Source organism: Dermacentor variabilis, chromosome 11, assembly GCF_050947875.1.
Source record: "Dermacentor variabilis isolate Ectoservices chromosome 11, ASM5094787v1, whole genome shotgun sequence".
Classification (NCBI taxonomy): Eukaryota; Metazoa; Arthropoda; class Arachnida; order Ixodida; family Ixodidae; genus Dermacentor; species Dermacentor variabilis.
This window is the reverse complement of record NC_134578.1, coordinates 44,991,462-45,266,162: the sequence shown is the minus strand read 5'-3', so window position 1 is coordinate 45,266,162 and position 274,701 is coordinate 44,991,462. Positions and strand designations below refer to the sequence as shown.

The window sequence follows — 274,701 nt, the reverse complement described above, 5'->3', positions numbered from 1 at the left end:
CATAGAATTATATACTTAGGCGCAAAATCATTCAATCTGATTTTTGCGTTCCTTTGCTTGCTTAAACGCCTCTAACGCTTTAGGAATGATTAAATTCAACTGTTGAATAGAATTAAATTATGGGTTTTTTGCGTGCTAAAACCACGATTGATTATAAGGCGAATTCATTTTATCCACTTGAGGTTCTTTAACTTGCATCTAAGTACACAGGTATTTTCGCATTGCGCCCCCGTAGAATTGTGGCCGCTGTGACTGGAATGCGATCCCGCGACCTCATTCGTAGTAGCCCAAAACCATAGCCACTATGCAACTACGGCGGCTGCGCGCTCGCGTCAACGAAATTATAGTATATCGAGGGAGCGGCGTGGAATGCGGCTGGCGCTAGCTCGTTCGCTACTCGCCTTCCCATGGCCATGCCGCACCCGAACAAATTCCTGCCCGAAAATGACTTCGAAAATTGGAAAAAGATATAAGTAGAGCGTGACTGACATCACTATGCGTACACACAGAAAAAGTTAGAAGGCGATTGAACATGTAATTGAAGTCGATCAAATGTCACTACAGCACGGCTCTCGCAACAAATTAGGGGGCCATGCGCATCATGAAGAGCACTGTAGCGAGGCAAGCGAGGGAAACGTAGTCGCTCCTCGACTTCAGTTAGACGTCGAATTGCCTCCCAACATTTGTCTGGAGATCAGTATCACGACCGCCAGACACCCAGCATACTAGAAACACAATTTATTCGTAACGACTGCACCACCTTGGGCATTTTGCAGTCCATAGTTTTGTGCAGGAACCGGTGTAAACATTTCGAAGAAAAATCGCCAACAGGAATATGGAGAAACGTTTATTACAATATTAACACCCCATGCAGCACTAATGGTAGAGCTTTAACTTTCGAGGCCAATCTCAGAAGCGCTATTCCGACGCTTAGCACCGCTGAGCAGCTTTCTAAAACCCGAATTCTTCCAAACAACGTCTTTCCAGAGCGCAAAGTACCACAGCGCGTACCTATCAAGCCTTCGCGTCGACACTTGTCTAAGTTTAACAAACATGTAGTTCCAGTTGGTGTCCAATGATATATCACTAAGTGTACCCACAGCGACGTTCCTTATGTCGAACGAGGTACCCCTGTGCCGGTGCTGGGACAGAGTCGGAACAGAGACCGCATCCGATCCCTCGGGCAGCAGGGCTCTCAGCAGCATCAGCGTAGCCAGTACGACTGACCCTCTACAGTACCGTCGGTAGGCTCCCATGAAAAACTCGCCCTTCGCAGCCACAAGTACAATATCATTACTTGGGTGCACAGCGGGTGAAACACGCATGTCACAGTGAACAGCTCGCATTATATTCGGATTCGTTCCGCTCAGAAACTCGTGGAGCCGCAGTGGATGGACCGCCGTATTGTCAGCCAGCTTGATGACATAGCGGGCCCCCGCACAGTGGTCGAAAGCCCATTGAATGGCCATGTGGAAGGCATGAGTTGCGTTGGCACTTCCGTTCCGCACGGACGGTAGCACGATCAAGTCTCCCGCGACCCGACCTTCGACCTCAATCCACTTCCGGACGAGTGGCTCCTCGGTTTCTTTGAGAACGAAGGCGCCGGCCCACCTGAAAGCCTTCTTGCTTCGGTCTTCAAGAAGAGTGTTCCTGAAGTCGGCCCGGCTACTCCAGTCGGACGCCTCTGAGGACACCATGAACAAGGCGTCCAGCGGTCCTTCGCACTCTTTCCGAATCGACCAGTCTGGTGCCGCGAGGCTGTTGTCTTCACCGTCCGATGGCTGCGACCCGATTTTGGCTGAAAGGGCGAATGACTCACTGGCTAGAGCGGCTTTCAGCATCAGGTTGCGGACATCTTGTCTGTCATATAGGAAGGCAGTCGTGATCAAGAGGGCCAAAGCAGCGAACCAAGAAAGAAAATAGAAACCCGTCCTCAGTTGCAACATTGTCGTTGCTATGCCTTGAACACATGGCACGTACCCACTATAGGGTTGGGCCAGGAAACTAAGCGTTGTACTTTCAGTTATTGTATTTTTTTATTTGGTATGCCCTCATAAAAACAATCACAAAGAAGGGGAAGGACGCTAGCTGGCAACTGCCACCAGGCGGCTAGGCCTGCCGGCTCTAGAACAGGTAAGGTACACAGAAAGTCAACAGTGATAAGTGAAAAGAACAGAAGGGATATTCATAGGGATAAGAGAACAGTTAATATTTAATAATACAGCAAATAATAAAAAGGTCTGACTGTGAATAAAAGAGTTTTGTGCAATTGAGCAGTGGAAGGGAATAAATTGACGGTGAAATTTAAGAGAAATATACGAAGATTGATTGCAAAATCTAAAATACTTGTAATTTAGAATAACTACAATGCGAATAGTAAGGAAAGTAGCAATTAGCATCGTACGCGTCTTGCTACTTGGAGGAAAACACCCCCCTGTAAATAAAATGTGGTACCGAGGCACCGAAAGTAAGTAATATTTCAACACTTAAATTCAAACGAAGTTTAGCAAGAGGCGCTTCAAAATGTATTTTGCTTTGCAATATATAGCGACGACACAGTATGAAATATTTATCAGTAGTTTCTATTTTCTGGCAGAATTGATATAGGGAGATAATGCGAGACCAGACCAGGGTAAATATAGGTTTAGTGGAGAAATGCGTCAACCTAACTTGCTTATTGTAACCTCGAATTGTCTTGATAGACACCACCGATATTTACAAGGAAGCTGAAGGTTCTTGAACTTTGCCGAGGTTGTAGTTGATTCAATGGAATCTCAACGCATTGAAAATTCCCGGTACCTAATCGTTGTGGTGTGTGCCGACACCGAAAGAAGAGAAATTATTGGTCCATCCCGTGATGCTCGCATGATTGAGTATGGCATTTCATTTAAATGCAGCCCACAGTGACCCGGTACCCATAATGACCTAGTAAAAGTTTCCTGCGAGACAACTAATGATACAAGGCCTTTCTGAAATGGTGAAATTTATCAAGTTGCAAGTTACCTGCACACGGGAAGCGAATCTCTTATAATCATGTCAGAAACCGCATTCGAAGGGAGTTCACGCAGTCCAAGAACCATTCCCAAAAGCTCAGCTTCAAAAACGGGAGTAATACCTGGAAGTCTTAAATAAAAATCACCATCCGAGTGAAGTGGAGAAAATACCAGTGCGCGCCTCACCCTCCCACACTGAAGTGTCGGTAACTATTCAGTTGTTGCATGTGTGCTAGGTAACCTTGCAAACATCTATTTGAATATTAGAGTGATCGATAATTAGGGGTTTAAGGGGAAAATATCATCAAATTCAATACCAACATTTTGATTTGAATCACTTGATGGAATTACATCTCGGATGGCTAGATTTAAAGATTCCAGTTGCATATGTGCAAGGACGATCTGTGAAGTGCAAAATCGCGGCCAATGATGGAGAAGAAAAAATGAGATTGGTTTAGTGATAAAGACATATTTAGTTCGTCTGGGCGAAAAATCCTATAGTTCTTAAAATGTTTGTACTGTCAACATGCAGAATCTACAAGGTAATGTTGGACGACACCCTTCCTGGTTTACTGCATTATTCGGCAAGAACATAGGGAGCACCAAGGCCATATGTATAGGCTCACATTATAAAAAGACCAGAGGCTTAATTTTGAAAGTAGGGCTGCTGGAAAAGGACACATACCTGAATTCCAATGTTGGTCTCGCATACATTTTGTGTATATTGAATAGACTGTCCCTACGTAACTCACATTGTCGGTTGCTGAGTCTGCGAAGCAATCGTACGGCGCGCACTGCCTTAGACGCTACGTGCTCGATGTGTCGACTTCAGTTGAGCTTTCCATCGCATATGATGCCCAGATATTTAGAAGATTAAGCCTGGGGAGTAAGTACTTGTTTGTAGTATATTGAAATAAAAACCGGATCTGGCTAATGGAAACAGCGTCATTGCAGTTTTACTTGCATTTAATAATTTGACTTGAACGTAATAATAAATCATCGGGCATCCAGGGAGAAATTCTGCAATAGCAACGACTATCCAATTCGCATTCGATATGTCGAATATTCACGCAGTCCTTACGTGAAGCAATTTCTTATTGTTTATTCCCGGAAATGGCAAATTTTCGTGAACGCTCTAAGCAAGGCAACAGTCATAAACCAGTACATTTTGAACTTTCTATAGAGAACCGTCACTCGCTCGCTTTAATAGCGGAAATTCTCTTTAAATTGGCTTATCATTAGCTACACATCGACGTGAATAATCAAGCTTGTATCTATTCGAGTAATAAACGTCCTAACAGTGTGCAACACTGGCTCCATCTACCATGTTCTCCAACATGAAACAGGACGCGGGGCGCCAAATTCTATGCACCATGTCGTTGTAAATGTTTATCTTCGTGATGCTATACCGGATACCTCACGTAAATTAAGCAAAACACGCAAGACCACGAAGTAAGCGCAATATTTTTTTGTGTATAAGGACCACCACTAGCACCAAGTTGCGCAGCTTAGCACAGCCATCACGGTGAATAAATCAGCTTCGCACGAAATATGAAAAATAGAGCCTTCCGGTAGGAAAGTACTGGTTAGAAGTGCTAAATTACAGACCACCATAAAGCAGCCTACTTTATTTATATGCGAGACCCTCTTGCAATTGCCAGAATTGCCACCGCGTCTTTACCGCTGGGCACCACTGAGGAGGCGTGGCTTATTCCGCACGTCTTTCCACAGCTGAAATTACCACAAAGCGCATCGGTCGAGTTGTCGCGTCTACTAGTCACTCAACTTCACGAATGCGCATTTCCAGGCTTTAGCGGAACGATATATCTCTAAGCCCGCCTACAGCCACGTCCCTTGCCTGGAGCGACGGGTGCCAGTCCTGGTGCGGCAAGGGACACGGAACAGGAGCTTTTTCCGACCCTTCAGTCAGGAGGGCAAGATCCAGGTCTATCGGCAGCTTCAGAGATGCCGGGACAACTGATCATCCACCAGCAAAGAAGTTGGCCGTTGCCGCCAAGAATCCAACATCAGTACTTGATGGCAGAACGGACAACCCTGGCGTGTCGCAATGAACCGCTCCCATTCGTGTCTGATCCGTCCTGCGCCGAAGCTTGTGCAACAGCGCTGGATGCAAAACAATGTCGTCAGCCAGCTTAATGGCGTAACGGGCCTCCGCGCAGCCTTATGGAAGGCATCGAACGTTTTGGCACTTCCGTACCGCGCATATGGCAGCACGATTAGGTCTCCACGGTGTCGCCTTCGACCTAGATCTGAGCGGAGCGGGGAGAGAGAGAATAAACATGTTTATTACATAAATGAAACTTTAAAGAGGCGTCCTCATTCCAGAATTCCTTGGGCTAGGGACGCGTCCTGGGCCCTCGCAATCAGCCGTTGCTGTTCCTCGTGGTCGGAACTGGCCAAGGCACTCTCCTAAAGCTCGTTGGTTTGATAAATATTCGGAGGATGTAACAGTGCCTGCCTGCAACCCCTTCCTATGTGCCTGAAGGACCTGGGTTCAGCGCAGAAGCGGCATTGCGGAGAGAATTGTGTAGGGGCTGTGAGGTAGCTTCTGGTTGGGTGGAGGAATGTATTAACTTGTATATCTCGGAGTAATCACTCCCGCTCTCTAGGTAGTGACTTGTGTTGGGGTACGTATGTTCTGCGGGTTAGCTTGTAATGTTGTATGATGTCGTGGTACGAGACTAGAGGGTGCATGCGCACAGGTTCGGATTCCTTGGCGTCGGCTCGGTGGGTCCAATCTCGCGCCACGTGCTTGGTGACCTCGTTGCAAGGAATGCCATGATGAGCTGGCGCCCAGATGATTATGACTGATCTCGTTGGAGGCGTCTGATTGATGATTTTTGACGTATTGGCATGGATTCTGCCGCTAGTGAAGCTGCGACACGCCTGTTGAGGGTTGGTCACTATGACTTCCGCCTCTGTGTGGGAAAGCGCTAGGGCTATGGCCACTTCCTCGGCTAGGAGGGGATTATTTCGGAGAAGTGAAATGCTGCTCCGATGTTCTTTGTGCATCTGTGTTTCTGGCATCTGTGTAGGCTGTAGAGGGTTGACTCCCGTATTGCTTCTGTGTGGCCCGGCCCTGGGCCTCCCTTCGCTGCGCGAGTGCACTGGGTGCATGTTGTGAGTAAGGGGTGATACAGTGATGGTGCTCCAGATGGATGGGATAAGCTCACAGTCTGAGGCGGCGGATGGCTGAGAAGGGCAGAGAGCCCCAGGCGTAAGAGGATGGACCTCCCTGCTTCCTTAACCGCCTACCTTGTTCGCTGCCTGGATAAACGTGCCTCGATCAACCATGCTGCGCACTCCTAGTGATAGTAGGCGTTCTGTTGACATACTGATCGGCAGGCCAATCGCTAGCTTATATTCCTTTCTGACCACTGTCTTGATTTTCTTGTTGATCTTATTGAAAGCGGACACGCCGATGCGTGTCCACCTTCCTGCATTCCTCTTGTCTTGTTCGTTATTCGCTGGATTATGTGCGTAACTTGGGCCGTCGTATTCTTAAGCTTGTTGATTAATGTTGTGTTGGGGCGATCCAACTGGAAAAGCATTCCTAGTATTTTTATGCTCTGAGATGGAACGATGGTATGTCCTTCTAGTTGTACGAGGGCGAATCAGAAAGTCTTTGCCCCTATTTTTTATCAATCAAAATAAGGTACATACAGGAAATTCTACGTACCTTACGTTTCTTTTTTTTTGCACATAGTCCGTACACCGGTTCCGACAGTTGTCTCACCGCAGTACTAAATTTGAAATGCTCCTGTGGTAGAATTCATCCAGCTGACTGTAGAACCACGCTCGTTGTCATGCAAGTGTTAACGACTTTTTGCGAATCCACTGCCTCACACTTCTCAAAGCAAAACACCTTTCCCCATACCTGGGCGGCATTTCCCTTTGAATTTTGATGGGCGTTCGTCCCTTGCTCCATAGAAAATGAATCACACGTCGTTGCTCGTACGCCGTGGACTTGTGAAGTACAACTGCAATCTTCAGCAACTGACAGCAGCGCTGTGCGGCGGAGCTACCGGCAGATAAGGCCGGGCCGGTCCAGGATGTGTCGACCGCTGGGAATGCATATTGTACTTAGCATTTACAGCTGTAATTTGGCTAAAAAAATAAGGCCAGAGACTTTCTCATTAGCCCTTGTATGTTGATAGTGGGCGAGTCGGATTAGCGCTTCTTTCGCGGTGAGACCAGGAGGAGCTCCGAGTTCTGCGGGGGGGGGGGGGGGGCTCATGACTAAGCATAGTCGCTCACCCCGTCCGCCGCTTCTTTCAAGTGGCTCTCCATTGCCCTGACTGACCCTGCGGACGACCAGATGGCAATGTCGTCGCCGTATAGGCCATTCCGCAACCCCGGGATGTTATCGAGGAGCGATGGAAAGCCTGTTAGGACGATATGCGCTTCGCGTCACGCTACACAGACTGATAAACAGTCAACGAGTTGAAAAGGAGTGATGAGGTGTTGATAACAGTTGGACGTGGATGGATAGGGTGCGAAAAAGCGATAACGGCTAATAATGGTCGGAACAGCTGTAACAATATTGACAAGAACCGATAAGGGTCGATAAGGGTCGGATAAGTCAGATAAGATTCATAAGAGCCAGTGAGAGTTATAAGGGTCGTATTATGTCCGATAAGGTTGATAAGGACATATCAGGTTGGATCGATTGCGGTAAGGTTGATAACGACTCTACCCGCCGTGATTGCTCAGTGGCTATGGTGTTAGGCTGTTGAGCACGAGGTCGCGGGATAGAATCCCGGCCACGGAGGCCGCATTTCAATAGGGGCGAAATGCGAAAACACCCGTGTACTTAGATTTAGGTGCACGTTAAAGAACCCCAGGTGTTCGAAATTTCCGGAGTCCTCCACTACGGCGTGCCTCATAATCAGAAAGTGGTTTTGGCACGTAAAACCCCATAATTTAATTTGTTTTATAAGGATTGATAAGGGTGGGATGGAGTCTGATAAGGCTTATAACAACCGATAAGGGTTCATAAGTGTTGGTGTAGTCCGAGAAGCCTGATAACGACGAACAAGGTTTAATAAGTGTTTACACTGGTCGGATCAAGTTTGATAACATTGATAATGACACCGGCGTTCGTGGATATGAGCAAGTGGCAGAATGCTTATGCACATTTAGACGACTGCAATGGGGTTTCTGCGTGAGCTTTCTTTAACAACGGTGCTCCATTGATGTTGGAGGAATATTGATAAAACATGAAAGCCCCAGCGGAACTCTCAATTATATAAGTTAAACGTTGCCGCTTACCTACTAAAAAGGAAAATAAGCACTTCTCTTTAAAATTGCCGTTTTTACCTTGTCGCTGCCCCATCTGGCTTATAGTTCAGGACCACCCCCGCCATCACGGTCTATAAATATGAACACAAGAAACGCGGCTCTCAGCAGTACAGCAATATTGCGTCTTGCAAGTGCTGTGTAATTAACGGAATCTCACAACGTAGTCCTAATAATTCTGTTGCCACAGACCCTTTCGTACGAGGGAAACGGCGCCAGTTAACACTACAATTAACAGTCAACTTTCTAGTCCTTTTCACAACACGTTATTATGGTGCCCAGCACCCGTGAGCAGCTTCTTAAAGCGCGGCTTGTTCCACACAAGATCTTTCCATATGGCGAAGTACCACGCCGAGTATCGGTCAAGTCTTCGCATCGGTACGTTCTTCAGCTTTACGAATGTGGTGTTCCAGCCGAAGTCCAAGGATATATCGTTAATCTCGCCTACACCAAGGTTTCTTATCTCTAGCGGTGTATCGTTTTCCTGATCCTGCGATTGGCCGGCAGCAATAGCAGTTTCCCGTCCCACAGGCCGCAAGCCGCGATCGAGGTCTTTGAGCAGCTTCAGTGAAGCCACGATGATCGATCCAGTGCAATAGAGTTGGTACGTGCCCGCGAAAAACTTGTCCTTCGCAGCAAAAACTACGGCTTCAGTATCGCGGTGCAAGTGGGATGAGCCCCGCATATCGCAGAGTACCGCCCCGATTCCTTTTTGCTCCGTCCTGCGTAGGAATTTGTATAGTCGCATCGGATGGACCACCGTGTCGGCAGTCAGCTTGATGACGTAACGGGCTTTCGCGCAACGATCCAAAGCCCACCGAACGGCCGTGTGGAAAGCTTCGAAGGCTTCGGCGCTTCCTTTCCGCGCGGACGGCAGCACGATCAAGTCTCCCGCGGCCTGACCTTCCAGCTCGATCCATTTCGCGACGAGTGGTTCTCTGGCCTCCTGCAGCAGGAAGGCGCCTGCCCACTGGAACGTCTTCATGACTCGGTCTTCCAGAAGGGTGTTTCGGATGTCGGCGCGGGTGTTCCACTCGGACGCCTCCGAGAACACCATAAAGAAGACGTCCAGGTGTCGTTCGCACTCCCTGCGAACGGACCAGTCTGGCGCTGGAACGCTGCCTTGAAGCTCGGGCGGCCGCCAGCCGCTTTGTGCGGAGAGAGCGAAGTCCTCGCTGTCAAAAGCGGCTCTCAGCGTTAGGTCGCGGTGATCGCTTTTGTCGTAAAGGAAGACAGTCGTGATCACTGTGAAAACAGCGCTGAAACCAACAAGTACATAGAAACACCTCCTTAGAAGCGGCATGCTTGCGTCTTCGTCTTCCATTTCTTCGCTGCTCAACTGGTAATAAGTGTTTTATTTTTATGGTTATGGTATAATTTTTCATTTTTGTGAAATCATGCACACTCTACAATGTCTATGTTCTGATTCTAACTTACCGATTACAAAGTTTTCTCTTCTTATTTTGCACTCTGACCAGCCCGATTCTTGGTCAATCCCCAGAATGGTACGCGCCGCTATTTCCCAAGGACCAATATCTACATCTAGATCTTCAAATCAGTTCTCTGCAGAAAATAGCAGATACCTTTGTGGTATAGTGTCTCCCTCTGAGAGATCTCCTGTTAACCAATAAAACCGGAGCATGATGCTAACTTGAGAGAAGTCCTAGTTTGCATTTCGAACAGTGGTACGAAACTGAATGAAAAATGTGTCTTCTCTGTTAGAGAACTGACTTTTCTGGGCCATAAAATTTCAGCTGAAGGCATTTCGCCTATGGAGAGCAAGGTTAAAACTCTTTTGAATGCGCATGCTCCTACAGATATTAAGTCATTGCAATCCTTTTTAGGATTAGCTGGTTATTATGCCAAGTTCATTGATCATTATGCGGAACTGGTAGAATCTTCGCCTCATGCTCAGGCAAGGGCAAAGTTTTGTTTGGTCTGATGATACACAACGTAGCTTCAATCAGTGGAAAGCTCGTCTGACATGTTCTCCTGTCATTAAGGTTTTCAACCCTGAATTGCCTGTAGTAGTCACGACTGATGCATCTGATGTTGGTGTTGGTGCTGTGTTACAACCGTATGGTTCTAAACTAGAAACTGCAGCATTTGCCTCTAGAACTCTGTCGGTTACAGAACAAAAGTATTTTGTAGGAGAGCGTGAAGCGCTAGCATGTCTGTTCGTGTGTGAAAAATGGCATGTTTACCTCTGGGGTAGACGGTTCACTCTTCGAACTGACCATCAAGCTGTAGTTGCATTACTGGCTGCTCTGGCTGCTGGTGACTCAGGTCGTCGACCTCTTCGCATTTCGAGATGGTCAGCCAGGCTTCTGTACTACAACTTTCAGATTGAATATTGCAAAGGATCAGAAAATATAGTAGCTGATGCATTGTCTAGACTTACAGTACAGGATTCTCAGAATGTAATTCAGGATGAAGAAATATTGTACCTGGTTACATCGGTCGTTGACAAGGAAACAGTGGAACTTGCAACGAGTACAGATGAAACTCTTCAAAAAGTCATTAAATGCCTGTCAGAGGGTTGGCCTTCTAAGAAAAACATAGACGATGCTTTAATAGCTTACTTTCATGTAAATGAAGAATTATCGTCTGTAGATGGATTACTCATGCGTGGTGATCGTGTGGTAATACCCAGTGTTCTGATGCCTACATTTCTTCAGCGGGCACATGAAAATCATCGGGGCATAGTACGTACCAAACAGCTTCTTCGTGAACGCTATTGGTGGGCTCAGATGGATAGTACTGTAGAACAGTATGTAAAGCATTGTAATGTATGTAAGCTGGCAGACAAGTCCGCAAAGCCTCATGTAGCTCCATTACAGCCAGTCGAATGGCCGAACGGCCCTTGGCAGAAATTGGGAATGGACATCATTGGTCCATTAGACACGTCCTACCCTAGGTATCTAGTCACTTTAGTTGATTATTACTCAAAGTGACCAGAAGTACTTGGTACTAATTCCATCTCTACAGATGATGTCATTAAGCTTCTTGACTGGGCTTTCAGCCGTGAAGGGTTACCAGACTCTATAGATACGGACAATGGTCCGCAGTTTGTCTCAAAACAATTCCAGGATCGCCTGAAGGAAAAGGGAATCGCTCATTTTTTCTCCTCGAACTATTATCCTCAGGGAAACGGCCAAATAGAAAGGTTCAACCGAGTCATTAAGGAACATCTGCAGGTAGCTAGGCTTTAAGGTCGAGATGCTTCGAAAAGCATTTCAGAATTCTTGGGTTCCTATAGGATTACGCCACTTGCTACAACGGGTCTCTCCCCAGCTTTCCTACTTCATGGTCGTCAACCTCGTTCAAAGATATTAGCAACTTTAGGTTACATAATCACGTAGCAGAACAGGACAGTTTTCTTCCTCAAGTTCGAGAGAGAGTCTCGCAGAAACAGTGACAAGCAAAACAGTATGTAGACAAACGTAGAGGTGCTCAGGCAACTCGTGTCAAAGTGGGAGACACCGTCAAAATAAGATTTAACAGGAAAGGGTTTCTTAAGTACAGTAAACCTCGTACAGTTAAGGCCCAAATAGGACCATCTACTTTTGTACTGAGTGATGGGAAGACGTGCAATGCGTCTAAGTTAACCCTAGTGGTTAATGATTCAAAAGATAGTACATTATTTAAAAGTGATAAAGATTTTTTGTACTCATATTCAAACTTGGATAGTCATTCCGATGACTCGTCTTCCGTTACATCGTCTCTTCATAGTAATAAGCATCAGCTGAGTAGTTCGTCTGACTATCACTTCCGAGTCTACACAGTCAGCAGTCGTCTCTGATTCCGTGGGGGAATCGGTAGCCTCCCAGGACTTGTTGGGACGTCGAGAGGAGCTTCCTCGGCAACCCTCTTCAGCTTTGAGCGACACGCACATTCAGTTGTCAAACCAGGGGGAGGGAAACAATAGTGGGACGACTGGGTCTTCAAAGTCGACCGATACGCGTCGCAACCCCCAAAGTTCTTCTGAGGTACGCACACGTCCTCATCGTAGCAAAAAACGGCCTCCATGGCTTGATGATTTTGTTTCTTGAGTGTAGGGCGTATTGCCATCTTTGAAATGCCACGGCTAGGGGTCTCGCTTTCACATTACAGAGACAGGTCACACGTTGCTTCGTTTAACACAGGTGTAAAATGTGTTTTCTTCGGTGCGGTGCAGTGAGACTTGTGCCCTGCGTTTCTTGTCGGATTTTGTGTTGGTTTGTCTGCAGTGCAGTGTGACACCTGTATATTCTTTTTTGTGAAGTGCTAAACGCACCGGAAGTTCCTCAATGACTGCCTGTGTTCTGGTGCCCCAAGACTGGTGCGCGTTTGTGTGAACTTGGGGGAACGGACAGAAATTATTCTTGGACTTAAGTGCGTGTGCCTTGTGTGTGCGTTTCACTGAATGGTTACTCTGTTTTTCAGGGGGGGGGGGAGGATGATGTGGTATAGTGTCTCCCTCTGAGAGATTTCCTGTTAACCATTCATTCATGTTCTGGCCTAGTCTAGCTAGATGGCGCACCCCCTTCGGTCATGTGTGGGGCATTGACCAATCAGGAGGTGACATCTGACAAGTGAAGTCTTCGTGCAATAAACGGTCGCTTGCCAGCCGAGTCCTTTGTCTGGTTTCATCGAGAGCGGTTGTCTCCGCACCTCCCTCTCTCTCGTCGGTGTTGCCGGGCGCTCGCCGCGTGCTCTCCGGACGCCGGGCCCCCGCCGCCTGCCGCTGCCGACACAACAACCCTTTATAGGGGAACGCAGAAAACCTGGCGGATATTTTTATAGTCGTATTTAGTGAACCTAGAGAGAGAAAGACAAAACATATTTATTGAGTAGTATAGTATAAGGGGTGGATTGTTGATTAATGTAGCCAGGTACACCGATGTTGAAGAAACACTGTGGAGGAATGTTAAGTTAGGATGTGGAGGTGACCTTCGTGGTATTCAAAAAGCTACGTGACTTCTACGAGGTTTTGCGTGCGGGTGACTTGTGGCGGGGGAGCTGGTGAATGCTGACACATTTGACGTTACGGCGATATAGTGTCTGTTGATGCTGTGACGTTTAGAGTTAATACTGTTTTGCCTAAAGTGGACGCTGCGATAATTTAGGTAGATGCTACTAAGCTAAATATTTGGAATAAATAACGCGATGCGAAGTTTGGCATGATGCAGCGAATTTCGTTTATTAATTTGTATGCCGTTATCTTTATTAACTTCTACTCCAGTGATTGTTTAGATGCAAAGAAGGCTCTCATTGATATTCAGGAGAACCAGGTACTGAGCTTAACATGTTTAGAGAAGTATTGCTCCGCTATAACCGAAAAAATACAAGGTTATACTTATAAATCGGTAACATCACGCTGAGCTACCAAGACAGATTGCGGCACGACATTCAGGGCAAAGCAATGCTTCTTTAGTAACACGTACCAGAGTTTCTTATTGAAGGATTCTTGAAATTCTCTGCTGTTTCTCGTAAAATGAATGATGGTAGCGCTTTGAAGTAATACGTGACCAGTCTAACCTATTTGGTAGTGCTGCTTAGTGTTTCCTTAACGCCAAAGTAAAGCAAAGGTCGGGCGAAAGACACCGAAGAAAGCTGCAGATAAAAATGCGATGATAAAAATGCACAGCAATGCGATCGCCTTACGGCAATCAGAAATTCATCGGTAGCTGAACAAACATCCCTGTGAGAGTGCCCAATAAGAAACGCTCCCAAAAACAGGAAGACGAATAGGTATGGTCCATGAGGTTTAACGGCCCAAGGCGACACTAAGGCTTTGAGATACCTGGGCACGGGATTCGGATTAGTTTGGACCCCTTTGGCAGAGCGAATAGGCCTTTTTCTTTTGTACCGTTGACATAAATCTAAGTACACTAGAATTTCGGCACTTGGTGCCTGTAAGCTACACACTGTACTCGCTCGGGTAGGGCGTGCCTAAAGAAAGGACAGGCTGGATATGTCCTCACCACCACTGTGGGAACTGTGTCCGTTGACTCGCCTTTGTGCCCAATCTACACGACTCGAGCAGGCACAGCGGAGCCCAATGTGCTACGAGCTAAATGTCACCTCCTGAAATCCAAATTTTGACGTATTCATATAATAAATATTACATTCGGTATTACAGGGTTATAGTAATTCTGACAGCCAAGAAATATCAATAAGTATTCACACAGCGTGATTAAATAAAGTGCTGAAGAACTGCAGAAAATCTCAAGCTTATCTCTTCTTGTTTGCTGTAGGAAATGTCAGAAGCCTCCGCACTAGATGGGCACCTCACTTGAGCTCTATCAGCGTCTTCGTCAAAAAAGAGGCTCCGCGGGAAGGATGAAAGACAACAAAGCAATGCCGTATAATATATGCTGAGTTGCAAATAATAGATCACTGCAATGCAGCACAACACGATTTTATTATTTCCTTCGCATGTATACTTCTTATTGCTCGTGAGCCTAAGCCCAAATCACTCTTCCCATGACACAGGAGTTGGGGAAGTCGCGTAAGTACTAAAGGCAGAAAAACTGCACACAAACGCATGATCTCTATGTATCAAACATAAGATTAGCTAAGCGATACTCCTTTTTATTAGGATCGTGAAATTTAGAGAGACATGCATATTATCACAGGCTTTCTTTTTTCACAAAATAAACAATACAAATATCGCTCAAAGTAGAAATTTTCCCGTTGGCTCTGTGCACCGCTTTATCTATATATCGTTTCCCGCTTAGTTGAAATATAGAGTTAAAATTCCCTGAGATGAATTAGTATATAGCGGGGACATAGTATTTGCTCGCTTTCTGACCATAGCTATCGAAAACACATGGTTTAGTGTTGCCGTTTTTGTTTGTGTGATGGCTTTGTAGACAGATACATTTGCCTTGTAAAGCTGAAACACAGTTCCAGACAAAAAAAGAAATGAGAACAACTTGTTCCGCCCGCTTTATTTCTCGCAACGGAGAGTGCAATTGTGCGAAAAAGTCTATGTTATTAGTGTAAGAACATTATTAGTATAGTGAATAAATAATTGGCAATTCGTTTGCTGTGTTATCCACAAGTTAAGCCTCACTAAAGAGTATCAAAAATGCTACTATAGGCTAGGCATCGGTTTTCTTGTGGCTAAATGAGAGAGAGACAGAGAAGGAGATAGCAAAGAGATGAAAGGCAGGGAGGTCAACCAGACGAACGTCCGGTTTGCTACCCTACTCTGGGGGGAAGGAAAAGGGGGAACAGAAAGGGGAAAGCGAGATATAGGGAACACTGTGTCTGTGCACGCAGCAAGGCGCCTTGATATCAGTCAAGTCCCAGCAAGTGCCCCGCCGATACATTAAGCTGCCATCATTCCCCTGTCTGAAGCTAATCTTGGTGATTCCCCGTAGCTGGTGATGCACGATTAAGTCACCTGTGAATTTTAAAGTATCAAACTACGCGAAATGAAATGAAACGCGGTGCATTACGGAGTACAATCACCTTTAATGTAGTGTTGCAAGATACCTGCAATGCTGCCTCTTTAATTTTACTTGTTGGCGAAAAGACGCTGTCAGCGAAGTCGTCTAGCCTTATTTCTTTTTTCTTTCGATGCTTTCTCGCTACGCGTAATGACAAAAGAAAATCAAACAAAGACATATTCCTCTGAATCACGCATGAGCTTGCAATGCATCAGAAAACTTGCCCGTATAACTCAACAGTTGGACCTGTCCAGTACGTCCGCTTTCAGCCCGGCCTTTCTCAGCATGTCAAGCCTGATTGCAAGCTGATTGCAGGTGGCAGTACGTGCAAGACTGTTACAACAGTGAATGAGGATTACTAAGCGTGCATATTCGGGTAACAGGATAGGTAGGCGTCAGTTAACTCCCCGTTGAGATGCAATTTTTTTATTAGTTCCATTGTGTCTAGTTCATTTGTTCCTGCCATCGTTATTTTCTAATGCTTGTTCATGTTACAGGAGTGGTTGTGTGGTGAAGGAGGAGTAAAGCAGGAGTGGTAGGGCCCGAGTAGGCTCGAGCAGGAGTATCATTCATTCCTTTGTTTCTCGCTGTATAATATGTACCAACCCACGCACTCTTTACCTCGATTTCTCCACAGCGGCCTCTGTATAAGAGCACTGAATAAGCCGATTGCGAGCGTAATATGGCACAGCCAAGAAAGGTGTCGAACTCCTGCCGATTGCACAAGAACCGGAACGACCATGGGAACGCCCGTACAGAAGCTGCCATAACGTAATTGCCATTGTGGCTAGTGCCACTATTCTCAAAACCGCTAAAACGTTATACTCAACACTCAAAACATATTGCACAATTCAGCATCTGCACATTTCACCAGCGTATGGAAGTAGGCAAAGTTCATTCCGCTGATTGTTTTACGAACGTCCGATGGACTATTCAAATTTTGCTGCGCGTTAGGAGTGCGTTTCGAGGCACTCTAACTAGATGGCGCCACCAACTCGCGCAATGCTCGGGATCGCGCGTCTCGTCTGAATTGCATCTCGTCGTCTGCACATGCTATCAGCACTGATAGCTAAATTTCAGTGGTACAGGACGTGACAAATACAAGTTCAGTAAATACCACGAATCGTCTTTGTACCACCTAATTACGAGATCATATATTGTGAGCCGATACTCAGTCTTATTTTCGGGGTTACGTCCGGCAAGCGTCTGACACCTGGCAATCATCAAGTCGATGTAACATCGATGTAACATTAGCGGCGTCCACTGGTACGATTGCCGTTATTGTACCTTTAGCCGCCCAATCTCAGGTCCTCCGTGCCTCTGCTCTAATCTCCCCCCGTACACTTCTCCCCGTACACTAGAAATTACCACTCACCTACCCTGTGTTAAGGGCTCATTTCCCCGTCATCCTTTGTTTTCTTATATATATGCATAAGCTTGAAAAGTGTCACGGCGTTCCTTAGTCTTTTGCCTTCTTCCATGCTTAGGGCGCGTTCCGTGGTCGGCTGTTGACGATCCCCAGGTGTCCTGCTTAGTTAGTGCTGAATCTGATCCACTGCTCACTACGAAGAATAGGTGAAAATTTGGCGGTAGTAGGGAGGGGGGAGAGAGAAAATACAAATGGATGTTTTCCATGCGCCCTTGTTTAATATGCACTATATTGCTTTATACAACTAATAGAGCAATACTAGTGGTACAAAAATACGTAACTAATGAACACGTTGCCGCAACTATGTTTCTATGATTCTCAAGTAACAAATTAAATACGGCACGCTTAAAATACTCTAACTTAATGAAGAAAATAGAATTATTAAATTGTGTTCGTCACAGTTTCTTTGTGTCACTAAATAATACACCACGTACGTTCCTATGGCAGAACCCCCGGGCCATTCGTTGGCGGCATCTGGAACCTACTCCACTGCGTAATCGCTCAGGACAAGGTGGCACGACTTCCGCCGATGTCTTCTAAGCGCGAAGTAAGCGTAACCGCGAAGAACCTGACTGCTATAGGGACTACGAGAAAGGACGAATGCGAAACGGGACAGGCGAAAACAGCTGCAGCATGCAATAATTGTCGTTTTTTAAAAACTTTTTTCTGCACAAACAAACAGGGACGAAGAAGTGGCTTTGGTCCACGGCATTTTATCTCAAGTGTTACATGCGTTATAGGCATGCTCTGTTGACTAGATCGCGCAGATCTGTGGGTATTTAAGCAGGAGATTCTTCGAAAATAAAACCAGTTGTTAGAAAGCGCTCGTCCTCGTGTTGCTCCTCTTCTTAGTCTCTGTTTGTTCGCGCACAAAAAAGTTAAAAAAAGAACATGTTTCAACTAGGCCGACTCGCGGTTATGCTTCAATAATTGTGGAACCAAATTCGTATACATTTATGGCGCATATGGCCTATAACTTGGCTGTCGTTATGCGACTAACGGCTTCGGTTGGCGCATGTTGTGTGTGACAGTTTACGTGTCATCTCACTGTGACATATCTGCCTTCAGTTAATTGGCCTACTTTCTGTTGCTCAGCACGAGCTAGCAGTTTCGCCCTCCTCCTCCCCTCGGTAAAAAAGCACTGAACTTGTACGGATGAGAAGGCAACGTATTTTTATCACAACAATGAAACACCAAAGCAGAGTATTAAGCTAAGGTACGCTAACAAGTTGCGATTCTGCGTTGCGTAAACTGCTGTTCTTACCGTAAGAGGCGTTTTGTAAGTAAAAATGCAACAACAAAAGAGGAGTGACAGCTGTATCTTTATGCACTGTTGTCCAGCAAACTTTGACTTTGATGTTGCCTTTGACTTTGAGTTCAGGCACCAGCTCGTATGAGGTAACATTTTATCGATTAATTAAACCTACCTTCCGTTTCAAATAAAGCAATGGCTCAACTCAGCCACATTTTATCAGGAAACACCGAGCAACCCTTTGAAGAAAGAAGTTCTAATAAGTTTTAATGGAAACGACGCATTTCACCACAGATTTACGTATTCCTCGATATTGGTGCACCACGTATAATTTCTGCTCGAAGTAATACTCCGCTCACGTTCAATTCCACAACTTGGACGCGCGTGCGGCAAATTGAATAACTCGAAACGGGTGTATAGTGAAACCTCGTTAATTAGCAAACATAACACTGATTTTTCCCGCAAGTACTGTGTTGCCTCATCAACGTTTGCACTATGCAGCATAGGTGAGTTCTAAGAAAGCCTCTTTCAGCAAAAAGTAAGGAGATCTGCTTAACACTGGTCCATTTCTTACTCGCCGTGTTGTTAGCTTATGAAATATCTGATATTTATTCCTGATGATTGATTATAATGAAGCCGGTTCGTTCCGATGCCTTTTCGTTTTCCATAGCTTCTACTGACGCTGTCTTAACATCGGCGCATTCGACTTACGCCCGCACTGCGTTCATCCCCCCCCCCCCCCTGCCCGCTTTTCACAAGAAACCATCCGGCCCGTCTGATGCTTGCATGACAAACAAATACAATGACCGCATAAACAAACGTTCTAGGGCCAAAACGGACACCTGTGACCAGTCCACATGGCTTGGTTAACGGCACACTGAAAAGCCCTCGAGAAAGGAGCAAAGTTCCTCAGCGCCCCGTTGACCAAGATGGCCGCGTTTTGTTCACCGCAGTGTCCAAGGGCCCATAGCACGAAGAACAGCTCGGCGTTGCTGTAGTCCGGGTGCAAGCGGACGCCACGACTGAAATCTTGATGCAGCCGGCGGTCGTACAGCGCGAGCAGTGGCTCCAGCACACCGGACTCCAGGGCTACATCCGCGGCCAGTGCGCGAGCGTCTGCAGTGGCCAGGACGCGTGTCTGTTGAGGTTCGTTCATTGTTCCGGCGAAAGAAACGGTAGCTAGAGGCTTGTCAGGTCTAACAAATGTTGTTATAACGCATCACTTATGCCGTGTCCACAATAACAAAGATTGATCGAGTGGTTCCGAGTTTCAGTGATTGGTCGACTGATTTATTCAATCGATGGTCGATTGGTTCTTCCATTCAGCGATCATCGATCGTTCATCAATCTATCCGGTGTGCTATTCTTCACAGTCAAATCCCGCCTTGTGGGCATTTTGAGCCAATGAGACAGGTCGTAGCAACCTCGTAAACCTAGGAGAGGTGATACGCAGGTGAATTTGACAATATGTTGCAATTCGACAGTGTCCAGAGTAACATTCCTGGTTGGTCGGTTGACCGGTGAGTTGATTGATTGATTGAAAGTTTTATGGTGCTAGCGATCAATTAGCACGTGTCTCATTCATAGCACAACGATAATCAAATACACCAATATCACAAAATTAAGTCTCAAAAATGCGTCGATGCCCGTAAATTGACTACAATCCTGAATAACATTGCCCAAATTAAATGGGCATAATTATAAGCCGAAGGGAAATAAAAAAAATATTAATGCACCAAACCGTAGGCATTCATTACGGCCAAACAGTACAGGACCGAACACTGCCGAAAGCAGTGTCCTCTTGGAGTGACGAGGAGGTTTTCTATTTTGTATCCCTCGTTGAGCAGTTCCGGGCTTTGTGGGACTCGAGCCGGAATGATTACAACGATAGCGCGAAAAAGCGTTAGTGCAGCTGGTTCGCCTGATCTGCCGTCCGGCGGTCCGCCATGTGGATGTGCTCTGCGTCGGACCGGACCATGGCGGGCCATGACGTGACCTATCATCTACGGGCCGTGACCTATCGGCCCGCAGACTTGGTCCATCGTGTGGATCGGCCTGTATGTGAATCCTGCTTTATGGAGTGGTTACGTCACAAATTTGAGGCCTCTTTTCCCCTGTATTTAGAGCGCAGCTCTTAGGCACCCGTTCCTGCGGCGAGCGTCGGCGTCACCCGCCGTGGTTGCTCAGTGGCTATGGTGTTGGGCTGCTGAGCACGAGGTCGCGGGATCGAATCCCGGCCACGGCGGCCGCATTTCGATGGGGGCGAAACGCGAAAACACCCGTGTGCTTAGATATAGGTGCACGTTAAAGAACCCCAGGTGGTCAAAATTTCCGGAGTCCTCCACTACGGCGTGCCTCATAATCAGAAAGTGGTTTTGGCACGTAAAACCCCAAATATTATATTATTAGCGTCGGCGTCATCCCTCCGCGACCTCGGCGACCTCGTAACCGAGCGAACGAGCACAGCAAAAGGGTGATAGTGCGAACGTGGAGCGCGAATGAAAGACGGCAATAGTGAAGAGAGGGCGAGGAGGAAAGCGGCGCAGGAAGGTGTGTAGTGGAACCATCAGACGGAAATCGGCGGAAGAGGGTATATGGCGAAAGCGTGAGAAGAAAATTGTAGTGGCGCGCACGACGGACTTTGCGGTGACCATGGCTAAGAGATGGCACCAGGGTAGCTCGCGTCGTCTTTATGGAAGCAAAGCACTGCATGAGTGGAGGTCTGACTGCGGCTGTTACTGTGAATCGCGCCCACGTGTCACGATTAGCGGGGCGCGCTTCGTTCCGCATTTGCAACGTGCCGCATTAGACAGATTATGCGCGCCAGCCTATATATGGCGAAATGAAAACACTCTACAGCTGTGCTTTAATTCAGCATTACGGAGTATCGTAATCTTGGATGAATTCGTTAAGTAACCCCTGTTACATGCTGAAGGCATGCAAAGCTTCATGTGCATAAGTGGACTAACTGTCACTTCTTGCTCTCCTTGTAACAACCACTTATCTTGCCAAATCACAGAGGTTATGCTGTACGCGTCATCTTCTGGCGTGTTGATGCAGCATTCCGGATTACCATGTCAACTCGCAGTATTTGAGATTTCCTAGGGATCACAGGGGTTTTTCGTCCTTTGCGACGACACAGTAATCTTCATCAAATTCATATACACTTTTACGAAAGTTGACGGTATGGGCTGAAACCACTTTAAAGCTACTTTAAGAGATGAATATCTTACGTCGGAAGTTCATCATCATCATCAACCTATTTTTATGTTCACTGCAGGTCGAAGGTTTCTCCCAGCGATCACCAATTACCCCTGTCTTGCGCTAGCTGATTCCAACTTGAGCCTGCAAATTTCCTAATTTCATCGCCCCGCTATATTTTCTGCCGTCCTCTACTTCATTTCCCGTCCTTGACACCCATTCTGCGACGCTAATGGTTCACCGGTTATCTGCCATACGCGTTACCTGGCCTGCCCTGCTGCATTAATTTATAGGTTACATTGAAGAGTGAAGGCAATGGGCAGCATAATGTGCAGGAGAATGTACGAGGATATGTACATATCTTATCATATACACTAAAATCTTGCCGTCAATTTTCCGCACATAGTTTGCATTATATGCAAAAGTAGGTTATGGCTATCGTAAATGTGAAAGAGCCGACTCAGGACTAGGTGCTGTGATGAAATCAGGAAATTAGGAAGCTGGTGTCAGCTGGCGCAAAGCAGCGGTAATTATAAATAGATGTCAGGGGCCGTCGTACTGCAGTGTAAACAGAACAGGATGATGATGGTGTTTTGTGGTGCTGGGGATAAAGAGAAACAACCGTATGAAGCTGCAGCACAATCAAGCCAAGAAAAACGGAGCAAAATGGGTTTCTTTGGTGAACTGAAGTATACAATTAGTCATGACTGAGGGTTCAATCTTGCAAGAACCTTCATTAGCCTAAATAAGAAAAAAAAGGGTTATGAAAGCGGTAGAAAATGACACTGGCGTCTGGTGGGAGTCGAACCCACCACATGTGTATTACAAGGACTTCGAATGAAGCACGGCTCACCCTGTCCAGCACCGGCGACATCCAGCCCGGCAGCGACGCAGTCGACAATCGCTTCGAGTCGCTGCTCGTTGCCACGTCGCCAGGAGTACGGCCCGTGGGACGTTGGCATCAGCTCGCGCAGCACGGCGCGACCCAGAGCAGGGACCAGCACAGCTTCGACGGTGGACATGGAGTTCAGAAAGAGCCCCAGCAGGCCTAGCGGCAGGACCAGGGCCTTGCGGTCTTCCAAGTAGCGCACCTAAGGCAGCGAGATGGTTAAATAGTGGTTGTTGCAGTTTATCAGCCAAAGGCTGAAACCATGCTGCGGGGGATTTAATAAGAAGATAGAACAGGGTTGCTATTCAGAAAATGCAACAAATATCGCAAAGATATTTCGGCACTGACCGTTGTTCATGCGCCCGAAACGCACGGTTACAATGTCAGTGGTGACGAGCCAAACACCGCTGTGGTCGCTAATAATAGATGCGAGATTTTCTAAACACATTATTAAAACCGACTGTTCTACTCCGATACGGAAATAATGATTGGTATGACTAGGTGGCTTATTAAATATTTCATTACCGTAGAGTGTAGAAGGCTTCTGCGCAAAGTCGCATTTCGTTCGGTTTCCCATCGTGTCTGACTCTTGAGTTCTACGTGCTATTCGTCATGCTTCATGGTGCCAGCTACCCAAGCTCTCCCGACTTCCGCCCACCTTGCGACTTGCCTTCCTGGATTCAGCCGAGTGCACATGACGGACTGAATGGCTGATTCTATCCGCGGGCGAGTGCCACGTGACTGAATACCACCGAACCAGGGTCGCGTAGGCTAGCTGCTCCTGGTGCGATTTGCTGCAACGAATACACGTGACACTCAGCGGGAGACTGAGTCAGCCGTTAGTGCCGTTGCGTAAACATTGCTCTACAGAAGCGGTTCACGGAACGCGCTGTGCTTAGTTTGCGTTCACACTTGAAGGCGAAACCACGCGAAGCTGTACAAAGCGGGAAGTTGGGTAAGGGGCGAGTGACGACTAAGTGTGGAGAGTGAAATGAAATAGCACTCCGTTTAGCTGCTGCTATTCAGTATGTGAGGTGGAAGCTGCCCTTGAATGTAAGCGTGCCGCCAGGAGATTGCAAGACTCCACCACGTTCATGCCACGGTCGTCAGCATAGACTTACATATAAAAACTCTAGTGGCAAGTCAGGAGCTGGTGTCGGCTGCCAATATACAGCGCTTCATCCAGCCACGGGGATGCTTAATTTTCACGTACCTTTTTTTTTCCCTTTCAGCTCCGAGCAAGTTTGATATTTTCTTTGTTTCTTCAGATTGGTAATCGCAAACTGATTGCGTGGTGATTATTATTAGCCTTATTGAGCCCTCTGGTTCCTGCTTTATGAGCGTACAAAGTAAATATAATTATTTAAAGGAATCCGAACTAACCATGGTGATAGTTGCTCCCTAAATGCCATCCAGATATATAATTAAGAGCCATAATATGCGCTTCTGCTGTAACGCCAATCTGGCCTTGAGAGTCGGCAAATAAATGAGCTGTAATGACGACCAACATTTAGTATGTGACGGAGCATGAACAAGACTGCATCTCGCTCTGAAGCTGTCTCCAGAAGCGACAGACTCCAGATATCTGTAGAAGCGACGTGCCTTAGCGATAAAACCAGCTGGACGGATCCCGACCTAAGTTTGGCGGAGGTGGATTTATTCCAGCGTTGATCGGAAGAAGATCGGCTAAATCAAAAGTAGGTATTTGTGTTCGGCTAAAAAATAGATGCGATCACGGCGGCAGGATGGCGCCGGAATGCAAGAACGCAGCCTTAAAGTGTAGTTCGTCGCCGGCTTCTCCACAACAACGTATTGCTAAATGAAAGAACGATGGTGATGGGTTCTAAAGGAAACTGCTCAGCGATTTAGCAGTTGGCTACAAAGCGAGGGGCCATCACGCGCGATAAAATTGCAGTTGCACACTGTAAAGTGGGCAGTATATTCTTTACAGTCTGAGATACGCGCCGTATAAAATCGCGTGGATCCGCCATTGGCCATGTACACTTGCCTTCCAGGAGAAGAGGCCGGCGTCGGGTCGCGTTTTATCGGAACCGTCTTCCACCAGGGCATCGATAGCGACCAGCTGCTGAAACGCTAGTTCCCGAGCTACGCGCCTTTCCTTGACGTCATCGCTGACGCCAGTGGTCCAGTTGTGAGTGGCTTTTGCCATCCACTCCGGCACCAGAGCACGTAACACCTGTACCAGTACACAAGCGTTATAATATATATATATATATATATATATATATATATATATATATATAATTGCGGTGCTGGACCACTCATCGTCTCAGAACGTTCTTACTGCGGTAAATTTCTGCGGCAGAGCGTAACCTGCAGAGAGCTGTGAGCAATACGAGACGGAATACTGAATTAATTTTTAAGCAACGGTTATTCGCAATGTGTGGATTCTAACCTGAAGGCGTTATTATGTGATATGTAAGCTTCCCGCCGGCAGCTTAGCCATAATTAAACATATTATGTGGCGCATGCGCGTTTAGCCATACGGCCTCCCTGAGAGCAATGTGTGCGTCCCCTTCCATAATCATGGAGGGGGTGCAAGTCCGCCGCGAAAACTTATGACCACGTCCTAAGTACGCTGCCCCCAAGACATATCAGTAAAATGCTTGCACTTGAAGCTGTCAAAATTCATCTATAGTTAGCTGGTGTGTCTACGTCTGAGCGGGTGGCTCTTGTTGCGAAAAGACCCAGACTGTCGTCGCCACCAAAGTTTTTTTTTTCGTCTTGTCCTGGCGTAAGGAGCCTAAGCTTTCATATAAGACTCACCATTTTGCTGTTCAAGACGCATAATTTACCAGTTAACGTTAACGTTACATTTATCTTTAGTTTCCCTTCAGTGAGACGGGGGAAAAAGGCAGGCGACAATACGCTGTAGGCTTACAGGATAAGCACCAGATCTGTCAACACTATGTACCTCCAACAACTGCTCGCGGGAACGTGATAAAGCACGCGTGAGAAAAGCACGGCCTCTGAAAGTACGCGGGGTGCAAGGCCTGCTATTTTCGGAGGCAACAGAGTATAGCTAACGAAATGGCAAACAATCAACGAAGCAATGATCGAGGAAAGCCCATCAGTTATTACTAGGAGGTACAGGATGTCTTTCAAGCCGCGTGCTCCGCTCTCCGCGGTTAAGTTGGCACTCACACTACGAAATACATCAATTTACCACCTTTATTTAAGACTACGAAATTGGTTTTAGTGAAGTACAATCACAGTAGGATCGCCATGAGTTATTCTCTTCGAAGAAAAATGTATCAATACTTTTATGACTTAAGTACTAAGCTTTCCATTCTTCTATTTGCGTTTTGATACTATCATATGCTGCAAGATAATGCTTTCCTTGTTCTCGCATGTTTATTGGATAGGTTGCGCTCGTGATTATGATGAAAGGTCACACAATTAGGCAAAGTGCATGTCTCCTTATAATATTTTATATACTACCCTGCTTGGCTGTGTAGAGTAGGATACTGACCCTTATTCTCAAGTAGTTAATCTTTAACGTTGAAATTTCATGTGACTATATCTGTGAAGAATGAAACAAAGATCAATTTATTTTAATGCTGCTCTATTGAAAGGCCCACGGCGCTTTCAAGCTTCCAGTGGCTATTCTTCGCCTGGATATCTCTCAACGAAATTGTTTGAAATAAAACCACTTGATGCAGGGATCGTTTAACTAATTTATTGGCTTAAAGTTACAAACTCAAAGAAATCCAGGGAAAACAGGGGGAAGGCGGGAGATGGAAATTCACGACGATGAGCAAAACGAAAACAAGATGAAAGCGGGAGCCAACGTTTCGACAATGGGACTTTTTCAAGGCAACATATGCTTTCCTCGGCACAGTATATATTGGTAGGGTTTCTCTAAATGGGAGAGGGGGCAAGGTAACGACCGAAGGTGTGTTACTTGCGAGCGTGTAGAATTGAGAATGAAAGGGTGCTGTGGACACGGCCGGTGACGCGGCTGTATGTCACCCGGCGTGTCAACGGCCTCGTGCACAGCACCCCTCTATTATCTACTTCACTGAAGGTCGTGGGCCATCGTGTCTCTGAAACAGACAATAAAAGGAGTGGCAGGAAACAGTGCTCGTGAAAAAAAATTACTGAAATGGAATAAATAAGTATAAAAGAAAACAAGGGGAGAAAGAATCACTAAGGAACCAAATGCAAATAACTAAGTGTTGTTGCCTATAGCTTGAAATTTAGCATATCGAATAGATTCTGAAGATCCCTTTGAAATATTGATGCCTATTGGTCGCAATGTGTTGAACTTATGGATAAGGTATGATTCTCTGTACTTTCTTTCACGTTCAGAATGGAAATTTGACTGTAAGATGTAAAGTTCAGTTTAATCAAATTTCTGACTTCGTTGGTGGAAATGCTCGGCGGCGGCTTTGGAAAGCTTTTTAATCTGTGTCCGCGCGATGTCCGTTTAACCTGACGTTCATTGATTAAAAACTTGAAGAAAGTAATACATCAATAGCATGTGGTCATAAGCAGGCGATGTTGAGAGACCTTTAAACTAAGCCTGCTTCTCGCGAGCGGACCTAAAATCGGCTGATTCGGGCTGCACTGGTTTGGCCGACTTGGTTACTGTAGGGTTTTTGTGGGGTTTTCGTGGGTTGGTCATCCATGAGTTTCCGCGCTCAAATGCGGTACGATAACTCACGTTCGTGTGTTTTCGTTCTCCATTTGTGACCAAAAACCCACCGACGTGGTGATAGCGATGATCATTAGTGACGGCAACTCTTCCGCGCCCACTTGCCTGGCGGGCCTCCCATACGAAATGGGCGACGGTGTCGTGTAAGCCATCGACCGCCTCCGACAGCGTCGCCTTGGCAGCCTCTGCGGTCTTTTGCCGAAACGCGTCGTTAATGAAGCGGACACAAGCTTGCAGCTGAGGATCGGGCGGTTCCTGGTAGGCTGCCTTTACCAGTGGACGAGCCTGCGTTGCAAATGTAACGTTTATAGAAGATGACCGGCTGTTTAACTTCAAGAAACTTCATAGGCATATATTAAACTGGACTATGTTAAGGCGGAAAGCTGGGCTAGTTAGAAATTTGACGCTTCAGACATTATGAACGCTTGTGGAAAGAAGCACTTCAGAAGACCAAAGGACAACAGGACAGCAAGGACTCTGGTAAACAGCTAGCAAAGGCCAAATAATCTGGAATGTTGTTGACATGATGACTCAACTATATGCTTTCATTGGTTAGCAGACAACGCGGCCCCCTCGAAATACGCCTTTTTTTCTATGCACTGCAACAATCGGGTGCATCTATGACAAGAAAAACAGAGCGCTAATAGTCAGGGAAAAAGAAGAAGATCGATTCCCGCAGGATTTAATTGTTTGCTAATCAAGTGAATACGTCAGAAGTCGTCAAAAAGGTAAAAAAATTCCAAGTACCCCAGGAACAATGACCTGGGCTTGATACTTGGTGACCGCGGTGTCGTTCCTCTACAATTGTTCTTTTCGTCTTCTGAAGTGTTCCTTTTTCTTTCTAAGCGCCAGAAATCTCTCATGGAAACCATGCTAGGCTCTCTCTTAACATTTTAGTTATCCACTAGGCAAATATGGTTATGCAGGCATTATCATGCTTCAATGTCCACGCCCGTAATGACCTGTTGTTTAACAGATGTTTTGGTGGAGGTAACTACACTGCATGGCTTCCGCGAAAGGCTCTCTTTGCTACCACTAAGAGTCGTCACTGTTATTATTTTCAATGCTTCGGACTATCATTTGTACATGATACGTCAGACCCGCTGCGGTTGCTCAGTGGCTATGGTGTAGGGATGCTGAGTACGAAGTCGCGGGATTGAATCCCGGCCACGGCGGCCGCATTTCGATGGGGGCGAAATGCGAAAACACCCGTGTACTTAGATTTAGGTGCACGTTAAAGTACCCCAGGTGGTCGAAATTTCCCGAGTCATCCACTACGGCGTGCCTCATAATCAGAAAGCCGTTTTGGCACGTAAAACCCCACAATTAAATTACATGATACGTCAGAGTGCTCTACAATCCATGTGGACTGCTACCCTCCCTTGCGCGTCATTAAAGCGATACGCTGCTAACGTACTGCATGCCCCTGGAAAATAGTGCCCGCAGTCTGTTAGGCTAGCCCGTCAAGTTCGTATTCTACATGTGACGTTCAGCAGGCAATATTCGACCATAGCTCCGATCAACAAGCCCAGAAATCAACATGTTAAAAACTTTCCGGGTGAACATACTGCCAGCGTGCTGTCAAGATTTATTTATTTATTTATTTATTCATGTGTTTTAACGCCGGAAATGTTACGAAATACAAAACGTCTTGAAATACCAACTCGCCGAAGCCACCAGCCTTGTAAACTAACTACGCAACCATTTGTTATACTTCGACCCCATAGAAACGCGGTCATCCAAACCAGGAATTTAACCTGCGGTCGCGTGCTCAGCACCAGAGCGCCCGTTGCAACTCATTCACCAGGCCAAGTAAACACTCACCTGGCTTCCCAAGAAAGGTGCGAAGTAAAGCAGCTTCCACAGCTGCTGGTAAAGCGCGAGGCCAGCAGAGCCCCTGGACTGCAAACTCCGCTCCAGATGACAACGCGCAGACAACTCAACCCATCGGCACGCTGTGGAGATCCACCGCCTGGGAAATGCGCTGACCAAGCCGACCTGGCTAGAGTTCGAGTGGCCTCCGCTGCGCAGGTTCGGCGCAAGGCTGCAGAAAGCAGAAAAGAAAGCCGGTTGTTGCTCTCAGTCCAATACAGGCCTGTTTATGTTTCGCAAAAGGGTCATGTCAGAGCTGCTCGGGATTCATTCGGCTTTGCTACGGCAGGTGCTATGGTTTCTTTCTGCAGTCGGTGTGCCATTGCGCATCTCTATGACAAGAGTATCCGACCTCGCAGAACAATTGCCGAAATTCGCCCTCATCTAGTCGTTTGACGCACAATAGCAAAATATCTAAGTAACGTTAGCTTTGATTACGGCCTCCTGATTGCGAAGACCTGTTCTTAAATGCGTTAGCATTTCTATGCCTACCCAATTAGGGAAAAGCCTGTCCGTCCGTTCCTCCGTGCGTCCGTCACGTAAGACAATCGTTTTCAATTGACCTTCGTGCTGCCTCTCGTTTCAACGCGAGCTAAGCGGAGAGAACACAACGCGCACGATGCTATCAACATTCGCCACACTTTGTCCCCATCTCAGACCGATTTCAAGATAGGAGCCCCCGCGGCCGTGCCATACGCAGCCGCCGCCGGAGTACGGTTGGTCAGCGTTGATAATGGTGCAACGCTGAGGATGGATAAAGCGCTAAAGAGCTATAACTGCTTATGATGAGCGGAACGTCATCAGCGCACCTGGCGCCGCCAGCTGCAGTAGATAGTTTGCCTCACAAATTCACCGTGCGCCGCCGTCCGCAGCAGTTCGTGTCGCCGCCGCGCTGTCATTGATACCGGTCGCATCAAGTTCCACAACACTGATAATGACACCGGGCTACGTGGAGGTCAGTAAGTGGCACAATGCTTACGCATACTTTGACTCTTTCCGGAGGAGTTTCTGTGGGAATTTTCCATCTATGTCGACGTCCTCTTTTCTCAAGAAGTTTCCTTCTTTGTTAAGTGGAAGACCGGCACAGGTTCATACCTCTTCTTCAATTTTTGCATACTTATGTCGCCTCAACTATCGTGGGTTCTGGGTCACGATAAGCTCTTACGTTAGGATTCTTTGTAAGATCGAATTCTGGCCAATCCGGCTTAGCAAACTTATTTTCCTGATGAGTAGCGACATTATTAGCGAACGCGGCCGGCCGATAACAAATAAATATTATGGTTTAAACTTTTTCTGCACTGAGCTCCTGATTGTCCCCTAGTTTTAGCTATCAATGTTCCCTGCGGCATGTCACAGCGCCAAATCGATAGTACCTATTCGCTGAAGTTTGACAGGCTCCACGGAACCTACATCTCGGGAGCATCCGGTTTGTCGTTAGTGGATTTTTGCGAAAGCCGCGCGCATTTCTGATGAGACGTTGCAGAAGTACCACTGCGTCTGCCTTTGCATCGGTTTCTCTCTTTTACACTCTCTTCGTGATAGGAACGTATCAGCCGGTGGGAACCATTATTTTAGTTTCTAATGACCCAAAAATCGATGTATTAAAAAGAATATTCTGGCCTTTTGCAGTGCCAAAACTGTGATATGAATTTGAGACACGGGGTGGGGCATTCCTGAGTAAAGTTTGACCATCTGGGGTCCTTTGATTGTGCACCGCATGTGCGCAGGGGCGTTTTTGCATTTCGTCCCCGGTTGAAATGCGACCGCTGCGGTCACGCTTTGATCCCGCCCACTCGGGCTGAACAGCGCAACGCCAAGGACACTACGCCACCGCAGGGAGTATTAGTTCAGCGTCACTATATGGGAAACCAGAGCGGAAACAACGTACCAACAGCAGCGCCATAATAGACGGCCTTGCGTGTGGCAGAAACAGTTCTCAGCAGCAGATGCTGCAATTTCGCGTCGGCAAATTCGTCGCTCCTCTCGAGGCACATGTTTCCAGCTCGGCGCTTGAGTGGGCGTGGCGTGTATAAATAGGAGAGCACGCGCTTCGTGCGACGCGCATGGCCATGTAACTGTGTTTTGGCTGGACGCAACGCACAAAAGGAAGCGCTTATACGTGAGAACGCATTCTTATCGTCCAAATGTCGTGACATTTTCAGTGCCTCGCTACCATGCGACATCAGCACATTTTTGTTGCACACAAAGTGCCGTCGTGTGTCCTGGCCCGCGCTGGTTCCCTTTTAGCCTGTGCACCAAAATGGGGGCAGAGTTGCACTTATCTCTGCCGGCCTCTTCCTTTCCCGCTTGCGTATTGGCGTTTCCGTTTGATCTCTGTCTGCGGTCTCCGCACTCTCTAAGGGTACAGCCGTCTTAATTAAGCCTGCCTCTATCTCACGATTCCACGCTTTTTGCGCTTTTTGCGCCCTTTTGAAGGAGTAACTGCTTGCTTTGCTTTGATTCCGCCTTCGAGAGTGCTTGTAAGGTGTACCATGCAAGCACTCCATTGGAGAAGGTGTACCATGCAAGGAGTTAACACGGGAGAGTATGAGCTCTCTTGTATAATAGCCTATGGACGGATGTGAATCGGGCAGTGAATTTAAAATAATGAAGATGTTGTCTTCTTATTCCCTCTATTCAAGTGTGTATTGGGTTAGTTTACTCGTGCACAATAGCTCAAAAAGCACACGCACGATGAAAAAAGCAGACGGTAGGCTACACTAAAGCGTACGCTTTACTTACGCATGATGTACACTGGTGTACGTGCTTATTCTACATCCTCAATTCTGGTGATATTTTTTGCTATGTTATTTACATTGCGTCATAGAAAAGCTACCTGGCTAAAGCTGTGTGCCCCTATCTAGGCTACCTGCATTTCTGCGTAGTTCGTTTAGCGGACTTTCGATATCGATACCAACCAGCCAAAGGTTAAAGATTCAAGTGCATATCACTAATATTTCTTCCTTATGTGCTTTAACTACGAAAAGAATTACGCAGATCCAACCAGCATGTCGGAATCTGAGAATCGAAGCTTTTGTGAAGCGCTTAAACCAACACAACTGAATTCAATATATTCTGCTCCTCGTTTTGAACCATAGAAAATTCTTGCCTGCCAACGAAGACGGCAAGGCGTGGGGATCGACACCGCGTAACTCGCGTGATTCACGTGTCCGCGCAATAAACTGTATCCGCGATCGGCTTACTTTGCTGTTGCTATGACACTGTCTCATAGGCTCGGTGCGCCGACCACAGCGGGCCAGTCCTCCTCGAGATAGCACAGCAGTAAAAAAAAAAAAAGAAGTACGATTTCCTAGGTGAGACATCGACCAAACAAATGCTCCAGGCCTTGGGAAATTAGGCCGATATAGGTTTGCTTTAATCAAAACAATTCCGCTCTTGTTTAGTCGCAGCCAGGATATTTAGTTACCATTTGTTGTAATACTGCCTACTTCCGTACAAAACAAGGCCAGCTGTCAGCACGCATGCAAGGGAAACAGAGGGCATTGCTTTCCGACGTGCGAGCTCGCTTATCGGCAAGAAGCTGCAGCAGCAGCGGCGGGAAAGATAAAGGAAGAGCTCGAGAAAACTTCGCTTTGATGGTCACACACTCGACCGCCCACTCACTGTAAGAAATAGGTTCGAGAACTTCCCGATCCGCTCGTCACAGGACCCGTTGCTGCGCCTCGTACCCGGTAAACAGCGCGCAGAGAACTCGCAGCTTCCTTGGTATTTACACGCAGTAGCCGCGAAGAAAGACAAACGGGAGTTTGCAGAATGCGGTCACCTTTGTACGAAAGCAGCGAAGTCGTCGATGCTGGCGCTGCGGTTGGCTCGGAAGAATCGCTCGGTGATCCCGAGAGGCGCATCTGGAAATGACGGTGGGCAGTCTGCGCCCCGTGTTTGCCCGCAGGTGCTGCGAACGGGACATTTGTTGTTTTCGTTCACTCATCTTTTATTCGTGGTCCATTTCATTCCTGGTACTTTCACTCACTCATACGCGCGTTGTTCGGTCGTTAATTGATTTCCTCGTGAACACGTTCTTCCCCATTAAGAAACGTAGTATAGGGCATATAGCTCTCGACCAGAATGTTTTGGCTAACTTCACGAATTAACCATTTTTGAAACTACGCAATACGTTATGAATGGCGCATAGAGAAAATATTGTCACCCAGACAGTTACTCATCATCATCATCATCATGGCTGACAATCATTTATTGTCCCTAAAAGGGCCACTGTGGGGTATTTCTTAAGGGGGATGCGCGCACCAGCAGTCACAGTATTCATGAAACAAAACAAAAAAAAGAATGCAGAGAAATGTAAGGGCGCCAATGGTATGGCCGTTGGAGGCATTGCGAAGGTAAGGCTGGATGGCAATTGGCAAGTGGTAAAACAATTATTTTTGGTAATAGATTGTCAGTGCCTGTCTAAGTTTTTATGGATCGCTCTAATTAACTTCTGATTCTGACAGCTCGTTCCGCTTTTCTTATTGAGGGTTAATAAAAGATTTAAAGCGATATATCAATTTATACTGGTAAAGTATTCTTTGGCCCTCTGTGGTCATTGAATACACGATAACGGGTCGATGATCAGAAGGGAAAATCAAGCTCAATGCGTCACTTTTTTTAAAATTTAGTAAGCCTAACGCCGGTACGTGAGTGGGACGCCATGGATCTCAATGTTTTCTTTCGTATTTTGGCTGCGTTAACCCATTAAACCTCGGCGGCACTAGCCGTAATAAGTCTTTTGCTCCAGTGTAGTAGATATTTACTGCTAAGCAATGAACTGGGCCCTGGCAGACACTGTCGAAATACATGACGTCACAACGAACTTTGAACTTTGAACTTTGAACTTTATTCGGTATCTATACAACGTACAGATAGCAGGGGCACAGACAAAAAGCCATAAAATCAGCTTGACTAGCTCTGTGTCCCTTATTGGTTTCTTTGGCATCACGTAGCAATGCGTGCACAAGTGCACAAGGGAACTTGAAGGCGGCGTTGCCACCGGTCTTTCGTGTGTTTTGTTTCACGTTTTCCTGGCTTAGCAAACATCTCCTCGTGGTTAGGAGCGGTGTTTTTTTTTGTTGTTGTTGTGGATGAGCAGCTTATTGATACCGAAGAGATATTTTTTTTCTTTTTGGCGTCCTTTTAAGAAACGTTGCTGCTGTACAATGTAGGCGCGGTAAACTTACACTTGCATTGAAAAAAAGTCACAGGCCTGCGCGGCATCCGCAGCACAGTCACAGCGTAGGCTGGAGCTGTGGATCCATAGGAGCTCCATGGCTAAACAATGCTTCCTACCGCCCCTTGATTTAGAATATCAAATAATTTGAAAGGGCCACCACACGTGAGGCTAAGAATTCCTCCTGAGAAGCAGTTACACGGCTTATGCTGTAAAGGTAGCTTTATAGATTCATTCATTTAACAAAAGTGTCAATAACTATTTTATTTCTTGATTGCACTGCATAACCAAACGTTATTCTATGCTTCAGTTCGAGTGTAGGGGCACGGGTTGTTGCACTTTCCGTCCAATTACATTGCAATCTCCGCGCAATCTCTGATTAAAATATTTTGGCAGAACTAACCTCACGATGACTGCTGACGGCAATGCGTTTTGCATTTAATCAACACGGCGGCGCAATGCATTGCCATCGGAGAAACAAGTTAGGCATGAGGTGCGTGCAGCCGCGAGACTCCTCTTTCGCGCTCCCTTAAGAGCACTTAGCGTCACCTAGCGGTGCCGTCGCGAAGTCTGCGCTTGACCTCCGAAATACGTCGCGCGCCGGCGCGCGTAGACGCCGAGAACCGCGTCATGCTGCAACCGCGCTCGTCTCTCGCGCCTCTTTCTGGACACGCTGCGCCATCTCGTGACGCTGTCGATAACCGCGCATGGCGTCTGAGACTGGAAGCGTGGCGCGCCGGCGCCTGCAAAAACTCGGCATTCTTCCCCTGCTTTCCACGTGCTTACTAGCGCATACTAGGCACATAGGCAGTGCATTTTTGGCGTAGCCTGTCGATACGTCGGTTTCCTGTCCTTGAGGAACTCTTGGCACGTGAACTTGTTTGCGCTCAATGTTGGATAAATTTAGGATGCATTTCTTTTTGTAATTGTGGAGGGGTACATCGCCAGTGGTACACACCTAGTTACCCAAGTTGGCGTCACTGACCTTCATTGAAGAGTGGCACGCACCAACTGCCACATACCCAGTCACTCAAGTTGGCATCAAGGAAATTCATTGAAAAGTGGCACGCACCAAAGGCCACATACCCAGTCACTCAAGTTGGCATCAAGGAAACTGACTGAACAGTGGCACGCATCAACTGCCACATACCCAGTCACTCAAGTTGGCATCAAGGAAACTGATTGAACAGTGGCACGCATCAACTGCCACATACCCAATTACTCAAGTTGGCATCAAGGAAACTGATTGAACAGTGGCACGCATCAACTGCCACATACCCAGTCACTCAAGTTGGCATCAAGGAAACTGATTGAACAGTGGCACGCATCAACTGCCACATACCCAGTCACTCAAGTTGGCATCAAGGAAACTGATTGAACAGTGGCACGCATCAACTGCCACATACCCAATTACTCAAGTTGGCATCAAGGAAACTGATTGAACAGTGGCACGCATCAACTGCCACATACCCAATTACTCAAGTTGGCATCAAGGAAACTGATTGAACAGTGGCACGCATCAACTGCCACATACCCAATTACTCAAGTTGGCATCAAGGAAACTGATTGAACAGTGGCACGCATCAACTGCCACATACCCAATTACTCAAGTTGGCATCAAGGAAACTGATTGAACAGTGGCACGCATCAACTGCCACATACCCAATTACTCAAGTTGGCATCAAGGAAACTGATTGAACAGTGGCACGCATCAACTGCCACATACCCAATTACTCAAGTTGGCATCAAGGAAACTGATTGAACAGTGGCACGCATCAACTGCCACATACCCAGTCACTCAAGTTGGCATCAAGGAAACTGATTGAACAGTGGCACGCATCAACTGCCACATACCCAATTACTCAAGTTGGCATCAAGGAAACTGATTGAACAGTGGCACGCATCAACTGCCACATACCCAGTCACTCAAGTTGGCATCAAGGAAACTGATTGAACAGTGGCACGCATCAACTGCCACATACCCAGTCACTCAAGTTGGCATCAAGGAAACTGATTGAACAGTGGCACGCATCAACTGCCACATACCCAATTACTCAAGTTGGCATCAAGGAAACTGATTGAACAGTGGCACGCATCAACTGCCACATACCCAGTCACTCAAGTTGGCATCAAGGAAACTGATTGAACAGTGGCACGCATCAACTGCCACATACCCAGTCACTCAAGTTGGCATCAAGGAAACTGATTGAACAGTGGCACGCATCAACTGCCACATACCCAATTACTCAAGTTGGCATCAAGGAAACTGATTGAACAGTGGCACGCATCAACTGCCACATACCCAATTACTCAAGTTGGCATCAAGGAAACTGATTGAACAGTGGCACGCATCAACTGCCACATACCCAATTACTCAAGTTGGCATCAAGGAAACTGATTGAACAGTGGCACGCATCAACTGCCACATACCCAATTACTCAAGTTGGCATCAAGGAAACTGATTGAACAGTGGCACGCATCAACTGCCACATACCCAATTACTCAAGTTGGCATCAAGGAAACTGATTGAACAGTGGCACGCATCAACTGCCACATACCCAGTCACTCAAGTTGGCATCAAGGAAACTGATTGAACAGTGGCACGCATCAACTGCCACATACCCAATTACTCAAGTTGGCATCAAGGAAACTGATTGAACAGTGGCACGCATCAACTGCCACATACCCAATTACTCAAGTTGGCATCAAGGAAACTGATTGAACAGTGGCACGCATCAACTGCCACATACCCAATTACTCAAGTTGGCATCAAGGAAACTGATTGAACAGTGGCACGCATCAACTGCCACATACCCAATTACTCAAGTTGGCATCAAGGAAACTGATTGAACAGTGGCACGCATCAACTGCCACATACCCAATTACTCAAGTTGGCATCAAGGAAACTGATTGAACAGTGGCACGCATCAACTGCCACATACCCAATTACTCAAGTTGGCATCAAGGAAACTGATTGAACAGTGGCACGCATCAACTGCCACATACCCAATTACTCAAGTTGGCATCAAGGAAACTGATTGAACAGTGGCACGCATCAACTGCCACATACCCAGTCACTCAAGTTGGCATCAAGGAAACTGATTGAACAGTGGCACGCATCAACTGCCACATACCCAATTACTCAAGTTGGCATCAAGGAAACTGATTGAACAGTGGCACGCATCAACTGCCACATACCCAGTCACTCAAGTTGGCATCAAGGAAACTGATTGAACAGTGGCACGCATCAACTGCCACATACCCAGTCACTCAAGTTGGCATCAAGGAAACTGATTGAACAGTGGCACGCATCAACTGCCACATACCCAATTACTCAAGTTGGCATCAAGGAAACTGACTGAACAGTGGCACGCATCAACTGCCACATACCCAGTCACTCAAGTTGGCATCAAGGAAACTGATTGAACAGTGGCACGCATCAACTGCCACATACCCAGTCACTCAAGTTGGCATCAAGGAAACTGATTGAACAGTGGCACGCATCAACTGCCACATACCCAATTACTCAAGTTGGCATCAAGGAAACTGATTGAACAGTGGCACGCATCAACTGCCACATACCCAATTACTCAAGTTGGCATCAAGGAAACTGATTGAACAGTGGCACGCATCAACTGCCACATACCCAATTACTCAAGTTGGCATCAAGGAAACTGATTGAACAGTGGCACGCATCAACTGCCACATACCCAATTACTCAAGTTGGCATCAAGGAAACTGATTGAACAGTGGCACGCATCAACAGCCACATACCCAATTACTCAAGTTGGCATCAAGGAAACTGATTGAACAGTGGCACGCATCAACTGCCACATACCCAATTACTCAAGTTGGCATCAAGGAAACTGATTGAACAGTGGCACGCATCAACTGCCACATACCCAGTCACTCAAGTTGGCATCAAGGAAACTGATTGAACAGTGGCACGCATCAACTGCCACATACCCAGTCACTCAAGTTGGCATCAAGGAAACTGATTGAACAGTGGCACGCATCAACTGCCACATACCCAATTACTCAAGTTGGCATCAAGGAAACTGATTGAACAGTGGCACGCATCAACTGCCACATACCCAGTCACTCAAGTTGGCATCAAGGAAACTGATTGAACAGTGGCACGCATCAACTGCCACATACCCAGTCACTCAAGTTGGCATCAAAGAAACTGATTGAACAGTGGCACGCATCAACTGCCACATACCCAATTACTCAAGTTGGCATCAAGGAAACTGATTGAACAGTGGCACGCATCAACTGCCACATACCCAGTCACTCAAGTTGGCATCAAGGAAACTGATTGAACAGTGGCACGCATCAACTGCCACATACCCAGTCACTCAAGTTGGCATCAAGGAAACTGATTGAACAGTGGCACGCATCAACTGCCACATACCCAATTACTCAAGTTGGCATCAAGGAAACTGATTGAACAGTGGCACGCATCAACTGCCACATACCCAATTACTCAAGTTGGCATCAAGGAAACTGATTGAACAGTGGCACGCATCAACTGCCACATACCCAATTACTCAAGTTGGCATCAAGGAAACTGATTGAACAGTGGCACGCATCAACTGCCACATACCCAATTACTCAAGTTGGCATCAAGGAAACTGATTGAACAGTGGCACGCATCAACTGCCACATACCCAATTACTCAAGTTGGCATCAAGGAAACTGATTGAACAGTGGCACGCATCAACTGCCACATACCCAGTCACTCAAGTTGGCATCAAGGAAACTGATTGAACAGTGGCACGCATCAACTGCCACATACCCAGTCACTCAAGTTGGCATCAAGGAAACTGATTGAACAGTGGCACGCATCAACTGCCACATACCCAATTACTCAAGTTGGCATCAAGGAAACTGATTGAACAGTGGCACGCATCAACTGCCACATACCCAATTACTCAAGTTGGCATCAAGGAAACTGATTGAACAGTGGCACGCATCAACTGCCACATACCCAATTACTCAAGTTGGCATCAAGGAAACTGATTGAACAGTGGCACGCATCAACTGCCACATACCCAATTACTCAAGTTGGCATCAAGGAAACTGATTGAACAGTGGCACGCATCAACTGCCACATACCCAGTCACTCAAGTTGGCATCAAGGAAACTGATTGAACAGTGGCACGCATCAACTGCCACATACCCAGTCACTCAAGTTGGCATCAAGGAAACTGATTGAACAGTGGCACGCACCAACTGCCACATACCCAGTCGCTCAAGCTGGCACCAAGGAAATTAATTGAAGACCAGCACAGACTGAGCGGCACATAGTGCTTCAGGTCGGCGTTAAGAAGTTTCGTTGAACAGCTGCAGCTGCGAAGTTCCGCATCTACAGTCAAACATGTCGGCGTCAAAGAGGTCCATTGAAGAGCAGCACATATGTACACGTTGCCACATGCTCAGTGACCCAAGTTGGTCCGACGGTTGGTTTAGAACACTGTTCTCTCAGCACAGCATCCCTATGCGCTAAGCATTCGACCATGGTCTACCCTGTGACCCAGGTCGGCGAGCAAATGGTTAGTGACAGACAGACAGACAGACCCCAGAAAGTACGTTAAGTACACTAGGGCTACTAATGCATAAATAAATAAACTTGATTGCTTAGCCCATAAATACGTGTAGTGCGTGCCAACGAGTAAAGATGCCGTTAGAGTTCAAATATTGCCGCATATATGCTCTTACACCCTAATATTCCGTCATCCATTATCCATTATCCCTATCTTCTAAGAGTGTATTATTTATATTGATGAAAAATATATGAAGAACAAGAACTATTTGTATAACGTTCTATTTGCATATCTTTAGTGTAATGATGTGTTCTTTTTGAAACTAAGCCTTTTGGTGCTCTATATACTGTCAGGTACGCCCCGACAACTGGGGCCCATTCCCCGTAACTATTTGTTTATATGAAAACGAAATTTACAATCTTTATTATTATCATTATTCGTAGTAGTAGTAGTAGTAGTAGTAGTAGTAGTAGTAGTAGTAGTAGTAGTAGTAGTAGTAGTAGTAGTTGTTGTAGTAGTAGTTGTAGTAGTAGGAATAGTAGTAATAGTAGTAGTACTAAAAACGCACTTCGTAATATTTTCCTTGGCGATCACAGCTCCACCTTGCAGGCACCGCTCGAGGACTATCGCATGATCGTCATCCAGGTCCCCAGTGCCGGCGGCTTCCGCTCGTCCACTTCCGCTTCCGGGGACTACGCGCAGCCTTCTCGTGACCCGTTCCGCGACGGCGACCATGAGACGCGCGACGCCATCCCTGTAAAGTGAGTGATGGCTCGAGCCGCACACGTGCTCATGGAAGTCGTCGCAGGGACCCGGTCGGCCGCCCCTCTGGCTCTGGCTATGGATGTGGCCCAAGCCACTGCTGCGTCCTCTGAGGTACCCTTGGAGCCACAGGCAGCCTGAGGAGTTACACATGCCCTGCCTGTGGCGGCGGTCGGAGGCGTCGTCCATGCTAGGGAACGACAGCTCTTCCTGCGTTTAGCACCACTTGTACAGTGAAGTGCAATCTTAAGAAACAGTTGGGTCAAAGACCAAACTGTTTTTTTTTCTTTTATAGTGGTTACATGGGCACTCGAGACGCTTTAATGGCAGTGGGGTGCCGCCGTGCTGTCCAGGTATAGGGGGCGCAGAGAGAAATACGACACACACACACACACACACACACACACACACACACACACACACACACACGCACACACACACACACACACACACACACACGCACGCACACGCACACGCACACACACACACACACACACGCACACACATATAATAATCAAACAAGTTTTCCTGCAACTCATGCCACGGCTCATAGGCACTTCAAGTTTTCATAGGACTTCGAACATCGCCTCATAAATGCCCAGCGCGGCCCATGACACAGTAGTCCCAAGCGAAGATATCGGAGGCCTATGCCCGCTTAGTATGTGGGTTGCACATCTAGAGTTCAGAGCAATGCAACAAGGAGCAGTGCCAAAGCCAATGTGTATTAAAGAGTTCGGCGAATAAGGGTGACCATGAACCATAGGCGCGCGGGTGACGTAGAAGGAAGGCAAAGAGCGCTGTGCTTTACGCGGAGGAAACATTTAAAGCTGTGGCTTTTTTTAGCTGTTCCACGCTCTGTGCGGTTTGGTGTACTTGCTGTATGGCCGTTTGTGTGACCTTGAGCGAGATCTTTGCCCGTGCTAACATATTATTACGATATTATCGGTAGATACCCGAGAGACGAGCCGCCGCGAGAACGACCGACGACGAAGTGGGTCGGTGCCCTTGGCGCGAGTGAATGTCGGCCTGGCGCTCTGGCTCCAGTCCAGTGTAAATAGCCTGTAAATAGCCTCTTTCGTCTGTGTCTTTCTACACGTAACAATATAAAAGTCGCAGGTTTGCCCGAAAGGTCAAGCACTTATAGCGATAGCAAGGCATTGGACAACTAACTGCACGAAGTATAGGTTCGAAGTTTTATCGATCGCATAAACTGCGTAAACATTGGCTCATTTATTAAATTCAGAAGCCAGGTTCCACGCACGCTCAGACAAACACGAACAGATCTCGCTGGATAACCCCGTACTCTTTTCCCAATGGTGGCATGGTGAAGAACGGCGACGGGGAGCCGGGGGGGGGGGAGGGGGAGGCGCGAATACTTCGTGCTGCCCCTCGCTTCTCGGAAACTTGAGATTACGTGACCTTCCACACTATAGGGGCACGGGAAGACAGCGAACGCGAAGGCAACAGCTATATCAACTCGCCCTTAAGCTTTGCACACGTCTCCGATTAACTCCATGATACGGCGTGCGGGCCGCGTATGCGCTCATCCACGTGAACAGTCAAGCGCAGCCACTGCCTGGCTAGAGGAGGAAGCGCACGCTCACCTGCCCACCCCTAGCGCGTGCTTGATTACGTTAACGCCCGCTTGCATTTGAAAATTAGGAGACGGAGAAGCAGCAAGTTTGCGACGGAAGGGGTGCGAAAACAAGACGCTCTTCGTTTTCTGAGATGTGTTTGCTCAGCGTTTGCACAGGCCTGGGGGAATTTCTTAGACCCACGTAGCAATAGCATGAGGCTCGAAGTCGAAGTCAAGGACATCAGGCGCAATGAATGCAAGTCCTGCACACTTACCAGGAGCAGCAGAGCGTCGTCAGTGTCCCTCGGGTCAAGGTCAGAAGGCTGGAAAAGGCGCCTGTTGTCTTCTTTGGTGACCTTCTTGTAGATGACCTTCGGTTCTGCCGTCAGCCACAGGTACAGCAGTATGGCGTCTATGATGAGCAGCAAGATGATAATGGCTATGCCAGCACGTACGATCATCCGCTTCTGCTCGCGTTGCGCCGTGCGATCGCTAGGGCTCGCCGCCGAAACTGTCGACATCTCGGATAACTGCGTGAGTGCCAGAATCGAGTTCGAGTTTAGATTGCTACCTGCTTACGGCCAGACAGATAAGAGGATTTGACGAGCTCAGTTTCTCTTTACCCACAACCATAGAAATAATACCGACAATGAAGCCAGAGGAAGCTCAGGGGAAGTTAATTGTTGTGCCTAATAGAAATGGCGGAAAGAAAATCTTCCACGTATACATGCCAATCTGACAACTCGTACGTCAACGACAGCGAAACGCCATAAGCGAGTTCCGAAACCCTTCAGCATTAGCATGGGCTTGTCTCCTATTACCTCTCAGCCTCGCTCGCACGCAGCAGCAACGGCGTTCGTTACTAGTGACAGCTTTCACGACGCACTGCTACACCACAACTTAAGCTTTCATGCCTCAACCGCGCAAACTCCCAGCTGTCGTCCAACGGGGAGAGGGGATAACGTGACGGCAGAAACCAAAACCATTAACTACCAGTTTTAAAAAAAAAGTCGCACATGCAAGTTGTCAATTCGAGCGAGACTTACGCAAGGTAAACTTTATAATCATTCGTCGTTATATTACGAAACAAATTCAGAGCTCCGAAACACGTTGCGTTGCATTTAAGTTTGATATCGACCACGTCATCGCGCGCCGGCCTTCATCGCCGAATGAAAGCCGTTGCTTAACTTTGAACTGCAGCTTGCCTGTAAAAGGAACAAACAAACCAAAGTGCACGAAATGGAACCTTGCTGCAAACTAGTGCTGAACTCACATCCTTCCGCGCTTTACCAATTCATCTAGCGCAGCGGCCATTCTCCCCTCAACTAGCTTGGGTATTTGTGCATGTGTAAAAATTAGTGGGTGAACACGAGTGCCAGCCAGTGCCATTCAAGGCCACGGCGGCGGATGACTTGATGATGGCAAGATGATATCATCATCTTACCATCATCATCATCAGCATCATCATCAGCATCATGGTGATGATGGCAAGATGATGATATCTTTTTAACCGCAGGTGTCACGTGGTACGTGAACTTAACAGCAGGCAACTAGGCAATAGACCCTCCTGTGTTACCTCATGGTATCAACACTGCCAAAGTCCATACCTTCACTACGCGAGGGGCGAGTTAGAGCACTCTGCGGCAACCTGATGGAAATGACTCCCCTTCAGGTTCTGCGTCTAGTATTGTACGCGCATATAGTTTGCGTCCCTGGGCATTTGTTCACGAAGCAGTTCATACTCTCTAGTGTATTTTGCAAAGACGTGCTTCGGTCAGTAATTGCAACCTGGTGCGACATTGTTCAGGAAGTAAGCCGCTCTTTTATGCTTCGCTACACTGCGCTCCGCTGTTAAAGGGAAGGGAATGCCCTAAAGTACGGCTTGCGATTTCGCGGCGCTCTAATATGCCATTGCCAGCTGAAGATACTCCGAGTTATCACACAGGTGAAAATTGTCTGCACCCCAACGACGAATCATCTGCCGGAACGTCGTGTGATTGTAGGTTTGCTAGAGCTAAAAAAACACAATTGCTCTACAATAACGTGTTCTCTCTAACGGTGAGCCAAATTGTCCATACTTCGGAGCAAGAAAAGATACATTGACACCACACACAGTGACGACATTTGCGTTGAACAAAAAAAGATGACGACACAAGTGTCATTGCGTTCATTCGCGCTCTGAAATAATGTGTACCAGCTAACGTGCGCAGTATCGCACAAATTTAGTTCTTCAAAGAGCCTTCGTCGCACGTTCTGCAGAAAGAAAAAAAAACAGATCAACTTAGAGTCGTAAGTGGCTCTTCGAAACCGTAACTGTATAAATCGTTTGGCAAACAAACGAAAAAGAAAGATTGCTAAATAGCTCAAAAAGTCAACGCCAGGTAATCTCTTCTTAAATGTGAGTGGGCCGAAACATTGATGTCCCTGACATCGCCATTACTTTAATTTAACAGCGTCATCTGTACATAAGAAATTTTAATTTAGAGAATAACATCCACAAATGTTTCCAGGTCGCACTTAATGATAATTTTAGAGCGACATTAAATGCTTGACAGTTATGAATAACTTCTTATCTTTCGTAGAAACCACTTTTTTTCCTTTGCCTTTTTCTTACGTCTTTAGCCTTGGATCAGTGTCATCCGACCACATTGTTTTGACGAAATTACTAACTCCTCGTAATGAGCCTGAAAAATACCGTGATTCAGCGTCACTCTCCCATTCCCAGGCTTACGCTACATTCACTACTACACTATCGCCACCTACAACGCCGGTCACTGAACTGACGTCATGATCGCGTCTCGCCGTCGCTCTTCAGCTACGACATCATCTGTAAATAAACCTCGAGATGACCACAGAAAGGCTTATCACCTGTGACATCTGGCTCGCATCCTCCATATTGGCCTCGCGGTTGCGTCACCAGCCTTGACGAGACGATGGTGGTCTTACTGAAAAGCAGCGTTTTAAAAGGACGTCTGTGCACTGAGCTAAAGACCGAAACAGCTGCCAGCAGCACTGAGCGAGCAGGACAGGCAGCCTTGCTCTGCCTCTTCTTCTTCAACTTATGGCACGTGTCCACGAGAGGGGATTGGCCATGGTTCGCAATGGAAACGTCGTGTTACGTCCTTGCTTCCTGGTAACTTATTGGTCAGTACTTACTATACTTAAATGATAGTGATTATAAGTTATTTTTATTTCTTGAAGAACGGTCATACCAAATTCGACGAAGAGGTTAGATTATGAAAATAATGCGACCTAATGTTAATAATGAGAGAAAGGGTGACGGTATGTCGCCTATCTTCTCATCTTTTCATGCTTGCATTTTTTCTCTTTTCCTTTGCACGCAGCCCGAGTTGCGCTAAAAGGAAGACAAAATAAGGCTTGCACAGAAGGCTGTTTCCCTCTCCACCAAAGTCACTCCGCATCAACAGCGGAGTGTTGTCGTAGTTGCTCTCCAGCGAACATGAGGTTTGTACCCACTGTAGGGGATAAGTCAAAAAATCAGTCGATTGTTCCAAGCCATAATTAAACGTACATTTTTCACGACTGCTATAGTGCAAACGCCTGTGAAAGCTGAAAATACTTGTTAATATGAGTGAAGCAACAGCAGTAAGCATCAACTATGTTTAATTGAAAACTACACAAAAGCATGAAAATAGGTGCAAGTTTATCGATGCATTCAGTTTGACTAAGTACGAAACTCCTGGACAGCCTGTCAGCCTCTTCAACCACAATGATTTGGTCCATCTGACACAATTCGTCCTGTTAGAACAAAGCGTCTGCATAATATACATGAGAATGTATACAAATTGAAAAAATCTCGAACCTATGTACAAAGTATTTAACCAAGTAATTCATTATCATGTGGCATCTCTCTAAATATGTAGCCAAATATGGCTGAATGCTGACGTCACGTCGTACCAAGAAACAATAAATGCAAGGCCATGTTTTGGGTCTGGTGGCGCTGTCTGATCTGCCCTTAACCTATGCAGTCGTAGGTGTGGCTACTACTGGGTTCATAATAATTTGCAATGCTAGTTCGCGGTTATTAGCACGGAGCCGAATACTAACACACATACACAGATGAAGCACAGAGAGAACGTGCGCCAGTCCTGTATATGAGTAATAATTTGCACCCCTCATCATGTAGTTAGGTTTCACCAGCTAGCCCAACAAGAACTGTTCCTTCGATCCCAGTCTGAAGCACAAGAGAGGCCTTCTTCACCTTACAGGCTTAGGCGAAGGGTTCCAGACAGTGGAACATCACACATGCGAGACGGATTGAGAACAGTTGTCAGAAGAGCTGTCAGGGACGCTATTATAGGAACCACGCCCATTCATCTAGTTCGTCCAGCCTAGAACGCAGGGAATGAATTATATTTCATACGGTCTCATTCACATTTTTATGCAAATTTATAGTTTGCCATGCGTCTTCCGACTTGACGTGACCCTCAAAAGCTGAAATCCTTCTCGGTGTCACGTGCATTTTATTTTAGTATTCTCTGGTTAGGTTCGAACTGGCACAGCATTTCTTCAAGTTCTGAATAGCGCTTGATCGATTTATACAAGCAGCAAGGTCAAGCAAGCGGTCAGTTATACCCGCGGAACTTGCTTATTAAAATGGCAACGTTGTAAGGACCCACAAGAATGTTTTGCTCTTTTGGTTCGAGAACTGCTGAGAAAGAGTATGATGATGCTAATAATAACTGATCATCGGCCTACTAAGGGTAATAGGTTGGGGAATCAGGAGATGTCGACTGGGCCAACGCGTAAGGGATGCTCCACCGCAGGGTTCCACTGTGTGGAAAGTACCGAATTGCACAGGAAAGACCTATAACGCTCGCGGGACACTGTCGACCTGCGCTGAGGGATAGAGTCATTGCTCAAGTTGGGGGGAAGAGAGCGTATTCTGTAAATGTCCACCTAGTAGACATGTCCATTTCGTGTGCTGCTCAAGTTGTCATTTACTGGGCTGGGTTCGGTGAACAAGGTCGGCTCCCGTCGGATGATGAAGAAAATGCACGCTGCTGGCCGAGCGCTGCCGATGAGATAAGGAACGCCCTGCCGCTTCCTCGTCGCCAGTCACAATGCAGCCAACCTTGTTCAATGAACGCACGCTTGAGAGCTGCACAATACCATTGCGCAAACGCTCCGTCACGTGGCTTTTTTTTATATTTCGCGGGCTTCCCTTGCAACCCGGAAAAAAGGACGCGCTACGTGAGACGTATGGTAAAGGAAACAACTCGATCGGTGGTTTCTGAAGGTGCTCTACAAATCCGCGTAACATACTTGGGGTCCTCAGCCAATAATTAAAAAGTTGGGTAATTAAACTTAATTAATTAGTGAGTTATGGGGAAAACAAAAAATTGTCATAGTTATTATATATATAGGCTATTGCGAATAGTATGCGTTCGGTGCAATTCGCTTCCGACGCATCTTTCATTTTTAAATTCTTGGCTCGATATATGGGGGACACCCTGTATAGTAAATACAGTTTCGCAGGTCGTATATCACTTAGTCTACACAAGCCATTCATTCGCATGCTCCGCACGAATCGGTTGAATACTTATCGGGCTACAGCGAAGGGCCCATAAGGAAACTAGAATGCAGACCGCAAAAGCATACGTCACGACTACAGCGACCGTTCGCATGCATTGGCCGTGCCAGCTCCTCCTCACGAAGCCGCCGTCCGTCATCTGAAGCAATTCTCACCTCACGAGGTTGGTTAAGCTATCTTATTTTATTATATACCTGGAAGAACTCGAAACAACATGTGGCGAACTCCTCGTGGGGCTTGTTCCCCGACATCTGCCTCATTTTTAACGTTCCGCCAGTGACGTCACGGCCACACGTGACGTCCGCGATGCACCTACGCGACAGCGAAAGAGAGGGCGAATGAATGGGACGTGGCGTCCTCTATCGACCAGCAGCGCTATCGATTGGCGCGTGGAACCCCGGGCGAACAAAACAGAAACCGCACTCACGACCCGCGCACGGCAGCGCCACCGGCTCCGCGGCGGCCGTTTGGGGAAGCTGTTCCCGAAAGAGGGGAAAGCAGCAGCATTGGGCAGCGTTGCCATCTTGGCGACGGCGCAGACGGGAGAGACGCGTTATCACGCGGAGCGACAACTCCCTTTTCGACACCTGCGTCTACATAGGGATAAAAAAAATACGGAGGAGGAAGCGCCTAGAAGGCAACGATCTGCACCGGGAAAAGGAAAGGTCAGACGACGAGCGACGGAAGAAGGTATCCGCTTACGAAGCAGACGGGTTTCGTCGATTCGTCGAGGGGAGAGCTGGAGCCATGGTAGGGTAAACGGCACAGCCACCGGAACGCCTGGAGGCACCGGCGTTATCCCCTACCACACCAACCTTGCTCCCAGTCATCCTAGGCTTCTCCGTTAGCCCCGGAACGACCCTACGAAAACACAGGGGGAAAGATACTGCAACGCTCGGCGGGCCCGCGGGAGAAAGGAGACGAACACACGCAACCGCACATCACTGCTTCGCCCTTCGGAACGACCCTTTCAAGCTTCGCTCTCAGTGACGTGCCGCTGCACCGCCTCGCTTCGCTGTACTGCAGTGGTGCACGCTTCGCCGTCGTTCCCGGAGTTCTTGAAGGAAGAGGGGAATCGGGAACTGAGGGATACAGGGAAAAGGGTTCCCTTTCTGACGACCCTATACGCGCGGGGCACAACGGCGAAGTCCCATTCGTTTCTGCCTACCGCCTCAACTGCGAAAGAGAGTGTGCCGGAGAGACTTTTGCGCTCTTTCGTTCGCCGCATCTACTAGCTCTGTTTCCGTCGGTGTCGAGGAGGAGACGGGGAAGAGTTATTTTGTTCGCAAAAGCCCCCCTCACCGAAAGAAACCAAGCACGCGTCGCATAGACACCACGAGCCGGCACTTCTACGATTGAAACGCAAGGTGAGAGCAGCTCTTTTCTTTTTTTCTTCTTCCCCGCTTCACTCGATTCACGTTTCTTGAACGCCCGCTTTGCGCGTCGCTTGGCACTCGCGAACTTCGCGTCCGCCACCAACGGCAGTGTGACGTATGTACGCGCGCCTGTGCTCTGCGCTGCTGCACGGGTAATGGGCCCGGCATATGTTGGTGCTTCGCAGCGCCTTCCCTGCTTTTCAATGACGCCGTGAACGGGGCGTTGAAGCTGCATCTTGGAAGCGGTGCCGGTTTCACTGCCGATTTGCGTTGACATTAAGGAACTGCTGCGGTGTGCTGGCGTTGTCTCCTGACGCACATAACGACGATGCTGATATTCTGATGCGGAAGCCCAGTACAACTAACTTTGCTTCCGAGGAACGCAAGCCTTATGCGACGTAGTTATTCTCCGGTGCGTTTGCTGTCACTGCTACGCTTTCTTTTTGCTGCAGTATACGTCGTTCAGAATAACTCGACATTAACTATGAAATTAGTTAATTTGATAACATGAAGCACCGGCATTGTCATATTGACTTCTCGAACATTGAGGAGGTGCAAGTTGAGGGTATCATAACGCTGTCATTAAGCTTTCGCAATCCCGAAACCGAAAGCTGATTTCTTTCTCGTTACGCCTAAGAAATCGATGTTCCTTTGCGGCGAGCCAGATGTCATTAATCTGATAGCAGCGTTTCCCTTGCGAATAACTGGAACCATAACCTTGCCTTCATTTACGCGGGGGTTTTCTCGCGTGGTGACGCAATACTACGTACTGCTTGTAAGTGGCCGGCGCCTACGTTTCCAAACATATGGAGCGGTAGCGGTAACTACGCAGTAGCTCGAGATAACGCCTGCGTAGCTTATCTTGACGTGTTTGCTTAGCACGCGTAGGCGGTGGTTAAAATAACTATTTCCTCTACACAAACGTTACCGAACAAGGAGATTTGGGCGCATAATGACGTGGTGGCGCAACACAAGAGAAACGTCTTAGGACGTTACTCGCCGGAGTGAGACATGAATAATTCAGATAGGGTCGAGCCTTATGCACTGGTCTGTCTCGCTTATTTCTGTAAGCCTATAACCTGATACGGATATATTCCAATGGCAAGTCAAATTTATCGCTTCGGATGTGGAGATTCCTGTGACCGCTCTTGGCAAACAGTCTATGTGCATAATTTCAGTAAAAGGCTGCAGTGATGGTGCAGAGATAGAAAAGCGTAATAACACAATCCACCACCCACACAAGTTAATCAGTTTACTTCTTCATCCCTGTGCAACGAGGTACTTATACTTCTGCCTATATTTGAAGACATGTCCGCCTGTCGAACTGTGGGCTCTGGAGACATCTCTGGTTTCGCCATTGTTGACTGCTTATGTTCGAGAAATGCATACGTGTAAAATTGAACTGCAAGGATCACAAAATGCGTTAGATTTTTTCTTCATCTTGAGATGCTTCTCTACAGAGGCATTACCTGATGGAATCTGTTCAGTACAATCAAATACCTATTATAAATTATTTGATTTTATATTTCTAGAGTCGAAATGGAGTTGAACGATCGCAGTAACAATGAGAGTTTAGAAAGGTCAATACTTTTATTTGCCTTGCAATATTACTATTTGACGTCTGTCTATTTACCAGTCGTTTTATAACGCAGCTATTTTAGATATATTGTGTTACCTTAATAGTTTGCTCTTTATAGCCCATCCCTTTCCCTCCTACCAAGTATTCTTCCGCGTTTTCTTTATGCTACTCCCTGTTATAGTTCCGAATAGGTTCGTCAAATATCTGTAGATAATTAATATCTTACATTATTTTACATTTTGAACAATACTATATTTCTAATATACATTCCGTGTCATATAAATACCCATCTTGAACGCATTTCGATATATTTTTAGCACTACCGATATCGGTCAATATTGCTGACGCCATTCAAGCAATCGCTGCGGTGCTTTTCCTACTGTAAACTTACGTGCACTTTTATATATATATATATATATATATATATATATATATATATATATATATATATATATATATATATATATATATATATATATATATATACACATATACACACACACAAAAATTATGCGTTTCTGCTTCGAAATGAGCGAAAGCACCGCTCGTCTATTGTACATTTTCTCTGCTGCATCACTTTTCCTCTCGGCCGCAATGTTAAGCGGCTCTGACTTCAGTGGAAGTTTCAGAATATATTAGTCAAAATCAGGCCATGCTGGAACGCAGGTGAAAAACATGGATGCCACAGAAATGAAACAATTGCAGTGTCTATACTTCCCGGATGTTCTATCGTTTCACCAGAGGTTTCAAATTTGGTACTTATGGCCATCGATGGCGCACGCATCAGTGTCTTTTCTTTATCTCGGAAGGTAACACTAACATAAACGTCTAGAAAGTCGCTCTGGCACTTTGTGGTTCCGGTATTAAAGAAGGGTCTAGATTTCTATAAAATACATTGATTTATCTGGAAACATACACGTTTTCTAAATGATCTTGCGCAAAACAATCGTCACAGGGACTACACGTACGTAGCAATGACACGACAGTTTATTTGCGCTATATACAAGACTGTCGAAACGGCATGGCCGACCAACGTCTGATGCAATACCTTCTTCGCTTTCCTCTTTGCCACGGTGCAAGTTATTGCTGCATTGTCAGCGCATTCATGGGCAGACACCTCGTGACACCACGGAAGGATGTGTACTGATCACAGAGGCCACATGAGTTTGATTAGAGTGGATACGTGCAACAAGGCCTGAATTCTTGCGGTTAGAAGAAATGTGTTTTGCAGCTGAAATAGGACAGCTTGCAATCACTGAGAGAAAAATTGTTAAAACAGCTAACGCGATAGTTCCGTCTCCGTGAGCCTATGCAAGCCCACGGCAGTAACTACAGGAGGAACGTTTCTCCCAGAGATCTCAAATTCCAACTGCTCTGCATCAGCCAACCCTACGCTGTGGCTGCATATTTGCACTGTATTTCATCTTTTGGTAGTTTGTGTGTCTATTTGTAGGTAATTTATTGGGCCACAGTCTTTAAGGAAGAAAGTGATGTGGTAATATTAACTCGCAGTGAATAAAATATATAAAACAAAAAAAACGAAATTTTCGCAAGGTGGTTTGAGCATCACGCAGTTTGAGTATGAGAGGCGCGAGAAATGAGTGCCTGAAACGGGCTTTCAGTCGGCTATGGGTATTGGAACAAATTAGTTTTTTTTTATTAGTGTGCTATGGCGATACACGTGGAACAGAGAAACCTTCTGATCTGACAACGCGACCGCTGAACAGATTTAAATAAATTTGTCCCACCTAAGAAAGAGAATGATTCTACTGACTCGATCAAGCAGAATAGGGATCTAGGAATTCAGTTTTCTCTAAAAAGAAATTGCTGGAAATGGATAAGCTAGAAAAACTCGTGCACAGAGCTCAGAAGTTCGTAACCCTGCGCCTAAAGTAGACGTCGCAGTTCTGTCTGTTGACTCTGATAGAAAATCAAAACTGGCCAAATGCGACATACGACCTTTTAGAATACGTGATCTTATTAGAAGGTTCACGGGGGTTTTACTGAAGCCCCACTAACAAATTACTGGTATATTTTAGGCCAATGTAGAATGCAACAAGCTCGTAAGTTTCAGATGTTTCAGTAGATGTAGGTTACAGAATTGTCATACATTTTTATCGCTGAATTATGGAGCTCTAAACGTCATGCTTAATTTTTTCTTAAATTTTCCCATCTTCAGCTGTGTAAAAACAATTGATGAGCTTAAACACAAATACACCCCTACTTTCGTAATAGTAACTAACCCCACCGTATTGGGTGCGGTGAATGCAAAGGAGAACAATTCTCATCGTCCCCGGGTATACATATAGGAGCTCCCTAGAATATATCTTCCTCTGAAGTAGTCCTTTTGTGTGCATTGAGCCCTTCATTGCTGCTTCACCCGTTGACTTCAGCTGAGCTAGTCCATTTAATAGCTCCATCTACTCGCAGAGAGCGGACAAGTTCGCCTTAAACTGCCATCAAGGGCCTCCGAAAAGCGGATAGAATCTTCCAGCCGTGCCGTCCTTCTGCAAGGCATGCAAAAAAGGATTAACAAGATTATCCCCACGGAACCCCGGCGACAGGTCTGGCTACCGCACGACCGCCTCCACGTCCACTGCGCGTCGATAGCTGATGGAACGCATGCAGAGGGGATGTTTCCCTCGCCCCCAGCGTCCATACTATCTTGTCGTCTGCTTACATTCTGGGAAAATGTTTCTTCTTTCACTCTAAGCGCCGGATATCTTCCAGATGTCTAACTTACAAATAGCCCAGCTTTGTTCATAGGGTTCCACTTTTGGAACCCTTCCTTTCCCTTCCGTGTTCCCTCAAATTTATGATGTTACCAGCTGAAGTCAACTGTTGTTGAGATGAGTTGATGACACTGACCATCTCGCTCGTAAGCTTCGGGCTTCGCACTGTGCTTTCATTGATTTTACCCGTTCGCATATGTCGGCTGGCTGTTCGAAGCGACAACGCCTGGCCGCTCCTATTGGGGAACGAGCAGCGCTTATCGCCTTCGCCGCGCGCATTTATCTCACCACCTCGGGCTCATTCGACGGGGTAAATGACGCAGAAATGCGGAGTGGACAACGCGAACGAAGACGACGGAACAGGCCGAAGCGAATTCGAAACCAAGGCAACGGCCGGACGGAGTGGATCCATAAACGAGGTTCTCTCGGCTCTCGCCCGCTTCTGACATAGAACGCTTCTGCGGCACACCACGTTCTCCTCGCTTCCTTTTTTATGCATTCCTTCTTTTATCTTTCCTTTGTCCTCGCGCACACCCTCGCATAGTCACGGATCGAAGGACACGGTTCTTTCGTATTGATTCAGCAGGCTGGACGACTATTTGTATTGGCCGACTTAGTCGATGTCAATCTTTATGGACGTGTCCGGCAATGATGGGCTCGCAACTTATTCTCCTTCCTGTTTCGCATAGAAAGTTTGTTTTATTCGTTAAGTGATTTATTCTTGAAGCGTTTTCATTTATTATCTCCTACGAAACGCGAATTACTGTCGCAGTGCACGTAATTAGAAAGGGATTAGTACAAATATTTCTAGTTCGAACTGCAAGAACCTTTCTCAGTTACTGCAGCTCTAATTAACGTAATCGTAAGGGGCTTTAATGAGACGCTATGTACGGCTAATAACGGGATCAGTTACGAAAAACAGCGAACGTTTCTGCGCTTGAATACATCATTCTATTTTTCTTCATACGACATTTTTATTATTATGGACGATTACTTCTGGAAGGGCAGGCATGTCTAACCAGAATTTTGCTATGCGAATCGCAGATGTTTTCCTCGCTAGTGACGATTTCTTGTTGGGTATTCGCATTCGCCGATGTTTCCTTTCTTTCCCGGTATTTATTATAGAGTAAGTCATTGACATAACTAATTAGCAGTAACAGGCACCAAAGCGCACCAGCCGTACATATGCAGTATCACTCTATGGCTTTTCCATGGTCTCTGATTATACTCAAGTCTCAATCTTGTTCCTAATGATGTCTCTTTTTGTCGTTATATTTAAGACTAATCAAACCGTATAGACAGCTTAACTGTTCAAAGAATAAAGATAATTTTATGTTTTATGCGGTATACTTTGTAATAATCATATTAAGGCCTTTTTTTGTGGCAGCTTTGCTTTAAGTTCTTCTTCTTTTGCCAGCGTCATCAATTTTGTCATGGAAAGAGGCTTCGTTATTTCTAACTCTTAATCGCGAAAAAAGTACCATTTGCTTCCCTGCGTTGTCAGTTTGATGGTAGCAGAATACTCCGTTACCTGCAGTTTTCTTTTTTTTTTTCATGAGAACTACCTTCGAGTTGCCTGTGTCGTCGATTCCGTCATAGCATGATGTTTACTGACATTAAGCTTTCTACTGCAAAAAAAAAAATGTTTTTGGTAGCGTGCGTCATCAATTTTGTTGTAGCGGGGACGCTTCTGTAGAGTAAATGTTCAACGAGAATATTTTGAGAAAAATAAATTCGACTTTCGAGTTTCAGCAAAAGACAACAATGAACGGGCTACCCACAGTTTCAGTGACAGACAGAGAACGCTTCACTGCATGCAGGTATTTACCATGGAGGAGCAACCTCTGATCGAATTGCATCGACAATATTAGTATAGCGATTGTTTTACTAAATTAAAGTAAATTGATAAATAACCAGCTAGAAAAGGTTTCTTTTCTAGCTCGATGTACTTAATATCTGTTAGCAAATAGGGCCGATCGTTAAAATGCCGCCTTCGTACGATGCCCGCGAGTCTGCGGGCGTAAACAGTTAATGTAAAGCACAGTTCTCTCCCTGCAGGTGAAATTTTCATGCACATTCCAAGCTATGCAAATTGATGTACGAGCAATACTGTGAGAGTCTGCAGGGAGGAGAAATTGGCGGCTTATTTCGGAGCTCATTACGTGCGCATAATTTATCTTTCAAGTGCTGGCAATCTCCAATAGCTGCTAATTTGGACTTACTTTGAGTAATACCACATTCGGCAAACATTTATATAAAATTTATATTTAAGAGTAATGGTGTGTTCATTTGTTCGCTGCGGTAGACGATTCCTTTGTTTTTTAATACACTTTAAGCTTTCTCCGGTGGTTTTTGTGTGTGTTTTAACATAGAGGTGTCAAGTTGTACTCGACTTAAAAACTGTGTTAAGGGCGACGTACGCCACGGAAAAACAAAAAAAATGTGTCAAACTGCACACAAGTGCGGCATTGTGTGTCCTACCTTTGGCGTTCGTAAGTTGATTTTCTTAAAGCGATGTTAATAAGTTAGTACTCCGTAAAATTAATTTTAGTATCTTGTACACCGTAGTAGTCTACAAGGAGGAACGTAAATTTTCCCATTCATTTATTTCAGAAACGATTAAACTCTGCGCTGTATATATTTGTGGGTTGTTAAAAGGACCAGCGTTGTTTAGTTTGGCAAAATTGATCAACTAGCAACAAATAATGACGGTGCGTTTAACATGAGTCTCAAATTTAACATTCTTCAGGGTGTGCAACCTACTCAGTTTTCTGAAATAGTTCATTGAAGTTTTGAATTTTTAAGGCTCTGCTGTATACATTACAACGTAATCTCAAGTCGAGTGGTTATTCTTGTCGGCGTGGATGGTTTTTTTGGTGGGTGTTTCAGCTATTTAGGTGCTCAGGAGATATTAATGCGTTACTTAGTTGGCCATTTTTGTTGTAAGAGAAGCGCGCTTATGGTTACGTGGACGTAGAACAAACGAACACTCTCACTTGTATCATTTTGTGTTGAACTGCCTTGACAACTCTTTGTGTGTCTTCAGTGAAAGATTTGGCACTGAGTGAGGGGCACCAGTTGGAATCGGCTGGAAGGAGGACAGATGTAATTGGAGATCGCACGGAGAGGCATCCGTCCGGCAATGGACATAAAATAGGTTGTTGATGATGATGGTGGACACGATTGCAGATTGCGCCATTTATCACATTTGTCCTTGATGCGGATGTTGTCGCATCTTGCTATTAAATGCTTTCACCGATTTTCGGAGTTGATACTTTTTGTACCGGCGCCGTGACAATGTAAAAGCCCACTTCGATCTCTTCGCCCGATGAATATTTCGCTGCAATAAGATATTGCTTGCGATGAAGCCAGCTTTTGCGTGTATTGAGTTAATTTTATTGCGTTTATGCCATTGCAGGCAAAATGTTCGCCGAGAGTGCGTTGCCGAAAATTAAGTCGCGCTTTTCAACTACACCAAATGCGAAAGACGAACAGAAAACAGCTTTTTGTTCTGCCTTCACGTAGTTATAGACCTACAAGAAAATAAAGCAACATCACCGACAACGACCGCGTTTTGTGTCCGGCACAAGTTGTTTCATTTTATGGAGTTCTATATTGCGGAAAGAGGGCTTTTTTTCTTGTTCTTGTCAGCAGTCGTCAATTTTCTCACGGAAAGATACAACGAAAGATTCCTTGCCGAACTCGGACATGAATCATAAGGTCTGTATTTTCTCAGAAGGGCCAATCAGATAAAAGTAGAACATAAGACAGCTTCCTCTTCGTCCCCGCTTTTTAATCAAGTTCGAAAGCACTATTTATTTCTCGCCCAGCGGTTCTCGCCGAACATACTGCCTACAATCGTATCAACGCAACAACAAAATCAGCCAGGCTGCGCGACCGCAAGCTGGCTTCCTCGCAATGAGCGCCTGCATGCAAGGAAGCATCGTGCGCTGGTGCTAACCGCGTTCCTGCAGTCTCTGACGTCACCCACGGACAGCGACCAGTGCGGTGTCTAATTAACGAAGGGCATTTGCGTTTGTCGCGCGATCCTTTCCCGGCCGAGTCGGTCTTCCCTATTTCAGCGCATGGTGTTGTTTACTTTGTCGTTCGTGTTTTGTTTACCCATTTGTGTTGCCCCCGACGGCTCCAGAGACTGATTATTCTGCCTGCCACTCCTCTGTCGTGGAAAGCAGATCGCTCCACGGCTGTGCACGTGTTCTTCTCCTATCTGATAATGCGGTTTGACATGTTTGGCTCCACGACAAATTGCTTTATTGCGACAGGAAGTTGTGCTCATTATTTGCATTGGTTAGTGACGCCTATTTTTTCAAAAATCGTGTCGGTCAAATGCGTCTGCAAGATTTGTAATAAGGCATCTTTTTACTTGGTTGCGGCTAGCACGATGCACTTTTCATTAGCAAGCATATTATTGCTCCGTCGTTATAGTTGCGTTCAAACGGAGCTTCAAAAAACTAGAATCATGCGCATTGTCCACCGGCAGGCATGCTCAGATTCTCTAAGACTATAAAGACGACGTTTTCAAAGTTACGCGAGGATTATAATCAGCCACCTTTTTACTTGCTTGCGAATTGCGTGATTGCGTGATATGATTTCGATTAGCAAGCACACTGCTCTCTACATGTACTTGTGCCGAAACTGTAGAGCAAGAACCTAGCCCCATTCATATCGTGCACCGCTAGTACTGCTTAATTTTCCTCTAAAGCTATGAAGATGATCTCCGAATTACACAAACTTAATTCAGGTTGAGAACACAACACAGAAATGACCTTCTAAAACAAGATCAGGGAATCGCAACGTAAACTACCATGGCCGCTTTTGTATATATTCCATCTCGAAAGTGCTTTACTCAACTACTGCATACGTGGTCACACAACTCTACATTTCTGTCAGAAACGATTGTCATAGGCTTGCTCGAAAGAGATACGACGTGGCTGTTCTGTATATGAACAGATTTTCGTTGTGCATTTGCGACATAAAGGAGAAGGCAGAGAGGCAAACCATGGAATAGCTGCATTAGTGGTGGAAGTCGTAAGTCACGCTTAAAGGGACCGACAGCCGCTCAGAACATGAATCGAGATAACCCCGCTGATGGAGTGGTTTCCTATCGTAGTGGCTAAAATTAGCCACGTTCCTTTCATTAAACGTGGATTTATATTTCTAATTCATCACTAAAAGTCGCAAAAGATGACCTTTGGCGCTCCACGCGGCAAAAATATGAAGCTGCATAAGAGGTACACCACGTGACCTTGTAGTAGTGTGCGCAGTTCCTGGTCTTTATATTAGTATTGAAAGGCAATATGCTTTGTATTTTAATAAGCATTTCCTGATTTACAATGTGCAGATAAGCCTTCGTTTGTAGTGAGCAGAAAAGTGGCGCTGCCTTCGCCTTCGTTTCCGATGAGTCGGCCCCGCTCGTCTATCGACAGAACAACGACGTTGGTGGCCAGCCAGCCATGACGTAGGCGGGTGCTTGGGGAAGAACGCGGTGTAAATATAATAAATGTCTGTACAACAACGCGAACTTATTGCACCAGTTTTTTATTTCCAAAAGTGGTTGAAAAGGTCAAAATGTAGGTGGTTAAACACATTTTCACTCACTCCTCTAAAAGCAGAACGGCGGGCGGCTTACACTATTTGCGAGGCGGGGTGTAGATATCGCTCTGACTTCTCAGCGTTAGTTTTTTTCAGAGGCGGCTCAGATATAAAAATTCTGCCTGCTAAATATCCACTCGCTTTTCGAAGTCACCGCTGCAGGTGTAAACACTACCGAAGGTGAGCTTTGCGGTGAGCCATAAACAACTGGGTTCTTAAATATCGGTTGTCAGGCCTCTTTAATAATCAGGGCAGGGCAGATATGTGAAGCGTAATATCCGCGCTTCGTCTACTGTCCACGCTTGTTGCTTTATGCCTGAAGTGACACCATTGCAGAATATTAGGTTAAGCTGTATAGGTAAGTTGCGCGGCTGCGATAGCAAAGTAGACAATCCTAGCGACATAGAGAGAGTATACTAAGCCACAGATAAAGACAAGTGGCAATGCTACCCTGAAGTTCTAGCGTCAGGTCGCCGTCACGCCGTGGATTATAATGACGCCTTCTCAAATCTGCCTAACTGATTTTCTATAAAGGGAATGCAATACTGCGTTCTGCGGGACCATGAGTGTCGTCCTATCATCATTTCAATACCTATTTTTTATGCCTGTAATGGGTGAAACAGCAAAAGCTTTTTTTAAATTTTATTTTGTAACGTCATACGTACGTACGCGCGTTGACTTTCCGGCGCAATTATTCAGAGAACTTCGGAATTCATTTCATCCACCAGTAATAAACCGGTTTTCCATTGAATGAAAAAAATAAGGGGAGTTTTGTGTTTCAACTTAACCAGTAAAAATTCATTTGTTGCGGCCGTTTAGCGTCGAAATTGAATGAACGATGTTCTTCACTGCCATAAGAACAAGCATTTATGCTTATGATTTCCACATTCATGAAATATCCGTGGAAAAGCATGTTACCGTTAACGTGGGCGTGACGCGTTTCGTCCTGAGTGCCGAAGTCGTGGTGTTCCGTCCTCGCCAGAGGTGGCCACATATTAAATCACGGGCAAATTGTGTAAACGCCCGCTCGGTGACCTTTCGAAGCCCTCGAAAGGACCGCTGTTGGGAAGTTCAATGAGGGCATACTCCGTGGCCTGATCGAGCGTAAAGAAATTTAAGGGGCTTAGGTCTGCCTCACATAATAATGAACGTCACATTTCATTGCGTCTTGGTACGTGTCCTTATGTACATTTGTGTGGCTTGATTGTACTGATGTGCGTGCATGGGTAGGCGTTTCTGTGAGCATGCGCAATTGCGTGTGTATCTACGTTTTAGTACGAAAGGATGAAAGCGTTTATGAGTGTGCTCCTGTAAGGAGTCACAAGTGGCGGTGTTTCATGTAATAATATGGTTGTGTGTGTGTGTGTGTGTGTGTGTGTGTGTGTGTGTGTGTGTGTGTGTGTGTGTGTTTGTCAATAGTCGAGCATTTCCGAGCAGTATTTAGGCAAAAAGTAAGCACTCTGACTTCCACCCAGATGGTCAGGTTAGAATCGGACTTCCTTTTTCTGAAGACGTCCATGATCATTTACAATCTATAGGCTACCCACGCGAAAAAAAAAATTACGATCACGCAAGGACTCATTATGCAATCGGTAGCATTGAAAAAAAGCAACCGCAGTTAGAAAACAACGACAAGGATTCATCGATGTACGCAAGCATACAAGTGGGCTCGTTTCATCTTTCAAGCAATCTACATTTGGAAATGCCAAAATGAATTCCGTTAACAGATCATAGCTAGACCTGATCGGTAAGTAGTGGAAGCTGTGTTTCGAAAATTCTGACGGAAACGAAGGGTGGATCAAGACCGGACAATTTTTACACGCTCCCTTTTGTTTGGTGTGTTTATTCTGCGGCGTTGAAATTTTTTAACCGTAATTTCATCAGCTGTTGCACCATTGCTATAATGAACTCTATGCCAAGGACACGCGAGTAGCTGGTCGACGATAATCGCAACATGTGATTGGTGCTCTTTGTAAGATCCCTATTTTCTGCCATCGTTCATTTCACCATTAAATGGATGCATGCTCAATCCACGCATACCATATGCTTTAGTTGCTTTTCCTCCTATTTTGACCGAATAAACATGGATTTCATAATAGTTCCACAAAAGATCCATAAGCCAGAGAAAGAAACATGTGAAATTACTCAACTGCAAATGTATTTGGGCATTTTTCTGTATACATTTTTTACTGAATCAACAAGAAAAAGAGCCGTCATTGTGTCGTTCTTTCAACCAGATCTCAGTCTCCCAATGGCTATTGAATTTGGCTGCTGATCGCAAAATCAGTGGTTTGATGGCCTATGGTGGCGGCAGCATTTCTACAGGTGCTGAGGTCAAATGTAAAAGCACTCCCGTACTCAAATTCAGTTGCATGTTCAAAAATCCCTGGTGGCCAAATTTTCGGGAGTTTTCTCTAACTTCCCTAACCCTAAATATTCCTTAACCCCAGCGATGCTTCGGTACTTTGACGTCAATCACTCAGTCAGTGAGGGCTTTCGCTCGTTTGCAAAAAGTTGCCGCTTTCATTTTGCAGCGTAGTTATGGGTTTCCTCGAAAACTATAATACGCACTAACCATGAGAAAGCTAGTGGCCAAGTATTCATCTAAAGAAGACAACCAACACTAGTTGCAGCCTTACTACGTTAAAAAATGGAACTAGAAACGAGAGAAATAGACATTTCGACGAGACGAATGATGTATATTGCTTCTTGCGATTATAACGTGAAACTAATTTCACACTTGCCCGTTCTGACATTCGCGTCAAAGATAGGTGCAGTCCCTGATGCATAGGGCAGCTTACATAGGGAATTGTGCGTTGCTCTTACCTAAATTATGGCTAAATTTTAACAGCGTATCTAAAAGCATCTATCGGCATCTGAAAATACCCCACAAGGAATCCTTCAGAATGTAAGCAACCATTCTTGTGAAGGACGCACGATTTGTCAAGCTGTGGGCAGTGAGGCTCAAGCCCAGCTTTCGTGCAGTTAAGGGCAGCGATTACACAAGGGCTTTGCGCACGTAAGCCACTGCTAAACGCATCGAAACTCTCATCTGATGAAACGCAAAGCTCTCCAGTGTCGATCTTGCGTAACCTCTTGTCCGCTGTTCCGTCCGGGAGCTACGCAGCTAGAGTCCGTATAAAATTTCCCCGCTGCCTTCCTATTTGCTGCTTGAACCATGCTCAGACGGACGAGTTTTTCGGCACGTTGTTGTATTTTTATGTCACCACACGCGCCGGAAACATTGAAGAAATCATGCACGGTATTCAGTTCTTTCTCAACAAAAGATTCTGCCGCATGCGCTAAAGAGTCAACAAAACGCATCAGGACTCTATACAACTAGATTTGCGAGAGAAAAGGTATTGTACGCCCTTTCACCGAAGATGACGAGCATATTTGGGACTTTGTAATCAAAAGATCAGATTTTCTGAGCTATGGTTCACGTATGAAATGCCGTGCAGTTTATGCAAATACCATTTTATTTATGTAATGGGCTAGCGCTATAACAGCTTGAAAACGTTTAGCAGTGCCTTCTTCGTGCCGTTCTTCTGTGAAGGGTTTAAATGTTCGCTCTTAGTGCGTTGCATAACACATTAAGTTCTCTAAATCTATCGCAGTCATGCGATATAGTTTGCAGAGTGGACTACTCATACTTCGAAAGAAGCTAAAATTGTCTTCCCTAGTTTCTAATCGTGAGGTTTCCGGCTGTAATATAGAAATATTCTTAAAATAATACCTTATCATTTTTCAACGCAAGTAAATTCATTGCCGCATTTCTGTGTTTTACGGAACGTAGGTGTGCTTTTGGCATACCTGTATCGTGCTTTGCTCAACTCCAGTGGGGAATAATTTCGCTTTTTCCTTGAAACCGGAATTGACACTCACGTGTCAAGCTTCGAGCGCTGAAAATTGCTTGCACATTGCCTGAACAAAAGGTGCAAAACCACGACTCCTTCGAGAGCTAATTATGCATTGCTACTAAGTTATAGACTGGCATTCGACGAAATATTTAAAAAAAATGAACTTTACGCAGGGCACCATATCTAGCTGATGAACTACAGCACATGTGGATTGGCAAATGCCATTATTCCCTGATAAATTGAGAATTATTCCTCTTTAGTTAAATACATGCGGATTTGTGCCGAATCTAACTGATTAGCGAAATCACGGAAGCAAATCAAATAAGAAGCTGGGAGAGATCGTGCTCTTGTATCACGTGACTGGCGCTTTTCGGTGAAACTTAGCTGACGTTTCTACATGTGAGTGACGGGAGACACACGGCCGTTATACTACATTCGTATTTTCATATATCTATATTTCATATGTTTGTTTATACATGTGGGGTCATTAAAAAGGAACACTTGTTAGTAGTAGCCCGCACGTTTCTACCATTCTTTTTTCTGTCCTCGCCCAGCTTAGTGCCTTTAAAGTCGCAATAATTATTTCATCGTTCAACTCACCAATGATGGCTCCAAGTCATGGAAACGTCAACCTCTATGAAACAACTCCGCGTCCAGTCAGCGTCCTGTTCCCGAATGTCTCTTTTTTATGTAGGCTCACTACAGAACGGAGGAGTATTTCTGCAACAAATCACTGATTTGCTGTTTAGGATCACTTTAGTCAAAACACGAGTGAATTAAATCCTTGAACACTCCTCATATGAGACCTCCTGGAACAATCCACACGAGAAGGAGTTACATTACTTGCCTTTGTTTTTAAACACAATGCTTCTTTGAATAACTACAGTTACAATTTTTCAGAAGATATATAAGTAGTTCCACAATAATTTTATCGAATTCCTCTTTTCTGAACATCATCACATGCAGCGATCAAAACTCACGTTGTGGAAACAAAATTATATTTTACGTGCCATAGCCCTGTTCTCATTATCGCCGATGTCTCATTCCATACTGTAGTCGCTATTATTGTGTTTAACGTTCCATGATCCTACATACCCCCGTTCCGAAAACTAACCAGCATATGTATAATATGGTCAACTTTAGTGACATAAATTTTTTTGCCATATCGTTGTTAATAACTGACCACCTTTCGTTTTGGTGTTCTCGTTTTATTGTGTTCCGTTGTATTGCAGAACATGTACTCGAGATTTCCCTTTTGCAATGCCCTCGGGCCTTTAGAGATAAATCAATAAAGTGAAACCAAATGAAATATGCAATATTTTGCAGAAACCATAAAGTCCAACACCATGTCAAGAAGAAACGTACAAATAAAAAAATACACATTGATGCTTCCACACCCACTAAGACTGCCCAGTTTCGACCACTGAATGAATGAATGAACGAACGAATGAATTAATTATCTATTAGTGAGCTTCTCTCTTGAACAAGGACGAAAAGCAGTATTTTTATCTGTTTACCCATTGGCGCTTTATCAATTTAAGCGTTTAAAAACAAAAGATGTCAAAATTTTAGAAAGCATTGTGCAATCCGTTTAATCTGTAACGCCACTGGTTACCCAAAAGAGCCTGCTTTAATTAACTCGATCGCTGCTCGCACCGTTGTTTAATGCAGCGTGTTTACAATGCTATTTCGCAAGAGTTCGGTGTGTGATCTCGATTCTCCCGATGAAGATGCCAAGTCATACAATAGTAATTGCTGGTATTGTTATTATTAAGAGGCGCCCTTTATTACATGTTCATTGTATGTTCGTGTTAATGTAGCATTGTATTTGCCGTAATGACAGTGCGACATTCAAGTGCCCAACATCTTCTGTGTGAAAATTTCGGTTTTGTGAGTGTTTATGCTATGTGAACTCTTCTGTTACGCGAACATTGCTTTTTATTACAGTACTGAGACTTAGTCCGGGAATGTTCCTTCATGTGTTTATTAGTCTAGCTTTGTGATTGTTCACACTTTTCCGACGATAACTGTCATGTAAGAGGACAGGAGTAGACGGCGCCACACCTAGGCACCAACCCCTCCTTAAATACATTTAATTAAAAAAATGAGCCTGCTTCATTCTCGACAGTTGTCACTGTAAATCTATTTGCATCAGTGCATACAGCACATTCCGGGCAGTCCAGGTTCAATATAAATGGTTCTGTGCCACTTCTGTTCGATAAATGTCTGTCCGTTAATGAAACCGACACTGGAAAGGTTTCACGGTGTCATCGCTATCCTTGTTTTTATCTCCCTTTCGCCGATAGAAGCAGGATGAACGTGGTTGTTACAGCGCCAGATTGTACCATATATACCGAGTAATGATTGTTAGGCTTTCCGGAGTTTTTAAATTATCCCCTGTGGCAGATAGCATAATTCTAGTCCTCGAGCGGAGTTGTTCGACGCGGCGGGCATTACTTGGACGAGAAATCGAATCATATATTCAGCTAGGTAACGCAGATTCACTAATTACCTACTCAAATAGTTTACGGCCTCCCTATCTATCGCCATCTGAGAAAATCCACCAGGAATCCTTCACTATGTCAGCAAGCATTCTTGTAAGCGACTCATGATTTCTCAAGCTGTGGCCAGCGAGGCTCAAGCAAGGCTTTCGTGCAGCCTAGGGCAAGGATTACGCAAGCGCGTTGCGCAGGTAAGGCATTTTTGAACGCATCGAAACTCTCATCTGATGAAACTCGAAGCTCTCCAGCGTCGTTCTTACGTAACCTTTTGTTTGCTGTTCCGCCCGGGAGCTACGCAGCCAGAGTCCGCATCAAATCTCCCGGCCGCCTTCTTGTTTGCTGCTGGAACCGTGCTTAAATTTACGAGATTTTGTTGTAGAATATTAAAAGAGTAGATGTTGGATTATATACAATTATAATTTTTAAAGAGAAATATAGGCACGTTCACAATAGTTTTATATAATTCCCTCCCGGTTCACGTTGTCACTTGCAGCGATCAAAATTCACGTCGTGAAATATAAAATGACATTTTACGTAACATACCCGTGTTCTCATCGTCGCAGGTGTCTCATTCGATACTGTAATCACTATTATTGTGTTTAACGTTCGATGAACCTACGTACCCGAGTTGCAAAAGCTAACCAGCGTATGTATAACATGTTTAACTTTAGCCTTACTAGTGTTTTGTGCCGTATTGTTGTTAATGACTGACCGCTCTTTAGATATTTTTTTTCCGTTGTGTTGGGCTCCGTTTATTGCAGAACATGTATTCAAGAGTACCTTTATGCAATGCCCTCGGGCCTTTAGGGAGAAATTAATAAAGCGAAATCAAATGAAATGGACAACATTTTCAAATAACGTATATGGCACCACCCTGTCAAGAAAAAGAAACGTACCGATTCAGACACAAAAAAAACTTACACATTCATGCATCTATACCCACTAAGACTACACAGTCTCGTTCACGAATGAATAAATAAATGATCGCACGAATGAACGAACGAATCAATTAATTAATTAATTAATTAATTAATATTTAGCGAGCTCCGCTGTTGAACCAGAGCGAAATGCAGTATTTTTATCTGTTTACCAATTGGCGCTTTATAAATGTAGGCGTTTGCAAAACACAAGATGTCCAGATTTGGCAGAGCATTGTACAATCTGCTTAATCTGTCCCGCGCTCTGATTTATCGAAATAGCCTGCCCTAATTAAGTCAATCGCTGCTCACACTGTTGTTTAATGCATCCTGTTTACAACAAGCTATTTTTGGAAGAGTGCCCTCTGTGCTCCCAATTCCCCCGATCAAAATTAGCGTGCTTCATTATCGACCGTCGTCACTGTAAATCTATTTGCATCAGTGCATACAGCACATTCCGGGCAGTCCAGGTTCAATATAAATGGTTCTGTGCCGCTTCTGCTCGATAAATGTTTATCCGTTGAAGCAACGGTCACTGGAAAGGTTGCACGATCCCATCGCTATCCTCGTTTTTTATCTTCCTATCGCCGATAGAAGCAGGTTGAACTTGTCCGTGACAGCGAGAGATCGTACCATGTATACCGAGCAATAATTTTTAAGTTCGGCGGAACTTTTTTTTAATATCACCGGTGGCAGATAGCATGATTCCAGTCCTTGAGCAGAGTTGTTTAAAGCGGCGGACATTAATTGGAAGAGAAATCAAAGCACATATTCAGCTACCTGACTCAAGTTCACTAATTACCTGTACTTAAATATTTCACGGCAGATATCACAATCTACCAATTGTAGCCGGCGATCTGGTAAAGCACATCCACTTGGAATGAATTTTTCAGGAGGACCCCAATTTCTAGATACTCAGCGCCGAAGCGTGCGACCGATTACGGGCTGTTCCAGCTATTCTTGGGCTTCGTGCAGAGAGGAGTTCTTGTTAGAAAAGCTAGTGGCACAGCTGTGCATTTTTACCGCTAGTATGATTTCGCATATCTAGAAACCAGCGCCAACATCAAAATTCGTTCAAAGGGGTCGTGCTTTGTAAGCTCACCGGGTAGAGTTTTTCAATTCCAGTATGTGCTTAGAGAAAGTATGTAAGAAGTTAATTAGTGAATCATTACGATTAGTTGATGATGTTTTTCAATTTGTAGCGTATGTCCGCCTTTTTTGAATAACCCCCCTGACATACTATAATTATGCTACCCGTCTGTCACAAGCTACCTTCAAACATTCTACAAAACTTTTAAGTAATAGCCCCTTATTTACACCTAGCTAGGGCATGACACCAACGTCGCGAATAGTTCGCATAATTGCTATCGCAATAATAAACTTCCAGGATCGTGAAATTATTTCTTCGGGACTGATAGAACGTGTTTTTTTTTTTGGGGGGGGGGGGGTGCGTACTAGTAACATGGCAGTCCATAGGACTAAGTTAACTAGCACGCCAAGTAACTGAACTACAGCAGACATTCCAGTTGGCACGAGGCGCAAGTCTGTGCTAGCTTTGCTTAGAGTTTGCGTTTCACTACGTTTTATTCGTCGAGGCTTGGCATGTTGGTATTTCCAATTATGTATTCCACCATATATTCAATATCATCCATTCATAACTATGGCGAGGAAAGCAATGTCGCCTTGAACAAGACAAGTCCACTTGTCGAAATGTTGGCTACTGCTTTCACCTTGTCCTCGTTTTGCTCATCTTGAATTTTTATCTCCCGACTTCCCTCTGTTTTCTCTGACCATCTATTCAAGTCACTCAAACTAAGTCCACACTATTTTCGGGAAGGAAGCGGTGTTTTACAACATCAATGACAATCGCCACACGGATTCTAGCCTTCCGGGCTCCCTGACTTCAGCTGCTTGATTTGCGCACGCCGAGGCAACATTAGGCCTACACTTGGGCCTACGATCCCAAGAAACAACCGCTCCCTTGGCCTATCAGCCTTCTATGCAAAAAAAAAAAAGTTTTTTCTACTTAGATCAACGTGCGAGATCTCGTTGTTAGTTTCCAAATGAAAGGAATGCGTCTCATGCGTCAAGCACCGAAGATAAATGGTATTCGTGTCATATACGCGAAAGAAATTTGTACAGTTCTGACGCTGCAGAGAAAAAGTGTCGAAACTCGGCCGGCTCCTATTTTGCCCCACTACTGCTCCTTCCCGTTTATTTCCCACTCTATTTCTGCGAGCGGAAGCCGGCGAGATACTGTAAATAGTTAATACAATCGTACTGTCCCCGAGCTAAGACCAAAGGGATCTAGCCTCGTGACTGTCTTACTGCATCTTCGGATGGCCGTTTCCCAGCGCTCTAGACGGCTCTCGCGAGCGGCGTTTTCTTCGGATGGTTTGAAGAGGATGCGCGTCTTGCGTTCGGCTGGTTCTTTTCGATCGCTCTCTTCCATCTTCGAGCGCTCTGAGGCGCTGCGACCCATGTCGCTGGAGCAGTCGTCGAGACAAGCGTTTCCCGCAACTTCGTCACAACACAGCGTCGCCGCTTTTCGCGAAGGGTCCACCGCAACCTACGCATCTTACGCCGCCGCACGCTGGCTACTCGACGAACGCTCGTTCTACGGGCACGTCCGCCGGCTTTTCCGGCAGCACCAGCAGCTTTGGATGGGCGAAACATCGGACGTTGGCAGTAGTCACGTGGTTTCGCATCCCCCATTTCCTCCACCGAGAGCGAGTCGCACGTTGGCTCGCGGGCTCGTCCTTTACCTCTGAGTTCGTGAAACTCTGGATCTGCCCGACTCTGCTTCGGGGGAGTGAGTGAGTGAGTGAGTGAGTGAGTGAGTGAGTGAGTGAGTGAGTGAGTGAGTGAGTGAGTGAGTGAGTGAGTGAGTGAGTGAGTGAGTGAGTGAGTGAGTGAGAGTGGCAACGAGGCCACCAGTCGGAGATACGATTAGCCTAGCAGAGCATGACACCGACGACGAGAACTCACAATTGACATACGATTGTGAAACATTCGCATACACATCAGGCGTATACATTTTACAAGCAGTCATACAAAAACGGTTCGTAATGCTAAGGAATTGTTCAGGGAAAAAAGAAACAGATGTATCCAGCACATGCTACTGATATAGTGATAGCGGAAAAGGTAATAACTCAGCCGTGGTAGCATATTGTTTACAAAGCCTTAGGCTGGGAGGAAAGCCAATAGATAAATACAATACCGGCCATGCTATGACGGCATTACTTTAACGCAAGTATCGACACCCATCTGCGGATATTGTTAGAAAATAGAAAAGCTTCAAGATGTATATTCATAAATCACAAGTTCGAGCTTGTTTGTTCGGGGCTATAGGAGTAACATTTGTTATTTGTAGTACTTTTACTTGAAAATGCATATTTTCGTGAGCATTTCGCGGGGGATCAACTATTTTCAATCATGAAATTTTGCTCAGACGTACCTAGCTATACGTCTATGCTATTTAAAAGTAGGCTATCCCCATTATCGAAAACTTTGTTGCATTTGGGTTTTCATGCTGAGAGCTCTTCGTTCTTGCGGACTGCTATAGTGGTCTTGTACAATAGTGCGTCAATAGGGCAGACCAATTCTATTGAATCCCGCAAGGTGGACGAAGGTCCATAAAGGAAAAGTGGTCATCCACCCAAATGTAGCCTGATGTTATGAAGGAAACACCTACTTGCTTCCTCCGAACATCATCAGTATTCGAACCTGGCAGTGACGCTTTCCGTGTCCGCTCCATAAAACCGTTAACGCCGGGTTCGAATCCCAGAAACAGGACCAATCTTTCCTCAACTTGGAAGCTTTTTTTCTGAGAAACCCGTGCGGATTTCTTTGGTAACTTCATGCTACGTTCGGGTGGATGACAATTTTATTCGTTTTATAGTGCGTCAAATATAATTATGGCAAAAACGAAGCATAATAAATAAACAAACGACTAAACAAATCTATAAGAAACTCGGTGACATAAATTACAGCACCAGTCTCACGTTCTCGATGCACCACGCATTCACTTGGATGGTGCGAACTATAGATATGACTGCAGGCTATGCATGCTTTACTTGCTTTGAAGCAGTTGGCACGCTTCAAAAGAACAAAACAGATAAACGACGCCCGTCTGCCGCTGCAACATTTTACTATGCTAAATCGATGTAGACAAACAATATATTTATGTAATTCTGATGATAGATAGAGAGATAATTTAATTGAAAGAAGGCAGAGAGGTCGGCCTGAGCTGAGGTGCTCTGGCCTGCTACTGATGTAGAAATTCTGATCAATTTCTGCATGCAGTCCGTGCACCTTAAGTACCATAGATGTAACTGCTTGACAATCACTTTATCGCTTACACTTTGCGGAAGATTTCAAAACAAGATTATTTCCAGCCTCAGTGCGACTCTACGGACTATGCAGCAGGTGTGAACTATAATATGAAAGATACGGTACATCCAGGCTTTACTCCAACTTTTTTATATAGGCCCCATCGCATAGAGCATAGGTTAATATAACGTTATGTTTTCTCGTTATTACTACATGGAATAAAGCGAAAAAACATACAATTTCAACTCCATTTCCGTCCACATACAAACTTGCAGTTCTTACCTTGTGCATTTATGACTGTTTACTATAAAAATAAATAATAAAAATTACCACTTTTCAAAATTTCAATACGTCTGTTTAGGCCGAAGTCTGAATACATCTTAAAACAGGAATATATGTATTTTTTCTTAAGCGGAAAGGACCCTGTAAGAATTTGAAAGCATGACACGAAATCGTATTTCTATCGAGACCATGTGTAGCGTAAATTGGGCTCTTGTTCGCACATTAGCCTCTCGGAGAGCGAGCGGTGAATTATGAATGCCTTTAGCATATACCGCGACATTTTGTACACGTGCGTCATTTGACGTCATTGCCGATGACTCACAAACTGTGCTTTTGAGTGTCACATTGTTGCATATTCGATTCAATTCTCGTATTTGAGTTCTCTGGCGACTGCTTTTTCTCTCATAAGAAGGCTTCCGTCGTAGGCGTTGAGTTGGTAAGTGTTTATTTATCAATTCATTTATTTCACGTACTTTTCCGCAGGGAATCTCACACGGCACTGCAGAAAAAAAAGTTAAATATACGAGTAAACTTCAGTTGGAGCAGTTCGTAGCGCTAACCAATGTAGACAGTAGAAAAACGCGCGGAACACATGTTGCTCTTCTTGTGTTTTTGTCCGTTAGAGCTAAATACTATTTGAACATGACTAATAAACTCATCCATATTTCCACCCTGACGGCCCTCCCTGCAAACTTCAGTAATGTTGAGTAAATCTATAACAGCACATCGAGTATTTAAAAAAAAATAACTGAAACAGGAAGCAGCGACTCTTTTGGGTAAACGTGAGCTTCACCTCAAGATATCCTATCTAGACACATGGGGAGAGAGAAATAACTTTACTCGTCATGCAGTTCACAGAGTTTCATCAGGTTTGTAGCTCTTGAAAATAAATGTTAAAGCCAAATGACATTGTAAGCAGAATCTGAAATATCCGCTTGACAATTAACTGTGTATTCAGAAACAAAAAAACGATACTACAATTTTATCTAAGCTGTGAACTCAAACGAGAGACATTCCGCTTTGTGAATGTGGGTGACCAGCGAAGCTGTGCACCTGGGGCCCCTTAATGGCGAACTGTGCATTGCCGTGCGTCAAACGCCTCGTGCACGTAAATGGGAGGCGAGGCGGACCCATCGTGAGAATGATGGGAAGCGCCTGGACTTGTCTGATCTTCGTGCATATGGATTCAGGCGTTCTTGTGGCTTTGTTTATTACACTTTATATGCCTTCATTGTCGTGGGCTTCAAAGCATGCTACGCTCTTCGAAGTGCAGAATACGCTGCGAACACGCGCAATGGCCACTAATTACAACGACTTAGCTTGTCGAAGTGGCCAAATCGGAACGCGCCAAGCGTCTGAAGCCACTGGCGTGCTCGCGATAAATTCATAAGGGCGTTTCTCGATGCATGCTTCCGTGGCGTAATGGTTTCAATATCAGGCTTCTGTGCTAGAGGTCCTGTGCTGGAATCCTGCCGTCGGACAGCTTTAATAATATTGTTTAAAGACTTATTGCGCAGTACATTGTTGAAAATTCAGCGTTTACTAAGTCACGAAGCCATCTGAAGCCAGAAGGACGAAGTTTAGGCAAATCCATGTAATTCCCGTTATTCCCATACTGGGTCAACTGCCCCCGTGGCAGCTCCCGTAGACACTAGGGCCAGAGTTGGCTCTAGTAATTATTGTATCGAACTCTATGGCCAAGGTGGTCGTGCGTTGGTCGACGTCCCGGAGTGTGGTAATGGCTGTGAGGCCACCCGAAATCAACAAGCGGTCACACGCAACACAGGCCACACCAAACTGGTTCCCCACAAACTCCTTCTCAAACTTGGCCGTTGCTCGGTGAAGCGTTCCATGTTTGCGGGATCCGGGCCACATGAATGGTTCGCATTTGTTTCCGCTTCGCGGTCCTGGCGCACAGTACGTTAATGGGAACGCCACCATGAGAGAGTGGAAGGAAAGAAGAAGCGCAAGCGCCTGGAACGCCGACAAAGAGAGCGTGGTGCTAACGTTGACATCACCGACGCGGGTCAAAGTGTGGTTATCAACTTAACGTCTGACACAGGTTGTACTTGAACCCGATATTTCAAGCTTATTTTCGCAAGTCGGCGGAGTACTTCAAGCCTGCTTCACCTACGCCGTGTATTGGCCTGGTATTGCACTATATGTGGGATCGGCCCACATTTTTGGTCTACGGGCATCAATTTGCTGGAAACTAGCTATATGCATGGAGCTTCACTGTAAAAAGTTTGTGCGCTTCCAGATGGTCAAAGACGCAGTTCACGTGAACTTAACGTCTGTTTTTGATGAAGAGCTACGCATTTGCAAACCTCGAACATGACCTTGCTTTTCAATTTCTTTTCTTTAATATATTTTTGGATATTGCCACTTTTTTGTGATAATCTAGAGACATTGCGCCTTAAATAAAAAAATCTTAATTTCTAATGACGGTACAAATTTGTTTTATTCGCCTAAATGCGACAAATTTCATTGAAATGAATGAGTGGTTGTCTAGCATTTCTGTGTTTCATGTGTATTTGTATAGGGAGCTCGGTGTTAACGCCAAGGCAATGCCGGCGCTTCGCCCGCACGTTCGATTCGTCCCGTTCCTGAACTGTGACCAACACATACAGTTGAAGTCAAAAGATTGTGAGACCCGAGACCTGTAGACAAGCAAAACATTTCGTTAGCCTGGACAGCCTGCATTTCAGTCCCGCAAGCTTTCAACGCCAACTGCCCCAACCATGCCCAAGGTAGCACTCTTGCGCTTTATGCATAGCGTACACTGCACAAAATAGAGTTTGTGCTCTTAAAAAAATCTTCTTACGCTGAAGAAGTTCATAAGAACATGCAGTGGCTAATGATGTGAGCGGCAATAGAAGAGGCCAGCCGATGACTGGCAGTAACCGCAAGCGAAAAGCTTTCTGAATTTGGTCCAAGCCTCGCACGCAAGGTCAATCGACGTCTCACGCGGTCGCAGCAAGCGGTCCCTGCGCGTGCCGGGGCAAATGCGGCCAACCAAGGCAAATATGTAGGCCACTCAACTGGCACCCCCTGGCGTCCGTGTAAACTTCCCGAGACAGGGACGCGACGACCCGCTTTCGGGTGAACGTCCACCAACCAGCGCACCCCATTTACGGCACTAGCACAACTGCTTGTTTTGAATCGTTTGTTTTCGTCTCCTATCTTTTTTCTTGCGCCGTCTTCGCCTGGGTACATTTTTTGTCAGTTTTGCGCTTACCCATCGCGATAAACTTCGGGATTACGCACGCCCGTGAGATTAGCAACCGAATGCCACATCGCGCCTCTGTTTTCGATGGTGGACGAGCCTTTAACACTTGCACAGAGGGCGTAGAAGGTACAAGAAAAAAACAGAAGGAATACCAATATAGGAAGAGCAGAGGGCTATGTGCACATAATGCACGGTGGCACAAAAAGGAAAGACGGGGGGAGAACGGCTACCAGTTAGTGGAGGTCGAATGGGGAGATTTTGGGGGATTTGGGCTCTGACAACCAGCGCCTCCTTCGTGCCGACAGGGATTGGTTCTTCCTTGGTTCCTTTTCTTATTAAGAGCATATTTTCTCGTTCTTTTTCAGTCTCGACCTATCCGCCCCTTTTCTCCCGCAGCATGCAGTCGAGACTGCGCCGGACGTTTAGGGAACGAACGCGCCGATGGGGAAATGGGGAAACGCGGGAAGGAAGAAAAGAGGAGTCATAGAGACATGGCTGAGAGGAAGTGAGGGGCCACTCGCGAGTGCTCTTCTATCGACCGGGTGCGCTGCTCACAGCCGCTTTCTAATAATACGGTCACGGAACCTTCTTTCTCCAGTCACCGCGCCCTCACCCGTCGCTGGTCTTCGTTCTCCCTCGCTCCCTCTCTTTCTGCCGTTTCCATGGTGACGCAAAGCGCGTCCGTGACGTCTTCTTTGACGTCACGCCTCTCTCTCTCGTTGCATCTCGCCGCGCTGCCTGCAGCCGGTCTTCCTCGCTGCGTCGTCTTGATTGGCCCCCTCGCGCTCTATGCTCGTTCTTAATTTGTTTTTTTTTCTTGCGCGCTTTTACGCATTTCTCAGCCTTACACGAGCACCGGTCGGTGTCTGCGGCAGCGCAGTTGCCGAAGCGATGGCGTTGCGCGGTCTTACCGCAGCACGGAGCTGTCGGCGGGTGTTTCTTTTATGCACACGTGTCACACATTTCGAGATTGTGTAGGGCAGCACTACCCGCTTTCGCAGGAAGTGTGTGAAAGCGCGCGACGCTTTGAATCGTCCAAGCGGAAGGGAGAAAGGCTCTTCGGCGGTGGAGGACCGTTGCAGTGTGGCTTCTGATGTGGTTAGGTTAGCGTTGTTTGCGGACCATCGAAGAGACTGTAAGAATAAGTGGGTCTTTACCACTACTGTTCCTTTACGGCCTTCGCAAATAGCTTTATGGCCTTCCCAGAGTTGGCCGCCGGGTATGACATGCTGGATTCGCCGGTACTTCTCAGAACGCAGAAGCTACGCACCATTTGGCTTGCTTAGTACTTTGGAGGCACGCGCCATACTGAAAGGACGAACCCTGATGACTCCCTTTCTGCCGTTGAACAGTTGAAGACTCCACGTCGAACTAAATATTTACGGCTTCCGCTGTAGAAACACTTCATTTCTCCCCTTGCCAACCTATTTCGAGTGACATTGAACATCATCACCGCATGATTTTATAGTGCTTAAGTACTATTTCAAAACACTAGTAGTACTCAATTGGTGGTTGAAATGTCGATGTCCCCCTCACGTAATACTTCATGTTGCAACCTCTATGGCTTGTCAATATTCCAATGCCTATCCGCTCATCCTACGAGAAGTCGGTCCAAGCGCTATTGAAGTTCCTGCATTTCAGTAGCTGCTTCCGACGTTTGAGCAGCCTAGCAACCTATAAGTCTTTGGCTCTACTGTGTTTCCCGCCACCTCCCTGTTTATGTTTTTATTTTATTTTTTGTTTCGGGAGTGTTTTCTTTCTTCGTCTGCTATTCTTTCCGTCTTTCGTTCCTCGTTACCTCTCCCCTAGTGAAGGGTAGCAAACCGGAAACCTGTCCGCTGTACGCTTACCTGCCTTTTCCATATAATTTCTCTCCCTTTCTAGCAGAGCTTCGTCACCTTGTTTATGCCGGTGATGCTAATCTGGACATTGACGCATTCCGCCATATTGTCAAGTTGTCCATCTTGTCAGCTCTGATTGGCCCTAAGGGCTGCTACGGCCTCTCTGATTGGCTCAAAATATCGCCATTACAGAATTTTAAAACATGGCTGAATTTGACAGTACCAAGAATAGCATACCATGTTAGATGCGTAAGAAAATCAGCTAATGAAATGACGCATACAGTCTGTTGAGTTCGGCTAGAGTATAATGCACCGGAAGTGTGCCCGTGCCCGCTCCGTTATTACATCTGTGCGTGCGTCAGATGGTGCAGCTTCCGGCAGCCCAGAGCATTCGGATGCGAGTGCTAGCTGTTTTTCTTTTTTCTTTTATTGCTCACTTTATCTGCTACTGCACAGTGTGCGCAACATTATGGTGTCTTCGTTTCATCGTCTGCGCTTTTAGTGACTCGCAGGAAGCATTCAGGCTGGAGCGCATAAAGAAATATGCGGATACTGACACAATTAAAGCAATGAGCAAAGATGGCGTGCCACTTCCGACTACGATACGTGTATGATAGTCACTCTGTGCAATAGAAGAAACGCATAATTAATCATGGTGTACCTAAATGGCTGTAATGTGATAGCATTGTGATATCCTGCCATCCAATGAATGGCCACCGACATCCACATGAACTTCCATTTCTCTTGGTCGTCCTTGAACATTTGTGACCTTACGCCTCGCAGCCCCTTTGGCACACGATCTAAATTCGCCACCAAGTTGATACTCATGGACATATGATCCACTGTTTCCCTTATGATGAATCATCCTTATATATATATATATATATATATATATATATATATATATATATATATATATATATATATATATATATATATATATATATATATATAATCTGCTGTGCCAGCTGTTAATTTATGTAGCTCTACTGTCAGTGTCCACCGCAAAGACAATAAAACAACTACTGCTGCTCGACGAGCAACGGGCATGATTATGGCCAACAATTGTTCCATCACAATTAAGCACCGCACTACGTATTAGAGATCGATGACTATCGTACACCGTACCATCGCGTTAACGAAATTATGAAGAGCCAAATCAACAGGAGCAGAAACGCAGACAAAGTGAACGTTTATTCCTTTTTCAGCGAGAACAGGGCGCCAAGACAGAAAGCTACGTACCTAATAAGGTCTTCGACACCTGTAGAAATGTCCGAGTTTTGCACGAGTACTTCGCACCGATTTTGGAATGTATTATATAACCACGTTGTTGTGGTCGCACCGATGGTACGACCTGTTGGGAACTCGGCGCTGACGCCCGTGGTTGCACCTGGGTCGCAAGCCCCAAGGGTAGCGTTGGCCTGGCGGCCTGGGGTACAACTGGAAGCATCCGAAGGTCCCGGCAAAGCATGAGTCGACTGGTAACAACAAAACAACTTGTTTATTCTAACATCGCAAAGAGTTGGCGGTCAGGTTGACCGAAGTAGAGAGACGGGAGTGCACTTTACTCAACAGAAGAAATCGGAGCCCTCCTCTTGGCGTCCGGGGGCAGCTGTTTTTATACTCTCGCAGTTGAGGGCAAGAAGGAACCCCTCAATAGACGAGCACGTGATTGTACAATGGGAGAAGGTGACGCATACTGTCGTGTCGCCTCCGGTCGGGCACAATGGGGAGGAGAAGGTGACTCACACTGTCGTATCGCCGCCGGTCGGGCACAATGGGGAGGAGAAGGTGACTCCTACTGTCGTATCGCCGCCGGTCGGGCACAATGGGGAGGAGAAGGTGACTTACACTGTCGTATCGCCGCCGGTCGGGCACAATGGGGAGGAGAAGGTGACTCCTACTGTCGTATCGCCGCCGGTCGGGCACAATGGCACATACACTCACACACGCACATGAAGCCACGTGGCATCGGAACATGCCTGGACGCGCTTGGCGGGGAGGCGTAGCGGCGACGCCGAACGGGCCAAAATGTCTGCCGCTTTGTTGCAGTCGCGCCGGCTAAACCGCGCGTCGTAGGCGAAACGTAACAACGTGAACAGGATGACTCAGTAAGTCAAACTGCGTAAAGATTATGCAAAAATAAATGTAAACAACCAGGATGCATCCCCTCCATCACGGGGAAGATGCAAATTAAAAAGGCATAATGTTTTTGCAGATCTACGAAAATGTCACTCATGAAACACAATACATTGCAGAGCTGACGTGATTGCATGCAAGAGAAAATTGTTTCAATGTAAGCTAGACACACACAGGATATACCTAATAAACAAATATCTCATTATGTTTGCTCAATTAGGTAAGTGTTCTCTCACGTCGATGTTGCAACTGCCAGCTTGTATGGCTAGGACTTGTCGTTGTGGCTACCGTGTTCTGAGATGAGCTCACGTTTATCTGAAAAAACACGTGAGGTCCTTTAGGTAAAGTTCGGGTTAAATATTTCCAATCGTTTTGACGAGGTAAAAGTGCTTGTTTTTTACCAAGACTGTATTTGCACCGCGAGCACCTGAAATTACGTATTCAGTGCTGAGTAACTTATACGTTACCTAATCATCACTTCAGTGCATTAATAATATGGTTGTGTACAGCTTGCAACTACCAAAAAATAAATAGTACCAGGCTCTGCAATGCTGAAGGTCCTTCAGCTTAATGGAAATTCTGAGACTATCTGAGACTAAGTTCCCCAAATTCGTTGTAAAAAACATTTATGTCCCAGGTGTCAGTGTTGAGATTCCCACTAAGTGAGCCTGACATTGTACTATCTAGCATAATACCGCGATACAACAACTTCTTGTTTGCTGCTTACTAACTGTCGACAACTGGGAAGGTAGGTTTCACTGCATAAAACAAACCTTATAGATTTGTGTGCAATATATGCTGAGAAAAAAAATAACATTTGCCTTTCCCAAGTAATACAGACACAGTCTGAGGACCTAAAGTTTCCTCTTAACATTACGTACACGCTGAGCGACCAGCATGCTGACCCCGTTGTTCTTTTCCTTTTGCATGCACAAGTCTTCATGCGTGCATCCTCGAGTGTGCCCTTCCCATCCCGTTCCGCTAAGCTGCCTGCATTACTGCATAAATAAAGAGATAACAAACAAATTTGCGTGGGGCTACGCTAAACGTGTCAGCGGAGCATGCCCGAGCGTCACGTCGTCGGTCGGGAATGACGAACAGAAGAATACCAAAGGCGAACCGACAGAACGCCGGCCAGGTGCCGAAGAACTCTGGCTAAAGGGCAGTTGAGGGACTCGACGTTCTCGCATCTCCGAGGGAGTGGTGAGGATCGACCGCGGCGCTGTGATTACGTAAGCCGGGAAAAAACCGAGGAGTGTGTCGCGCGCGGAGGATTGTTCATCCCTCTTCCATGCTCCTCCACCTCGTCTCAATCCGGGGGCGTTGCCCTCTGCCGACGTTCACCGAAAAAATGACGTCGCAGTCACCCTTTCTGCTCGAGGACAGTTTGGCGGCGCAATTTACGTTGGAAGAGACGCCATCCTGAAAGTTAATTATTATTGACATACACGTACGATTGGACTTAATGCAGAATAAACAACAACAAACAACAAGTCCCGCACTCACCAAACCTCGCAGCCAAGAGTTCAGCGCAGTCGTTCCGCTGCAGGCAACCAGTCATCACACAGGGCTCGTTGCACTGCTCCCGGATCGTTGTTGAGCTGCTCAGCATACAGTCAACTGCATCTCTTCGCTGCTGGCCTCCGTTGTCGCGATCTCACCGCTGGCAGACAGTTGTTGTGGTCGGACTGCTGGTACGAGTTGTTGGGAACTCGGCGCTGACGCCCGTGGTTGCACCTGGGTCGCAAGCCCCAAGGGTAGCGTTGGCCTGGCGGCCTGGGGTACAACTGGAAGCATCCGAAGGTCCCGGCAAAGCATGAGTCGACTGGTAACAACAAAACAACTTGTTTATTCTAACATCGCAAAGAGTTGGCGGTCAGGTTGACCGAAGTAGAGAGACGGGAGTGCACTTTACTCAACAGAAGAAATCGGAGCCCTCCTCTTGGCGTCCGGGGGCAGCTGTTTTTATACTCTCGCAGTTGAGGGCAAGAAGGAACCCCTCAATAGACGAGCACGTGATTGTACAATGGGAGAAGGTGACGCATACTGTCGTGTCGCCTCCGGTCGGGCACAATGGGGAGGAGAAGGTGACTCCTACTGTCGTATCGCCGCCGGTCGGGCACAATGGGGAGGAGAAGGTGACTCACACTGTCGTATCGCCGCCGGTCGGGCACAATGGGGAGGAGAAGGTGACTCCTACTGTCGTATCGCCGCCGGTCGGGCACAATGGCACATACACTCACACACGCACATGAAGACACGTGGCATCGGAACATGCCTGGACGCGCTTGGCGGGGAGGCGTAGCGGCGACGCCGAACGGGCCAAAATGTCTGCCGCTTTGTTGCAGTCGCGCCGGCTAAACCGCGCGTCGTAGGCGAAACGTAACAGACCGCCCCGCCGGGGGAAGGAGATCCCGATGGACAGGGGACTGCATCCGCTGTCCGGAGGGATGTCGCTCGATGATGCTCATAACCGAAGTCGGGCGTCCCTCGACGTTTCTTGAGCGCAGCGCACAGAGAAGGCCTCGTTCTCTCGTTCAGGTTCGCACGGGACACTGCAAAGTGACTTCGGGAGAGTTCACATTTTTGTTCTCGTTCCCGGCAAGCGTTAGAACTACGCTGAAACTCAACCGCTCAGTCAGCAAGCACGGCACAACCCTCACTAAGCCCTGCCAGGCTCTTTCCCCTTTTATACCACTGCCTAGTTCCTTACAGTAGTCTAGCATCACTCAGAACGCGTCCACAAATTGGAAAATTGCACTAGAAAGCATGTCATCACTTTGAAACACTAAACAAAAGCAATATGTTAAAAATCCTGCCTCAGGAAGAAAAACATCAGTAACAAACAATTTTGAGGCTGATTCCTACGTTAGGGGCTTCGACTTAAGCCATCGGCGTTACCGTTGAGACTCCCCTTTTTGTAACGCACCTCAAAGGAATATTGTTGCAAAGCGAGGCTCCAGCGCAGGAGGCGGCCATTTTTGGGAGAGATGGTCTGCAGCCATTGGAGAGGGCAGTGATCCGTCTCAATGATAAACCTCGAGCCGGCTAGATAGCATGACAATTTCTGAACGGCCCACACGAGACATGCACACTCTTTCTCGGTGGCGCTGTACGCCTGCTCACGACTGGTCAGCTTACGACTAGCATACAGGACGGGGTGTTCTACTTCTCCATTTTCCCGTTGGCACAGTACAACGCCCATGCCTCGCTCACTAGCATCGCACTGAACAACGAACCCTTTTGTATAGTCTGGCGATCGTAGCACAGGCTGGCTTGTTAGGGCACTCTTTAGGGCGCTAAAAGCTCTTTCCTTTGTCTCGTCCCAGACGACTGTTTGAGGCTCTGTTTTTCTTAGAGCATCCGTCAGGGGAGCCGCGATATCAGAGTACCTGGGGATGTACCTCTGATAGTAGCCGGCGACACCTAAGAACGACCGAATATCGGTCTTCGTGCGCGGTTGCGGGAAGTCTCGCACAGCGGCCACTTTTATTTCAGAGGGGCGGCGACGACCCTGACCAATCACGTGACCGAGGTAGACAACCTCGGCCTGTGCTAACTGGCACTTAGGAGCCTTGACTGTCAAGCCCGCTTCGCGCAGGCGGGTTAGCACTGCCCGCAAGTGTGCCATATGCTCAGACCAGGATGCGGAGAATATCGCTACGTCGTCTAGATACGGTAAAGCGAATTCTTGCTGTCCCCGCAACACTTTATCCATGAGGCTTGAAAAACAGTATGGCGCGTTCTTCAAACCAAAACTCAACACTTTAGGACGGAATGTTCCCATTGGTGAAATGAACGCCGCATACCTACTAGCCTCTTCTGTAAGTGGAACCTGCCAATAACCCCTGACAAGATCTAGGGTGGAAATAAACTGAGCGCTACTAACTTTCTCAAGGCGCTCCTCGATGTTAGGGATCGGATAAATTTAATCCTTAGTGATGGAATTAAGCCTGCGGTAGTCGACGCAAGGACGAGGTTCCTTGCCCGGTACCTCAACTAAAATCAAAGGGGAGGTATAATCACTCTCACCTGCCTCAATAACACCGAGCTGTAGCATTTTCTTTACCTCAGCCTCCATAATATCGTTCTGGCGGGGTGACACCCGATACGCCTTGGATCGTACTGGCTCTGGGGAGGTAAGTTCTATATCATGAGTAAGTACAGAAGTCCTACCAGGCCTCTCAGAGAACAGACCTTGAAACTCCTGTAAGAGCTGGTGTAGTTCGGTTTTCTGCTCAGGCGACAGCGATGCTCCACTGACTAAGTCACTAATGACTTGACCGGTGTCTTCCCTGTTCGTCACTGAGCCTAGTCCCGGAAGCTCGACCGGAAGCTCTTCAGGAACGTTTACCATCATGCACACCACTGCTTCCCTTTGTCTATAAGGTTTGAGCAGATTACAGTGGTAAACTTGCTGTGCTTTCCGCTTTCCTGGCAGACTTACCACGTAGTTAACGTCCGACAGTTTCTGAACAATTCGTGCTGGGCCCTCCCACTTCACGTCTAGTTTGTTGTTTAGCGATGTGCGCAACATCATGACCTCATCGCCCACCTCAAAACGACGGGCCCTGGCTGTCCGATCATAATAAACCTTGGCCCTCTGCTGGGCCTTTGCCATTGCTTCACCTGACAACTCCTGTGCCCTTCTTAAGCGTTCGAGGAGCTTAAGCACGTACTCCACCACGACTGGGTCGTCGCCCCTGCCTTCCCACGATTCTCGAAGCATGCGAAGCGGAGACCGAAGCGAGCGACCGTACACCAGCTCAGCTGGCGAAAACCCCGTAGCTGCATGCGGCGCGGTCCTTAATGCAAACATCACCCCAGGCAGACACAGCTCCCAGTCAGTTCGATGTTCAAAACACAATGCTCTCAACACGCGCTTCATGACGGAGTGGAGCTTCTCAACGGAATTCGACTGTGGGTGGTACACTGAGCTGTGTAGCAGCTTTACCCCACACCTTTCGAGAAACGTTGTCGTCAAAGCGCTAGTAAACACTGTGCCCTGATCTGATTGGATTTCCGCAGGAAAACCAACTCGCGCAAATATGGACAGTAGTGCATTGACTATCTCAGCTGAGCTGAGTTCTTTAAGCGGCACTGCTTCAGGGAACTTTGTCGCTGGGCAGATCACAGTCAAAATGTGTCTGTACCCCGTGGCTGTTACCGGCAGAGGTCCCACTGTATCAATAACGAGCCGTCTAAAAGGCTCCGTAATGATAGGTACCAATTTCAACGGCGCCCTCGATTTGTCCCCTGGTTTGCCCACCCGCTGACAAGTGTCACATGTCCTCACGAAATGGTCTGCGTCCCGAAAACACCCTGGCCAATAGTACTCTTGCAAGAGACGGTCCTTAGTTTTCTTAACTCCAAGGTGTCCGGACCACGAACCCCCATGCGTCAAGCGCAACAGATCCTGACGATAGCATTGAGGAACGATCAGCTGATCGAACTCCACTCCTCTGCGGTCTAGATACTTCCGGTACAGGACTCCACCTCTTTCCACAAAACGAGCATTTTTCTTGGCGATACCTTCCTTGACATTGCAGCGTATGTTTTCTAGGCTGCCATCCTTCTTTTGCTCGGCTATCAAAGCCGATCGGCTGATTTTTAGCAACCTATCAAGTCCGTCTGACGTAGGCGCGATGAGCAAATCTGTAGATAGCTCTTCTAACTTTCCCGTGTCGGGCATTTCCTCTCCAGTATCTGGCGCCTTCAACGTTACAGACTCAAGTTTATTCAGTTCGTCAGCTTGCTGCACCTCTGACCCTTTTTCATTGTTCGATAACGTCGGCCCCGCAACTACCGCTTTTGCAGCGAGCTCCCGAACCTTCGATCTGGTTAAGGCCTGAACGCTAGCCTCACCAAACAAAAGCCCCTTCTCGCGCAGGAAGTGATCGGACCTGTTTGAAAATAGGTACGGGTACTGGGGGGCAGCATAGAAGACACTGCGGCCTCCGTCTCAAGCGCTCCGAAAGGTCCTTCAATAAGCACTTTTGCTACCGGCAGACACACGCTATGAGCTTCCACGGCTTGCTTGATCCATGCGCACTCGCCCGTGAACATATGGGGTTCTACGTAAGAGGGGTGAACTACATCCATTGTAGCTGCGGAATCGCGAAGCACTCGGCACTCTTTCCCGTTCACGAGGAGGTCTCGCATGTAAGGCTCGAGAAGCTTCATGTTCTCGTCAGTGCTGCATAATGAAAAAAACACAACTTTTGGTGTTGTTTCCGGACACTGCGCCGAAAAGTGACCCGGCTTCTGGCACGTATAACAAACGCGCGCTTGCCTCATCTCGAACCGTTTTCTGCGTTCGGCTTCGGCTGCCGCCGTCTCCTTACGTTTGGTCGGACACTGCGCCGAAAAGTGACCCGGCTTCTGGCACGTATAACACACGCGCGCTTGCCTCATCTCGAACCGCTTTCTGCGTTCGGCTTCGGCTGCCGCCGTCTCCTTACGTTCTGTCGGACTGCTTTCACTCGCATCCGCACTACGTGTGTCCCCCTTTAATCTCATGGGTGTGAACTTCGGCCTCTCAAACTTCGAGCCAAATTCACCCTTTTGACCGTCCTTAGCTCCGCGAGCCCGACGCGTCACAAACTCCTCGGCTAGCTCAGCGGCTTTAGCCCCCGTACAAACGTCTGGCCTATCCAAGACCCAGTACCGCACGTTCTCAGGTAACCGACTATAAAACTGTTCTAGCCCAAAACACTGCAGAACTTTATCGTGGTCACCGAACGCTTTCTCTTCTTTGAGCCACTCTTGCATGTTGGACATAAGCTTCTAGGCAAACTCTGTATATGACTCATTCTTGCCTTTCTCACTTTCCCGAAACTTCCGACGGAACGCCTCCGCTGACAGCCTGTACTTTTTTAGCAGACTCGATTTCACTTTGTCGAAATCCTCTGCCTCCTCTCTATCCAAGCGAGCGACTACGTCGGCCGCCTCGCCGGGTAACAAAGTGAGCAAGCGCTGTGGCCACGTTTCCCGAGAGAACCCCTGCTTCTCGCACGTTCGCTCAAAGTTAACCAGGAACAAACCAATGTCCTCTCCAAGCTTAAACGGCCGCATCAGGTCAGTCATTTTGAACAATACGCGTTCTCCTGCACCGTGTGCCTGACTTCCATTACGAGCGCGTTCCATCTCTACCTCAAGACGCTTCATTTCCAAAGCGTGTTGACGGTCGCGCTCTTGTTGCTCTCGCTCTTTCTGTTCTTTACGTTCACGCTCTTCTTTTTCTTTCTGTTCTTTACGTTCACGCTCTTCTTTTTCTTTCTGTTCTTTTCGTTCACGCTCATCTTTTTCTTTCTGTTCTTTAAGTTCGCGCTCCTGTCTTTTTGCAGTCTCCCTCTCCTCAATGGTCTCAAGGCATTCCGACAGCTCGTCATCCTCAGCTTCTAACTCAAGAATAGCCCTTAGCAGTTCAGGTTTTCTGAGTTTGTCTGAGACATCCAGACCCAACTCTCTTGCAAGCTCCAGCAATTTCGGTTTGCGCAACGACTTCAAATCCATGGCTGCTCTGAATGCTGCTTTCTCTACTGCCTATTATTGTCTTGCCACAATCTAACCCGGCAGCAACGACAACCACAATTACCAGCTCTGTTTCTGACACTAACAAAAGCCTGGCAAAGCTCAGAAGAAGAAAGTCCCGCACTCACCAAACCTCGCAGCCAAGAGTTCAGCGCAGTCGTTCCGCTGCAGGCAACCAGTCATCACACAGGGCTCGTTGCACTGCTCCCGGATCGTTGTTGAGCTGCTCAGCATACAGTCAACTGCATCTCTTCGCTGCTGGCCTCCGTTGTCGCGATCTCACCGCTGGCAGACAGTTGTTGTGGTCGGACTGCTGGTACGAGTTGTTGGGAACTCGGCGCTGACGCCCGTGGTTGCACCTGGGTCGCAAGCCCCAAGGGTAGCGTTGGCCTGGCGGCCTGGGGTACAACTGGAAGCATCCGAAGGTCCCGGCAAAGCATGAGTCGACTGGTAACAACAAAACAACTTGTTTATTCTAACATCGCAAAGAGTTGGCGGTCAGGTTGACCGAAGTAGAGAGACGGGAGTGCACTTTACTCAACAGAAGAAATCGGAGCCCTCCTCTTGGCGTCCGGGGGCAGCTGTTTTTATACTCTCGCAGTTGAGGGCAAGAAGGAACCCCTCAATAGACGAGCACGTGATTGTACAATGGGAGAAGGTGACGCATACTGTCGTGTCGCCTCCGGTCGGGCACAATGGGGAGGAGAAGGTGACTCACACTGTCGTATCGCCGCCGGTCGGGCACAATGGGGAGGAGAAGGTGACTCCTACTGTCGTATCGCCGCCGGTCGGGCACAATGGGGAGGAGAAGGTGACTTACACTGTCGTATCGCCGCCGGTCGGGCACAATGGGGAGGAGAAGGTGACTCCTACTGTCGTATCGCCGCCGGTCGGGCACAATGGCACATACACTCACACACGCACATGAAGCCACGTGGCATCGGAACATGCCTGGACGCGCTTGGCGGGGAGGCGTAGCGGCGACGCCGAACGGGCCAAAATGTCTGCCGCTTTGTTGCAGTCGCGCCGGCTAAACCGCGCGTCGTAGGCGAAACGTAACAACGTGAACAGGATGACTCAGTAAGTCAAACTGCGTAAAGATTATGCAAAAATAAATGTAAACAACCAGGATGCATCCCCTCCATCACGGGGAAGATGCAAATTAAAAAGGCATAATGTTTTTGCAGATCTACGAAAATGTCACACATGAAACACAATACATTGCAGAGCTGACGTGATTGCATGCAAGAGAAAATTGTTTCAATGTAAGCTAGACACACACAGGATATACCTAATAAACAAATATCTCATTATGTTTGCTCAATTAGGTAAGTGTTCTCTCACGTCGATGTTGCAACTGCCAGCTTGTATGGCTAGGACTTGTCGTTGTGGCTACCGTGTTCTGAGATGAGCTCACGTTTATCTGAAAAAACACGTGAGGTCCTTTAGGTAAAGTTCGGGTTAAATATTTCCAATCGTTTTGACGAGGTAAAAGTGCTTGTTTTTTACCAAGACTGTATTTGCACCGCGAGCACCTGAAATTACGTATTCAGTGCTGAGTAACTTATACGTTACCTAATCATCACTTCAGTGCATTAATAATATGGTTGTATACAGCTTGCAACTACCAAAAAATAAATAGTACCAGGCTCTGCAATGCTGAAGGTCCTTCAGCTTAATGGAAATTCTGAGACTATCTGAGACTAAGTTCCCCAAATTCGTTGTAAAAAACATTTATGTCCCAGGTGTCAGTGTTGAGATTCCCACTAAGTGAGCCTGACATTGTACTATCTAGCATAATACCGCGATACAACAACTTCTTGTTTGCTGCTTACTAACTGTCGACAACTGGGAAGGTAGGTTTCACTGCATAAAACAAACCTTATAGATTTGTGTGCAATATATGCTGAGAAAAAAAATAACATTTGCCTTTCCCAAGTAATACAGACACAGTCTGAGGACCTAAAGTTTCCTCTTAACATTACGTACACGCTGAGCGACCAGCATGCTGACCCCGTTGTTCTTTTCCTTTTGCATGCACAAGTCTTCATGCGTGCATCCTCGAGTGTGCCCTTCCCATCCCGTTCCGCTAAGCTGCCTGCATTACTGCATAAATAAAGAGATAACAAACAAATTTGCGTGGGGCTACGCTAAACGTGTCAGCGGAGCATGCCCGAGCGTCACGTCGTCGGTCGGGAATGACGAACAGAAGAATACCAAAGGCGAACCGACAGAACGCCGGCCAGGTGCCGAAGAACTCTGGCTAAAGGGCAGTTGAGGGACTCGACGTTCTCGCATCTCCGAGGGAGTGGTGAGGATCGACCGCGGCGCTGTGATTACGTAAGCCGGGAAAAAACCGAGGAGTGTGTCGCGCGCGGAGGATTGTTCATCCCTCTTCCATGCTCCTCCACCTCGTCTCAATCCGGGGGCGTTGCCCTCTGCCGACGTTCACCGAAAAAATGACGTCGCAGTCACCCTTTCTGCTCGAGGACAGTTTGGCGGCGCAATTTACGTTGGAAGAGACGCCATCCTGAAAGTTAATTATTATTGACATACACGTACGATTGGACTTAATGCAGAATAAACAACAACCTTTACGAAACCGTGCTGTTTATTCGCGGCGGGGAGGACTCTGACGCCATCGACCGGAGATGGGGTTTTCAGTTCCCGCCATATTTGCTTTGGCGTTTAGAAATAGTATCCACGTCGGCACAATGTCTCTGTCTTGTTGCTATTTTTTATGTTTATCAGAAAAGGCAGAAAACAAGATGATAGACAGATGCATCCATATTAGTGCCTGTGCGACGACAGGCGTCCTGTTGCACTAATGTCAAATTCGTGAAATGCACATTTTCCTTCTCGCCCCAGCCGCTCTAGCCGACCGCAGTTCCCTACGGATCCTACGGCCTCTTTTTATTTTCGCAGAAACGGACACGCCCCCCCCCCCTATTTCTCCCTCGGGAATCCAAACTGTTCTCTCGGCTTGCACAACTGTGGTCGATCACAGTGCAGAAACGCGCTACCACCACACGGAACCACCTCACCGCTCTACCTCCTCTCTACGCCTGGCTCTTTGCTCGTTCCTTTTTCAATGACTTCCCAAGGACCTAGCTATCTAGGTTTCAGCCTGCTGCCGTGTCAGCTGCTGCCATGACTGCGCTACCAGTAACCAGAGATATCTCTGCCCGCTGCGTCTATATTGACGAGCGAAGCTTCCATGGCCGGGAGGGCGCGTTTTCGGGCCAGCTATGGAGTGGAACGACAGCGTCAGGTGTCGACACGGGATATGAATGTCCATACTTTGCCCTCCAGTTCCTCGATGCGCTTCCCTTCACTCCCCTGTTCAGGCCGGTTAAAGTGCTGTTGCCGTGACAACCGGGCCACCCTTCTATTGACCCCTTGTCTTCGCCGTCTGCTTCTCTACCCCACGCTGTCGATGCACCTCATTTTCGTTGGCGAGCGCTTGGAGCGGGGCAAGTCTCGGGGCGCTATGCTCGGCTGCCTCAGGTTCACTGCATTACGTTACTGGCGGTTCCTCATAAAAGGCAGGAGTATGGATTTTTAGGGCTAGCTGGTTCGTTGCAGTAACTTAGGTCATGGCGCTGAATTGACACGGAGAAGAAAGATGACAGAGGGTGCGCCACAGGACAGCCGACAGGATTGCACAAGTCCTGTCGTCTTTCTTATCCATCTCAGTTCAGCGCTATGGCCGCAATCACTTCAAAAAAGCGGCCGCACCATATAATCAATTAAGGGGGCACATGTGCCATGCATACGTGCAATTATTATGGCGACTACACCTTGTCAGACGTCACAATAGAGATATGAACAGCGAACAGCGCTGTCATCCTTCCGAGACTTGTTAACGCTTTTCACAATCAGAACATGACACCGTGACGCTTACCTCAAGAACGATGTTTGTGCAAAGGCCTGAGGAATATTTTTCGCTAGGGTTTCTTATATCACGATGCATCAGCAGTGACATAATGAAACTGAGCCCTCTTTAGAAAAATCTGTTACGGTAGAACTGTTCTTAAGAGCAAATTCCACCCTATATCGATGCGCTACATGTATTTAGAAAAGGCGAAGAGTCATGGCAAATATCACATACCAACTAAGTGCGTTGGGAGTTTGACCCCTGAGGAACTTTTGCAGAAACAGAGAACACATCTGCACAGAACTTAAGGTTCTGGACAATGCAAAATACCTTATAGCCAAGAATACCGGGCAAACTGTCTAGCATATCTTTCAATCTGTTGACATTCAATGCACGTGCCTCTCCTATTGCTTTGCGGGATTAACGCGCTGTGATTGTTTCAAACAGCTTGACTTTTCATCATTTCATTTTTGACCATACATGCTAATCCGAGTGTTTCACCGAAGACCCCTTCTCCTGCAGCCGTATTATGTAAAAAAAATCTTTTTTACTGCGAATCTGCTAAAGCATGCAGACCCTGGATGATTTCCAAGGGTAGGGGGGGGGAGAAGGAGTACCTTGGGTAGCTTACCTACGAACGGGTACACGGCGCGTGGACTGCAATGCGGAAGGGTAAGGGAGAGGGAGTAATAGTGTGGGCAACGGGGTCTGTGCACGTGGCCTGCGCTTCTGCGGTTATGACGTCATGCGCATCAGAGGTGCAGTCGCGGCTGCAGCAGCTGTTGCGGCAAATGCATAGGAGGCGCAGTGACCACAGCGGCACTTGTGGTGGGGTAGTGGGGTGCCGTATTAAAGAATGCATGATTTCATCATGTATGCAGCCCATGTACGCAGCCTAAACAGCTTCGCTGGTAATTCGTCCCCATATGAATGTTGCTGCACCCGCGAATTTTTTTTTTTCGTTCTGTACATCCTTCTTCGTTGCTCGCATTTGGGCCATGTCTTCGTTATCGCCAGGGTCGGCCACATGCTGCGATAGGTGATAGGAAATGGACAGAACCAAAGGGAAAAGGTACTCACCCACTATGGCCCCCTGTGTTCCTTTCTCTGCACTCACCATCTCAGTTCTACACAGTTTTGTAATTAGTTGCGGTGTTGACCCAATCAGCACAAACCACGATACTTATTCTACAATGATTTGCTCGTCTAGATCACGTTACTTCTTGGCCCACCAACGCGCGGCATTACCAGAGCTCAAGAAGAAGCGTTGGAATTAATTTCAATGTGTATTGCGACATGTTCCGGGCCAAGACGGAACAACGCAATATTATAATTCGGTCTATAGTCACTTGTAATACGACCGCAAAATGGACATGTAGTCCTGACAAGCACGTTCGTGAGGCGAGCTTGATGAAGAAAATTGAAATTTACATTTCGAACCGCCGACCTTTAGCTAAAGGCGGCTGCTTTTACGGGAATCTTGAAAAACCTTCAACATTGTATCTGTGGCATGGGGCGGTTCCGGAGGTAATGAGAGCTCCTCCAACCAAAGAACCATGAGTTTCATTGATCACTCCTGCATAGAAAAGTTGGGTTCAACTCTCATTTGCAGATGCAGCGCAGTGACTCTACGAGTCACAGTTGCCTTATTTAAAAAAAAGATTTATAAGCGTGTCACGTAGTCGGGACGGTGAAGAAAGCAGCAAAACTGGGAATGACGAAAATAGCGTCTTATTGGGCAGACCTGTGCCCTCAGAAACAGGCTACACTCAAAGAACGGCAACAGCGGCGATCAAAGTCGGCCGATCGTCGAAAATCTGATCTGTCAGTCAAGCGCATCGGCTTTTAATACTTCAGTCATCAAAGGTTCCAGAGTAATCGCTGGTGCCCGCGTGTCTTCCAAAGAGTTCTACACAATTCGCGTCGGCATACATAAAATCAGATTACAGAAAGTTCGGTGACAACAGACAGCAAAAAGAAACATCGTTAACATTTGAGAAGCATCCGATACGTGCGTGCGCGTCCCGCGCTGAGCGGTAACATTTGTTAGACGTTGAAAAGCCCGAACAAGACAAACAAGTGCATGTGTCAAGAGACAACAAGTTTCTACAGAACAAAAAGTACGGTTGAAAGTGCAAAGATTGAGTCGCGCGTACCAAAAAAAATGCAGAATGTCAAAGCAGAACCTGTTGCTTCACTTCAGCAGAAACCTTTCTGATGAAGCGGTGAAAAAGGCTCATGCGCTATTCCGCGGACATCTGGTCAGAAGCCGTGAGAGCGAAGTTCCAGCTGAACGTGACGTAAACAGTGACGTACGTCCTTTTGCGCCTCCAACGTACGCCAGATTATGAGAACCGCTGCAGAGCCTGCTTTATATTAGGGAGAGTAAGAAATCATGAAATTAGGGAGGGTGCCTAAGTGACTTAGCGCACAGAAAAATCACTAACTCGCATGAATTATTTCGCACTCTTTTGCGGCTATTTCCGACGCATGGCTGATAGCGCCGGCCGGCGATTCCTAACATTCCTTAGTAGTTCAATAAAGCGTATCGAAGCGACTTCTACATTCAGTACGTCGTGAAACCGCAACGACCACTCAGAAAAGGCTACCGAGCTTGAAAAGCCTGGCACACTTAAGTTTCTGCATTCCGCTGCCATATGAATGCTGCAAACGCGGTAAGAGCGCGAGCCCGGAATCTTATATCCTCAAAAAAAGAACACGACACCTCGGTTGGCCCATTGCGGGAGGTCCAACTAATCTGAATATGAGTGCAAACAATGCCTCGAGAAGCGGCGGAAATTTGCGTAACGGTAAACCGAACGTGTTGTTTTGGCCTGGTGGTCTGTTACGGACAGAACTGGCCCTGCTTGTGGACCAAGGAAGGTATCTGTACGAAAATGGACTAAGGAATCTCCTACTTGCCGACTAGATGTATACCTGTGTGCTAAACGCTAATTTTTTCTTGCTTTTTGTATATTTCATCAACGCTATGTGCTCGCCCATTTTGTAACTCTAATAGACCGTCGGTAAACTGCATTACACGTCGTATGCACCACCCTGCTCCATTTCTTCCTGGTAATGTCAGCTGGAATATAGGCTACCCATGCTGCCAAGAGAAGGTAAGCGCGGTCGCCCACATCGCAGATAACTAGATGGTTGGCGTGATGAAATGAGGAAATCCGCAGCTGGGCATGTCAAGATAATGCCTTTCCTGCTCAGCTCGGTGATTTATCGTCTCACTAGTTTTCATCTGGGCTAAGATGTGAACAGGCGACTAAAGGTTGCATCGCAAGTATACCCGTGAATTTCAGTTGGACCAAGTGTTGGCGTCATTGATGGAAAGTTCACAAAGCGGCAGGCTGGTTTCCCAACAGCAAATGTAGATGACGAGAAAAATGGCCAATAATATGAAATGGTCAAGGAAGCGCGGCGGATTTTGGCTGCATAGTGACCTTTCACGGCACTTGGCGACATTTGTTCAGGTTGCGTCTTTCTGAGTTCCGCATCTCCTAATTGCGCCATGCGCAAGCACCTCTTAGTAATCTGTTTCTTAAAGCCAAGTTAGTCATCTGCCTAATAAGACAAGAATTTGGCAATGTGATCAGCGTAATGTTTCTTGTAGGGATTGTGCAAAAGCTATACAGCTAGTGATTCTAGATGTTTCTTGAAATCGAACATTTCTCAAGAACCAAAGCGCGCAAATTTATGCCGTATATTGAAGCCAGATTCTACGGTGTGCAGTTGTACTTTGGAATGATGTTTTATTTTTTGTTTCCCATGCAATGTTTGGCCAAAATGTTTCCGTAGACATTACGAAATTCGGATTAAGCGAAGTACTATTGTTAAATCTTGAGTTTGCCTAGTGAAGGCCTCTTGCAGCGGTGCAGATTTGCAACCGTCTTGGTATGTTAGAGATTTTTACAATTATGGGTGTGTTTACCAGCGCAACAATTTCTTAGTTCGGCTTCGGCACTTTAATGAAATACTTCTCTTCTTTATCACTCCTTACGCTGCGAAAGAAATGTTTCGTATTTCTATCGACTTTACTCTCAAAAGTAATGTTTTGCCCACTCTTCGTTAAAAATTTTAAAATAAAACTCCAGTTTCTTGCGAAGTCGTTAAAGCGTGACCTACTTTTTTTTCCTCCTAGTTATCTTTCTGGTCACACATCGATATGCACGCGGTATAGCAGGAGCGCGCCCAAGCTTCGACTACGGGCGGTAGGTGGGCGACCTGCAGAGGCATCACTTAAGTTCAGTTATTGCTGTGGGCTATAAAAAAAATAATAAATTTTTATCGTCTCTAACTAGCACAAATTTTGCATATTCTGTTGCCTCCTTTTGCCACTCACGAGAGTTTTCACGGGGAAAAGCGGGATGGGAACTCCGGCAATTTGACCATGGGTCAAAACATATAAGACCGCACGTTTATGGCGTAGACGTGAGCGCCGAGCAGTCCCTACGTCGGAAAACTAAAAGCGCGATCATCTTGACGTCTGTACGAATGTATTTACTTCCGGAGTTGCAAGTTTTGCTGTTGTTATTGGAATGATGCGTGAGCGCCACTATATAGTACGTGCAAAAGCCCCCGCGTGGCTCTGCCCTGGCAGAAGCGATCAATGCGTCGTTCTAATGCAATCATACCCACTTCCGTTCTGTAGAGGAACTTAGTCGCAACAACTCTGACCAGCCGATCAGTACAGCACATGCTGAAAAGAAGCACGCAAAAGTGAAGTCTTGAATGTTCTTTAAAATTAGAATGAATGGTTGAAAAGCGCATGCAAATAAGAAAGAGCAAATGTTTCGTATTTTTATGACCGTGATAGAGCAAAACTACGCCTTTATTGATGGCTGTGGACGTCCCTCTATACAGGTCTATTGTCCTTGTGTATATTTGTGGCCCGGTTCTTCTCCCGCATGCGTGAAAGCTGCGTATAAAGTGTTACTGTAATATACAATCATGGCGTGGTAAAAATGTACTCCGTGAAATACGTTTGGGTTGTAAGCATCGTTAACGTTCCGAACAACCATGAACGCGCTTCACAGTAATAATACGCACGGCTCCATAGCTTTACCATATGTCAAGAAAAATAGGGCCGCTTCCGTTATATAATTTACACGCTCTCTGTTTGATCGGGTGCCCGGAGTCTATCGCAAGAAGGCAGTGCAGTCGTGATTACAGCCTCAGGCTCAGATTACAGTCCAGATGTCTGGCCAGCCGCTATACGGTCTGCGTGGATTGATGTGCGAAAGCATATCATTTTTGGTCGTTACGCGAAAATGATAGCGATTCTCAGCTACAGCTTCAACAGCTGCTACGCAGGCTTGGATATTGCGCGGGTAATCGTCACCTTTAGCTACAAGGTGTGTATGTTTCCTTAGGCTGAAATGCGTCTATTCGGTAAATATGGTTTTCCGTAGGTATCCTGGAAGCAAGCCAATAAATGCACAAAACCGCAGACGTGTTCCTCAAGTTTTCCGTGCCGCAATTAATGTACGTCATCACAAGAACGCAAGCGCGTGGAGTACCAACTCGGAAACCGCCATTGTAAGCGAACTGTGTACAGGAACGTTCATTAACAGTAAGTTAAGTCAGAGTGATCGATGGGCACGCTTAACGTTCGCGCACAGCACGTGCCCTTTTGTAAAGGCTCTTGATTCGCGATGTATGCCCACCATGACCACTGTGTGCCGATAAAGGGAAAAGCCTGCCCACGTAAGTTATTACTATGCGAGGCCAGACGTGTTAGCCAAGCTTGTCCTTATAGAACATGGCAATTCCGCATTTTTGTCTGTCAAAAAATAAAAAAAAGATGGATCAGACATTAGGGGAAATAAGAAAAAGATCGAGCATGGTGGCGCGATTCACCGCCTCATTTCAAAGGCGACGCTCGTAGCATCCATCCATCCTTCCATCTAGGCCTGTGACACGTCTCTCGAAGTTCGCGCAGCGTGAAAGCGTTACCGGCCATCGGTTATTGCAGTGGGTGTTACTGCGGTTGTTACATTTTGTCGCTGCAGTTCATAGCGCATTGCAACTTGGTTCGTGCTGGAGTTCCTGCGATATCCGAAAAGGGCAGAGGTTCACGTTGTAATGCGGGGCGCTTCGACTCCAGAAAGGTCAGCTTGTCTTGACAACTGATGCTGAAGATTCTTCAATTTTCATACGCGCATTGGGAAACTTGCGCAAATGTTCGTATCACGAAACTTGTCGCTCACACCGCGTTAATATTTAAAATGATGCCATCATTGCCAAACGGGAAAAAGCCTTCAAAGCATGTCTAATGACGAAACATCGCATGACTAAATGGAAGGAAAATTATTCTTTTGAAAAATAATTGTTACGTAAACGTGAAAATAAAAAAAAATTATTTCACAAAAACCTTTTGGTAACGCCAAGTTACAGATTTCGCTCATGACGTCAACTAGCGACAAATAATAGTTAGGTTGTTCCTGTTGAGAGGAAGCAATTGGTTCTGGCCGAACTGCGATGCCGCCTGTTGAATTACATTTAATATACAGAAATGCTTTTCTGATACATCCACTGGAGCGATCTTATAGAGACTTGTGGCATTTCAGAGAGAATGTTAAATTGTACTGACGGCCAGAAGCGAAATCTTGATCTCAGTTGTGATAGTTTCAAAGAAATTTTCAAAACTTCGTAGGCTTGAAAAGAGAGAAGCATGAAGTTTAAAATTCGTAGCTCTCCACATAGAACACATATCGCTGTCCTGTAAACTGCACACGTTAGAGCGCACAAGGTGGACAAATTGGGTATATAAATATATATATGACGTGAATTTGTTAATTATTTATAAGGGCTTTGAAAACGTCAGACTCACAATTTAGTGTTATATTTGAGAGACATGTATTCTACATCAATTTTACTTATTTTTATTTGTAAGATACCTTACAAGGCCCCCACATGGGGATTGAGCAAGGGGGGCATCGAATCCAGTAAGTGCATACAATATAGTAACAATATGAAAAAAAAACAGCAGCCAAGAGCACAGCCGAAAAATTACAGAAACATATTAGCTGAATTCAATATTATTATGAGTTCAATGAGAAGAAACTCTATAAGTTTGTAACAAACTTATTACAGTGCACGAAAAAAGGTAGAAAAGATAAGACAATACAGTGAGCGTGATATTAATGGTTAACAAGGGCTAAGCGAGTTGAGTGAGTGCCTAAATTTTTCACGGTCAGTTTCCGCAACTATGTTGTCGGGGAGGCTGTTCCAGAGTGGAATGGCACGTGGAATTGCAGACGAGTTAAATTCTTCTGTTTTACCCTAGATGCGCATGAAGCTATGATGATTGTGTAACCGGTGCGACGTGTGCGATGAAGTTTCTAGGTGTAGAGAGCGTTTGTTAGTGTGGTGGGCGTATTTATTAAATAATGGCACAATGGCTATATCGCGACGAACACTTAGCAGGTGAAGTGAAAGGTGAATCTTTATTGGAGTTATGCTAGAACGGTAGGCATAATTCCGGCAAATGAAACGTGCGGCTCTATTTTGGATTGATTCCAGCATGTTAATTAAGCGATTTTGGAGGGGAGACAAGACTGGAGCGGCAAACTCAAGTCGAGGGCGAACAAATAATTTAACAGGCCAGTTTGCGGAGAAGTGTAGGTGAGTTCCGAAGGTTACGTCGCAGGTAACCCAGTGATCGAGAAGCAGTGGCACAGATGTCCGCTATAAATGCTTTATTAGAATCAAGTCACACAAATGTAATATCGTTTTTCATTGTTGAGTTACAGGATTATAAATTTGACAGTTTCGTTTCCTGAAAACTTGCGATTTTGACCAATTTTTAATAAAAGATCGACAGCCTCAATTCAAAATTGTCTCCTAATGGTCACTAGACATAAAAAATTGTTACAGCGCAAACACATGCAACCACCAAGTATCAAGGACGAGACACAGCGCTTGCGTCTCGTCCTTGATACTTTGTGGTTGATTGTGTTTGCGCTGTAACAATTTTTATGTCAAGTATGCACCAATTCGCCCAGAAAAAGTTTTAATCAACGGTCACTAGATTTCAGAATTTTCATATAGATGCCACGAACTTAATCAAATTTAGTGCAGTGCTTGCCGAGTCGGCTGTTGTACACAAAGCCGCATAGTTGAGCAAATGAAGCATACAGAACGGACAATAAATAATTATTACTATTAGCACAAGCATGACAACTAAAGAGTAATGCAGAGGTAAAAGAAGATAGCTAACAGGGGAAGCATTGAGGAAGCCTGATCTGTGCAAGACCCTGCGATGCATCGCAGTCTCACCCTAAATATCCATAAATGTACTGATGTGCAATAAAAATCTTCGTTCAGTAGGTTTTTAAAGCTAGAATGCAGAAATTAAGCGAAGATTACGTGACTGTTTTATTATTCTCCCAAATTTCAAAGATCTCGAAATTTCAAAACCGCAGACGGATTTACGTACGACAGTATTTCAGAGCCGGTCGTCTTTATGAAGATCTGGTATTTCAAAGTTCAAGCCGATCACTGTTCCGAGACAACACAAAAAGCGAGGCGAACTACGTTTGGTGGCCAGTCCAATTTTCGAAGATCTGGTGCGTTAAATAACTCATTTTTGGTGCTGGATAGCGGGGGGGGGAAATCGCCAAGAATATATTTTCTACAAGTACAATTCTTGGTGAAACTTCATAAGATGCTAGATCAATCTAACGTTATTACCCAAATTAAAGTCCTGCGCACTCCGTCACAACTTGCTTCAATGTGCAAAAAAGCCCGTCTTACTCAGCCGATTTTGGCCTGACAGAACGTACACCAACGTTCATAAAGGAGCACTTTTGCACGAAGTATAAACTCTTGCTCGCAAAGGCGATTGCTGCAAAGAAGCAACAGAACGGGAAATATGCTTGGGCATCCAGAGAACAAATATTCATGGGGAAAGCGGAGAACTCCGATGTCCTCCGCATCTTCACGATGACTGACCTAGACCACGTGGCATAATATCCCAAATATGCTGACGACTTCTTCTGTTGATAACTCTCGTAGATTACATATACCACACTCACTGCTTCAATGCAATGTGAGAAGCTTATAAAACATGTTGATGCTCTTCTTACACTGTTGGCACAGTGCAATAGCATGTATGACGTCATAGCCGTTATGGATACTTGGCTAAAGCCTGGCGAAGGTTATAACATTCCAGATTACGTTTTTATCTTGTGTCCTAGAATTTCTTCAAACAGGGGAGGAGGGGTTGGATTCTATATTAGAAACTTATACGGTTCCAGGCTTTATTTTTCTTTGACTAGACCGACTAGCTTACGCTCGATGTTTGTGTAGAGGTGGACAATGTCATAATTGGTGTCGTATGCCGTCCCCTGCATATTGATTGTAGCTTGTTTTTAAATGACCTTGAATATGTTCTCATTTACCTGAACGAAAATACCAAGAAAGCCGTTATAGTCGGCGACATGAATGTTGACACTCTTAGTAGCAGACACGCTGAATATACAAATTTACTCTCTTCGTATGAGTTTAGTAATCTTGTCATTGTGCCCACACAAATTACGAGCCATAGCTCAACTTGCCTTGATCACATCTTATGTAACTTTACTGCCGCTGAAAGCCTTTATGGAGCCCACGATACACGTCCTGCTGAGCACTTACCGATTGCGTTCTTATGTCGTCTTGAAGACACATATTTTAACCGGACAAGTTCCTCCGGAACAACAAAGCGAATTGATTGTGAAAAACTGTCACTGTCATTTCCGTACATGTCGTCCTCTGACTTGGACGACTTAAACGCTAAGATGGACTGTTCTAGAAAGACTTAAAGGAACAATTACAGAGTGCACTCTAGTAAAAGCGAAATCAGGATACAAGCAACTAGTATTTCATTGGATCACACAGAGCGTACTGAACCTAATGAAAGCGCGAGATTATTGGCATACTAAAGTGACACAACATTGAGGCAACACGTACTACTTCAACCAAGATAAGCAGCACAGCAACAAAGCTTTGGCAACAATGCGAATACAGAAGAAGCTTTATTACAGGAACCAGATCAACGCGTCATCTCACAATCTGAAAAGGTTATGGGCTACTATAAACTCGATTAATAAACCTACAGTTTCAAAGCGAATTCTGCCATCGATAACTACGGAATGCGATACTTCATCAGTAAGTGAAGAATTTAACCATTATTTTTGTACGGTTTGAACTGAACTTCTTTTTTGCATGCGAAGTAGGTTCGAGCCATCTTTGCCTGCCTGTAATTCTTGTTCCTTTGGCTGCATAGATATTTCAATCCAGGAAGTAACAGCAACTACAAATATATGAGACAGAAGAAAGGCAACTGGTTTCGATGGTATTGCAGCGTCCGTACTGAAAAATAATAGAAACATCTTGCCACCTACTCTCGCTACATTCTTTAACAGAGCATTTTACACGATCGCATACCCGGAAGTATTAAATGTAGCAAGAGGGACGCCTAGTTATAGGAGTGGGAACCACAATGATTTAGGCAATTCTCGACCTACATCGGTAATGAACTGCATAAACATAACTTTTGAGAAACTACTGGCTAGTAGAATAACAAAATTTCTATATAAATATAACAACCTGTCCCCGCGTCAACACGGTTTTCAGAAGTCTCGATCGACAACTACGGCTATTTTGTCTTTAACTGATATAATCGATGAAGCCTTGAACAACAACAAAAATCAATAGAAGTATTTTTAGATTTAAGAAATGCACTTGACCTTGTCGAATATTACTTTTTTTTTCATGAGATGAGAAGGACTTGGATGTCGAGGCATTTCCACAGACTTTTTAAAGAGCTATCTCGATGGCCGTAAACATGCAGAACTCATTGATCAGCACATCTCAAGTCTCTCTGACATTACTATGGGCGTACCACAAGGATAGGTACTTGGCCTAACGTAATTTGCAATATCCATCAACGACCTTCCAGACTGCCTAAATGAAGCACATGCCTTCATGTATGCTGATGACACAGCTCTTGTGGTCAGTAGCAAATCTTTAAATGACGCATTTAAAACAATCAACAATGACCTTCAATACATTATCAAATGGTTTGAAAGTAACTGGCTTTACTTAAATACAAATAAAGCCGAAATTGTTATTTTTAGTCCCCGTTAAAAAAAAAGCCTTTTGAGCAGCCATGCCGCATTGGCAAAACAGAAAAATCGAGGCCATGGCGAAATAGAAAAAGTCGACTCAGTGCTCTACATAGGGGTAACCCTCGATTCGGCTCTGGACTTAAAGTCTCATCTCGACAGGATGTGTGGTGAGCTCGCTTCCGCATGCTTCGTACTGACAAACGCGCGGAGTAATTTCAGTTTCGAAACGTTGAGAACCTTATCCTTTTGTCTCGTTCAATCTCACTTAGCCTATTGTATTGAAGCCTGGGGATTTACCTAAAAAGAGATACTTAGAGCCTATAGTACGGCTTCAGAAAAGAGCTTTACGGATAATCAACTACGCTAGCTTTACTACACCGTCAAGAAGTCTCTTTTTTGCGAACGGAGTCATGTCACTATCGTACCTGGGTGATTACCGCGTTGCCTTATTACTGCAGTGATCGATAGCGAGATGCAACAAGCCATTTCTTGCCACTATCTTCAATGGATCGAGATTTAACAGTCGACCAGCCTTTCTCGAGAAATTTCTGCTCCCGATATATCACAACAATTACGGTCAGCGACGCATACATCATATAGGTGTCAATATATGGAACTCGCTTCCTACAAACATTAAGCAGTCAGTTTATTTTAATACCATGGTAAAGGATTATTTCTTTCTGATCTAAACTGATTAGTCTTAAACGAAAATTATAACGATGTCAACAACTGGATACAGCGTTGCTGTTATGCTTCCTTGTTGTTTCTATGTATGTGTGTAAGGATGTATAGTAATATGAGTGTAAATGCCGGTGTACCCTTGTTCGTACTCGACATACTGTACATTAAGTGTATCTATAGCGTATCAGTATACATTCTTGCTACGTTGATTGAATAATAATTACGTGCTACCGTTCTGCAAACATCTAAAGCGGTACCATGTTTAACCAATTCTTTCATGTGTAAAACCGTTTCATGTATTCTTATCACAAGCATGCATGTGCGCGGGCTGCCGTTGGAGGGAGGTCACGGGTCTTGTCTCGCATGCGTCCTGCCTCGCTGGCGGTGGGCGGGGCTCCCGTCATGGGCGACACTTAGCAGTTTGCACAGCAACTAAGCCTTTCCGCTTGTGGATGCTCATGGCTGTGTCGTCGGCACGCGGGGGGGGGGGGGGGGGGGGGGGTAGGGATGGCGCGCGCCCGAGCCGGGAGGGGCCCGGCTTTGTCGCTCCTGCGGTGGTATGCACCATAGTTTATTGGTTTTTGTTTGGTCGCATACCAGTCTCGTACATTGATTTGAATGAAGTTATTATTATTTATTATTATTATTTATTATTAATAATATTTATTTATTTGCACTCGAAACAAATGTAGTTTCTAGAGAGCTGCAAAAAGCCAGCGAGACTACCTTAGGAGGCAGTTCCTCTTCGTGAAGCTCTATACTGCGCTACCGTGGGAGCAAAAGGATATTTGTTCTGCCATAAATGGTTCCTTACTTTTCACCATCAGTTTTTTTTTTAGGGCTCATGAAAACGACACGTAAACGTGAAAGCTTTCTGAAACATTTTGCTCCTGTTTGTATGGAGAGAAGCCGTCCCATTTCTTTTTTTCTTCGGCGGGGCTTCTGAGAGCACAATTGCTCAAGACGACCGGAAGGCACGCGAGTTGCTATATATGGGCGATTGCGCGAGCCACCGTGCCGAAAATGAGCAAAGCGGCTACGAACGAGTGGGAAGAATGCCGGACTCGTTCCGCCAAGCACGCGATTTCGATTTCCTGGTCTCAAAACCTGTGCTCTGGTTCAGGGCAGCTAAAATGAGCATAATGTGCACGTCAACTCTAGCTGGATTTACTTTCCTTCAGTCTTTACACTCTCGGCACTAGACTGCGCAATGTTGAAAGATAAAACGTAATGATTCAGTAAAAAAGTTTGTGCATCACTTTCACAAATGCCATTAGGTTCTCACTATAGCGCCGCCATACTAACAACAAGGCATGTTAAGATAAATATACTTCAGCAAACTATTTGCGTACGGAAGATTGCGCACATGTAATTTCACTTAAACATTATGCCGCATACAAGTGCAGGCAAATAATAATAAGAATAATGAATATCACCGCTTGCCAAAGTTACGCCTAGTGTTACTGCCCAAGGATGCAATGGCAAACACACCGCTGCCCAACTCATATAACTTGTATGATAAGTCAGCATTTACGTCAACTTATTTAGGTCACCTCATGGCTGGGGTGGAGTGTCATCACTATCGGCGTTTCTCGAAAATCTTGTTCTGAAGATCCGGGCCTCATAGAGTGTGGGTGCAGTACAGTCTCATGGGGAAAGTTCGTACTGAATTATTAGGTTTTCATTGAGTATACCAATATGAAGTGGGTGTACGGTGCGCTATGTTTAATGATACAGTCATCGCATCACGCAAGAGTACACTAAAGACGGTTTGTGCACTGTCAGCATAAGTTCGAACGCGAACAATACCGAAACTACTCCAATGCGTTGTTACGTTTGAGGACTCACCTGCATTTGTAGCAATGTCCAAGTTCGAACTCAAAATTGCACACTAGGGACTACTCCGTGCCTGAAAGCCGACCACAGAGACAATACAGGTCACCCTTTCACATAATTAGCCGTAACAGGCGCTCGCTCTGATCAATTATTTCCTGTTCACGGTTCAGTGTATGCTGATGGTATATCATCGTAGCACATGACCGCGCCTCATCGCAACAACACTCAGAACTTCAAGGTTGACAGTGCAGCAATGCTCATGCTTTATTGAAGGCAGTTTCACAGAATTAGGATAGGGATTAGATTTAGAAAAATTAGGATCTAAAGAATTAGGAAGAGGAGTCGAGAGGACTAATGTAGCTTAAAGTACATTGCCCGTGAGAAAATTACTTGCCTGTTTAATTCGCAAAAATAGAACATTCATTCACGCAAAGCTTATAAGTATCAATTGAGGTCGTAGTTGCGCTTAGTAATAGACAGTTTTAATGCTGTGTACGTTACGTATCAATGGATCGACGCACTAGCAGACGCGGCCAACGCGCTCCGACGCGCCCGGCGTCTAACAAGGCTCGCCTGCTTGCGCACGTAGGCATTTCCCAGTACTAAAAGCTCTGTCGTGGCGAACGCTCCTACGTTGCTCAAAGCGCTTGCGTACTGTGTACGTACCGTCATGACGCAGTACTAACACTGTCTAATGGTAAAGCCAGGAAAGTAAATCGCGTTCCCAATTAGAGCGTGGTAGCGGAAATACTTTGTGCTCAGCGCCTTTGAGGAAGAAAAGAATTGAGAACGTTTTTCGGAGAATGCGCCGCATGTGTTAGCCGTCTGCTCTTCATCGCTCCCACAGCCGGCGTCCCCGTGAAATGCTACTTCACTTCCAGCCTCCGAGATTCGCAACGCGAAAGCTGCACCGCGTCCCATTTCGAATATTCGTGCAAAACCGCCAGCGAGCGACGGCTGCATGAAGTGGCAGCCGGAATAGGGCACGGGAGAACACAAGCATGCAAAACGCGGCAATCCCCATTCCAAGGCGGGAACTGATCGAAATTATGCGCTTGAAAGGGAGGGACGTCTTTGAAATCTCAGCACGGGAGGGAACGGCGGACAGCCGAGCGAACCGAGAACCGACAAGGCCTGCCCAAGCTTTTAGCAAAGCCGCAAAGTAAACATCGGCACTATGGCGCTGCGGTCGCTAGCGTTCAGCACTTTCTTTTTGTTTTTTACCTCGGCGACATGGAACACAACAGAAAGAAAAAAACAAAAGCTAGAGCCGAGGGCGAGATGACAGAGTAGCGTTTCCCTCGGCTTTATATCATTCTCTTTCGCTCTTGATTTCCCTCTCTCCATTGTTTTCTTTCTTTCCCCGAACGTGCCTGGGCCGACACTGTTTGGATGACGGTCGCCGCCGCCGCGACAGTTGGAAAAAGCGCTGCGGCTTGGAACCCGGCTTCAGTGTCGCGGCTATCGGTTTCAACAGCGCGACGCTAGCGAGCTCGGCGTGCTTTTTTTTTTGCCTGCGCCGTGCGTCATACAGTCCCACGCAGCCGCCTTGCCGCGCTGCCCGCGCTGCCGTCCTCCTTGCTTTCTTTTTTTTTTTCCTTCGTCGAGCTGCAGCCCTCTTGTCGACAGACGCTTTTTCTTTAACTCTGTGAACGGTTAATGTCGTGTGCACTTGAGGTATTCGTCGACAAAAGCAAACTTCGCGAATACCGAGAGCAGTGCGGCTTTCTTTTTTCTTATTTATTTGTCACGTTGGCGCGTACTTGAAGTCGGGAGAACAAGAAAAATGACATATCCAGTGTTTGTGCGATGCGGCTCACAAATGTGTGGACCTCGTGAGCTCGTCTAGAGAGCGTCTGGAAGCAACATTCCGGTCGGCTTGGCTTGGCGGATTTCGGAGTGCGGAGCTTGAGTGGCTCGTGCTCGCCGGGAAACTCCGAGTCGCTCGAGCGCGCTTGAGGGATTCGCTATGCAGAGTTCGATCCCCTTCGCCGAAATTCCGAAGGAATAGCCCACGTGCACCTGAACGCCGGGATATCGTAGGTGAGTGGACCTTACAGGAACTTCATCGCGCGTGGAGACGGAACCCCGTGGTGCTTTGTGAACGTGCGGTATATTTCTCATTTCGTTATCCTCAGCACACTTATTCCGTAGGCAAAAGAAGACTGTGCAGCATGTTTCTTTACAACATTTGTCGAGTCCTTTGGCGACCGACTCTTTCATTAGCTTAGGTCTCGATTTATAGCTATGAAGGCCTGTTTTATACAAGAATTGGACACCTGAAACTGGCCCGAAAGTGATTTTAAAAATATTTTTTTTTCAAGTAGTTAACTTGCTATTGAAGCTAAAAGTGCATACTGCAGGTTATGATCAGCTACTGTACGCTTATACAGTGCATATTCAGAAACACTCATGTTGCCTAATTTTTGGTGTCCCCTTCAGACACAGTGTACGCATTGTGTACGCAAGGTGCCTTTTTTTTTGTGTATGTGTGCCAGTTCGGTCTTGTGGTGGCAAGACAGAGAAAAACATGCACCTTACGCTTACCGTAAATTGAACCCTCTTCTCACTCAATGAGGCTGCATTCCACTTCCGCGAGCTGGGCCTTTCTGCAGACCACCAATTTACTGAAGCCACGGCCACCTTTTAGGTTATATTTGACGTGCGGGGTACTGTCAGCGATTGCGGAAGGATTAGGTTTTCCTTCGAGGCCTGTGGCCAACGATTAACTTGTTCGAGTGGATGAGCATATTCTTTTCGTAAAGAAAAAGAAACACAACATCACGGCAGCATACTAAATAAAGATTCGGGTATTCTGTAATTATGACGACTTACTCGAAAACGTACAAAGAATCATCCTAGCATCTCCAGTTTCTCGCAACGGTCTCTCCAAGGCCTTAGAATGGAATCATGTAACTTTGGGAGATTTGTCGTCCGTTCATTGTAATTAGTGGCGGAAGGGGATATGTTGTTTGCGTCCGCAGCTGATTACCACTCTACAAAAGTGTACACCCTTTGTGCTGCATTTTGTCCCCAAACGATATTTATCATCTCTCTCGCCCGCATTTCCTTTCTTTAACGCTGCGAGCTCGGTACTTCGAAGTCACGAACGGTTTGTGCGTTATCAGCTTGTCACAGCAGTCTTGACAGGAAAGTAGCGAGCGCCGAGTTTTCAAGAGAGGAAACGCAGTCAAGGCAGATGACGATTATTCTTTGGGGATACGATAAGCCCCGACGGGTGTAAACTTTTTTTTTTAGAGTGAGGAATTGGCGAGTACACGCTCAAAAAAAGGTTCACACCTTTGGGGCTTATCTTGTCCCACAACAATAATCGTCATCCTCTTTGCTTGCGTTTCCTTTCCTGAAAACTCGACGCTCGCTACTTTCCTGTCGTGAATGCTATGTCACGCTGATAACATCATGCCGTTCGTGACTTTGAAATACCGGGTTTGCAGCGTTAAAAAAAGTAATGTGGTAAAAAAAATTAAATTATGGGGCTTTACGTGCCAAAACCACTTTCTGATTATGAGGCACTCCGTAGTGGAGGACTCCGGAAATTTCGACCACCTGGGGTTCTTTAACGTGCACCTAAATCTAAGTGCACGGGTGTTTTCGCCTTTCGCCCCCATCGAAATGCGGCCGCCGTGACCGAGATTCGATCCCGCGACCTCGTGCTCAGCAGCCTAACACCACAGAATGTGGTTGAGACAGGTGACGATTATTGTTGTGGGACAAGATGGTCCCCAAATGGTGCAAACGTTTTTTAAAAGTGCAAGGGAAGCGTTAACCAGGTGTCAACGTTTGGGCAGGGATACTTCTTTTCATGTGGGCCCTGACGAAGAGAAGTTCTAAGCGTGAATTAGGTGGTGATGCGATTTCGAACTCTTAATGAACACGTGGTGCCCAAACCGCGCACCCAGCAACCGCTTTCTCCGAGTGACAAAAGCCAATCTCGAAGGCCGTGCTTTCGCGCACTGCAAGCGCCGGAAGTACGAAAACTGTGGGAGCCTGGTAACACCTCATGGCCGCCATGTTTTGCACTATTCAAATCGCTATTTTGGGGGGATTTTTCGAGGTTTCACATTACCTAATTGTTTCTTATTTGCGTTACATCAGCAAGACCCTTGGATTCGATATCCTCTCATGCGCCATCAATCTTTCCACCAACGACGACAATTGTTTTCAACAAACGTTTTCAGCAAGCGCTTTTGCATAAGTGAGAAAGTAAATTGGGTGTTATATCACAAGTTTCAGTTTTTCCCGAGCGAAAGTCGACTTTGAAAACACGCTGTTCATATATATATATATATATATATATATATATATATATATATATATATATATATATATATATATATATATATATATATATATATATATATATATATATATATATGGTTTCACCAGCTGCATTGTGTGCTGGTGCTTTTGCCTATTACCGACAGAAAACAAGAAGCAACAGACCCTGCTTTACACGCTATGCCCTCTTTCCACGTCAATAGCCTGCTTTCAGCGTTATACAAGTTGCATATGCCTGAAAATGTAAGCGCTTTTGGGTTGCTTCTTCAGCACATTTGTTTGCCATAGTTATGCATGCATAGTCTTGTTTTACTGAGGCATTTGTGTAACCTTATAAGCATTTGCGTAAGGCGTACAAAACAAGATGCGGTTGCTGTTGTGGATAATTCGGTGACGGTGTTGTCGCAACATTTTCGAAACTCACCACAATCTATGGATACAATTACCAAAACGCACATGTTTTTTTTCTGTCTCACTGCTAAATATTTACTGTAACCGCGAGTGTCTTTGCACAGTGTTAATTTCTTTCCTTTATTGCAACTATACTGCAGCTATTTGCAAAGAAATGTCTGCGAGAATTCAAGGGCTACCGTGTAGTTCAGCGTATAGCCCGAAAACAAGTGCGTCCTATTCTTTCGCCGGTGGATTCGTACACGCTCGCTAAAACGAAGCATGCAGATGCGCGAAAGTCGTCAAGGTAATGTTAAGATTAAAATGACCATCGTGAAAGGCAACTCAAACGCATTTGCCATCATTAACTGTCATTTCTGACTTCACGTTTGATTGAGCACCCGGGCTTGTGATACGGTCTGCCAATAACGGTTGCTCTTTGAATGAAACCAAAGGTATGTTTTGGACCAGCATAAAAGTTGTTACGCTAGAATATTTCGTAAGAGCACCTGCCATTAAATCTAATACCGAAATATTACCGCGAAGCTAGGGGGCCGATGGTCGAGAATGCTTGGAACGTAAAGCATTGAGAATTCGGGCCGCCCCGTTTACGAAATTCTATCTCGCGCGTCGTAACCTTTGGAGACTACTGTGCGAACGTTCTTTCTGACAACACCACAGTGACCGTTCGTCGGCACTGCAGTTGGAACAAGTCGTAGGACGTGGCTAACAAAGCGGCAATAACGACAGTTCATCTCAGCCATGACGTCATCAAGTACAAAGCGAGCGAAGGGGAGTTATTGACGACACTTACGCGAACTTCACAACATGGCGCGCAATGTGCATAAGAACTGAAATTCGAAATAGCTGGCGTTGATTCATTGTTAGTAGCATCGTGTGAGGAAGACAACTCGCGGAAACGAAGTGACCACACAGAGTGATCTGTGTGTTCACTCCGTTCGTATCCGTTGTCTTCCTGTCACGGAGCAGCTAATACTGACTCAACGTACGGTATCTCGGTCCTAACTTCATTCTCACGGACGGATTGACGATACTTTGCCGAGCTTCCAGGCAATCTTAATTCACCAAACACGCACTTCGATGAAAAGGACTTGTGGCACCTCTTTTTGCTCGATACTTTTGCGTCAAGAGAAGCGTTCGCTTTTCATGCATCTCTCACGGACGCCCTAAACTTAACACCAAGGTCATGGAAACTCGGCTCTGAGAACAATGGTCTGCGGACGCGAGCCGTTCACTGCCTACTGCAAAGATATAATTGGCCGAGTGGGTTCGGCGCTCCAAAAAGCTGGCGCTCAGGGAATTCGCTATATGCGCTGTACGTTGGCGGGTTCACCTCGACCCTCCTTTGTTCTGTAGCTGAGTCGTCCATCGTTTCTCCTTTCTGTTTATGTGCACAGGTACTCAGGTGACTCGCCGTGCACTTTTGTTCGCAGCGATTAATTTAGCACGCTTGCTATTGCTTTTATAGCCAGAAGGTCATTGGGGCTTTTCTAGCAAGTACATGCACAGGGTGTTTCAGCCAACACTTTCAAAAATTTTTTAAAGGTTGCCTGTAGCGGATAGCTCAATTATAGTTTGTGTGTTGGTCTACTTGAAACGGCAGACACTGCTTGCAAAAATAAATTGATACTCAAAATTGACTAATTAACAAGAATTCACTAATTAATTTTAAGGTAACTATTTTATGACCCATATTGCAATTCACAAATTCTAGCAGTGCGCTTCGCTAGGCGGAGCCATTTGGAACGAATTTTCAAGTTCACACCGGTTTTGAGACATAAATTCCCGAACTTTGCGGAGAAATGCATGGCGTTCCAGTTACTTATGTGCTTCAGTGCATGAATCGACGTTTTGTTAAAAAATTAACTGGAAGGCCAATACATTTCTCTGCAAAGTTCGGGAATTTATATCTCAAAACTTGTGTCAATTAGAAAGTTCGTTCCAAATGGATCCGCCTTGCGAACTCCGCGGCTATAATTTGTAAATTGCACTATGGGCCATAATGCAATTAGTGAAAAATTTAATTGGTGAATTTTTTTGGCAAGTATTGTCCGTCGCTTCCAGTAGGCCAGCTCATGAACTAGAATTGTGACATCTGCCACAGGCAACTTTTTAAAGATTTTTGAAAGTGTTCGCTGAAACACCCTGTATGTGTGTGCGCGTGTGTGTGCGTGCGAGCGCAAAATTAGGGACAGGTGGGCCAGTTGGTGCCGTAATGTGATACAAAAAATCCTCAAGTACGGACACGACAGAAACGAAAGCAAGAAGACGGTGCGCTGTATACAAGTGTGCTAACGACGATAATAATATTGATCATTGCGACGATGACTTCTGTCAGAACGTCGGTGTTCTATTACTTGCCGGAGATCAACCCGACTCATGGAGATGGCACTTTCCGTGCGACTGGGAACAATGGACACAGCCTATAGAGGCCACGCATCTGGGAAAAGCTGCGACACGCGGACATCGCATAAAATCTGTTCGAACATATTCCAAGCCGTGTCGTGCCTCTCCCACTCCTTTATTTTTCTACACAAAGGCGTAACAAGACACATGCGCACCCGCTCTTTTGTAAACACCTTTGTCTTTTGATATTTGTTGTGTTTCTGCTGTTGTTGTCGTTCGGTTACCGCTGGTATTTTCGAGCTTTTATATTTGGCATTTATCAATGAACAATATCAGCAGCAAAGGATATCTCAAGGACTGACGCTGTATTAACGCAAGAACGAAGAATAATAAGAAGGGGATCGAGATTGCCGCTGAAACACTTTTTGCAAAGTTGGTAGCTGTATGTGCAAGCAACACAACAGGCAGCACGAGATTAGGAGCCGCTGTTAAATACAGGACGTTTGCGGAATGTCATGCAGTGAACAGAAGCGCCGTGATTCTTCAGCGACAGCTTCCTCGCGATGTCCTGCGAACTCATTTTCGCAGCTGCTGCGGCTGATGACTAATCCTAGCTACCGGTCGTCAACCTCACGGCAACGCAAAAGTGGATCATGCGCACGATCGTGACGCGTCTGGGCGCACAGCTCGTAGTGACCACTGTTATTCAATATTGTTACGACAGAAGCAGGTCACTGACCTTAATCAAAACCAAATGACGTTTCGAGATCCGTACGGATCTCTTGTTCCCGATGGGCTACTAATTTTGCCTGACAACGATTTCGCCTGACAACACGGTATTATGTCGAGCTCTCCCCTACATATTCTTCGATATACGTCTTTTGTATCTTTGTAAATACTGGCAGTGATAAGCCGCCTGGTCTCCAGAATATTTTCCCATACGAAAACTCCCGGACCGTGGCTACAGCCATCGCCGGACCAGGAAGCTATTCATGTGCTACTCATTTCTTCCAGGTGTACTGGCCTCCGTGACCGTTTAAAATCTCTTCCACCGTCCTACGTGCCCGCAGTATTCACTCCTTTACTCTTTTCCTCCGTTCTCTCGCTCCCTTTCCGTTAGCGTCAGTGTAGGGTAGTAAATCGCACTCTTGTCTGGCTGACCACATTACTTTCACTCTTCTTTCTCTCGGTCTCTCTCTCTCTCTCTCTCTCTCTCTCTCAGTCTCCCTCTCCTGTTGTACTGTTTTTATTTTCACGTAGTAAGTCACCCTTGACACTATGGTCAAACCACTTATGCATGAATGCATAGCTACGGTGAATTGCTGCTTCCGAAGCCTCCTGCTTGTGAAACCTCCTGCTTTCCTGTCTTTTTTTTTTTTAGTGAGTTAGACCTCCATTCTTACGCCACGCTACGCACGTTATTTGGAAGAGCCATGTCTCCACTGTGTGTTTCTCTTGCTCTGTTTACGGGTGCTTATAATTTACGCAGTCCCCAGACATCCTCCAGTTATCAGACAAGGTATTTCGCGGCAAGCATAATAGCAGGCGCGCAGAATGCGGCTGATGATAGCAATGAATGAAAACACGTTATAAAATAAAGTTAGAGCTGTATACCGACGGAAAAGAAATTATTATAAAATAAATACCTCCACGCAGAGCGCTTTCACTCCTGGTGCTAGGGCTTGGTGCTTCAAGACAAAACGTTACAAGGGAAGTTTTGGCAATGGAAATTATTTTTGTCGCTTTTGGGTACAAGCCGTGAAAACGATTTAGTATATATGAGTACAGTATGATGCACTTAAGCGCGGTAGAGACCGGAAAAGCGCAATCGTTATCTAAAGAATCCAGAAGAGAATTAATGCACGAAAGTGGAGATGAGGGCGAGCCGCAAAGTAGGTGTTGAAGGTTGATAAAAATGTTAGGCAGGAAAGAAATGCACGTTGCCTATGCACTCGATCCTTTTTCCATAAACGGGATCTATCTATCTATCTATCTATCTATCTATCTATCTATCTATCTATCTATCTATCTATCTATCTATCTATCTATCTATCTATCTATCTATCTATCTATCTATCTATCTATCTATCTATCTATCTGTCTGTCTGTCTGTCTGTCTGTCTGTCTGTCTGTCTGTCTGTCTGTCTGTCTGTCTGTCTGTCTGTCTGTCTAGACATACAGACAGACAGACAGACAGATAGACAGGATGCAGCGGAGATAAATGTAACCAGCTGAGAATAGCCGTATAAGTTTTGGCATCTGTAATCAGCGTATATTTCCATGAGACCCATCGGTGGAGTGGCTTGATGTATAGTTTAATGCTTTTATTTTTGCGGAAGGAAAAAGCAACGGGGAAAGCAGTTTGCAGAGCAGTTGGGTCATCACTGAGACAGATTTCTGCCGTCGTCGTCGGCGTTTTGATGTGAAGGCGTGCGAGCGTGAGCCCACGATTGTAGCTCAATCTGTGCGCGCAAGGGAGAAAATCGAGGAGAAAGCGCGCCGTCTTCTATCTCGCGTAAGGCACCTGGATGGAGGGGAAGGGGCTTGTGGAAGCGGGGGGGGGGAGGGGGGGTGCGTTCTACTTCGGGAGCGTATGGCGCGGCCGTGCGGACTCCATCTTGAAAGCGATCTACGATGAGGACAGAGTGCACCGAGTGCTGATAGCTTTGTGTGCGCTGTGTTCTCGCCGCTTAGTTAGCGTTGAAGCTCGAGGCGACATTAAGGTCAGTTCGCTCGCTGCAGCTGCTGCCGCGCTTTCTTATTCAAGCATTTGACAGCGAGTGTGCGCGGTCATCGAGTGAGATGTGCTCATGTTTGCTTGGGCGCGCGTGACACCATGCATGTTAATTTGGTTAGTAAGGGGATGTTTACAATTTTATACGGCCGATAAAGCTGCTATCCTTACTTCGAATAGCGGTGTACTGAATTGCTATGTTGCATTCGACACTTTACCTTTCAAGTGAAACTGAAAGGTAAAGGTCAGTTTGGTCACAGGTCACACAGGTCAGTTGGGCGTCGTCTTCTTTAGCGCTGCGCTCTGCCTTGTTGATTCTGGAGAGCGTCATAACCATATATGACAAACTTATGTTCTCTGTGTAAGCAGCATTACCACCCAAGGCGCTCCAAGTGCCTAAACTAAGAGCGTTTTGACATACACGAAGTTCATGAAGTGTATTCACAGCATCGTACTGGTTAGATCGAGCCACATATGTGTATCTTCACATTGCTGTGACATACATTTATGCAACGATCAATGTCACCCTCACATATTGCGCGCGTTTGATTCAAATAATTCACGAGCAACGAAACGTTGTTAAAGCGGAAGCATCAGTGATTGTTACTTTCGTTCGTACCACGCGGCCTTTAATTTAGTCTCGACGACACCCGGAACCGAACAAAAATAAACATGCGCAGCGGCTTTTCCAGTAGGCATTCGATATATGTTGAGGGAGCTCGTCATAATAGCCTATACAGTACCTTCACGGGCCCCCACACTGCTAAATTTCGGGGGCCCCTTTTTCTTCACTCGCATGTTATGTGCACACAGCTTTGCTGGTCAGTGGAGGGAGGGCTCGTCGCATTGCCGCGCGCAGTGACAACGCATAATTGTCGATTGGTCTGCGTCCCCTAAAGCCGCATCTGCATAAGACTTCCACCCTCCTCTTCCTGGGCTACGAAACGTGTGGCTTCGCTCACCTTGGCATGCAGGAACCTTGCATGTGAGGCGTGGTGGAGAATCATAGGACACAAGAACAAGCACAGCAGAAGTCAGCCGAGAAAAAGATAAGCATCAACCTTACAAAAACTTCCGACAACGTGATTCGAACCCACGACCCCACAGTCACGTGCCGGAAGCGTTTGCGCTGCGTCATCAATCCAGAAACTCCCGCTATCATACGCGCTCTGCATCGGCTGCTGTTACCCGTCAATATAGCGTTACGATTACGGCGAAGGGCCCCCTCACTTCCGATAACATGTCCCGTGCTTTCTCATTGTGCTGATATTGTGCAGCTTTGGCTGAGCGTTGCTTACGACCTGCTCCGCTAAAATTATGCACGTTCATGCACTGTAGATAACAGCGCCACTTTCGAGTTTTACCGCAAATCCGGCCTTTTACTGCGAAGCTGTTGGCCTCTCGTTGGTTGGCATTTTAGAGCGCAGCTCCTGGGCGCCCCTTCTTGGGTTGACCGTCGTCGTCCCTCGGCGTAACCGCGCGAACGCGCTCGTGCCACAGCTCGCACCTTCGTCGTCGTCTTGTTCCACAGCTAGCTCCTATGGCGCTCCTCATGCCAGCGTTCCCATACTGTCCTTCCCTCTGCGAATGCGCTGACGCCACTGGCCCACTGGCAGTCGGGGCGGTGATTTCGGTCTCAAATTATTTGCCTCTCTATATCGCGAAATGAACGCACGTATACAGCTGCGCTCAAATTTTGCATTAGGGAGTATTGTAATTGTTGGACATTTTTCGTCTTCATGTCCGTGCACAGAACTGTGGACCGATTGTGGAGGTAGTTCAATACCAGGCCGACCCGCAGCGGAGGTGAAGCAGGCTTCAAGCACTCAGCAAACCGAACCAAAAAGTGCATACATTCTTTGTAATAACGCATGCAACGAACAGAACGGCATCCGTTTCAATAAGGAATGAGCACAAAACAAGCATCGTAAACACAGAATCTTGATGGTAAGTGGCTCCTGATAACAATACGTTCCCCAGTGAATATTACTGTTGCGCAAGCAGCCACGGCGACGGCAGCTTGCAACATGAGGCGTGACGTCACTAGCCTTTCATAGATAAAATAATCAGCCTAGTAACTGATTGAATGGTTGTTGCAGCACCGCTATGAGTAGGCAACGCGCAGTTAGGACTCCCGAGGAGCACTGTGAACAGGAGCAGCGACAAAAGGAGAAAGAAACGACAATACAGCCAATGGCGTCATGCCGTCAAAACTGCCATTAGTCACACTACTACCATTACTGTAAATTACCATCACTACCATTATTCTAAAGCAATAAAGCATTGAATACCGCCCTCGCACTTGAGAGGTGGTTGTCAAAAGCTTCGCTTGACATCCACTTTCGCTCGGCTCGGGATCTATTTCTTTCATCTGTCTACCACCTCTGTATAGATCTATCTGTTGATCTATCTATCTATTCCTGTTTTCGCCTCAAAAACAAACCATTCTGAAGAATTCAAGGAATTAACCTATAGAAGACTTGCATAGAGCCAACAACACTGTGCTGCAATCAGGCGACGCTGGTTGTCAGCCGCTGTTACGAAGGATAGACACAGCCATGCTCTGTAGTAGTCGGTACGTCACTTGCAAGTCGTACGAGCGCGTGCTTGTATTTACGGTGGTTTTTCTCCACCGTTCCTTTTTTTTTTTTCACTGAAATTCAACTTGCCGTGCTACATCTGCGTATCGCTATGCAAGCAGTGCGCTTACGCGCATGGTTGCCGGCCGTAGGGTATACGTGCATAAGTGCGGAAATTTCAATACGGCATTCAGGGAACGGACTTCACCTGCGAAGCAGGTCGCTTCGTAGCCGTGCCGACCGTTCGTCTGTATTTCGCACTAATTGTATCGGTTAAGGGCAGCTGAAAGGAATGTGTACAGCCGCACGCACCACCAGTCGTCTGTGTTTTTCACACTCGTGAGCTACAGCGCCTTCGTAAGCTGCGAATCAATCGCCCAAAGCCGTGTAGACGACAACGGTCGCGTTTCACGATCCAAGGATGAAATGCGAGGCGGCGCTGGCTGCGACAAGTTGACGCCATGGTGCGGTCGTATGCGCTCTACAGCGCTTGTGAGGCCGCTTCGGCCGTGCTTGGTCTGAGGGGGGGGGGGGGGCCGCTGGATTGCTGCAAGTGTACACAAGATACCCGAGCATGCAGCGCTTCTTTATTTGCTTTCCTCGTTTTCGTGTAATTGGATTTGATGTAATCGGGAAGAGACGTAAGACTCGACGAAGGAGTTGTTGCTCAAGGCCTCTTCCTGCAGGAACGTCGCCGCTATAGCTTTGTGTAGTAGTCAGCCACGCTTTCGTGGCGCCAGTGCGGATACATATGGCAAGATATACATTCTACAAACACCGTTGCGGAAAACCAAGCTTCCGGTCGCAGGGGGGGGGGGGGGGAGAGTGCACGTTACACAGCGAACGCGCCCTGTGCATGTGAGAGCGCCTCAGAAAACTCAGTGAGACCTGTAGCAGATACGGCGCAGACGGCTCACTTCCTACCACCTTCCTACGCTCATCCGCACTTCTAGTCTTCAGGACTGTGTCGGGAAACCAATCTGCGTGCAGGGTTGTTGGCATTACGCAAGAGGCTCCATAGTGCAATCTGGTAACTTGTAACCGGCAACAACTCAAATAGAAGAAAACGCTTTAGAGTCCGTGTCTTCACACTGAGGTTTCGACGCTGCCGTTCTGGCACGACATTCAAGAAGCTCGGCGTTTGTTTTCTGCACAGCATACTATAGCATTTTTTTGTACAACATTTTCCGCCAAAGGAATGAAAACACCGCTCTGAAAGAATGCTTTGCCATTGTAAGATAATGCCAAATCAGTTTTACATTCTGCCGAGGCCCGCAAACGGGGAGGGACGTTCATGAATTGGAACATTGTCATTCACCTTTCGTGAACGTTCCTGCGCCTTGCGGTATTTCGCAGAACTGATTTTCCATATTTTTGTGTGTGCCATATCCTGCGAGTTGTCGATTTCATTCATCCTCGCGCGGCGGCTACCTAGCCTGGTTAGCTCAGATGATAGAGCGACCACTCCGGAAAGACGTCCGTCCCAGGTTCGAATCCCGGTCCATAACGAATTTTTCCTCAACTGCGAAGCTTTCTTTTCCAGAAACCCCGTATGGGTTTGCTTTGCGATGTCGTCCTGCGTTCGGGTGTATGACTTTTTTTGTTGCCCTTTCAGTCTAAGCTACGTACAGTGTTGCCATTTACTGTCCCTTTAACGTAGTCGTTATTGTAATTCATGCGTCCAAATAAATGTCTGTCCCCAGCGGCACCAGTTTGCTATTTTCATCCATAATGCAGTCAAGCAATCGTACTCTACTGCCAAATGATAGAAGCTGAGCTTTGAAACGACACTCTATACCATTCTAATCTGAAGTAGTTCCCTCCTTTGGTGGCCTTTTACGACACCTCTGTTTGCATGTCGCAAACAAACCACGTTTCGTGCCTGCGTGTTTCGTTTTACGGTGAATCTAATCTGCCTTCTAATGCACCGCGGTTGGCCATGTAACGCGATCCGGAGCCGTCCCTCGACGACCGTAGGTTCCTCGTTGGCTACGTCGGCGCCGGCAGTAGCTGCGGCTCAGACGATTCTTGAAAAAGAAAAAAAGGCAGCCGCCTTACAATCGACGGCGCTCCCGATAGACCTCCGGCGCTCTTCACGGGCTCAGGGCGCGATCAATAAGCTTCCTCGCCTTCGACGTTCGCGTGCATTATTTAGGGCCTCCCTGCCCCTCCCGCTCCCGCTATTTCTACCTCGGCGCCGTGCTCACCCCCAGGGCGCGCTGCGGGAGCCCCAAAATTTGTCTGAGGAGCCCTTGCGTCAGCGCGACGCTGTAAGACGTGCGCGAGTTTCAACTCCCACTGTCTATCTTTTTTTGCGTATTTAATTCGGTACTGGGTTCTTTCTTTCTGCAGCACATGTTTCTCACTCTATGTAATGGAGTTCCTATCGGGCTCTGTCTGGCTCGTAGGAGCTCGCGTATTAGGCGTTACGAAAATGAAGCGGCGTTGTAGGAGTGCAGTTTTGTCACGTTCTCGGTCGACGTTTAGAGAAGGCCCGCGGAATGTCATCGAATTTGGGACCGCAGGCATGGACGATGTTGTGTGTGTTTCCTAAACACATTACTCCGGCCCCGGGAGCCGGTATGTTTCGCTGCAGAGGGCTCTTCCAGGCGCCGGAGTGCGTCAGTAAGGCGCGGATAAGCATTCGCGCCGGTAATAAGTTATTATAGGAATGTGTTAGCGAATGAAATGAGGTTTCAGAGCAGCTTTCTTTCATTTGTTCGTTGACTCTTTGTTGCAGTAGGTTTTGGAGTGATGGCGATGCATGCACAGTGTGCTCTCGTACATCTTTTTTTTTTTTTGTCTTTTGTTCTGTTATGCACAGCGTCTGAGGAACTGCAACGAGAAACTTAAATGGTTTTCATCCTTCTTTTTTATGGGACGATGAAATCAATAACTTGAGGGAAATATAACAGCCGCTTTCTCAATTTGTTAAAAAAATGCACGTGCATGAAAGAATTTACTTCATTTTCGGAGAGCACGTATCGCTCAATTTGCCTCTGAAAACACAACTATAAACCGCTTGTAGTTTAGTAGTGGTTAAACTTTTACGAAGCCTGAATATTTTAGGATCGTCGTTTGATTGAAAAAAGCGTTTGGAATTTTCAGAAGATCGAAGTGGGGAACTGCGATGACAAATTCATTTATTCGTTTCTTATGCAATTCACGTCTTTTCGTACTGTAGTCCTGCACAAGTATAGGACATCGGAGTTGTACCGCCCGGCGAGATATGTTCGAAACAAATACCATCTTCAGCTTGCTGTTCCCTGAAGGCGGCTCATCGTGGTGTCAGGCTACGTTGCACATGCGTTCATGTAGGTGGAAACGGTATGAATGAACAATGAACAACGAAGATCAAAACACACACTGTCGGTAGCGATACATCACTCAATATCTCGGCGAAGAATAAGAAAAATAAGAAAACATCTAGGTGCTCTACTGGGGCAAGAACAATGATGTCGAAGTTCCATTGCTGACACAGCAGCTGTTCGACTTTACACACACAGCTTCTTTTTCTGAAGCCACAAAACAACAATAAAGTGAAACACGCGTTAAGAGGCCAACATTAAGTACCCGCATCAGCACGCTACTCAGCGTACCTTCCCGTGAAGCGTAGAGCTGGGGCGCATGCAATCTGGGAGGCGCAAGTGTAGAGTCACAGATTGTGTGGACGACTGGGGGATACTACACAGCGTGAGTTTATTAGGCCAACATGTGCAAGCAGCATGTACACGAAATACGGGAACACGCCGCTGACTTCGCCCTGTGCTTGAGTTTGTTCTTTAACAGAGTGCATCTACAGCTGCGTGGCCTCTTAGCTAAGTTCAAGAATGTCATTGTCGGACACCTGCGGCATTTGCTACTACCCTGCTCCAGCCATTGCTCTTTCTTTCTTTCTTTCTTTCTTTCTTTCTTTCTTTCTTTCTTTCTTTCTTTCTTTCTTTCTTTCTTTCTTTCTTTCTTTCCTTTCTTTTTTTCTTCCTTTCTTTCTTTCTTTCTTTCTTTATCGACGCATTATGTGTTCGCGAAACTCGGCGATACTATGTTCGCCTAGCCCGATTTAGGGCGTACATTTTGTATTACTTTCAAAAATTATGAGCGAGCTTTGCATATGCGTTAAGCCCGGGAAAGTCATAACCTTTCTTTACCCTTCAGTCAGTAAAGGGTAGCAAGCCGCACGTACTCTCTGGTATAAGCTCTCTGTTTTCCCTTTGCTTTCATATCTCTCTTATGCAACGATTCCCTGCTAAAAAATCAATTTATTGCGACGTTGATAAGGAGGTGTTGGCGAACGAATGCGGCGCGGGCTGCTCATTGTCTCATCAAGAGTTATTTTATACCTGTGCTCCTCTACGCACACGTACATAGCTCTGATACTGCTGTACGTGCAACATATAACCTACATATATTCAGTGCTCCACACACACACACATATATATATGTGTGTGTGTGTGTGTGTGTGTGTGTGTGTGTGTGTGTGTGTGTGTGTGTGTGTGTGTGTGTGCAGAACCGTTTAAGTGAGACAGCAATAGAAAGAATTTCTCACAACAACAGTGCAAAAGTACTTAACACAGAAACTGCAAAATGACCAGCATTCCCTGTCTGCCGCGCGTGTCACGAAAGTTTTCCCTGAAACACGCCGTTGACGACAACTTTCCCCAACCGTTTCAGTGAACACTAGCGCTAGGGATTCTGAATTGCAGCGCTCTGAGCAGAGAGATCGCTCGACCTGTATACGCTTATTAAGTTAGCTCAGTGCGAAAGTGTTGTGTGCCTAAGTGCCTTGCCGAGCCGTAGCCGTAGCCACAGTCGTAGCATATGGCTTGCACTAATCTTCAAACACACAGGTGAGGCCGACCTGTATAAAGTGAGCCCCGTACGATAGTGTGGTGTCGCAATAAGGGCTTTCGCAATTATATATACTCCTGGAATTCCACACTACAGTCAGCTAGAAATGCAAGCTAAGGGGAAAAAACGAGGCAGATTATTTACTTCACCATCGTCATAGTTAAAGTCTGATGAGAGGAATGGTGATGAAGAACGCATGTGGTTCGAGCAAAGCCTCTTATTGCAGAAACTTTTTTCTTGTTAACTTTTTTCAAGGAGGTGTTGGTGCCTCTCAAACGACGTCGCCTGCTCCTCGCACAGAGGTAATTAATATTTGTGCTCGCGACGACGTAGAAGTTTCAACTTACGCGTATACGAAACAACACAACAACAGTTGAAAAGTTCGCACCAACACAGTTTCACACACACACACATGATATATACAGAACACGAATGTTCCTGAGCAGTTCACAAAATACGGATAGCTGCGCAGAAGTACAAATAACGCACCCCGTTAGCGGCACTCTCGAACAAGCGCACTACAGTCACGAGAGTACGGTACCAAAACCCGTCGCCCGGTCTCGGGGTGCTTGTAAATTACGAGAAGAAGCAGGAGTACTGCTATGAACGAATTTTGAACAAGGCCAACCGGGCTCAGTCCTGGTTAACGTCCCTACCTTTCATTTATCATTTACCCTCTCTCTCTTGAACAAGGCGTCATCGCGCAACGCATCCAACTGTAATCGTAATGGCCTTTATGCTTTACTGTTTTCTTTCCGTTTAGTGTTGACCTCGCCTTTCCGCTTAAGGACTCCTACGTAACAGAAAAGACGACATGGGCAGATAGGGCGTGCGAGTGCTTGGCTTCCTTTAAGTGTTCATTGCTTCTTTCTTTGATAGACTTTAACCGAAAGCTTTAACTGCGGCCCTTTCGAGTCGAATACATGTGACAAAGACTGCTGAACTTCTGTCGTTGCCGCTTTATTGATGGTTGTCCAATCGCAGAAACTGCAGAACGTGCCTGTCTTTGTTGCTGGGTATAATATATATATATATATATATATATATATATATATATATATAGTAAAAAAGCCAACAAACAAGGACACCAAGGACAACACAGAGGAAATTTATTGTACTTACTAATTGAATTAAAGAAATAATAAAAAATAATGGAATTGAAAGTGGATGAATAGACAACTTGCCGCAGGTGGAGATCCATCCCACAGCTTCGCATTACGCGTGCGGTGCTCGACCAATTGATCTATCGTTGCGCGGTTTTCCCATCTACTCTCTGAAGTATTTATGTGTTACTACTGGAAATAACCCTAGGAATGTTAGCCAGCGCCACCACTCGCAAGCCTTGGCGGCGGATGTGAAACACCCTTTCTGCCGCAGGCTTCACGAGTACGTAATTTCTTTGGGTGAAGGCAACTGGTCAATAAACCCACACATGCTACCTGAAGTCAACAATGTTGCCGGATATGTATGTATGTATGTATGTATGTATGTATGTATGTATGTATGTATGTATGTATGTATGTATGTATGTATGTATGTATGTATGTATGTATGTATGTGCATGTGATCATATAAAGCTGACAGACAATGAAGCCAAAGAACGCACATGGGTAGTTAGCTGTCTGAAATGCTTAAGATAATATGGAAAAGGCAAAAGGAAAGTAGAGGAACAATAACTAGTGCAACGCATGCGTGGAGCGAAGGCTGTGGGTTCGGTTCCCACGGGCGGGAGTTTATCTCTTCGCCCAGTTTCATTTTCCCTTTCTTTCATAATTTGTGAATGAGGAGAAGGAAAACTGAGGGGCTTAATTTTTGTTAAACACGGCCATGTAAAGTCAAAGAGAGCGCAGAGGTAATTACTTGTGGTTATGCCTTAAATGTTGAAAATCTAAATACTATTGTTCAAATTCTTGTTGAAAACAATAGAATAAGCCAAGGAAAAGAATAGGAGCAATGATCTCTGGTCGAACCACAGTTAGTTGCCTGCTGGTTTTATGTGGTCGTGATTAACAAAAATTGAGCCCCTCTGTTCCCCTTCACCTCATTCACACACACAGACACTAACTCTGGTTCAACCAGAGCTCATTGCTGCTATCTTTTTGCTTGGCTTATTGTATTGTTGTTTTTTGATTGACTTTGCGTTATCGTGGATCCTAACCTCACCTGGAGTCCCCCTGTCTCTTGCACGAAGAAAAAACTCATTTGTATTGAGAATATCTTTAAATTCATAGCTAGGAAATCGTGGGGACAATTCGCGACACGACTCTTTTTCTCGCATTTTTTCGACACAGTCTTCCAGTCTTGTCCAACACATGCAAGACTAATCTCCTTGCCCTACGGAGCGTACAAACCCGAGCACTTCGGACATGTCTTGGCCTCCCGAGATGTTCTTCGACAGCCTCAACGATTGTCATTGCACATGAGCGTCTGATCACCATTCATATCGTCCTTGAGACGCTAAGAGCGCACACTCGACATCTTTCACAGCTACCATGCCACCATTTAGCCGGTTTGCCAGTGCGAACACCAGAGGCTGCACTCTGCGGTATTGTGCCGAGACACCATGACCCGATGCCATTTGGCTTCAAGCCTGCAAAACGGCCAACATCGGCATTGTGGTGTCTGCGGCAAAAGCACGTGCGCCTCTCAGTTCCTGGGATTGCTAAGAAGGCAGACTTGACACCGCTAGCCCTGCAGCAGTTGTCTCTGCTTGTCCTACTCTAGTCTTCTTTTGACGGCATACACATTTAAACGCACGGTTCGACGAATTCCAACGGCTCAACCGGAGCAGTGGTTGAACCATCTCGCGCCGTCTCGTTGCAATTTAAATACTCTCACAGTACCATGTCAAGATCAGCAAGAACTTGCGGCTCTTCAAGGAGCACTCAAGTACGTGTTCCAGCACCCACCAAATCGGTGGGCCATTTTCTGCGATTAGAAAGCAGTCCTAAAAACTCTGCAGTTTGCCCTACGTCATGAGCAGCTAGTGTGCCAGAAATAAGGCACGCTCAACACCACACTCTCGAGAAAAGACAAGACGTTGCATTTCAGTAGTTTCCACACCACTGCGCAGATGATGATGCTCGCTCGGCTCATCAAAGACATGAGCGGGTGCCGATAACACTCTCATGAACGGATGCTGCGCGGCAACTTCAAGTAGGTGCTCTCCACGTCACACTTCTACGGTGAAATCCACCGGGTTTCACCAACTCACCACTGGCACTCTCTCGACCCCAACTTTCGACTTCGCCTACCACCTGGACTATGCCGCCGCGGAACAGCTTTACTGTGTCGCGTGTGGTTCGGCGTCGCATTAACAAATTCCTATTCATTCTTATAGGAATGGCCAGCAGTGCGGCGTGCAAATATGCGGGTGTGATGAGACTCTAGAGCATCTATCTGTGTCATTGCCCATCCTTTGATGCTCAACTACCTACTCCACAAGTTAAACTTAGTCTATTAGATAATACAATGCTCCCGGAGGAAAATGCACTGGGACTATGACCTATGCATTCTGGCATGCGAAAGGCTACAGAAGCCCATCTGCACTTCTTGAAGGTTACTGACTATAGGGCTATAGGGTTACTGACTGGGGCTTGTGGCAGTGGACATTCCTCTGCGACTGACTCTGCGAATGAGTGACTGTGTATTATCTTTCTTCTGTGTCCGTCTTATCTACTAGTCCACTTCCCCTCCCGAAGTGTAGGGCAGCCAAACGGACACGTCCTCTTGGTTAACCTGCCTACCTTTCCCTTTTCGTTCATCTTTTTCTTTCTCTCATGGCTTCATTGCCTGCTGGCTTTGTGTGGTCGCAACTGTATATATATATATATATATATATATATATATATATATATATATATATATATATATATATATATATATATATATATATATATATATATATATATATACTTATGGCTGGGGAAATCACGCTTGCCCCGGTGCGACGAAAAAGAGTGCGACGTACGTTGGGGGGAATAAACACAGTATATTTGACTGACGTTTCGGCTGGTGGACCAGCCGAAACGTCAGTCAAATATGCTTTGCTTTTTCAACGTACGTCATACTTCTTTCTTCATCATATATATATGTATATATATATATATATATATATATATATATATATATATATATATATATATATATATATATATATATATATATATATAGGGAGTTTCTGCGAACACTCAACAAATTTTGAAAATTGCCTGTGGCAGGCACCACAATTCTAATCGATGAGCTGGTCCACTCGGAAAGGCGGACGTTACTTGTACAATAGATTCAAATACATAAAAACTAATTAACAATCATTAACTAATTAAGTTTATAACTAATCACCTTCTGGCACGTAATGCAATTTACAAATTCTAGTAGGTCTAGTAGTCTCTTAACGTAATTAAGCGGTGGCTCCTAAACTTATCACCGCAATTGTACATTCAGAACGCGTCTAAAGTGTCAACGCAGCATTGGCGTCGTAAGCATTGCGTAAAGCATTGGAATGCGCATTAAACAAATTTCAACGTCCTGTTATCTAGTGAGCACCTCCTGTGGGAGGCCTTGGACACAGGCGTCCCTTTCAAGTGTACAGCGTGAGCATCGCATTTACACTGATAAGATTGTGCCCCTCTGTAGACAATGTCGTGCGAAGGTTGCAGCATTTTTCGTCGTCCCAAGTCAAACATTAGCTCGCGGAAGGCCCTCCCGAGCATGCACTCGTTCAGTACTATAGTTCGGCGCTAGAAACGTACGCGTTTCCCATTGTGTTCGCCTTATCGGAATTTCGAACAAGTCTAGCACGTACTTTTTGCCAATCTTTTGCGAGTCTCGTGCGATAGTACCACATTCATCGCGTGTATTCTCTTGGGGAGCTAGATGGCTGTGTTTATTTTATTTCCATTTCCGGCGTATTCCTTTCTTTGTGCCTGTTCTTGATTCTTGAAGTTATCTTTATCCAGAGGGAGAAGAGAGCCGTTGAGTTGCTATTGCTCTTCCGTGGCCCACAGCGTCCATGTGTGGGCACACTAGGCGCTCTCCTCAGATATGGCTCGTGCATCGCAGCATGCCTCTTTGTTTTCACTGATAGCGTCACAAAGAAAATTTAAAAAAAAAGACACGAAGAGAGGTCCTGCCTCCGCGCAGTTTCCACGTTCGCTCACATACGGAAACGTTCTGACGACCAGTTTGCATAGACTTAGACAGTGCGACAGCAGGTGACCCTACCGGATACTGAAGTTGTCTTGCAGGTACACCGGTGAGCATGTTATACAGTATATTCGCCGTTCAAAGGACTTTTTCAGTTGGAGCCGTAAAAAAAACACTTCTCAATACAAAGGGCCCGCATCCACAAGCTCATAGCTGTACGCCTCTCGTTGTGGTCTGGTTCAGTAATTCAGATTAGGTTCTTCTTTAGAGCTGTGCTTTTCGCATCTAGTGGAAGTGCTCTGTTGAACAACCTTGAAGATTGTCGGCAATGTTGCGGACATTTCGAAATAAGCGCTTGCAAGTAACGATTGAAAGACGAAATCATAAACTTAGGTCTTGCGCATAATCTTCAACGGCCACATTTTTTTCCTGATATATATGCGTGTAGAAGATTTTTGCAGCTTATATAGTGGTAGCAGCATCTGTCTACTGATTTGTGCCATGGCCTGATACTTTAAAATTTTGTTACCTGATAATTCCTTAAATACGCTGATGATGATCAGCTACGTGCGCTGTGGCTGGCGTCACATAAGCAAAGACAAGGAAATTACCGCGTTGACCACGTTAACTGTTAACCAAACTCTGGCAGAAGTAATCGGCCTCCGTCTTTGTTCTCTCCAACTAAGCGCACAAATTATCCCATTCCTTTTGCGCGCAGAAAAAGGACACGATGTCGGTGAACTTCGCGACCTATTACAGGTAGTGATTTTATAAAGTTTATAATAATGACGATCACCTACTGATGTGTTCAGACCCTTACTTTAGGAGCACCCATGTGAGCTTACACTCGATTTATTCTTTTTTTAAATATTTTTCTTCGTGTTGGGATGTACTGCCACTGATATACATGTAGTATATGTGACGCTGTGCTTTTTTTCTGCGTTATCTGCAAAGCATCTTTTTTTTTTTCTTTTGCGCTAGTGACTGTACAGATGTTATGTATTCGGGCGTTTTATTATTCGCTGATCACGTGCTGCCGATACATCACGTTCACCAATTACGAATCGAGTATCGTATAGGCTATGATTGATTTATGTGGTTTCTCTTCCTGCTAATTTATTTTTTTTTTATTTCTCGCGTTCGTTATTTGCACTTTTGCATTCTTCGCATTAAGTTTGTCGCTGCTGTTTCATTCTTATTTTTAAGTTGGCGGGACTGACCCGCCCTACGATCGCCACTTCCACAAAGTTTCATATTCTTAACGCTCACATATTCCATATTTACCCCCATACGCAATGTCCAAGGCTCACTTAATCTGATAGACAACGAGAAACAATGTCATAGGCTAATCGACTCCCTCGCAGTCTGACAACGCGTGTCCTGTTAAGAATCGCGTCGAGCACGGAACGCAAGCGGACAAAGGCAGGGTCTCAGGTTCAAGTGCCGTCAAGGTTTCGGTTCCTTCAAGCCAATCTGTGTGTACTTGTGTTACTTGTGCGAATGCTTGTGTATTCCTGTACGTCTTCTTTTTTCTCTGCTCGTCAAGGTTTTCATCAATTTCACTTACCGCTCGCTCGCTCCCTCCCGCGGATCTTTTCCGGCCAGTCTTGTTTCCACAACTTCACGTTTCTGTGCGCAGATATCTTGTACACGTCTGATCAGACGTATCGGAACGGGCGAGGGGCAAGAACAAACAGAAACGAGATGAGTTACTAAATAAGGCGACCTTGCACGTCGTTGTCTCTTAACCACTGATCATGTGACTGAGCGTCAAGGAAGAGCTTTTCGCTAAAACAGAGAAAAGGATAAAGAGCGACAAAAGAACGGGAAAGAGCGAACAGGAAACGCAAAACAACGCTTCAACGACATAAACAGCGTAGGCTGCACTCTCTTTGTACTTGCATTCGCTCTATCCGCCACACACACGCTTGCGTCATGCGAACAATTTCTCACCCTGCACAGGCAAGTACTATTGCGTTGAGTACGTATGAGCTGCAGCACGTGATCCGTGGCCAGAGTGACGCTCTCGAGAGAACTTTCAGTGGCGATTTAGCGCTAAGTGCGAGAGAGAGAGAGAGAGAGAGAGGAAGGGGGAAAGGCAGGGATGTTAACCAGAGGGGACGATCAGGTTTGCTACCCTACGCTGGGGAAAGAGGGGATGGGGAGGTAAAGTGATAACAAAGTTAGAAATGCGTTAGCCTTACGTGGCATTCCAAGGTCGGTCCAGATCGGTCGGGAAGCTCCGGGCGAAAAGCGGTCCAGAGCTAACTTTCACCGACATCCGCAAGGGTGGGTATGGGAGCAGCGATCGAAGTGAGCCTATGTGATGAGAGGAGATCATTCATGAAGAACGAGCGTTTTTCTTTTACACAAGATTGAGCCACAGGTTCCTTTTATTCATACCCAATCCTAATCAAGGTTACGCGTAGTGAAAGAAATGACAACTCTCTTTAAATTATTGCAGTAGACAATAAATGCATCCTTTTCAGCACCCGCTATAAAAGGGGCCGTTCACGCCGCTATCTAATGCATTGCGATGCAGCTAGCTTTTGAAGGCATGCGCGTAAAGTTCGCCTGCTATTACGCGCCGCCCTCGCATCCTGTGTTTGCTGCTTTGGTTGTCGACGTTTGTACAAATTCTATCGGCACGGCGTTTGTGAGGTGCGTTTCATCGTTGTTCAACGTGTTAATTCAAAAGCAATAAGTTGCGGCCGCCAGATCATTGTTTACCTTAGCTACCTTCGTGTTGGCATGGTGTCCGGTGTGCCGGGCGTCCGACGATGCCACCAGCAGTCTGCGCCCAAACATTATTCGACCTGCAAAGAAGTTATGTTCGGTGCGTGGGTGCAATTTTGACACCCGCATGGCTTGCGTTTTGCTGCATCGCTCTCCGCGCTGCACGATCGAAACGTCCGTAAAGTCGAATTGCAGGTTCTGTGAAAAAAATACAGCTCCAATACTAGGGCACCAAACCAAAGTTCGCGCCTTTTACAGCGAAAATTACGTCAGTTCCATTTTTAATGGAAATGGCGTCACATTATTTTTCTTCCGCTAGAAGGGTTCCCACAGATGCCGCTAAGCCCCATGACATGCTTTGAGCCGCCACATTTTGAATGCATGGGCTTCTCGGGAAGCTTCGCTACCAGGTATAATTACCCTGGCACTTCTTTGAGTTCCCGGATCCATGATTTCAACTGCGATCACGATATCGCAAAGTGTTGTTCAGGAGCTCACTCGACACATGCCCTGCCCCTTCGATGAGCGAAAGGGAGAGGGTGGGGGGAGGTGAGGAAAGCCGACAACGCAAGGCACCGGGAGAGTCGCGCTGATGGAATGCGAACTTTTTTTTTCGCCGCTTCAGCTAATGCAGCTGATACTGAGCGCGGTAGTACGTACGTCTGGTAACGTTTCGCAGAACCCCAAGCAATGCTTGATAACTTCATAAACGACTGCGCCACCGATGTACCACCGTGTATGTAATATCAACACTTTCTCGCGTTGTTCGACTGCTCGTTTTTCTTATTTCTGTTCAGCTTCGACAGCACAAGTTAACGCCAAGGTACGATAGCGCGAGCGGTCACTGTGCTACGTCGTGGTTGTGGACACGGCAGCGAGCGGATGAGGGAGTAGGACGTTGTAGGCTGTAGGCGGGCCTAGCCTTTCGAGGCACGCAGGCGACGGCTGCGCCCGAACGCCTCCTCTCCGAAAACGTTCGTCAATGTTCACAACCGCAGCCTGAGACGGGCGAAAAAGTCGGCCCCCGCACAGCGAGGCAGGGCAGGACACAATGCCCGCAGCCCGTGAACAATCCTGCTCACCGTGCCACTCCAGGCGCCGCGCCGCCGGCACAGTACCCTCAATTGAATCTGCCATGTTGTTGGCATTTTTATTTCAACGTCACGTATACGTCCACCGACCCTTTGTGCTCCATCCATAGTCGGGTTCATCAGCTCCATTTAAACTTTATTTGTGGTGCTCCGCGTTGCAGACCCATACATAAGTACTGGCAGCCTTGAGTGCGGCAGATTAGTGGATATAGAGTTGCGCTGTTGAGCTTGAGATCACGTGTTCGACGCCCGCCGTGGCGTCCCAATTTCTACGGAGGAGAAATACCAAAATGGTCGTCTACTTAGACTTCGTTAGAGAACCTCCAGAAGGTCAAGATTATTCAGGAGTCGGTGCCTCACGATCAGGTCGCGTTTCTGGCTTCGTAAAACTTCGGTGTTTCATTAAGTCACATTGGTCAGTTCGGCGTGTCTTAAGTGCCGGGGAAATGTTCAAACGCTGCACTGTCGGGATCACCCTGCGGGCACTGTTAACGTTGATTTTAAACATGGGGCACACCAAAATCTCTGCGTAATCTCATCACGATGTCATGGTTGTTGTTATGCGTCATTATTTTTAGTTGCGTTTACCGTTCACCTGCGAAACTGTGCACTTTGCACAACGTCAGACTCTCTTTGAGTTCTTTCAGCTGGATTCCGAATTGTGACTGTCTGTGTCTTATTCTACGACCTTCTGTGAGTTCATCTTACTGGTGCAAAATTTCACTTAATTGTTCGTACTCTTAGTGTTCTCCGGTGCTTTCTTATGCTTTTATTTGTCTCTTACCCTGCGACAAAGAGACGACGGCGTCACCTAGACACGCCAATATTACCATTAAAATGTTATCACCGACGCTAATATCGTGTACAGGATATGGGCTATACCGCGTGCTCTCGAAAAATCTCGAAAAACGAAATCACGGAGAATGATCAATGCACTTCATCGGGGGCAGCTGCCTCAAGAAACACAAATGCCAAGAAGTGGACTGAGCCAGTTCGACTTGTGACCTTTTACATGATAATGATCTCGCTTACATCTTCAGAAACTGACAGTAGGCTGCGAACAATGTCAGGATCAGTGTCCTCTTAGAAATTCGTCATTTCGGATGCTAGTTTTGTTTGCTTTATGAAGAATTTTGCAGCTGGTTTCTGAGAACTCTGTCCGCTTTCAACCTTTGCGTGTCGCTGAGTGCTGCCGACATTTGGCATGCTGCTCAATCAACTTTAACATGCGTGCTAGGGCAGACATAGTTGAATCCTACACGGACTCTTCTAGAGTCTTTCCACAAAAAACTTGGCAACGTAAAGTGCACGATAAAGTGCGAGACCAGCGAGTGCTAGCTAGCCCTTCGCGTATAAATCTCTGGTGTGACCGATACTTGAGCATGCCTTGGTTATGTAGTCACAGTATATGTGATAGCATTTCGGTCACAGCATTTATTGTTTGGTCACAGCATGTTTGGTCACGCTTGTGGTTACACGGAGCACAACATTCTAGAGTTGCATTCTTGTATGTTCGTATGTTTAATGAGTTTTTTTTGTATTGTGGTGTCTACTGTACTGCAGTGGTCTCCACGTTTTTCTTCGTCTTTTTTCACCTTTATCTCTCTTTTTTTTCACGCGGAATGCATTGGGGTTGTGTTCTCGCTTGTGAACTTGTGGCCTTTGCATCACGACTTGCGAACTATTTGCGGTAACTCGTCTTTGAGTGCTTTTCCTATCGCTGGCTTTGTTCTTGCACAGAAGAAGCCGGTCGCCTTGCAAGGCGCCATCTTCTTTCATGCTACATATAGCAAAAAAAGTTTTGTGCAGTCATATGCAGAGGAAACTAACTAACCGACCAACCAACCAACTCATTTGCACCAACACAAGCCGCGAGTTTGTCGCTTTCTCCTCTAAAGCACCGACGCATTTGCGACAGCATCAAGATGCCGCACAATAGAGTCCCCACAGCATCAACCTTTCCAGCAGCACCTGGCTACCATGTTCTCCAGCCTTTCTGGCCGATCAAGCAGACGCCCGTTAACGATTCTCATCTTCTTCAGATCCAACCTGGATCATACCCAATTTTCCATTTTCATATAAATGTTTAGTTGTGGAGTGCATGAAATGGTTCACTGCGTAATGGGCCAATCAAAAGATTTGCAAGAAACAAATTTCCGGATCATGAAGCAAGTTGAAATTTATTTCTGCCTTCTTGTATCCCGTGCTGTGTTGCAATTAATATTTTCTGTCCGCTCATGCTGTATGCCTAGCAGAAAGACGGCAGTATCTGAAAACGAATAAATAAGAGGTTGGAACAGCGTATTTTCCGAATAGTAAACTCCATATGAAAACGAACGTAGCCATACGCGTAAAATCTCACTTTATACTGTCGCTGCTGCTGCCGCTTGATGAAACACTTTTCTTCCGCTATAGTTTCTACAGTTGCCAATATACATAGCCTTGGCGTGACGTCACGGAGCAAGCTTCGCAGCAGGCTAGCACCTCAACATGGCGGGCGCGACGGAGTCAATGCACCGTATTTTCTCGTGCACATATCTGTTTACTTTTCTGGGGCGACCGCATTACCTTTATTCCTGTCATCGATTAGGCGCCCGTCTTGCGTGTGTGTTCTTTACCCAGTTTCTAGCGTGCCAGTGCACCAAGATGGCTGCCATGATAACGCCAGTGCAAATTATGTGTACTTTCCTGCAACGTGAGAGTTTTTCATCTGATGCATAAAAGAAGAGTCAGTAGATACAAAACCTCAGTCGCGTCGCAAAGTTAACCAGTATATGTAGTTCGCCAACTGTGCAGCTCGCACGCCGGTCGTCCTTTGGCATCGATCAGACAAGGATGCAAATAGATCCCTTCTCGTCCAACTTTCGCTTTTTTCCTCCAAAATGGGGGCAAAAAAATCGAACTGTGTCAGTAAAGTGGGTCTTTTCGTGCGGCCTACGAGTATACCGGCTTTCTTTTTCTTTTATCTTCATCTGATTTTGCTACCGCACAGTTCATGTTATCTGGGAACAGTGAAGTAAGTAGAGTATTTTTGTCCAGGCGTCTGGAGGGAAACAGCCCCAGTGCAACTGTAATGCACTTCTGCGGAAACCTTTACCACAAAAGGAAACAGAGCGCTTGATTATTTTGCAGATTATCTCTTTCTGAACGTGAATGGCGCAAGCAGGCGTATAGAGAGTGACGTGAAATGCGTCATTTGAATAACTTATACGTTAGACTTCAAGGAATTGCATTAACAGGTCAAGTTCGGGTGCTGGTTAAATTAATTCAGGGAAGTAGCAATGGCAGGGAGGTTAAGCAGATGCTAGTTTCCGCTGTCCTGTGCTGCACCGGAGGGAGGGGGAGGGGTAAAGAATAAAGCGTGTTGCCCGCTTCACAGCAAAATAGAAGATTATCAGCCTTGTTGTTTTTTTGCGTATGTATGCTCTTGCATTGGCAACAAGGCTTGTACTATTCTGGCATCAGTATACAAATGCTATGGTATCAGAATTGTTCGAAAAAAAGGGAAAGAAATATGCTGCAAAGCCCATTAATGCTGCTACAGTCATATTGTCCCGACAAACATAAATCGGTATTTTATAGGACACAAAAGGCAACAATGCCTTTGTAAGACTGCATACGCAAAGGTTCGCGCGTACATGTTGGAAGCGATAACGATCCAAAAGCAATGATGAAAGTCGTCCTTTTCTGTTGGTTGCAAACGCGAAACATAAGTATGTAGCTCGTGATACACAGGGTGTAGTGTATAGAATTTCGCTATCGTATGGGCGAGTCTACGTTGAGCTGACAGATCTGTGCGTTAATGAGCGTCTAAAAGAGCACGACAAGGTGAAGAAGTGCGCAGACGGGCACTTAGCAGTTCACTGTCTTAAGTGAGGGTGTTCGCCCTACTTCGATAACTCATCTATAGCGTCGCTTAACACGTAACTGTCTTGTCGTTCCATAGTGGAGGCAGACGAGATGCAGCGTGATGATTTTGTCTGCGTGAGCGCGCAGTCAATTTCGCTCGCAAAGAATGTGGTGTAGGATGAGTGGTGGCTTGGCATGACTGGCGATGACTTTCTTCTGTGTAGCCCCTCTCTATTCCGTCTTTGTGGCTTATAGGTGTACCCTTCTTGCATAAAATTTGAGTTCGTGTTAGTGCTTGTTGTGCTTAGTTCTTTGTTTAGCGTCTCTGTAAGTCATTGCCCTGCATACCATCATGGATTCGTGCGAACTAGCCCGATCCAATTGGCTGTAGAACAAGTTCAGTTTTATAGCCTGCCAGATGTTCTTCGTTTGTTCCTTAGCATCAACTGAAAAAGCAATCAGTTCTCCGCCTTTTAGAATATGCTTGAAAGGTTAGAAACTGCATCCGGTTCCTACAGTCGAAATCTGCTGAGCCGCCAAGCCACGCACGACCCTGCAGAAAGATGTAAGCTTTCCCTAATGGACAGTCAGATCCCTAAGCCACTACTGCAATTTCTGCATGACCAGCGCGTTTTCGCTTTCATTAAATAAATATCTTTGTCCCAGGACAAGAGAGAGAGAGAGAGAGAGAGGAGAGTTCAGGAAAGGCAGGGATGTTAACCAGTCAATAGTCTGGTTGGCTACCCTACACTGGGGGATGGGAGAAGGGGAAGAGAAAGAAGGGAGAGAGAAGGTGTAGATACGTGTACGGACAGCACTTCAATTAGAGTCGCTCGAGCAAACCAGAAGTTCTGAGAAAACACAAAAGTGCCCTCACTGCCTTCTGAGCCGATGATCGGTCGGGACGGTGCTCTAATATGGTCTGTTCACTCAGAGGACGATCATCTAGTTTCCTCAATGTGTTGGACAAAGACTTTCTTTGTGCTTGAAATTGAGGACAATGGCACAATAAGTGGTCAATGTTCTCCTCGCAGCCGCAAACATCACATGCAGGAGTATTAGTCATTCCAATTAATGCTGAGTAGGCATTCGTGAAGGCAACTCCAAGCCATAACCGGCACAGAAGAGACGCTTCACGTCGGTGTACACCCGCTGGAGGTTTGAGTTGAAGTGACGGATTTAGTCTTTGCAGTCTTGTGCGCCTTGTATGTGCGGTGTTCCACTCTGCCAAGGAGATCGTGCGTGCTAGAATGCCAAGTTGCCTCGCGACGTCGGTCCTTGAGAGAGGAATGGGGACGCAGCGGTCTTCTTGGTTTGACGTCCGAGCTGCCTTATCGGCGTCATCATTTCCAAGGATACCGCAATGACCTGGTATCCACTGAAAAGAGATATCATGGCCTTTTTCTATTAAGTGATGAACAAGTTCCGCGATTTCGCACGTGAGCTGATCGTGAGTTCCATGTCGGAGAAACGACTGCACACATTGCAAGGCCGGCCTTGAATTGCAGAAGACTGCCCATTTTCGAGGACTTTCAGCATTTATCACTTGAAGCGCGTCGCGGAGAGCCGCGAGCTCTGCAGCTGTAGACGTAGTGACATGGGAAGTCTTGAACCGCTTGGTTATTCGCATTGCTGGAATAACTAGAGCGCCGCCGGAACTGGTTGATGTAGTTGATCCATCAGTGTAGACGTGTGTGCAGTCGCTGTATTTCTCGTACAAGAGAAGTAAAGTTAGTTGCTTGAGCGCTGATGATGGCAAGTCCGACTGTTTCTGAAGGCCTGGGATTGTAAGGTTCACTTGAGTACGGCGCATACACCATGGAGGACTGGAAGGCCTTGCCGCAGGTGTGTAACCTGACCTGAAAGAGGCACGGTGCGCGAAGACAGTCGCACTGAATGTCGTGTGGGGCCTATCTACTGGGAGACTTGCTAGGTGGTGGGTAGGGGTCCGGGCAAAGTGTCGTATGTGCACACGCATTGTTTCAATGATAATGTGCGTTTTAATAGTGAAATCTTGAGCGACTGCAATAACCTCAGTCGTTGACGCACTCCGCGGTAGACCGAGACATATCTTGAGGGCTTGGGCTTGGATGCTTTGAATTATATTCAGGTTAGTTCTGCAGGTGTTGGACATGACCGGTAGGCTGTACCGTAGGAATCCAATAAAAAGTACCCTGTACAGTTGCAGCATAGAGTGTATTGGTACTCCCCAGGTCTTTCCTGCAAGGAACTTAAACATATGACAAATTCCTGTCAGGCGCTTTTTCACATAATTCACATGAGGGTTCCAGGAGAGATTTTTATCAAGGACCACTCCCAAAAATCTGTGACTCGTGTTGTACGAGATCATGTGTCTGTCGACGGATATCACGTATGGAGACATTGATTTCCTGGTAAATGCCACCGCTGCGCACTTTTCGTATGATATACGAAGTCCTTGTTCTCTAAGGTAGGATGATGTTAAAGTGGCTGACTTTTGAAGCCGCGCGCGAAGCTGCAGTCGCGTCACAGCTGACGTCCAAATGCAAATGTCGTCGGCGTAGATGGAGAGCCTAACGGTGCCTGGCAGGATGTCGGTGAGTCCAATGAGTGTTAGACTGAAGAGCGTTGGGCTGAGTACTCCGCCCTGAGGCACCGCACGGTTACTGTAATGCTGCGAGGTCGGGCCATCCTCGGTAAGTACGAAAAAGGATCTCTTATGTAGATAGCTACTTATCCAGAGATGCCTCTAACGCGTTGGAAATCGCTTCGTGCGTGACGTTATCGTACGCTCCTTTAACATCCAGAAACAGGGCAGCAGATAATCTTTTGCAGGACTTCTGGTGCTCGACGTACGTCACTAAGTCGATAACGTTGTCTATGGAAGAACGGCCACGCCTGAAGCCGGCCACTGCATCTGGATATACCTGGTAATGTTCGAGGTACCATTCTAGCCGTGCTAGAACCATCCTCTCCATTAGTTTTCCGATGCAACTGGCAAGCGCAATTGGTCGGTATGATGCAATGTCTACAGGCGACTTGCCAGGCTTGAGTAGTGGAATTAGGCGACTGGTCTTCCATTCCTGGGGAACCGTACCTGTCTGCCAGGAGCTGTTGAACAAGAGCAGGAGCACTTTTCGAGCCTCTTCGCCAAGATTACATAGGGCACGGTAGGTTATACCGTCGGGTCCTGGTGAAGATAAACGCTTGCACAAGGCCAGTGCAGCGTCGAGCTCGTCCATGGAGAAAGAACTATCCATGCGGGGGTCGCGTGAAACCGGTGAGTGGTGGAGCGTCGATGTTCCAGCGGAACTTTCGCCAGCAATCCTCCTGCAGAAAGCTTCCGCTACGTCAATCTCGCTGCATTGTTGGTGAAGGGCCAAAGACTTAAAAGGGTGGCGCTGCTGAGGGGTTCCACGGAGGCCACGAACAGTTCTCCATATGTGAGACAAAGGTTTTCGTGGATCCAAAGATTCGCAGAATGATTTCCATCTTTGCGATGCGAGTTTGTCCATGCGACGCTGAATCTTCTTTTGAGTTCTTCTGGCCAACCTCAAGTCATGTACAGACTTCGTGCGCCTGTATCTTCGCTCTGCACGACGACGAATTGCACGAAGCTTCTCTAGCTCGATGTCGTATTCGGTGCGTGCATACGTTCTCAGAAGCGAATGTTTCGCAACCTCTAGGGCACCTTTTATGATGTCCTCTAGGCTAGAGGACAAGTCATCACGACAGCCGTCTTCGACAATTGACTTGAACATTGGCCAGTCGATACATTGTGTGACGCCGGCCAACCTGGAGTCCGTCAACCCTTCAACCCTAAGATAAGTGGGTAGGTGGTCACTTCCCCGCGTTTCAATATCCGGAAACCACCTGACCTTTCTAGTGAAAGAGCGTGAAACAAAGGTCAGGTCCAGGCAACTACAGTAGGCAGTTCCACGCAGGAAGGTGGGGCTTCCATCATTTAACAAGCACAGTTCTTGTTCGGAAGCAAATGACACTAATTTTCTGCCTCGAGTTGATATTAGAACTTCCCCAGAGATGGTGGTGGGCATTAAAATCTCCAGTAATCACCAAAGGCTGCGGAGTCGCCGTCGTGATTCGCCGTAATCTCTCGCAGTCCAGCCGACTTGAGGGCGATATGTAGGCTCCAATTAATGTGAAAGTGAGCTTGCCTTTCTTTACTGTCAGACATACGTATTGGTTTTCTTGGTCAGGCGACACTGGGTGATGGACATACGTAAGATCACGTCGCATGAATACGATGATCTTGCTGCATTCTCCGTGGGTGGCGGACATGAAACACTCATACCCGGACAGTCTGATGTTATCTGATAAGGGCTCGCAGATGACGATGATTGGGAACTTATTCGTGAACACAAACTGTCGAAAGTCCGACATGCGTGACTTCAGTCCTCTAGCGTTCCACTGAAATATCGATGCGTTTCGGACTTCGTCACGAAACGACGGCTTCTGGAGAGCCATGATTTTAACCAAGAGCTGCAAGTACTGGACTCAAAGTGTCCAGCACCTGTAGTGCGCTTTGCGCAGACGAAGACTTCATGTTGGTAAGTATAACGCGAATGGCATTCATGAGGGACCGCAGAATGTTGATGACCTGGAGATCATCAGTCAGCGTCGCTTCAACAGGTGCAGAAGCCGTCGAAGTCGGTGCGTTTTGAAGTAACTTAGCAGGGAGTTGTGCGCTCGGTAGCTCAGGCCATTCTTCAGGACGGGCGAGCCTCCCCGCTTTGCTTGCTTTCCTTGTATCTGTCTTGGTGGCGTAGTGCGGTGATGCGGCAGTCCGTCTGACGGTAGCTGGCGGGTACCTATCTGCAGTTTCGGAATTTCGGGAACGTTTTCGGTGTCGATGCCGACGTCGCCGAACAGCGGTAGCAGCCTCTCGATGCGTTGAATTGTCCCGCACCATTCGTTTTAGAATGGTGAATTCCGTCCGCATCCGCGGGCAATCCTTTGATGAGGCCTTGTGAGGACCGCTGCAGTTAGGGCATTTTAGAACATGTGCGTTGCAGGCGTCTTCTGAATGAGACTCAGAGCACCGCGGGCACACGACGTTGTTCACACAGACACCCTTCACGTGGCCAATCTTGCAACACTTGAAACACTGGAGGGGCTTCGGTACGAATGGTCGTACTGGATGGCGGACATGTCCTACTTTGACGTGGGAAGGAAGGCTGTCTCCTTCAAACAAAATCTTCACACAGCGTGTGGTTCCCAATCTGGAAATCCTTGTAATGAAATTGCCTTCTGTCGTTGGCTTTATCAGTGTTGGCAAGTCGTCATTAGAAATGGCAACGTCGACGTCATAAATGACGCCCGCAGTACCATCGCCGCCTGTGGGGATCATTGATCGCACCTTTACATTGTCGATATCAGTTATATTACGTAGGTGTTGTAGGGCGCTGCGATGTAAAACATCAACTGCCAGGACATTCTTCCGCGAGTTTATTCGCACGTCTTTAATCTCATTTGGTGCGATTCTCTCAAGTAAGCAAGAGAGGACCTGCCTGTTGAGGAGCCGCAAATTGGTCGCCGGGTCCACGGGCATGAAGAGCACAGTGTGCGGCCAGCGCAGCGGTGCACTCTTCACGGTAGAAGCACTTGGCGACGAAGATGCCTGCAGTAGTCTTCTTTTCGCTGATCTACTCATCACGACCTGGAAGTCATCGTCCGACGAGTCGTAGCTGTCCGAACATATCTCAGTGGCCTCGCTGTCTGTATCGCCTGACGCACTTCCACGTTTCCTGGACGCTACCCGACCTGACGGCTGCACATCAGGAAAGTCCTCGGAGATTTCTTCATCCATTGCCGCAAGGAGGGAGCGGCAGCTCCCAGAAATGCAGGAAAACAAAGCGAAAAAGCGGAGACAAACGTAGAAGCGTTCTATCAAAGAATCACTTCGTCTTCCTCCCCCACGTCCCAGGACAAGACTCAAGAAAAACGTGTAGTGCTCAGAAAAAGTTGCATCAAGCATCCTCTCCAGTGCAAGAGCAGCCTCTAATCCTTCTCTGGAACACTCATGCGTCGTTTCGAAATGTAGCAGCGTTTATTGGTATTAAAGAGAGCTTTCGTTTTGCGTTGCGCCGTCGGTATTGAGTCTGCACCACAAATCTAGGTCCAGGAATTCTAAACATTGCCCCCCTTTGGCCGTCTGTTGAACTTTACCGCAATCCGCCGTCGTAATTCGTCATCGCAACTCAATGGGCAGCGTTTTCAAAACGGGATATTTCGAAATATCGGCCGAATTTCGAAAACCTTCAGCTATCAACGTAGACAGGGTGCTCCATTCTAATAACACACGCGTTTGCAGCATTTAGTCGCGCACACACCGCGATAGAGCCGTGGCGATTGGCGTTGCGCTACTGTGCTTCATGTCGCGGAATCGAATCCCTGCCGCGGCGGCTACATGCCGATGGGGTTCCAATGCGAAAAAACGCGCGTGTACTTAGACTTTTTTGCACGTCAAAGAAATCCCAGGTGGTAAAAATTAATCTGCAGTCCCCTACTACGGCGTCCTCATAATCATATCGTGGTACTGGGCACGTAAAGCACCAGAACTTGTTTTTGTTTTTAGTTATTCACTTATTGGTAACTTCCTTGCTCAGTTATAGTAGCGTTATGACTAGACAAGCGTTGTATTAGAGAAGTTATGACTAAATATTGTGAATGCATAAGTTACGGAAAAGAAGTAGCTTCTCGACTCTGATAACTGTCATAGTTGGTAACTTTGATAGCTGTTGAAGTGCGGTCGATCTTACTGGAAGTACTGCCTACTGAGTTACGTATGTGCTCTGTGGTGAAGATTTACAGATGGCCAGAGGAGCAGTGTCCAGAATTGCTGGGTATGCATCGGTTGCTGCTGTTTAACGCTTTGAGAACCTGGACAACGCTCCGCCTTTTCTACCTAGCTGGCTCGAACAGATTTGTACTGTGCAGCGATTGAATTCCTGCCGTTAATGCTAGGTACTTGATTGGCGTCTTTTCTCGCGAGAAGCTTTCGTGTCGACAGGACGTAAGGCGCCGAGCCGGCGCGTCCAGAATTTTCCAGTCTTGCGAAATGGGCGAGGAATGCTAACAGCAGAGCAGAAGCAGCCCTCTGTTCATTCTCGTGCATTGGAAACTGCCGTGCAAGTCTATTTATCTGCTTCTTTTTGTTTTCTTAAGTGGCAACAAAATTCTCCGAGTCATTGGAATTCGCATACATCAGGCCTCTAACTTTGTTAGCGAGGCGAGGACGTTGAAAGGAATGTGATTACAGAAATATTTGCCCTTTCCAGACGCACTGCTCAAGCGCAAGGAGCTCTTCAAGGGAGCAGTGTTTTGTTTCGACAACTTTTGCGACGCCGTGTGCCTCTTTAGAATTTTTAATACATCGTCGACAGACACATGACTCTCGACACTGCGGGTCGCATACTCGAGCCAACACTGCGAAGTACTTTTTTTTATTTATCTCGTACGACAAAGAACACATCTCTCATGTGACTACGTTCTGAGAAATTAGTACTCGTGGAACTTAAAAAAGATTTGTACACTCGCGACTCGAGTTTCTCGCTCAGATATTGTGTTATCATTAGTGGTGAAATGAGCGTTGTCCCTGAACGACAGCTGTACCTAGCAAAATACTTACGTGTCATCTTGTGATAACCGCCCGTTTTATTGCGATAGCAATTATTTGGACACTCCGTACAAGAGAGGAAAGCAGGGAGAGGTCGCGCCGACTTCTTGTGAATGCAGAGGAGGGAGGGGGAGAGAGCGGAGATTATTCGCGTGCTAAGAGGAAGGGGGGAAGCAGCGTTGCGCGCGTCTCCACTTCTACTCCGGCCGTGGCATGGAGGCAATATGCGCTGGGTTCAAAGCCTAACCAACCCAAGATAGCTGATGGCTTCGTGTGCACTGGGTTCTCGCGCGCCTAGTTTGCGTTGAAGCGAGAGGCTGCATGAAGGGGAGTTCGCTCGTCGCTGTTGCCGCTCTTCATCACGCCAAGGTTCTGACAGCGAGTGTCCGCGGTCACCGAGTGAGATGTCTTCATTTTTGCCTGTGCGCACTCGAGATCCTGCTTGATTAATTTAGTTTAGTAAGCAATTGGTCACAGCAGCTTTACAGCTGATCAGGCTACCAACCTTAGTGCCAATAGCTGTCTAATATTAAGTTTGCTATCGCAATCATTGGTTTGCTCTTTCGGGTAAAACAGCTACTTTTTGTGTCTCCACCAAAGTATTTTGGATTGTGACAAAGCAGTTTGTCGAATGTCGAATATGGAAAATTCATGCTAAGAGCTTAACTTTGCAACCCTCCCCCCCCCCCCCCCCCCGCAGCGCAACTTACGGATTGGCTTGATAAACTAATTTCAATGTTCAGAACTATGTGCACACCTGCGCAAGGTTATTGCACATGTGTTTCACATGTCAGCTGCAACTTCACTTTACTGCGTTAGCGTTTCCCTGTCTTACCCTTTTGAACGCGTCAGAAACGGCAACGTCCAGTTCCTATGATATGCACTGCCTGAAACAGCATTTTTGAAGCACTAGCGCAGTGTCGCACCTGTGTACCTTTTAGGCACGGCCAAGTTAAAGAACGGGAAAGACAAAGCGAGCTCGTTGGTCGCACTGCAACGATTGGACAAATGACGTAACTCTCGCGCCAGCTGCGGCTTGCGTGCATTTGACATCCAAACGTTGCGTAACCTGTGTCCCCCTTGGTGGAATTGTTCCATGTCCCGCTTTTATTGGCGCTACGGTTTCTAAAAAAATGCAAAGAGAATTTGCTCTACGAAAGACCCAGTGGCCTAAATGATAAATTGCCGAACCTCTATAGATGGGTGATTCCAGCTAGTAGAACACTCATGATAAAGGTCTAGCTCCAAATATCGTTCTGCTATCTCACAGCTGACTCGGGCCCGCTCGCATGACACTATTTTGCGGCGAACTGTTTCCAACATAAGCTCACACTAGATGCTCTCATTTTTGTACGTCTTAGCCGGCTGTTCATGGTGTTCGCCGCGGACTGTCATAACTTAGTCACTCACATGAAATCATTATGTGTCTGTTTTTGTACATTGCACCTGTATTTACAGGCACAGAGAGTAATTCTCCAGCAATGGTTGAAAACTGTCAATTGTGTCCAATGTGATTTAGCGAACAGCTGCTTCGTATTACGCTGTGGCAGACGTTCTTTTTCTTCGTTTGGTAGCTTTTCATTTTGCTTTAAAACGATATTTTGTATCCCAAATATGTTCGCCCTCACTTTTTTTCACAGCCGCCTACTTAACGAAAAAAAAATCAGTCTGAATTACTGTCGATTCGTTACTTCAGCGAATAACTAGAATACATGAACAGTCAAATGTTCCCTTAAGGTGCGATTGTCGCACCACGGACGATACAATTTCATAAATGTACCGCGAATACTTCAAAGGGCCGTGCTACTTTTACCTTGAGATTCTGTGTGAAATGGACTTTATGGCACATGTACTTTATGGCATCTACATTACGGCACATGTTTGCCTTATTCAGCTCTAACATTTACTTCATTACACGATATGCTAATTTCTCCAATCTACCATTGTGCAAGCTGAAGTAAACGGTTGGTGAACTTTAATTTCTCCAATTTTTCTGCCGTAGACCTCGAAAGTTGTTCTTTAGATGTTCATCGTCGCAGTATTACGAGTTTCTGTTCCTGTGATCCAATTTGTTGTCGTCTTGAGATATTTTCAGTGCGGAGTTTTAAAAGTACGCTAAAGCGCAACACAAGAATCGTTTAAGAACTCTGATCTTGTTAAGGTTGTGCCGATATGTTAATCATTAGAAAAAACGCGAACATGGATGAAATTCATGATTTTGTACTCTCCTTTACTTAAATCGAGGTGCACGTTAAATGACTCCCGGCTGTCGAAATTGATCAGGAGTACCCCACTTCAGCGTGCTTGATAATCATTTGGCATATAAAACTCCAGAATTTTATTAAAATGAATTTTTCACCAAACCTTCGCACAGGCATGTCATTGTGGCCATCACTCATTTCAGTGCATTTCTTTTTCGTATTTTCACCGTTGCGCATCAGCAAAAGTTCAGGAAACCTGCAAAGATCTTTCTTTGGCTTATATACAATCCAATGTTGTTCAGCTTTGATGAGAAAAAGAGATGACCAGGCCCATGAAGACGTCCTCTTAAATTCATTACGTCACGAGGAGCAGGTGGGGAGACTTCACAACTACATCACCACCCGTATTTTGTCTTTGCGTCTTTTCTGATCTCGTAAAGCCGGCCCTCTAGATACAGCTGCGAAGCAAAGTAAAAAAAAAAAACTCGAGCTGAGCAGGTTTTCAGCATCCTCTTTACACATTGTTAAATTCCACGAAAGGACAAAAATGAAATTGAGCAACTCAACTGCAATAGACAGCTGTTCATTTCACCCTAGGGTAAAATGCGCTCGATGTGCCCAATGCAGAGTACCCATAATACCATCACTGTGTAATGTTACCATCTGTGCACGGCGTTCGTGGAAGGTCCTCTGGTTGACGGTACCGGGCAGTGAGAGAGAGAGATTGAAAGGAAAGGTTGCACGCGGTTTCTTACCCTGCACTGGGTGAGGGAGAAGCGTGCAGAAAAGGAAGAAGGAAAGGAAGAACAAGTGATGGCGCTTGAGCAAGCAACAGCCTGCACCGTACAATCAAAGGCGCTCGCAGATCGCAGTCGTCTTTTAAAAAGTGTAGCTGGGCTCTGATGGCTCTCTGAGCAGATGACGGTTGTGCAATGAAATGGCCGTTGGAGGTTCCAACTATAGCTTTACCTAACCAGCTACATCTCTGCTGTGTTCAAATCTCTTTTTATTGCTTTTAAGAGATATACTGTTTACCCGGCACTAATAGATGTAATCTACAGTCGTTAAACTGGATTGCAGGCGTGCTTTGTTTCTGTTTTTCCTCCTGCGGCTTCTAACGTCCCTCTTTCATTTTTTTTGTTTTATTGCTCTTCATAGGCGAAGGGAAGAGCGTATTAATTGATTTTGGTGTTTCAGCTTACTTTTAGTCTTTGGTCGTTTCAATCTACCGTTCAAGATGAAAAGGCTGCAATTCATCGTTCCCTAAACGAGTGTACCTTTTTTGTCATTTTCATTGCGAAAATTCATCCGCCTGGCGAAAAACTTTCACATGAACGCGACCAAAAAATGAAAGATATGAAATTGCTACCGGAAAGGCGTTCAACCGTAAGACGAGCTCATATGTTTTCGAAAAAAGATATTATTGTCAGTTCAGGAAGCAGCCTTCTTTTTCATTATTATTCGTCGTGCTGAAGTTTTACACGCTTTTCATTTTCGAGATACTCCGCAGACTGGCTTAAATATTCATTCCCACAGACAACCGCAAGAGTGTGCAACGCTGAGACTCATGACGTCAAACAGAATTAGTTGTGAACAGCTGTCACGAGCGTTCTGCGCACTGCGAAATAGAAGTTGCGCAACAATTTGTTTGTTGGAAAGCTTACTTATCTTTATGTTGTCCTTGGTTCCTTTTTTTCGCTGTTCCGCTCTGCAAGTCTTGTTGCCTTCTTTTCAAAGGAGGAGATAAGTGTGAAAATTGTGGAACAACATAAATTAAAAAAAAAAAGCAGCATAAGCTGAAAACCTTCAGCTGCAATGTGGAGCTTACACAACAAAGGCAGCGATAGTTTGCAAGCTGTTGCAATATTTAATTTTGTTCTGTCGAAATTACGTTAGCTTTGGTCGTCGTCACGAATGGTTGTCATTTCATCTCGATGGTGGTGGCAGCGCGCACATGCTAAGCGAATAAGGGACAGGCTCATTCCTCAGTATATGTGGTATCTGTGAACACCATAAAAATGAACTATTAACGACTCACCCAAGTCTTCTTGTACGTGGTCTGTTATCTTTCCTAATGACTGGTGGGAGTGAGTGAGCGAAAAATTTATTCGAAATGTCCGGCGATTTGGGCGGGGTGGGGCCACAAGCACCCCAGCCTAGGTGACGGCCTCGAGTCCTTGCGCACGGGTACCTTCATCGGCGTGCCGGACGGCCCACAGTTGACCGGCGAGGTCGTGGCTGAGCAGGGCCGATGATGATAAGGTGGGACTGATGGAATGCACAAAATTTTTATTTTCTTTGGTTACACTGCATAACACCTTGCTCACATTTTTTAATGTCCCATTTCAAATTTCCGACCCTGTGTCACATGACGCGCATGACGTGTTCAGTGCATAAAGTTCATAAAACCCAGAAGTCTCTTTTAACTGGGTTTGGTACGCTTAACATCTGTTTCTATAAAGGGACCGCACACAATCATTCGGTGGTTCAGAATAAAGGAAGGTGAACACTTACATCGGGTGAATATTTATATATCGTATTTTGAAACTCTGTGCGCCCGCGTTTGTTTTTCTGTTGTTTCTTTCTAATCCTTTCCGGTGTGACCATTGAAAGGACAATTACAATGCCAGAGCAGTGTTCGGCGCCACATATAAGCGCAAACCTTTCCTTATACACAGTTAATAAAGAAATGAAATTATCGATACCAAAAGAAAGTCTCAGATACATATCGCGGCATCTACCCCTGGTGCGGCGACACACGCCCTACACTCTTTCACATCTCGTGGGGGTGTGGGGGCAAACCTCAACACTTAAAGACGCCTAGCACGTCATGTGAGCGGTGGGAGGTACAGCTGACCTGCGATACCTTGGCGGGACAAGAAGCTCTCGTCCAGCAAGTACGTCGAGCAGCCATGGCCAGTGGAGCCCTGGAATGAGGACACCACCCACTCGACCTCAAGAGCAACCACCTCGATGGTCCGAATAAATGTTTTTTCTCTCTCTCTCTCAGCTTGAACTCAGATCGCAGCCTAAGGCGAATGTTATAACAACGTCCTTCAGCCTCTGCGAAGCCGTCGCATCAACCTCAATATTACGCACCTCCTAGGAACTGGCTGAGCTGTCTTCGGAACGTCCGCAGTACACTTTCAATTAGGAGTTCCGCGAGCCCATCGCGTAGCCGTGTCGAAAGAGACTTGCCGCTCTTCCTCGAGCCCAACAGGAAGCCGGAAGGAAGGCTGGCAGGCTCACTGGAAGCGTCTCGCCATCAAGGGCGATAGAAGTAAACATAGCAAGAATGCCTCACGAGGCACGCGCGCTGACCCTATAACGATAACAGGCCGAGACCCGCCGCTCGAACACGGAAATCCGTCTTCCACGGGCTGCTAATGAGCTCTCGTGGCACTCTGAGCTTCGCTCAAACTCCAAGCTGACAGGCTAGGCACACTCGTTTTGGCAACACTGGAGAAGGAAGGAACGCCCGTGCGCTTGCGCATCGAAGAGTGTTGCGGTAGTTTTTTTTCTTTGTTTTCGTTAGTTCCTCGGGCGCAGACTCCTTATTCCCGTTGCCTTCGCGCAGGAACTTTGCTTCCCACCCACCCGAGTCCACGAAGCATGCCGTCAACTAGTACCAACGCCTACACCGTGGACCAGTACCGACACCCTGTAAAACACCGTGAACCAACAGCAACAGCATCCTACAGCGTCAACGAATATCAAGATATGCCCTTGCTAACCTTAAGCGTACAGTGTAATGAAGAAAATAAAGAAATATGTGGTTTCCACGACCTGGTTTGATTATAAGGCACGCAGTAGTGGCCTGCTTCGAATTAATTTTGACCACGTGGGGTACGGTAACTTGCACCTAAACCTAAGTACACGAGCGTTTTTGCATTTCGCCCATACCGAAATGCGACCGCCGTGGCAGGATGGGATCGAACCCATTACCTAGATCTCAGCAGCGCAACGCCGTGGCCATACACTATGAACTGCAACCAACGTCCACCTATGAACCAGTACCAAAGTGGCTCTATACCATAAACCATTACCAACATTATTCTGCGCCATAAGACTGCACCAGCTTGCCTGCTTTCAATTGTTCTTGGGGCAGCATGGAAACGATTTCGTGGCGTAAGTGTAGGGGATCAGAGACGAGGCTTAGTTCTGTTTTACGTTAGATAGTCCCAAGTTCATCGTCGCCGAACATGAATTGCCGGGACCTGGAGGGTAGTGACGACTTGTTGGTCTCTAGTGTCTCATAAACACAGCGCAAGGAAGAGGCACTGGCAGAGAGAAATATCCAATGATGGAAACCTGCAGGGGTCGGCAGCAGTAGCTTTCTCTCTGACCGCGGCTACTCCGTGGAGGGAAAGGGGTGTACATCGGGAAATGGAAAGGAAGAACAGCACGACAAGAAGACGGTTCTTCATTGATTGATTGACTGAGTGACTTCCTTAACAAATATTAATATAGTCGATTGATTGATTGATTGGAAGAGATATTGTGGTAGATTCTAGGGATCCAGATTATTATCACTTGGCAGTATTTAACACGCCCCCATCTGACGGTCGCCGTCGGTATACAAGCGTCTTGATTAAATAATGGGGTTTTGCATGCCAAAACCACTTTCTGATTATGAGGCTCGCCGTAGTGGGGGTCCTCGGAAATTCAGACCACCTGAGGTTCCTTACCGTGCACCTAAATCTAAGTACACGGCTGTTTTCGCATTTCGTCCCCATCGGAATGCTGCGGCCGTGGCCGGGATTCGATCCCGCAACCTCGTGCTTAGCAGCCCAACGTCATGCACTGTAAAATAGTTTACACCCTCAAAAGGGAAGAAAGGGTGTGAATGTGTCTACAACACACACCCTTAGGGTGTCGTATATATATAACCGACACCCTAAGTGTGTGAGCTATAGACACATTTACAGCCTTTCTCAATTTAAAGGGTGTAAATTATTTTACTGCGTAGCCGCGTATACGAGCGTCTTTACATTCCGTTTCAGCCGGCATACTAATGCCGTCGCTGGGAATGAAGTCCCCAACTTCGCACTCAGCAACAGCAGGCGAAAGCAACTGAGCCACCGCAGCTGGCATGCTATGCCTACAACACATATATTTTTAACTCCAACTGCTCGCCCACCCACCACCTGATGAACTTCAAGGAGCAGCATTCCTTTGCGAGACAGGTTATAACGAATTGTCGTTCGGCAGCTCAGCGAAAAATGCTGACGTCAGTGTCGCAGATGAAGTAACTTACACTGCCGACGCGATGCTTCTTTTCTTGCTTTCTGCTCCATCGTAGACTGTCGCCAAGTCCTGTTTCAAGTAAGGTCTTTATCGCTACTTTATTCGCCACGTTTGCCCATTTAGAATGACCGCCGTCGTGTGTCAGCTCCTGTTCTTACGCCCACATGCAAATCTCCTACAGTTTCCCGTTTTTTGACCGCGATTGACTGTGTTCAGCTATACAAGCTTTTTTTTTTTTAACACTGCCCACCTCTGTAACAGCCCCCCTTATCTAACGCTTATCACTGTGTCAGTGCATGAGAAACCGTACTATAGTTCCTCTCTTGTTCTTTCTTTGGCCCTCATGGTCACCGTATTCACTTACAAGATTGGTGCTATCGTTGGTGTCAGCTCCATTACCATACGCCCTTGGGAACAGCCGTGAAAAAATATTTCTTTCTGCAGCGATAGACGTTGCCTCGACTTTCTCACTGTGCTATCGGTGAGTCGTTGCTTGTGTTGTAGCAAAGCCTAAGCAATGTTCATCATCGTGCGATCATGCCAAGGATGAAATACAAAGACGAAAGAAGGGAAGCAGCTCAGGTGATGTCGAAACGGGCAGCGACGTTTCCGCGAACTCACACTGCCATCCAACTTTGTCTCCGAAGTATCTACATTACCTAGTTTACCGCAGGAGGCATTTTCTTTCGTATCTTTCTTATTTCCCACTATGGTGCTTCAAATAATGCAGTATACAGCTTTCTCTATTTTGCTGCTGCTTCGTCCGTTGGTGCTTGAAGCGTTCTCATCTGTTTCCAGCCTGCGTGCTTGAGTTTCACCAAGCAATCGGTACTCAAGTATTTTGCTTCATTTGTTATGTGTCTGACTCATGTGCGACAACTTTTTTTCTCAAGTGCACTTTTTTATCCCAGTCTCTTGTTTCTGCCAAATAATGGGGCAAGCACCTCGTCAAGCCGCAGCTTTGGAGCGTTTTGTGCCGGTCCCGGCGTACGGTTTTGTTGTGTGTGTGTTAAAAAAATGCTGCAGTAAAGTTGAAAGTACTGAGGGTAAAATTGTTTCGTGTTTCTGTATGCGGGGCATAGACCCCATGAGGCATTTTCAGCCTTTCGTAAGACCATGCGTGGCGAAAGAAATCAAGACAGGGATATCGCATGACGTTCAAACTAATTAGTTTTTTTTTTTCGCACACAACAAAATGATGACCAAATGATTTCATGTCTCGGGTAGCGTATGATGTATTAAATCAAAGCCTTATTTATTTATTTATTTATTTATTTATTTATTTTTCCTACCGTCCCGTGTTTCACTTTCTTATGTACTGTGTCTCCGAATAAGATGCAACAAACCGGCTTACATAGCTCTGAATTAACTCGCAAGGTAGCGCCAGGGAGCGCACATCTGTTCTGCGTATTAAATTTGAAGTTGAGACGCGACCAGCCTGAAGACCATGAGCGATTTCTCAAGGACGACGCATTTTATAAGTGGCTTTTCTAGTATCAGCGTGAAACGGGCCTACATGCTTACATTTCATTTCATTTCGATGCAGCGTGAGAACCCGAGCGAATAAAAAGAACAATAAATTACGACATAGAACCTGACATACAGTATTGACTGATAGGCATCTCTATAGCACATAGACTTAGCAAACGAATAACGAATGATATATCGGCTAGCAATCAGGAGTAATTGTAGATCGCTGGGAGAGGGGTTCGTGCTGCAGTGGACCCAAAATAGGCCGTGGTTGATGATGATGATAATAGTAGGGGTGATGATGACATTGTTGCTTTTTTGGAATACCCCAATCTTGCGGCTATATAGGGTGCGTGCCACTGGGCATGGGCCCGGTTTTGGCCATTGCTCCATAATAGATATGTGAAATGTATTTACATATGTGCCGTACTTGCCTCTGCATGCGCCTGGCATCAACATTCTAATTTCCACGCGTGTCACACGCCATCTTAGTCTTCGTAACATGAATGCGTCGACGTCTGACAATGTGCATCCGCCGGATAATATTGTTCTTGCATTTCGGCATAGCTCGTGGACGGTGTAGGGCATAAGCATAAATATCGGTGACATTAAGGATGCATACACGTAAGCACTGCACGAGGTTCCACGCTGCAGGGGATGAGCACAGTTGTAGGCATCGCAGTTAGTTGTGTAGCATTCAATTCACCCTTCGAGGAAAGCTTCGCTTCACATAGATCCCAAGATGTGCGGTGGATATCCCCAATTCTTTTTTAATGCACCCCGTTCTCAACCCACTTTTCACTGAGCTTTTTTTCCCTTTCCTTTCTTCGGTTTCGGTTTATGAAGGTGAAAACGAAGAACAAACCTCTTTTTAAAAATTTCGCGCCTGCACGGGTGACGTCATGCTGGCGTCACGAACTTCGCGGTACTTTTGCATTTCTATATCCTAAAGGGTTTAAAACAGAAGGTTTCCTAAAGGGTTTAACATAGACTTCGCCGACCCTTGAATGCAAGCTAATAATTTCTTCGTCCTCAGACATTAGAACAGTGCCGAGCGGAAGTTGGGATAAGCTATGATACCACGTGAAGGCGACGCGGAAGCTTCCAAGATTGATGTCGCCAGTGGTTCCATTGCTCCTCTGCTTTAGGTTACGAGACCTCCGTAACCAGTGTAAGGCAGACCTTTTGGCAGCTCCATAAGCATAATGGATCAATCTGGCAGCACTATTTTGGATATTGTCATGTTCGGCCACGTTGTCAAACTTTGTAAAGGTATCGTTCTGCGCCAATCAAGGGCGCCGGAGCAGGCGTTTGGACCAATCAGTGTTTACAGGATGGCGCAGTCGACAATTCTGGAATTTAAGAACATCCAGTATAGCGCCCCGAGTAAAATTGGTATTCATCTTTAGAGCGCCTCGATTAAGGTGGAACAAAGAGTTTCGAACCGAGCCTACTTGATTTGGGCAATGTTGCCTGCTTAGTAGCTGTGACAGGCGAATACTGCTGGCGGCATTAACCTGACAACCGCCAGGCATCTCCATTGAGTAAGCTACCTTTTTTATGTTCGTGACTTCTATTAATTTTTATTTTTCCTTAATATATAATATTTAGGAGATGTTGGCGCCTTTCTTTGTGTTTTGTTGTGACTGCAAGTTATCTGGCGTCAACGTGGCGCGAGCTTAATTAAAGCGATCTAAGTTAACGAGGTGCTGACTGGGCCTCAGCTATACGCACCCTCGTTTACGTATTCGAAGGAACGCGAAATTAAATGGTACGGCTCTTTCTCATTAAGGAGCTCTTTGCGCATCTCTCTAGGCGTTCGCAACGCGTTAATCATTTGAGCAGGTGTCACAGAAAACGCATTCATTTTCCTTTGGTGTATGTATGCATACGCGTTAAGAGTACGAAGACTGTCTCTCGTACCTTCATTCTTGCTATCATACGCAAATAATACCTCTAGTACTAGGGGTATTTAAAGGAACAATGTGCAAAAAAAATCCTTGAGTCGCTTATTGGTCACAATAATGAACTCAAGGTGCTTCTGTATTTGACTCCATCCTTGCTTGCAATAAAGGTTTCCCTAAATATTTTGTTATTGCGATAGCAAGTACATGGACACTCCCAGCGAAGTTTCGCCGACGCCATGATGTTTTGTACTTAAGTCTAAAAGTGATAAGATCCTTCCCGTCGCGGCGCATGCTGTGGGCGGGAAGTTGAACCGAGAACGATGGTGGCTTATGCAAGCCCTCTTCCTACGCGCCTAATGTTGTTGAACGCTCAAGTGTGCGCAAGAAGGGGAAAGCGAACCCGCCTCTCCTCTAGCCCGGCTTGGGCCCCTAGCCAGGCCACGGGTGAGCATCGCGTGGCTGAGCACATGCGCTGCCCACGCGCCTTATCTCGGAGAAAATCTGCGGCTGGTGCAACGTCAAGGGGCGAGCCGAAATGGCTGGTGGCGGTGCGTGCCCTGCGTTCCCGTGGACCTATAGTGTTGGAGGACGCGGAAAGTTTCGGAGACGAGTTGAAGTGAGAGGCAGCGCAAAGTATTAATTCGCTTCCTGCGTCCAGCGCTCTTCATCACCATCGCTGCGACAGTTCGCGGTCATCGAGTGATAGGTCTTCGTGTCTGATCCCTGTGCCTTAAGAAGCAACACCATGCTTGGTAATTTAATTTCTAAGCAAATGTTTTAGGGCCATTAACGCGACCGATATAACTACGTACATTACTTTCTTAGTTGCCTGATACATTGCTATCGCTATTTATGCTTCGCCGTTCGGGCGCAACTGTGGCTTTTTTTAGTACTTTCCAGAAAGCCTTAATTGGTCGCTACGGTACGAAAGTACTTGAAAACCGACATCAATCATTGCTATTATCATCACCATAAACATATTTATTCTCCACTGCAAGGACGAAGACCTCTCCCCATGGTTTTCAGTCACCTCTATACGGCATCAGATTTCATTCAAAGCCCATAAATTTCTTCGTCACATTCCATCAGCTAATCATCGGCCTCCCGCGACTGCATTGCCTTTTCCTTGGCACAAAAATTTTTCGGGAAGCCTGGCACTTATGGACAAGTCGTCAAATGTATATTCCCTGTCTACTTCAGCAGACCAACGGTTGTCTGATCCATGTAATTGATAAGTCACACACACACACACACACACACACACACACACACGCACGCACGCACACACACACACACACACACACACACACACACACACACACACACACACATATATATATATATATATATATATATATATATATATATATATATATATATATAATGGAGAAAAGCAGAAAAGAGGCTGTCCCGGCGATTGCCGGCTTTACTCTGCTTCTGATATTATATATATATTCGGGGCGCTTTTCTTGTTAGCAGTTGGCCGTGGCATGTCGCCCAATTATCGCGCGTTAATTGTAAAGAAATCCAAATTAACATTCCACCACTTCCAATTTTTCACTCGTGATGTTTTAAACTCATCACTGTTGGGCAAATAATGCGATAGCGTTAGCGGCACCGCGTCGCAAGAAATCCGGCGCCGGACGTCGCTTGGCGAAAAATCATTCCGGACCACGACAACGCAGGTCCTCCGCGTGGCGCGGATGCGTTACTGAACTAGATGAGTTCCTCTAAGCAAAACACGCCAGAAAAATCGTAAAGCACGGCCTAGGCACTACCATCAGACATGATAGCGTCTGAGTTTAATTTGAGTATACCAGAAAACATATTTCTGTTACGCGGAAACTCAAACACAAAGCCCTTTTCCGAGTGCGGTGTCCCGCTCCGTTCCTTGCAACACCGCCATCACGCTCGGCTCCGGGCACAGGCAAGAAAGCTGCGGTTGACGGGAAGCGTGACAAGCAGTCAGGGATGTTTGAACTCTATCGCGTTCCTCTCTTAAAGGCGAAGCTTAAGCGTCATCCAATTCTTTTTTTCTTTTTTCGAAATTATAGCCGGTGACTTCGAAAGTTATGCCCACTTCGATTGAGTTTTGAGTATGACGACAGATTTGATATAAACGTTCCAATAGTTTCGGTTAAATGCATTGGCGCTCCAGTAATTTGTGAGCTTTAATGTATACAAAGAAGGCTTTTTGTTGAAAAAATTGAATGCAACAAAAATGCATTTTCACCTCAAATTTGACTGCACTTATACCGGAACTGGTGCTCGTTTCAAAATTTGTTCCAAGTGGATGTGCCTTGTCAAATCACTGGCTTCATTTCGTCTATGGCGTTGTATGTGATTGGTTGAAATAATGATTAGCGAAATTGTGTTAATTAGTCAAATATCCATTTTGTTTTTCAGTGTAAGCAATGTAATCCTCTGCGGATAATCCAGCTCAACAAACAGATTTAACAGCCGTATGTGTGCGCGCACACACACACACATACGCTGTGTGTAATATTAAGGCTAGTATTTTGACCGTATCTGATATTTAGTCATGTATCTTTGAGGTCATCATGTCGTTGTCACATTTCCCGTAACTGCGGGTTGGTAAGAACAATCACTGTCGCACATTTGGTCCGTAAAAGGGACGGACAGCCAATATTTTCTTTTTTCTTTTTTTTTAGAGCAGAGAAAAGCTTCCTGTTCAGTGTCCAATACTGCAGTGGTAACGCGGTGAACGTCGTAGAACACTTGTTATCGGAACCTTATAGATCTGGAGTTGCAATTGCGCTTATACATTCCTAGGCTGGAAACAGTGACAAATGAGCTCGATAACGATTGTACGACGGCATTAGTGAGAAGCAGAAGAAAAATGCTGCTCTAGCCGTAATAAAAAAGAAGAATCACCTTTTGTTTATCAAGCCTATGGTCATGCGTGTCGCGCCTCCTGAACTGTTGAATGACGTCTTCAATAAGAACTGCGTAGTTTCGAGGTTTCCTGTCTAACAGCTTCGCTTATATACAAATCAAGCAAAGTTATTTTTAGCCAAGCCAAGCCCAGTTTACGAAAGCGAAGCGATGCTTTTCCTACAGTGAGCTATTATCTTGCAGGTGTTGCGCAGAATGCACTGCCGTATGAAAGCGTTTTGTCTCGGTAACATGACCGAGCTGGAGCGAAGACTTTGAGCTCGACCAGAACTTACATGCGTACGAACTAACGTCCGAAACAGCGTGATGTGCGGCTGAATGCATTGAGGGACGCTGCGGATCTGCAGCTCCATTTGTTGCCGCATTGGCAGCGCCGATTGTAGCCGTGACTTTATTTAGATCGTATTACGCATTTATTTAGGCGCAAGTGCGAATAAAATATGAAGAATGCAATTTAACACAGTACATCTGGCACACTTAATAACTGCACGACTTATATACTGTCTTTTGCGGTCACCGTGGTAATAATATAGCCCTCGTACCTCAGTTTCACTGTCAGGATTCACGTAATGCAGTTCTTTTTTCGTCAATTTCGCCGCCAATTTAAAGTTGTAATTCCGACTTTCACCGTGAATAGCGTGTTCAAATATGACTCTATGAAGCACCAGCTTTTCATTCCCCACCGAAATATCCTGACCGGTTCTGGATGGCTGACGGTCCCTCTAAACATAAATCTTGATTCCTGCAGCGTCCGCTCTGTCTGCCATGCGGGCTCCGTTGTTTTACGATAGCTTTCTATATCGAATCCTTGCACGAATGATATATATATTATTCGCTCCCCCTTCCCCTATTCCTACTATTTTTCTTGCTCACAGACGACATGGCACCCCGGGACCAAGCGGCGGCGTCTATCGACGGACTGCTGATGCGGCTACGCAAAGCAGTCGCGCCCGCCCTGGAGCCCAGAATAGGTGCCACCGCTCCGCCTGCCGCCCCCGAAACGGCGCCCGCCGCGCCCCCACCGGCCGCGCCGCAACCGCCGGCGGCGGCGCCCGAAGCCCCGGCGCCCGCAGCTCCCGCGGCTCCCGTCGCCGCGCCAGCCGCGCCACCGCCCGGTGCGGGGGTGGTTGCCGCACCGTCGGGCGGCACGGCGCCGGCGGCGCCTGCCGCGCCCGCCGCTCCCGCCGCTGGTGTGGTGGCGGCCCCTGCCGGTGCCGGTGCTGCTGCTGCTGGTGCTGCCGGCTCGGCGGCGGCTGCCGGAGCGGTCGCGCAGAACAATGCGACGTCCGTGGTGGCTGCTGCCCCCGAAGAAGAGGTCTTGGAGGAGATGCTGCACAAGGCCTCCGACCTTACGCACAGTAAGTGCAGTAGATGTCCGTCGTGCGCGGCCTTAAAGAAATCGCGGAATCGTGGAACTATTTGAACGTTTTGTAGAGTCACTACAACACAGCTTGAACACGGGAAGAAAACGATCGCTGCCGCCAACGCGCGGGCCAAATACGGTTCCACTGCGTGCAGGGGGGAGCCCACAGTGTAAAATATCCGTCGCCCTCTCTTCCGGCTATTGAGGCCGCCCTCTGTTTTGTCGCTCTTGGTGTCCTCATAGTCCGCGTGAGAGGCTGTGCGAGCCATCCATCGGGCGATTATTGATGCGAGAGCGCCAAATGCCCCATTGAGCGAGAAAGCCGGCGTCTGTCATTTGTAGCGGCGAAACGACACCTAAATTCCCATTGGCTGCGACGGCACGTCACAAGCGCGCCTTGACGCAGCAGAGCGAGCGAAAGGAATCACCTGCTGCCATGCAAAACGGAGCGCTCGCCCAAGCAAGCATGCCGACTGCCCATAGATGGCGCCACTGCGTAGCAATATGGTGGCGCCCATGCAAAGTCGGTGTGTAGCGCGCCGGTGTTGAGGAAAGGGACAAGGCATCGCCGCCATGCCGCGTCACCCTCACTTTCTCTCTTACAATTCTGTCTTATCCATGCGTTCCTTGTCCGCGCAAGCTCTGGCCTGCGTTTTAACGGCGCCTCGGTAAGACCAAATCAAAACGTGCCAACCCTCTCAAGATGCTCGCTTGCCCGCGAGGAGTTCATGAATAGAAGGACTGCTCAGCGGTTTTCAAAGGGACATTAATTCCTTGGCATTCCCAACTCATAAGAAGTGCTTATGTTTCCTCGGTTTCCTTAGTCGGCTGGGTGACTATATTTTACATTTTATGACACATGGGCACTGAATTCAGTGAATAGTTCAGGGTTTCTTTGGTATAATTCATGTCGAAAAACATGAAATGGAATAACATTTGCGTGTTAGATTTTCAAAGTCACAAGCGAAAGCACCGTTTAGCATTGATTCCTTAATTTGCATGTGATCCGCTGACATTCTTTTCACTCTCTACTAATCGCTTAGATGATGAATAATTTCGCTTTTTTGTCCTTCTTTCGTCAAAATTAGCCTGATAACGTATCCAGTCAAGGTTCTTGATGAACTGTCGCTAACCTTCGACTGCAGTAAAACTGCATAAAAGAGGTTGCTCTTTGTATCAATTCTATTTAAAGGCAAATAACAGGGCACGCTAGTACTGCGGATCTGCCAGCGTGTCCGCATCTCCAACTAAAAGCAGACACAGAAATAAAAAAAAGACGTGTGCTACGTGACAACTGACACAAAAAAATGGCGTCTGTCTTCCTCTCTCTGTCGCGGTATTGCTTTCTGTTAGAAGAAAAATAAATATTTGTTATTGCAGTGTAATTACTTCATTTGTTTGTGTAGTGATAACGCATCCTTATTTAGAACAATGATGCCGAGTTTCCACTTGTAATTTATTTTGTTTTGTTAGGTGGACTCATTCCATAGTGCGTGTTACGTACTGTGTAATTTGTAAAAAACAATAATATGCCTTGGTTTTGCGACAGCTGTACAAGTGGCGTCCAAATCCACGCCCCATCTACGATTCCCTCTTAGTAAGAGAAAGAGATCTCGAAGGCAGTGCTTTTCCAAGCGGCATGCGCCGGAAGTAATTGCGGAGCGGAAACACGTCATGTCCGCCATGCTTTACACATCGCCTGGAAACAGAGGGTTGAAGATTAAATTATGCTTTCTTTTGCAATAAAATTCTAATTTTAATCAGTGCCGGACATCATAATTTGCTCGATAAGTGCCAGACCCGGTGAGAAATTGCACTCATTGACTATTTAAGTAATGAATTCAGGGAGCATGTTCTACTTGCAGAATTGAAGTGAACCATTACTGAAAGCACGACCTGCTCCTAGAGCGTTTGTTCCCCTAGCACGGGTTTCGACAAATGCACATTCCAAACACGCCGCCGCATATTTCGAGTTTCAGCGCTACGCGGCCCACGTAAACGATACGTTTAAGAGTACTATTACTGCAGGGGCTATAGTGGGTATGACGTGACAGTATGGTGTAAGGTTCATGCGCCAATATGGATGGTACACACATGAGCACTAATACGACGAACTAGGCCACAAAATGAAAAAAAAAAGAAGATCGAGATTAACGTACGTCTCCGGTTTTCCGTTTGACTGTTCCTCTGCGTACCACCTTCGTAGCCCAGTAATGCAACATGCAGCTGAAGAGGACGCATCGCCCTCTGGCGTGCTTTTTTCTTTTTGCTTTAATTATGTTTCTCTCGGGACAACGCCAGCTGGCTCTTTGAGACGACTCTCGTGCGCAGCAGCATTTGCACCTGCGTATATAGGTGCAAGTGCGTAAGTGCAAGTGCGTAAGTGCAAGTGCGTAAGTAAGTGCGCAAGCAAGTGCGTGAGACAGCATTTGCGAGCACAGCTATATAGCGAGAATACGAAACTCTTTCCTCGGCGCGTGAAATTTGTCTGCGATAGTGGACGGGGACGCCGCGTGCGAAGATGAGCTGTACGTTCCCTCAGCAGTAATTTCGAGCGTATCGTGTTTTTCGAGAGAGAGAGAGAGCGTTAAGGAATTCGATTAAAAGAAGATAATATGGCGGTGCTCTGTGCTGCTTTGCGTGGCACTGCGGGAATAGACTCACAGATGTGAAAGACTCGTAGCTACGAAAAAAGGCTACGCTCACATCGCGCGCGCCCAGTTAATCCGCATGCCGGCTGTGGGTGAAGAAACGCGGATTAGAGGCGGTGTAAATTGGTTTTCAGCGCTCGGAAAACCTTCTCGTTTTCATTTCCTTTCCGCGGCTCGCGGCTTTTCGGAAGCGAAAGTTTTGTTCTCGGATTGCCCGGAGATTCCAGATGTTTAAGAAAGGCTTTGAGTTTTTTTTTTTTTTGACGTCCCGGCTGGTTTTCATCTTCAAATGTTCTCCTGAAAAGGAACCATCTCTTTGGCTCAAAAAAAGGAAGATAAAAGAAAAAGGAAAGACTCATCTAGGAACTTTTTATTTTTGCCATTGTAGGTTCAAGGCATAGCTAAGCATATATATGACAAAGTGAGCTTCTTCTTTCTTTTCTGCGAGAATTCACCACATTTGGCTAGAAATTGAATTTGAAAGGCTTAATCAGTTAGTTCTTTTTCCTCTCGATGAACTGGAGAGACTGCGCGTTCAAAATGCCAGCTAATCTCGTTCCAGAGAGGCTTAGAAACCGTTTCTGGTCCATTACTACAGCTCTCGATCTGCCGCTTCCGAAATTCCAAATAAAAAGTGAGCTCCAGTTAGTGATTAGCTCAGATTTTTCTGCCGAAATCAAAAGCAGAATGTCTTAGGAATCTAAGTTAGACGCAGCCTCTATCTTTCCAGATAGATAGATAGATAGATAGATAGATAGATAGATAGATAGATAGATAGATAGATAGATAGATAGATAGATAGATAGATAGATAGATAGATAGATAGATAGATAGATAGATAGATAGATAGATAGATAGATAGATAGATAGATAGATAGATCGATCGATAGATAGATAGATAGATAGATAGATAGATAGATAGATAGATAGATAGATAGATAGATAGATAGATAGATAGATAGATAGATAGATAGATAGATAGATAGATAGATAGATAGATAGATAGATAGATAGATAGATAGATAGATAGATAGATAGATAGATAGATAGATAGATAGATAGATAGATAGATAGAAAAACGAAAGAACTGACTTCATTTCTTCGGCAAGAAAAAAAACAGTATTCCGTAGAGTAGCTGGCCTAATCTCCTGACGGGTTTTACTCTAAAAACATTCTGAAGCTGTACCCTTGAAAAGGGCATGAGCTAACTTGATATATTAATTTCGTAGCGTACGGTCACCCGTGGACTTGGCCGCTCCCTGGAAAGATACCAGGCAGTCGAATGCGCTGATTCAGTGATCTGTTTGTATGTACCTGGAAATATTAAAAGCCGTACGGTGACGCCGGCTTCTCCAAAAGCAACAAGTTGCTAAATTTCATTTCATTTCATTTTATTTCCTTAAAGATCCCCTGCAGAGGGTTTCACATAAGGGGTGGGGTTAACCTGAGAAAGTAAAACATTTTTTTTTTCATGATGACAGGTGGGATGTAACTTTTTCTAGGAAGGTTGATGGACAGGTGATGGCTGCAATTTCACGGGGAAGGTCGTTCCACTCGCTTGCTGTTCGGAGGTAGAATGAGTTGGAAAATGTAGTCGTACGGGCACGTCGGCGTGATACTTTCAGCGGATGACCTATTCGGCGAGACGTGCGGGATGGCGGTGCGCAGATGTATGTCTGCTGTTTGAGCTGGGAATAATAAAATTTGTGAAATAGGCACAGGCTAGAAATACGGTGACGGATGGAAATACTGCATAATTGGGACTGTAGCTTGAGAGATGAAACACTAATATAGGATGATTATGAGCGGTGAATGAAACGGGCGGCTCTGTTTGGCACAGCTTCTAATGAGTCGATGAGGTAAGCTTGCTGTGGATTACAGATGGCGGATGCATACTCAAGGTTTGGCCTGATTAATGATTTATAAGCAAGTAGCTTTACATTTTGAGGGACGTCGTGAAGATGACGTTTCAGAATGCCTAGTTTTTTATTCGCAGATGATATTAGCTTTGTTACGTGCTCGCGCCATGATATGTCATTGCTGATAGTGATACCGAGGTAAGTATAGGATGGAACGAGTTCGACAGAAGAATCAGAAATCTTGTAAGTAAATAAATGCGGGTTGTGACGACGATCAAAAGACATGAGTTTACACTTATTGGGATTAAGCGTCATCAACCAGTGATTGCACCATGATTTAATGCGGTTAAGATTGTCGAGAAGGGATTCTTGATCAGCGGTATTAGTAATTGGGGCATAAATAACGCAATCGTCGGCGAACAGACGGACGTGACATGATAAATTTTGTGGTCGATAATTAATATAAATTAAGAATAGGAGGGGGCCAAGGACAGTTCCCAGAGGAACGCCCGATGTTACTGGTAGACGATTAGAGGAGTAGTTGTTAATAGTAACGGACTGTGAACGATGTGTGAGGAATTCTTTTAACCTTGCAATAATTTGTCGATGCAAGTTTAGTCTGGAAAGTTTTAAGAGTAGACGTTATCGAATGCTTTGGCAAAGTCTAAAAAGATGGCGTCAGTTTGTAAGTTAGCATCAAGGTTGGAATGAAGGTCGTGAAGAAAGATGGCAAGCTGTGTCTCACATGATAAGCCTCTTCTAAATCTGTGTTGGGATGGAGTGAAAAATTTATAGAGTCTAGATGCTGCATTACCTGGGAGTAGATGACGTGTTTCATTAGTTTACAAGCGATGCTAGTTAGGGAAATGGGGCGATATATGAGTGGAGAGTCTCTGTTACCTGATTTGAAAACAGGAACGACTTTCCCCATCTTCCAGTCTTCTGGGATGATACCTGTGGCGAGTGACTGAGAAAACAATAAGCATAAAAACTTGGATGAACTGTCCCTAGTGTTTGTGAGAAACTTCGTGTTAATTTCGTCCGTTCCGGCTGAAAGTATGTTGAAAGGATGCCAATATGTGATAGTATAGGAGCATTTCGGCAATATTTATCTGCACAATTCTCTTGATTTTCATTATGCGCTCGCCCCAAGGGCCGTCATTTTTCTGTTGTTCTGTCTAGCTACTTTTCCTTTCTTTTTCTTTTTTTCTTGCGCATCCTGGTTATATGCATCAGCTAAGGCAAGCTGAGCAACTAAGCAACTTGTCTGATTGATGTCTTCTCACGCTTATTCACTTTGTCGCCTCTACTGCACCCTTATTCAGGGCCATAAAAAGAAGTTGGTCCAATACAAGTTCCGTGAATACTACGTGAATTGCAGACAGTTCAAAACACCATCGGAACGAATCGCACAGAATAAGGCAGGCGCCGAAAGACAGGCTTCAAAATAGGCGCGTACATTGCAGACGAATGGACACTGTCGGTCACACAACACATATATGAACGTTTTAAACCGAACTCAAAGACACTGCCAATGAACTCAAATTTTTATTTCAGTTTTCTTTTAAAACGTTGCTCCATTCTGTGCCCGGCTCCTGACTGCTGAAGCCGTCATTCCTCGTTCTATGGCCCGTGTTTATGTATCTGCGCGAGTTGGAGGAATCAGGTAGATGTTGCATCGCGACTCTCTGGACTGGGTACATAGTTTCATTCTCGCACAGCAACAACAGTCAGGCCGCCCTCGCACAAGAGTGATATATATATGCTTCGTTCCGATCCACTGACGTGACCTGGTTGCGACATAGCGCCCCGCTTAGTGCGTCTATAGTCTCCGCTTTCCTCCCGCGTGTGTTGTTCACCGTTTTTCAGCCTCTGTGATGGGCCCTCAGAAACGTCATGGTAAGTGCGCTGAGCATGAAACGAAACAAACCGGGAAAAAAACCCAACCGTTTTCGCATATTCATACTGGCCAACTCTCTCGAATGTGTCGTTCAGTTTACGAATTCGGGCTCGTTCTCCAATTTTGCGAGCGCTGCGTCAAACTTTAGTAGGAAAAAAAAAGGGAATGCGCTATTTGGGAAGAAGCTTCGCAATTGAAAAATGAGGCTGAGGAAGACTGCAAAAGAAAGTAAATGCGTACGAACACTAAATTGCCACGGTGCCAGCGCCGTCCTCTGGTGCCAGATAGCTTCGACAAGCCTTATGCCACAGGGGTACTTGCTTAGAAGTTTATTACGACAAGTTCATCAAGTAGGCCCCAACCGCGAACAGCAAAGTCAGTGAAACAGCCATCGCGATATTTCTGTGTTCCTTGTAAGTTTCGGCTGTTCCAAGTTTTCTGCTTCTGGTGGGCTGCGCCCAAGAGCTGAGCCATCGTAAATAAAGAGCGAATGTAGTCACAAGAAGCGTGTGTGTGCTCACACACATATTTAGAAAGTGTGTTCTACACACCTCCGCCTCCCCCCCTCCCTTCCCTCTCTCATGTACGCTGTCATTTTTACGAATTTGCAAGTTCACACGTTGGAAGGTATGCATATTGCTGCATATATTCATGTAATAAGACGCACTAGTGCTAGGCTATTCTGTCATTCATCTTGTGTTATTTGGGCTGATCTTTTCCTGACCTGCGTTGTCTTCTTGACGTTCGCTTATTGCTGCGAAAGCGTTATATATACCCCATGAAGCGGTAAGTCCGGCGTCTGTCCGGCGTTGACATACGGTGGTACCAACATCCGCGTGACCGAGTGGTGACGTTACAGTCCCGGCGCTGTACCTGCTGCGGCATGCACTGCGAAATCTCACAGTTAACAGCCACGGCGTAGGACGGACGCCGTGGCCCATACCAAAGAAAAATTGACTTGGCCCAATTCACAAATTGAGTTGACCCGCGTTGAAAACCGACCTAGCCCATTCCCGAAATTGACTTGGCCCACCCCCCTAATTTGGTTGGCCCACTCCCAAGACTGACTTGGTCCAATTCGCAAATTGAGTTGCCCAAGTTCAAAATCGACCTGGCCCATCTCAATATCGACTTGGCCTATCCTCAAAATTCGCTTTGCCCAATTCAAGCACATGACCGAGTGAAAAGTGTCGCGCGGAAGAATCATACTGCTTTCTCATTGTAACGAGACCTAAGTGCCTCTGTAACCTTTCTGGTTTCTTTTGCAACCGTTTTTCTTTTACAACTTCCTCGGAACGGCCACGCCTACAAATAATGTTCCGTACTGGGCAAGAACGATATCAAAAATCACTCCGTACATTAAAAAATAACTTCGGTAGCTTATGCTAAGGATGAAGCAATACCCTAATTAAACGTCGTTTCTTATTTATACCAGTAATCGTTTGTGTTGTACTACATCGCCATCTACACGAAAGTAATGCGGAAATCATTCGAGATTGGTATTATTTTTATGACATTGCTACGTAACACATATGAAGTAAACGAACTCCTCGAGGAAACGTTTCAGTAGAGGTCTGTTAAATTCACCTCTGAGTCGCTTGCAAGTCAAACGTTCCGAGGGAAGCACTTGAGTCACATTAGCCGACCCACGGCAATAGGTAACTATCTCTCTTCTGGCAATTTATTTTCACGAGATATATAGGGCTAGTATAGTCTTTCTTATATGACCATACTTCAAAGGGCTTTACATAGGCGACGGGCTTAGCGTTCCAAGAACGTCACACTGGTCGTGATCTCCCAACCTTAGTAATTCTACAACGAAGCTGTATATGGCTAGCGCATTTGTCCGTCCGTCCATCTGTCGTCTGTACGTCGAAAATGTATCCAACCAACCCCATGCGCATGCGCGAAAAAAAGAAAGAGGCGCACGATTGGCTGCGCCAGTAGTGACGTCGTTGCTCTCCGTAGAAGCCGAGCGCGCGGAGCAGTTTTTCTGCGGTCCCGAAATCGGTGGGCCACGCGTCATACGTACTCCTTGGGAGCAGGCAACTTTCGATCAGCAGAACACGGAATGAGCTCTTCTACGCCTTGCTGATGCTGCAGCCCGGGCACAAGAACAGGCTGGTGCAACGTAGCGCAAGTAGCAACTGGGTACCGAGGATTCGGCAGCCGGCCAAGCCGTCCTTTAATGAACCGTCGGGATTAACCAAGTGATAAACACTGGAGCCGCACGCTTCAGCTTCGGTGATTGACTATCTGTACGGAGTCCTTGGACGGTGATTTTTTTATCTTTATTTACTCATACACTTTTGCATGCATGACCGTTCTCTTTCTTTTCTTTCTTTCGCTCTTTCTTTCTTTCTTTTCTTGTTTACTGCCACTGTAAATGCATCCTCAGCAGCCGGGAATGCAATTTACGACATTTCGAATAGACACAAGAACATCAAAGCCCAACCACAGCCATCCAGCCACATTGAGGGGGTAGTATTTCCAACATTGCGTTGCCTAACGTCTTCAAATATAATTTAACTTTTGTAAATACGGAGGAGCGATGCACGCTATGAAAAACGCAAATGTCATTTCCACAATTGGGCCTATGTGTTCGATGTCCCGTGAAGATCTGAAAACTACGCTGGTCCAAGTTCTACCTGCATTTAGGAAGTTCCATGGCTAGAGTAGTGACGTAATCAAAAGGCTCCTTTTTTGTGTTTCTACGGCTGACAAACTTAAGTAGGCTGTTAAGTTTCACGCGCAAACGCGTCTTGTTCCTTAGGAACACTTTGAACGTTAACCAAACCAAAGAATGCCCTTTTATTCTTCGCACAACCACTTGCAAAGAAAGTACCAGCACCCCCGAGTTCCTCAAAAATTCTTCGTTTTTCATTTTCTCGGGACGAAGTTGTGCTTCGTGACAAAAAAAAATGTGTCAGCAAGCTCTTAAACCCGATCCTATATCAAAACTGCCCGGTAAACTAATTTTCCTGTCATTATAGGAGCTGTCAGCACAGCGCCGAGGCAGCGCATAGATATTTTTTTTATCTTTATCAACGCAATCTCATCCCTTCTATACGATGGAAATCCCGATTCGCAAAACGAGATAGTAAACAAGAACCGAGCAGCAGGAGTAGTTCCAACTTTCAAAACCTTTGACCTTTTCCTCCAGACGCCCACAAGTATCGCCGGGTGCAGGTTAAAAATTGTCTCGCTGGTACGTTCTTTTCGATTCTCTGTTTAGTGAAAGTTCTTCGCCTCCTCAGTTACTATGGTGACACATTGTTCATCTTCTCAAAGTAAATAAATATATGAACTGAAAATTTATTAAAAGATTCTCTTGGTCAGGAAAGCCCATAACTCGGCACTGCTATTGAAAAAAAAAAGAAAAAGTGAATGTCCCGATTGGTGGTTACCGTTCGCACTGAATACAAGGTTCGTAGCGGTTCTCGAAACCATTATAAACATTGGAATACCAAAACACGTTTTCCTGAACTTTGAAAACGCTTAAATTTTATTATGTGCTTCATTATCCACGAATTTCGCTTTCGATTAGGCTGAGTAAATTTTTGTTTGTATGTCTCGCTGCAAAGCAATGCGCAGACTCTACCTCACCCAATCCGCTTAGCTGTTTTGTTTTGGTTGCTGGTGGTTAAACCTATAAGCCTTTTTCGTGCACTCTTCTTTTTTCGCTTGCCTTCCGCACAATGTTGGATAATTGTTGAAGGCAGTGTTCCTCTATTTCAATCTTTCGAGCATAACACTTTATTTAATCTTTAATATTTTTTGTAGTGGTCTTGAAGATCCTGCCGCCATGACTTTGGCTTCTTATTTGTTTATTTTTTGTTCACAGTAACTGCTGAGCATTTGTGGGGCGTCCTTGATGAAGGCAAAACGCGAGAATTGATGGCGCTGTACGAAGGCAGATCGGTTTGTATTTGTTAGATACGTTCCCTCTTCGGTCGCGTGTCTTGATATTCTCCGCCGTAGACACAGTGAAACTCGGAAGACGCTGAGGTCGCGTTTGACAACGTCTCGGTACTCGGACGAAGGCACAAGGTTTCCAGGACAAGTGGTCTGTAGACGTTGGCAAATATTCTGTATGTGGATGATAGAGTCGGCATTGATTTCCTGAGTGAATATGTAAACAATTGACTGGTCGATCGATCGATCGATTGATTGATTGACTGATTGATTGATTGATTGATTGATTGATTGATTGATTGATGATTGGCTGATTTATTTATTTATTTATTTTCAATCTAACTAATAGAGAGTTTAATAATAGCTAAGTATGTCCGCTTTGCTATATGCAAGGCTTGCTGCTTTCCAAGTGAGACGTTTGAATGGAGATGAAGATCGAAGAAAGCAAAATAAACAAAAAAGAAATACCGCTAGAAATAAACAAACAAATCAAGCCCAGATGGCTGGCATTCCCAGTTCTGTCCCAGGGCTCTGGGAAATTGCTAGCCGATTTGTGCTCATCACCAGAAATCTTTGCAGCCATTCGATCGGTGGTATACATAGCGACAGTGGTTTGACCTCCCAAAGAACACTAGGGCTATGGTAAACGTCGCATAGGTGGATCGCTCTGGGTTGATTTTGGCCGACTCTGGGACGTGCACGCGAACGCTATCGGTGCAGGAAGTGTTAACGCTTCGGAATTCGTCCGAACCTCCTTGGTCCGGCCACGATTGTACGTCCATTGGAAATTTGATAGGGGACACCAAATTCGTTTGCCCACAACGACTATGCCTGGTCTGTAGATTTAAAACTTACGCGTGCGTGTGAGACGTGTAGCTTTTCACATAGACATTCAAGCTATTTTAACACCTTTTTTAATGTTTGCCATAGATCTCGAACCATTACACTGGCTCTTGAATGAAAATTTCTTGTTTTATCCGTCTTGAACGCAGATTCCGTGTTCCCTATCGCTTAACTCAAAGCGATACATGCGCGCTCGTCTTGTTGGCGTAAATATAAACATGCATAATTTTGCGTCCGTATTACCGAAAATATTATTACGCTACAGCTGTTCATAAGAACGGACTACAGCCAATCGCGATGTCGGGCATGCCATCAGCGGAGCCGGCCGGCCCAGTGGGGAGCAGACATCACAAACGGAACGCTTGATGAAATCAGGCCCTGGTGTGGCCCAGGTGGGCGGGAAAATGCGCGGCGTTCGTTTATGTCGGCACAGTAACCGAATTGCGGATTTTCCTCTAACGGAAAGTGGCTCGTTATCGCCCTTTGATACGAGTTAAAGAAAGAAAGAAAGGAAGAAAGAAAGAAAGAAAGAAAGAAAGAAAGAAAGAAAGAAAGAAAGAAAGAAAGAAAGAAAGAAAGAAAGAAAGAAAGAGCGACCCATCCTTCCAATCCCTCCTTCCACTCCATGGCGTCCAACTCCCCTGTAAGCATTTGAACTGCTCCATGATGAAGCTGTACAGGATGCGGACGTGCTGCCTGGTGCGCTGCCTGGTGCGCTGCCTGCAACCTTCCTTACCATATCTCATGTTTTTTTTCGCTTTTATTGAAACTTCTCTCTTCTAGCAATTTCCGCTTAAAAGCAAAAGAAAAGTAGCAGCTGGCATTGATCAATATGTCACAATTTTTAAATGCATATTTCACACACACACACACACACACAAAAGAAAGGTCTCAACATTTCCTCCGCCTTTCTATATCGACGCCAAACCGAGCGGAAGAAGACAGGTTTTGCATCTGAAAACAGCCAGCTCAGTGTCTGCGGCCGACTCTTGCTTTTCACCCGTCGGTGCATCTGGCATTCAATATTCTCGACGGATGGGCCGTTGTTGTGGCGTTCGCGTGCCGTGGGCCCCGAACCCGGCGGATCGTCTTTGACGTGAGGTGCGCACTCCCCTGGAGCTTTGGAGGGCGCACATATCTTGCTCTTACTTTGCCTGTTTGCTGCCCGTCTTAGCGCCGAGAGCTCCTTTCGGGATTTCATCGATCGTCCCAGGGCACCGGTGTTGCACTGTAGATGTAGCCAATGCTTCAAACGAGCGCTGTCAGCTGAGAAGCGGTTTTTCTTTTTCGTGCTGTGTGTGTGTGTGTGTGTGCGTGTGTGTGTGTGTGTGTGTGTGTGTGTGTGTGTGTGTGTGTGTGTGTGTGTGTGTGTGTGTGTGTGTGTGTGTGTGTGTGTGTGTGTGTGTGTGTGTGTTTGTGTGTGTGTGTGTGTGTGTGTGTGTGTGTGTGTGTGTGTGTGTGTGCGCGAACCTGTACAGTGCTCATTAATTCGAACGCGTATACTTCCAAAACTACTCCGACGAATGATTTCGTTTCCAATTTCACCTGCGTGTTGTAAAAGTGGCGCAATTCAGTCTCCGGAACGTACGCTTGGGAAGAGTGTATGCTTGGAAAGCGGATACTGTAACGATTGCACATCGCACTTCCATTTAGTTAAGCTTTTGTAAAAGGCTTTTGTTGCTGCTCGCGTTTTAAATTACAAATTTGTTAAGCACTGCATGTGTTCGTCCATACTGTCTGCGCGTGGACATTTGTGCGTCTAATGATGCGTGTCTGTGTGCCTGACAGAGTGTGTGCGTATGTGTGTGGTCTTGCCTACAGCTTCACTGTGGAGCTTAACGAGCAATCGCGATCCGCACATTAATGAGTACGAAATAAACATATGTACACGTAACTGGTAAGCCAAGCCAAGACGGAAATAGACGTTTTTTTTCTTACAATGTTCACAGCTTCCGTATTTTACCGTTTCCAGTGTAGCGGTTTTACACCACTGTAAACCGTGTAAAATATGGCATATGCAGCTGTACGGTGGAGTACGATTAATATGGCAGAAAGTCACGTAAATTAGTAGGTTTCTCTTTATTCTATACTCTACGCTCGTAAGTGTTACCATAGATATTGGCAAATTACTGCAATTAAGTGAACAAAGGTGTACTCATCGTTATATATCAATGCATAGGGTGCGGTTCGGTATAAGCCGGAGGGAAGAACGTCAGCGATATTACCTTTTCTTAACCTTACAACTCCTGACGATGCCTCCCGCACTGGGCTCCGAAGTTGGTCACGTTACCTTAACAGTATCTTTAGTTAACGGAAGAAACAACAATAACGGTAATATGTATGGCCGGTACCGGAAGACATAGTACAGCTAAAGCTGAGCAGCTTAATCATGGAAAATGACGACAAAATTGGGTGGTCCGGCGCTCCAATATCCTGAAAAAATGGCTCAATCGATGTTTCTGGGGGGATGTTATCAATAATTACTTCATTGGACCATCGTAATTTGGCACCAACTTGCAGCATGGAAGGGCATTATGACGTAATACCTATGAAGAAAACGGTAGAAAACCCAAACAGTATTATAGTGACAATTTGCATTAATTCGGGAAATGTTTTATAGAATATAGGGTGAAAATTAAAAGTGAGTTGGCTATTTAGGGGAGAGGCGAGACAAGCAGGAACAAAGAAAAGGAATGCAGGTGGGTGGCTTGACCAGAGTGCACCCGGTTTGCTACCAAGATTGTAAGTTAACATAGAAGTGATAGGCCTGATAGTGATACACCATTTTACTAAGGTAACAGCTAGGTTATGGAAATGAAGAAGAAAGTTCAAAGCAATCGAATACGTTGCCCTGAGGAGGGAGATAGTTCATACGTACGCCAATTTGGTCTGCCTATCACTCCATCCTGTGGCAGGTTCTTTCAATGAAGTAGAATCAGTTGATCACTTGCTGCCGTCGTTCTTGCTTCGCGAAAAAAAAAACATGACTTTGCAAGTATCCCCCCCCCCCCCACCGTGACAAATTTGCCTACTTTTAAGCTTTCCCATGCTTCTTCTCTTTCGGGGCTTCTGTGCTGTGTCATCCGGCAAAGAGGCATGCATGCATCGAGATAGATAAATTTCTTTGCAAGTACCGCCCATTTCATTTTTGATCTTACTCACCCTATGTTTCTCTGCTCCTATGTTATCTTATGTGTTGTTGTTGTTGTTATTGTACGCTCAACATCCCTGCTCATATGAAATAGATCTCCACTCTTCTAGTTTTCATTCTTGCCTTTAATATGCCATTTGTTTTATTTGGTGACCTGTAGTGCATTTATGAAAGCTATGAGAACCTTGGGAAATTGTCTTAATTGAGTAGGTGTCGCTGCTTCCAGTTTGTCATTATCAGATCGGAACTTGCGAACCTTACACCGCCTTTGTGTGAATCCTGACAGCGTGCGCCATTTTTGTTGTTGTTGTTGTTGTTGGCTCGTATGTATTTATGTGATACCACAAAGGGCACGTTTTCGGGCTCCTGAAAAAAAAAAAAGCTTTTCAACCAAGTGATCTCAGAATGTTGCTGCGAGTACACTGGTAACTAAGAAAAACACTTCGAGGAAACTGGAATAAGAAAAACAAGCAAACAAGTACAGCTTCCAAACAGGCTTTCTGGCACATATCACGCCGACACTTGCATCCTAACGCCCCGTTCGTATCACACCTACCATTTCGCACTTCTCGTTTCTTTCCGCGGTGCTTGCTCGGCGGCGTGAGTAATGCCTGGCGTTCAGCGCTCCAGCGTGGGAGTCGGATAACTAGGATAGATTCGCACGGCCTTAGTATACGGGAACCTTCCTTGAGCGCCCACCTCCGAGTGCGGAACGTGCGGGAGAAGGTTTTCTTCGTGCCCCCCCCCCAAAAAAAAAAAAAGAATGCAATCGCACTAGCGCCAAAACTAGATATACTCGAATTCCACCAACTCCATGCAGTAGATAGAAAGCTATGAGTTGCGTCAGCCAACCAGAAAAGAGAACCAGAAGAAGGACGTTGCTCCATTGTTCGTTCCCGGTCGCCTTCCGCGCGACTGAATGGAAGCGTCTTGGAAATATTAGTAGGGCGCCACGGGCAAACCCTGCTCGACACTTTTTTTGAAACACGCAGTCAGCTCTCGGGAATGATTGGCTGGCACTGGTGGTAAGGGTTCGCTACACTGCAAGCGATGTGCAGTAGGCGCGGCAGAGGCTCGGGGATGGGGAGTCTCGGGTGCAATACGGATCACTGGGCATTGGCTACACAGTGGGAAAAAAGGTATTCGAAGCATTCCGGGTGTGTGATACAAGATTTCCACTGCGCATTTGCGAGTGGGAGGCTCAGCTTGGTTTTTCGGAGTGCAGTGTCAGCGCTGCTACTGTGAACAAACAAACAAAATAGTAAAACGCGCTATTTTCGTGGTCGTCGCCATAGTATTCATCGTGTCCCGCTCCAGTCGTCCACTCTCTTCGACCGGATACTTCTATGAACTATTTGCTTCAGCCACCCAAACCATATTCGCTTGACTTTTAGCGTACAGTTAATAGCCAGATAAGTTCCTTGGCCAGTTTACAAGCAATGTTTGGAACTCTGTCGTAGCCTTTGTTAGAGTATGCTACTTGTGTAGAAAAACAAATATTATGATGCAACATTTTCAATATTTCTTTTGCAATTTTCTTACTAAAAATAAGAACTAGGCAGTTTTGCCAGAAGAGTGGAGCATTGAAATCGATAGCAAGATGTATTGCGCGTAGCGCGGGAGCTCTTCCGACAGCGCCCTAAAACATACGCGGGGGGCCATATCTTGGCTCTACAAAGCAAATTAGGTAACTGCTGCTGCTGATTATGATGTTGTTGTTGTTGTTTATTGGCATCCGCTTTTAAACGTGACGGGGACAAATGGTCCCCTAGCCTGCCTGATTTGGTCAGGTTTTACTACACATATGACTACCTAGCCTTTTGCCTATCTGATCTCGATTTTTATTATTTTAGACATCTATCACTACACTGTACCATAACGTATACTGCTGGGCCGCACCGACACCCTGGCAGCTGCTGTTTCGTGCCAGGGCTGCTCAACGCTGCTCTGGCGCGATGGGGAGCGCCGCCGCCACCTGTGTGGCAGGCGGCGCACCTCAAAACCGTCAGCGTTTGCAGCTTTGAAGCGTGCAATCCGTACCGCTCTGGCCATTGCATGCAGCACGGTTTGGGGTGTTGCGCGCAGCTGTGCAAAGCTCACGCTGGCAGAGGGCTGTGGAAGGCAGCCCTGGCTCCGCTACGCTTTCGATTGAGCGGAGTGCCATGTGAGTGCGTCGACTTGGCCTCCTTGCATTTGCAGCGAAACGCAATGTGCGTCTCTCGAGCCTCTCCAGCACTTCTTTCACTCCCCGCGCGGACAGCGCATGCGCGTCGATACCGCGGCAGCACGGCGGCGGCGGCGCCAACGGCGACGGCTCGAATGCGCCTCGAGCGTAATGTAGTTTATCTCCTAAGTCACCGTATGAACTATGAACCGCGGTTCTTATATCGGCCATGTCCATACGAGGACCTCTGTCCCTGCCACCTATGACCGCAATACAACATAGATTCAGCATATAGCAAGGCATGCATGATAAGACCAATCTTCAGCACTCTATACCAGCCATATTCCAGAGGCAGGAAATGTGCAGTGCATCCGTCATGCGGCCCGCGTGTACGTTATTACGTGTCACAAAAGGAACTCTAGGAGTACAAGGCATACATCTTTCCTGCTCGTGAGTCACTGTCGCAGAAAAACTCGGTCACCGTCGTTTACATCTAAGGAAAACACTAGATCAAGCAAAACCGTGCGCAGCGCCATCTGGGTAGGTCTTCTCACACATCCTGACAGGTTGACAGCATTGACCGACGAGGCTTTCGGGTACGCGGCGCGCATACCGCCCGTGTATCCTATGCTATCTTTTTTTTTTCTCTGACGACAGCGGAGAAGTGAGCTCTACAATCTTGAAAAGTACAGAGAAGTCTGATGAAAAGATCACAACAATCTGGCCAGCCACAACCGGATGAAAGGAAAGCAGTGCGAACGCGAAGGGACCAGTAAGGTGATGGATGACGACGGAACGACGCAGTACTACATGAGACGGCCCCGTATTGCGTCTTATGAACAGCGCGCAGTTCAGTACAATGCGTAGCGGACTTTTCCTGAAGTTTCGATGCCGGTCGGGAAGCGGCAAGGCTGCGTTCTTCCGGACGCTGTCAAATTCCGCCGTGTCGTCGAATTCGCCATCCTGTCGACTCTGATTGGCCGGCTGGGCAGCCGCACCCTTTCTGATTGGCTGAACACGTAAAAAATGGCAGACTTGAAACAACATGGCGCCATTTGACTGTGGAAGTCACGTCAAGATCCTGCAGTGGGATTTGTAATTCCAGGAACGGGATTGAGGATTCGTAGCTCGGCAAAGTGAAGGGTTACGAACCTTTTGAGTTTATGGAAGCGCTGTGACATGTTAATTTCGGCAGAGGCGTACCCACTGCATGAACAACCCGACGACGAGGCTAGTCTCGCTCGCAGCTTCTTCTAAACTTGCCAAAGACCGAACAAATACACAATCAGTGCAAGCAGCAAGTGCAGCTTCGCATCCCCCTCCCTCTTTTCCCCTTGCAGCCCGATTTAGTTAAATCCACTGGTGCTAATATGATGCACAGTCGCCAGAGACAGCGCCGACACTGCAGTGTGCTCCGACGGAAGGTCAAGCTAAGAGAAGACGTCGACGGAAATCTATGATAAAGAGGTATAGAGATAAAGAGCTAAAAAGATATCATATTCACGCGAAATGAGCTGAAACACTTCATACTTTATAGCGAAGTAAGGACATTAGCAGGCATATGATGGAACCAGCTGGCGCAAGCGAATTGGTAATTGGATATTGTTGGCAACGTCCTTCGTCCTGAAAGTAGACATAAAAATACGCTACTGATTATTATTATTATTATTATTATTATTATTATTATTATTATTGTTGTTGTTGTTGTTGTTGTTGTTGTTGTTGTTGTAAAGAAGTGGCCAGCAACATCCATTGGTCGAGGGAGAGGGGATGGTTAAGTGTGTGGTGGTGCATGGTCTCTCTGAGTGTTGACCATTATTAAAAAGGATAATTGCTTGGAAAGCTGTTGATTGTCAAGCGCGTGATAATATGACTCATATCAGAACGTTGCGTGCTCACATTGTCCGAATTTAGGGATTGCAAATACCCAAACGCTGCCAGCCATGTTGCTTAAGTACCTAGCTCCTTAGTGGGATAACTTGTGCCAACAAGGACAAGCAAAACTCAAATCCCAACTACAGCAGCGCGCGAACATCTGAGTCATTGAATCTAATCTCTCAGGTTTAGTCCGTCCACTATTTATGCATGTCTCACCGTCAATACTGTAAACATCGCTGAGGCTCAAATAAATTCGGAAATGTCTAATAATCTTGGCGTCGCGCGTGGTATCGGATTACACTTTGTTTTCCGCATTAAAAGTATTTCCTTTAACGATACAATAGGCAACCTTGCGCCGAGCGAAACCTCCACGATTCGGTTGTAATCCCGCACAACGCGGCCACCGGCAATGGATGAACCAGCACACGCGTGACAATATCATATCTGGCAAAAAAGGAACTCTGTGTGTAGTAACCTCATTTACATATATTGAACAAGTCCCGCTGCAACGCCCGTTCCCTTTACTGTCAGTGCTGACGATGGCAGTTCATTCTCTCCCCTTTCCCCTACCTTTCTTGCCCACCCCACTCTGCCACCACACTCATACAATCCACAGCCCCAACACTGCTGCGCCCTTTACACGTTATCCTTTCCCACGTGCTGATTGATTGATTGATTGATTGATTGATTGATTGATTGATTGATTGATTGATTATTGGTTTTATCACATATAGATGTGATGGGAGGCGAAGAGAAAAGCCATTCAAGGATGGCTTGAGGGAGTCCTTCGCCATCAATTACGCATGGCTGGTGCTGCAAGATGTTTGCACTTATGTTTGCCCTTCTGACACCACGCTACGTTCTTGGCCCGCGTATACCGTATGACCTCGCCTCGCTTTCGACCCGCAGTTCCTCCATGGGGCATCGTGATGATCCTGATCGCAGTGGCGCTGCTGCTGCTCTGCATTTGCTTCTGCTGCCTGCGGCGCTGGTGTCGCCGCCGCAAGAAGGACGCAAAGAAGGGACTCAAGGGCGCCGTGGACCTCAAGGGAGTCCAGCTACTGGGCAACGCCTACAAGGAGAAGGTACTGCTCGCTACTGCGTGGGAGCTGGCTGGCTAGAGAGGGAGAGAGGGAAAGAGTTGACCAGGGGAGGTGGAGACAGAGAGAGAGAGAGAGAGAAACAAGCTTTAATGGTATGCTGAAGATGTTAGCCTGGCTGTTTGCCTGACCAGAGTAACCTTCCGGTTGACTAGCCGGCACTGGGAGGAAGAGGAAAAGGAGGGGGAAAGAAAAGCAGAAGGCGGGGATGTTAATCGGAAAAGCGTCTGGTTGGCTACTCTACTTTGGGGGAAAGGGCAAAGCAAGGTGAGAGAGACCGAGAGAGAGAGAGAGGAAAGGCGTGCTGAAGTTGCGCAGACGCGTGGAGATGGAAGCGAAAAGAGTAAAAAAAGGTGAGGAGAGAGGAAGTGAGGATGTAAAAAAGAATCTGTTCACACATGAAGGCGCTTCACAACGATTGCACTCTTTCATGCAATCCCGATGCTTTTAAACTATACAGAGGCTCGCAAACACCCTGCAGTGTTAAAGGGACACTAAATGTTAATATCGAGTTAATCTACATTAGTCATATCCACATCCACAAGTACGGAGTGACCACTCTCTTCCTTAGAGGACGCTTGGTAAACAACAAAAAAAACGGAGAAACTAAAAGCAGCTGGCGTTATGCATGTTGAGAGAGTGTGCTTTGGCCTGGCTTATTAATAATTGTTAATCTTTCGATAATGTTTACCTGTTAAAAGGGCGGGAAGACCGGAATACGCCCTCTTAAAGAAAAGGTGTGCGCTTACTACCGAGTTGTCAGACTATCTACAACCTTCGTATAACTGTAGTTGGTAACGGTAGAGTTAAGTGATATCACTGACCTTACAAGCTAGTCGCTGTTATTAGCGGGTTTCAACTACAAATCCCAAACACCGTTCGCACCACCGGATACATGGATTCTAGCCTGTAACACGCATATCGTACCCACATGGACCATGGCGGAGCTGGTTCGATATAGCTGTTATTGGTCAGAAATTTTGCGCCATGGTGATGTTAACTGCCTTTGGAATTGGTAGCTCCAAACTTATTCGTACAAGGGAGTACCTTCTTTGACCAGTAACCGTAACTGCTATCTTTACAGTCACCAACAGCAGTCGTACCAAGAGAGTGAACAGTGTAGTGAATAGTGAATAGTGAATCTGGATATTAAGGACAGCCTTTCCTTTTCATAGCGTATATTGAAATTTGTAACGTCACACTGACGTGTAACGGCGCAAAGATCTTGGTGCGAAAATTCAAAAAAAAAATTTTCGGTCACTTCCTTTGTCATTAATAAACAATTTACCGCCATGTTCATTAGGTTTCCCTTTTTACTGCGCGAACGCTCTGACGCGTTAGCTTAAGAGTGAGTGAACAAAGCACTTGTGCAGATAATCGACAACGTGTTAAAGATTTCGTGTACGTACGAAATTGTCATCCATGCGAGAGTAACACATAGATTAAAGCGTTAACTGATATGATGTTCTCAGAAAGCTGCCGCTGTTGAGGAAAAGCATGTCGTGCGAGGATCGAACCAGTTACCATAACATTTACGGGTCGATCTATCTACCCAAGGAGCGCGCCAAGAGGCTAGCACTGCCTACCATATCAATCAGCCCGTGTTAGCTCTGACGGCCTTAAATTCTAGCCGTATAATTCTTAACTGAACTTTAAGAGAAAGACAACCAAACCTGAAACTATTTCTCTTCAATAAATAAAGTGCATTCTTGAGAACATGTGTACCAATACAAGCAGAGTTTGCCAGCCAACGTAAAAACAGAGTGCTTGTCCGAGGGCCACGCACCTGATGTAGCACATGTCTATGTGTAAACGTACCGCAATACGACACAGAGACTGCAACACCACCCACATAATTAGCGAGCCATATTTTCCGACCATAAGTACAATATTGCTGTTTTTTAAATCACAACATCACAATAAAAGCACAACACGTTTCAAGCTAGTCCTTCAAATAGGTGTCAGCCAGACCCAACGCGGCAGTTCTTAGTCCATATCGCTCGCACTATTCTTGAGCGCATGCTTGAATATTTCTATACGGAAATAGATCGATCAAACCAAGCAATGTTGAGCGCTCTGTGCAGCTAAAGAAACATTCTCTGCTTCGCTCAAATTGCGCATAAATCACAGCAGTGGCTTGCGGGACTGCGCAGATATCCGCAGGTGTGAAACATCCTCCATCAACCACTTTTTGCCCTCGTGGCCGTGGCAATCATTTAGAAAAAAACAAACTCGTGCCGACTGCACACCATGTACCACACAAGGTTTGAACAGGCAGTCTACAGTCCGAGCTGGGGCTACAGAGTACGTGGGACATGGACTGTTTTGGCTAACGCGAGCGGGCCTGCTTTTCTTCACGCATAGACGCTTCGCAGTTGCACGGTTCACATTTCGTTTCAAACCAAGCGCTTTTGTTTGTACCTGACAGGTGTAGTGCGCAACTGCTAATGAAACAGCGTGGCGTTGTGGCCTCATTAATTGTTTCTGGCGTTTAACGTCTGCGCATGCGCGCACTGTGCACGCACTGTGGTGGCATCCGAGTAATTGCTATAGTAATTTTTTTTAAAACAGTATAGAATAACAATCGAATGATGATGAAACCGAATCAAACACTAAACGTACAATTTTTGAAACTGTCTTCGAATAATAGGACAACTTCTTTCAGTACAGTGCTCGAGCTCCGCATAACTTTACGAGAAACATTCGTACATTTCAACCAATAACAACGAAATATAATCTCTCTACGCACTCAAATAAGCTCTTATACAGTTGTGACTGTACAGCATCCTAGGTGATGGGTTGTCACTCTCATTTAGTAAAATTCAGGCATTGAAATTTAACACACAATCTTAAAAAAAAAGTACAGCTTCACTACCGAAGCAACAGCACCTATTTACCACCGGCAGCATGGTCAACAGAAAACTCCGCGACAAAATACGATGTATAAACCAAGCGGCCAGCCATATGCATCCAGTAATTCCATGTCACATTGACACTCCTACTTTTGCGTCGCGTCTTATGACGCAATCATCACGTGGAAGGCGTCGCAGGTCTTAACCTGTTTACTACCGAATGAGCGGAATGACACGTTATGCGACCAGCGGTCGCAGCTCACCGCTGGCGCTCGCGACCGAAAACATAGTGCGTCACATACTGAAGGCACAAAGGCGCGCAGATAATCAGTGACACGACGTAACCCTGCGCGCGCAACTTGCAGCTCTAATATGTGAAGTGCGTATTTCGTCGAAAGCGTCACAGGTGAAAAGAAATAATAAACAACATCACTGCGAATTGCGCGGAGTGATACGTCTGTATTGCCGCGCGCGCATGGCTTCCACACGCGTTAGCATGAAACGGAGTTCAGAGCAAATTTGTCGACGAAGCACCTGAAGCGGTGGAAAGAGCGGACGCGTTAGGTGCATAACGCGCAAGCACGATGCCCCACAACTTTCTGTCGCAGGTGCTTTCATTCGCAGTTTTATGAGAAGTGCTTCGATTTAGTTTCCCTTCTCTCTCTGTATCTCTGTCTCTCTCTCCCTCTGTCTTTTCAAGTGCAAGGCCTTCTTTTCTAAGAAACGCGCCTGAGTTTCTTTCGCAATTCGGTGCAATCTTCGGGTGGGTGACAATTTATTTTCCCCCTTAAGAGTTTTCATTTACGCCTGTGCGCTTCTGAAGCTGCCCCGTCTGGACCTTCCCCATATACGCTCTCGGCAAGCGCCTCTACGCGTCCTCTAAGGACGCGCCCACACTGCTGAATCTGTCATACCTTTGTACAGAAAAAGAGAAGAGAAAGAAAGGAAAGGTGCTGCTACGCACCGCCAGTCCGCATTGTTTGGCCGTTCTTGAAACGCAGCTGTTGTCGTCTGGCAACCGGCGCACCTTCGATTCTGCTGCCAGAACAGCTGTACACGAAATAAGACAGTAAAAACACGCGCAGACCTACTGGCGCGCCTGCTTGATTTCGTTATTATATTTCCTGTTCTTTTTTTGGCGCCCGTCGGCCCCGCAGGGATGTATCGATATGTGCGGTGGATCCTTCGTATCGAATATAGAGCCCTACGCCCTTGAAATCGACTCGGCCGGGCTCGTTAAAAGCCTTGTGTTGTCGTCGGTAGGGGCTACAGGTTCTCTTTTTGGCCGGTCGCGGTGTCTCGGCGACTGCGACAGCCTGTCGAATGCGTGGTCGTGGGTTCGATCCCTAGCCGTCGGCGGCAGCATATTTCGCAGATGCGGAATACAAAAAAAAAAGCGCTCTCGTACTGATGTAGGAAGGCAGGTTAACGTAACCAAGGACGGGTAAAAAACAAAACGTTTTCGACCCCCCACACGCCGGCTTCGAAAATAACCATTGCGTTGATATTGCGGCTTCACATCGCATCGGTCAGTCGTGCGATGAATTAATCAAACAACTAGCTGTGCCAGTCTTTTGAGACAAATTTCCTACCTCCCTTTTCGTTTCAGTCGTAAGAAAAAAAATGAAATGAACGGGATAGGGTCCTTTGAGGGATTTAAATTGTGGTGTTTAATGTCCTTAAACGGCGTGTCTTGGAATGTCCTTAATCTTCTGAAACGGCCTACAAACTAAATTTGACCTCTCTGCGGTTCTCTAAACGGATACGCTTACCAATCCGGCTCTCACGACAACAGTGGCTTTCTTTTTCCCATTGTAGAGAGATAATATACTACTAGGGTTTAAATTATTCGTCTCTTGAATCTCCCTTTAAAACGACGCTGAAATCATAGTATACGAGCGTTTTCGCATTGCGCCCGCATCTTAGGAATCGAACCCGAGACCTCGTGCTCAGCTGCTGAACGCCGCAACCACTGAGGCAACCCGGTGGGTGAGAGTACAAAAAAATACACTAGCCTTGTGCACCTGGAACATGGAGTAGCAAAATTGCTAGTTAGGCGAGCTGTTCAACGTTCTTTGGTCTCCTTGCTAGCCGTAGCGTCGTTGTGGTGTGGTTTAATTTATTAAAACACATCAAAAAGACGGTAAGGTATGCTTATACGTTGTAAGTTCAGTATAGGCTGCCGCGTTGTGTATGTGTCAGGGAGACCTCCAGTTGGAAACTTTGCAATCAGAATACGCAAGAGTAAGCAACTAAACCATATAAGCAATAAAATACGAGTGTTTAGGCATTGAGGATGCAATAAATTAGAGGACAAACATTCGAGACAATAAACAGGGAGTAAACTGACATGTGCGTGCAAAAGAGAAGTTTGAAAGAATGAGCACCTAATAAGCAGTCATAAAAGAAGCAGTTGAAATATACAGTGAAACGATGTCAACGATATTGCGCACGGTAATAAAATGCCACTATTCAAAAAGAGACAATGAAGCAATATTGCTAAGGCTCGTTCTGCTTTCGAGAAGTGCGTCAGTTAGCACAACCAACGAGAAACAGTATTGCCCGCTTTGTAATTTTTTTGTTTTGTTTTAGTTTTTGTTTGTTGCTGCGTTCAATGTGGCGAAATCACGTAGCGTTCGCGCTGATGTAATGGTAGTGTCTTGTACAACTTTTGCATGCACACGTCCTCCGGCGCTCAGGACCTTGCCATAACTACTTGACGCAGTATTACTGCAGTCATCAATCAGGGGCGTAAAAGATAAGGAATTTGCCGTTGTACACACAACTCTATGACAGGGTATAAAAGTGCGCCACAGACAGACACCAAGTGCAGAACTTTCATTTCTTTCAACGCCATTGTGTGCGTACATCTTTGAACTGACTTTTACAACCCAAAAAATAAGACGGACGACAGAGGAGCACACGCGGACGACGCTGTTCAGTTTCAAAGACGAATCAAGGCCAACCAGCCCGATTGTCAGTTCTGTTATTTTCTACGTAGTTATTTGTTTTGCTAGCATTACCGACCTAATATAATCTCTGAAGCCTCGTGTCTCTTGTACATCGCTTCATCCGAGATTAGATATTCAGCGCTTCATTTTTTTTTGTCATTGCGAGGCACCGTATACTTCGTTGCGGAACAGAAAGGTTAGCAACTAGGTGACACAGACATTAGAATGCGCGTTCTCAGAAGCGCTTATTTTTCCCATTAAGTATGTCGCACATGTATAGCTGGTTGAACTAGGATAAACAATAAACAAAGACCGACAATAACTTGATAAATGATGGTAAAAAAATGCCAGAAGTGAGACATTGAGGATAAACTGTAGCTTTAATGCTTATCTGGACAAATAAAGTTAGCTCTTGTTATTCTTTTTTGTTTCGTTCTTTGATTTTTTATCTCTGTTACTAGTTCATTGCGCGCCATTTTTTAACGATACGAAAGTAATCGCGCATTCGCACGTCGGCTCGTCTAAATCACCTAAGGTTACTAAACTATCACAAAGCAGCACGTCTAATCATGATATCCAACCAAATATATACTCTCGTCGCAGCACCTCTAGTGTTCGCGTCACTCTTTCTAGAGTTATAAGTGAAACACATTAGCCTGGAGGCTTTGCCTAATGTAGATAAGAAAACACATCTACAGGATGTTTTAATACTAAGTGTATTTACCTTCTCACCCATATTCCCTTCGGTGCAACTCTATCATCTTTTCTACTTCAGGCCTATGGAAAATAGGCCGCTTAATTTGGCGCAGGCACCTGTTCGTGCAAGATTATACTGCAGATTTTTGATGAAATTTTAGACTGGTATGTGTGCTCGAATGTTGCTTAGTTGGTCCGACAATACGTCGGAGGCCGAGTTTACTCTGCACTCACTTTCTAGATCAGCGCTTTAAAACTTGCTCGCTCCGAGTAGCACAGTTCCGACAGCTTGTGGCGAGACAAAAAGCGAAGCCTCCGAGATCGCACCGGACGCGCCCGCGCATTCTCGAAGGCCACGCGCGAAGCAATGTGACTTTTATCACTCTCAATAGACAGCAGCACAACTTCTAGTACTTTGGGGTGCTTCTCACTGGCTGCTGGAGGAACTACTGCCCATGGAGTGGTAAGACCAGTGCTCTGATGCGCGCTCAGAACGCCAAGCCGGCCAGCTGTCGGAGCTGGCCTGGCGTCGCTGGAGAAACGTTACACCTTGGCTTCTCGTGGTCCCGTTGTCTTCCTCGAGGGTCGTGGCCCAACTGAAGTAGTGCACGTCCCCACTAGTGGCGCCGAAGGTGGGCCTCGAACCCCCGACCTTGGGTGTACGAGTCACGCTCTACCGATGGAGCCAACCGGGCTGAAAGATTGAAGTACTAAAACAACGAATAATGGGCCTCCCACCCGATGAGAGCAGCTCGCGCGGCTGTCGTCCCTTAATTCCAAAACACTACGTCTCGACGTACGAAGAGCCGTAACAAGTGCAGGTAGTTTTTGAATCTCTGTACTTGACGACAACTTCAGTTCCATTTCTTTTATTTTTCCTTTGACAAATCAGTGAGCAGCTGCATCTGACATCTGAGGTAGAGGACTAAGGTGTCCAAGTATGGTACTGCCGTCGATCCATCCATCAGTGTATGAATGAATGAAACGCGCAGGTCCAGCCGGACATGGAGGAACTACAGGACAACATGGAGAACAACGAGGGTGACGGTGAGAGTAAGAAATCCGAGGAGAAGCTGGGCAGGCTTCAGTTCAAGCTGGACTACGACTTCAACACCAGCAACGTGAGCATGACTTTGCATTCCTTAGCTGTACGCGCTGCGTAAAAGATCTCCTTCACTCATATCCAGTGCCTAGAGGCCACCTAGATGCATAGGTTTTAGCGTGCGCCACACTGCGTGTAAAGACACTATTTTTTGAGCCTTCAGAGACCCCATGCTTTGGTTACTTAGCAGTGTTTTAACTGACTTCATTTGCACATTGTGGTTTTTGGTTAATCGTCATTGCGCGATCCGAACTCTTCATCCTTGTGTGCTTATCACGGTGTTGAAGGGATGGTAAAGGTAAACGTCAGGCCAGCTTAAATGGCCAAGGGTTTAGAACCATGCTCGAAAACGGGAAATAACGCCGGTACATTAGCGAAAGAAATATATGTTAAGCTTTCCTTTCGGGAGACCGTGCGAGAACCACGCCGGCAATCAGGTCGACTTGAGGTCAAAATTTTTCATAATTTTCTTTTTATTCTTGTGCTATATCTGTGCGAAACAACTTGTCAAAAGTCCCTAACTTTTCTCTTTGCCAGCTTCTTAAAATGTATGTCTTATTTTATGCATTACGCATTATAGTTAGTCAGGAACAGGCGCCTCCAAAATTACTGACGTTACGAAGAACTCCTGCATTCTTTCCCAGCCAGCGTTGCCGCCCATCACCTGTGCTTCTTTTATCTTCGTTATCTCTGGTTTCTGGAGCCGGTGGCCACAGTGTAGTCTAATTATTTATATGGTTCCACGTGTGCGAGCCGCCATCTTGTCCCTACTGTTTCTATATTTGTTCACGTCTTATTGTTATTTAATCCTCAAAACAGCGGATGTCCCTTAAAGAAAGTGAATCTTAGATATTCACGTTCGCATACTGCTCTTTCTTCCGCTGGTAGCTTTGCGCTCACATCCCTTACAAAATATTTATGGTAATTCTGTGTAGTCTATAGACTTTAGAAGAGTTAACTGCTGGGCTAGTTGGTGATCTTGCATACTGAAATGATTTTGCGCCAAAAAACAACACACACAAGAAAGACGACGACACCACGGGCGCTGTCTATAGACTGTCTATAGACTTTCTATAAAAATTTTTGTAAGGGATGGTACCAACTTCCCGCCAACAGTCTACACTTTCGTTGACTTTATACCGACCGGCTTCACGGTATAAAGAGAGGAACTTAATATGTTAGAAAAGCCTAAAAGTTGGCCTCAGTCAAAGCTCTGACCAGCTGTTCAGCGATGGGGAAGGGATAAAGGTAGGGAAAAACAACACAGAGCAGTGTTGATGACGGGGACGAAAATGGTAAACTGTAGAAAAAAAAAAGCACGCGATACCCTTCCTGGCAACAATGGGTAAACACATTTCGCCACACTTACGCTTCCCTGCAATACAAATATATGGATTGGGCAGCTCTGACCGGCGCCTTCGATTACCGATTCCGGACTCCTCGCGGCCAACCGGAAGTATCTCACCGCTCGATACTTCCGGTTGGCTTCTTCTGGAAGTCTCGGGGCTGTCGTAGCACGTTTATTCTCTGCGACCACAGCCACGACCATCGAAAACTTTCCCTGGGCTATCACTTCGCTTCCGAGAAATGCACTGCAAATCCGGTGCATGAAAACGAAGTGGACAACGCGCCTTTAGTATATGATGCGGGAGTTGTTCGAACTGCTTTAGTTTTTTTTTCCTTATCGTCACTTCAGCGTCGGTGCTTTACGCTTGCCTGTTTTCTCTCGCACTTCAGCTGTTCCGTCTCAGAAAGATGCGTGAACTAAGTTGGCTTGGTACTTTTGGAGAAGCAGCGTCGCGGGTATCGAACCTTGCGTAGGAACTTTTCTATAGATATGTGGCCACAAACATTCACAATGGCTGCCCCGGCGACGCCAGCCGTCTTTCTTCCAACGGCACTGCGAACTTGTTTGTATTTGTTTGTATTTAGGCTACTTTCTGAGGAATATGAACGCCCATTCCAAGCAGCAACAGCTTAAGTCAACACGAACGATATGAAATACCTTATTTACTCCATTCAAACGCGCCCTCCATTGCAACGCGCACTCGGTTTCCCTCGGCCAGGAATGTAAAATGCAATGCCCTCGATTCCTAAAACGCACCCTCATTTCGATACTTCATGAAATGCAAAAACGCAATGCCCTTGATTGTTCCGCGACCAGATTTTCACGGCGAGAGATTGCGATATAGAGATTTGTTCTGAATTTCGACAGGGAAATTTGTTGCTGCGGAGGGAGCCGCAGAGGACCGAACATCACTTTCTATCACTTTCCGAGACCTCCTTATCAATACGATAGACCTGCCGACTCTCCCGAATTTTTTCGTAAGCTTTACAAATTGGGGCTCATTTTACAATGTTGCGAATATTATGCCAAAGCTTAAGAAATATATTAGTTCGCAAAATGATTTGTTCGTCGATCTTCGAACCTTCCCTTGAAATCATACTGATGTTGAAAGAACGCAAGATGGTTAGTGCGGGTGAGGTGAGGAGAGACAAGAGGCAAGATGGGTATCTGCTTTAAGCAAGGTATTTCAGACAAGTTGCGGTGGCAGATAAAATCGGTAACTTCTGGGAAAGTCGAGATTTAAAAGCAATAGGTCGCCGCCAGGTCATTGCTGTTTTAAGTTTGGGACTGTTTGTAAGTTCGGGGCAAGCTTTACAGAAATGAGTGCAATGTCATCCTCCTCCCCCCCTTCGCTTCTTGGTGTTGTGTCCGCGGAATTTTACTATTTATATATTTAGGATGTTGGCAGGTATGCTGTAACAACTTTATAATATTGTATATCCAGCAATTTGTCCTGGTTGCTATAACACACAGACACGAAGTCGTGTGCACAAAACAATTCAACGCATGATTTACAAAAACAACACTTTTCCTAGTCTGTTATCACAAATTTTATGGTTATCTAGTTAACGTTAAATTCAAATATTTCATTCTTACTTACTCTTACTGCAATGTATCACATTATTCTTCAACCGGCTTCACTTCAATCGAGGAATCGCCTTTCCATTCTCGTGTATGCACCGTGATACTTTCTAACACAGCTCAGAGCATTCTGGACCACTCCGTGAACTGCTTTGTGCTTTACATGCAACAAAACATGACACACAGCCGCAGCTAAGACAGCATCAACATCGCAACAAAAAAAATGGTGCTAGTAAGTTCTACTGAAGAGGAGAACGCCCAGGCTAAATCGGATGACGTTCCGCGACAACAACGGTTAATAAGAGCTTCCAAGTAATCGCAAATTACGTATGTGGATACTGGGTCCACGTATCACAAGAAGCAACATTGCCAACCACACCGTTATGATGGTCAAAGCATCCTCTCCGTGTAGAGATCACTGTCGCCATCTATCACCTCGCCGCGAATGTTTCCAATCATTCCGCCACGTGGCCATAATTACCACCCTTGGCTACGGGACAGTAGTCAACGATGGCAACTCACATGGCCACATGATCGCGGCGCCATTCTTGCGCAACGAACCAGGGCTGCACATTGTGTTTCGTTAAATATTAAATTAAATTAAACTATGGGGTTTTACGTGCCCAAACCACTTTTTGATTATGAGGCACGTCGTACTGGAGGACTCCGGAAATTTCGGCCACCTGGGGTTCTTTAACTAAATCTGAGTACGCGGGTGTTTTCGCAATTTCGCCCCCATCGAAATGCGGCCGCCGTGGCCGGTATTCGATCCCGCGACCTCGTGTTCAGCAGCCCAACACCGTAGCCACTGAGCAACCATGGCGGGTTGTGTTTCGTTGGCGCCCACCCAAACCGCTAACGATGGCGAAACGCAGAGTTCACCCGTTGGTCGGTCGGTGCCTCTGCGCCGCAGTTTCGTTTCTCGTTACGCAACTGCGGCGTGGGTGCGGCGCGCTCCCTTTCGCTGAGGACCCAGACCCCTCTTCACCACAGCGTAGCTTGGATTTTCTTTCTTATCGCATTTTTCGTTTGTGAGGCCAGCACCGCCTACACGTAATGCACACTGAAGCATTCAGCGCTGTTCTTTTTAGATTTTCATAGGTTGCGCAGAGCTCTTCGTAAAGCATTGTATCATTGTCTCCACCTCTCTGTCTCTAACTCTCGGTCTCTATTTCATGCTGCAGCCTCCATTGCTAGGCTTCGCTCTAACTCGCTAATGGATGAATGTCTGCACTTTGCTGAGACTTTTTTTCTTCTCGTTTTCTTAACGTTCTGTTTCTGCACTTTCATACATCGTATTCATGGAACTCTGGAGCTAAAGTACACCGGAGCGCGAACGTGAGTACTTGCGCAATGCGTCTGGTTTCGATAAGGCTCGCGCAACATCCTGCTCAGGCTTTTAGCACTTCGGTGAAACGATGCCGCTAGCCGTTAGACGATTCATGCGGTTTCAGTAAGCTTTCCGCATCAAGAAAGTGAAAGGTCACAGGGAAAAAAAGACAGACAAACAAATCTTCTCGCAGACTTACACGTCGTCTTAGCGTACTTGAAATAAAGTATCATCCGGTAATCGCATTAAACGTAGATACGTACATTCAGATGTCTTCTTGTGCTTTCTTTTTCTTCTTCAATTTTTTTTCTATTTTCTTTTATGGAGTCCGGTGCGAGGGCGACTTTGCTCTCGCAGTAAAATCTGATAGTGCTTTCAGACTGCCGAGCTGGCGACATCCCCTTGAACACGCGATGTTATGTGGGGCTTGTGCCCACATAATGACGAATTACAAAACGAACGAAGAAATAACAGACGCACACGGGCGTTTTGTACTTTACGTCAGCGCTCGTCAACGCCCACAATAGACGAGTTTAGAAAAGGGCGAGCGCCCTCAAGCGGTCGCCGGTGAGGCATCGCGGGAATCGTGACGGGAACGTGCGCCGTCGTCCGATTCACTTGCCCGCGTAGCACGTCACTCGCCTAGTTGGAGTCAAGCCTTTCTTCAACTGTCTCAGCCAACCACAGCAGAACGGATTAGAAAGATAGACGCGACCCCCCGTGGCCACAAGACACCGTGCGGAATTGCGTAGTCGTCAGGTCTCCGCTGCAGTCGGTGATCTTAGTGTGTCCCTGAACCGGCACCTCGCTTTTTACGCGTCCGCGTACACACGCCGTGAAGCTTATGACCTGGTTTTGGTGAACTCACGAAACGCTCAGCTACGAGACGCTTTATTGCGTGCAACACTAAGGTTGCAAATGGGGATTATGCAAACATACTGAGGGAACTCCCACAGTCAGCAGACTGTACAGGGGACCTCCCGTTAGAAATGAGTAGGATGTGTAAATACAAAGCAGGCTATATGCAAACATGCAGGACACTGTATTAAATGAGTCACTAGCTAACACTGTAAAATATTTCAATTATACGAAGCAATTGTTAATAAAATGGCAACGATGAAATGGTTATATTGAGCGCAACAATTTACGGAGGTTTGATTGGAATGTGCAGAAATGAGAGAGTATCTTGATATGACATGGTCATGAGTTCTAAAGTAGTGCATCTGAAAAATTAGTAGTAAATTTGCCATAATTAGTTCTAGGTTTCGGTAATAAACAGCGCCTGTTAGACGCAAATCGAGTAGACGTGGAAAACCATTGACATTGGCAAACCATCAGTACGTGGGGTAGGTCTTACACTACTTTTTTGTTGCATTTCCGCTGTGTGTATATGCGCGGAGCCACTTCGACACCAATCATATTTAAGGTGATTGGGCGCACAAAATGTTTCTCATGGGGTTCTTATCCTAGTGCGTAACGCACTGGAATGTGTATCGTGTGAGTTAGAAAACCGTAAATGTACTTTTGAGGAATATATTTGTATGTGTCTTTCAACAAAACAGGTAATGATGTTCTGCAAAAGCTCTCGAGCTGGCTTGACTCTAACTGCCTTCGAACAAACAGAGCGAAAAGCAACTGCCTAGTCTTCGATGCGAAACACAGCCGATTAACGAACACTATATCTTTGATTTTGAACACGTGTCCCTTGCAGAAGGTTAACGGGATGAATTTTTTAGAGTTTACCTTGAGGGCTAACTACAATGGTCTACGCACATCCGCGAAACTACGCTTACTCTCTACAAGAAAATGCAGATACTTTATAAATTGCGCCATATTTTCCATTGCACAAACTTTGCACTCTGTATATCATCGTCATGCATTCTGTATATTACATACGCAATTACCGTTTACAGACTCCCGTACACCGCCATCTTGTTACCTAGTATTGTTGCATAAGATACTGTTCGTTGAGTTATGCTCTACATAAATACGATGGACTCGGTTAGATTCGCGTATCAATTGCTTAACATACTGCCTGTGAAACATTACATTCCTTACTGTATTTCTTGTTTTGATTTACAAAATTAGGCAGAAAATTATTTTATGCCCTTCTGTAGAAATTGCTTATCTGAATATTCCATACCCACTACGACCAATCACCCCAACAACGCTAGTTGTGCCGAATGTTCGTACTAATTACGGCTATATATCGTTTTCCTTTTTTAATATGCTGCGTCAGAGGTTTGGAATGAATTACAGACAGATCGAACATCACAAGAATTGCTTATCAGTTACAAAACTAACTTCTGCTTTATCATACTTACATCACTGAATAAATGAAAATGCAATCTACTGTCGCAAATATCCTTTTTTTCTGTCCTTTGAATTCACACGCTCTTAGTTTATCTCAAAGCATATAGCATAGGGATCCTCATTACAACTCCTACGAGAATTGCGGGTCCCGCCTTTGTATAATACCTAATGTGTAACCCGTCAGGCAATAAAGAATTTGTGAACAAAATAAAACACGTTCTGACCATTTGCCAGGGACCATCGACGGATTACACGGAAACATTGTCTGCCGGTAGCTCGCGCTTTCTTCCAAGCGTGTGCTGAAAAGTACCACTTGATGTATACTGGTAAAAGCTACGAGGTGCCTGCAAGTGTTTTTTTTTATCCTTAAGAGCATTCGAGAGTACGCTCTTTCGCAAAGCGCTGCGCAGCCCCGATGGATTACAGCAGCCGTCTGATAATGTTTACATGCATTTCGTGCGTTTCGCGGGCAGGTAACTTCTCAGACGTTCTTCACGGAAAGGTGTTTGCCTCAGTAAGTGTAGCCGAAGAGTCCGTGAAAAGAAAAAAAAATCATCAGCTGCTTACCCTACGAATTTCCGTGCATATGGATAGGGTACTCGGACGGCGCGAGACATTTCGTGCGAGTCGAAGTGAAGCTCGAGCTCGGGCTGGCTCGCGTCGCCACGCCCACGCGACCAGATCTACGTCACCCACAGAGACCAATCAGCGGACGCGGTTGTCTTAGCATCCCGATGGCGATGGGCTCGTCACGGCACCCCACGGCAGCCGTGGTGTTATGCTATGCTATGCAACACATGGCTTCCGAAACTTACCCACAGAGTTCTTCTAAAGTCGGTCTATTGGCACTGTCCTTTGCACAACATGGCCTTGATTCGGGCGAGTTGTAATTGTAAATCGGTCGCAGGCAACCATCTCTGAAATGACGCTCACGACAACAATACTGAAAACAGACATCGCTGTGTTTGTCTTCTCGCAGCGTTATTGTGACAACTGCTGTCACTATGCGGTTGTTGCCTCCTGTCGATTCCTTGGCTGAGTTTGCACCTCCAACGTGGCCGTGCCCTGCAACTTGTTCATTCTGAATCAAGAAAAGCCGCATTCGCAGAAAAAAAAAGAAGCGCACTGTCGCTGTCGTCATCATCAGCCCCATTTAGATTCACTAAAGAACTAAGAGGCTTTCCAAGCGTTCTCTATTTACACTGTGTGCGAGCAAGTGAAACAAACATTTTCTTAACAGTCCCGATCTGTAAAAAGTCCTCGGCGCTTTTAAGAGCTCTGACACTTTCTGTTCTATGTGACTTGCTGCAGCTTGCCGTGACTGTGATCCAAGCGGAAGACCTGCCTGGGTTGGACATGTCGGGCACGTCAGACCCGTACGTCAAGGTTTATCTCCTGCCGGACAAGAAGAAGAAATACGAGACCAAAGTGCACCGCAAGACCCTCAATCCTGTCTTCAACGAGACATTCAACTTCAAGGTGGGTAGCCGGCGAAACGTGGTGGACGCGGCCGTCGTAGAGAGGCTCAGGCGTAAGTGCGCGGCTACGATGGTTGTCCGTCTGATGTGCGTTGCTCGGAATTTTAATCACAAACGACAAAGCACGCATTCCCATGTGAAACAGTTCGCCGACAGTTTGCGGCGCTGACTGACGCAATTGCCTGTCGCACGCCACTCTAAACCTTTAGTGCGGCTTAATGCGCAAATTGCCAGAGCTGTCACAAATTGCCAACCTTGGCATCCCCGGTGCGATACATTGATAACCATGAATTAAAAACTGAAGTTTGATGTCAATGTTCACAAATTCAGAGTTTCAAAACCTCTAGAAGTCCAGTTGCCGTAAGGTGTCGGTTGGCCCTGGCGATAGTGGCAGTGCGGCTGGAGTGAGCACCGCTGCAATGTATTGTACTTATGGTCTGGACCATTTTCACGAGATATGTGGGTCGGACAGGCAACAAGAAAACCCGAATTCCTTAGTGTCGGGCGATATTTCTGCGTGAAAACAATAGGAGTATTATGCTTTTTAACGGTTTTATTTTTGCTTCTTCGCGCTTGTAAAAGGAGAATAACAATGTCAAGAATAATATAAGACGTTCATTATCAACGAAATTACATTTGAGAAAACATGCAAAGTGGTGGAAGGTTCACAATATGAACAGCTGTTTCGTTTATTTATGTACTGCGCTGATATCTTACTGACTGGAGAATTCACGACTAGTTCGCCCTCACGCAAGCACAATTTCAATCAGTCGCGCAACTGTCTTCAATAGACGGATGTGTTAGGTTCAGCCCTTATCTAGAGCGAATTTTTTCGTCCAGCTGTTAAATTTTCGTTCTGAGGAACCCATATAGGTTTTCCTCTCTCTTCTTTTATTTTTGCTTAAATGTCATGTATCCCATGGCAAATCAGTTCTGCAGCAATTCTCAAGGCAGAGGGATTTCTACGAAACGAAGAACTGTCATCCTTCAAAAAGAAGCACGAATTTTACGTTGTCTGAATTTGCTTCCACTGCGAAGCTTTTCCAAAAATTATGTATGGGTTTATACAGGATTTTCTCAAAAAAGCTTCGCAGTTGAAAAAGTTTTTTTTCTAATTTGAGAATCCAACAACAACGAATCAACAGCTAAAAGTGGCAGTCGCTTTTTTTTTTCATATGAGCTAGCCAGGAGGCTAGCAGATTGCACAGCGAGGCTTAATTAATCGACAATTCAGAGCACTGGAGCAGTGTCAGGAACACAAGTCATTAGTCCCGGGTTTAGTCCCCTAGACAAGGACAAACTTTACCTAAACCGCAAAGCTTTCTTTCTGAGTAACCAGCGTGGGTCATTAGCTTAGTGGTACTCTCAGGTGGAAGGCAATTTTCTCTTTCATTAACATTTTTCTTGCTTGCGAGCTCCCGTGGAACTTACTGTAGTCATGTTTAATGTACCTATGCACCGAGTTTGCGATTATTTCGGCCTTGTTCTGAGACCTACTAGCAACCTAGACCAGCTCAGATACTCAGCTCAGAAAGGCGTTGGTCACGGGTTTCATTCCTGGACAAGGAGCAATGTTTCTTCAACTAGGAAGCTTTCTATCTTGGAAACCCCGATAGGTTTCCGTTGTAGCTTCGTGGTAATGTTCAGTTGATGGTAACCTTTCCCTTTGTTTCTCCCTTTTACGAGCTTTTCTCAAGGTGAGGTGCGCAGACCCTCGAAATATCTTGCATATATCAGAGACAACCACAGAGATCACTAAATAGACGCTATAATGGCGACATAATTGGTATAGATTGTGCAATCGCTCAGACTCCCGTTTTGTACTTTAAGCTACATTTCACCGGAATTGTTTCCTCTGCGAAATTCGAGAGTAGGTAGGAGGCGAGAAGCAGGATTGGTAGTTAACCTAATTGATGACATGGACTATATTGCTGTATTCAAGAATAACCTTAGTACTACCGAGCTTATTTCCGGCACGTGACACTACAAACTGCATAAGTCCCCGGCTGACAAAGCCATAAGTTGTACATAATATGAAATTTTCTGAGCAAGGCTGGTGTCAGGAAACTTATTTCAGGCATGTTATACTACCAGCACCATCAGTCGTCTACTGTGTCACGAGCAAATATATTCGAAAACCTCATTCTGGCAGCTGCAGATAGCGACACCCCTTTAGCTTGTGGCCTCTGCAGCGGTAGGTCATGGGATTAAAGTCGCAGTCGTAGGTTGCCCATCTGCAAATATGGACACCAGTAACTCCCAACCCGGCCGTACACCTTGATAGGAACCGTGAGTCATTCAAGTTTCCATGGAAACCTGCGGCCATGCACAACCCCACTAGAGGGGAACATCAAAACAGGCCAGATGGTGTGCGGTGTCCTCGGCATCTGTCTTGTTTATCCCTATTTTTTTCATGCAAAAAAAATTTTATTGAAATAGTGCAAGGAACGTAATCACTGCGTGTGCTTGCATCGAGCCATGAGGTCAGTAAAAGGTAATGTTTTCAGGACCACTTAGAGAAAAATGCTGACGGGAATCAGCACCTCGAATTCATTTCCGTTTTACAGGTACATCTCTTGTCAATGATTCCCCAGTCAATATAGTCTGAAACGTATCACGCGAATATTTTTCTCCCAAAATGTACGTTTCGTTATCTATATATGAGCTCGCTATCAAAAAAAACTAAAGAAAGTGCTTTGCACATCACAAAGGAACTTAAGTAGGATTGTCAATCTAAACATTTTACTGTCCTTTACACCACTGAATTTAAATTATTCAGGTAAATCTTATTTTAGGGAGACGCTTTCTTTCCTTCAAATTCTTACTTCAAACCGTTGCAATAATCCTTCAACTGCACCCCCACTCCGCATCATATATATACCGCGAAATTCTGGTCCTCTTTCCCGTATGTCAGTAAGCGCAATTGTTTGCAGATCAAGCAAACAAGCGATGGCGGTCTTCACTGTTGGCGAATGCTGTCTTCACAGTAAATGATTTATTCGTTCTCGAAAGGAATAGCTTAAATGTAGTGCTCATTTTTGTTGCTGTTTTTCGGTGTACCGACGCAAATTGCCGTTTACAGCTTCGTAAATATCCAGCGGTACTTCAGTTAATGACACATGCTTCCACACTTCACTTCGTCACTCACTTATTGATTTACTCACGCAAAACAACCGAGCCTGTGTACTTGGGGAAAACCGTGCCTTCCCTTTGCGTAAACAACCGTGACTCCCTGCTCTTCCCAGGTCCCGTACGCCGAGATCACCACCAAGACGCTCGTGTTCGCCATCTTCGACTTTGACCGCTTTTCCAAGCACGACCAGATCGGTGAGGTCAAAGTTCCCATGAATACAATTGACCTCGCTCAGACCATCGAGGAGTGGAGGGACCTGACTGGCGTTGAGGGCGAACAAGGACAGGTCAGTGACCTTTGACCCCGCATCCTTCATTTGCTCTCAACCGCAGTGTCCGCCGTGGTTCGATGCGGAAGCTCGTTGTTCGGTGTCGTATCCTTTTTATTGACGTTTCCGTGCCAGCACAAGACCATTTAATTCAGGTCGGTGAAAGTACATTCATGGCCGCTGTTGACTATATACATTCGAATTCTGATTCTAGCTCATGCCGGTACAAATGCCCTACGCTGCCCCTATCTTTTCACACGTTTCCCGAAGTAGCACCTGTTTCTGAATCCTGCTCGTGCGTAGGGTGCACAATCATGATTTCTAACACTTAAACGAAAATCAGGCGTGAAATATCAAAATTAGTCATAATTCACCCTAGCACTCTTGGAAATACCTGTGTCGCAACTATGCTTCAAACCAAGTACTGGCATTTCACTGGAAAAGTTTGCTATTTGATTTCTTGCGGCAAATTTACTTCTCAGTCCTGCTTGAAAAAAAAGAGGTTATTGTTACTTCCACTTTAAGGTTTCGCCTAAACAGCTTCATCAATTTCTGATGTGCCGCAGAAACAATAGAGTGGACTGGCTCGTTTACAACCTATTATGAGATTTGTGATATTGAATAGTTTAACCGCTATGAAGTGATGTCATATTTTGAAGTTGATGTGTCCAGCTGACGCCCATGTGAACAAAATTTTGCAAACAACGGGCACGTATGGTCTACAACGCTTCGACCAAGCTCGGCTGTTGAGGTAGTATGGTTTTCGTAGGTGTGCTGATAACGGCAACATAGGGTGTGTTAACGTATAGTTTAGACTAACGTGAACGCCTAAAAAGCATGCCTTATGGAACCCATTCTTTTTGTAAAGAAGAAGTGTTTATTTCGGCAAAATGTAATACGATATGGTTGACAGTATTATCTGGATGCTCAGTCTAAGTGGCTAGCTTTGGATCCCTACCATCTCATAGTAACTGAAAGTTCTTTCTATGAAAACTATAAAGAGAAAGGTGTCATGTCCAGTGCCATACGCAAAGGCATTTGCGGGTAACATTTATTTACGATACTAACGTTGCTTTATGCATTATGCTATTTAAGATTATGCTATTTAAATATATACATTACGGAGCACCAAGGCTTATTTTTTATTTAAGTGTTGGAAAAAGGCAACGCATGCATAAACAAACAATTACTTTTAGTGCGAACAAGTATTGCCATTCTAAAAGTAGCAAAAGTGTTCTGGCAAATAACTTTTCATGTGCTGCTTTAAACACGCTTTGATAAATGTATAATTTAGGCCTCGGACTATTCCTCTTAACTGGAAAAAACGCGGACGGTTCCCATAATGCTTCTGTCTTAACCTTTTACATGCTATCCGAACGCTCTGGCAATCAGTTAATCTAGGGTCCTAATGTTGCAGTTACTTGCACTCAGATATTTCAATGAACGTCATTCACCATACAAAACAGATTCCGCTAGGAAACAGCTAGCGCTACAGTAGCTCTAAGACAAGACCTTTTTATTGTTCTCCGGGAGGTGTTTCGACACTCACCGAGTGTAGAGAAACGTACCGGGTGCTTTAATTGTCAGCACATCTTACAAAGTTTTCAAGCATTAAATATAGACGCATCAGTAAACTCTTCCGGCACCGTTTCCCCACCAACTCTCACGGCTTAGCCCCGTGGCGGAGCCAGAAATACGTCATCAGTACGCATTTCGGCCAGTGCAATCGATGGCCACTTTGTCAAATATGTGCTGGGGACTCTACGGGAACATTCCATGTGGCAGACGCGCTACCAGACAGGTAAAACGAAATGGAACGGTCTGGTAAAGTACATTTCCGAAAGTCGAAGTCGCAACCCTGGTACAGTACGGTTGGCACATTCCTTTCCCTTTTTGCTTCTGCATGAAACGTTGTACTGCAAGACGCACGTGCGAGCAGCCTGTCATTCTGCATGCGTGAAGATTTGTTGTGGGCACCTCGCTGTGTCTGCACCTCTTGGACAGCTTGGGCATGAGCCTGCTGCACGATGTTCCGAATGCTGCATCCCCACCGTTTCCTGATCGATAGCCGCCCTTTGTCGACTTTTCGTTCACTTCATTTTTTTTCTTTACTTTTTCCCTCTCCCCACGTTCTGTGTCTCTCGGTGTTAGAGGTACTACTGTGGCTACGCTGCTACGCCGCAATGTTGTAGCGGCACCAGATGCACAAGGTGTCCTGTCAGCACCTTGTCCTGTATTTTTTTCCCCCGAGTTTGTCTCGCGTAGGATGCGAGGGACAGACGGAACAGAGAACATTGTGTCGTGTGTGTATGTCATCAGCGGCAGCGAAAGGGGCTCTGTGTCACTTTCCACATTTAAGGCTTTCGGGCACTTGGGCAATGTGTAAGACTTTGCCATGATGTGCTGTAAAATTTCCAAAAGACGTCTGGACTGTTTCGATGCAGCTTATGTCATACGCAAAGCGAGAGACTTAAAGCGTGCTTTCGAATGTGCAACTCTGCAACAAGGTAACATCCTGTTCAGTGCAAGGCAATTTTGTGAGCATGGGACTGTCAATTAATCTTTGGCGTAAAGGCACATGTGTACGCAGACATTACGAAGTAACAAATTCGTATTGAGCTTTCTCTATACTGTCCTACGCTTAACTGGCACATCTTTCCATGTTCGAAGTTATCCGTATATAGCGAGTGGCTACCATTTTTATATTTCAAACAAAAAAGCTTCCTTCTAGCAAATGTTTCTTCCTTTTAGGTGCCTAATGTCTTACATATATATAGTAGAAACAGCTTGGTCTGAGTTCGTAATTATTAATAAACGCCTCATGGAAGCCTAGACGATGCCACACAGCCCCTTTTGCTCAGCGTCAACAGTAGAAGTTGATGTGGTGCGTTGGTTAGGCATAATTGACTGCAGCAATGAAACAAACCACCACAGACTCACCGTTGCACTTGAGTAGCGTCGAGTTTTGTCACCGTAGTCTACACTTAGATGACGCCCCCCTGTACGAACACATGACCTTTCACAACACCATGTAGAAGTAGGCTGTTTAGCTCTACTTGTATAGAGCTTGTTGTTTTTGTTGTTGTTGTAGCGTACCAAGCGCTCCGACATGACCTAGTCACGTGACCACTTTCACTCCACGCCAATCCAGACCATGAAGCCCATTGCACTGCTTTTCTTTGTAAATTATTTAATTATAAGTTCTCCTTTCATGTGCGCACGCGCAATGGCGTTCAACTACGTTCTACAGAAACAAGCAAGAACATGAGCTAGAATGTCTGAACTGCATTAGGCCTACTGTGAATTACTGCAGCTCTATGGCTGAACGTTTGCAATACAACAGTCGCCTAGCCTGCTGTGATCGAAAACCAAACACACTGTGAGATTTTAATATCTATTACAAAAGGCGAAGCCTTCTGAGGCTGAAAAAAAAGGCTTGTTTATAAAGTTAGGCCATTCCGGAAGAATAACCTTGTGCCCAAGCTCGTACTCAAAATACTTCTGCCTCAAAATTTTGCTTCAAGCTCACATTTAGGTCACAAATCGTATGAGTACATCATTGAAGGAGATAAATTTTTGCAAAAATGTTCTCGCTTTCGTGGAAATTTAGGATCGAAAAGATTCTTCTCCGTTTGTAAGCTTATTTATAGTGGACTATCTTTTTTCGATTGTTTGAACGTTCTTCAGTTCCTCAAAACCCTTTGTCGTCATAGGATTGGCTTTATGCATAATCTTTGAGGTAAACATTTTATCTATTTGCCACGAGATACTGATTTTCCAAAATATTTCTCGTATAAAACATTACCATTCTCTCTTCCTAAATATTATGACAACGACCTAGCGCATGCGCTCAGTAAGTTTGTTCGCGAACTCATCTTTGTTCTTGCACTCAGTCCATAAAGCTTCAAAAAGAAACAGTTGTGCCAAGGTGAAGCTTTGATGTATTTTTTTGTGGGCTGAAGAAGGCAGTGACGGCTTCTTTTTCGCTGGCACAAAATGTTGCTAAATTTATTTGACTTCTTCGAATGCATTATCGCTAGCTTTATCTAATATCTTGACGAGTATTTACTAAATACTTGAAAGGGAGATTTGGATGCTAGTATACCGATCAGCCTCCAGTTTGTGTGTTAAACTGCAAATGGTTCGATGAATTTGCACACTGTAAGAAGGAACCAAGAGTATTAGCACGACACGGAACGCGGCGGGAAGTAATTGTAGATTTCACAAGAGCGTGTACAAGAATTACAGTCACGATAATGCTGGACGTGCTGCATTATGCACTGCCTTTGGTCGGTATGAACCGAACTGCATAAATGACAACCCCCTTCCAGTTGTCAGTAACAGCTTTGCGGTGCTCGGACATGTTTTCTAGTGCGTAACGAGTTTTTTAGAAGGAAATCTTCGACTGCCTTTCGGTAGCTTTTTGAATTCCAGAACGAAAGTATATGTTCGTATATGCCAGTGAAGGTGGCACATCCTATATTTCTGTAAATGGTCGAGCCTTGCAGCTCAAGCAACCTGGCTGCCTCTGTGGGCTCTGGTTTTGTGTGGCGGCGCATGCGTTGTGCTGGCCGTGAGTGTGAAGTGGTGGTCATATGTGGAGCATTCTTTTTTTTCTACCCCTTATTTCCGTTCAGTTTCGTTTGGTACATCCCTGGCATAACGACCAGCGGAACAAGCAGCATGACCTGTTTGTTGACCTGTGCTGGCAGCGAATGTCCCAAAACCACGAGCAGTGTTTCGTTCGGCACGAAACGAGTCCAGTACGAGGCAGGGCACCACGCCTGCCGCAATCTCTCACGGGTCTGTCTGTGGCTGTGTTTCCTCCCATGGCACAAGAGAGGCACCCGTCTTCACCGAATGCGACGGTCGCGCCACGTTAACAATGCAGGCAATGTAGGATTGCTAAGCTTTCACTGTGAGGGTTTATGTTGTCTTCAGCAACGAATGTCATTAACAATGCCTATGTATGTTTATATTCCGCGTTTCGCAGAAAACATCACCTTCACCCTACTTCGGCGCAACTTAGCGGTGCACTCGTTAAAGAATCTTTCTTTTTGTCGTCACAGTTATGTATCTCACGAATGTGAAATTTTCGTGATAAAGTTCAGAATAGCGAAGAGCTAGCTGAGCACAACAATTATTACAACAACTTGCATCATTCCAGTGAAACTTTAAGCTTCAAATCTATGTTTAGAATTTACTGAATTTGTGTCGTCAATCGGACTTTGATTCCTTTCGGGATTTGATGTTCTACATCACATAAACTTATCAATCAATAATATATATGGCTTATCTATATTATATGTAACGAACTACAACCATGTTAACGTTTTTCATGTAGAATGTCACCATGTTTACAGCATCATAACACTTGTTCTCCTGGCAAACGTTTGCTGTACAAACTCACGTAGACAACTTCCGCAGAGTTATATTTGAGACTTCAACATCCGCAAAGAGCACACTTGCATTGTTGCTTATTTCTCATACTTCAATATGCAAACATCATACACTTTCAGTAAACGCAGCAGGGGGCACATTTAACTTTCAGCATATGACATTTTACAAATATCAGATGGAGTTGTGAACTCACCTTCGAGTCATTGCACGAACGTGTTAATATATTTTCTAACAGCACTCAACTATGGTCACGCACGCTACATTACCCCATAACCAGCAGCAGCAGAAGCTGCTCATTACATTGTGGACATAAAAACACTTGAAAAGCATGTGGTCGGCAGCATTCAATACATTCCATGTGTTGCACGTCATACCCGATTAAAAGATTGTGACCACAGGCATCACACATGTTGAATTTTAAGTCTTGTAATCCGACTTAAAACTACTTTAATACCTGTGTCATTAATTCACTATTTCACGACAGCTGTCACATTGATTGTACTAAAATGAATGCTTTATTGTTTTCGCAAAACATTAAATTGCTGTGATTGATATTATTACGCGATTTCATCGGCTCAATACTTTCATTGCAGAGAGTCATATCGATTAGCTGCAATCGCTTTTTTATTACCTAGCATTGTACAACCGGTATTAGATTGATATCTTTTTACTGAGCTGTATAACGATGACATTTCAGTCATATTTCAGTCAACATATCTCTCGGTACATTAAAAGTGTTTTTGTCACAACAATTTCTTTTGAGCAGTACGAGCGTGGACTTAGGCCTCGGGTTTTGAAGAGAAGTCATACTTCGGCCAGCGAGCCTGAGGTCATGCGTAAGATCCAGTGGAAATCAATCGTGTGATACAATTAGAAATCAATTCAAATCAACATTTGCCTGTAACATTTCTTCCGAATAAATGATTGCCGAATTTGAGAAGCGAACCTTCTTCAAAGCTTGCAATTCCAATGCGTCAACGAATACTTTCTTAAATATTTTTTTCCTGTTCTAAACTGCTTGTTTACAAAGCGATTATAGCACAGTTGTATAGTATCACTGTGCAGCTGCTTACGATAGTCGCCGCTCGTGCTGCAAAATAGAATATGTGGAACATCTCGCGTCCACTGACCCGTCTGGAGTGCCTACTTATAAACACACTAGATTAGAATAGCTGTAAGACGTTTTTCTAAACGTCGATACTGATAACAGAAAAAATATGCACATACACATAAAGGGCGTCTACTTGTATGTGTTCTATCTGCATTTATTTGCTCTGGCTTGTTACTTTCCCAATATGAGCTCCTGCTCGGAAAAAAATTTAACTGAAGCCATATTCGTCAACACCATAAACAATCGGCGAGCAAACTATCGACATCTAAATAACCCCTTGAACACCCTGCTTTCTTTTTCACATATCTTTTTTCTTCCTGAAGCTTTCTTCTTTTACGCCTCTACTTTTTTTAAATTCACGCTACGTTCCCAGTATTCTTTTTTCATGTCCTCTTTTTCGTACATGGTCTGCTCGCCGCTCCTCCGTGTCGCATCGCAAAAAAAACTTCTATCTCTTTGAAACCCCCTTTCTCTCTTTGGGATCATGGCCCACCTGCTCCCTCCCAAACCTGCTGCGGAACGCACGGCTGCCCGTAAGTATTGCCGCCCGCCGCCGCCATGCGGCGGTGACGTCGCCCCGTTGTTTTCCCTCTATCTCTCTATTACCCACCTCCCCCGCCTCCGCGCCTGCGCAGTGCATGTCCTATTTCTGGCTTGCACCCGTACTCTCTTTCTCTCTCATATACATTGTGATTCTCTCTCCTCACCTTATTTTTGGATCCGGAAGTACTTCCCTTGCCCTCATTGCTTACCATGTTCACGCTCCTGCAGCAGAGCTGGTGGTGCCTCCTGGAACGTGGCTTCTCCGCCTGACCCTCTACGGCGTGCTCCCGTTACGGGGCCTCTGTCCCGCTTACACTCATCACGTGTATCTTTATCACCGCCACCATCTCACCAAATCTCACTTGCGTGGTGGTGACCGTGTGTTTGTGCCTTGGTGATCCGTTACCGCACGTCTGTTTCTGGATTATTGTTCTTAACTAACGCGTAACGGTGCTCGCGGTGTAATTTGCAGTGGCACTTTTCACGCTTGATATTGTCGCAATGACAGAAACTCGGTAACCTAGAGCTCTCGTCAACATGAATGCTAAACAGGATGGTCTATCAACTTTTTCTTCCTGTGTTCTCTTAAAACGCCGATATATGTCATTATCGTCGCGCAGACGCCTCAATATCTACTAAGCAATGTCTTCTCATCGTACGCATTCTCTTTTATTCTCTATTTCCAACGGGGGATGACCACCATTTGCTAAATATTTGCTACAATATGTATATGTTGAGCTTATTGCAATTAATTTGTAATGAAACTTACTAGCTCTCGTCAAAATTTCATTGCTGCTTATTTGACCCTTGCGTAGCACTTCTAGGAATGCAAACATGAAAGATATTCACAGTAAGGTTGAGACGTGAAGTAATCAACAGTATTCAAATCGGGGCTGTCTCAGGCTTGAGCCAGTTCGGCATGGAGCCTCGTCTGGATCAGAGCGAGGGCATACCACCTTGTCGAAACATGGGCTCCAGCGTCGAAGAAAAACCCTTGTCAAAACGCTGACTCAAGCCTGAGTCATATCTGGTTATCCCTGGTTATACCTGCTTATCCCTAGTTCGAATACAGTTCATCGCGTCTAGAGAATGGACTTTATGGTCCTGCGCCACGCTGCAGTCTCTGTGACCACCTTATGCATTCAGCCCCTTTGTTCCTTGCGGCATTAAAACCCATTGCTGAACAAAGCGTATATGAGAAACAATTTCTCGTACTGTCCGCCACAATAGCTTATCTAGGTTTCTGATAGCAAGTGACACTTTAGAAAAACTGAGACGGAGAAGTGCTGACACCCAAGCCCGCTCTTGATAACACGGGAAACTTTCTTTGCTTCTCTTGATAAGACTCAACTCCCTGCACATAACGTTGAGGTTGCGAAACTTGCACCGACGTGCCTCCTTATTACGTGTCATAGCCTCCTGTATTATTTTAATGCGTGCCCGTAGAAGATGTCAAACTTAAGCATCCCTTAAAGTGATGCCCACTTTCCTAGTACTTGGTACCAGTTGATTGGTCATGATTAAGGTCACGTTAACTTGCTTTCATCGCACGTTATGCGGATGCAAAGGAGCGGGCATGGAGAGGCAGCAATAGCACTCCGCTAATGTCTCCCATTCTCTAGAATCGATTAGTATAAATGACTGGGAACTTGATGCGCCGCAGTGGATTCATAATTTCGCACGGGCTCAATTTGAGAATGCAACGCACGCTTCACCGTGAAGACTTTGCTTGACAGCGAAACTGGCGTTCATTCTGCCGTAATACAACAGTTATTACACGAACACGAATAGACAAAAGAACAGCAACCAAGAGTCAGCGCCGAGGAGGCAAGCTGAGTGGAGGGAGGGGGGGTTGAGGGGGCATATTCTGTAAGTGTCCATGGAGGGACATGATGTCCATTTCGGCTTCTGCTGAAGTTCTGATTGGCTGGGCCGAGGTACGCGTTAGAAGGATACAGGCACCCCCAGCCAACCAGCACACCAGCAGCAGATGAAATGTACATATGCACTAGGTGAACACTTGCAGAATACCCCCCTCATCTCAGTTGATTGATGATGTTTCGGGCATGGGCTGGGCATAAATAATATTGTCTGCGACCTTTATTCGACCTCCAGCTCGGGAAGAAAAAGTGGTCAGTGGCGCCTATTCTACTACGCCTTTTCATGCTTCTTTGTCAATCAAGAAAAAAACCCAAATGTTTATTCGCTATATTGTTCAAGCGAATTGTAGCAATTGCATCAGGGCTGCAATTTCCCTAATTGACTGTAACTCGATCTGCACCGCCTCCTTGCACTTTTTTTGTGATCACTGTGCAGTGACCTTACCCTCAGTAACGCTATACCCTCGACGACACTCGTCACCCACAACGGCACATCATTCCTGTGCATTCATCGCTCACATCGTTCACACGCACACACCCCAAAGCAGTATTCTCTGCAGGTTGCCGTCAGAATTCTTTGTTGGAGCCCAGAAAGACCTTTGCTCCAGACGCAGCTTGAGATCCCTGTGGAATCTAACGGTGCAGCTTGCGCGCCCAGCGTACATTTGACATTCCGTTCGTTGTATCCTTGTGCCGTCATCGACTTCACCGCTCCACGGCCAGTGTCTCTGATTGGTTTGCGCATCGAGAGCATGGATTTGAGTTTTATGCTCGCCCCTTCGGAGACTTGACTGTCATCGTTTTTGAACTTCAGCTCGCCGTATCTAAGTTTTAGTGGCGCTAACACGCAGCTTCCCGTGACGCAACCACGTGTTATCGCAACATAAACTCATGAACACGAGAACGCAGGCAGCGCTCAAAGGCAGCACGAAGCCACAGTCCTTTGTCTTGTCTTTGAGTGCTGTTGTTTTGTGATGACGGACCTGAAAGTTGCGACAGTCTATTTACCTGTGAAACGCCATGTATGCGGTCGATATTATGAAAATGCTGTAGTGCGGCCGCGTGAAATCACGACCTCTGGTTTCTCATATGTTTTTATCTTCAAGTACAAGGATGCCTTTCAGAACGTGCGAGAGTTCGCAACAATCACAAGCAGTAATTTTACGCGTATATGCAGTTGAGCGTCACCGTACAGCCTGAGTTCGTGCTTCGCGTTCGAAATCCTTGGCCCATTTCCTGAACTTGTGCTTACGAGCGCTGAAACACATGTGTGTCTTGGCCGAAATTGATGATTCGTTCTTGTTCGAAATGCAGCGCACTTCTTGGTGCATGCACAGATGCTGCACCCCACAAACATGTGTTCGTCCATACGTCAACAAGGGCACTGGATTGAGAACGGTAATTACAAACCAACTCCTCGGCAACTACATTCCTTCGTCCATCCGTTCCCGAAAATCGTCAGCTGCAGTGTGCCGCCGAGCCAAGCCTCGTAATGCCAAACGCGCGTCGTTCGTAGAGGGTTCAGGGAGGTCAGAACTCCCGGACAATGCGCAGAAATATGCACAATGATCGAAGAAAATGATATTTTCGTCCATTATGGCGTCAAGCTACCGTGAAGAAGTCAGGGAAGATCTTGCTTTCCGAAAACATTAGGCAACTACGATATGGCCCTAGTGCGTCTGTCCGGAGTAGCCTTCTAATGTGGCAGGGTCTCGTTGCACCCTACGCAGTTAAGATATTCTCATTAAAACATTTGCATTGTTCCTTTAGAGAGATGTAACCCCAGTGAAATGCTATGCATAGCATTCACGAGAGTCACACAACCTATGTTCCTTTAGTGAGCACACTTACTGTACTGTGAACTTTATAACGGCTGCTTGCAGTGGGGCGGAGTTCAAACAGACACTGGTTTTCGGACCTTGTTCTTTTGGATTGATTTGTTGTACGTTTGTCCGATATGCAAGTGGTCAGGGCTACAGATTGTCGTACCTCTCCTGAACGAAACACGCTTGGTGCTGCCAGAAGTTTATTTTCCACAGGGCGCGCTGTGAGATACACCGAATGCCACCTTGAGCTCCGTGCAGACTCGACACCGCAGCGATTGGTGTCGGGTCTCTCTACCTAATTTAAGAGCACGATCTCTCCGAAGTAGCTCATGTGATATGGAAGTACCACCGTGATGAGAGTAATGTATCCGTTGTTCTGGCCTCTTATATAAACGAGAAACCTGGCCAGCGTCGCTTGACGTAATTTCGAAATGCCTGGCCTTCAGTGTACGCCGGGATGGCCTCCAGTGTGTGTCGCAAGCTAGATTGCAAAAGTTGGATAAGCCAGGATCAGCTTACCTCCGTCGTTTTTTCCTGAAGCTTGTCTTTCGAACTCAAGGGCCCAGTACTTGCGATTTTTTTTAACGTGATACCGAGGGATTCACGACCTAATAAGTGCAACATATGCGTTCTGTAGTTATTAACGGAGTTATTCGGTGTAACGTCTTCAAGATGGCGCTTGACGAATAAGGTACGACGTTTAGGGGAGAGCTCACTACTGCTCTCGACAACCTGTCGTTCCTTCACCAGTGCCAAAAGCGCGATTCGTGATAATTTTCTTTTTGCTTTTGTTATTTGCGCCATGGCTCCGTGGAATAAACCCGCCGCCTCACACATGGCAGAAGAACGCCACGGCCACTTAGACACCTAGGCGGTTTCTATATGCCTGACGTCGTGGTTTGCAGCGAAGCGGAAGCACGCAAAGAGCAAGTTTGCTAGGACACTTCCGCCGTCGCATGGAATGACGATTTATGGCGATGGTGTGCTGGCCGCGGAGGTCGTTATTCTTGTCCGAAATGGCCACGACGCGCTCACGCTGGCACCTTCTTTGCACGCAAAGGGCGGGCAACGCTACCATTAGACCAGACCGCTGCACATAAAGGACATGCTTGCTCAGCGTTTAACGCTCGCTACAGCGAACATTAATGAAAACACTAAACGCAAATGCGATGGTTGCACAGGCCTGACACTGTTACAGTGCGTTCCACGCAAGAAGCCCGCCGCTTAGTTGCGGCATCTTGGGCGCGATTCTTTTAAGCATTCGTGTTGGCGGGTCGCACGGCACCGAGGCTCATGCATTAAAGACGTCGCGACATTCTGCTGTTGTCACTTATGTTGCAAGCCACTGTGGGGCGACAGGCGATTGGAATTAGGGTCCCCCTCCTGTGTGTGCTCACGTTTTCGACCTTCGTTTGTCATGGTGTGAACTTGTTGGCGCAGCTAACTATGCGATACGTGCGAGGCACCAATTAGAAGTTCAGATATATTTTTTAAAGGTCTTTATGGAAAAAATAACGAGCTTGCAATGTACGAGAGATAAAGACTCAGGATGTCCAAGTGGTTGAGTGGGAGGGACTTCAAAATTTTGATGCCCCTTTGAGGTGCCGCATATCCGAGGTGTGAGTGTTTGTTGGCTTCTCATGATATGACCAATAAAAATCGGGCCCCTTGGTTAACCCCCTTTCTTCTCGTTTATATCCGAGGAGGTGATACTAAACACATCGCTCTCGAAAGGAGTCAGCATAGATAGTTTCATTCCTGACGTGAAGCCAAAATTGCGACTTCTCAATTCGTCCCACAAATGCTATACTGGCGGCGCATTTGGGATTTCATCTTTCTCCATCACATTCCTGTCTTGAAGCTTCATCCAAAACGATTAGATATTCTTTTATTACCGATTCCTTAGAATGCGCCGTTAAACTCGTTGGTAGTTGCTGTTTCTTAAGCTTCCAAGAATGCTAGGTTTACTCAAAGCTTCCTCTTTATAGCTGACGAAGAGTTGCGACATTGAGCGCTGTCCGTGGTTGTTTTCACGAGAACATTCGGTAAAGAAAAGCGCCTTTCTGTCGTGACGATAGGATCGCCCTTGTTTGTTCACAAACACATCGCTTGACGGCTGCGATGTTTTCTGCAAGTCGTCAAGGTTACTCGTGAGCCAAGGCTTTCGAAAACCAAGAATTTGGACGGAATACAGGGACCAACGTAAAAGCAAAATTGTGGCGCCTGCACACTTCTGTGTACTGTAAAGAGACACGGAAACCAAACACAAGCGCTTACTGCCTATTTCTGCGTCAGTACAAGCGTCTAGACGTGCGCTACCACAACAACGATGTCTAATGAACCAGGCTACTATTTATCTCGGCGAATCAAAACATAAACACTCGGTGGTCACGCTCTTTCGAGTCTACTGGCGATGTAACTGCGGCAACCAAACTTTGGCTTCGGCTCCAACTCACTGGAACAAAGCATTGCTAACATGAGGATCAGGGTACAAATGGTGACTACTCGATGAGCGAGAAGGCTAAGGGAATCCAAAAAATTCCATTTTTGTTAACTACAACAGTGTGAAGAAAGCACATAATGAAGCTAAAAATAGCCGTAGGCGAAATTATATGTTGAGTTTAGTGGAAATCGGAAATTATAGTTCAAGTGAAATAGCAAGAGAAGTGGAAATTAAAGTGAACGAACAGGTAACTTGCTGCAGGTCGGTGCCTAACTGACATCTTCCACAATGCGCGTGCAGGGATTTACAAACTTAATCTACCGCGGCGTCGATCATGAGGAGTGTATTTGTGTATGTTCAAAAGATTAGCCCTAGGATTGTTAGCCAGCGTTCCTCGCGACCACTGCGGTGGGGAGGCTGTTCTACAACCAGCGATAGTGCCAGTGCATGTGCGTTCCTGCATGTGCATGTACGCCCGCGCTGGAATAGAGCTGACGCGGCCGAGGATGAAATCAAAGGTCTCGTGCGAAATCAATAGCTGTCAATCTCCCGCGAAGGGCAACCTCGACAGTCATGCTTATGACACTACTTGCTGACGTCAGGCATAGGCGAAAAATGTTGCGAAACAAGGATTTATGTCGTTAATTATTCAGCAGAGTGAAAGCGAAAGGTCGGCTATAAGTGGTGGACTGTGCAGAGATGGAGACCTTGGTTACTTCCTTTCTCCTTGTTCCAACAGTGGCCATAAAACGTAAATTTTTCTTTGTCAGTAAATATTACGAATTATTCCGACCAAGTAGGGCCGTGCTCACGCTCGACCAAAATAGGTTACTCCTGCACACGAAATTATTAGGATGTTTTTATAGGCACCAGGGAAAAAAAGATTTTGCTTAGAAATTGCATAAGAAGGGTACGTGCGCAAATCGATAAATAACTGGAAATAGGACTCCAAAAGATGTTTTAGCTTTCCATCGATTCGAAATACAAAAAAAGGGTTTAATTTTTTGAACCATGAAGCAACTGTGAAAAATTTAACGTCGTTTATACTAATCGAATACATGCAGTTTAAATTTGTCACTAATAGTGCTTGCTAAACGCTCCTAAAAAACCACGCTTGTCCTCGTGGGGAAATTAAGCTGTTGATGAAAAGCCGTTGGGTCAGGCAAAAGTATGTTTAAAAGGCTGTGTCATCAACCAACTCAAAGCAAAAAAAATGTATTTCTTACGCTTCGCGTTCTATACCTGACCCATGCACACAGTACTCACAATGGTTTCACATGGGCTTTTGTGAACAAGGGTTCTGTAGGGCACCCATTCTGTACGGAACCACTGTAAGCAGTTCCCCACGGAACTTCATGGTTGTTGTGAACAAGGGTTCCAATGATTTCATTGTTCTGACGTTATCAGTGACCCAACCTTTCAATCAGGGGCGCATGGTACTCCTCAGCTATAGTGATGGAATAACATTGTCAGAATCTCAGAATCGGCTCGTGGCACACATCCCCCGGATTCGGCCCGACTCTGCAAACTACAATAAAGCCCTCGTGAGGATACATGTCTTGAACTGGCACCGAGATCAGTCCATCTTGGCGCCTTCGATTACGTTGTCTCAGGGATCGGCCGGCTTCCTTTTTCGTCGGCACCAACAACAAAGACCAATGAATGTCGTGTATAGCACTATCGATCGCATTAAAGGTAAATGCGAGAGTGATATTCCTGGCCAATGCTTCGGCACACGGGTGGTCGTGGTTCGCCTCACGTGTCGACAAAGGTCAAGACCCTCTGATGGCGTTAAGACATTGCCGGGATGCAGGACTTGATAGCAGTGGCATGTTACTGCTGTTGTTAGGCACGAAGCACTATGTGTCGCCAGCTTCGAAAAATGGGGGGTAGTCCTGTAAACACCGAGCCAATCTACGCCGTCCTTTTATAGTAAGCTCCGGGTGTGATGACTCACATGGGAAGGAGATGAATTAATTTTGCGTCAGCCCGAGGCAATAAATGCGAGCTTCTGTGAACAAAAGGGCTAATGGTAGCCGACAGTTCCTCATTTTCGTATTTTTATACATTCGAGCGTCCACTGTATATTAAAAGCACCGTGGGAGTTCCCAAGACTGGGCGTCTAGAACTCGTTAGGTTTATGCGTGAAAGCGTTTTATAGCTATGCAGACAATGTAGCCAAGATGTATTATGTGGTCGGGATGTCTGATAGTGCACAGCCACCTTAAGCAGTCAAAGGCTTTAGAGTTCATTAAGCTGGCGACGGTGTTTTCGCTACATAAAAGACTAACTTCCAGGGTCATGAGTCCTTTGCTGTCGAGCGGTTTTGTGCTGTTGAAAAGCCCGTGTTTTGCTTTTCGGAACCTTCGTGAACGATTTTTTTTCCGCAACGTCGTTAACAACCAGGCCCTAGCTGTAACCTGTTTAAAGCTTCAAGGCAAGCTGGAAGGTTGTCAGAGTAATGCGCGACAATTTTCAGTGCTAAATGGAGTTTGCAGATGAACTCAGGACATGAAAGGCGCCAGAAAGCTTTTTTGCCCAACCAACATCATAGTACGCTACATGGAGAAAGCTGCATGACCTCAGTTTAAATCTGAAACACCAAATCCACTCAGGTAAATTGAAAGATCCTTAACTCCCACGCGCAGCTCTGCCTTAGAAGTTAGTGTTACTCAACTAAACCTGATTGAGCCAAACAAAAGGTGACTCCTGTGTAAAGCGCACTGGAAAGAAGGGTTAAACAGCTGAAGAAAGGAAAGACAGCTCGGAGTGTTTTGGTGCCAGCTTCTTTGCCTTTCAACCTTCCTATAATCAGCACAGACATCCTTCCCTGATTTTTTTACCACGTGTGTAAAAGCAAGTAGGAGGCTTTCCCTGAGGTGAAGTTTCGTTCGCGCACTCGTTTTGAAAAAAAAAAAGCTTCGTCGTAGTAGCAAACTGGTGGCGACAAGTCCCTTTTCTTATATACATTGTGTGCTACGCAAAATAAGAAAGCGTGTTTCATCAAATTATGGGGATTTACGTGTCAAAACCACTTTCTGTTTATGAGGCACGCCGTAGTGGAGGGCTCCGGAAATTTCGACCACCTGGAGTTCTTTAACGTGCACCTAAATTTAAGTACACGGGTGTTTTTGGCATTTCCCCGCCATCGAAATGCGGCCGCCATGGCCGGAATTCGATCCCGCGACCTCGTGCTCAGCAGCCCAACACCATAGCTACTGAGCAACCATGGCGGGTAAAGCGTGTTTCATTAAAATGCTCGTATGAACTTCCCTGCATGACCGGAGGCGCCTGCCTCAATGTCCAGCCACGGAACATCAGCAGCCAGCCATAAGCCTAACTGAGGGCAACTAATGTCCACAGGGGTTGAGAAATAAAAAAAATCGTTTGGCGCCAAGTTTAACGTTATGTATTTTCGTGCGTGTGACTTTACTGAATTTTCCTGTCGGCGAAAATTATTATGTAAAATACGAGGAACATTCCCACTGATGCATTGTGCGTTAATGTGTATGCAACGCATCAAGTGCCAAAAGCTTTTGTGCGCAGAGTCGCCAATTTCTCATACAAGACCACGTGGATGAACCACTGCGTTATGCTTTAAAAAAAATTTCGTATTATAGTATTTTACGGCTGCGAATTTTTTTTCTTGGCGTGTTTGATACCCCTATCGAGATCCTCGTTTTCAGTCTGCTTTTTTCAACTGTAGAATAGACAATGTAATTTTATCTCCCAAGTGTATATAGCATTTCGTCAAGCGCGGTAGTGGGCTAGAATTGGTTCCCGAAAATATATTCACATTATTTTTTAGTTAACATGTTTTCGGTTACGACCGTGAACAACTGTAAGTCTGCGTTTACCTTTCCAGCACTGGCAAAGGTTTAACCAGCACCATCCACATGCCTACTGCTAACTTTCCAAACCTTAACCAACTTTAGGTTACTGGTTACACTTGTTCCTTGCACCGGTGACAATTCATTTACGTTTATTTCGCAAACGTCGCTACAGTTTTTAAAGGTGACAAAAAAAATGCAGTCGCCAAGGTTAAAACGAAAATTTTCAAAACGACGTTTCGGGCCCCGTACGGATACATTGATCACAATGAAGATGTACGCGTGTGTGCGCAACATGGGCATGGGCGCGCGATGCTTACATTTTCATTGTGATCAAGGGACACGTACGGGGCCCGAAATGTTATGTTCTATTTTTAGTTTAATTTTATTCTAGGCGAGTGCCTGTATTTTTCTTTTTTTTTTTTTAGCGCCAGTATGTTTCCCCGCCAGACAAGTTTTCGTCGAACACTGGACTATGAAGTTTAGCAGAATAGTCACGACCTGGGTCAGTTCGTACATATTCTTGAGACTTAAACCAGTCAAAAGACGAAGAAGAGAGCAGAGACGTGCAGCACATAACGACTGGTGTCGTTATGTGGGCTAAAGTATATAGTTTCCATTCCTCATATTTCGAAAGTTCGCGGAGCAAGTTTTGCTTTGTCCTAACCTCTCTCTTCGTTTAGGTTTTTTGTGTGCTAAAACAGTTTTCAAGGAGCGAGCTTTGCTTGTTTACGGGAACTCTTTTTTTTTTCATTTTTTTTTGGCAGTACTTGGTAATGCTGGCTCAAATGTTCTCGGAGGCGAAAAGCTACGAATTGAAGCAGCGTCAGCAACTGCTTTTGACAAGCGGCGCAAATCTGTACTTTTCGAATGTAGCCAAGGGTTCGTCAAAACATCGTCTGGTCATGTAGCGTGTTAGAAAAAAAAACACAAAGGCGTCCCGTCACCGACTAAGTCAAAACTTATTGGACGTTTCGGAACCAATATGGTTTAAACTGAGAAGTGCGGAATCTCGGTTGAGTTTGTACGACTTCAGCATGTAGCTGCACTGTGCGAAAGAACATGGACACAGATGAAGCAAAACAGGACGAGGGCTGATTTTGAACGAGCGTTTATTACGCACACGAAAGGAAAAAGGAAAACAGTTATCACAATTGTCAAAGCGCGTACGCGCGCAAATTGCACGCACGATAGGGTTCCGGGGGCAGAAACACCGATTTTATTTTTCACCAGATTATCTTCGTCCTGTTATTACTTCAGCGGTTTGAATGATTTGTCCCACTGTGTAGCTACGTCATGAAACCACACCGTTTCCTAGTTCACAATTCTTTCCCTGCTTTTCTTGTTTAAGCGATACGTGTGCGAGCTTGTCGCCGTTGTTGCTGGAATGACAGCAAAAAAAAAAAAAGAATGAACTGCAAGCGCATCGTGTCTCTTTTGTGACGAATCGTGGAATAAAAAATATACGAAGCCCTTTGAACACAAACACCACGCGCTTAGGCAAAACTTACGGTGAACCACCAAGGCACAAACACACCTGTAAGGTAATGTGGCCCCGGAACACGCTTTTTCCGCGTTCTGTGAGCTTCTGCATACTGCATGAGCTGTCTTACAGTCCGCTTTCCACAAGCATCATTTGCACGGCGAGGATCAGTGCATGTCCTCGTAAGTCTTTCTTTCTTTCAAAACAAAAACAAAAGGAGGGTCACACAGTCGGAGTTTCCCGGAGCACCCCGGCCACAGAAGAAACCGTTCCCGTGAGAGCAAAACCAAAAAAAAAAAATCATGAGTATTAAAGAACCGACGGCGCGCATTGGTTTCACCGCAGTCGTCACTTTGTGTAGTAGCCGTCTGTGTGTGTCTGTACGTGTGTGTTTTGTGTCGTGTCGTACCGTGATGTAGTGGATGTCATCCGCCACGCCCTTTAACCTCACCTTCCGCTGTTTGGCGAGTCGTTGTCCGTCCTTAGCGAGTGTGCTTTCGTTGTGTCGTCTCTCTGCTTTGTCTGTCTGTAATTCTTGCCTTTTCTAACGGCTTGTCCTTGCCAGAACGAGTGACAAATTCGCTTCCCAAAGTGCGGCAACGGAAGCGGGAATGGTGATCTAGCTTCCGTTTGGGCCGAGACGAAAAGTATGGAGCTTACCCTCAGTTAGTGTTGCGCGTTTTATAGGCTACGGCAATTGTTGAATGGTAAGAAAATAAGCTATCCTTTTTTAAAAGAAAAATCACTGTGACAGCACGTCTTGCTCTCTAGCTTGTACTTGCCATATGTATCCACATATTCCCATCATGAAGTACTGCTGCAGAACAAAGAGACGCAAGGGTGGTCTCCTCTTACGCTCGCATTTAGCGTAACGTGAAGTTCCGTGCATGAATGTTCAGTCGGGAACACAAGCCCAGAGACCAGAGGATGGACCAAGGAAAATTAAATTTCTTCTGGCATGGCTGTCCAACGTGGATTTGTCTCGGTGCATTAAATTAGTTGAACGCGTGCATCGTAGGCTGTATCACTAGATTTCACCGTACATGCATACGCTGCAAGAAAATCTGTTCATGCCATCTATGGTCTCAAGACTTCTAGTTGGTACTGTACATGATAATATCACTGCCAGTTAGCGCATATAACCGCCTTAGTAGAATGGAGTTAAATTCAGATTCAGCTGACGTGAAACATGTTGCTTTTTACCTCACTTTACCGTGACGTAGCTAGCGCAGTAGCTACTGCATCTGAATGGCTTAACACCTGAAAGTGTTCAAAGAGAACAGAATTTCGTTGCATAGCACACTAAACCGTAGCTAGGCCTAACCTAATTGCAGCGTGTTTTTCATGAACTGGTATTGGCGCCGCTGGACGAAATCAGTTCCTTCACCAATTTGTCTTCTTTTTCCTGGATTTTTGTTCAACGATTTCACGCTGGCACCCAGTGAGGGTAACTTCCGTACATTCTCGTAACTTGAACGTGGTTCTTGCAAGGACACGCCTTGAGCACAAGTGCTTTTTGATGCATTCGTTGTACGAGTGATTCAAACACTGAGCGCGATTTTGATGTCTTTGTTTACAGCCTGACCGGAAGTCCGAGTGGTTTGTTACACATAACGGGCTTAAGCAATCAGAGAAGTGTCGGAGTGTTGACGTGCAGCGTCATTCATAGGATGCGCAATAATAGAAAGAAGTTTCAGCTTGCAAAAAAAAAAAGGATCCTTGTACTCGGAAAGCATAAATGAATGCTTGTCCATATAACTAGGGCATGATTCTCACGCATCTCAAATACTGCTCACGTATTGTAACATATGGAAATCCGTTCAAAGCAGCGTCACTAGCGCGACATCACTGTATAAATGGTGTTCAATTTGCATATTTACCTACGAGAACATTCGAAGCAATTTTCGGGCTAAAACCTTTACCGTAATCAAAGCTGGTGGCCCATCCGTCATGGCTCACGCTTACAGGCCAGAGATTGTCGCAGCTGCTATGATTTGTAGCTAGAAACAGCACTCCAGATCACGTGCTCACTTTGTCAAACCTGCAGTCATAAACGCATTAAAATAATTACGCGCAATAGTGTCATACACTGCAACGGAGTAATAATTTCTGGTTTACCTTGCGTTAAAGCAAGCTTAACCGACGTACATCACAGTCCTTGCATTTCATTGCAGGTAGGGTAGTTGTCTTAGTTCTTTCTTTGTCAGCATAAAGTGCTCTATGTTGCTGGCTTATTCTTTACTCGAGGTAAATGTACACACGCACTGCCAGCATCGTCCTAATGCTTAAGGTTTTTTTTTATGTTCGCATATTTCTCTCGTTCTTCTTCTGTCTTTATGAACCTGCGCGTAATCCATTCGTACAGCGTGCATATGTAGTACGGATAGTCAAACCATTTTTTCTTTTCTATTTTAAACCACCCAGTATAGCTCCTTATCTGCAGCGGCTCTACTGCCTTGTTTAGCACGGAGTTCTTTAGATCGATTTTGTTATCGTGGGACAAATCGGTGCATCGTTCCTCCTAAATTTCCACGGCACTTTCTAACACGTGACACTGTTCCCACGCTCTTGGTTGGGTCGCATATTGCTTTCAACTCGATCATTAAAGCTTTGCTTTTATTCGTTGACATCGTGTCTTCTGCTTTAAGCGTCTCTTTTCAAAAGTGGGCGTTTGAATTAAAGAAATAAACGAATTGCAAAATCACCGTAAATATATGCAAAGGACAATTTCTTTTTCTCGAAGTACATTTCGCGGCATGATATCGCAAATTTCAATCGTAAGGCAAGCAAGGAAACGGAGCAGCATATAAAATCACGCCATCTTAAACATTAGAATGCAACGCAGAACGTCCCAGCAAAGGTATCTTTGGGCATAGAACGACGCACGCTTTCACAGCCCATCAATATCGCAGCGTGGCTGCACCGAACGTGTTCCTGTTTGAGACAAATCCGTTAGTCAACACACTGTTGTCATTTCTAAGCGGTTACGCCGTCTGCAGGCCTAGCTACGCCGTCTGCACAGCTTGTCCTAAGCCTAGACGATCCTGAGCAAACTTTCTGCGTCAGAGTGTTTGTGTTTGACGAAGGACTTAGCGAACCTCACCGATTTCACAAGCAGTCTTATCCAAGCCGCACAGTGAAACGATTCTCTGTACTTCGACTGACAAAGGTGTTCTTTTCTTTTTCTCCCACATTCCCTTTATTTTTTTTATTTTTTCACTCGCAAAACCTTCGCTGGGGCTTAACAGGAAAACAAGTTGGGTGACATCTGCTTCTCACTCCGCTACGTTCCCACGGCCGGCAAACTGACTGTAGTTATCCTGGAAGCCAAGAACCTGAAGAAGATGGATGTTGGAGGACTCTCCGGTAAGCAGCACCCCTGTTTTACTGCGGAGGTGTTTATGACTAGGGTTCCGTGTATTTTTCATGTGTGTCAACAAATATGTGTTTGCAAAAACTCAGCTCCCGAGCTTGATGCAAAATCGCTTTACTAGATTCGTTATCAATAGGCACCATTTTCAAGATCACTAGGCTCTCAAAAAGAAGAAATTTATTGAAGAATGGTCCGACAGTTTTTGTTGTGGTGGCCTCATGTGGCGGCTCGAAGTCCTTGGACTCGGGCGGCATCTTCGGCTTGCCGGACGGCCGAAAGCAGATAATATTTTTTTTGTTTTTGCTTCCTTACGGGGGTATCAGCCAGTCATTGTTTAACGTCACGTACAAATTTCTCGTTCGGTAGGCAGAGAAATGCTTACGCATTTAATGACAGAGGTGATACAAGAATGGATGTGCGTAACTATCACCACGATGACCACCGACCAGGAAAAAAAATGAATGCATATCCAAGTTATGAGACATGTAAGCTTTGGCATACAATGAAGCGAAGGACTGTCTTACAAAGACCACCGGCTAAGGCACAGCGATCAAAGAAATGTGTGAATGTGTGTTTGCCACCAATCAAATAAATCTGTGTTTCTTCGGGAGGACCGCCGTCACCGCTGAAGAGAAAAAAATATTTGCTCATACGTTTGATCTATATTCCATGTCACTTCTACCTCGCGTGCTAAACAGCTTCACTGATAATCCACCTTCACAGCAGTGAAACGGCTCGCCAGTTTGTTTTTTTATTATTATTCGCATCGCTGGCAGCGCTTTCTTGTGCCCAGCGAAATACGTCGTGCTCGACTTCGTCAAAAGTCCTTTCACGACATGCACCACCAGACGTTAACAGTAGCGGTGATGTACGCCAGGATTTTGATTATTGTTGCAAACACAACTACGTAAGAAGAGATTTATGAAAAGAAATACTATTACCGGGGAATGAAGCCGGTTGCTCTCTACCGCCTTTGAAATTTTGAAATTCGCCCATGCTCGCAAATAATTGATAAGACGCAGTGCACCAAGCAGAAGTTGCATGCACTGAACGAGGCATAGAACGTAACAAATGGGTAAAGGGAAACATGAGACGATATGCCAACAAAAAGAAAGCCGCGAGAGCTAAATATTTGTGCAGCAATCATTTTCAAGATATAAAAAGAAAAACACAAAGCTGCGTTCGCTTATAGCAGTTTTAATTCTCGCGTGTATTAACTCATGTATACCTCTGTTTCTTGATGTCGACGGATCTTTGTCGTAGTATTTTACCGATGGGAGCCCTAAATTTCAAGCTTCAGAGCAGGCATAGGAAAAGAAGAACGCGTTGATTGCCTTTAGTAGTGTACTCTATAGATCCGTTATCAAATGAACGCATCAAACAATCCGCATAGCTTTTTCCCCCAATATGACACACTCATTTATGCAATATTCATTGGACCCATTGAAAGCAACATTTCAACCTCTCCGCAGACCCTACGCGTGAGCTTCTTTCTTTTTCATTTTTGCGCGAAGCTGGTATATTCCTTTATAGAACTAGCTGAAATAGTTAAAATATAGTGCATTTGCATTAAAATGAGCACGTTAAGTACAGAAACATGCGTCTATAATAGCGTGGTCTCCGCAAAGTAGAAATATTCAGCAGTGTGATACAACAGTAATCATTTTCCTGACATTTCAGCGCCTACAATCAACAAAGCCACAAAATATGCACTACTGTAGAATATTGGACAAATTGGCGCATTAATAACTAAAACACAGCAACTGATTCTGAATGCTGGGTTATTGGGAATGGTATTTCGGGGTTTTTTTTCTTGAAAGATTAATCTACATCTTAAAAACGGCGTTTTGGGAAAGTTGAACTGGTCAATAGCTCTTCCCACAGGGTCTCCAAACATTCTATTTAATCTGCGACCATATGGAATGAAAATGATGCCAGCATGCTTTATTCAACAAGCTTTCGCGGCATCAATGCCACTTCAGTATGAAAGACTCATTATCGGCGTTGTATTCTGACAATGACTATATAGGCGGAGTTCTTCCCTCACAATGTGTTCTGCACCGCTCCATTTTGCAGACCCGTACGTGAAGATTGCACTGATGATGAACGGCAAGAGGCTGAAGAAGAAGAAGACCAGCATCAAGAAGTGCACCCTGAACCCTTATTACAACGAGTCCTTCACTTTCGAAGTCCCGTTCGAACAAATACAGGTAAGTCCCCAGCGCCTGTCATGTTACCGTGAAACATTGGTCTGGTGCTTTAAATATCGTTTGAGATAACGTGACGTTGTGTGATTTTGTGCGCTTTAACAACCATTTAAGGCTAAATGTAAGTAAACAGAAACACCTAAAGGGTGCCCCAAAGAAGTGCTTTACACCCATTTATCTTCGTGATGCTCCGCCTAGTTATTAAATGAGCAGAAAAAGAAGCTCTTGAACCAGAAGTGCACTGGTAAATATGTAACTGATTCGGCATTCTTTATTTTACTAGTTGGCTGAACAAAGCTTTCACACAGTAATCACTTCCTTTGCTTTATATGTGCATGTAACTTTTGTAGCGATTAGCATGAATACAACACGGAACTTTCAATTGTGGTATTTAGCATCCTCAAAGCAACTCAAAAGACAGCAAGTACGCCGAATTGAAGAGCTTCGAATTAATTACGACCACATGGGGTTCTCTAGCATGCGCCCACGGCATGGCACACGATCGTTTTTGCATACCGTTCCCATCGGAATGGGACGGTCGTCGCCGGAAACGGAACGTGCAACCTCAAACTCAGTGGTACAACACCATAGCTACTAACTTCAACAATTTTAAGCCACGACAATCCGCAGAATATCTCTGTACCTGTGTAATCTGTTCGTGTTACAAATAAATAAAAATTAAGTGAAATCCATGAGTTTTACGTACGAGAATCACGATCGGTTAATGAGGCACGCCTCAGTTGGAACTCCGGAAATTTTCACCACCTGGGATCCCTTAAGGTGGGCCTCAAAGCAAAGCATGTGCACTTCAACGTGAACATCCGAATTTCGAAAGGTGCTGAGGAACATTACTTTTTTTGTATTTGTGTTGAATGTGTGCGTCTGCGTGTGTGCGTGAACGTTAGAATTGCCACTGTAGTATTTTCTTCATTCTTTGTTTCAAGCCTTTTCCTGGGCAGATGCACAAATTATGAGGACCATTTGGTGCCGTACAACAGGCACCACCATCTTTTCCAACATGCGTACTAATCAAAAAGCCAGTGTGAAACAGTAAATGAAATGAATCAAAGTAGTCGCTTCTGCTGAATTTCCCTTTACCGCAAAGCATTTCGGTGACTTCCTCCTTCTCCGTGTCCCCGCCCCCCACCCTGAGTGCAGAAGGTGCAGTTGGTTGTCACGGTGGTCGACTACGACCGCATCGGGACGTCGGAACCCATCGGGAAGGTTGTGCTGGGCTGCAACGCTACGGGCACCGAGCTACGTCACTGGATGGACATGCTGGCCTCTCCACGCCGACCCATCGCGCAGTGGCACTCGCTCAAGGAGCCCACGGACGGACAGGACAACTGAGCCAATGCAGGTGCGACTGGGTAACACGGACTGGGCGAGACCAGCTTGTGTAGCAACTGGTTCTGACGTCAAAGTAATAATAATAATATTTGGGGTTTTACGTGCCAAAACCACTTTCTGATTATGAGGCACGCCGTAGTGGAGGACTCCGGAAATTTTGACCACCTGGGGTTCTTTAACGTGCACCTAAATCTAAGTACGCGGGTGTTTTCGCATTTTCGCTCCCATCGAAATGCGGCCGCCGTGGCCGGGATTCGATCCCGCGACCTCGTGCTCAGCAGCCCAACACCATGGCCACTGAGGACGTCAAAGTCGCCACACTGGTACCCTACTGTCGTTTAAAAGCGACTGCAGTGTGGGGAAGCCTAAGGATAGAAGGTCATGTATGAGCTGTCCAACTCGAGCACAATTTGCATAGGTGCGCCAGTAAAAGGAAAGGTTTATTGTACACATAACTTCTGCCGAAAGTAAATAGAAAGAAACAGTTTGTGCTTCACAAACAGACGCTGCGTTACTGTGGTGTTACACTGCATATCTGTCAGCACACGAAATGTATAAGGACGCTAGAAACTCAAGCGGATTGGTTTCCATACTGAAGGTGGTCACAAATATACAGAAGGGGCTGGTCAGGGGTCGTGGAGGTTATATACAAAACAGTATCTATGCGCCAGCCAATTAGGTTTTCCTTATTTTTGTGATGTCAAGCGGTCTTGCGCGTTGAAAACCGCTCTTATCTCCGTTCTGATCTGTTGTTGTGTCACTAGTTTTAGGATAGATTACGAACGTTCTGGCAAATCTTATATGTGATCCTGATATCAATAGTCAGCCAAAGGTAATACTTTGGCTTGAAACAACAAAACATTCTTTTTCCAATTAGCCAAGCATTTGCAATGGCACAGCAATTTTGTTAAACTGTGACCGGACTCTGATCTATTACAGGTGAAGGGCAGGTGCTTTGCGTTATTGTGGGTGGATATTGTACTGAATTATTAGGTGGTCACTAACTATGACTACAAAACATGTCTAGTCGTGTTAGTCGTATGTGTGCATTAGGATTCTGCAGTAACAAAGCGTGCACTCTTGCCGTGAAAGGCGGTTCGGTAAGCCAGAAAAGACGAAAGAAAAAAAAACAAATAGGACGGGACGCAACACTGAAGTTCCCTCACGCGCTCACGAGACGTCACTAATTTAGCCATTATTTACTCGCGTCTCTCTTTAACGGTTCATCGGTCAACAATGAATACATTGCATTCTAAATGAACCGAACACCCAAATTTCCAAATTTTCATAAGTTTTCTTTTACAAAATAGCCCAAGGTATCACACTGACGTACTTGCGCTGAAGTTTCGGGGGGTCATTCAAAACGGAAAAGTGTGGCCTCCATGTTCCGCACTGATTATCAGCACCTTTCCGATCTAATAAGGAAAATTGGTTTTTTTCAAGGACTACCACTGTAAACTAACATAATACGCCCGGGTCGAATTCGCGAAGCTTTTTGATCGGTAGTATTCTTTTCATAGGATGGTCGCCTTCGCTAACAATGTGCCCAGTATCAGGATTCGCTGAAATTTTTCCTTTCGGAGAATTTTAGCCTAAGAAGTTTTCTGATAACGCGCACTGGTTTATAACGACCTTTCAAAGGCTGTTTTATACTGAAGTGCCGAATTTTTTAAAGTTTTAAAAAGTTGCTTTAAAAGTACTTTACTGCTTTTCTTAATGTCTTTGCTTTCTACTAGTAAGCATACGAAGCTATTCTTGAAGACGTGTTGCTTTGAGATGTCTTAATGAAAATTCTCTCGCATTTTTTTCGCTATTCTAGTGTGGTTCATACTTCCGTCATTATTCTTTATTCGTCAAGTCGCATCAGTTCCTATATTTAATTATGTGCCTGCATTTATGTAATGTGCCTAATACAATGTCTTTGAGATAAATAGCGCCTTCTGGAGCACGTAAATCAGGGGAGTCCCTTAGAACGTCCAGGAAGCATCAGTCAGGAAACAGCTTCGTTTCAACGAGAGCTACAGCTTGAGAATCTTCAATTGTCATTTGTTGTCAAAAGTATGTCAATAAAATACACCTGGTGATAACGCCGTGCTTCCAGGTACAGCCACACGCGACAATCTCGTCATCTAGGTTTGCAAATAACGCTGCAGGAGACATCACAAAACCAGTTTCTAGCCAGTGATGTTTGCAAAACAACGAACGTGAAGTTCCGGAGAGCTTCGAGCGTAACACCGCGTCATCATATGAACACCTCGCTTCGTGTCGTCAGTCAGCAATAGACAGATGAATCTCCAGTGATTTGTGGGCATTAAAATGATCGTAGATTGTGCAAGTGACTGTGTCTATGCAAAAAAAGGCAGTGCTGGCCACTCGGGGGGGGGGGAAGGGGCGAGTAATCCCAAATTTTACTCCAATTTTTTAGTGTTCGTGTAATTCCCCCATTCTGATCCCTAATTCACTCTGTTCGGACGAGCACACTGACTCCAATTGAAGGGTGTATATTAGCGACCACATTGACTCTCAGTCACGTTGAGAGTACAGGATTTTCGAAATGGAGTCAGAAAACGAAAAAAAAAAGGTTACTCTTATAAAAGGGGCCAACAGCGCTCTTTTTTATTGTGCTGATGCTAATGCGTTCAGATAAATTAACCCCTCTCTCTCTTTTTTCAATTTCTCTTCTTTCTGCAGGCCTCAGAGGTGCAAAGCCAACATATTTAAAGGCCACCCTTTCCCCAGCACTTTACCGAGCGACTCGCAGCGTCGCCGGCCTAAGGCGTTGGCGGGTCGTTTGCTGTTTATTGCACCGTTGTTGATTGGTTCTTTCCCTCCCGTGTACCATTGTTCCACACATATTCCTTCGTACGTGATAAATGTGTGCTCCTTGGTTCGAAGGCAGACGGGAGACGTGTATATAAAATGTTGCGCGGTCCGAGCAGTCAACGGCCGCATTTGCGTTTTATCGTTAAGCTGAATGTCGAGCTCATGTATAACGGCTTCACAGTCGAAACGTTGCAAATGTGTCCGTTTTATCGCTGCTGCTGTGACGAGCTGTGTGTTCATACTGATAATTGAAACATGACGCACTCTCCAAAGACTTACGAGGACGCCTAAATTTAACCTAACGCAAGAAAAAGCGCTCAGCGCTAATCCTGGTGCTTAACGTTAAGGTATTAAGTAGCCGGTGTACCCTCGACGAGACTCGGGGCATCATATTCTCCAAGTTGACGCACATCATAGAAAAATTATAGTGATGAAAAAAAATTACTTTCTAGAATGTCCTGAGATTACTTTATTTAGTGCGTGCGGCTCGTGCGACGTCATCAGTGAACTTTTGTAATGTCTGAGTCGAGTCCACTGTCAGTGTTATGCAAGTTGTGCAGTGTGACAATGCGTTGAGATTGTACTGCCGCACAAGTGAAAGCTTTGGTTGCTCTGCTCACGCGAATTTCATGACCAGGATATAGTTTTATTGCTTCAGGAGCCTGTGTTTCTCAACTGTTCACGCACCTGCGGTCGTCATTTGTGCCCTAAGGATGTTTTTTCGTTGTATTTTTTTAGTACGCACGTATTTGTACACTGTGTTTATGCCCTCGTAGTTGCTTTCCCAATTCGGACTGCATTTATATAAAGAATGCAGCAGGGGCTGAGTATTTTTCTTTCTTAAGCCAGCCAAGACGAGTTCGTTTTTCTGCCTGAGCTTGTGCTCCCTTTCCTGATGCGCTATGGATTCGGCGCACTTCATAGCACACATGCTGAAGTTTCGATTTCAAGCGATGCATTCGCTGCTTCAATGCGTCTTCATTCATAGTGACACGGGTATCATAGGAGAGAATCAAGGTCTTGTGAAGAATGTGAATCACGTGAAGCGTAGAAGGTGATGCTTCGATGCTCGGTTGGGAGTTCTTAATTATTATTTTTTTCTTTTCCAATGTGTAAAAAAATATTTTATAAATTATTGGCCGAGGCATTTGCCTATCACGTTAGAGTTCAGAGTTGCCTTTCTGGTGGGATTTCAAGTCCTTGACATTCTTAAGCACGTCAGATTGGCGCACGTGGAAAATGTCAAGCGCAGTACTAGATCACTGTAGTTCACTGTAGCACTCTAATCATCAAGGCATTTTTCTTTACTGACATCGTCTGCTGGAAGATGACGCAGCAAGGATGTGTTAAATATTACTTTTGTTGGCCAGGCGATTCATCTGTCTGTAAAGAATTACGGCTTTTTATAGCGGAAGATATTGTTCGTCTCGCTTATGAAAAAAAATGAATCACGTAAAAAACTGCAACATCATTCTTGAATGTCTCCACCGTGGCCGTTTCGCATTTTCTTGACCCTTAAATCCTTTGCTCACGAAGGTTACTTTCGTTTCAATACTTGTGTTTCGTTTTTGGATGCTCCACGTTACGTTCATGCAGTGTGGCTCACGGCGGCTGCACTATAGAGCTGAGCCTATATCGATTTTTGTATATCGAAGTTGACGACGCGCGTTATTTATCCTAGTAAGTCTAATAGGTAGGCACACGCGCTTCTTGAACAGAGTGTATCATAGATGCAGTGCTGTGGTGTATAATGTGCGATAGGATTCGAAGTATGTGAAGTATACGTGAATTCTCGAATGTTTCTCTCCAGTTTTCTGTTCGTGAATACGCACTTGTCGTAAGTTATTCACACGTGCACCGTATCTTCTTGGAGAAGCAGTAAAAAACCGTGAATGATTCTTCCATGCGTGCCATGTGTCGAGGTCAATGACTCCGCATCGTCTCTCGTCGGAGGAACTTGACTTGTCTCGCGAACGCTGTAAAAAAATTTTTTTTGATTTCTTTTCATTGTTAGTTGAGGTCATTATTCTGCGGTAGCTACAACGTAGTGACTGAGTTGACTCTGTTGAATGCAGTGTTTTCGTTTTGGAATGGTGCGGGGCGCATAGAGCCTTGTGTTTTTTACAACTGATGTGTCTGCAACACATCGCGATGCTGTGCGTTTGCTTTGTACATTCTGCCTTTCTCAACTCTCCTGTGGAAGTGAAGACGCGCATAATTATGTTTGCACAGCTGGCTGATGCTGATTTGTCCTCTAGGCATTGTATTTTGAGATTGTTTTCTACGTATGTTTACACTCTTATGCCTTTTGTTTTTTCTTGAGTACACGCCACAGTGGTTCTCATGTATGTTACAATGTCTGCCTGTCATTTTTATTTTTACTTGAGATCCTGTCACCTTCTGGTCACCTCGATTCACGGTTCTACAGAACTGGGGTTACCACCTAAGTTCGGCGAAAAACCGTCTAAGGCTCTTGACTCGGGAATAAAAACAGCCTTTAGATTTTTCCAGATGCTATAAATTTCAAAACACACAGCTTCTCCGAGGAGCTGAAAACAAGTTGTCTCCTGACAGGTCAGTAAGTTTATTCATTCGCCAATATCGCCATAACTGGATTACGAGAATCGGCAGACGCTTTTTTTAGAGAATTCCTCGGCCCTCCTTGTAAGCCGTAAGGTGGACTGAATATGTGGTATAACTGTTTCTTTTGATGAAGTACAGTCAACAGTTGTCATTCCTAATTTGTGTACGGCCACAGCTGTTTTTGTCGTCGCAAAAGCTATAGTTCGGCGTCAACGCCTTCTTCTCGCAAAATGAGAGCATTGCTTCTTCTGCCTCCCTTACGGCGCCCTTCGTGCAAACTGCCCACTTCCGTGCAGTTAAATTGCCTCGTGACACTACTTTCCTTCCAGGGACTCCGTATACACAGTGGCACGAATGCACATTTCAACTTTTTTTATCGAGTGTGCCTGTTTAGCGTGAACTGCGAGAGGTTGTTGAAGATGGTTTCTTTTTCTTGACCTTTGAATCGTGGCAAGACCACGTGACTCTCTCTGCGAGAGTTTGCCGAAAGCACTGACGCTTATATCTATGCCTGCTGCGTTTCCACGCTTCTTGTCCGGCGAGTAACAGCTACCCTTCCGCTACCCGCGCTTGCCGTTGCGGCGACCCTCGACGTGTCGCTTCTGGCCTCCATACTAACGACAAAACAACATTCCAGCTTCATACTGATCTCACTTAGCCGGAATCGCCTCATAACGCACGAATCTTGGGTGTAAATGCTCACTGCGCGGCTATGAGTGACCTAGTCGCTAGACTACGAGTGTAAAAGAAAAAAAAAAGTCAGCAGAGACCCCGCTTCGAGCGCGGGTGAATTACTGCCTCACATCATGCGTAGGAACTACGTGAGTATCAAACTTTGATGCTCTTGCTCTTGTAGCAAACTTTTCGAAATCAAGGGGGTCGTTCATACGAGGTCTAGATCATACACATCACAAAAGTCTAGAAGCGCGCTTTTATCATTTCTTTACCTTGTCATATCTCGCTCTCTATTACGAGTTTTTTTTTAAAGCTTGAAGGGCGCAATGGGGACGCCGCTGGCTCATTTGCCTTCAAACCAGCAAGAATCTCAGAAAACTTATTTTTAACGCTTCAAATGTGAATTTTAAGCAGCTATTACCTAACTATTTTTTGTGTGAAGCCGTTAAAAATTGCCAAATCAATCTTTTGCGAAATGACAGATGCTAAGCAATGAGGCGCCAACTAAGTTGATCACGTGCTATTTGAAAGCGCAGTAGTACAAAATTTTGGCTTGTGTGGCATTTTTACAGCGCCAACGGCTCTCTACTTACAAATAACTTAAGGGCAGTTCGCTGGCTTGGCTTGTAACGGCTTCTCGTTAGCCGGCTTTGAGCATTTCCACTCGGGTATTCCCTCTTGTGGCTTCTGGGCAGCTGTAGGATCCTAGCGTGCTTAGTGCGTTGCTGTTAAATCTGTCATATCACGTCACAGAAATGCAGTCTAACGGTGTTAACAAGTCTGTTGGTGTACATGTTTATTGGTTTGTTAACCCTCGCGCGCTGGTGTGATAGCACTATTTTTCGCCTTCGCATGCACAAAACTGTGTTATTGATCCCTAAACCCCTCTGCAAAGTGCTGCAACCTAGAAGACTTTTCTTGTTCATATTATCCCTTACTCTGTATTATTGACACAAAGACCTCCAATTTTCTATTGCACGTAGCGAAGTATAGGGTATTTTCACAGCTATCCGTGATGGATATTGTTCACAAGCGATAACCCTGTTAACGTTCCCTTTGTGTCAGAGATGTTTGCGCCTGAATTTTCAGTACTAATCATGGCAGATTTCCTTCTTTTTTACTTTCAGGCGTGATTAAAAGAAATAGTTCCTTAAACAAGAATATTGCAGCAATTTTGTCTGCTTACTCGTACATTAGGGTCTTTTTTAACTGCGATTTTATAGGAGCGGTTCTTCGACCATTTCTCTCCTATGTGATGCAAGGGTTCATAATTTTATCCTTATCACTATAATTTTCTTGTGATTTCATAATGCCAATCGAAAACTGACACTCACATGAGCATCTATATATCAGTGACCGTTTTCAGCTTGATTACTGTGCGTAACATCTCTGTTTATGGAAATCCTAGGTTTTCAGCAACGTTCACAGTGCAATTCAGCTGTAGCTGCTAAACGCAAGTGTCCGCTTCAAGCTATTTCACGTTTGTTGCAGTATGTTACTCATTGACCACTTGTACACTTGTCGCGTTTTAGTATAGATTAGAAACAAGCTACGCAATGCGTAAGATATTCAAAGCTAATGAATGGTAAAAATGTATAAGCATTGATTAGGGAGCACCGTTTATCAGGTATCATGTTGTACAGGCAGAATCAACTCCTCCAGGAGCCATCGAACGATCTGCAGTATTACACTTACACTTTCTCGCCAATTAAACTATAAAACAGACAGAGAAAGTTGCCCCAATGAAAAGCGAATGCTTTACTCTGCAGCTTAAAGGAGCCTTCACTCTACTGAGCTGAAGTCTAGCACAGTAGTTCTGAATTTAAGCTTCCTGTCACTATAGGCTGTAAGATATGCACCCGCTTTCTTAGTCCAATACAGTAATTGCAATGACTGCACAGTTGTGCGTGCCTGTCGTCATAAATACCTTCAGCAAAGAAAAGTTTATTTCACATTCATTTAGCTTTGCTCTTCTTGACATTCTAGGCAGAAATCAATGCACACATACGTTCTGATGGAACTAGAAAAATTCTACGCTTGGACTGACCATGGTACACTCCATTAAAATATGTAGTGCGAAAGACTAATTTTGTCGGAGTTATATCATAACTCAATCTTCGAGTGTTCTCATACTCACCGATGGCGCGTGTGCGCAGTGATTGAGCAAAAGAATATCCAGCGCCCTGTGTCAAAACGTTGAAAATTCTCTGTAGGGTATAATTAGGTTTCGAAAACGCGTAGGTGAGTTTAGGTTAAGCAGTTATCTTCGCCAAAGGAGTTGTCATAACATTTCTTTTTCTGTTCTCCGAGCGCGATGTGGCCTGTGCTCTTACTCGGCCCGATCGCAAATGGTTTATTTCCACAGATTCCGAGAGCATCTCGAAAAGAATTGGCACAAAATACGACCACACATAAGCCTAGATGACAGGGTCACCTTTCCTGTCATCTGTCGCCTTTATTTTGTGCCATGAACCCATACCATGAACCCATACCAGCTAGGCCATGCTCCGAGAACTTTAAGAAGTTTCGCAAAGGCAACCTAGCAAGGGATGCACGACCTTACGGCATTGAAAGGAAGGGTGTCGAAAAGAATTTTTCATTTCGCAGTGGTTTAGTTGTCCCCACGTTTACAACTACGGTTGTGAGCCGCTGTACCCGTCAATGGATTTTGAGGTGTTCTAGTCACGTGCGAGCACTTTCTTCTTTATTTTCTTGTTTGCGAGATGTATATCTTGTATCATAGTGGAATGACGCCGTACCGTGCAATGGGTGTCCATCATCGCCCGCAGTATACTGACGTAAACACCTTCTACGCAAGACCCCCCCTACTCAAACGTCGGACAAGGAGACTTGCACCTACGTGTATCACTGCATACTTAATTCTATAGGGCGGTGTAAAGTTATGTACATAATCGCATCTTTGTGTCATATAGTGTCTGCGCCTGACCGGTTGACTCTTCGTGAAGGTTGACTCGTTTTGTTATTGTTTCGTTTTTGGTTTCCAGCTTGTGGTCAATAAATTTACTCTGAGAAGAAATCTCTTACGTTGTCACGTTGTCGTTCACTGCGTTCAAGTTGTCTTTCTCCCGGGGTGTGCGAGGTGAGGGGGGCATCGCGGTGAAGTCACGTACGGCCTTGCGATGCAAAGACATGAAAGGAGATACAGTGTCCAAGGCGGCATCGCAAGTTCAAGGTTCATCAGCTATCAAAGTTTTGAAAATGAAAATCATCAGGCTGGCCATAACAAATAATATCTTCTTAATGTGTGACTTCAATTTTGTTTGCGGCATACTGGGAGAAAGCTATAAGCTACCCTTTAGCCTTTCTCGAACTTATGGACACTCGTAAAAACTATTTTTCATTCTTCTTTAGTTCTAGGACGTGCTAAAAGCTTTGTGGCGAAGTCTGCCATTACCGACGCTGAAGGTTTCTGTTATGTAACCGATATAACATCACGTCACACTTCATATCGCCCTTTCTTTATACGTGTTGCAACCGTAAGAAGCTAAAAACTGAATACATCAGCTACACGACGCTTCTAAAGCACCTATTTTTTTTAGTGGTCTCCCCCCTAAAAGTTCAAGTCACGCAAAGTGTGCTGCAAATTCACCTGTGCAGACTTATCTCTATACATAAGCACATATACCGACAAGTAGACACAGGCAGGTAGGTAAGTTTATATGGGGTCCAACTGCAGAGTTTGGAAGCAGTACGCCTTTGGATTTTTTATTTATGTGCGTCCACAGCGCAATAATTGCGCTTCATGAAATTTCGGTGACTGCAATGTCAGTTGGTCAGCATGAGATACACCCATGGGTCCAGTTACGAAATCATGAAGGAACGAAAGGACTACCAGGCAACATTGCACAACATATTGCAGCCAAGACAGTCGGGCCATTAGGGTATCATACCGCTGTACGTTTTCGTGTCTTCCGCCGCGGCGCTAACAGCGCTCAACGCACGCTCCTCCCCAAGGAAAACGGGTGCGACGCCAACTTGCGGCTGCCGCACTCGCAAGTAGTAAAAAATGACCATAAGTGTAGACGATGCAATATAAACGACTGACGTATCAGTTACATATCGCGAGAATATCTGCGCAGATTGGTTGGCAGGGGAGCCCAGTGGAAGTGCACGTCGAATAACACCAACCGCGAACCAAGCAAGCAAATCTGGACCAAGTCCGCCGAGCAGGGGTCATGTGTTGGGCCTAATTCTTTGAGAAAGAGAATGTCAATGGGGATGGCTTCATGAAGGCTTGGCTTGCTAAGGTTAGCTACGGGTCGTAGCACTCGCTCGTATAGTGTATTTCATCCCTCCATGTTTTAAATCGGGTCACTAAACTCAACATTCCGGGACTTTGGTGACCGTGACGGCTTCTGTCTTGCGGAACAGCGCGTGTGTCACGTCGCGTGGCGCGTACAAGAACACGTGAGTGCCTGTTCCTGTTACGTGACAGACGAAGGAGTGAAACAGGCGAGCAATATTCAGCCTTACCAATGTCTCTTTCGTCGGGCTTCTCTGCGCAAACACCTGTATTCCCCATCTTTCCCCCAACAGACACCAAACATCACCTTCGTCTCTTCGTCCTCGTGGCATCCCTGTGTGGACGTCTGAGGGCACTATCTTGAACTGCTGACTGCAATTCAGCATAGCTTTGTAGTGCATAAAAATGCATGACATTAAGTTGAAACCTGTTTGGGGTATTAACATTAACGTTCTGTGAGATTACACTTTCAATAAAGTAACAATAAAGACGAATTTTACGCATCGCATTAAAGGGACACAAAAGGCAAATACTAAGTCGCCGTGGACTGTTTACATACCATTTCAGAAACATCGCAATGCTTGTTTCATGCCAAGAAAAGTTTGTGAGAAAATTGCATCTGAAGGGTCCGAATACTTTTTTCGAAATTCAAATCTCCCGCCACCCAACCGGCGAAGTGGGGACGTTGCATACGCCATCTCCACCCTTTGCTGCCGTCGGTGAGTAAAACTGCGCCCGACATACGGCGGTACCGAGCCAAGTAAGAACGGTGGATTCGCCGCTGCAGCTGCTTCTTGGTCAAGTGGCGCGGACCGTTCGCGCATCCCGCGACATCACATGGAAGTTGAATTCTCTGCTACTTGCAGTTTGTGCGAGTTTCGCGAGCCAGTAAAACCAGCGCAGCACTACGCGATGAGGAAAGTAGTGAAACGTGAAAGCGTGGGCGGGCGCAGGGTCGAGTGAAAACGAAACCTTCCGACCGCCCGCAGTCGTTGTCAACGGTAATTTCAATTAGTTCTTTTTTTTTCTAAAAGTTAAATAGAACTGGACATGTAGCATTTTATTTCGTCTTACAATACAAGGATGCTTTTTGTAACGAGCAGTTGAGCACTAGTGACAGAATTTAACTGTGGAGTGCTTTCGTCATCTTGAATGTCCCGGGACAACCGCTACTCAGGTCCTGCATTTACTTCAATTTCTTGATTAGTAAGGCTCTGTTCGCGATAATATTGACGCCTTAGAGATTCTCGAGCACTGATCTATCCCTATAGCTTGACTTAGTATTTGCCTTTAGTATCCCATTAAGTTGTTATGGATTCCAGGAAAACTCCGCGTTGCGTAGGTTGCGTCTGTGTTGGATCTGCATAATACTTTCCTTTTATAATTTCATGACTCCGGAGCAAAAGCAAAAATTGCTTTCAGCAGCAACGTGACGAAGCAGGCGTCCCTGTTTACACAGTGTGTACTGGTTATCGTCAATACTTGAATATCATCTAAACAACATATAAAACCTTCGATAGGTATACACCAGAACACAGTGAATTCAAAGCGCGCCGCCATTCTGGTGAGCGCCGGTCGCGCCATCTATCCCAAGCGCCGCGAAGTAGCAGGCCTGGGCTGCCACGCCGGGAGATGCGAACCGGCGCAAAATCGAAACTTGAGCTTTCTAGCTGGGCGGAAGGCGTGTTTGGCGTTTTTTCTAACCTGTCATTTTCGCCATCTCGATTCAATCAAACTTGAAGAGTCCTCAATGGCCATACTGAGCGCTGTGCAGACTGCAGACGCGAATACATCGGGTAGATACGCTATTACGTTAGTACAAACCGCGTGATATATGCTAGAACACGTGTGAGCTGTAATATTTCCGTATTTTTGACTTGTAACCTGTGAAAGAATATACAGCACTGTGTTGGTGCCGTATATAAGAGAGTTTTAGAACAGGGGCCCCAAACGTTTTAAGGTTCCCAAGAAATAGCGTCGAAGCCACTAAGCATGCGCGAGACGCAAACTGCGTTTGGGTTTTGCGTTGGGAACGCTATTTCACCGATTTAGCGGGAGCCCAAATAGCGGCCCCAAAAGCTTTGCGTCAACCAACATGGCGGCACCCATCGAAGCGACGGCTCTAACATAGCACCAACCTGGGCTGGATTAGTGGTAACGCGTGAAGTTCGCCAGCAAGGAGAAGTGACTGCGATTATCACTTTCTCTCAACTAGCGTGTGTTATGAAGATTGATTCATTAGACACCGCTGATTCGGAATTTGATTGTGAACCTTATCTCTCGTAGGCCTAACACGGCTTAGCTTGGCTGGTGAAGGCATGTAAAGTTTACTCAAAACTAAGGGCAACTAATTGTCTGCTGCTTGCGGAATAAACTCCAAATTGTCAATAAACATGAATACACGAAAATCAAAATTACTATTCTTACCATAAAGTCGTATATTTTATTTATTTGTTATAGCTTTTCTTTGACGCCGTAGTGGCGCTGTCAGCGCGAGTCGCTATCCGCAAACGCAAAGCCCTATTCTAAAACTCTTTACTCCTGCGTGCCCCAACGCTAACACCCGCAAAGCTCTTTGGGGCCCCAAACTATTGGGGCCCATATTCTAAAGCTTTCTGTTATTAAAGGTTGCGCGATAAAGCTTTATCAAAATTCTACTTTTCAGCATGCATCACGCGGCAAAATTTTGCCCGGGCGTACGCTTTGCGGCGAGTTTCGCGGAAAGCGGTGTTTCTCCCACAAGTGTTTAGAAGCACGCGGTAAATTCCTCGTTGGCGTCACCTATTCTCCTTGCGTAGGCGCGGTACATCGGACACAGTTTCTCGCGCCTGCGGCGCTCGTGCTGTATCAATCATGCCGGACTATAATATTCTCGCGCTTTCCGGTGCTCTAGCTTCAAAATAGCATCACTGATTTTCCCGGGGGAGCAGTAGGGGCCGTTGTAGAGACAGGGCCTGCTTTCGTGGAACAGTATCTTCGCTCGTGCCGGTCTTTTCGTTATGTGATCTCCGTGACTTTCCAAAAGCATCTTTTAATGGTCCCCTTTGCGTTAATATGTTTTGAAAGCATGCAATTACCGAGCATCACCTGCGATACTCACTGGTGCATTTTTTACTGGGTTGGTAGTTCTTCCTATTCACTGCGGCTATCCACCGGTGGCGTAGCTTGACGCTCTTCGTTGCGGATGGAAATCGGTGCAAGCTGAAAAGATCGCACCGGCACGATTCCCTACGTGTGTTGTGCTCTTTGCAGACAGCGCTAAGTAACCTGCTCCTTTTGCGCTGGTTGTTTCGGCATGCAAACGCGACGCAATGCCGCCCTTATGCTTTCTTGTACTTTGGTTCCGCGTGAAGGGGCACATTTCCGCACTTTGCAGTCCTAGAGCTGGCGCTCGCCATGTCTACTGGTCGCCGACGAACACACTTTGGCAGCCCAGTACAAAATGGCGCTGGTCGACCGGGCAACCCGGGTGCGAGAGTATGCGTTCGGTTAGTCTGGCTGCGAGGCTATCGTTTTCTACCTAAAACAATGCCTAAACAATACCTAAAAAAACGAAATATCCAAATGCACATTTGGGAAAGATAACCGGATAATACGTGGCACAAGGCTGGCACGCAAAAAGAAAATATTGGGGCGCACACTTGGACAGAAAAAAAAGGGTAAGTGCCAGCTATGAGTGTCATTTCGACAACAAAAGACGCACAGCCGATTCTTCAAAACGTACGCAAAAAGTAATACTACAACGTATTCAACACATCCGGCAAGTTATGCTGCAAAACTCGTATGAGTTGAATGGGATAACTCTTGAACTTATTGGTTAGTTCCTAAACGGTGTGTGAAGATGAGTGCGACAATCGTATTCATCTTGAGGTAGGTTAGAGAGTGCAAATTTTTTCGTGGGAACGTCGGTGAGGCATAAAAAGTTTCCGCGGTAAGTACATATGTCGGTCGGCAGCTGCCAGCTACGCGCCATCACAGTTTGAAGACGTCAGGACGCGCCAGAATTCGGTACCAGTTATGGCGCGACGAGTTGTAATACAGACCTTGCAACTAATATGAATGCTGAGCCCAAGACAGCCAAGCGGTGCAGGTGAGTACGCGGCTGCTCGAAAGTCGGTGTTTCAATGCTTGCGCTTTGAGGGAGAGTACTATATCAAGAATATTGTTCGAACACAGGTATTTGCGTAAAAACTTTAGGAAGCGACTTGCCACTCCCAGTGCGCGCAGCACTAATCATAAAAATTGCAACAAAATCCCATCACACAATGAATGATGACGATAATGCGATTACCATTCAAGCAGTGTTGTAAACCAATGAAGGAGGCTAGTTGGGGGCCGTTCATGATTATGTAGCGCTTAGTATTACACTGACGATTTTAAGTGAAGTACGTCCACGTCGTGTCCCTTCACTTAAAATCGTCAGCGTAATGCTAAATGCAATATAAGCATGAAGCAATGTAGCGACGCAACGTATTGTTGAAGAGACGTGCATTTGGAATCTCTAGGGATGAGTCTAAGACTTTCGTTGCTTCCGGTATATGCGCACAGACTGTCCTCAGGTATTGGATCACGTTGCTGTGGCGTACGCTTGCCAAAATCGGCCATGAGCATGACGACAGAATGACGACGCAGATGTGACCTCCGGGCCGAGGCGCATGCCGCTTGGTTCCCCTCCAGCCCCTCGTGCCCAAGAACACATGGTACACAGGTGTAGGGCATCGGAGTGCTGCGGTGCTTCAATATCATTAGTCCTTCTGTCGACACGCGACCCTCAGCTTAGTTCCTGACAGCTGCTTCAGAATCGGAAAAGCCAGCTGTGTCCATGCACGTGGTAGTTGTTAGGGCGATCGCCGCCTCTCCTGCAGTCACGGGGTTTTGTGCGCGGACTGTGGCAGACGCTACCTTTCCACTCTGACAATCTACAACAGAACAATAAACATTTCATATCCCCATCGACGGCATTTGAGTGGTTTTCTAACAGCTTCACTGACCATCCACTTTCGCAGGGTCGGGATGGCGAGTCAATTTTGTTATTGCGATAGCCCTTACGTGGACAATCCAGGTGAATTTTTGCTGTCGTCGTCACCATCGGCGTCATGGTGAGATTTCGTTTAAAATCCGAGTGCAATCAGATCGTGTCCGCGCGCCGTATGCAGTAGGCGCAAGGGAGAGCTTGCGAGGGTGAACCGAGAAGAAGGATTGTGTCGATGCGCGGGCCGCCGTCTCGCGCGCGCGAGCGGCGATGCATGGGGGAGAGGCGACTCCATTTCGTGCCTGAACACGTCTGCGCATAGCTTTACAGTGTAGCTCCTTTGAGCTTATCTGTGGCTGATGCAAAGTTTAGGCGAGCTGAGATGGCTATAGTGGCTTCGTGTGCGCGTGTGTTCTCGTGCGCGTATTGTTCTTTCAAGCGAGATGCAGCACGAAGCTGAATTCGATTGACGCTGCTGCCACGTTTCATCACGCCAGCGTTGTGACAGTGTCCGCGGTCATTGAGTGAGATATACCCATGTTGGACTGTGCGGGAGCGACACAATGCTTATTGCTATTATTAGCAAATGAATGTTTATTGATTTTCCTACTATTACTGCTTTCGTTTTAACATGTAGTTTCACCTACAAACCCCCGCAGGGGCGTCTGCATAGGCAGACGTTTGGTGTGTTGCGCCACCACGTACCCGAGCATACGAGGGTTGGACCCTCCCGCGTCTAACCGTGCGCAGCTTAGCTTTGTCCGGAGAAAAGCGGATCCTGGTGGTTGAGCCACTGCTGAGTGTTCGCTCCTCTATGGCCCCTCGCGGAGGCATCAAACACCTTTGGCCTCGTCTTCACGTAGACGGCAACCCCGGATTCATCCACCTGGGGGAAATCGGTAGTTGCCTTTTCCTGTCTCTTTCTCCCTCCAGCCTTCGTATTTCTCTCTCGCTTTCCATCTCTCCTGTCTTCACTTGGTTTTACTTCCAATCTTCCGGGCAGCAAGGGTTAACCTGGTGTAGTTCATCCAGCCTTAGGTCTATTATATTAGTTTATAGTAGCTATGTACAGTTGTCATCTTCCCTGCTTTCGGGTTTCGTAGCGTCCCCTTGTTGGGCTGGGTAGTAGGCGGCTGTCATAGCTACCGAAATTATGGTTACTTCTATGACTTATTCGTCGTTCTCACGGCTTCCTGATCGCCCTCAGAAACGAGGGTGCACCTAAGACGTTTTTCAATTTCTTGGCAACAAATTGCAAGATTTCTTCCGATGCTATGCCATCCATTCTGATAACTGTGAAAAGACTATGAAAATTATCTGACCCTTCCTAGTGTCAAAATGTCTCACCGAAGCTCTTGGCGCAAGGTACAGAGCGTCGAAAATGACTGGCAGCCTTTGGGACTCCTCGATGCGTAACAGCATGAAAAGCTTCCTGACGTAGTCATATCATAAGAAGCCAACAAACACTGACACGAAGGACAACATAGGGGACATTACTTGTGCTTAATAAATGAAATAAAGAAACGATAAATTAATAAAAATGAAAGTGGATGAAAAAACAACTTGCGGCAGGTGGGCAAGTTTTTTTTACCCACTTTCATTTCCATTATTTTATCGTTTCTTTATTTCATTTATTAAGCACAAGTAATTTACCCTATGTTGTCCTTGGTGTCAGTGTTTGTTGGCTTCTTGTGATATGACTAATAAAAATCGGGCACCTTGGTTGACTCCCTGTCTTCTCGTTCCTGACGTAGTGTCATTCAGGTAAATCTCAGTGGCAATATCCCCCCACCGAACTATGAACACCAGCCGTGTTGTTGTCTCCGACGATGACCTAATGAAGGTGACAGAAGCTGAACAGTTGGAAGGCTGGAACGAGCGAAATGTGATCAATGTTAAACCAAATATGCTAAGGTGCGACGGCAAGGAGAACAACACCAAGCATCTAGCACTCACTGTTGGCTCAAGCATCCTGCTTGAGACAATCGAGGCAGGCTATGTAAAGCTACGGGTCAGGCCGTATGTTCTGAGTACCCTTCGACGCCTCAAATGCCAGCGTTTCGGTCACAGTTCCCAGAACTGCCGAGGCCGACAGACATGTGCTAAATGTAGTTCAGGTGACCATGCCTCTGGAACTTGCGAAAACGCTCCACACTGCGTGAACTGTGATGGCAAGCATGCCGAATTTTCGCGGTCATGGCGTCTTGGAAAAAAGAAAGATGGCCAAAATCAAAGTAAAGGAAAATATAACGTCTAAGGAGGCTCGCAGGCGGGTATCAAACCTACCCAAGAAGAGCTTTCCCGAAGTGGTGCGGCGCCCGGTGACCGTCGGGCCCACATGCATGGTGACGCCATGTGCCCCCTTGGCTGTTCCAGCTAGCGCTGCTCCGCCACCCCAGCAGAATGGGCCGTCGACTTCTGGGCTGCTGGCCTAAAAGATCTCTTCCGACGTGTCGACACCTTCACGTCAAACACAGCACTTGCAAGAGCGCCTGTCCCACGCCTCGCAAGAGGTGATGGACACGATAGCCAGCCAGACTGCGCCGTCAGCGCCTAAGGAGAGGCAAGATCTTTGCAATCGCTCAAAAAAAGACAAACCTCGCGTCATGGTGCCTGGAAAGGGCCTGCGAGCTAACCTTCACCTCTTAAGCCCACAGCGCAAACACTTCATTTCATTGGGGAAACACAAATACTACAATTGAATGTTAGAGGACTTATTCATAACTTCGACGATGTTAGGCAACTCCTACACAAACATAATCCAAGTTAGCTGTGGGTTCAAGAGACAAATCTATAGCCTACGAATACTAATTTTCTTCTTAGTTTCACCATCTTTCGAAAATACCCTGACGTGGCTAAAACCTCCGACGGTGTCGCAATAGTTGTCGACAAGTCTGTAGCTTGCCCACACGTCGTCCTTCAGACATCCCTCCACGCACTGTCACTTCGGGCCATTCTTATTAATAAATTGGTCACTGTATGTTCCATTTATATACCCCCGAATGACAACCTCGAAGGAACATACATTTATAACCTCATTGATCAGTTTCCAGAGCCTGACATACTCGTGCGAGATTTTAACGCATCAACACGATGTGGGAAAACTCACGATGCAACGCAAGAGGTCGACCCATTTAAAGCTTTCTTGTAAACTCCGGTGAGTGCTTCTTTAATAAGAAGCAACCAACATATCACAGTCCTCATCATAATTCATACTTATCAATAGACATGCAATTGGCTTCGCTTTTACCTTCAGTGATTCAGAATGCGTGTAGTTAAAACTCCATTCGGAAGGGATCTCGTCTCAGTAACCTTTAACTTACTAACCCAACATGGCTCCCTTCCGCATGTCCCTCGCTGAAAATTGGCCTCACCTGGCTGGGAATATTTAAGGAATCCACCTACTTATCAAGAGATTTTAAAAATAATTTGATTATAGATCGTGCTGTATCACACTTTAACACTTTTACCATTGACGCCACTGAGAAGATCATTCCTCAAACAAGTGGTACTTCTTTCAAAAAACGGGTACCCTGGTAGAATGACGATTGCAAACAGGCACGGAGGAGACAAAATAAAGCTTGGGGCAAACTACGTGAATGTCCGACGGCTGAAAGTCTAATTTAAAGCTGTTAAACCCCCGGGAAGAAGGACGCGATGACAGGCAAAGAGGGCGAGCTGGCAGATGTTTTTTCTCAGGTATAAATTCGTATACTCAAGAGGCTAAAGTATTGGATGGGCAAATAAGGATAAAAGGCCAAGAAATTCATTTGTTGCCCACAGTGAACGATGGAGTAAGCAGCTTGGAAGATCAAGCTGACGCTCTTGGCGAACACTTCGTGGCGCGTTTCCAGTTCTAATCGTTATTCCGAGGCCTTCCTGAGGCAGAAACAAATTACAGAACGCAAGGGCATCGACCGCAAATGCAGACAGAACGAATCTTACAACCTGCCTTTTAACATCACCGAGTTGGGAGCCTTGTGACTGCATGTCAGAGCTCTGCACCTGGACCTGACAGGATCATGTACGACGTGATTGAGCACCTCCCACAAAGATGTTCAAATAACGCTACTGGCACTTTTGAATGCTATGTGGGCTGCCGGGTACCTTCTTACTGCATGGAAAGAATCCAGTGTCGTTACGATTCTGAAACAAAGCAAACACCCTAAATTAGTAACACGTCACAGCCGGCACGAACATCACGTGGTACAGGTCATTCGTTAGGTGTCGCCCGCCCCAAAACGCGCACTGTCACTTTTTCTTCTTCTTTTCTCCCCCGTGTAGCTGTAGACAGGAACGGCCTTCCTTACGGCATCGCTGCATTCACTTCATTTGCATTCACGGAAGAAATCTCAGCGATTCTCTCACCTTAACTAATTTTGCTTTAACTATTGCGGTAATTCCACCCCTTATGTAATACCCCCGGTGGAGTCATTAAGGAAATACATAAAGAAAGGTACTGCCCAATAACCCTCATAAGTTGTATTTGCAAACTTTTTTTTTTTGAAAGAAGGATGAGAAGCCGTCGCCTTTTACACTTCCTTGAGTCAAACAAAATTCCTGATCTATATCAGTGCAGCTTTAGAGAACGATGGTTTGCAACCCACTATCTCGTGTGCATCCATCGAAACATTCGTGACGCCTTCACACATAAACAATCCTTCTCATCAGCGTTTTTCGATTTGGAAAAGGCGGACAATACAACATGGCGTTACGGAATCCAGTGCGACCTGTCGGGCTTCGGTATCTACGGCAATATGTCAAACATTATAGAAAGCTGCCTGCACAACCGTACATTCCGTGTGAAAATAGGTAATGCACTGTCGCGTGCATTCATGCGGGAAACTGGAGTACCTCAAGGAGGTGTGCTCAGTTGCACGCCCTTTATCGTTAAGCTAAGCACGCTTCGTGCACAATTGCCACCAACTATTTTTGATTCCCTCTAGGTATACCACATACAAATAGGTTTCAAATCCTGCAAACTTACAGTGTATGGGAGACAAGTATACAACAGTGCTTGAACAAGGTGTCTAAGTGTGCACACGAAAACGGGTTCTAGGTGAACCCCCACAAAGGTTATTGTGTTTTTTTCACCAGGAAGAAAGGGCTTGTTGCAGATCCCAGTGTCGAAACTTATTTGCAACTAATACCTGTGAGCAGCGAGCACAAGTTTTTAGGCATCATACTTGACTCTAAGCTTACTTTCGTTCCACGAACAAAATATATCAATGTGAAATGCGTAAAAACAATGAGCTTACTCAAAATTTTATCTCACACATTCTGAGGCAGCGATAGGAAGTGTTTAATGAGTCTTCACAAGAGCCTAATCCAATCATTATAGGACTATGGTGCCGTGGTATATCACTGTGCCGCCCCAAGCGCACTAAAGTTGCTAGATCCCGTCCACCATCTATAGGTATCCGCCTGGCTACTGGCGCATTCAGAACAAGCCTTATCGAAAGTTTGTGCGGATAATCAAATGAATTATCAGTGCAACTGCAGAGAACATGCATCAGTTTCACCTATTTTCTCAAAGTGCACTCTAATCAGGGACGTCCATTTTCTAAAACCGTTAACGACTTCACCTGTGTAACACTTTTTCGTGATCGACCCTCTGTGAGACTATCTCTGTCACTGCGTGTGAGAGAACTTAGCGAAGAAGTGGATGTCCCCCTTTTCGAACGTCGCCTAATGCCTCTAGTTAAGCTGTTACCGCCCTGGAGTGGCAGATGATAGAATGTGATGTATCCTTTGTAGTATACATGTGCACTTTTATATACCTGCCATGTGGTTGAATAAACTCAACTCACGCTCCCTAGCTCGATATCGCAATACATTTTCGTGCAGTTCAGTCGAAGTACTCTTGCTCTGAATTCTACACCCACGCGTCAAAGTCAGATGCTGTCAATCTTACGCGGCTGCGGGTCTCTCTCTTTCTAAATCCGACGTATTGAACCCCCTGACAAGTATATTGACTGGAGTGCTTCGAGTGGCCAGTCGCGCTGCAATATTGCGTCTATTCGCGGGCTTCTTTCACGCTCAGAAAAACTCTTTAACTAGCACGTATTGAGCAACAGAAAGCTGTATCGGGGAGCTTTTCACGTCGCTCTACAATTTTCTCATTGACACTTTTTCATCGAAATATAAAATTTGAGAAGTCGAATGATTAATTAGGACTAATTATCTAGTTAGGCAGAATGAAAAAAATAGTTTGAGTATCTCCAAGCGACGGCAAACAACATTACCTTTGTTCTGTCCAGCTACGTGGCGCTTGCGTGTTTTTAAACTTTGGTTAAACTTAGCTGGGACGCCCTTGTATAAGCCTATTCCTTACACATGTACCGCGCCCCGTCCTTTATCATGCGCCGTCAGAGGCCAGACAACCCCTCATTGTCCGAAGGAATGGGTCGGCTTAAGTGGACTAACGCTTAAAGTTGCGGGCATAGAATTGCTCCTGTGTAGTACACCAAAAAGCGTTCGCGAAAATATTTACTACGCGCCAAATGGAGAACAGTGTGCGACCTACCTCGCGTCCTATATTTAGGATGCCGGAGGGAGCAAGACTCTCTGCGCGACCCTCTGAAGTCGTTTACCGATACCCTCAAGGTCGCAGACTTGCGGTGCCAGGCGGGGGGGGGGGGGGGGGGGGGGGGGGGGGGGGGGGCAGGCAAGTTGGCAGCACGCGGAAGCTCTCGCGACCGCATTTGCATGCCGCCACCACCGCCGGGGAACAGCTCTTGCACTCTATTGAGTAATTTCTCCCGCGCACAAAAGCTCGGTACACGAGTGTTCTAGCATTCTGCTCGTATCAGAACGTGGCCGCCGCCGTTGGGAATCGAATCTCCGAGCCCGAGAGCAGGACAGCTTCTATCCCCAGAGTCATCGACAAGGAACGGTTCCGTATGTTTTTGTTTCCTTCCTTGTTTGTTTGTTTGTTAATATTCCCGCCACCCTCCCTTGCAGAAAACGCAAGAAAGTCGAGCGAGAGAGAGAGAGAGAGAGGAGAACAGACACACTATCACAAACCTTGTCTAGAACCGTTTACAGAAAGGGAATGCGCCACGGTCGTCGCACCCTATCCGAATGTTACGCATTGGAATCAAGTCCGGGTCACCACACGTCGCACAGGGAGTGACGTGCCCGGTCACGATACGCGGCCGACACGTATGCCGAATATGCATGCATCAGACGAGGAACGCGATGTGACGTCTTGTGCATCCTCGGAGCACGGCTACGGCGAAATCGCAAGTTCGCGGCCAGTAAAGCTTTCGCTTTAAAAAATTGTGCTGCGGAAACCGTCGACGGTAATTCTAAATGAAAGCCAATAATTGAACGGCGCAAAAAGCATATATACGCTTCCCTTTATTAAGGAAATGACGCGCTTGAACGCGCATATATATATATATATATATATATACGTCTTCCAACCACGTCTTCACATTAGGCGTGCGGTGCTCGCGTAATGGTCGCGTAATGCGTAAGAGCATCGCATGCGTAATGCGAAGACGTCGAATCGTTCCCCTCCTGCGGCGGCAAGTTGTTTTTTTTATCCACTTTCATTGCCATTAGTTTATGATTTCTTTAGAGAGATCAATTTATTTACAGAAAGGCAGAGAGGTCGGCCTGAGCTATAACTTGCTCTGGCCTGCTACTCTACACTGGGGAAGAGGGACGGGGAGGGAAGGGGCTGATGAATGATGATGGTATAAGGAAGAGATGCGTATATACAAATTGACAGAGTTGTGGCCTCTCTAAATCCGTGCGTCCAGCCCAGTGGCTTGGAGAAAAGCTATAGCGGCTCTTGATTACCAGGGCTGCGCTGTTTGCATTAGGCCAAGGACCTAAAAGAAACTCGTCCGATAGCGGTCTCTCGTGGATTTTTGCAATGGAAGAGACAAGTTGCTGTCATTCTTGCGCGTAGGCGGGACACACACAAAATATATGTTCGTGTTTCTGGCACCTCACAGCATTCACAGTTTGGGCTAGTATCACTGGCGCCTATCATGTGTCTATAACGGTTGGTGAGTGCGACACCAAGGTGAATCCGGTGCACCATGCTCGTGTGGCTTCTTTTGAGCTTGTGAGGCATACGAAATTTCATTTCTTGGTCCCATTTGTGTAATCGCTTGTGTCGTCGATCTGGTTGGGTCCGGTGTTCTAACGTAGAGTTGCGGTTTACGCGACGAAGTAGGGCGTTTGTGTCTGTACGTGAGAACGGAATGCTTACTTCACAAGCATTATCTAAAGCAGTTTTCGCGTCAGCGTCTGCCTGTTCGTTCCCGATCAGGCCACAGTGTGAGGGTATCCACTGAAAGGTGACATTGTGGCCATTTCTAGTTGCGTGGTCGAGCCGTTCTGTAATTTTTATAGCCATGGAATAATACGGACCCCCTCTGAGGACACAGTCAATCGTTTGAAGAGCTGGCTTGCAATCGCAGAATATCGTCCATGCGTGAGGAGGCTCCTCAAAGAGAAATCGAAGTGCCTCCCGGATGGCAACAAGTTCTGCGGCAGTTGATGTTGAGCTATGGTCTAGTTTAAACCCCCGAGCGATGATCATATGTGGAATGACGAAGGCGGCAGTGGAGGCATATGGTGGGACAGAGCCATCGGTATACACGTGTACAGTAACTCCGTACTTTGCAGAAATGTGCCACAGGGTGAGTTGCTTGAGGTCAATAGATACAACGGATAACTTTTTTAGTAATTCCAGGTATCTGCAATGTAACGACAGGTTTAGGCAGAACCTACGGGGGTATTCTTGGAATACAGGCGAGAGAAAATCTCGATGGCAAAACGTTTTGATGGCGCGATATAGTCCTTGAAAAGCTGGAACCTGGGTGGGTGGCAGGGAGCGATGACAGAGGATGGTGCCTGTGTCGGGTCAACCCGCGAAGGTACATTCGAAGAAGCTCGCAGAGCAAGTATACCCCAATAGGACAAGCACGAGCTTCCGCTATTGTTCCATTGGTTGACGTGCATCGTGGGAGGCCTAAACACGTGGGAGGCCTAAACATGCTTGAGCTTGAATGCTCTCCAGCGCGCGCGCACAGCTAAGTTCCATGCTTGAGAGCGCCGGAATGCTGTACCGTATATACCCTACGAATAGCGCTTGGTACAATTGGAGTAATGACGACTCCGAGGGGCCCCATCTTGTTCCTGCAACGACGCGAAGGACGTGAACAAAACTCTTCAGCTTTGACTTCAGTGCGGTGACGTGTCTTGACCAAGATAATCCCAGGTCTATGACTAAGTCAAGGAATCTGTGGTGTGTAACCGTAGGTATCGCTACTCCGTTAACGATTATCGGATACCTGGTCATTTGTTCTCGCGTGAATGTAATCACGGAACATTTTTCTGTTGAGAGTTGGAGGCCTTGACGCCGCAGATACTTAGCTGTGATTGTCACTGCACGTTGAAGCCTAGCATGCATTTGGGGACGGGTGGCTCCAGATGTCCATATGCATATGTCGTCCGCATATGCGCTAATCTTCACCGTGCTAGGAAGTTCGGATTCAAGGCCAACCAATGCAACATTGAAAAGAGTTGGACTGAGAACTCCTCCTTGTGGAACACCTCGATGTATATGGTACTGTCCGGTGTCGCCATCACTTGTCGACATATACACCGTGCGGCCACTGAGGTAGCTAACAATCCATGCATATAGCCGGCCACCGACGTCTAAATCTTCCAGTGCATCAAGGATTGCATAATGGAGTATATTGTCGTATGCAACCGTAATATCCAGAAGAACAGCTCCAACTAACCGACGGCGACTTCTTTCTTGTTCAACAGTGGAGACCAAGTCGATAACACCGTCCGTGGAAGAACGGTCTCTTCTAAATCCATGCATAAAATCAGGAAAGCAATTATTTCTCTCTAGAAACCATTCCAGCCTTGACAAGACCATTCTTTCCATTACTTTGCCGACGCAACTGGCTAAGGCGATCGGTCTGTAGGAGGAAAGCTCATTGGGGTATTTGCCCGGTTTGAGCAGCGCTACAACGCGTCTGCATTTCCAACAATCTGGAACATTTCCTGTCTCCCGGCATTGGAGTCCATTTCGGGCTCCTTCATCCGCTTTTTCATTTCCCGGAATACCGGCACGGCCACGTATCCAACGGAACTTAATGCAATGCCCAGCAATCTTAGCCTTATGGTGACGATCATCATCATCATCATCATCATCATCATCATCATCATCATCATCAGCCTAGTTACGCCCACTGCAGGGCAAAGGCCTCTCCCATACTTCTCCAACAACCCCGGTCATGTACTAATTGTGGCCATGTTGTCCCTGCAAACGTCTTAATGTCATCCGCCCACCTAACTTTCTGCCGCCCCCTGCTACGCATCCCTTCCCTTGGAATCCAGTCCGTAACCCTTAGTGACCATCGGTTATCTTCCCTCCTCATTACATGTCCGGCCCATGCCCATTTCTTTTTCTTGATTTCAACTAAGATGTCGTTTACCCGCGTTTGTTGCCTCACCCAATCTGCTCTTTTCTTATCCCTTAATGTCACACCCATCATTCTTCTTTCCATAGCTCGTTGCGTCGCCCTCAATTTCAGCAGAACCCTTTTCGTAAGTCTCCAGGTTTCTGCCCCATATGTGAGTACTGGTAACACACAGCTGTTATACACTTTCCTTTTGAGGGATAGTGGCATCCTGCTGTTCATGGTTTGAGAATGCCTGCCAAACGCACCCCAGCCCATTCTTATTCTTCTGGTTATTTCAGCCTCATGATCCGGATCCGTGGTCACTACCTGCCCTAAGTAGATGTAGTCCCTTACCCCTTCCAGTGCTTCGCTACCTATCGTAAACTGCTGTTCTCTTCCGAGCCTGTTAAACATTACCTTAGTTTTCTGCAGATTAATTTTCAGACCCACCCTTCTGCTTTGCCTCTCCAGGTCAGTGAGCATGCATTGCAATTGGTCTCCTGAGTTACTAAGCAAGGCAATATCATCAGCGAATCGCAAGTTGCTAAGGTATTCTCCATCAACTTTTATCCCCAATTCTTCCCACTCCAGGCCTCTGAATACCTCCTGTAAACATGCTGTGAATAGCATTGGAGATATCGTATCTCCCTGTCTGACGCCTTTCTTTATAGGGATTTTGTTGCTTTCTTTGTGGAGGACTACGGTGGCTGTGGAGCCGCTATAGATATCTTCCAGTATCTTTACATATGGCTCATCTACACCCTGATTCCGTAATGCCTCCATGACTGCTGAGGTTTCGACTGAATCAAACGCTTTCTCGTAATCAATGAAAGCTATATATAACGGTTGGTTATATTCTGCACATTTCTCTATCACTTGATTGATAGTGTGAATATGGTCTATTGTTGAGTAGCCCTTACGGAATCCTGCCTGGTCCTTTGGTTGACAGAAGTCTAAGGTGTTCCTGATTCTATTTGCGATTACCTTAGTAAATACTTTGTAGGCAACGGACAGTAAGCTGATCGGTCTATAATTTTTCAAGTCTTTGGCGTCCCCTTTCTTATGGATTAGGATTATGTTAGCGTTCTTCCAAGATTCCGGTACGCTCGAGGTTATGAGGCATTGCGTATACAGGGTGGCCAGTTTCTCTAGAACAATCTGACCACCATCCTTCAACAAATCTGCTGTTACCTGATCCTCCCCAGCTGCCTTCCCCCTTTGCATAGCTCCTAAGGCTTTCTTTACTTCTTCTGGCGTTACCTGTGGGATTTCGAATTCCTCTAGGCTATTAAGCAAAGTCAAATGCTGCAGGTTGTTTTTTACAGCGCGTGTGCCTGTTCCACATACTTTGTAGGGCTGCTTTTGAATCCGTGAAAATCACCCATGTCTTTGGCGGCTGCTGTAGAAGTACATAGACAAGGGCCTCCTTAATGCTGTATAGCTCTACTGAAGTAGAGGATGTCGCTTGCTCAAGACGAAACGAGAATCGTTGCCCTGTAGAGGGAACAAAAAGTGCACATCATGAGCGATGTGGAGTTGTAGAGTCATCTGTGAAAATGTGCGTTGCGGCTGCGTATTCTTTGTGCCTATATTCCAAAGCTATCTGATAGATCACTGCTTGAGGCATTTTCTTTTTCGCACAGATTCCAGGGATATATGGCACGATTTCCAGTGGGGACAGTGTCCATGATGAAATGTTTCGTGAAATAATTTGTGACGCGTGAGCAGGAATCGAAATAGATATGCTTCCGACGGCCTGTCCAAAGCTAGATGTAGCACGTGTACTAGAAATATCCTTTAAAAAGTGGATATTCGCATGAATGACGTGTCTGAGGTGAATCCGAAGTCTCCTGCGTAGATAGCACTTCAAGAGGCAGGCATCGAGCTTCTGCTACAGTTCCTGAGCGGGACGACCCCTTCGGGAGGCCAAGACATATGAGGAGACAGTTGTTCCGTGCTGCGTCAAGTTTTCTCTTGCTTGTGGGAGACATTTTTTGCGGGATAGGGAGGTGTGTCCCGTCGACGTGGGCCTTATGGAGGAGCACCAATGATCAACAGTTGCTGCCCGACAGTGATCCGGCTAAAGATCGGAATACGTGTGACGCCTAGGAAATATCGCTCAGTTTTTTTTCACTTGAGGCGATCATGTGAGGTTCCTATCGATCGCTACTCCAAGAAACCTTTGCGTCTTGACGTATGGAAGGGTATGGAAACATTACACTTAACATTACACTTAACCATTTCCACCAATGCAACCTCAGGCACACATAGCGGATAACGCTTATAACGCTGTTGAGCACTCGATGAAAAGCTCTTTTCATAAATACTGTAAATCATCTGCGCATATTTAACATCGCATCCAAATCGTTAATGTACCACCCACTTTATTTAAGTATGGCCTCAATGGCAGGGATCGCTCAGTCTTCTTTGTTAATTAGACTGTGCTAAAGTTCTCTATTCTGTATATTCTCGTTTCTTCATGTCATTCCGTTCAGTTCCTTTCCTGATCAAACGTCCCGTAAAAGCCGGCCCACGAAAATTGACAACATCTTCAAATACTCTCAACTGCGCGAGCGAACTGAAAGTCGCAGGTCGTCGTCGCGGCCTTGAGAGAGGTCAGTGAAAGAAACCGTCGTTACACTTCCTCCCCAGGCCTTTCATTGCCGGCCTCTGTCGACATCTGTCAGCGGGCGCATTTATCTTTGAGCTCGCAATACCGCCCCGCTGCCACACCTCCTCGGCGCCAACCCTCCTCCTCCTCCTCTTCCCCCGCTGAGTTGTCGCGTAGCGCGGAAGTCGCGCTCTGTTTCGCCATTCATACACGGCCGACGCGTCGCACTTCCGATCGCATCGCGGTCCGGCGCCTTATCACGCGCCGCGTTTTTTTTTTTTTTTTCGCTAGCTTCCATCCTTTCCTGTTGACTCTTCGGCGCGTCCTGTGTGTCTGTGCCTGGGTAGTGCGTGCACTGGGAAATCGCTACTGCGCACGCGTTCGAGGCCACGTACGCACGCGTTTGTCTGTATACAGAATTGGGCGTCTGTTTGTTTGTGTGCGGCGACATCGATGCGTCAGTGTGAGTGCGTCTGTTTCTCCGTACGCGCGCACCCGCGGATGCGCGCTAGTTGGTTTACGATATGCGTGTGTATAATTTAGCGCGTGTACTCGCCGGGTGCGCACGATCACGCGCGCGCCCGCGTCTGTGTGCGTCCAAACATTATTCCTTGCGTATACTCGTGGGCTTGCGTTTGGCAGACCACCGTTCCGCATTTATAGGCCTCACTGTGTGTACACATCTGCGTCAGAACCCGAGCTCCCGAGTGTTAGTACGTCTTCCTCCTCCCCTCCCTCCGCTCCGCTGTTTGTGCACTCGCATGCTGCGAGTCTGTATGTGTCAGCACTTCGTTGTTCATGCAATGTTTTTTTTTCGTGTTTTTGTTTTCTTGTAATACGAGCGCACGAGCTCACCATTCCTCGCTGGATGTAAGCTGGCGCTTGTTCTCTGTGTACCACATTTGAGTCACAGCGAACTGGAAAGGGAAATAGAAGGGGAAAGGGAACAGCGCACTACACGCAACTACAGTATACTGTAGTTGTGTGTGTGTGTGTGTGTGTGTGTGTGTGTGTGTGTGTGTGTGTGTGTGTGTGTGTGTGTGTGTGTGTGTGTGTGTGTGTGTGTGTGTGTGTGTGTGTGTGTGTGTGTGTGTGTGTGTGTGTGTGTCAGTGTGTTTGTGTACGTTTCCCCGTTCGTGTGCCGGCGTTCGATGTCTGCATTTGAGCGAGTGCGTTGATCTCTGCCACGGAGTTGGCGCCGAGAGGAAAGAAGAAGACAAAGAGAATAGAAGGCAAGGGAAATGCCACCTCCTTCTCTTTCCTTCCTCCAACCACCCACTATACGGACTTCGACAAGGCGTCCGCCAAAAGCACGACAGAGCGGCGCTGGCAGGCTGCCTACATGCGCGAGGTTGCTCTCCTGCCGGTTGAAACAAAAAACGTGTTTGGGGCACCAACGACGACTGACGCATCCCGGCCGACGGCGGCGCCTTGTGAAGCGGCGTCGACGACGGCGGGACGATATCTTCGGAGGAACGCTTCGCGCACGCTTCGCTGTCCAGGCGCTGCAGGCCGCTATCCCATGAGGTAAGAGTTAGGTACGTGATCCATTTCACCGTCACTGCGCCTAGCCGCAACGATTGCTCGTGTCGAACGATACATCTCAATAATTTCGCGCCGATCTCGCGTTCGTCGTTACGCGCGAGCGTTGTGCGAGAGTTGCGCCGGAATTGGCCATCGCCGAGAACGAACGGTTTCTTCGAAAAAGAAAAAAAATAAAGCATTATTCGTTTGACTGGAACTCGCACTCGGTGATACGGAACGGGCGTACTCTGTCGACAGCGTTAAGGCCAGTGCCCTAGTTTGCGGACTTTGCAGTGGTGCTCGCACCCTCGATGCTGCGGAAGACCGCTCCAGTACAGGACTGGGATAATGTAAGAATTTCATTGCAACGGCTATTCCTTGTTTTTTTTTGGCTCTTCGGATATTCGGATGCCGCGTCGCACGTGTTAATTATGCGGGATGGGCCGGTCGTGAACGCTGGATCGTGGGAAACGAATTGACCCGAGCGACAGGAATCGTTGCATTACATCAACCGAATTGTTCTCGCGCTAGAGTTTTCCGGCAGAGTTGGAGTTTATTTTACGATCGCGACTCTATAATCCAATAGACTGCTACGAACCCTTGTTGGCTTGACGAAAAACTGCCACCCTTCGAGCAAAAGTGAAGTAAAGCTTTTGTTTTCTCTAGTTTTGTAAGTAAGATGCAATTTACCTTTCTCTTATCTTTCTTTTATCTTTATTTTATCGATTGGCGTGAATCTCACTAATCATCCTACACCACAAACCGCAATGCAGCAATATAAGGTGACGCGCTGTTGCGTAGATCAAAGCGGAGTGGCCGCCGGGCTTGTTTTCCACGCGGGAGGCAGCTTCGACAACGTCTCGTCCGCCCCCTTCGGTTCTAATGTGAGCATCTCGACGCAATACAGGAACTGCGCAGTTTTTAGACTCCGTGGCCGGAGGTCTACGGGAGCGCTTGGCACCTTGCTCCCTGTCGCAATTTTCCATCTTCGACCTTGGGTCTATAGCTGCGGGTCTCGTAAGTGGCAATCATCTCACTTTTCTCGAGCAAGCAGCCATAACTAATCTACAAAAACAGAGCTATTGTAAGCCAAGAAATACGATGAGAAACATAGAGCGGTTGACAGCACAAACCACGAACTGACAAGTTGTTAGTGTAGCGTTTGTTTTTGTCGCTATCATTGTCTATGACTCCGTATTTATTATGCTGTTTTGAGTAACGTAGCATGCCATCAGGCCCATGAAAACACTTTACGCAGTCATCCCAACTACGTTGGAAAAGGGCACTTTAATTGCACAGAAAAAAAATTCTCTAGGACAAGTGTATTTATTTATTTTTTTTGGGGGGGGGAAGGGGCGGGGGTACGTATTAACAAGATGTAAGAAAGACTTTTTGTTCATAAGTCTATATTTGTACTAACTTCTTGTATGCAGCGTTATATTGTCCTTTTCGTACGCCCAGTTGAGCCTACCTCTTTTTTTTTGTACTATCGTTGTGCTGCTTTTATTGAAGGTCAATTGATATCTTGATATACAGATCATCAATACAAATAATTATTTATTTGGCATGATCTATAGATGGGTCTGTCAGAGTTACAGAAGGGGTACCAAGGCAAGGGACGCAAAGTCGGTGAGGGCAGCAAACTATTTGGTGTGATGAAGTTAGGAAATTTTCAGGCATAAAATTAGGTCAACGGGTCCGTGGTGTTCCTTTTCCAATTGACTCCTTCGGTGTCCCTGAAACACCAAACATTTTGTCCAAGCCGCTGTCCGCTACCTACGCGAATAAAAGCCACCATAGGGTAACAAGCACAGGAGCGAACATCTTCCGTGAGTTCATCGGGACGAAACCATTGGCAAAGCACCTGATATGATTGGCCTGTTCATCAAAGATATGCCGTACGAAATGACAGCAAATGCTTTCCCCCGTTCGGCGGTCTGTTAAGTTAAACGTCCCTAACCATGCTAAACCTTACTCATAACATCAGCAAGCTACGCAGCCTCTTAATAAGCAGCCGTGAATTTTATAACATGGTCCGTTACATTGATAAACCGGCGTTCTTCGGTTTCCACGTGAACGTCAAGTCGAAATTTTATATTTCCTTGTCGCAGGAACGCGACTGCGAATCGCACCCGCGACCTTGTGCTAACCTGCAGAACGAAGGTCGGTGAACGCAGCCTTGTACGAAACAACGTCGACGCAACGCGCGGCTGATAACTTTCACAGCTGACGAAACGTGGTCTGGTTAAGGAGCCTTCGAATCCATCTGATCTTTAACTGCGCATGACAATATGCAGAGACAAACCTAAGCGGCTCGTATTTTTCTCTTCGCACGAGGAAAAACGACGTCCATTGCCTCGCGACGGCGATACGACCTCGCCTGGCATGCATGACAATGAAAGCACTGTTACGTCAAAGCCCGATCAAGGTTTCTCCGCAGTAGCCGTCGGCGGGAACCTTCGGCGTGATGCGCGTCTGGGTTTTCTTTAAAACTGCACTCCACAGATGGGGTTGTCTGGGGGCTTTCTTACTTTTATGGCGAATGGCCATTTAGTTTGCATTCACTTCAGTGAGGCTGTGTAATGAGACAACAATCTTGATTGATTGATTGATTGATTGATTGATTGATTGATTGATTGATTGATTGATTGATTGATTGATTGATTGATTGATTGATTGATTCCAAAACAACACATTGCTTAGGAGAAGCGACGTAGTGCAGCGCTCAACATGAGTTTGGGCTTTTTAGCGTGCAAGTGTATCCAAGCGTACGAGAGCTTTATGTTCCGCTACAAGAGGAATGCCATCGCCACCGCCGGAAACAGAACCGGTGACTTGATACCTGGCTGAAAAGTTCCGCAGCCACTGATACTGTGCGGCGGGATTACTCAAAGACACCGAATACTTCAGAATGTATATTCGCCTCTCTTTTCTTTTTCTCTCTCTCTCTTTCTTTCTTTTTTGCTCAGGTCGCATGTGAGGTTGCTGTTGGGGGAACACGGTGCGATACCGGTGCTCCAAAAAATTGTCCCTAATAAACTTTTTTTCGCTTCATTATGTGCTGATAATTCTGGCAACAATTTCGTGCTGCATGACAATATCTCACAGTGGTAGCTCCCACGGTATTGCCGTTACGTCAAGCGGAACCCCAGCTATTGATGGCACGTTTGTTCGTGGGGAACTCTGTAGGAGGCACCGTCACCATTCTCATCATAATTAACTTTTCTAGGTAGGCGACTGAAAAAAAAGATCTAACCCCACCCAAGGTTCGACATCGAGCGCAAACGTGCGAGCCATTGCGCCACCTTCGATTCGCTCACGTCTTGCCGTCATCGAAGTGACGTCATCGTTGTCTGTCCTCACCGTTGTCGTACACCTATCGTCGTTAAGGTCGCCGTCCTAGTGAGGCCTTCCTCAGCGCCATGTCCTTTACGTTGTCCTTTCCTGGGCTCATTGTACTTCCCTAAGCTCGTTGTACTTATCTCGCCGTTCTCACATGAGTTAACGAAATTTCGAAGAGTGCTTCAACTAATTCCACAAAACCTGGAACACCGCCCTCCACACTACTTTCCCTGCAATGCCCGCGTCTGGTTTCCATATTTCCTACAGCCGCGGTTCACACATTTGTGTACATGATTTGTATATAATGCGAATAGCATTCTTGGCATTGTAAGACCAATTTCCTTTCTTCCGGCTATCTACCTGTCTAGTTATCCTACCAAAAATATAGACTAATCATGGAGGTATCGCAGTCTAAAGATATTCGTCGATCCCAAAGGTTACGCAGTCTAAAAACGCGGGTCATCGGAGGGGCACGTCATTATCATCATCATGATCGCCATCATTATCATCATCAGCCTATTTATGTCCACTGCAGGACGAAGGACTCTCCCTGCGATCTCCAATTACCCCTGTCCTGCACCAACCGATTCCAACTAGCACCGGAAAATTACCTAATTTCTTCGCACCACCTAGTCTTCTGCCGTCGTCTACTGCGCTTCCCTCCTCTTGGTACCCATTCTCTCACCCTAATGGTCCAACGGTTATCTAATCTGCGCATTACATGACCTGCCCAGCGCCATTTTTTTTTTCTCTTTAGGCCTATTAGAATATCGTCTATACCCGTTTGCTCTCTGATCCAAACCGCTCTCTTTCTGTCTCTTAAAGTTACGCCGAGCATTCTTCGTTACATCGCTATTTGCGCGGCCCTTAACTTGTTCTCAAGCTTCTTTGTCAGCCTCCAAGTCTCTGCGCCATATGCCAGCACCGATAAAATGCACTGATTGTATACTTTTCAATAACGGTAATCTCCCAGTACGATCTCTGCCGTATGCGATCCAACCCATTTTTATTCCTCTGTGAATTTTCTTCTCATAGTCAGGGTTCCCTGTGATTAGTTGACCTATATGTAAACGTACTCCTTCACAGACTCTAGAGGCTGACTTGGGATCTTGAACTCTTTCTCCCTTGCCCGATTATTTATCATTATCTTTGTCTTCTGCATATTAATCTTCAACTCCACTCTTACATTCTCCCTGTTAAGCTCTTCAATCATTTGTTGTAACTCATCCGCAGTGTTGCTGAATAGAACAATGCCATCGGCAAACCGAAGGATGCTGAGGTATTCGCCGTCGATCTTTACTCCCAAACATTGCCAGTTTAATGGCAGGTCAAATACAAACTGCTTTGAGCTGGTCAGACAGTTCCTTCTTATCAAAAGGAAACTCGACGTAAACGACAGCGCACTAAAATTACAGTTAATTACTTTGCAAGTACAAGCACTCACTAAGTGATATGCAAAGCATTGCCTTACACTTCTTGTTTCTTTCGTTCAGTAGAGTCTGCGGCGCCTCGTAATACAATACTTTAACGAAGTTGTCATCCACTGCATCATAATTTCTGAATGAAGGAGATATATTCGTCGTTCCTATACGCTCGTGTGATTGCAGCATGTCAAACATCAATTTACCCACAACCTCAGTCGCCAATCTGCACGCCTGAAGGTGCAACCGAGTTCACAAAGGGGAAACTACGTCACCATTACGACAAGAAGTTCTTGTTGCTTCGCGCGGAATCTGTGGCGGCAATATCATATTTAGGCAGCTTTTGTTTTCGCGTCTCGGGCTTCTGTAATAGCGGAACATTGCACGAACAGTGCTTCACAAATGAAACGAAATTTCATCGCTAGGAGGTTATTTTCATTACATTTAATTTTATCTACCCTAAGAGCCCAGAATCGGGCATTACATGGGGAGAGGGGGGGGTGGCTGATAACAACAACAAAGTTCAAAAGGGGTTTATAAGCATAAAGGTCGAAACACAAATAACGAACAGAGCTGTTTTCAGCATTAAAGAGATACAGTGCATCTGGTAGTAGCATGACGTAATGATTATATAACGCAATAACACATGGTCGAACCGCAACACTATTACAATAATGCTACATATGCATGACATTCATCAAAGGTAGTGAGGCGCTCAAGCTGGATAGCGTGGTAGTTTAGAAAAGATCAGCAGAAAAGATGGCAGGTTTGCTCATTAAGATAGGTTGGTAAAGCCTATTGGAAAGAAGATAATTCTTTAATCTTGGCAATCAATCGCGGAAGGTCGTTCTATTCATTTAGTCATACGACTAAAGATGAGTGTGAATATTTCTTAGTCCGTGCGAAAGGTGGGTGTACCTTGAGTTCGTGGTGATTACGGGTGGAGATATGGGCTGCTGGATGAATGAATTTGCGTGAAAAGGTACTGTCACGGTAATAAACACTGTGAAAAAAGGATAATCGTGAATATATTCTGCGTATTACGAAAGGTAAAATACCAAGCGTTCTTTTTATAGAGGACACATTGTGATAATGAGGATATCAGGACAAGATGAATCTAGCGGCTTTACTTTGAATTGATTCCAGCATGTTGGTAAAGTAAGCTTGATGTGGATGCCATATGCTAGAAGGGTACTCTAATGATGGTTTATTTAGCGAATTAAATGCCTCGACTTTACTGTAGGTATTATCAAGGAGTAGGCGACGTTTTGGAGCGCCAAGCTTTCTAAAAGCTTTGGTAGTCTTTAATTTTAGATGATCATTACACTCTAGATTCTAATTAAGCAGGACTCCTAAGTATTTAATCGACCAAACTGTTTCAACTGCAGAATTGTGAGTTAGGTACTCGTTAGGCAAATATATAAAAAAATTTGATGCGTTTCGTTTTCTCGGTGTTAATTTTCATCTGCCATTTGCTGGACCATTCTAAAAGAGTCGTTGAGTCGGATTGCAGAAAAGACAGAAGCTGTCATAATTCAGGGCTCAATCTGTCATAACGATAGGAATGTCCGTCGTAGTAAGTTCAATGTTCCCGAAACGACCACATGGATTTGAATAACATTGGTTAGTCGATTTCGTTTCTCTTCCTTCCTTTCTCACTTTCTTGTCATTTTGTGAGGGTAGGGCAGTAGGGGGTGCTGGGAGTTTGCAAGTGAGGGCGAGGGGAAAGGGAGCGTGGAGCGACAGCCGTATGCATTATTGTCAAGCGTGGCATTTTGCGCGTAAAAAAGAGAATTCCGCTAAATAATCTTTCTTAGCTCGCTGACGCTATCGCCAGTAAAGAGACAAAGGTTCCCGAGTGTGGCGCATTGCAGCTTACGCAACTGTTCAGCCCGGGGCAAGGTAGCTACATGGGCTTGCTGGTACGGCATCTTGTACATTTTTATGGCGCAGGCAGAACGACGGGAACACATAGAGGCGCATTAGACAAACACCAAGCGCTGTGTTTTTTGTCTAATGTGCACTTGTGTGTGCGTGCTGTTCTGCCTGCGCTATAGCAAAGTAGAAGCGTTCCTCCGATGAGTCCAGCCGCCCTCTCACTAATTACTGCTCGCACAAGGGTGGATGAACCGGGGCTCTTGTGGAACGTCGTGAGCAATTGCTGTGCCGTGCGCTTCTTGCGCTCAAAGTGCGCAACCGCCAAACTTGAGCGAAGTTTCTCGAGTGCTGACAGAAGCGAATAGTTGCAATGCAAACAGCAATAAACAGAGAGGAAACTCCTTTGGAGTCTTTCGACACTCGTTTGTAACGCGCTCTTTCTAGAACTGACTCAACGGCGAAGAACGAAGCTTGAACTGCTTGAACTTCAGCTCGCCTTTATTCTTCCTTGCATTCTTTCTTTATTCCCATGATGTTGTTTATCGTTCATTTATTCATCTTCTCTCCTTTCTTTCTTCTCTCCTTAGTTCCTTCTCTGTTCGTTTTTTCTGGCTTTCCTATTACGTTTCCTTTATTTGTGTTTCTTGCTAACTTATTTCATTTCGGCTTTCTTTACTGCTTTCCTTCATTCTTCGGACCTCATAATATTTTTCCCCTTCTTTGCTCCCTCCTTCTTTTTCCTTCCTTCATTCCTTCTTTCGTTTCTGATTTCTGGCCTGAATTCTTTCAATATTTTTATTTCCTTTCTTCATTCTTTCCCTCCTCGTTTGCCGCTTTCAAGGAATAACTTGCACAGGATGCAGCCAATCAACACTTGCTGTGGTGTAACTTTTGTTACCGCTGCCCAAAGAAATCATCCGTTCATTTCCACGTCCGGCCCTAAGTGACAACGACCGCTCGTCGCCCGCCTGTCTTGCAACTTTCACGCGCAAGCGTACGTATCACTATTGACTCTAGCTACAGTTTTGGTTCGTGTATTTATTGTTCTCCCGCTACCAAATACCCGTGGTTCTCACTCGACAATAAGCCGGCATACCCACTTGTAAGTGAACGCTAGGAAAATAATCCGACACAAAAAAAACTTATTGTAACGAAGAATGGAGACGTATCAAACAGTAAAATGCCGACAACACACTGTCGTCGTAGATACAGTAACCAAAACAAAATCGGCCCGAAAGTGAATGCCAGCACGAAGAATATGGTCGTTCTTGAAACCATAACCATTGCGATACCAAACGGAAAGCTGATAAGATACACTTCGCAAGGACGGGAAACTTGACTGGATGTGCATTTGCATTGTGAGTCCCAGCAGCTCGAAGAGGCCACACACAGAGATATAGAACAAAGCAATGACTATTTCTAATTACGTGATTGGTCTTCAATAATTACTTGACTATGCAAATGCACAAGAAAGAAAGTTGTTTCAATTAGCTTACGGTGAATACGGACAATGTATCATTAGCTACTAAACTATTTGTTTAACACGCACCAAATTTCATTATCTTTTTTTTTAAGTTTGCCTGTATTTGACTACTTTGTGTAACTACAGCCGCAAAACCGTTTCAGAACTTAGCGCAAGACACAAACGTGGCTCTCGTCTTCCTTTCCTTCACATGCTGTACACAAACAATTACGTCGTACATCTAACGATGCACCACATTCTTTCTTTATTGAGGAAGTTTGGTTTGTACTACACGAAAACCACTTTGTATAATAACCACCTTTATACCTCCGCAGATCCTGCAGTTGCACGCGACGGCCGGCTACACATGATGGCTACTCGCGTTTTCTTCCCCATTCACAACCTATACGCAGAACAATTTGGCCCACACCCACCAATCACAACTTGTACACAAACTAATTCTGCCTACGCCCTCCGTGCTCGTGACCATCCTCTCCTTTGTTTGTGTCTTCCACCCTCCCCCAACTTCCTTACGCACCGTGGCGGCTTGGGCTTGGGCTTGGGCTTGGTCCTTATGCACACGCTTCCTCCCTTCGCCATCATCGCATCTCGCTGCTGTCGTGTCAGCGCCTGCGATGCTACATGCGGAGCTGGGCCACTAACTCTTCAATTTAGGCAATGAGCCCTTCTCTCAAAGCTGTTCCCACCGCGACCGCTTCTCCTCACGGCGAGATGCGAGGGCTGCTCGGTTCGTAACGACGCGTACGAGAAACTCCAAATGATCGCGCAACTATGCATTTGCGACTCTCTAAAAGGAAGCAGAGAGGACAAATAAGAAAGCCTTGAACAGCGGCCGGCTCGAAGGAAGAGTCGTCTGAGCCCAACTGCTCGCGAAGCCGGTTTCCGCTGGGCGAATATCGGAGGCGACAGAAAAAAAGAAAAAAAAAGGGGGGGGGAGGGAGTTTCTTTCGCTTGACCCTGCCGGTGAAGTGCGGTGCCAGCACGGGAGCTGTTTGTTTATGCCCATGGCTGCCGCCGAAGATGGCTGATGCACCTTCTGACACTTGCGGCTCGGGGGGCGAGAGATCGGAGTACAAATGAGGTGTGGAAGCCTGTCATTAACGCGTATCTATGCCCTTTGATACCGCGTGTCGCTTTGTGCGAGTTCTCGATGATGTTGCCGAGCGGAAGGCTAAACGCTACTACTTGAAGCTCCTTCAGCTGAACAATTATAACCGCGAAAGCACACAAGGAAAGCTACAGGATTCCACGAAGCCGAATATCGGAATAAGCATGTGTTACTACTTCAGGTGGTGGTAAGTGAGAGGTTTTGAGTGTTCTATCAGTGATACCCATGGGGGCCTTCTAATGAGGGTATTGCATTCAGTGGAGAGGGTTGCAATAACAAAAAAGAACACGCTTCCCCCCCCCCCCCGGTAAGAACAGGACGAGCCGAACAAATAGAAACATATGAAGTCACATATTTCACGAAATAACACGCACTGCTGGTAGGCAAAAGATTATGGTCAGTAACCATGACTGGAAGTTCAAATAGAAACTAGGATACAAAACTACCAATGCGCAACAGCTGGTAGAGCGTACGTTACAACACACTAAACTGATGTAACAAGTAAAAGTAGTGTTTGAGCAAATGCATGTCCGTGTTTGAAACCTGAAGGATGCGAAGCAAATATATATATATATATATATATATATATATATATATATATATATATATATATATATATATATATATATATATATATATATATATATATATATATATATATATATATATATAAAGCTTGTACAAAATGGAGATGTCTAAGCATTAGCAGATGCTTGTGGAAATATGCAAGATCGATTTGTGTGGCTATGGCATGGCAAGCTGTTCCAATTGATAATGGTACGATGAATAAATAGCTACGCATAAATTTTATTGAATACGTTTCACTTTGAAACAGTGATCACGCAGTGCAAAGACTAATGATGATGATTACGGAAAAAAGAAGCTGTACTGGGGCGAATGATAACACAACTTATGGAATATACAAGGGCAAGGTGGTTCTGCTGGGAAATATTAAGGGCACTGCGTAAAAAAAATACCCATAATGGTTATGGTGATGTGCATTATGATTGTGGTGTTGACTGCAACCATTATAATAGCTTTCTTTTTAATGCGCTTCCTTTTTTCAATAGTGTTCACAAGTGCTTACGAGAACCCGACGGTATTTCACCACAGATTTTGAGAGAGTACATATTGTAACAGGCTCTAAGCACAGGACTTTTTATAACTTGAAATTACTTGAACACTTCTCAGCTTCGGTGGCGCTAAATTTACACATTCTCCAAAGGGACTTAAGCGAAAGTTCATTGATGATGCTTTGTTAATTAGCTAACATCATTCTGCGGTTTTACTGGCAAGTAGTGTGCCCCTGTTCCAGCAATTGAGGTAATAACCTCATTACTTAACCTCATTACATTTTTCTATTAAATTAAGCTAGTGGCGCATTGGCTTCATCAGCACAAGTGAAGACGTATGCAGACGAACTGATCACGAAACGAAAGACATGCGTTTCGTACCGTTATAGCGTCGTTTCGCACGCTCACCGCTTCGCAACGCAAAGTCAATCATTCCAGTAAATGACGTTAGGAGCGTGACACAAGGGCCAGCTTCACCACAGACCCGCTACGACGGCTCAATGGCTACGCCGTTGTGCAGTAGGTAGAGGGCTCGACTCCCAGCCACACCGGCCAGCAATGCTGATGGGGCGGAATGCAAGAACGTTTTTGTACGTCGGTATGAGTGAACCCCTAGGAGTGACCACCAAGTCACGACTATCCCGGGCGTCTCCTCCTTACGGTGCCTCGGCCTTCGGACGTAAACCGTCATCAATTACTATTATCATTTTACTTACACAAAGTGCTGCGCAGTTTCGCCATAAACACAGGAAGTGTTTCAAGGTTGCACCCTTTGACGCGTCATTGCTGCCGGTCAACACCTGAGTCAGGGCAGTCATAATGTTCGACAAAGGAGGCGAATGGTTTTTAAAGAGCAAGTACTAAGTAAGTTTAGATTAGTCATGTATACTTTTTTTTCTAAACTCTGTTTTCATATTTTGAAGGAAAATGGTACATTATTAGTAACGGAAATTAAAGCCACACTTTATTTTTCTTTTTTTTTTTATTTCCTGCAGAAAACTCTGCGCCGGGTACCTTAGTGTGACGTCATAATTTTCAAGGTACTCTCGTACTTAGGCCGTTTTAACCTAGAAGTTCTGGAGACGTGCTATACTTTGAGTCTTTATTTCCTTTAGAAGTCAGTGTAGTCTTTTTTTCGCCAAATAGATAGTTAACAAGACCCGAGTAGAGGCCGCCAAAATGCGTGACGACGTGGCGTGCTAGGTGCAGGAAGTTGGGTACAGCATCGCCTGCCGTCTCTCATTTTCCGCGGCTTCTGTGGCGTACCAAAAGAGTGACGGTTCTTCCATTGCATAAGCGCGGTTAACTAATACAGCCTAACCTAATGTATTCCTCTTTAATGACCCCCTTAACGCGGGGGCTAGCTCAAAAGACTAGCGCACCGACGCTTGCCAATAAACAGGCGATCTGTGTTTGCCGTCATCTGGACGTGTCATTACTAACTGCGCAATTCAACGCATATACGAAAACACTTGTTTTGATTCAACGCACGCTTATTTCCCAAGTGCAAGGTGCGCTACCTGACGTCGATGTCTACTAAGTAGTTTAGCGAACGAACAATAAGCCCTCCCCGTTCGCGCCTTTGGAAGCTATACTTGCTGTGGCCTCGTGACTGGCTCGGGTCTGTCTGCAGAAGTAATCGTTGCCGTCAGGCTATCCATTGCCGCCGGTGGCGCGGCCATCTGTCGCAACACGGTCAATACAGCAATCTGCACGTTTACACTAACAACATTTAAAGATACGCAGATCCCAATGCGCGTCTTGGAATAAATTTGAAGTGAAGCTTCTGTGAAGTGTTTGAGGAAATGTTATAAAACTAAATCCCATACATATGTGTAAGTCTCTGCAGCGTCGACGCAATGATATCTACAGGACGAAGGCTATGTAATTGCCAGTGTATCCTAAACTGACTATGTTTGCTTTTTTTGGTTATTTTGGGACTGTACGCCTTAGTCAGGCATGAATAACGTCTCTAGCCTTGATCTCCGTGGCTTGTTTTCTTTTGTAAATTAATAAAAAGAAACAAGAAAGAAAGGAAAAATGGTGATAAGAGCTTCATGCACCGAGAATTGCGACGCACATGTAAATAGGTAATCCAGGATTCTATATCTTTTATGTAACAGTAATTGGTCAATTATAGGCGCACGCCCAGTGGCAGTTACCAGGGGGCGCGAACGGATATAATTGTTCGAAACGCGCGATCAGCTTGCGTTCACTTTCGCCTCACGTGATTGGCCTAGGCCGTGCCTAGTCGGCTGCATGGATGGATGTTATGAGCGTCCCCTTTGGAACGGGGCGGTGGGTTGCGCCACCAAGCTCTTGCTATTGTAATGCCTAGTCGTCAGTCGCGCCAGGCGCCCTCGAGCGGTCAGTCGCGCGGCAATTTTGCGCGTGTTCGCTTCCTTCTTTCACGCTCGGAAAAACCATTTTATGTAGCACGTATTGAGGAACAGAAAGCTGCATCGGGAGCTTTTGATGTTGCTCTACAATTTTCTCATTGACACTTTTCATCTAACTATAATAATTGGGAAATTGATTATTCAATGAAGACTAATTATGTAGTTAGGCGGAATGCTGAAAAAATAATAAGCTGAGTATCTCCAGGCGACGGCAAACAACATTGCCTTGGTTCTATCCAACTACGTGGCGTTTGCATAATCTTGGTGCATGTCAGTTGGGACACCCAGTACGTACCACGAGTTCACGGATGCTATGAGTGAAAAACAAAACATAATATTAAGGGCGTTTATTGCCCTGATTGCCTCATTTATTGCGTCACGTGTTCGCGCTGCGTTTCTGTTTACGCAGAAGGTACAACGTCCGACACACTGTGGAAGCTTGCAAGACAGTTTTTTTTTTATTATTGCGCGCATGTGCTAACCACTTTGCGGGCGTTAATGGACACAGCGGCGCGGGTCTTTAATGGTCGGTCACGTGAGAAACGTCTTGTATTTGCGAACGCGCTGACCGAACGAGGCGTTAAACTAAGTGCTGTTGTTAGGCGGCTGCTCAAAATTCAGCGCCACATTGTGGACCCGTCCATGTCCTGCGAGCATGCGTAGAACAGCGCGTCGTGAAACCCGATAAGCAGTATACGAGAAGGTTCACTGCCTTCCAAGTTGGTCTCGAGCTTGTCACGCTGAAGCCTGCCGTGGGAACGCGTGAGTATACTCGCTTATGTTTAGGCCGTACAGCTGTACGGCTCTTCTAAGAACAGGCTGCAAGGATAGTTGGCGTGTAGTCAGTAATGCAGCCTTGTATGCATACGTGTGTGTCTCCAGTTTTTCCCGTTGTCTGTCGCGCTCCCGTACGCTGCAAGTTATTGAACTCTTCCAATTCCAATATTTGATCTGAGTTTATCATCCTCATAATTATCATGAATTTTATACGTATGCCCACTTATCCAATTACCCCTACCTTGTGCTGGCTGATTCCAAGTTGTGCCTGCGAATTTTCTAACTTCATCACAACACCTACTCTTCTGCCGTCCTCGACTGCGCTTCCATTCCCTTGGCACTCGTTCGGCAACTCCAACAGAACAATGCTTATCTGCTCCATGCACTGCATGGCTAGCTTCGTGGTTTTCTCGTATTGTCAACTAGAACATCGGCCGCGTCCATTTGCTCTCCATTCCTCTAATCTCTTCCTATAGTCCACCGATCGCAACATTACTGAAACATAGTAAAGATAGGTGGTATAATTTTATTTACATGATACTGCAGACCTCTTTGGTCCAAGTAGGAAAGTTTAATGCAATTTTAATTTTAATGCGGTTAGAAAAATTTGAACCTTTAGGATATCTCTGGCGCTCGGCGGAATCGACTTCATGCCGTGCGCGGACTTCGAGGCGGCGCCGCCAGATGCCGCACAGTGCGCAGTGGGAAGCACGGCATAGGATCCCGGCTGCATACACGTTTCAGCGTCGGCACTACGATGTGTCATTACATTGCTTCAATACCAATACGTCCGTGAGATACGGGGTTCTGCCACAATGTTTTGTTCCGTCGCTCATAGTGCAGTCCTTAGCATGTTCTCGTGCTTCTTTGTTGAAGTCTGACTTCTTTGCCCGTGTGTATGTTAGTGCCTATAGAATGCGGTGGTTGTACACTTGTCAATGATAACGGCAAGCTTTCCCTCATGATTTGCTAAGTCCTTTCGTATGTGCTCCAACCAGGCTACAACCCATTTTTATTCTTCGGTAATTTTCCGTACATTTGACTTGCCTACCGTGTTATACTGCGGAATTAGGCACCTTCTGCTTCTACGCTACCTTCGTGCCTTCTGAACAGTTCTATTTTAGAAAAAAAGTAATTAATGCATCCCTGAGTGTAACGACGATTCAATTATAAACGACCCGCTTTAGAGGTGATCCAAGCTTTTGGCACGAGTGCTAGGCTTAACATGGTTACATGCTGTTGTGGTCGTCGATTCGATGTCGGTGTTCCAGCGTGTTGCACTGCGCTTTTTGTTTATTTTGCGTCCAATGTTGGCCGCAGCTTTATAACACAACGTCGACTTCAATAATGCTATTGCAACTAAGCATTCTTTCATAGTACTGTTTCAACAGCCCTCCTCTCTGAAACGACTGATGGATTGAAAGTTCGAAGACCCTCGTAGCCGTCTGCGGGGTGCACAGAATGCGCGCAGCGATCGCTGAGCGTTCCTTGGGCGCAATAATATAGCTGTGCGGGATCGGGACACCATTGTCGGAGTCACTCCGGCCATCGAACTTCGACGCGGAGCGATAGTTCACGCGGGCGAGCCTCCTTTCATTTATTGTCGCATAACCTGCTGTGTTCACGCAGCGGACACGACCGCTGTTTCAGTCGGAGCAGGAGCGCGACGTCAACTCGACGCACCTAATCGCCCCGCGAGTGGCGCCTCCGCTTGTCTGCTTGGCTCTTGCGCGCCGGCCTCATTCGCTGTCAATGAGACGCGTCACGCTATTTCGCAGTGACAGTCAGCGATTCGCTCCGTCGTGTGACTGAGCCTTTAGCGGTGAATGCGCTTAGGCACCTTGATTCGCCATCCCTGGCTGAAGTGCTCGAGCAGCGAACATCACTTTCACGCAAGCTCCCATGAACTGGAAGTGAAGGGGTAATACGTAAGTATGTAAAAGGGCAAGATGCTTGTCCACAGATGCGGTCCTCTAGGGAGACGGAGAAGGAAATTGATTACCGAAACGTAAGAAACGTCAGTCAGACGCGTGCCCAGTTTTCTATCCGACAAACGGAGATCTGTAAAGAACGAACAAGATCCAAGGAAGGAGTCACTTCTGAAAACTTGCGCGTCTTATTTGTGTTTCTTGTTTCTTTGGTATTCTTGTTTTTTTTTCATAGCACTATGTATGACACGGATACAAGAGACACGCGGAAGAAGGAACGTATCCTACTTATGTGTTGTATAGATAGCGCAAGAAGAAAATATCAACAGCCACAAACTTGGCCCTTTCATCGCCCTTTCCAACTGGGGCTGCTCTGGTTTACGAGAACGAGTGTAGCGTGACACAAGAAGCGACATCTCGCGACATTTCCGCACAAGTTATATATATATATATATATATATATATATATATATATATATATATATATATATATATATATATATATATATATATATATATATATATATATATATATATATGGTATCGAAGTATGGAGTGATGTACTCGGCATGCAGCAAGACGGGTGGAAAAAGGTCCTGTTCGCTAGAAGAGTTTTGCCTGCAGTACCAGCATAAATGAGAACATAATTATAGTCATCATCCTACATCGGCTGCGCTCTAACGATCATCTCCACCGGCCACGGTGGCTCAATGACTAGGCAGTTCCGCCACTGAGCAGCAGGACCCGGGTTCGACACCCGGCAGGAGCAGCCGCATTTCGACGTCCGCAAAATGCGAGAACGCTCGGGTATATATACATTCACGTGCGCGTGAAACAGCCGCAGCTTGTCAAAAGTGTTTCGTAGCCCTCCACACGTCGTCCCTCGTAACTCGCTGCGCAGTTTCGGGACGTTACAATCCCTGAATTGAAAAACAAGCCGATCATTCGTGATCACGCAGTGCGCAGCTGTCGCTGCAATGAGTTAATGAGTAGCAGTCGCTGTAATGAGTTAATGAGTGGCAGTCGCTGCAGTTAGTTAATGAGTAGCAGTAGCGCACCCGCAGGCCTTCTCACGCCCTTCTCAAACGCGGACCCTTCGCCTCTGACATCGATCTGCAGGGGCGACCGCCCGTCGCATTCGCTTCCGATAGAGCACGCGCGACGAAATAATTGAGTGCGCGCTATGAGCCGTTCGCTCCCGTCCTCTGATGACGCGCAGGGCCCCCTGAGGAGAAGAGAACGCGGACAGCGAGGGACATGCCGGCGTCGTCGTGGAGCGACGAGCTCGTCGAGTGGGACGACGAACTGACGCGCGAGACGGACCACATCCAGCTGGGCCTGGTCGAGCCGTGGCTCGACTCCCACCCGCTGCCCGAGGGCGTCGAGGCGCCTCACCCGTCCCGGCTGCGAATGGGGCAGGACGCGTTCATCGCCAGGCGACACGAGCTGGCCGCTCACCGCTTCGCCTTCGCCACGTTCGCCGGATGCGACGCCTTCAGGTATTGTGAAGCCGTGCTATAGTAGAACAGTAGTATTCCAAAATCAAGAAGGAGGCTGCCAGATGCAGTAGCACGCTGTGCTATGATTGTGCTATGAAACAAGGGGTAAGGCGCCTCAGGAAAGCCTGGCCAACGTTAAGATAGGAGGAGCTGTCTTCGTCAAAAACGAAGATATATGTCCTCCTGTCGAAACGTTCGCCAGCCTTTACTGGGGCACCACTGTCTATAACATTTACGCCATAGTAGCAGTAGTAGTAGTACGCTCGTAACCACCGAATACATTCAATTAAGTGGAATATTTTTGCAGATGTGTCCCTACTAAGTTAGTGGACCCTATGCGGAACGAGATTGAAGGTTTAGTAGTAGCAGCAGTAACGCAAGGGAGGGCAACTATGACGCAATGCAGGAGTGAGCGGAGATCACTAGCAGAGCCCTTCGCCATGAAGTGCGTTGACCTAAAACAGGCTAATGGTTATGAGTAGTATAGTAGTAGTAGAAGTAGTAGTAGTAGTAGTAGAAGTAGTAGTAGTAGTAGTAGTAGTAGTAGTAGTAGTAGTAGTAGTAGTAGTAGTAGTAGTAGTAGTAGTAGCAGTAGTAGTAGTAGTAGTAGTAGTGCCGCAATAGAGGGGCAACTAGAACGCGATGCTGGGGTAATTTGAGATCGCTGGAAAGCGCTTCCCCCTGCGTGGGGTACAAATTAGGATCCTTCTTTGTCTTACCACTGCAGGATCAACTAGCTCAAACGCCTGCCCTGCTCTAAAACGCCCATGTTGCGGCATCGAGTCGTTGACATTACAGCGAAGCTGTTAGCCTCTATAGATATATAGTGGATTTGCATTTTTTGTGTCCGCGTCCGTCAGCAGAAATGTGGGCCGATCCTCGTGGCAGTGCAGGGCCAGGCACAGTGGCGCGTACCCCCGTAAGGCAGAGGCTTCAAGCAGTCAGCAAAGTGTAGCGAACAGTGCATATATCTTTGGAATCACGCATACAGGCGTACAAAGCAACATACGTTTCAATAAAGAACAATCACGAAACAACCACCCGAACCAAATAATCGATGATAAGACGATCCTGATAACAATGCGAAGCACGAAGCGCTCCCCGCATACGCTTCCCGGATAAGATTACTGTTGCGCAAGCCGCCGCGCCGACGGCAGCTTGTAGTGTGGAGAGTGACGTCTCTAGCCTTTCGTATGTAAAATAACCAGCCTACCAACTGATTTGATTGTCTTAGCAGCGCTATAGGTGTCGGCGTGCTGTCACAATTACCATTACTCCCATTACTACCACAAGTATAAATTACCATTACTACCTTTATTCTAATGCGATGAATATTCTAAAGCATTGCATACGTCTCCCAGAATTTGTAGTGGTGGTTTTCAACTTCAGTGGGCATCCACTTTTGGCAGGGCCAGCATGGCGAGTAAATTGTTTTTCTTTAATTATCTGAAGACAACCGTCGCTGAAACGCTCGGTATACACTTACCTATCTGCGTGGCCGCTAAAAAGCTGCCGTTCTTGCCCAGCTCTCGGCAGGAGTTCGCCGAGGCCGCCGCGCACGTCTTGGACGGCACTCCGGCCATCTACGTGTACCACAACAGGAACACGCTGTCCGAGCTGCTGGAACTGTTCCCGCGCACCCGGCGCATCACCCTCAAGCACGACCTGAGCGACAGCGACGAGGGACTCGTCTACGCCGCCAGGAACGAGCCGCACCACCTCGCGCACCTGGAGGGAAACTTCGCCGACCACGAGGACACCGGGTTGGCCGTCTACGGCGACGCCGTGACCGACCTCCTGGTGGCTTGCCCGAACGTGAGAACCTCGTCGTCTCGGCTACATAGCACGGCCTCGTGTAAACGCGATGAGCGCTTTTGACATCGCACTGAGACTGCTACACGGCCTCGTGGGGGGGCAAAATTCCTGTGTATTGAGGAAAACATATTTGCACGCACGTGTGCGTTGCGCTCTCAGTCATAAATCGGCAAGATAACCAGAGATTCATGTATACGCTCACCGATATTTCCGCAGGCCATGTACTCACTCACGCTCGTCGGTAGTAACTCGCGTCCCTACTCTCGCCCACTCGTCCTCACCTTCACTCACTCGCGTCCACAGTCCCTCGCATTTCCACTTACCGGCACACCCCAGTCAAGCTCATTGTAATGCCTACCCCTGTTCACCCCTGTTCGTACTCACTTCCATGGACACTCTTCGTAACTCACTAATGCTGTATCCCACGCCTGTTAAGTGTGTGCGGTGTATGAGTGAGCGTACTCGTCAGTGAGCGCGCCAACCAATCCTCTCGGTGGACGTCTATCGGCAAAACGTGTGGGTTCGACTCCCACCTGCAGTAAGTTGCATTTTCGTCCACTTTCATTTTCATTTTCCTCGGAGAGGTAGAGACAGAGCGAAATATATAAATACATTTATTCACAGAAAGGCAGAGAAGCAGGCCTGGACCATAGCTTGCTAGGGCCTGCTACTCTACACTGGGGCTTTTTCTCGACATTTGTGCAAGCATGAAAATGAATTTCCCCAATGCTTTCTCTTGCTTTATTGCCTATTTTTGTTCATGTAATATCTACAAACAAAGAAATTGAGCCCCTCAAACCCACTGATTATTCCAGCTCAGCTGTTAAGAGAGGCTTTGCCTTAGGTGTTCCTATCTAAATACATGTACATGGTAAGGGAGAAATCGTTTTCGTGTATATCCATTGGACTGATTCGATAAGGCTGAATCGAAAAGAAAAAAAAAAGTTGAAACGTACCGTTTTTAGGTAGCAGATTTTTTATTTGGGTTAATAATTTCTATGCACCAAATTTCGAAGACCAGAAAAGGTGTCTAGCTTTGTGCAACTCCGCGTAAAATATAATGTTCAATAATAATATAAATTCAGGGATTCGACATGCCAAAACCACGATGTGATTATGGGGCACGCCTTACTGAGGGACTCCTGATTAGTTATAACCGCTTGCGGTTCTTTAACATGCATCTATCGCACGATGTACAGTCGACCGATTCTTTAACAGTACCACACGAGCCTCGACTTGACCAACCGGCCAGAGCCTTCTAACCGTGCGAAACGACGAGATCAGGAAGAGTAGCGCATGCGCACCAACTTCACTCAAAGTACAAGGTTAATCTGAGAGGCTCTTCCTACCAGCATGACACCGCCTCTGGTACGATTAATTGGGCGCAAGCTTCCCACCTTATTGGAGATAGCAGGAGCGTATGCCCCTGGCTTACGTCCTTTTTTAGAGCGCAGCTCTTTAGCTCCCGTTCCTGTGGCGAGCGTCGGCGTCGGCGGCGCCGTAACCGAGTGAACGAGCGCAGCGCAAGATGAAAGCGAACGCGGAGCGCAGCGGGGGATGAAAAACGCGAGGAGGAAAGCGGAGAGGAAGGTGCAGCGAACCATGAGGTGGAGAGCGGAGGAAGGTATGGCGGAAGCCTCAGAACACCGTAGTGCGGCGACGACGGCTACGAGATGGCGCCAGAGTAGCGCGCGTCGTCTGGGAGCTCTGTCGACAGCAGCTGCTGCCACCCACGCGTAACCAACGCGATGGCTCTCGCGGTCTCCAGATTAGTTAAGCAGTCGCGCCACACTTTGTTCCGTTTACAAAGTACCGGACGAGACAGCCAATATATCGCGAAATGAAAACACATATAACGTTGCGCTCAAATTTCGCATTAAGGAGTATCATAATCGTCAGCGAATTTTTTTAGCGTGTGCTGGTCTAGTATACATGCACAGGAAAATAATGAATGAAACCTGCAAAGTTGCAATGTATCTGTATCATATCATATTGCGAAAACTGCCATAGCACACTAGACGTACATCACTTGCTCTGGCCGTGTGGTAGGACCCACGCAAACAAGGATCAAGACTCCGCCAGGCTACAAGAAACATTACGCAGCACAGACCTGGCGGAGCAGCTCTGGGCCGTCCAGTGCGCCCACGATGCGGCCAGAGAGTTACAACTCCCGGTCCCAACGTGGGAGTAGCCCGCTCTATGGGACCTTGCGCCCCGTAGCTCGCAGGATCTTTCATTAAAGTTATTCCATCCATATCTTTTTTGTGCGCTTTTTTCTTTATCTTACGGTGCACACTCAGAAGAGTGCGTACATATGTTCAGGATCCTTAATAAAACCTTAGTTCGAAATTAGCACTTGTCCTGTCTCAACTTGACCTTTGCCCTTACCATGTTGTTTGCTTTAGAGCGCAACTCTTAATTGCCCGTTCCTGCGGCGGCGGCGGCGGCGTGACTGAGCGAATGAGCACAATAGCGAAATATGAAAGAGCGAACGCGGAGCGCCAGATGAAAGACACGAGCCGCGAACGGCGGACACCGGTAAGAGCTGCCCCTTCAGTGACATGCGCGCGGAAAACTGGTTTCATGCGGACCTGCCCGACCGCTCGATGCGTGCTTGCATCTGGTGACAACAGGACCATTAGTTTCGTCGCGTCAGCACTCGCTCGCGCTTGTTTGGGTCTCGTTTGTGCTTGTTTCGATTGTCATAATTTGTGATTGTTTTATAATTTGATTGTATGCACGACGTTAATTGTTTAGTACTTTCTGGAAGCCAAGCGGCTGCAGCAATTACATTGGGACCTTCGACGAGTCATACATAAAAGCCGACGCGCTTGACCCGTAGATCTGATTTTCGGCGATTACCGACTCTGCTACATGTCTCTCTCAAATTCTTTGCCTCAGTATATGGCGAAATGAAAACACGTATCGAGCTGCGCTCAAATTTCGCATCAGAAAGTATCGCACTCGTCGGTGAATTTCATTTTTTTATTACGCAGGACAAGTCAGGCCTGCACGATCTCGTCGTATGCTTATCACCTTTGCCTTTGTATATGAGGTTCATCTAGCTTTCACACCATCCAAGTTAAATTTTCCGCTTTTTAGTCACTTGCTCTATGGCATTAGTCAGCAGTGCCGTGTTCTTTGGACCGAGGTTGTTGATTAGCGATATTTGGATTTCGTCGGGTCCTGCGACCGTGTCATTATGGACATTTGCTTCTGGTTTCTTCCAAAGTTTTTTTATGCTAAATTTGGATCTCTAAGGCTTGAGTCTGAACTTGAGTCTGAGCTACGCCTTCTTTCGTGCCTAAGTTATCCCTTATAACGAATCCGATGTACCGCACAGCATCATCTCCTTCTAGGATGGTATTGAGGCGAACTTATGCATCGGATAACCAAAAAAAAGAAACACTTGTCTAACCAAAGCAGCATTACGAACCTCGGCGGTGGTCGTCGCACAAAGAGCATCGATTATGTGAGGCCAGTATTTACATACTGCCAAGGAACAGGAGTAGAAATGTCGTGAGATATTGCCCTGCCTGATACAATGGGCCCATAGAACGTACGACGCTGGTATCGTGGTAGGTTTGCGCGAATCAAAACGCTATAACATTCGTCAGTTGAGGGTCACAACTGCAAATCCCGAAAGGCACGTGTCAATATATTGAACCACTTCATATGTATTTTTTTTCGTTCATCATTTCGAATCACCCATCGAGCAAGTGGTCCATCGCGCTGATAACGGCAGCGCGGTGGCATCGGATCCAATGACACTCGGCGAAATGAGTGGTAAATAAAACCAGTCGTCAAAGGACGCGGCCCTAAAACTTTGACTTAATTGTCACGCTTCAAGAGCCGAAAGAACATGGCCTAAGTGTATACTTTTCGTCCGATGTTTAGAAGCGCCACTGGGCTCGACAAAACATTAACCGAGTTTCCCCATCTTTTTCTTCTGGTGCCACGTTCCCTGCGTTTTTTGTTTATGGACGCCTTGCAAAGTTTCTCAGTTACACGCCAAATATCTCGTATTTCACACGGACAGAGCACGCGCACGACAATACGTCAAACCTCGATATCGTCGAGGAAGTGGCAATCGGCCACACAGCGAAGCTTGAAGCATGCAAGTGTAAGAATCACGTGGTCGGTATCCCACTCCCCTGCCGAAGGTAAGAGTGCGAGTGCTCGTAAATTTGCTGCGCCTTTGATGGCTCAAGTGGCTCGGCGCAGTGGTTCCCGAAGTTTGCATAGATGCCCACGCATTCGAAACATTACTGACTCGTAAGCGTTTTTAACAAACTCCAAATTTTCTAGTGCATTCGAGCGTAGTTAAAATGTCTCTGGCTGCTTTTTCATTTTGCTTTCCTTGGTTCTGCAGCTACGCTTACTGGCGGCGGACATCCTCCCTGCTTTGGAAGCCGCTCAAGATAACAACGAGCTACGCTCAGTCATCGGGAACCTGCTCGTCGTCGTGCTTGGCGGTTACGCCTATGGTCACGATGGCGGCGTCGAGTCGTTTGTTCCCGCCAGTGCCGATCAGGTCAAGCGCGCCGCTGAAATATGTCCCGACGCTGGACTCGTGTACGTAGCGGTCGATTCTCCGGACCCTGTCCAGGAACTGACCGAGTTCAACGCACCCTCCAAGTTGTGCGTTTCCTACGAGCCCGTCACAACGGCCTTCTGCCCGTTCTCGAGCGTCGTGCCGGCCCTCAAGAAGTTCGACCTCGCGGCGCTTACCCTCAAGAACTTCAAGGACGTCGACCTCAACAAGGTCGCTAAGACAGGGGAGAAGACCCTGCGCCTGCTGTCCCTGGACCACTGCCACGTCCTGGACGAAGAGGTCAAGTCGAGCGCATTTCGAAACCTGGTCGCCCTCAGGATCACGTGGGCGACGCCCGTGACCCTGCAGTGCTTGCTGTCTGAGTGTCCTGAGCTGGAGTACCTCAAGCTCGGTTCCACCGAGGTGTCTCGGATGTTCCTGTCACGAGGGTTCCCCAAGTCGTCGCTGACGTCTCTCAGGAGCCTGGAGCTGCGTCTGGACCACCCGTTGGAGCACCACGGACTCGGCGAGGAAGACCTTAACGTGATGGTGGAATCGTTACCGTCGCTGGGATACGTGTCCACGAATTCGGCCGAAGTACGGCTGTTCCTCAGGCGGAGCGCACCGCACGTCAGGATAGGAACTCTTTTCTGCGCGCTGTGCGCGGCAGAGTTTTGCCGCAGGACAGGAAAGTGCAGTGTGTCGAGCATCCTGTGATAACGCATCCTGCGTAAGAAACGACGAGAAGACAATGCGCAGGTGCTGAAGTAAATGTCCGGTAGAATCGCCACATGAGAGATTCACCATACCCTCTGGCCACGCTGTTCGCGTAATGTGCGCGCTACGCTTAAGCTTTGCTGTGTTGCAGAGAGTCCACTCCCAGAGCATCTGCTTCGTTGGGGTTTGGCGCTAGTGTGAAGAGCTGCCTTGATTCAAAGCGCTGCTTTAATACGCATGACGTTGTTGGTCGACCGTGCTTGTATTGGCCACATGTTCCACATTTACTGTGTCCCATGCGCAGCCTTGTCTAGGATGGTGTCATAGAGTGCCGAGAGGGGGAGAAAATAAACTCCGTTATTTAACAATCGGCCTTCTGCCAAATGGCTACAGTGAGGTACTTATAAGTTTTACTCTAGTCGGCTAAATCCCTACTCACCTAAGTCGGCTTCTGCAAAAAAAAAAGAAAGAATTGTGTTTGTGGTTTACTTAGAACAGCGAAAATGTCACCCTGCCATTGCCGCGATGGCCAAACAGCGCAAAGAAGGGCATGTGTTTAAAAGCAAAGATCTAGGACTTGCCTATTTGGCTGCATATCAACAGCAAGCACAACACAATAACAACAAAGAGTATATCATCAGGCGGTTTTCCTGCCCTGTCCTGTTCCTTAAAAGGCATTTATACTGCGTGTGTCGCGCTACGAATTCATAATCTATAATCTGGCTTCAACGCCAATGTCGACGTTATCGCTCAATGAGATTGTGATGATGATCCTAAGCAGTGGCATAGGCCCGCGTCAGGGGATAGGCCAAAGTGAGTGCGCGATGCCAGTAACCATCCGTGGCATTTTCTTCCTTCACCGAAGCAATCGCGAAACGAGAAGAATTCAACGCTAAAATTTTACCTTTCGTGTCTTTTTTGGTTATTCACATTTTACTAGATTCTAGTATGTAGATACAGTAGATTTTATATCTATA

The 274,701-nt window shown here is 46.1% G+C and overlaps 3 protein-coding genes, 1 long non-coding RNA gene and 1 pseudogene across 8 annotated transcripts; 3 read left to right on the top strand and 2 right to left on the bottom strand.

The window, feature by feature from the left end:
* Window positions 1-26,556: 26,556 nt before the first annotated feature.
* LOC142563233 (uncharacterized) lies at window positions 26,557-42,659 on the bottom strand. Its single transcript, XM_075673784.1, has 6 exons — window positions 42,414-42,659; window positions 40,369-40,772; window positions 32,857-32,985; window positions 29,025-29,244; window positions 27,306-27,485; window positions 26,557-26,589 (listed from the first exon to the last, which is right to left on the bottom strand). Exons 1-6 carry the CDS (start codon window positions 42,657-42,659, stop codon window positions 26,557-26,559), a joined length of 1,212 nt encoding a protein of 403 aa, XP_075529899.1.
* A 5,564-nt stretch (window positions 42,660-48,223) lies between these two features.
* On the top strand, window positions 48,224-228,981 carry Syt1 (Synaptotagmin 1). 4 transcript variants are annotated; one of them, XM_075674274.1, is made up of 10 exons: window positions 48,224-49,059; window positions 155,413-155,895; window positions 175,171-175,346; window positions 182,853-182,981; window positions 190,846-191,013; window positions 194,258-194,431; window positions 216,178-216,295; window positions 218,379-218,512; window positions 219,668-219,869; window positions 222,551-228,981. In XM_075674274.1, exons 2-9 carry the CDS (start codon window positions 155,418-155,420, stop codon window positions 219,857-219,859), a joined length of 1,569 nt encoding a protein of 522 aa, XP_075530389.1. In that variant the 5' UTR covers window positions 48,224-49,059; window positions 155,413-155,417; the 3' UTR covers window positions 219,860-219,869; window positions 222,551-228,981. The 4 variants fall into 4 exon arrangements, with proteins under 4 accessions (XP_075530389.1, XP_075530388.1, XP_075530387.1 ...); XM_075674273.1 differs by lacking the exon at window positions 48,224-49,059 and adding an exon at window positions 104,567-105,186; XM_075674272.1 differs by lacking the exon at window positions 48,224-49,059 and adding an exon at window positions 135,817-135,856.
* LOC142565107 (U2 spliceosomal RNA) lies at window positions 72,896-73,068 on the top strand (annotated as a pseudogene).
* On the bottom strand, window positions 127,083-158,208 carry LOC142563682 (uncharacterized). 2 transcript variants are annotated; one of them, XR_012824379.1, is made up of 3 exons: window positions 158,060-158,208; window positions 127,710-127,824; window positions 127,083-127,159 (listed from the first exon to the last, which is right to left on the bottom strand). It is a non-coding gene; the product is annotated as an uncharacterized LOC142563682 (long non-coding RNA). The 2 variants fall into 2 exon arrangements; XR_012824378.1 differs by lacking the exon at window positions 158,060-158,208 and adding an exon at window positions 128,236-128,318.
* A 12,986-nt stretch (window positions 228,982-241,967) lies between the features above and the next one.
* LOC142563616 (uncharacterized) lies at window positions 241,968-274,092 on the top strand. The gene is made up of 4 exons (XM_075674191.1): window positions 241,968-242,076; window positions 266,379-266,658; window positions 268,185-268,473; window positions 272,846-274,092. Exons 2-4 carry the CDS (start codon window positions 266,417-266,419, stop codon window positions 273,722-273,724), a joined length of 1,410 nt encoding a protein of 469 aa, XP_075530306.1. The 5' UTR covers window positions 241,968-242,076; window positions 266,379-266,416; the 3' UTR covers window positions 273,725-274,092.
* Window positions 274,093-274,701: the final 609 nt, after the last annotated feature.

Excerpts from the sequence above, each read along its gene's own strand:
- LOC142563233 (XM_075673784.1), bottom strand. The coding sequence starts at position 42,659 with ATGTCGACAGTTTCGGCGGCGAGCCCTAGCGATCGCACGGCGCAACGC. Across the intron at positions 40,773-42,413 it reads ACGACGCTCTGCTGCTCCTG|GAAGAGCTGTCGTTCCCTAG; the intron begins GTAAGTGTGCAG and ends TGCTAAACGCAG. Across the intron at positions 32,986-40,368 it reads GCCAAGGAAAATATTACGAA|CACCTGCGGGCAAACACGGG; the intron begins GTGCGTTTTTAG and ends TCCCGTTCGCAG.
- Syt1 (XM_075674272.1), top strand. The coding sequence starts at position 135,832 with ATGCTGCGAGGTCGGGCCATCCTCG. Across the intron at positions 191,014-194,257 it reads ACGAGACATTCAACTTCAAG|GTCCCGTACGCCGAGATCAC; the intron begins GTGGGTAGCCGG and ends TGCTCTTCCCAG. Across the intron at positions 216,296-218,378 it reads GGATGTTGGAGGACTCTCCG|ACCCGTACGTGAAGATTGCA; the intron begins GTAAGCAGCACC and ends TCCATTTTGCAG.
- LOC142563616 (XM_075674191.1), top strand. The coding sequence starts at position 266,417 with ATGCCGGCGTCGTCGTGGAGCGACGAGCTCGTCGAGTGGGACGACGAA. Across the intron at positions 266,659-268,184 it reads GCCGGATGCGACGCCTTCAG|CTCTCGGCAGGAGTTCGCCG; the intron begins GTATTGTGAAGC and ends GTTCTTGCCCAG. Across the intron at positions 268,474-272,845 it reads TCCTGGTGGCTTGCCCGAAC|CTACGCTTACTGGCGGCGGA; the intron begins GTGAGAACCTCG and ends TTGGTTCTGCAG.